At 40.3% G+C, this 242,318-nt stretch overlaps 11 protein-coding genes and 3 long non-coding RNA genes across 32 annotated transcripts; 9 read left to right on the top strand and 5 right to left on the bottom strand.

Annotated features, from left to right (window-relative positions):
- The first annotated feature begins 51,906 nt into the window (after nucleotides 1–51,906).
- On the top strand, nucleotides 51,907–63,790 carry LOC146496154 (uncharacterized). Of its 3 annotated transcripts, none has more exons than XM_085143059.1 (5): nucleotides 51,907–51,973; nucleotides 57,902–58,537; nucleotides 59,525–59,855; nucleotides 59,938–60,113; nucleotides 60,210–63,790. In XM_085143059.1, exons 2-5 carry the CDS (start codon nucleotides 57,933–57,935, stop codon nucleotides 60,439–60,441), a joined length of 1,344 nt encoding a protein of 447 aa, XP_084999185.1. In that variant the 5' UTR covers nucleotides 51,907–51,973; nucleotides 57,902–57,932; the 3' UTR covers nucleotides 60,442–63,790. The 3 variants fall into 3 exon arrangements, with proteins under 3 accessions (XP_084999185.1, XP_084999184.1, XP_084999182.1); XM_085143058.1 differs by lacking the exon at nucleotides 51,907–51,973 and adding an exon at nucleotides 54,558–54,655; XM_085143056.1 differs by lacking the exon at nucleotides 51,907–51,973 and adding an exon at nucleotides 57,697–57,809.
- Nucleotides 57,629–118,622, top strand: LOC146496152 (uncharacterized). 6 transcript variants are annotated; one of them, XM_085143063.1, is made up of 8 exons: nucleotides 90,867–93,925; nucleotides 110,360–110,416; nucleotides 110,494–110,584; nucleotides 112,492–113,366; nucleotides 113,459–114,091; nucleotides 115,097–115,427; nucleotides 115,510–115,685; nucleotides 115,782–118,622. In XM_085143063.1, the coding sequence occupies exons 5-8, from the start codon at nucleotides 113,490–113,492 to the stop codon at nucleotides 116,011–116,013; spliced, it is 1,341 nt and encodes a 446-aa protein (XP_084999189.1). In that variant the 5' UTR covers nucleotides 90,867–93,925; nucleotides 110,360–110,416; nucleotides 110,494–110,584; nucleotides 112,492–113,366; nucleotides 113,459–113,489; the 3' UTR covers nucleotides 116,014–118,622. The 6 variants fall into 6 exon arrangements, with proteins under 6 accessions (XP_084999188.1, XP_084999189.1, XP_084999190.1 ...); XM_085143064.1 differs by lacking the exon at nucleotides 110,360–110,416; XM_085143062.1 differs by lacking the exons at nucleotides 90,867–93,925; nucleotides 110,360–110,416; nucleotides 110,494–110,584 and adding an exon at nucleotides 57,629–57,740 and having other exon boundaries at nucleotides 113,297–113,366.
- On the top strand, nucleotides 65,048–79,715 carry LOC146496153 (uncharacterized). 3 transcript variants are annotated; one of them, XM_085143049.1, is made up of 5 exons: nucleotides 65,048–66,104; nucleotides 76,791–77,423; nucleotides 78,040–78,370; nucleotides 78,483–78,658; nucleotides 79,324–79,715. In XM_085143049.1, exons 2-5 carry the CDS (start codon nucleotides 76,822–76,824, stop codon nucleotides 79,544–79,546), a joined length of 1,332 nt encoding a protein of 443 aa, XP_084999175.1. In that variant the 5' UTR covers nucleotides 65,048–66,104; nucleotides 76,791–76,821; the 3' UTR covers nucleotides 79,547–79,715. The 3 variants fall into 3 exon arrangements, with proteins under 3 accessions (XP_084999175.1, XP_084999173.1, XP_084999174.1); XM_085143047.1 differs by lacking the exon at nucleotides 65,048–66,104 and adding an exon at nucleotides 66,304–66,687; XM_085143048.1 differs by lacking the exon at nucleotides 65,048–66,104 and adding an exon at nucleotides 70,864–71,132.
- A 336-nt stretch (nucleotides 118,623–118,958) lies between the features above and the next one.
- LOC146496150 (uncharacterized) lies at nucleotides 118,959–145,737 on the top strand. Of its 6 annotated transcripts, none has more exons than XM_085143051.1 (5): nucleotides 118,959–119,207; nucleotides 135,950–136,582; nucleotides 136,946–137,276; nucleotides 137,378–137,553; nucleotides 138,166–145,737. In XM_085143051.1, exons 1-5 carry the CDS (start codon nucleotides 119,122–119,124, stop codon nucleotides 138,386–138,388), a joined length of 1,449 nt encoding a protein of 482 aa, XP_084999177.1. In that variant the 5' UTR covers nucleotides 118,959–119,121; the 3' UTR covers nucleotides 138,389–145,737. The 6 variants fall into 6 exon arrangements, with proteins under 6 accessions (XP_084999177.1, XP_084999181.1, XP_084999178.1 ...); XM_085143055.1 differs by lacking the exon at nucleotides 118,959–119,207 and adding an exon at nucleotides 119,904–120,003; XM_085143052.1 differs by lacking the exon at nucleotides 118,959–119,207 and adding an exon at nucleotides 119,905–120,022.
- On the bottom strand, nucleotides 120,285–122,195 carry LOC146496151 (uncharacterized). Its single transcript, XR_014871127.1, has 2 exons — nucleotides 121,270–122,195; nucleotides 120,285–121,195 (listed from the first exon to the last, which is right to left on the bottom strand). It is a non-coding gene; the product is annotated as an uncharacterized LOC146496151 (long non-coding RNA).
- Nucleotides 145,118–154,347, bottom strand: LOC146496149 (programmed cell death protein 10). Its single transcript, XM_085143066.1, has 8 exons — nucleotides 154,201–154,347; nucleotides 152,634–152,851; nucleotides 150,859–150,912; nucleotides 149,271–149,388; nucleotides 148,171–148,297; nucleotides 147,108–147,186; nucleotides 146,927–147,009; nucleotides 145,118–145,991 (listed from the first exon to the last, which is right to left on the bottom strand). Exons 2-8 carry the CDS (start codon nucleotides 152,721–152,723, stop codon nucleotides 145,910–145,912), a joined length of 633 nt encoding a protein of 210 aa, XP_084999192.1. The 5' UTR covers nucleotides 152,724–152,851; nucleotides 154,201–154,347; the 3' UTR covers nucleotides 145,118–145,909.
- Nucleotides 154,348–166,362: 12,015 nt separating this feature from the next.
- LOC146496148 (inositol-3-phosphate synthase 1-A-like) lies at nucleotides 166,363–171,668 on the top strand. The gene is made up of 11 exons (XM_085143265.1): nucleotides 166,363–166,559; nucleotides 166,886–167,010; nucleotides 167,092–167,253; nucleotides 167,833–167,962; nucleotides 168,393–168,586; nucleotides 168,675–168,824; nucleotides 169,392–169,610; nucleotides 169,748–169,912; nucleotides 170,005–170,118; nucleotides 170,636–170,853; nucleotides 170,983–171,668. Exons 2-11 carry the CDS (start codon nucleotides 166,897–166,899, stop codon nucleotides 171,176–171,178), a joined length of 1,662 nt encoding a protein of 553 aa, XP_084999391.1. The 5' UTR covers nucleotides 166,363–166,559; nucleotides 166,886–166,896; the 3' UTR covers nucleotides 171,179–171,668.
- A 1,789-nt stretch (nucleotides 171,669–173,457) lies between these two features.
- On the top strand, nucleotides 173,458–176,776 carry tpgs1 (tubulin polyglutamylase complex subunit 1). The gene is made up of 2 exons (XM_085143272.1): nucleotides 173,458–173,924; nucleotides 175,008–176,776. Exons 1-2 carry the CDS (start codon nucleotides 173,587–173,589, stop codon nucleotides 175,654–175,656), a joined length of 987 nt encoding a protein of 328 aa, XP_084999398.1. The 5' UTR covers nucleotides 173,458–173,586; the 3' UTR covers nucleotides 175,657–176,776.
- Nucleotides 176,777–176,917: 141 nt separating this feature from the next.
- On the top strand, nucleotides 176,918–180,826 carry LOC146496146 (uncharacterized). The gene is made up of 4 exons (XM_085143266.1): nucleotides 176,918–177,222; nucleotides 178,570–179,118; nucleotides 179,216–179,376; nucleotides 179,813–180,826. The coding sequence occupies exons 1-4, from the start codon at nucleotides 177,058–177,060 to the stop codon at nucleotides 180,252–180,254; spliced, it is 1,317 nt and encodes a 438-aa protein (XP_084999392.1). The 5' UTR covers nucleotides 176,918–177,057; the 3' UTR covers nucleotides 180,255–180,826.
- Nucleotides 178,285–181,828, bottom strand: LOC146496145 (uncharacterized). The gene is made up of 2 exons (XR_014871177.1): nucleotides 181,717–181,828; nucleotides 178,285–180,168 (listed from the first exon to the last, which is right to left on the bottom strand). It is a non-coding gene; the product is annotated as an uncharacterized LOC146496145 (long non-coding RNA).
- Nucleotides 181,775–204,839, top strand: gna11b (guanine nucleotide binding protein (G protein), alpha 11b (Gq class)). 5 transcript variants are annotated; one of them, XM_085143271.1, is made up of 8 exons: nucleotides 181,780–182,922; nucleotides 192,547–192,731; nucleotides 193,305–193,459; nucleotides 194,727–194,855; nucleotides 195,688–195,816; nucleotides 199,153–199,282; nucleotides 199,397–199,550; nucleotides 199,894–204,839. In XM_085143271.1, exons 1-8 carry the CDS (start codon nucleotides 182,787–182,789, stop codon nucleotides 200,082–200,084), a joined length of 1,209 nt encoding a protein of 402 aa, XP_084999397.1. In that variant the 5' UTR covers nucleotides 181,780–182,786; the 3' UTR covers nucleotides 200,085–204,839. The 5 variants fall into 5 exon arrangements, with proteins under 5 accessions (XP_084999394.1, XP_084999397.1, XP_084999396.1 ...); XM_085143270.1 differs by lacking the exon at nucleotides 195,688–195,816; XM_085143269.1 differs by lacking the exon at nucleotides 194,727–194,855 and having other exon boundaries at nucleotides 181,786–182,922.
- A 2,416-nt stretch (nucleotides 204,840–207,255) lies between these two features.
- On the top strand, nucleotides 207,256–218,542 carry LOC146496143 (TLE family member 5-like). The gene is made up of 7 exons (XM_085142908.1): nucleotides 207,256–207,671; nucleotides 210,221–210,318; nucleotides 210,954–211,017; nucleotides 211,294–211,338; nucleotides 211,434–211,496; nucleotides 212,051–212,125; nucleotides 212,570–218,542. The coding sequence occupies exons 1-7, from the start codon at nucleotides 207,645–207,647 to the stop codon at nucleotides 212,807–212,809; spliced, it is 612 nt and encodes a 203-aa protein (XP_084999034.1). The 5' UTR covers nucleotides 207,256–207,644; the 3' UTR covers nucleotides 212,810–218,542.
- LOC146496141 (phospholipid phosphatase 2-like) lies at nucleotides 215,766–240,709 on the bottom strand. The gene is made up of 6 exons (XM_085142905.1): nucleotides 240,358–240,709; nucleotides 222,330–222,481; nucleotides 221,936–222,198; nucleotides 220,923–220,980; nucleotides 220,305–220,481; nucleotides 215,766–219,164 (listed from the first exon to the last, which is right to left on the bottom strand). Exons 1-6 carry the CDS (start codon nucleotides 240,416–240,418, stop codon nucleotides 219,027–219,029), a joined length of 849 nt encoding a protein of 282 aa, XP_084999031.1. The 5' UTR covers nucleotides 240,419–240,709; the 3' UTR covers nucleotides 215,766–219,026.
- LOC146496142 (uncharacterized) lies at nucleotides 231,759–240,351 on the bottom strand. Its single transcript, XR_014871112.1, has 2 exons — nucleotides 237,307–240,351; nucleotides 231,759–237,102 (listed from the first exon to the last, which is right to left on the bottom strand). It is a non-coding gene; the product is annotated as an uncharacterized LOC146496142 (long non-coding RNA).
- Nucleotides 240,710–242,318: the final 1,609 nt, after the last annotated feature.

Below are 242,318 nucleotides of genomic sequence, written 5' to 3'. Positions count from 1 at the left end.
CTCTATGATTTTGTAGGGTAGAATCTCTTCACCAATCATTTCAGGATGTTATCCTGTGTCTACTCTCACCACCTCACACATCTATACTCTATCTATTGACCTACAAAGAAAGAAAATTATAACATGAAAATTAAAGATAATTTTCATATTTTTTTCCCTTTACTCATCCAAGTCTACATTTAAAGTATAGATCATGAGAGTTAATTCACCTGAAGTACAGTTTGTCAAAACTTGTCGTCTTCATTTTGATTTTTGCTATTAGGGTTTATTTCCAATGTTTGCCGTTCCAAAAATCTGCTTTTGTCCACTCGTCAATTTTAAGAGTTGTGATTGCAAGGAAGGTGTATTTTGGAGAGCGTAGGAAGCAGGAAGCCAGAAGTCAAAACTAACAGAGGGTGAAATGTTTTTAGAAGTCCCATTTTTATCTCAGCTGCACAGTTTGTAATTCTTCTTTTACTTCTGCTTCACTGCTTCATATGAGAGCTGGGAGATATGCTATCTGAGTATTATAGCGGGAAAAGAGTCTGAGACAAGATATCAAGTGTGATTTTGGTTATACTGATGTTTGTGTTTATGTATGTGTGACTGTTTAGCTCAAATCTTGGGTATTATATTCACATTCTATTATAACCACCAGTGATTCGAGTTAAATAGACTGGCGAATAAACCTGCCCTTTACTAGAGACAAAACTGTGCGTGTAGATCTGTGGCAGTTTTCTAAAGCGCCTTTTCTTTTTCAAGATGACAGAGTCAGAGAATTAGAGGTTGTTTGTCTCTGGCTAATTGTCAAACCTCAAATTCAGGAGGCCCAGTGGGAATTCCATCCTACCCATGAAATAAGTTTTTTTTTTTTTTTTTTTACCTTTGTAGAGTTTCTAAGGTGATCACAGGAGTTTGACTATGTATGTGTGATGTTATGGATTTGAAGAAGACTAACCTTGTGCAACGTTATGAGAGTCCTCCAAAAGTATGAGGTGCTTTGGTGAAGGCTGCAAGCCATCTGGTCCTTTTATGATCAAAGTGAGATCAGTGCATTTCTTGGCACAAAGTCAAGAACATTACCAGCGGTAGTCCTTGTCACCAATCGGTTCTGGAGGTTCAGCCGGGGGAAGGCTGACCTGTTATGGGAACCTCAGAATCCCCTCTCGCCTCTCACAGATGACGTGGTTCTGCTCGCTTCATCAGAACGTGACCTTTAATATGCACTGTGGCACTTTTCAGCCAAGAGTGAAGCAGTCAGGATGGGGTCAGCACTTCAGTCTGAGAGTATAGTTCTGGAAAATAGTGGAAATGCTCCCTCTGGTTAAGGGGTTAGGAGCAGCCTCAAGCAAAGGAGCTAGTGTGAGCCATGTGAGATGGAGGGGTGCATTATTGGAGCCGTTGTGCCTGACAGTTCTGGCGAAGAGCTGGATGGCAGATCTTACAATTTACCAGTTTATCTGTGTTCCAGGTCTGGCCAGTGGTCATGAGCTCTGAGTAGTGAATGAAATGTTGACTGTTACAAGAGTTTCAAAATGAGTTTGCTCTGTGCTGTGGCTGAGTTTAACTCTTGGAGGCAGGATCAGATGCTTGATATCTAGAGCTGCTGGTCCTTTGCTTCTAAAGAAATGTCTAGCTTAGGTGGTTAAGATGCTTCATGGGCATTACCTTAGAACTTTAGAGGTTTTCCCTCCACCTGTGAGGAGACACAGGGGCACCACCAGAATTTGCTGGTGGGATTACAAATTTAATCCAGTCTAGAAACATCTTAGAGGGACTGAAAAACTGGAGAGAGAGGTCTAAAGACTTGGCTGAGCCTGCTGGCACCGTGACCAAACACAGCTTGGGATGGATGGAGAGCTTTTATCAGCAGCAGGTTTTGATTTATGAGCTTCAGTCATCAGTTAAAAGATGTCCTATGGATCCAGTAAGGTCAAGAAAAGATGTAGGGTAGAAAATATAAGGACTTTGAGAGAATCACGCTGCATTTATATACGAGTCTCCTTAAATATACAGAAATCGATATTATTGGATCTGTGTTCTTAAGATGTTGTTTTTTCGAACAGGCAATATAAATGTGGTTATCCCTGCGAAAAATCTCACTTAATTAACAAGGCTCGGTTGGTCTTTTTCCCTTTTTTTTTTGTTCTTTTTTTAATGACCACAGGCTGCTGGTCACACAAGTGAAACTAAATGCTTAGCACACTGGTTGCTTGCCCTCCTATCCACTCATATTCTCTCTTGCTAAAGAGACGATTCAGTTTAACCTTTGTCTTTATTAAGACTTGCAGCATCTGTGCCTTAAGTAAATTAATTAATGATAATCCTAAAGACTGGCAATGCAGCAAAGCTTAAAGTTAGGGCATAACTTATGCAAACTGAGTTAGGCTACAATGTAAACCTTTACTTTGATCATTTAAGTAACGCAAATATTTAATGAAGAAGTGTTTTTCTGAATTTTTCTGTTACGCAGTGCGTCCAAACAAGCAGATTCTGCCACCTCAGCGTAAGGTTAAGAATTTGTCCTGGTGTTTAACATTGGCTCAAACTTTGTAACAAATCAGCATATTGGAAAGTTTCAGAACAAGATAAAATCATGTTGAAAGGGTTATTTTTTTCTTGTGAATGGTGGAAAGGTGTGTCAGCATTATCTGCTTTCCTTTTGTAAAGACAGTACATTGTATCTGATGCTAAAGATGAACTAAAGCACTTTTCTTTTGCATTTTTGAGAAATCAAGCAACTCTAATCATATCTTCTGCTTAGACAATCATTAGTTAAGAACCTTTCCAAGCAAAAGAGATTTTCCCTCTCAGCCATAGTCCAATAGCAGATTTTAGCCACTGATCACAGCCACACAGCAAAGACAAACTGATTCATAATTTCGTAGAGGCCATGGCCATCTTAATTATATTACCCACAGAAACGGTGTTTGCAGTGTCTTGTTAGCTTTGCCCTGTGAAGAGATAATGAGGGTGACACTAACAGCACTAGAATTACATCCAGGTAGCTTCTATTTGTCTCACTACTGGAGACTACTGCATTGCCATGCAACCTGTCATACAGAACAGCGGTCACAATGGGTAAAGGTTTCCTGCGGTGAAGGCTTCGCTACATTTGTGTTACTCTAAAGGAATGATGAGTCTTTTTTCTGCTTGCCTGATCACTGTCAGCAACATCTTTTATAGTCCTAGGGAATACATATTTCTGAGGAAGCGTGCCGACTATGGTGCAAACTCTTAATGGAGAACTATACATTTTTTCTCAACTTTAAAACTACAGTCACTGATTTTTTTCCCCCCAATTAGGGATAAGTGGGGGAAAAAAGTTGTGGCCTATCATCACCTTTTAAGTTGTATGACTCTCATTATGCTCTGTTTTCACTCTCTCTAAGTCCTCTGGGAAATATTTGGCTCTCAAGCTGCTAAATGCTCCAAATAGCAGACTATACCTGTCTCCTGTTCGGTTTTTACACGTTGTCATTTGAATTTGTTATTGCCTGTATAATATATTGCTGCTTTAAAAAGAGATAAATACAGTATGTAAAAGCACATTTAGCTTCATTGTTACAAGCACTAAATTGACAATAGCAGCACTGTCGGTAGTATTCAATTATGCATATGAAGACACTGAAGATCTGAAAATTCCTCTTTTTGTTAATTTCCTCATGTCACTTGCTATTATGAGATGTGATCTTAAGTACTTTGTCTTTTTTATGCTTTTCATTTCTGTCTAATTTTAGCGTATTCCCTACTATGTGATGCCTCGTCTGTTTTAGCTGTGCTGTACAAAGGGCTGCATCTAAATAAAACACTGGAAACCGCCAGCGTGTCAAATGGACTGCAAGGTGGTGTTTAGCTGGACAAGGACTTCCACCCACCTCGTGTTTTTTCAAGTCAGAATAGGATTACGGAAGTGTCGCCGCAGGTCAGGCCGATGATGTCCACTCCACAGGCTAGCCACTGAAATGCCGGGCTCGGTGCCATCAGATGAATGTCAACCAACAGTGGAGCGGGCATTCAAGGATAAGAATCTCACTCTCGGTCACCTTTAGTGGTCAAATTCATACAAGAAAAGTAAAGTTGCCCTTAGCCTCTGGAGATTGCAGAGGCAACGCTGTTATCTGGGGTTCCAGATTCAGCCCAAGGGGCTGAGAGTCGACGCCTGGGATGTTGTCTTCTTGTGTGGTTCAGCTCATGGTTTGTTTGGTTTGATTATCTGATGACACCTTATAATCCTTCACACAAGTCTGGTGTCTTGTACAATGCTTAACTTAAAAGCTTTACAGTGGATTACACTAAGAAATAAGGTTGGTAACCTTGCAGCTCTTAATCTCTACAGTGTGAGCTTTATGGAGACATTTCCTACTTTTAGAGTGCACGCATTTCCAAAACACTACAAATCCACTTATAAAAGCTCTTTGTGACCTGGAATTTATTAGTTAACAACTCCAAAACCCAGGTGCTCTATCCTCTAAAAGATTTTTTTTAATATATATATTTTATCTTAAGTGTGACTTTTAATTTTGATGCTAATAAATTTTGCTCTCATGCCAGCAATTATTTTTGTGCGAGTGAGTGCCGATTGTTTCCATTTGCACATTTTAGCACGCACATCTCCACAGGAGGTCATGAACAGCCAACCAATGGCATTAACAGCACTCAAGTGCTTTTCCTTTGAAGTAAGAGTATTTAAAACTGTCATATATTTTAGAAAAATGTGGCAATTTAGACTCAGAAAATAGCATATAATTCTTCAGTGTGTGGCCATTTCTAACAAAGAGTCGTGCTTTTACTTCTGTTTCATGCAACAATCTATATTAAGTGCAAAGAAGGGGGGGGGGGGGGGGGAAACCTGAACAAAGGTGGTTACAGCTGATTCCCAAGGCTGCCAGTGTTGTAGGTTGACTGCTCCTGAGTTCCTCTGGATGTGTTTGTGTTTAAAAAAGCACTGAAAACATCCTGCTGCTGTGAAAAATCGCTTCAAAGGGGCATTTCAGCAGCGTTGACTACTGTAAAATACGTCCTAAAGAAAACACTTTCTTTCTGTGATGGATCTTCGTAGAGGTGCATCCAAAGAAGACAGAAGAGGCAATATGTATGAAAATGAGCAAAGCAATGTTCCAAGGGCTTCAATACTTACAGAGAAGGGATGTTGCAAAATACAACCCCCCCTCAATATTATTGCTTTGGGAGACACGTCTCTCGTCACGGTTCCCAGCAAGCCTCCTGGTATTAAAGATCTGTCTCTGTGCAGCAGGAGGAACAACAACAATACGATCAGACACACAGATACAGACAGATGCATGTATACACAAAAGCAAGCAGAACCAAATATATAAACAGGGGCACACAGGATCGTCTTAAATGCTCTCATTAGTCAATACTACCCTGAACAGCGATTTTTCAAATATAATTTATCAAACTTTAACTAAGGATTAAAGAGTCAGAATCAGAAAAACCCAGAGGGAAATTGAGTTGTCACAGCAGCAAATATACAACAAACAACAAGAACTCATACAAAATGAGAGTATGGATGAAAGTGTGGAGGTCACAAAGGTTTCATCTATTCTAACAACTAGTATTAGTTGTTAGAATAGATTAAACCTTTGTGACCTCCACACTTTCATCCAGTATGCCAGCTTAATAGCCCACAAATGAAAGTATCATAAGTGGGGATGAGGTCATATCATCTACACTGCTTTCTGAGCTGTCAGGATACAGGATAATATCCCTGTTCAGAAATGGTCCTTGTTATATTTGTTTTATTTGGTGGTTCCTTTGTGTTCCTAATTCTCTTGTTTCTTTCTGGCTCGGTTTTCTTGCTTATCTCTTAGTTTTACTTCCTTTCCCTTGTCCGCTTCCCCTATGCTGCACATTATCCAGAACGGGTTTGCCTTACAGTTTTCTTGCGTGACGTCACGCACACATTGCTTGAGAGCTGTCCACCATACTGGATGTGACACAACCAGCTGTTTAGTCCCCAGCTGGCAGGCGAGTAGTTCCTGGAGCTGCTGACTTGTCTGCAAACACTTGCCAACTACTTGCTGAGCAGTAATAAATCTTGAAAATGATGTAAAGCGTTTACTTTTTAAAGTATTTGCAGTTTTACTACTGCTCAAGAGTAGTGGGCGAGTGTTTGCAGAGAAGTCAGCGTGTTCTGTGCAAGCTACGGGCAAGTGTTTTTTGCCTTGACGATTTATAAATGAGGTGTTGGGTCAACTAGCCATTTGTATTCATAAATTGAGTTGGTTTTTTTTAAGATAAACAGTTGCATGATAAAACTGATTTTGTGTGCACTGTGTGTTCTGTTTGCATGATTACAAAATGGTACCAAATCTGTCACATTGGAACAATTTAATTAAAAGTAGCCCTAAATAAAGAAATGCCATTAACACTTTACACTATTATTTACACTTGAGATGAGTGAATAGCTGCTTCTGGGCCTTAACAAGATCATTTATGAGTTAGTTGTTCTACATCATATTTTTTTAACAGTCATTCCTTTTAAAAGGACTGTGCCAAGGCAGTCATTTTAAATGTCTTGTTTTGTTAAATACTTGTTGCTTGGTGTCATTTCTCTTCCTCCAGTCACATCTTTTGTGAAGGGGACCATACAATACCATGCAAAAGTCTTGAGTCACCCTTAATTTCTTCATATTTTACCAATATGAAAAGAATCAATAATTAATGGAGACATCTGTAAACTTACGTAGAAATACAATATATGTATTTATAAAAGTTAGAAACTGAAATTTATTACAGCACGGTGGATCAGAATCTAACCGCACTTTTCTGCTTTTGTAATTACGTCAAGTTTGACAAGATCCCCAAAAGACCTGTTGTCACTTATTATTGTGTAATTTGGAATAACTTGCCCTTTTCTTCCTGTTTACCTTCTTTAAGAATGACTTCTTGACAGTCACCCTTCCAAACCATTTGTGATGAGGCTATAATGAACAGCAGATGGATAGCTGAAGGGACAGATGGATTTCTTAGGCCTGAAATTTAGATGCAGTCCCCCTGCTATAGATAGTTTTTTAGGCCTACCACTTCTTCTTTGGTCCTTCACTCATCTCAAGTTTTTTAATGACACCATTACTAAGGTATGCCAGGTTTTCAGTTAAAAGCTCTTTGGGAATCACCTTGTGGGTGCCAAGATACTAGATTCAGCTAATAAAGGGGGAATAAATTTTTTTTTATTTTTCTGCGAAAGGCTTCTAGTAACAAAGAGCCCAAAGATACAATTTAAATTGGTTCTTTGTTAAGTTGCCTGGTATAAGTAGATGCAACGGGGCTGCATCCCATGAGTTAGCTGCCTTTTCATATTTGAATGATTCATAGGTCAGTGTTAAGTCCTTCAGCACATACACATGTAAGAAAAAAGAAAAAGAATACTTTAGTGAAAATGGCCACGCAGAAGGACTGGAGAAAAAATGATTAATGTCCATTAATGTCTTTGAAAGACCTCCAGAAAGCCCAGAGAACCTTTGCACAAAACTATTTTGAAAAATGACAAGAAAGTCTGGCTCCTTGGAAGCAAAATATGAAGAAATGAGGAGTGACTCAAGATCTTTGTACAGCACTGTAGGTGTGAGCATGAATGGCTACATGTGTGTGCCCCGTGATGGACTGCTGATCTGCCCTCCACGCTGTGACCACCTCCAGAAAAAGCTCCAGCTGTCTTTCTGAGATGGCCTCTTGCTCTGCTTCTTGTTTTTTGTCCTAAGCCTTACACACACACACACACACACACACACACACACACACACACACACACACATATATATATATATATGTATATATATATATATATATATATATATATATATATATATATATATATATATATATATATATATATATATATATATATATATAAAAAGCCTGACAGCTTTGGCCAAACTTGCATTGAAAATGGAACATACTTTAATATAACAAAAAGATGCATTATGTTAAATTATTAAAAATTTGTATTAGGCTACATTTTAACTTCACTGCAGGTGGACTCCAGTGCAGTAACACTGTCATCTTACAGTTAGTCACACGGGTAACTCCTGCTCCAGCTGTAGCTATATAAAAATTTAGTCAGTTTAACTGTTTTTTAGCTTCTTGAACAAACTCATATAGCTTAAGTTGGTTTAGTAGCTGATTTTTGTTGCTTCCATAGAAACGGAAAGTCCAACTGTTCAAAAAGTGAGTGTTAGATTCTAGGTTTCTCTCCTGAAGTCTCATCATTATAAACGGGGTCCTGTGAGAACAAAGAGCAGGTGTTGCAAGAGTAAGGGAGGCGGAGCTCTGCTAGTCAATAGGAGGGTAAGTCTGATAAAACTGCACCTTCTGTCTCTTTCTCTGTCCTCTCCCTGAGCACGGCTCTCTCTGTCCCATTTCCCATCTCACTCTGCCTCTCTCTCCTTACTTTCTGCCAACCAGGATGCTGACAATAGCTTCAATAAAGATGAATTGAAATTGGCTGTGGCTGGATTTGGCTTTCCAAGACGTACAATGGAAGGAGCAGTGCAGTAATTATTACTCTGGATTCCAGCACACTGCACGGCAAACTCATTTCCCTCTGTTCTTCCCCCTTTTCTCTCTGTCCCTGCCTATCTGTCCTTTTCCAACTGATTTTCTCCGCCTCTCAGGTAGATCTTTCTCATCGCCTCCCTCCGTGTCTTCCTTGTACTCCATCTCAGTCCGTTTTTGTTTCGCTTTAAGTCCCTCCATCTTTTCTCCCCCTCTTTTTCTCCCTCCATTTTTCCCCCCTGTTCAGCTCAGTACAGTCCATTATTGTTGTTTGCTAAAGTAGAACTATAATTTCACAGCTGAGGAGCCAGATCAGGTCTGGAGTAGTGATTAATAATCTGACGGTGAATAATGATTTCATCCTCCATATTCAGCTGTGGGTAATTATTCGCTGTGTAATCGTGGAATAGATTTGCTCAGGAAAAACAGACTTATTCAAATGTGAGATAGAAACTGGAGCGCCATGGGTGTGTCGAGGCATCCATGAAGCTAAATTTACATGGGTGGGCTCCAAATATAGGCCCGAGAATAAGATTAGAACATTAGCGTGGGCGTCACTTCAAGCCTCTAGGGTCCCAAAGTCTTACTCAGTCCTGCGTTGGCCGCTGACGTGAGGCACACTGCCTCCCCTATCCTGCTAATCACAACTGTGATGAATGTGTCAAAAGAAGTGATGCGAGGCATTTCATTTGCTTTGTCCTTGTATCTCTTCTTGTCTATAATGATAATGGATTGCATGTATTTTCCTGATGGAAGTCGGGGGATCAAGAGGTGGCGGGCGATGCGACTGACACAGCATGAGGAGTGCTGCAAAACGGGGTCCTAATACTTGGTTAAATTTGTCATGTTTTGGTCTTAAAGAAAGTGTATGAAGCTGAAAACAGTGTAATTCACACGGATTCAGACGCACAAAGAGGAAGCACTTGTTTCCGTGTGCAGCCACACATATTTAAGTCCATTTAAAGCTCCTAACAAAGCATTATTCACACTTTGCTTACTTAATGGAGGCGTCTTGATTAACATTTCTGTATAATGTGTCTTTCTGTTTGCGCAGCTTTGGTTATTTTGGATGTTGCCGAGGATGCTAACGTGAACAAAACTGTACAGATGACCAAAACAAAGGTCACAATGTAGTTAATCTGAGTTTTCATAGCATTGCTTTGCAGTTTGTGTGTGTGTGTGCGTGCTCCCGCGGGTGTGTGTGCACACACACGTATATGTGCTAATGTGGAGGTGTGTGTGTTTGCTCAGGTTTGGTTATTTTGGGTGTTGTCAACCAGAAAAATGATTTTACTGTAGGTACAAGTTTCTCCATCTGGTTGCCAGGCAACCAAAAGCCTTGAGTTGGTCCAAAAAAGGCTTGTGTGTGTATGTACATCCAGATGTACGCTTGCACACACACACACATGCATATTAGCACACACACACACACCTGCGTGCTACTGTGGTAAACATCAAGCTCTATCAAAGGATAAACAAGAGCTATCACCCCCTTCACAGTGTCCACTCTGGGGCTTGTTCTCACAGATCGCATGCCAGATCACAAACAATGCGTGAGCCTGTGTGTGTCTGTGTGTGCATGTGTGTGTGTGTGCGTGCACGTGCAGCAGGGGGATTTTTAAAGTGGTATTGTTTAAACCATTCAGATAGTTTTGCCTGCCAGAGAATTAACAATCCTCTTCTGTACACACAGCACTACACTAATACAGATACGCATGCATGCACTCCCCACATACTGTACACACGCTTCACATGTTCGTGTATAAAGTCACACACGCTGATGAGAAAATGCTCGTTACCACCCAGGCGTGGGAGACAAGCGTCAGGTAGGGGCTTTTTTTTTTTTTTTTACCTCTGCATTTTCTCATGATGACAGGTGGGGTAATGGGCCATTAGATTAGCAGCAAACTGAGGGGGTGCTTTCAAATGTTATGTGATGCTTTGTTGATAGAAACCAGACGCTGCTCTCTTCCTGACTTGGGCTTTTTTGCAGTATATGCCTCCGTGCGGTTCGCTCAAAATAGGGCCAATGATGATAGAATGAGGCAATCTCTGCTCTTTAGTGTGTGTGCGTGTCAGAGGAGAAAGAAAGGCACAAACACAGGGGAAAGAAATGGAGTCAGAGAGTATGTGTGTATGCATGTGTGGGTGTGTGAACGTGTGTGTGTGCTCATTAAAACAGAAAAAGAGGGAGGGAGGGGGAGAGAGAAGGGGGGGGGGGGACAATCCTCTGTGCCCGTCAGCGAGGATTTACTGATGGGTCTCTCATCTCTCCTTAAGATGTTCCCTCCTCAGCCTCAGCCTTCCTTACTGCCTTTTGTTAATTGCCATTGTTCAATACTGTAAATTCCCTTTGTCAGCACACACCCTGTGAAGACAGAGAAGGTTAAAATTCTGAACGATTTCAAAGAGAAATTTTGTTCTGTATTCTAACTGTAGATAGAGGCTTCGAAACTTGTGCGCCTTCAACTGCAACCCTGTTTCAAGTTGAAACAGATCGTCAGTCTGCTGTTGTGCTTCTGCAACAGGTCAGACTGCACGACTAGCTACGCTAAGTGATAATGACTTGTAAAAGCAAGGTGCAAAAGATAAACAACACCTTGACTGGAAATAAGCAAAAATTATCCTTAAAACCACACAGGATTTTGCCTGCATCCGTCATGAAAAGAAAACAAAGTCAATAATTTGTGTTAAGAATGCCCTCGAAAATGGGATGCTTGAAAATAGCAAAGGTAGGACTTTGGCAAAAAAATAAAAAATTCAAAGCACACACAAAAGAGGCTTTGTGTAAAAAGTGACTGTGTTACCGTGGAACTCCTGAGTGTTCAATACCAAAATCCCTCTACACTCAAAAAATGTATTTTACTTATTGTCATTTCAATCAGGTGTTCCATCTTCACTGTGCAGAATTTGACAAAAGAGGCTGTTTCAGCATTCGTTAGCTGGGGTGTGTGGGGGGTTGTATTCCAGTGCTCAGTTCAATTCTGGGCTTGAAACCATATTTGTGTGATTTTTGCGACATTACATTCAGTTTGAAAGTCAGATGAGGTGATGTCTACTTTCTGGGTTAAAAATATTTTCATGAGGAAGAAGTCGTAGATGCTGTTTAGCAAACTCTTAAAAGATAATTAAACTTTTTGGAGAAACACAAAATATAATTTTTGGCACTACGTGTTTATTTTTGGTATGTAAAATTGATACAAAATGTTCATTTATTCTTATTCCATCATTTTTGATAATTACCCTTCTGATGGTCACATAATTACCATATGCTACAGTCTACAGTTGTGATCACAAGTTTACATATGTTGGTCATCTTGGACTTTCAATGATTTCTTTGGACTGTTCTTTTTCCAGGGTAGAGTGATTGTGGAGTGTACATCTTTGTGGACTTTAAAAAAACAGGAATTGAGTGCACAAGTCTAAATTTATTTAGGTTTTTCTCTAATTCACAGAAAGTAAACATATAGATTAAAATTTGGCAAAATGTCAAGTTGCACCTCTAGAGTTTTGTTAGCCGTCAACAAGCTCCTGGCACAATCCTGGCTGGATATTTGCCCACTCGTAATTTGTAGAGTATATTTAAACTCAGCTGGCTTTTAAGAATAATCCACAAATTTTCAATAGGGTTGAGCTTGGAGCTTTGTAGAGGCCACAAGTTGAAGTTGAAGTTTAATTTTAGCATGCCAAAACCTATTATGATGCGTTCAGGATCATTGTCCTGCTCGAAGACAAAACTGTATCCAAGTTCTAATCATCTAATTGTTGATTTGAGGTGCCTGAAGAATTTGGAGGCTTTTCGACTTCTTCACTGTTCCTCACACTTTGTGCAATGTACCAGCACCACTTGCAGCAACACACCTAGATACAGTATCCACATCTGAACCAAAGAGTAAAACAGTGAAATGTGGATTATTAAATATTAGGTCTCTCTCCTCCAAGTCTCTGTTAGTACATGACTTAATAATTGATCAACAAATTGATTTACTCTGCCTTACAGAAACCTGGTTGCAGCAGGATGATTATGTTAGTTTAAATGAATCAACACCCCCGAGTCATTCTAACTACCAGAAATCTCGAAGCACAGGTCGAGGGGGCGGTGTGGCAGCAATTTTTCACACCAGTCTATTAATTAATGAAAGACCAAGACAGACTTTTAATTCATTTGAAAGCCTGATGCTTAACATTGTCCACCCCAGCTGTGAAACTCAGAAACCAGTCTTACTTGTTATCATCTATCGTCCACCTGGGCCTTACACAGAGTTTCTGTCTGATTTCTCAGACTTTATATCTGATTTAGTTCTGAGCTCAGATAAAATAATTATTGTGGGTGATTTTAACATCCATGTTGATGCTAAAAATGACAGCCTCAACATGGCATTTAATCTGTTGTTAGACTCAATTGGTTTCTCTCAAAATGTAAAAGAACCCACCCACCACTTTAATCACACTCTAGATCTTCTTTTAACATATGGCATAGAAACTGAACATTTAACAGTGTTTCCTGAAAACCCTCTCCTGTCTGATCATTTCTTGATAACATTTACATTTACAATAATTGATTACGCAGCAGTGGAGAGTGGACTTTATCAAAGTAGATGTCTTTCTGAAAGCGCTGTAACTAAGTTTAAGAATATAATCCAGCCACTGTTATCATCGTCAATGCCCTGTACCAACACAGAACAGAGCAGCTATCTGAACGCTACCCCAACAGAGGTCGATTATCTTGTTAATAATTTCACCTCCTCACTACGTACGACTCTGGATACTGTAGCTCCAGTGAAAACTAAGGCCTCTAATCAGAAGTACCTGACCCCGTGGTATAATTCTCAAACACGTACCCTAAAGCAGATGACTCGTAATCTGGAGAGGAAATGGCGTGTCACAAATTTAGAGGATCATCATTTAGCCTGGAGAAATAGTTTGTTGCTTTATAAGAAAGCCCTCTGCAAAGCCAGAACAGCTTACTACTCATCACTGATTGAAGAAAATAAGAACAACCCCAGGTTTCTCTTCAGCACTGTAGCCAGGCTGACAAAAAGTCAGAGCTCTTTTGAGCCAACCATCCCTTTAACGTTAACTAGTGATGACTTCATGAACTTCTTCACAAATAAAATTTTTATCATTAGAGAAAAAATTACCAATAATCATCCCACAGATGTAATATTATCTACAGCTACTCTTAGTACCATTGATGTTAAGTTAGACTCTTTTTCTCCAATCGATCTTCCTGAGTTAACTTCAATAATTACTTCCTCCAAACCATCAACGTGTCTTTTAGACCCCATTCCTACAAAACTGCTCAAAGAAGTCCTGCCATTGATTAATTCTTCGATCTTATATATGATCAACCTATCTCTAATAATCGGCTATGTACCACAGGCCTTCAAGGTGGCTGCCGTTAAACCTTTACTCAAAAAGCCATCTCTAGACCCAGCAGTCTTAGCTAATTATAGGCCAATCTCCAACCTTCCTTTCATATCAAAAATCCTTGAAAGAGCAGTTGTCAAACAGCTAACAGATCATCTGCAGAGGAATGGTTTATTTGAAGAGTTTCAGTCAGGTTTCAGAGCTCATCACAGCACAGAAACAGCTTTAGTGAAGGTTACAAATGATCTTCTTATGGCCTCTGACAGTGGACTCATCTCTGTAATTGTCCTTCTTGACCTTAGTGCAGCATTCGATACTGTTGACCATAATATCCTATTAGAGCGATTAGAACATGCTGTAGGTATTACAGGTATTGCACTGCAGTGGTTTGTATCATATCTATCTAATAGACTCCAATTTGTGCATGTAAATGGAGAGTCCTCTTCACACACTGAGGTTAATTATGGAGTTCCACAGGGTTCAGTGCTAGGACCAATTCTGTTTACATTATACATGCTTCCCCTAGGCAGCATCATTAGAAGACATAGCATACATTTTCACTGCTATGCAGATGACACCCAGCTCTATCTGTCCATGAAGCCAGATAACACACACCAATTAGTTAAACTGCAGGAATGTCTTAAAGACATAAAGACTTGGATGGCCACTAACTTTCTGCTTCTTAACTCAGATAAAACTGAGGTCATTGTACTCGGCGCTGAAAAGCTTAGAAATATGGTATCTAACCAGATTCTTACTCTGGATGGCATTACCTTGGCCTCCAGTAACACTGTGAGGAACCTTGGAGTCATTTTTGACCAGGATATGTCCTTCAACGCACATATTAAACAAATATGTAAGACTGAGTTCTTCCATTTGCGCAACATCTCTAAAATTAGAAATATCCTGTCTCAGAGTGACGCTGAAAAACTAGTTCATGCATTTATTACTTCCAGGCTGGACTACTGCAATTCATTATTATCAGGATGTCCAAAAAACTCACTGAAAAGCCTTCAGTTAATCCAAAATGCTGCAGCAAGAGTACTGACAGGGACTAGAAAGAGAGAGCATATTTCTCCTGTTTTGGCTTCCCTTCATTGGCTTCCTGTTAAATCCAGAATTGAATTCAAAATCCTGCTCCTCACATACAAGGTCTTAAATAATCAGGCCCCATCTTATCTTAATGACCTTGTAGTACCATATTACCCTATTAGAGCACTTCGCTCCCGCTCTGCAGGCCTACTTGTTGTTCCTAGAGTATTTAAAAGTAGAATGGGAGGGAGAGCCTTCAGTTTTCAGGCCCCTCTTCTGTGGAACCAGCTTCCAGTTTGGATTCGGGAGACAGACACTATCTCTACTTTCAAGATTAGGCTTAAAACTTTCCTTTTTGCTAAAGCATATAGTTAGGGCTGGACCAGGTGACCCTGAATCCTCCCTTAGTTATGCTGCAATAGATGTAGGCTGCCGGGGGATACCCATGATGCATTGAGTTTTTCCTTTCCAGTCACCTTTCTCACTCACTATGTGTTAATAGACCTCTCTGTATTGAATCATACCTGTTATTAATCTCTGTCTCTCTTCCACAGCATGTCTTTTATCCTGTCTTCCTTCTCTCACCCCAACCGGTCGCAGCAGATGGCCGCCCCTCCCTGAGCCTGGTTCTGCCGGAGGTTTCTTCCTGTTAAAAGGGAGTTTTTCCTTCCCACTGTCGCCAAAGTGCTTGCTCATAGGGGGTCATATGATTGTTGGGCTTTACTCTGTATCTATGAAGCGCCTTGAGGCGACATTTGTTGTGATTTGGCGCTATATAAATAAAATTGAATTGAATTGAATTGAATTGAGAGTAAGATGCTGTCACCACCAGCATTTCTTATAGTTAGTACACTGTTCTCGGGTTTGAAAGCCTTGTCTTCACTCTTTCAAACCTACCTCTTGTCTGTCATACTGGTTTTCTATCAGTTCCCAGTTGATAGCAGGCCTGAGCCTTGGTGGTTCCTGGGTTGTTCCTGAAAAAGATAGCAGTCACATGTCGGCAAAACATTAATAAAGGCAGTCTCCACCTGCTGGCAAGTCAAAACAATGCTAATTTAGGCTGCATTCACAGTGGTCAACATCAATTAACTAAGGTTTTAGCCAGTCATACGTCACCAATCTCACAAGACCGATTGCCAAATATACCCAGTTAGCTCCTATGTATATAAAATATATTTAGTTAATTGAGTGAAAAGAAACACAATAAAATCATGTTATTAAACAAAGGCTACATGCACACTACTGTGCCACGCAGGGCTTAGACATAGAGCAGCATCTAGCTGGATATAATTCAGAGTAGATTTAGCTGTGTCGTGTTCTAGGAGAAAGACATTTAACTCTGTGCAGAGTAAAAAGATTTGCTACCTCACAACTCTGGTGGCAGTTTGTGGCAGCCAACTAAGAACTGAGAACACATGTGAATGGCAGACAATTCAGAGGAAGGCTGCACTTTCATGAATAGTGACATTATGAAATAAAGTTTGACATGAAATAAAAACTGCATGGGGAAAAATGCAACGATGAAGTAAGAACAGACACATGAATAAATAAATGTTGAAATAAAAATGATGCAACAACATTAAAGAATAAAGAATAAAGTGCTCACTTTTTTTAATTTACTTTTTTTTTGTACTGTTCACGTGTCTAATGCTTTATGCATCACAGCTTGAATCCTGTACAAATGACAGACATCTTGTCACTGTTACAGGCAGGGACACTGCCTTAAACTATGGGTCCTATGACAACAACTCAGCAGCATCTCTGACACATTATCTATAATCCTTGACATGTTCTAGGGCCCCTGTCCAGCTCTCGGTGAAAACTCTTTATCTCCACAATGTCAACTTTTCACAGACTAAGAAAAACTAGTTTACTTTTGGCTGTGTGACAATTCATTTTTGACATTTTCCAGTGGGTTTCTGAGAAGGATCCGTGAGCCGAGGAGACATGAAAAAATAAAATACATAACTACAGCGTGAGCTGCCAAAATTGGACCTGAATTTTTAAAGACATTTTATACTACATACTGTAACTGAAGTGGATGTCTAAATGACACACCTTTAGATAAAACTGGATAACAGTTGAGGCCGGTAATTGCTTGAAGGTGAAATGAAGCCAGTTTGAAAAGAAAAATGAGAACTGAGCCGAGGGTCGGCTGCTTGTGTTTGCTGCTTAGCATCATCGGCAGATCAAGATGACTGAATGTAAGTGAGCTAGTCAAGGCCAAGACAAAGAAGCAGAGAAGGAGAGACGCAGTGTAGTGAAAGGCAGATCGATGTGCAAACAAGCCAGCCTCGCAACAACCAAGAAAACACGACTGTTTTCTCTGGCTAGAGGACTTTTTTATTGTGCACTCTCATTTTAAGTCAGGGCTGAAAATGCGTCTTTAATAAATAATAAAGTGAGAATTCCTCTAAGCATCTCTATGTTGGTTGGTATGCGCTTTTCTTTCCTGGGAATGCTCAAAGAGATTAGTCTTTGTCCTTGTATTTCAGAGAAACTGCCAAGTTCTCGCTGCCACTGTTACTGTTACTGATTTTCATTAATTAAAACATAAAAGCAGGCATTTATTTGCGCTTAAAGTTCAAGGCTCATCATGACTGACTGGATAGAAGGATTTCTTCTTTGAAATTGTAAAACTAATGTAAATTCTTAAAGCCGACTGCTTAAGTGCAAAAGGAGTGCAATTTAGTCTTTGTGTAATTTCACCTTTGCTTTCTATTTCTCTTCCTTCTACTCTACATTTCCTCGGCGAGTCTCCGAGGCTATTTTAACATCCATCTCTCTCCCCTTGGCCACAATAGAGAATGATGTGCTATACAGCAGGCAGGCAGACTGAAAGAGAGTTACTCAGACAGATTACCAGACAGATAGATCAGGAGGTGGTTGAATTACCTATGCAGAGAATCACAGCAGTTACAACTTGTGATCACAGAACGAACGAGAGGAAGGGAGACAGAAAGAGTGACAGACGTAGAGCGCGAGAAAGAGCAAAAGCAAAAAAACAGGTGAGGAAGAGCCGAGGAAGAGGAGGTGTAGTTGAAAGTAAGAAGAGAATAGAGCGGTGGAGGGGAATCGATGTTCCCCATGCGATCTATAGAACTCTCAATTATCCTACTGCAGCCTGTCGACAGCAGCTCTTGAGGAGATGAAGAGGGGAGGAAGAGGCGGCGGAGGAAACGTCAGCAAGAGGGGGGAACGGTCGGGAAGGTGCTTCTTATTTCAGCTGTATCTACTCGCAGTGCAGACTGTAATGGCGAACTCTGTGTTGCAATGCAAATTTACCGTCCTGTTTGTCTAGCGGCACTGGCTGCAGAGGACGAATACACAAGACTCAGGAGAGGAGAAACAGATAGAGAGGCAGAGGCGAAATGGAAATGAGACACAGAAAGATGGAAAAAAGAGAGCAGAAAGAAGGGAGTGGAGAGCAGTCAAGGAAAAGACAGAAAAATATAGACAACCGAAGAAATGGAGATAGATTGTTTTTTAAAAACAAATAAGAGATGTGGATATTGAGGAAGAAGACGAAAAGCAGGTTTTTAAAAATCCAGGAGGAACCTTCCACTTAGAGCAGCTGACTTCCTCCAAGAAAATCAATGCTGGCTGTAGCCACAGTCCCCCAGGCCGAAGAAAAAAAGACCCACTCTGCATGAGCATTTTCACACTTGCCACACATGTTATTTAATCTACCTGTGAGGACACTGGAATGACTCACAGTTCATTTGCTGGAGGTTTACTAATACCCCTGAACCTCAAAGACTCGTGATTTAAACCTAACCCAACCTAAATCCACCTTTAAATCCTAATCATGCTGCCACTTTCGTACACTTGGACATGGTCTCTGTGGTCTGCTTTGAATGGGTTTGTGAAAAATGTGATTTAAAAAAAAAATCTGTGTCACCATTAACTCCTGGGGAAAAAAAGATGCATCATTATACTTTTAGCACCTACACCAAAAGGAACTAATGATTCTGACGTATTAAAAAATGACTCACACAGGGAAAACAAAATGATTGTACTGATAATATGTCCCTTTGAACTCAACATACTCACCAACACCAGCTCAGGCATTAAGATCCAGGACAATTGGGGGGGGTGGGGGGGCTCAGTGCAGCTCTTTAAAACAGGGTGATTGCAGTTGAGCTTCAGAGGAAAATTCAATAGACGGAGAGCACCTGGCTCACAAATGCCTGCCAGATTTGGCTGGCTTTTGGGTTGCAATCTTGGGCACAATTTAGATTAAGCATTGCAACTCAAGCAAGCCCAGATATAATTTGGATAAATTTGATGTGTCATTTTTCACAACGAAAGCGCTATGAGGCAGTAAAACAAAACATAAGATGGAGACATCTGGAAGGTTGTTTGTGAACACACTTTAAAATAGGGCTAATTTCCAATTTAGGACTGAAAGTTGGCCTCGGGTAGATAAATCAATGTTAAGGCGCATATTTTGGAAAATAACTCTTCTGTATTTGACCTTTGAGAGTGGTAAGTAGTTGCAGCATTGTGTAGGAGCCGCCCCAGCTGAAGCAAGCCAGAGTAAACACTACACACTTCCTTGCCAATTTCATAAGGCCATGTAATGTTAGATATACACTCAGCTGGTTCATTGGGTAACTTGTCGTTTGCATAAATATCTAATTAGCCAGTCACATACCCAGTGTATTTAGGCATGCAGACATGGACAAGACGACATGTTTAAGTTCAAACTGAGCATCAGAATGGGCAAGAAAAGGCATTTAAGTGACTTTGAACATGCTGCTCTTGTTAGTGCTTGTTAGATCAGTGGTCCCCAACCCCCGGGCTGAGTCGTTTGGTACTGGGCTGCGAGAGTTGAGTCTCGGGTGTGAAATTTATGGTTTTCAAGGTTTTTATCGTTATTTCGTTATTTTTTAAATCATTTTTATTGTTAACTCGGTTTCCCTGGGTCTTTTCCCATGTGTTGTGAATAAATCGTCCTTTTTTCGGTACCGGTACTGGTTTTATTTTGTTGTATTTATCCGCGACACCTTAAAGGCCGGTCCGTGAAAATATTGTCGGACATAAACTGGTCCATGGTGCAAGAAAGGTTGGGGACCGCTGCGCTAGATGGACTGGACTGAGTATTTTGGAAAATGCTGATTTGTTGGAATTTCTACACACAGGCATCTCTACAGTTCACAGAGATTTGTTCAAAATACAGAAAATATCAGTCAGCGACAATTCTCCGGGGGAAAATGTCTCGTTGATGCAAGAGGTCAGAGCAACTCAATCATCCAGTCGAAACAAATAATGTTAGCAGAAGAGCACCTCTGAATGCGCAACGCATTGGACCTTGATGCATGTTTGCTAAGGCAGCAGAAGACCACGCTGGGCGGAGGCACTCCTGTCAGCTAACAACAGGAAACCTGGGCTACAATTCACCAAAACTGGACAATAGAAGATTGGAAAAACGTTTCCTGGTCTGGTGAGTCTCTGGATCCATCTACAAACAAAAAAAAAGGGTTATCCGTTTCTCAAAATGTACCGACCAAATTCCTCCTCACGCAAAACCACTTGTGAGGAGATTAAACGCACACAAACACATATCGTCTCTGCTTGCCTAACAAATAATAAATATTCATTTAATTATTACAATAGTTAATAAAGGTTAATAAAGGTTTCCTTGTTTTCCAAATTGTCATCTAAAATCAATTATCTTACAATGATGGAATATTTGATATTCCTACAACTCCGTGAACTTCAGTGTAGTTTCCCCACATCAGGCTAGAGAGTTGGATTTGGAGTAGGACAGGAAAGATGCCTTTGTAAACAGCATATTCAATTTGTCAGGTTTTGTTGCTTAAAAGCATTGTAAAGTAAAATCTCAGATGCAGACAAATATTACAGATTCCCATGTAGTGTAGTAGCTGAGACGTGTTTGTGAAAGAAAGAAAGAAAGAAAACACTGTTTGAAGAGACGGGAAGAGAAGAGATTTTTGACAATAAGAGTTTTTTCTGCTTCTACAACAAGCGTAAATTTCATCTTCATCTGCCAGTGTTTGTATGCACGTCTGTGTCATGCACTCGTACAGTTCAGCCTATGTGTGCATATATATTGCTTCCAAACAATAGTGAGGCGCTAATTAGGGATATGCCATTCACTGTCTCTAAGCAGTATTGTCTCTAAAGGTGTCTTTGCTTATATGATTGATGTGGCTTTTATTTTGTGTTTGTGTGTTAGATTGAGATAAAGGCATATTGTACTCGGACTCAAGCTGTGGTGAATTGAAAGGGGGGTGTACTGAGTCATTATGGTCAGTAAGACATCCATTGATCAAACTGTCAAGTATCTATGTGTGTGCGTATGCGTGTCTGCGTTGTTTCAAGTGTGCATGCACTTGCCTGATAAGGAAATTGCCCCTTGGCCAATGGAAACACAGAGTCTAATGGCTCAGAAACATCAAGTCAATTAGTGCATATAACAACAGGCAAAGATACAGTCACTCACTTACACATTTTCACATTATTCAGCTCCCTTTGTTTGTTGTTGTGTTATTCCTCCTTTTTTCTGTTCTAGTGTATACACCTACATACAGTGTGATCTTAACATGCATTTACATGCAGCAACTAAAAATGAGGTTAAACCTCATGTGAAGAGATCTGATAGGTGGCAATTCCGAAGGGAATACATTTACACATGTGAAGATTTAGTTACATACAGCTACAGATGTTTGCCAACACAGTCATTTATTCAGCCTAAAAATGGCGAGAGCTTCTGAATCCCTTCATCAACACTACGCCCTCAAATCTTAACAACACACGAACGCACCCAGCCAGCTCACGCATCCACATACATGCGTTTTACACATACACCCACAGAGATCTCTCACACAGAGGTATCTGCAATAAAATGGGATTAACTTTGGCTGCAGCTAATCCTGTTTGTTAGTCTCATTTTTTTCCCGCTGCACTATATTCACAACTAGCTGTGGAGTCGAAACCCAAATCTGTCAATTTCCACTTTCTCAGGGAAATCAGGAGGGCACTTTACTGGTAATATCCAAGTGAGGCGCTATTCATTATTATATACTTCCATCATTTGAAAAGGAAATTGCGATCTTAGAAAAACTTATTATTATTCCACAAATTTTTTTTTTTTTACTGTTCAGCTATCTTTAAGGTAAAAGTTTGAGACTAAAAAATTCTGGTTCAGCTCCCAAGGTCAGCTTACGAAAAAGTGCACTCTGGAAAAAAAAAGAATGAGAGAGGCAGTTAGCACTCACATGCTCCAGTGGAGCTGCTCAGCAGTTGATGGTAGCAGACAAGGGTTCTACTCCCAGGTGTGAATGTTTGTAAAAGCAGTTACGAGACACCAAATTGAACTTGTGTCCAAATCCAACTGCCATTCATCACAGTACAGCCAGCACCATCTATTCTTCAAGATGCAAAAAGGCATTAGATAGATAGATAGATAGATAGATAGATAGATAGATAGATAGATAGATAGATAGATAGATAGATAGATAGATAGATAGATAGATAGATAGATAGATAGATAGATAGATAGATAGACTTTAGTTACATCTGCAAAAGTATTTGACAGGTATAAAATAGTATTTTTGCACCAGCAAGGTGATTCCCAAGGAGATATTACATGAAAATTTGATATATTTCAGCATGGTGTACAGCGTGTCCTTAAAAATTTAAGGAAACCGGACAAGTGGAGGACAAAAGAAGAAGTGGCAGCATCTACAGTAGATGAACAGTATCTAAAAGTCATGTTCTTCAGAAATAAGAAAAAGCCCAGCAACAAACTGACATCGGACTAGAGAGATGCATCGGGTCCCTCAAATGATCCACTTATTACCAGCATCCAAAGAAGAGATTTGAATGTCCTTCAAGAAACTTGGAGAACTATTCCTGAAGTCTATTCAAAGAAATTACAAGGAAGCTTGCCTAAGAGAGTTCAGGCTGTGCTGAAGAATAAAGTTGGTTATATCAACTATTCACTTTCAAGTGTGTTAGAATTGTACAAACTCTGTTTTTGCCTTACCTTCTGTGTATTTCCATGTAGGTTAGCACACGTTTCAATAGATCACTGCATTTATTTTGCATTTTCCTTGCAAACTATAAAGAAATGAGGGGTAGCACTCAATTTTTGCACAATACTATATTTGTTGTAGTTTGCCTGTAGATATGTTATATGTTGAGTTGCACTGGATTCTGTAGAGACAAGATTTCCTCCAACTATGTGTGTGAAATGAATAAATCTGTTTGAGAGAGCTGTATATGAGTAGCAACTGGCAGTCTGCGCTGCACTGGAATAACTACGATAGGTTGTTAATACCTACACATTTGGTAACCAGCGAGTCATTGTGAATCATGCTAGAAATCTGAACCGATCTAGAAATAACAAAGGAAACAAAGGTCATAAGCACAAAAGATTAGATCGACACAAAAGACAAAGATGAGACAACAAAGCTAACCGTGCAACACAGTCAGTGAATTTTAATGATTGTGTTTTCTGCATTTTGCTTGTTGGCTCAGTGTGAACCATCACATCTTTAAAACCTGCATATTTAAAATAAAGGTTAGAATGAATGCATTTGATTTAGCCAGTGGTGTATTTTCAATTCAATTTCAATTCAATTTTATTTATATAGCGCCAAATCACAACAAATGTCGCCTCAAGGCGCTTATGGTGTATGCATTTCTTTTGGAAGAATAGCCCTTTAGCATTGAATAAGAAATCTATAAAAATGCAGCGTCTGTCCCCTGTTCTGTTTGACCTGATTTATCTAACTTCTGGCTGGCTAAGCCTTGCAGCTTTCTCTATGATCTTGTCTAAATTTACATCTCTCTACATGCCCCTCTAATCGTGACTGAGGAGAAGTTCTCATTGCTCCTGATGAAAGAGTAAGAGGTCGATCAAATGCAAAACAGGCTCTCTTAAGCTTCCTTTGCATCACACATTGCTCTCTCTTTGTGGCCTCCAGCTTAAAACAACACAAGGATGGTCTGAATGCAGCACTCTCATGAAAATCAATGATCAGATTCTGGCATTCCTCCAAAAAAAATAAAAAAAAGTTTAGGTAATTAGTGCGTATGAGTGATTGTGTTCAGCTGTAATAATGATAGCAAGACAAATCTGTGGGTTGGTGCGTCTGGGATTGAGGGGCGTGTAAGGAAAAACAAATTCACTGGCTGATAGTATAGAAAGATGTTTATCCTTTAACGTCCCAGATACATTAAAGATGTGGTATAAAATATGTTTGTCAGCATAAATCACTGTCAAGTTTGATGCATGCTGCAATAAAATCCAAACACAATGAGTCTTAACTGGAGTAAGAGATTATAGAGAAGTAGCAGCTATCAGATCCACCAAAACCACAGGTTTCACTTTAGCTTGGTAAGCACAAACTTTAAACCGGCTTCCAAGAAAACATGCGGCACTCATTGATATTCTGCATTTAAAGGTACCATGCCGAGTTTCGGAACAGCAGTACTAAAACAGAGCAAGCATTATGAAGAGCACTTGTTTTGTTCACATGGTACCCACATCATATGAATGAGTGAGCAGCACAATAGCCGCTGCTCTTCTGTGACAGTCAGTGGCAATAACTTAAAAAAAGCAGTCCTCTACCCACAATTGCAGTAAAAAAACAAAACAAAAATTGCAAGCTAAAATGTAGCTAGAACATAAACAAGGCTGAATTTCTCCAAATTATGTTACTTTAACTTTAGTTTATTGACAAGAAAACTACACACAGCAGCTTCAGTTTCATAATCTTGCTGAAAGTATAATACAACCTTTTTATAAGTCTAATGTTACCAAGTTAGAATCTAGCTCTATTTGAGTAAAGTGATAGTTTAAGTCAAGCTAGTACATCAGTTCCAGTGTCCTATGTAAACTTCTTTAACCTGCCTACAGATGCTGTTGCTCTTGCAAGCGACTTTGTAACCGACTTCTGTTTATTGTGAGGCCTCTCTGCTCATCTGCTTTAGACTTTCCACACGCATACATAACACGGGGGAAACAACCCAGAACAAAACAGAGCCATATCGTCAAACACAAATAACCATCTTTTGATTATGGTGATTCTAACTGAAATGAAATGGTTTCAGTATGCATACAGAGAGAAATTCATGCATCTTCATTCAGCCCTATGAAAGCTTATGAAAGCAAGCTGTCAAGCTCTTGTAATGTAAATTGAGTTGCATATAATGATAAACTCAGAAAATGAACACTCATTTTAGGGAATAGCTTTTAGACTGTGTTCCATCATTGTTTTAGTTTGTAGCCTGTAATTTTCTTATTTATTTTAATATTGTACTTAAGCATTTTTCTTTTTTAATGCCTTATATTGCTGTTGATATCTTCACATTAACTTTATAACTTCGTATGTTTACACAGATCATCTAATGGTGACAAACTGAAACAGAAACAAAATTACAAACAAAATTTATGGTTACAATATATATCTACAACATAGTTGTACAAATTTATGCAATGTGCAAAAACAAAAAATCTTTTGGCACCTAAAGTTATCCTAAAGAGAATGAAACTCGTTTCCAGCAAGTGTCCATCCTTATTTTTCTCATTGATAGCAACAAAATCAGCATTGTGTTTACATTCTGTCTAGGCCCTTGGTCTCTCACAGATGCAGGCTACTTCATATTAAAACCATTACTTAACCTTTAATATTCAAAGAGGAACTGTATTACTTAATTCAACGAGCTCCTAATGACTTTAATGGTTGGATGCTTTGCATGACATGCTACTTTAGGGAGCTCTTGGAATTTGTTTGATTAATACATAATGTGCCATGATAGGCTCTTTGCATAGCATCACTAAAGTTTGTATGGCTGGGAGGGAAACAGTAGCTGTATACAGGAATTGGAGAATACCAGTGAAGTCTTTTGTGGCTGGAAAGGGAGCTGTTCAAACTGATAAATTTCCTCAAGCATCTACATCGTCAATGGTGCTTAGGGAGTAAGAAAAAGCTCAATGGAAGCTGTTAAACAGCCCTCATGAGGCTAGAAGCGTGAGCTCTAATAAGACACTATTAACATAAACATAATGAATCTCCTAAAGAACTTCTCTTCAAGTTACGTTGTTTATTATAAAGACAATGGGTTTGATAAGGAAAGTAACAGGATAAAGAAAGACCTCACATATGGTTTTGGAAATTTTTTTCCATGTTCTCCTTCATTAGCACTTAGCTAATAGCAGCACTAACTAGCTAGCCAGATTCTTTACTTCCATCCCTTTGCTCTTCATTTTATTGTGTGTCACACACTCTGATTTGCTAGTGGCAACTACAAATTAAAATCTGATTGAAGTGACATTTAATATCAACTTCAAATTTGGTTTGGATCCAGTGTGCAAACATTGCTGGGTGCATAAAGAGACGTTAAGTAGATCCTCAGCTTATTAAGAAGTGACCTGCTCAACCTTCTGGAAAAAGAGGTATTGTGATCAGTGAAACAATCAGCTCTTTCCTGTGACTGCGATCAGGAATATAAAAGGTTATAAAAGGTTGGTTTGAAGGTTGTTAGGCTTAGCACTGAAAAGACTGCTTACCGCTGTAACTGGAGTAGCTGTAGCATTTGCTGTGCTTCATTTCTCTTGCATCAGATATGGTAGAGTTGCTGCTGAGAATGTTCAGAACAGGTTAATTAAAAACAGTGTTTACTTACTCGTTGATATAAGGTTGTTATTTTACTCTCTAATTTCACTAGGTGGAATTAAAATTGTAAGTTGCGGCTGAGTTTTCTAATCTCCCTCTGGCCTTGTGATAAGGATAAGAAGACTTATTGTATTTCAGAACTCTCCCATGTGTCTGTTATCCATAAAGCCGAAGGTCCCTCATTTTGCCTCGTGGTTTTGCAGCTGACACTCACTAATTTTTTTTTTCTGGTAAAAAAATAGCCTTAGGTTTATGGAGGTAATGAGGATGTGCATGTTCTCTCATTTTTTAGTAGGAAGCACCATGCAGAAATAGAAGGTACATGTAATAGCTGGAAAAAGCTTGCTTTAGTAGAAATGGCAGAAAAGTTTAGTGCAAGTTCTCATTATAGTTTTTCTGATTGCTCAGGCAATCTCTTTGAAAATATAAGCAATTTTTGCAAACCTTTATACACTAACCACTAAACCTTGCACATCAACAGTGAAATATTATCCAGCTCTTGGAAAATCAAGCAATTGCTGGAAAAAGTGCTCGAGCTCTTGTGGAAAAAAACAAAGCAAAAAAAGCATTGTTTTTGCATCAATATATCACACACAAACCACAACAAAACATGTGGCTTTTGCTTTTTCTGTGTGCTGCAGCTTTTAATAAAGTTTTGGGATACAAAAAGTAACACGCAGGTATCAAAATGTGTGACATGGACATGTGTGAATGTGTATTTCAAGATGACTCAGTATCACTGCAAACAGAGGGGAAAAGACATCAAATATTTGTAGAAAAAAAGTATGTCAAAATGTTGTAAAACTCCTTAAAAAGGCACCTAAGTAAACCAAATTATGAAACTATTATTATTACATTTTTATTATTCATTTTCAGTTGAATAATAAAAATTCACTGCTCAGGAAATTTAAAAGAACACTCTGAAAAAACATCAGATGTGAGAAAAAATATCATGCCGATATCTATACTGATATGGACCAGGTAATGTGTTAAGAACAAAAGAATGTCACATCACTGGATAGAAATGAAAATGATCAACCTACAGAGAGCTGAATGCTGACAACCAAAGTGAAAAAATTATGTGGCATACTAGTCCATTTTGCAGCAACTCAAAGTGCCTGACAACATCGGTGTATGCTCCTAATGAGATGACAGATGGTATCCAGAGAAGGGCATCACTGAGTTACTGGACAGTCCAACGTGTAACCTGATGGCGTTGGATTGACCAAAACATGACATCCCAGAGGTGTTCTATTGGATTTAGGCGAGGCAAGCCTGTGAAGCAGTCAGTGCTATCAATTCCTTCATACTCCAGGAACTGCCTGCATACTCTCGCTACATGAGGACGGGATTTGTTGTCCACCAGGAGGAACCAAGGATCCACTGGACCAGGATAACTAGAAATGGGCCCAAAGATTTCATCTTGTTACCTAAAGGCAGTCATGGCGCAGTTCACTAGCCTGCAGAGATCTGTGTCTCAATCCACAGAGCATCATTAACCCGCCACCCAACCAGTCATGCTGAGCAATGTTACAGGCAAGATATCATTCTCCACAGTTTCACGTGACCGTGTCTGCATGTGCTCAGAGTGAACCTGCACTTATCTGTGGAAAGCACAAGACAACAGTGATCTACATACCAATTCTGGTATTCTATAGCAATTGGACTCAAAGGTGCCTGGTTGTGAGCCCAGGGCCCAGTAGAAGGTGTTGGGTGCTCATTCTGTTTCTAATTCTGTTTCTGATTGTTTGATCAGAGGCATTCATACCTGTGGCCTGCAGGAGGTCATTTTATAGAGCTCTGGTAGTGCTCAGCCTGTTCCTCCTTGCATCCTTGTCCCATCCTGCTGATGAGTTAAGGACCTTCTACAGCCATGTCCAGCTCTCCTAGAGTAACTGCCTGTCTTCCACATATTAACGTGCAATCCTGGAGGAGTAGGACTACCTTTGCAACCTAGGTAGGGTCCAGGTCATCTCATGCTACAAGTAGAGACACTGAGCCAAATGCAAAACAAGTGAAAAAACAGTCATAAGCATGAGGAGGAAAACATTTCAGTGGCCTCCATCTCTAAAACCATTTATCTTTTGGGGGTTGTGCACCTGTTGTTTATTTTTATGAACACCAAAGCAGCTGAAACTGATTGACAACCCCTCTGTTACTTAACTGACAGGATCCAAATGCCAGACGTTCAACTGACTTGATGCTATAATCCGATTAAAAAGTGTTTAATTTCTTTGAGCAGTGTATATTTAAATTGCTGGCTGGCTGTGGTTTCTGTGCTGGTTTGAAATCAGTTTTAGATTGAAACTGAAAATCACTCAAGCAAAACTCAACTACTTCTTTTCAGACTCTTCAGTGAACTTTGTGTACCTACATTTAATATTGATAAAGCTTTCCGCCCATGCTCAGAGTATTCTGGCTGAGGTGAAGCACACACCATATAATAGGTACAGACAATGCAGAAATGCTGCTCACACCATGCACTGTATTAGACTGGACTGTTTCAGCCAGTAAGTGCTGAGAGAGTAGATTACAAAAGAAGCACAGAACTTCCTCAAATGTCTTTACTTCACGGATTCTGCTCCCTAAAGTTTCTCTATAATTTTTTTTTTTTTTTTTAAATCAAAACAATGTGTCACGTTAAAGTAGTTAATAGTGACAAGCCCACAAAGGGCCTTCTGTCTCCCTCCCCACCACCTCAGTTTTTTAGAGTGTCTGAAGTTTGCTTCTTTTATTAGCATTGTTTCCAGCTACAGACAGATGTTTTAAGGATTTAAAAAAAGCTTTTGAAAACCCAAAAGTTACTATACTGGTTCATGTAGCAGCCCACAAGTCAAATATTTTCAGCAGGACTATAGAAGATAAAAAAAGAAGAAAGAAGTCTAATTAAATAAAAGCCTTTTGGCTCACTTGATCTATGACCTCATAAAACATTTACTGATGTTGCTAATTTTAAGTTCAGTTAAATACAACAAGATAATCATTTTGTTAAATAATGATGCCGCTACAGTTAGTGGCATCATTATTTAACAGGCTGTGGAACATGTGCGGACACGGGAAGGAACATGCAAACACCACACAAAAAGTTTGAACCCAGGAGCTGCAACACTGCAACACTGCAACACTGCGCTGCCCATAGTGGCTATATCGTTCTTTTATATACTGGACATGATTAGGACTCAGAGCTTAAAAGAGAACTATTACCACTTATTATCACCAGTGAAATGTATGTTAAATCCTCACACAAGCCTAGAAATGAGTGTGTATTCCATGACCAGTTGGCAGACGGTTGTTGTCACAATAGGTACAATAGATTGAACACCTCCTTGTGATTGCTCCAGTCACTAGTAGTTAGCCCTATTTTGCATGGCAGGCATCAACTTGGCTATCAAAGTTAAAGTTGTGTTGGTTAACTCGGTCATGGGGGCCTAAAGATGAGTTCGCAACCATGTATCAACAATTATTGGCTGGTGAAAAATGTTGATTCCCTTGAAAAAGTGCAATGTAATATGTGCAACGTCCTCCAGCACAAGGACCAGCTTTTACTTTAAGAGCAGTAGTTCTCCAGTTTGGTTTGCATCACACTTTTTCAAGTTTCACTACATCTTGGAGAGTAAAATAACAGACAAGTCATTTATGTGAACTACAGTTAGTTGTGGGAGTCTGTTTGCAACCAAAGCAATCACAAGGCACAGCACCCTCTTTCCAATCAATTTCGCCCAGCATCAACCAGCAACCACTTGCAAAAACCCATAGTTGCCAGATGGTCGCTAACTGGTATCTAGGCTACTGTAAATGAGGCCTTAGACAGATATGAAAAGGAAATCAAATGTTTCCTAATGTTGTATCTGCTGTTTTGCTGGTACGTTAACATGTTAACATAAAATAAATAGAGGAAATAGCTCTTGAAAACCAGCTCCTTAACACTGTGAGAGTGAGCATGTTTTACATGTTATTATATAATTGCTTTTGAATTTTTCTGCTTGTTGTTTTACAGTGCTGCGGGCTAAATAATAGCTCTAGGCTAAGGGTCAGGACTGTGGTGTCATTAGTAGAGTTAGTATATAGTGTTCATGTGAAATCACAAACATAAAGCAAAAATTGCATGGTGATACTTTATAAAAATGAAGTTTTGGTGTTATTTACAATGTGTTTTGGGATTCAAGAAATGGAGCACAAAGAGTGGCTACTGACAGCATTACATATATTTGAAGATTTTATACAGGAAGACAGGAGCATGGCACAAAGCAAACATATAGTGCACGAGAGACATACCTCAGCTGGAAATGAGTCTGTGTGCACACATCCTACACATTTTTAGACATTACATATATGACTACTTGGCTCCATGTAAGAAAATAATTGTCCTCTAAATCTGAAACCTGTACTATAAGTGTGACAAATATGCAAAAAAGGAAATCAGGAAGGAGGCAAAAGGTTTTTCACACCACTGTATACACAGCCTCAAATTAGGTGCATTCATGATATGATGACGTGGCCCCTTAGTGTTGAGCGTCACCGTTTCAAAATCTGGTTTTAAGACCTTAATAGTTTTAAATCATATTATGCTGACGGTAAACACATTCACAAATAATGTTCTGTGTAATCAAATTCCCACAAGCTAACACACAAAAAAAATTGCTAGGAGGTTTTCTAGCATAAGAGTGCTGGTTATAGTCTCTAGGCAAATAATGAAGCTGCCATTTATAGGCTGCTGTGTGCTCTGTACTAGATGGGCAAATACAAGAAGGGGGAACAACAGAAGATTTTCATTCTGGTCCTCCCTAATATGGATAATCCAGTCATGAATGTTTCCTTTATAGTCTTGCAATAAAATTCAGCAGGGAAATAATGAGTGACTTCAAAGAATAGAGGGAATGGAGGAATCTAAGACTGGTGTGGATTCCCAGTTTCATGTGCATTTACAGTACACAATGTATTCACTCACAATCCATCACACAGCTCACATCTTACAGTGGAAATCCACTTTTATGGAATAAGAAATATTTTTATATTTCACAACAAAGATGGCTTTTTAAAGTGCCATCTGCCATCCTAAGAGAGCAACTAACTACAATGCAGCCAGGCCCAGACAGACAGGAACAGACACGTTATTATTGCTACTGGTTAATTGTTGCTCTCTGGTGACATCTGCTGGTAGAAACAATAAATAAAGAATAAAGAAAACTACAGGGTGGGCCATTTATATGGATACACCGTAATAAAATGGGAATGGTTGGTGATATTAAAGTCCTGTTTATGGCACATTGGTATATGTCAGGGGGCAAACTCCTCAAGATGGGTGGTGACCATGGTGGCCATTTAGAAGTCGGCCATCTTGGATACAACTTTTCTTTTTTCAATAGGAAGAGGGTCATGTGACACATCAAACGTATTGGTAATGTCACAAGAAAAACAATGGTGTGCTTGGTTTCAACGTAACTTTATTCTTTCATGAGTTATTTACAAGTTTCTGACCACTTATAAAATGTGTTTAATGTGCTGCCCATTGTGTTGGATTGTCAATGCAACCCTCTTCTCCCACTCTTCACACACTGATAACAACACCGCAGGAGAAATGCAAGCACAGGCATCCAGTAGCTGTAGTTTCAAGTGATGCACATCTCATATCTTCACACAGCTTGATGTGTATGTATGTAGAATGTAATTTCTGTTTAAAGAAATGAGCCAAACCAATGGAGAAAAACTGTAATCGTGTGTTAAATGTCTGAGAAGTCTGAAATTAATCAACCATAAAATGCTACCTCTAAAACTATTTTTCTGTTCAGTTAATAACTGTAATTTGGCATCTTAAAAGAAAAAAAAAATACTAATAATAATACTGTGCTTTAATATTTTTTCTGCTTTTTTTTTAAAAGAAATAAGAACAACTTTATTGATCCCAAAGGGAAATTCATGCTGGTTTTTATTATTATTATTATTATTATTATTGTTGTTGTTGTTGTTGTTGTTGTTGTTGTTTTTGTTGTTATTATTATTGTTATTATTATTAGAAACTGTGTACATACTTCTGATTGCACTACCTATGTTTAACACCTGCAGATACAAGCTATCCTTGCAGTTTCCTTCTTCTAATATAAATGATATATGAAGAACTGCTAAACAGGGCATTTCCGCATTGTTGGCTTGTGACCTTTTACAGCAAAAGTTGTTTCTTGGTGGTTTTACAGTTCTACCAAAGACACGGATCCTCTCCAAACTTCTGATGCTTTTATTTGAATCATTTCTTTGGGCTACAAGGCTAAATTCCTGGTCAGAGAATAAGAATAAGAGGTTATAGAAAAATCGAAAACTTAAAATCGTGTTTAAGCGGGCATGTTATGCAGCAGAGTTTTGTTTTTGTTTTTTTCTTTCTTCTTCCATACCCCATTAATCATCTCATTACCCCACAAATTTGTCATACGACCCTTGGGGAAGACCAGATCTCAGAGCTGTATTTATCTAACTGCACCTGAAACAGTTCCAGCAGCAAAAGGTTACTCTGACACATCTGTGTCAACAATGTCTAATTGGCAGATGTTTTGACATGTCAAGAACAAGCATGTTAACCTCCTAGGACCTGGCATCCACATATCTGGACATCACATTCTGGGTTGCCTAGACCACAATATTAAATTTTGCTCTACAAGGGCCTGATATATACTTATGAGGACATTATACTGCCACTGTTCTATCGAAATTTAAAACCAATATCCTCATATGTGGATATCAGGCCCTTGTAGAGCAAAATCAGGTAAAAAGATAATTTTTTGTTTTCCCATTCATGAGCCCAAACAGCAAAGGGAAATTAAAAATGAATCTCAGGAGGTTAATGATTTTTCCATGTAGATCACAAAAGTGGAATGTTTTGAATCTCAGTTACCTGTGTACGTGGACGTGTGTAATAAACATTAATCAGGGAATCTTTTTTACACAATCTGATGTTCATCAAATTCTCTTTGACTGTCTTGTACTTTAACAGAGCCTCCTGCTAACGTCTGTTGATCTGTTCACCTTCTCTTGGTTTTCGACACTTGCCTGCCAGCTGTTCACAGGTTTAATGCAAATGCCTCTGTAGTCAAAGCGCATGGGGTTTACCTATGAAAACTAGTTACTTACAGTGGCTTGACGGCTCTCCCACATTTTTATCACAGTCGCTGTGTCAAATATTTCTGTATGTATTAAACGTAGACACATTTTTTTTCTCTAAGTCATCATTATAAAGTAAATGCTCATAGCACAATGAGATTATTTTTCTCAAGACTTTAATTATGAACTCTCTGGAGAAAGTTACGGTTCGATTGCACTACCAAAACAGGGAATAGCTGAAAAAGTGGACGGTGGATGATTAACTGGAACTCTTCACAAGATGGCAAATGACCAAGCAGCAATGAGACTCAGTCAAATCATAATACTGGCAAAATGATAATGCAAACATGTTAGGTAGGGGCTATTTTAAGCCTACTGCTTCTGCAGCTTCAGTTCCAAATGGGAAATTGTGATGATACTGCTAAAGAAACATAAATAGGTACATAGACAGCAATTAATATTTTGACCCCAGTGGTTTATGTCACAGATGTACAATGGAAAAATTTTATTTACATCTTACTGATCTAGAGGAGATGGAATGTGAAATATTATGTTGGCTGTAAACTGTGAGGGAAACTGGAAGGTAAAATCAGTTTTCTACTCAGTCCCAGGATAGCTCAAATGTCTTGCTTTGAAGGGTGCTTTGATTTAAAACAATAATACTAAAAAAAAGCTTGTGAATGCCTCTTGAAATAAACATTTGCTGTCAAATATCAACTCGGCTTTCTTTTGTAACAGCAGTTCTAACTACACCAGCTCCTCTGATTCACAAAGGAGCACAACCTTTTTCTAATGAAATGACAGACATGGATTGTTAAACCTGATGTACATACACTAGTAAGAAAAGTTAATGACTTGTGTTCAGTTAAATTTTACACACATTATGACCTTTACATAAGTTATGACTTTAATTTCCAGGCAGATCAGCAGCAGCGGCAGGTTTTCACTTGTTATAAATGCACTGTTTTGTTGTCCAAAGCATAATGAAAACAGGCAAATAACCATTCCTAGAATTAGATCGGAATGTGCTTTCAGTTACTCTTATATAGTTTCTGTCATTGGAACAAGCTCCCAACTGACCTGAGACCTTTTAGAACTGGGTCTGGATTAAAAAACAAACCTTCTTATTTTTATAAGTTTACATTTAATTATTGTGTGTATCTGTCTGCATGAGTGGCTTATTTCTTTGTAAAGTTTGTTTTGTTTTTATAGCATTAAGACATAAAACACATCGGTTTTTATGTTTTTATTGTTTAAGGGTAATCAAATGTGCTACATAAATAAAACTGACATTGTTTAGTGATGCAAGAGTGACTGGAAGTGTCACGTATTGTGGAATTGCAGGATGCAGAAACATGAAAGAGTTTAGTAAAACACAAGTTGAGTAAAAAGTTCAATTAGCTTCTTTGACAGCCAGGGGGCACACATGGAGACGATACTGCTTCTCCAGCAGGTGGGTTAAGGACAGCAGGAGCAGTGGACACGGTGAGATGGCAGGGGAGGTAAAACTAAAGTAAAGTAAAACTAAATGCAAAACACAGGCAAATGAGAAACTAAAACAGAAAGACAAAAAAATGACTATGCAACACAGAGAGCAAATGAAACTCTGAAACTAAGGACTATACTATAACAAGAGCTAACAGCTCCAAGTGTACCTACTCTATTTAACAACAGCACCAGGGTAAACTGAGCAGGAACTATACCATCAAAGCAAAAAGAAAGGACTCTCTGTAAACAATCTTTACAGCTTTTATAGGAATTAGGAAGATAACTAACAGCCAGGTGCTGATCATTAAATGATCATCACATTGATTCACAGCAAGTGTGGACACAACTATAAAGGCAGCAGTGTTTTCCAGTTTGCTGGTCTGGAACATTCAGGTGTGTGTTAACAGAAAGCCATAATCTTCCCAGTAGTTAATGTTACAGAAAACTCATCCCCAAGGTCAGACTCTGCAATTCTGAGAGAAACTGCAAAAAAAAGAAAGAAAGAAAGAAAGAAAGAAAGAAAGAAAGAAAGAAAGAAAGAAAGGAAAGAAAGAGCAAAAAAACAAGCACTATATCTCTGACACACAACTCATACCAACTGTCAACAAGCATGGTGAGGGTTTGCTTATTTGGACTTGTTTTGCATGAGTTGATCACAAACACTTCTGGATACCAATGTATTATAGAGTCTATCTGTGGGGGACCATCTGTTAACAGTTAAAACTTGGTCAAAGTCAAGGTGTTGCAATTGTCCAGACATCAACCTAATTGAAATACTTTAATGAGTCCTTTAGAGAGATGTGCATAAACAAATGCCTCCAAACAGCAATAAAAATTCTGCATTGTTCAAACAACGAGTGGGAGATAAAATCTGCCAACATTAAAAATCAATTCAGTAAAGAGCATCAATCTACACTCTAACTAATATAAACAGGTTTTAATATTTTTAATATTAATAATTACTGCTAATAACAAGAAAATGGTAGAAAATTATCCAGCTCTTCTGTTTTGGACTTCAATTTGCAGTCAGGTGGATTTTGTTTATTTAATTTAATTTAACTTATTTATTTATTATTGTTTTGTTCTTCAGCACACTAGCAAAAAATATTTGAAGCTTAAGAATATATACTTGGAAAAATTGCATAAACTATCCCGATCCAAGTGTGTAAGTCTTGTAGAGGTTTACTCAAAAGACTCAGAATTGATGTTTCTTTTGTGGTTTTCATGCTGGTGAAGTCTTTGGTTCAAATATAGCACAGAGCAAGCGTAGGTTTTAGGCATGTGTTTCTCCTCAGAAATAGCAGAGCGATCTGTTCTGAAGCTGAACACTCTTAGAAATTGATCGGGATTTTGTTTGGGGTCTCGGAGGTTTAGGCAGCCAAACGAATTTTACATCTCAGGTGGAGCTCCATATTTATCCAGCTGCTCTCATGCTAACAAGTCATGTCATGCTGCGTGCAGCTGTTTACCAAAGTCAGAGGAAAGAATCAGATTAGCAGCTGGCCACTGTGCTTTCACAAACATTTAATATGTTACTTAACAGATATAATGTTCATTTGAATTTTAAAAACTAAGCAAACTATAAACTAAATGTCCATCTGTGATGTTGGAGAGCTCTGTCTGCGGAGCCAGGAGGTGCAGAGGCCCCTGTGTTCTCTGCAGTTTTGCTCTCTCTGTTTTCTTTTTACCCACGTCTTGTATTTGCATCACTTTTGCATCACTGGCTATTTTAATTCCTTTTGTTTTTTGTCAACTTTGCATGCCATACTCAGATTTGTTTTCTGGTTGTTACCTTGTACATTTATACTCCAGTCCTCTCATTTGGTCTCTTATGGATGCACAGCTTTCCCCCCAATAGTCTGATAGCATCCAAACCTAATGGCTTCATATCTAAGTGAGCACTACTTTTCAATAAAGTTGTGAAGGCAACCTAATAACATTTATTTTTGTAAATGCATATATCTTTTTCTGAGCTAATTATTAAGCCCTTCAGCGACATTCATGTTTGAGCGGAGGCAGTGATTAGTGCAAATCATGGATTAATTATAAGGTCCAGACAAAGTCTGAGTACTCGAAAATTAATTCTATATTGGTGTAGCAGTCACTTTTTAAATACATGCAACACCGATCAGTGAACACTCATTTGTGATGCTGTAATCTTTTGCACTGATGGAGTCATATTTGGCATCATGTTGGAAATGATGTGAACATTTCTGATCAAAGAGGATTGTAGTAAACTTACTTTAAGATTCTAAAATGTAGTTTACACTGAATACTTAAAACCAGGCTGCACACAGTCCAAATCAGTTTAATTTATGTTCACACAATAAAATACAGTCATTAAATGCCATCAAGTGACATTTTCAAAATCACCAGTCAGCCATACCGGATGTGATCAGACCTATACGTCTATAGCTAAGCTGTCCTTCCATATTTCTTATCTTAATTTGCCATCAGATTTTGTTCCAGTTTTTTTTCCAGTTGAAGACTTAGAAATAAAAAATGTATTTAAAGATGAAATTTGCTGGATTTCCAGCGCTATTAACTGTTATGGGAAATTCAGTCTGGATAAATGATGACTGAGTGTGTGACTCTTAATAAGATGACTCCTTTTTTATTTGAAACCATTTCACTGAAATGCATTCATATATCAAATACTACAAAATTAAAACAAGGCTTGGCGTTTTATTCGCTGTTTGCCATGGTGAGTTCGTGATCCATGTATTTAACATAATATGAGTTGTTGAACTATTTCTGATCTGCTCTGTAACCAAGCATCCAGAGATTCCTAATAGCTTTAAAGGTGGGCATTCATATAATTGCAGGCTCTGTTTGCTGATAACCTGTACCTGTGTCACAAAACCGAGCCGAGCACCAAAAATCAAACCCACGTGCAGGAAACCCAAGGCGGAGGCAGAGTAAAGGGTTTAACAAAGGTTTATTAACTAACACCAAAATGACATTCACGTTAGTACTTGATATATGGGGCGTGAGGGTCTTCGCCAGGAGAGAGGGATGAGCAAGGGGACAGGTCCAAGAAAGCAACGGCAGCTGCTGGTGATTAGGTACGTACTGGAAGAGAGGAGAGCAGTGTTAGAGCGGTAGCCAATGTGGAGTTCTGGAGAGAGTGGAAGCTATGAAAATCTTCGTCTTACTGTGCAGGTGGGAGATGGAAGTGTTGAGGGAGAGGTGGTGCGGTCCAGGTGGGTTAGGTGATGTGTGGCAGCTGTCCTTAGTGGTGAAGGTCCCGAGGTGGTGTAAGGGCAGGAGGGCAGGCAGGTGAGGCAAGGAGATGATTCCGAGAGCTGGTGGGTTAAACAGATTTCCAAGATGAGTGGTTCAGTGTGATGTAGTTTTCCTGGAGTAACTAGAACAGGAGATTACAAGGTTAGTAGAGCACTTGAGATTCATGAACATGAAGCGTGAGGCCTGGTTACCAACATAGGGTAGTTGACAAACTGGCGAGGAAGCAGTGTCAGCAAGCAGCTTAAATCTCCAACCTGATTGCCTCAATCAGCTTCAGGCGAGGGAGGCTGTAGGCCCTACCCATGGGTGGATACCAGGGAGGTCCAGACCTTCAATGGAATCTTACAGTCACACACCCAGACCACGATAACCTGGTAATTAAACATCTTCCCTGCATGTCTAATCATGTTTCTTTTTTTTGTTCAGCTTTCTGGATGGCCATATTGACCAACTGTTAAAACAATTGTTTAGTCTTCCTCTACTCACTTTTTATTTAGCCTCAACATGTTTATTAAAGCTCTTTTTGCCTTACCTGGATGACTCCTGCATTACAGAATGTAAGTTCTTTAAAATATTAATTTAAATGTTTACATGTAATGTTTGGGGCATGTTTAACAAATGAACAAGTTTGAGTGTGAATGCTATGGAGAAGATGGGGAAGTCAATAAAAGATTAAATAGAGTGTGCAATTAGAACTATAATAACTATTTAGCAAAAAGAGGAAAAGGCACACCCATAAAATTCACAGTATTTAAAAACAAACTTCTTTTTTTTTTTGCTTTGGACCTTTGCTGCAGATGTGATTGATTGAGGCAATTTTGGTTGTGAGTTTACTCCTGGGCTCCTGGTCTAGTTCCAGGAGGTGCTGCAGTAAGAAGGCTCGTATTTGCAAAGCTATATGATGATGTATGGACAATCTTGATTCAGTTGTCATAGTTATTTTGGAGGGTGCAGGCACAGCAACAAATCATAGACATTAACTGTTGCTGTATTTGTGTTTTTCAGAGCGGTAGGAGGCTCTCTCTCTCTCTTTTTTTCATATTCTATTTGTGTGCATGGCATTTTTTTCATTCGTTAGTAGCTGTATGTTTGACCATGGATGGTCATTACTGCAATGTCATAATTTATTTTATTTGTCAATGTACAATTACAGGTAAATGCACATATTGCTCACTGAGCAGTTGACCTGGAGATAAGAAATCTATCATTTACCTTTATAGACCTTTTGTACATTTTTGCAAAGTAGTGCAATGGTTAGCAATTGCTTCACTTGCAAGCTGCTGGGAGGCTTGGCCATGTTTGATGTGGAAGTTTGCATGCTTTCCCTTGTTGTTATACATTTTTCTGCTGCAGTCCAAAGATATGCATGTTAGGTCATCAGTCTGCACGCCTAAAGAATCACCCAACTTGGATGAATCCCCTCCCATATCTCAGATAAAAGGTTCATAATAGACACCGCATGGAGCAGAGCAAATACACTTCAATGTCCACATTGGATTGAATGATTGCTGCTTTGTTTCTAAGCTCTTTGCCTTCTTTTCCATTTGTCCTACTGCGTCCTTTAATCTGCCTCCAACTGCCGAGTGTCATTACTCATATGTTTAAACAGTGCCATGTTAAATTTCCTTTATTGTTCAGAGCAGCCTGTCCTGCTCTTACTGCCAGCATACTAGATTTCGCTGCCAGGCCACAACTCAAGCATGATTTTTGCTTCTTCTGCCCAGAAAATATAATTAATTTGTAAATGTATACTGTTAGCTAAAAACTGCTAAACATGAATATTGAATAAACAGTGAGAGGAGACTACTTTTCACTAAAACGTCATCCTTTATTTAACACCGAAGCATTACTCATTTTCATTAGTTATTTTTAAGTTAACATAGCTACAAATGTCAGTGAGATTTTAAGCAGTTGTCTGCAAACTTTAACAAAGACAATGTGTTTTTATCTTGTCTTTCTTTCCCTTTTCTTTTCTTGGCTTGTCTCTGTTCTCCTGTTCACTATAGGAACTGATGGGTCCCTCTAACCTAGAGGTTTTTATAACCTCAGTTCTGTTTAGCTGTTTCTTGAGATTATCCAGGGTATGAAGGTCCTAGATTAAGATTGGCTCTAGAATAAAAAAGTCGGCACTCTCAGAAGAACCACGTTGTTGATCTATTGATAACTGAGATGAAACAGCAATATAAGTAACAGATAACACTTGTGAGACAAAAACAAACTGCCTCTGCTTTTGCTTACAAGAAGTTGAGAAAGTCCAGCCTTCCAGTCATCTCAGCCAAATCTCAGAGCCTACAGTGTCCCTCTGCTTTGATGTTTCTTTGTATTAACAAAGAGAAACTTGACTTGAGATGTTCTGAGTGTTTGTGTTCTTAATCCAATAAGATAAGATAACTCTTTATTGTCATTGCACAATCATACATAGTACAATAGTACAATGAAATTGGAATACTGAGTTATGATTATGATTTCCTTCTAGTTCCTCATTGTTCAGTATTTGCAGTGTTTCCTAATTTAGTTATTTGTGTTTCTAGTTCTTAGTCTCTTGTCTTAGTTCCCTCTCATGTCTTTTTCATCTTAGTCTTGTTTGTTTACCTTTTTTTCCATGTCCATCTATGTAAATGCTTCCTGTTTTATTTTGGTAAGCTTGTGTTTCTGGTCCGCTATTGTGACTTTTGCTTCCTATGTTGTGATTCTGTTCAGTCCTGTTTTATTCTGCCCTGCTGTCTCCACTTCCCCTAATCGCCCTGCATGTATATATTGTCTTAGTTTGCCCACGTCCTTTGTCAGAGTATATGCCATGTTCCTTTTCTTGTTCTCCATTCTTAGTGATCCTTAGTCCTATTGTGTTTCCTCATTTTTTTTTTTTTTTTTTTTTTTTTTTTTTTGCCTGTCCCGTTTGGCTCTTTTGCCATCAGAATTATTGTCTAAAGGCGAAGAAAGATGCCCAACGGATTTTCTTTACCAAATTGACCATCCCAGCTTTGCCGTAATGGTCCATTTGATTCACCTTTTATTATTTATTTTATTTTCACTTGCTGAATACGGGACAGACTTGACTGGGGGAAAGAAAAGGGAGAAAGAAGGAGGGGAAAAAAAACAGTTGAGAAGAGGGACAGGGGAGAAGGGCAAAAAACAAAAACCAACAGAATAAGCAGAAAAAAAAAATACATATATCGATCACCTGGATCACCTGTTGAGAAAGAAAAAAGAAAACAAGCAGAAGAAAACGAGAGTAATAGAATAAACAACATCACAATGATATATGGGAATATGACAGTAAATACTAAATATTAAACATTATTGTGCAGCACGTAAGATCGACAGCACAGTGTGCTTTGAGGTAGGAGCCAAAAAGGGTGTAGTTTGTGTGTGTGATGGTTGGTTTTTGCTTTGATAATTGTTCTCCTTCCAGATGCAAATGCCGATGCATCTTGTAATCCATTCAAGAGAGCGGCATATTTGAAATTCTTGAAAGCAGCTGTAATAATAAAAATGTGTCAGAGCTCACTGTTTAGCTTTGCAACCCACAGCTTTGATGTTTTTCAGTTTTCACCTTGTAAAAGCAGAAGTGGGAAGGAAGCACACTTGTTCAAAAACTTGTTAATACCACAGCTGTTATGTAAAATGTTACTGATTTTAAGCAAGCTTGAAAACGTTGCCTTAAATGGAGCTCAGTTCAGTACAAGCAACAATTTCTATGAGAGTTTTCTTGTAAATGGACGAAACCAATAGCTCTGCCTAATATTCAGTCTCAATTATCACGTGACTTTGTTAATCATGACACTTATGGGCGAGCTGGACTTGACTTATGAATTACACTACACTACAGTACTACCCAGTACTTCTAGTACTGCTAGTACTGCAGTACTAGCGATGTGTACCTTATAAAGATATACTGCACTTTATAAGGTACACATACTTGTACTGTGCTGGATTTCCTCTTTGCCTTCAGAACCGTCTTAATTCGTCATGTCATAGATTCAACAAAGTGCTGGAACCATTCCTCAGAGATTTTGGTCCATACAGACATGACAGCATCACACAGGATCACATATCCATGAAGCAAATCTCCCATTCATTTACACGCAGCAGGGAAGGGAATGGGAGATTTTGCTCTATTGGATTGAAATCTAGTGACTGTGGAGGCCATTTGAGTACAATAAACCCACTGTCATGTTAAAGAAAACACTTTGAGACGATTGGAGATTTGTGACATGGGGCATTATTCAGCTGGAAGTAACCATCATAACATGGATAAACTGGTGATAAAGGAATGGACATGAACAGGAATAATACTCAGGCAGACTGATAGAACATAGGATGGATCCATGCCGTTACATTGATTACATTCCCTTCTGATCGCATCATCTGAGCGTCACAATATAAACAGACACTCTTGAGATGAGATGAGAGATGAGATAGCCTTTATTTGTCAGTTGCAGGTCTTTTGCCCACAACCGAGATGACAGACCTTGCCGACCGTACATACAATACACAAACATCACATTGGGGAGACAGGTCAGGCTAGGTAGCGAGGAAAAAGAAACATCGAAATTAGTAACACAAAAGGATAATACAGGAATGCACAGATATCAACACACCGTAGCACAATAAACACAGACAAGCAACATGGGAAAGAGTTCCAGTGTGTACATCTGATCTGGGACCGCTGCAATCTTTCGACTGCGCCTCCAACTGACCCGATGTCCACATCAGAGGGGAGGTAAGCGTTGGAGGTGGCGTTGGATCCCGGGTAGGGAGGGTGATGCGTCAGTGAGTGCTTATCAGTATCAGTATATGTATGTGTGTGCGTGTCGATAGTTCAGCTGAGACAGTGTCCTTCGCCCTGCCAGGCTAAGTAAACAGTCTTCCAGCCAACCCAGGTGGCCTTGCATGGAATGGGAAGGAACAGACTAAACACAGTCGTTATCAGGGTGTTTTGTTCGGCTCCGGCCTTGTAGCTGGCGCCGAGAGGGTATCCGGATGAAGTGATGTTAATTTTTTACTTTAGTGCAAACAGCTCATATGAATTTCAAAGCAGTTCTACAGTCCAACACTGGTCTCTTAATCTCCCGTTGGAGAGCCGCGAGCTTCACCATACTTGCTTTCTGTGATGTTGTCATTTCTTGTGCTCAAGGAGCCGATTTCTGAGAACTCACGGCAGTGTGCCTCCCCGAGATGTCATCCAATTTTGCGCCCAGAGATGTTATTCCGGGCTAGCCCTTCCGAGATGTATCCAGTCTGCAGTCAGAGATCTTATTCTGAGTATTCACAGCAGCCGTAGCCTCTCCAAGATCTTATCCGTGGTGACTCAATGAGCCCATTTTGAGAAACTCACGCCTCTCCCATCGTTCCAATCCAGCGGGCAGCCTTGTGGGGGTTTGAACAGCCGGTTCCGCTTTCTTAATTCTTCGATAAGTCAGGGCCAAGCCAGCTCCGATCCGCCAGAACCCTGTTACCATGGTTCCGAATAGGTAGATATCTTCAGCACTCAGGCTCACCCAAGCCCAAACTTCTCGTTGAGAAAGGGGTGTCAATTGCATTTAGGGACCAGTTGATCCAATCCATAATTCCTCTTTTAGGTTTTAGAGAACAGACTGTGAGAGAATGTTCCAGGGAAAATACAAAAAAAACCCACGAGACTAGACAAGGACATAAGCAGGGAAGATAAGGGAGAGGAGAAAAAGTGCGTCCGCCTCCTCCGAGAGCCAAAGAAGAAAGCTCTTCAGACCAGACCAGGCATGATTATTCCAATCTTCTCTTGTCCAGTTTTGCTGAGCCTGTATGACAGGAGCTGCACTCAGTGTGATTATACTGCTGTACTGAAGCCCATCTGTTTCAAGGTTTGAAGTGTTGTGTTGTGAATTCAGAGATTTTCTTTTGCATATCTTAGTTGTAGAAGGTAATTATTTGAGTAACTGTTGCCTTTCTATCAGCTCAAAACAGGCTGGCTATTCTTCTCCTCCCTCTAACATCAACAGGACATTTTCACCTATCCACCTTCCACTCACTTGATAAATTCTTTTCTTCAGAAAGTTCTCTATAAACCCTAGCTGTGTGGGGAAATCCCAGTAAATCAGAATTTTATGAAGTGCTGAGAGCTCCCGGTCACAACCATGTCACATTCAAAGGCACTTAATTCACCTTTTTCCTCATTCTGAATCTTGATTTAAGTGTCAGCACGTCTTCTTGAATTTCTAAATGCATCAAATTGCTGCCAAGTGAGTAAAGATAATTTTTTATAGTACTTTTGACAGGCATAAAAGTCACAAAGCTCTGGGAAATACTATATCAAAAGAGAAACATATTAAAACAGAACAAAAATAACTGATTAAACAGAAAAGTTTGTAACTATTTTTTCAAAGGAGTCCACAGGATCAGCTAAATCGAACTGGATTAAATATTTGCAATATCAAGCAGTCAAACAGTTGTACCTAACAAACTGGCCAGTGAGGCTTACTTATAGGCTTACATGTGATTCCTAGAGTTTTAAAAGTAGAATGGCAGAAGGCCTGATAGCAGGGCATTGTGCTATCAGGCATCTCTGAACCATACGTTAGTTATGTTGCAACAGGCTTATTTTTCACTCTCATACTCACTACAGAGGAGTTTAGCTGAACTCCAACCTGCTGCTGACCTTCTACCGCTCGTCCATTGAGAGCCTGCTAACCTACTGCATCACGGTATGGTACGGCAGCTGCACCAAGGCGGATAGAGTGAGGCTTCAGAGTGTGGTCAAGACAGCACAAAAGATCATCGGTTGCCCTCTCCCCTCCCTGATGGACATTTATTCCTCCCGCTGCCTCAGCAGAGCAGCAAACATTATCAAGGACAGCTCCCACCCTGGTTTCAACATGTCCAGCCTGCTTCCCTCAGGGAAGTGCTACAGGTGCATCAGCACAAAAACCCACAGACTCAAAAACAGTTTCTTCCCAAAAGCCATAACCACCCTGAACTCACACATGCACCGATAACACAACCCCCTTCTTTTTTTTCTTTTCCTTTTCTTCCCACTTCCTCTATGGACCACCACTGTGCAATACCAAATCTATGTGCAATAACCCAACTGTATATACACAACACTATTTATTACATATTACTTTTTTTTAACACCGGCTTGTATATTTGTACATTATATATATATATATATATATATATATATATATATATATATATATATATATATATATATATATATATATATATATATATATATATCTTTTCCCTCTGTTAATACTATCCATATGTATATAGCGCTGCAGAACTGTGCCCCCCCCCCCCCCCCCCCAGCATGAGTAGGAGATGCTCTGTATCTCATTGTACAACTGTATAGTGACAATATAGTTGTCATAGCATTCTATTCTATTCTATTCTATTCTATTTATTGCAGAGTCCACCCATTTTGTGTCTCCAGGATTTTTTTCATCTGTAGTCACTTGAATTTTCCTTTTATGGTCTCTTGTCACCACTCTGTTGTGAAACACTAACTCATTGTAGCATGTTAAACGAATGCGTTTACTCATTACTAATGAGTATGATGAGTATAATCTGTCCTGCCCCGCTACTTATTAGTAATGAGTAAACTCTGGCTCACTTTTCCATAGTTTGCCTTTTGTCTGTGTGCTCTTTCTTCTCTTGCCCCTCACCCCCAGCTGGTCACAGCGGATGGCTGCCCTTCACTGAGCCTGCGTCGGCTTGAGCATTTCCTTATCATTGTTGCCAAGTTCTTGCTCACAGGGGGGGCGTGTGAATGTTGGGATTTCTTTCTGATATTGTAGGGCCTTTACACTATAAAACGCCACAAGACTGCTATTATTGTGAATTGGTGCTATATCCTTCTGAAACCCAGCCTGTTAATTTATATCATCTTTAACATCTTTAAATATTAGCTAACCTAATATGTGCTCAATACAGGATATCCTGTCCTATCTAATGATATCTTGTGTGTTTGGTTGGCTTCCTTTAGCTCGAAAGAGGCAGGACATCACAAAAACATTTAACCTGAAAGATACTTGTGTCAGGGTTCCTGGGTCATCGACCCAGTGCTTTCAGTTTTGTCATGTTCAGTTTATTTTGCCACTGTTTCACTTCCTGTTTGTTCCTGTGTTAGCTCGTCTCGTGCCATTAGCCAGATTATGTTCAGCTGTGTACTCACCGGTCTCTCATTATCATCCTCATCAGTCTGTGTATTTAAGTCTTCTGTTTCTACTCGTTCTTTGTCGTGTCATTGAGGTTATGTTGTTGTTTCCGCCTGTGTTCGGTCAGCCAGTCAGTCCGTCCGTCCTTCATTCATTCATTCAGTCAGTCGTCCAGCCAGCCAGCCAGCCAGCCATGTCCTTCCTCTGTTCTGTGTGTTCACTCCATCGACAATAAATCACCCAGCTTCACCTACCTGCGAGTCCTGCGTTTGGGTTCCTTCTTCCTCGCCTCCACTCCGCGACCCCTGACAACTTGTTTCCTCAGTTCTTAAGAGGATGATTTGAATTGCCTGCATGGTACACAGATCTGTCATCCAATGTACAATGAAGCGATGTGTTTTTGATTTTTCATACAATACTGCTGAGTATGTTGTAAAACATACAGCATGCATCTGATTTTGTAGGACAGATGTACCTGTGTAATAATTAACCTCAGCTTGACTGTTACTAAATGCACCCTTAGATTTGTCTAACAGTGGAGCTTCTGGTGTTAAAGGTCTTTCTTTATTATGCACAGATTCAAAGGTTAAAGTCTAACTTCTTGTATTATCTGCTTCATTTAAGGGTTGGAGGAGACACACAAATTATGTCAAGAATGTGAGATCCTTTGAACCTTCATGTGGGGAGAAAGAAAGTCCCATCAAATTTAAACTTAACTCTTAATAGTTTGAAAAAGGATAGATTTTGAGCGGGATAATTTATGAATGGGTGGGCTTTTAATTTGGTCTGATCTTTGTTTTTAAAAAAAAAAAAGAGGAAAAATTTTACTGGTGTTTCTTGTTTAGAAAAGTGGAAACCTGAAACTACACAGCAAAAACACGTTTTGGTAACGTATCATGCACATTTTGCAGTTTATTTGAAATTAATGAACATACCTCATCATTGACAAGGAAAGGTGATTAGACAAAGATTCCCTCTGGAGAATTTTTGAGAAGACAAAACCCCACTAGGCAGTACCAAGTGTCTCCTTAGGACAGCTTACACAGAGCAACGAATGAGGCATTTGGATATGCATGTTTCTGGCATATTTAGAAGGCTCCATCAAGTCCCTCCGCCACCTTTACTGCTGTGCAGGTTATTTAAATAAAACAATTCCAGGAACAATTTTACACCACAGATAAACCACCACAGGCTTTCCCTTTTTTACGATGGATGTCAGACAAACAAAGAATGCATTTAACTATGCATAACTTCCAATGTAAAACAAAAAGGAACAAAGGACAAATAGTCAGTTGTTCTCCTTATAGTGTTAGTAAATATGCTTGTAAATAGTAATATACCTGCACTAGGGCCCCAACAGTCAGCAAAACAAGTCATAAAACAATAAAAGAGGCTTCCTTATCAAGAGCATCCCAGCACACACATCCCAACTGTACCTCCATAGTTTACACTTTTTTAGAGCATCCGAGGACACACATTTATCCCTTTAGAAATAAACTTTTCTTGTAATACTTCTAAAAAAACACATATTCACACCTAGTCACTAGTCAATGTTCCTTTAATGCAACCACCCCTATAACTATCTACTAGTCACACAAACATACTGCAACAGTAAGACTCAGTGATTAGACACAGGGGTTACAGGTGGGTCCCCAACAGTCAGCAAAACAAGTCATAAAAAACAATAAAGGTTGTTTTCTTAACAAGAGCATCCGAGGACACACACCCTAACGTTCACATAGAAAGGTGCACACCCCTAACTGTACCTCTATAGTTTCCACCTTTTTCTTTAAAACCTGCTCTTTATCTCTGCATGTCAGAGTTCAACTGAAACAAAGTCCACTTATATAAAATTGCCCCATCAGACACACGGTATTTTCCTCGTCACTTCACAGCTGCCGCAAGGTATATCATTTTAACTTTTTTTGTCGGACCCCAGACACAGTGGTGTGAGGTAGTTAGCACACAATTTGGCCATGTAGAAAGCATCGTTTGTTTGGAACGCATCATCACTGTTCATAAGAGTTTAACCCTGGCTCTGGACATTTTCATGACAAGTGACAGCGCAGACATTTGCCAACGCGAAAGCATGTTTTGTCATCATAAACACTGTGATATGAAGCATTGTTAAAGTGTCACTTCAGTAATGTTGACTCATGTTTTTTAATAGATGACTTTAAAACACTAAACTCTAATTTCAGTGGTTTATTTTAAGTTTACAGAATATAACATGTGGTAAGACGATGAGTTTTACTTCTCACGGACCGTGTTATCTGTATCTATTTATCATGTATGCTACTTTGCTCTGTGGACTGTAAAATGTTTCATTGTGTTCATGAAATAAACCAGACTTTCACTGTCTGCATCTTTTACTGTTTTTCTGTTTGTCTTCACTCCAAGTTGACAAAACCTACAGATATCCAGAGTTGACTCACTAACAATGTGGTGCAATCTCAACGTATTTAGCTGCTTTCTCCCTAAACACAATCAACTGAGAGAAATGTCTGCAGTCCTCACTTTGGTCATTGCGAATGTTGAAGGAGATTTGTTCCATAGACACCTTATACTAGTGTTTCCTGCACTTAATCCAACACCACTATGTTCTATTTAAATCCAGATTCCTTTTATAGTTTGCAGTGAAATTTGTTAAACCATTGCTTAATGGGACAGAAGTACAAGTCACTCTTTACTAACACATTTGTAGATAAGTTTATTGCTGAACGACACAGCTAGCAGTCTCACTCACTCTCTAGATTTTTTACGTTTTGTGCGTAATGGTTTAGTCTCTCACACCTTACCCGTTTCTCCCAGTATCACAACAGTATGACTCCCAAAGTACGGATCAGTAAACAACCAATGATTCTAAAGCCAGAACAGAAAGATACAGTTGGAAGATGAATGATTGCGTTTTTATGATGAACTACCCCCTCTTCTTCTCTGTGCTGCTGTTGTTCGTGTGTGTGTGTGTGTGTGTGTGTGTGTGTGTGTGTGAGGTTGAGGTATACTTCATGCACTTATCAACATACAGTTCAGAGGCTTGCATTAGAGTGCATTGGTGCTTGGGCATCTTTTATTTAGCAAGGTTAGCTATATAAATATGCTCAAGAGTCTCTCATATGTGTGACATCCAACTACAAATTCAAAAATATATATTTTTTAAATCAGTAACTTTGCAAATTTGGAGGAAATGTTTTTGGAAAACACGTGTCACATTTTAAACAGCGTTTGAATAATCAGCACTGACATACAGACATTTATGCGTGTGAAAGGACCGCGGATGTCTTGGAGCAGAGAAACACGCTGTACTGTCAGAAACGCACTGTGCGGGTAGCAAAGCCGGCTCCAACGCACATCCAGGCATCTGTGTGAAAGAAAGGTGTCGCTGCGGCTAGGCTCTTGGGATAGTCAGGCTTTTATTTATATTTGTGGCATTCTGGTGCGTTAAAACTAGCAGCCTCTGTGTTGGATTGGATTGGATCACCATTCCGAAAATTCAGATATTTAAATAAAAATGATGAATCGGCCAGTGATGAGGAGCCACGTAGATCCGTAAAATGAGGTTTGATTAAATTAAACTCTTATGAACAGTGATGATGCGTTCCAAACAAACGATGCTTTCTACATGGCCAAATTGTGTGCTAACTATCTCACACCACTGTGTCTGGGGTCCGACAAAAAAAGTTAAAACGATATACCTTGCGGCAGTTGTGAAGTGACGAGGAAAATACTTCTGTTCACAGGTAAATTTCTAATAAATTGTGTTTCTTTGTACTTACTTCCTGTTTATACAGGGTCATGAGGTCATGGATTGTATCATTGGGTACAACCAAATGAAGGGTTTTTCATTTTGTACAGTATTATTTATTTTCTTTAAAGTAACCTTTTGAGTTGTATTGTATGCAGTGTTTTACTTTTCAAACCATTTATCTGAGTATGAGTTTGTCATTTGGATCCATAATCTTAATCCTGCTTTTTTTTTGTATTGTTTGGTCTAACCTATTTTTCAATGGTAGACACCAATGAGGTGTGTGAAGTCCTGAATAAAGCAAGTGAGATTTTGCCTACCAGGTTTGTTTTTTAAATGCTATAATGGAGATGCCAGAAATAAAGGACACTTAAAAAAAACTTGACTATGCTGATGCTGTCTATTTATCACCTTCTTTGCCACTTGGTCTACAGCACCTCACATGGTCCAAACTCCAACATGATACTACTTCATGATCTCTTGCAGTTGCAGTGCCAAGAAGAAAAGAAAATAACTTGAATTACAGATAAATTGAAGATGTGATTCCAGATTTCCCTGGCACACATTAACACCTGAATGCAACACAGCTGTGTTATCCCATGTTAATAGTTTATTTCAGCCCTGCCGCCTCATTAAATTATGTAAATTTATTTATGATGATAAAAAGTGATAACAACAGTCACCAAACACCATAATTCCACAGTAGTGATCAATCCTGATCCCAGGTGCCAGTGATTCTTCTTCCAGAGACTGCTGTCCACTTTAGCTCACCTGCTATTTACAATCGCTCACCACACTCCCCACATCTCTTATTCACAGACTCCTGCACACAAGAAAGAGCAAGTAAGTTCATTGCAGGCAAACAAAATGTATGACAATCACAAAAGTCTGAGTCATTCAACAACCCAATGCCAGCAGGTGTACGGAACTGAAAAAGTTTTGTGGAAAATTCCACTGTCCTGCAGATACACACGCACACATGTAAAACACACAAACAAGGAAAAACAGGACTGAGGCAGAGAGGATGAAGTGGAGAGAAAGGCAGAAACGGGGAGGTCAGCAAGGTGAGGATGGGGGATCATGACATGTCTTTAGTCTCTTCTATGAGTTTTGATTTATTTTCCTTTTGTTCCTTATACTTTTTTTAAAAACTATAAGAAGACAGCATGTACAGAGCGTCGGTCAATCTGAATAAGCATCCAATGAAGTTATTGTACCTCCTGTTACAAACCACAGTTACAGTTGAAAAATAGGAATATTATGCACATGATTATGTGATTTGAGTGGATTTTTGTTTTTTTTTAAACGTTCAGTTATATGAGATGATCCTTGCCTGACTTCTGCAGATCTGTTCAAAACAGTTAAATCTTACCACAGATATGTAAAATGTCATTTTTGTAATGCACTGCACTATGAGAACACAGATACAATGGACTGACACAATTTAAATGCACTAGAATCCACTCAAATATATTATAAACGTCATCAAAATCTACCCAGAAGTGTGGAGCAAAATATAAAATATTCGTGTAAAATGAAAGTAGTTTCATTCAAGTATGATACACAGAACACCACAAGCCATTTTTTCTGTTTTTTTTTCCCGTCTACGTGTTGCGGGGGAGGTAGTAAAATCAGTTACTAGGCGCAGTCGGTCGTTTCTCGGACAACAGCAGGAGGAACGCCCTGACCACACCTCTTCCTCGAGTTAATTAACGGTAAATATTATATTTCAATGGAGTATTAAAACTAATACAAACGGGCTTATAATGCGTGTCCGATTTCTGTTAGAGCTAAGTTTCTACTCATTGCCTTAATTCGATGCTTTAAACTGGATCTATTTCCGATTCGATACCACTTAAATCTCTATTCGACTCTTCTTTACTGTTTAACACTTTATTTTCACTGCGCAGTCTTTGTACAAGAAATACGAGCAAAACACAATAATATACAGAAAATGTATGCGGTGTGTCTAGAGATGAAATGTACGATGTGTGCAGATGTAAGCAAATATATGTGTCAAAATAATGTCAAGCGTTAGCATTCATTGTGGAATGCAAATAGCTAATCAGACAATCTCGTGACAGCAACTAGATGTTTTTAGACGATTATTTAAGTGACATATTTTTAATGCTCCTCCTTCAGAGCTGGTCCTGAGCAGTGGCGGACCTAGCCTGTTTGGCGCCCTGGGCGAACACTCCCTCTGCCCCCCCCCCCCCCCCCCCCCACACACACACACACACACACACTCACACACACAAAACATTAACATAAAACTGCTGTACACACACACACTCGTTTCTCCTCCTCTTCTTTTCTCTTTTTTCTAAACTGAGCACCTGATGGCTTTGAACTTTTCTTGTCCATCTTCCATTGGTTTTAATTTTGCACTCCAGTATGAACACCCATCCCTCAACCCCAGGATCACCACAACATGACCTTAGTTCACAGATTCACTTTGTCTAAGGTTTATTTCTGGGATTTCACACAACCCAAGGTTCAAATCATGAATACATAATGGGCTTGGATTTACAACATTATAAATGAAATGTGCTCTATTTGGAAGCAGCAGGTCTCCCTCCCCTTTCGACAGGTTGTGTGTGAGACTTTAAATCATCAAACTGTAAATTTTAAATTTTAAATTGTTATTGATCCCTTTACCCCGAGTCCAAAAGTGTATATTTATTTTCTTACTCTTCTTATATATATTGTTTGTTTACTTGCACTGCTGTAACTGGAGCCTCGTCGTCTTGTCTCTTTATATACTGGACTGTAGCGGAGATGACAATAAAGTTTACTTTGACTTCAGCACCGAGCAGGTGCACCGAGGGCTCTCGCGCTCACTTTTCACGTATAGAATTTCGAAAAAACATCGGTGCAAATTATAAGTCTGTATCATAATGTCTGGTGTTTTCGTGTTTGTTGGTTTGTTTTTATTTTTTTCATTTTTTTTGCAAGTTTGTTATTAGATGCTGCTCCAGCCAGCCAGAGAATCCCCCGCAGCCCCGCCCTCTCCTCCTAGTGCCACAAGCAGCAGGCGCACCTCGCAAACGGAGGGCGCCCTTACTCCCAGCAAATGGGCGATAGAAAACCAATCGGTGCCTATGCCATTCCCAATATGCGCTGGCTGACGTCAGGGCAGCATGAGTACGAGCATTTTTTTTCTTTTTTTTGCCGATGCCCGTGATGCCGCCCCCCACCACGATGCCGCCCCGGGCAACCGCCCGTGTCGCCCGTATCTAAAACCGCTACTGGTCCTGAGGGTCGCTGTTGATCATCTTAGTCATAATGTGGGAAAAAAAGAAGAAAAGGCATTGCTCTTGTGGCATCATAACCTGGGGATAAGGATGCAACTGTTTTTGGTTCTTTGTCAGACTGGTTTGAATGTTTTGCCCTCAGGATTAATCATTTTTTGTCTGAGGATAAACTGTAAGGACAAAACTCAGTGACCACTGTTGTTTCGCTAGCTGGGCCCACGTCCTCATTTTAGATTTGACAGTGGTTTTATCGATAAAGGCAAAAGGCTTAAACATGAATTGAGCTGCAGTTTGGGGAAGGCCTCAGAGTGGACTGGCGGCAACTCTTGGGCCATGTACTAATAAGAAGTGAAAGAATTAAAAAAGGGAAGGGAGTGTGGGGCACAAAAATGAGAACAAATGGCTTGTGGAGCTGGGGGTGTCATATATAGATAAGAACCAGATGTTTGGAGGTGTATCTGTATCTGGGTGTATCTGTATCTGGGTGACAATTTATTTCCAATTAAATGCAGGTGTACAGCTGAGTCTTGTCTTTTTGAGGTGGCTCTTCTACAATGCATGTGTCCTATGTAGAGGCCAGAGCACACCCACAGTGTTATTAAGTTGTTGTTTTTTTTTTTGTTTTGTTTTTTTTTTGGGGGGGGGGGGGTGTTTTTTGCTTGGGATAAAGCTGTTTTTGTCAAAAAAAACACCTTTTTTGTCAAGCAAACTAAATAACAGTGTATGTTGTTTTCAAATCTCCTTTTTTGGTATTTCCTTATTTTAAATAACAAACATACCTGTGCTGGCACACAGATGTAGGCAAACTCAGGGGATGTGTGGGCACAGGCATGACACACATTTTACCCTTTGGGGTAAAAGTTGTTTATCACACAGAAGTACATGTCAAAAGTCACGTAGACATTTGCTTAGTGATCTATAAAAGAATACATTTCATGAAGCTGATCACATGATATAAAAACAATCTTCCTTTGACATTCCCTCCTGTTGATCAAAGAATGAAATGTACAAGTCATCAGTAAGTAACTACTTGTCTTTCACATTTTCAGTTACTACATCATTTGTTGCACTTCATCTTCATCTATCAAATAGGAAAAGAAGTCTTCATGATCTTCATCTGTGGGATTTCAGCCTTTAAACAAGGTATAACACAAGTAAAGCAAAATAAAATAAAATAAAACCAGGAAAACTCCAACGCCGATCAACAGTCTCTATAGCATCTGAAGCCATGTTTAAAGAATGTACATCATCTGGTATGTAGGTGCAGCACGTGGTGTTGAATAAGACACACAATCCTTTCTCAGGATTGTGTGTCTTATTCAGCTCCTTTCTCAGCCAGGATCATGTCCAGTGCTACACGATGTTGCATTACAGCAATTCTGAGAGCGTCCATTTCTTGGTTTTGTCCCTCGTTGACCTTGCAGGATGCATTGAGGAACAAGCCGAATCTATAGTCCAGTGTCTCACTTCCGAGAGCATGTTTTCCGACTCCTGTCCACAGGGAAGAGTGAGTTGAGTACCTTTTGTCCAGTTGTCCAGAGTTTGAATTCTTCAGGTACGTCAGTTCCCCAGATTGAGTCATGTGGTCTGACTGTTGAAGTTGAGCGTTTCTTCCTGGATGAGGATGTTGATGTTGATGTGCAGTTTACACAAGTCACTCTGAAGGTGTGATCAGAGATCAGAATTAGTGCACATGTTCCAGTGTGTTTCCCATATATGGTTGGGTGTACTGATGTGCTCAACATGTGCGAGCAGACGTAGCAGTCTTTCTCTGTGGTCCTGTTAAGCACGTATATGTATCAGGCATTTTTCATCCAAGGATAGATGTAGTCTTGTGTCATGTCCATTAGGTGGAAGTTGTCATGCGTCCATCTTCTCAGTCTGCCTCGTGGCTCAGCTGCTGTTGGCATCAGCTGGGGTCCTGTAAGGGTGAGCTTTGCAGTTAAGGTAACCAGGAGGGTTCCCCCTTCCCATGGTTGCACATAGGTCCATCACACCCACACCTGGCTGCCCTAAAGTTGATCGGATGGAAGGTGGAAGTGCGGGCTTACCCTACGGGGGCCCAATCTTCACTTCCCCCCTCACCCCCGAAGCAACCAAAACGTGGGTGAGACTTCCCTAATGTGCTTCCTCCTTGGTGTCGGGGCTTCCCGGGACCTCAACCTTTTTGCAGTGGCTCTGATGTATCAAGGAGGGTCTCTCTGCAATTTTACAGGCTGTGGGTGTAGTCAATAACACTTGATAGGGACCCTCCCAGCGAGGCAAGCTCCAATTTCTCCTCTGGAGCACCCGTATTAGGACCCAATCGCCTGGTTTCAACCTGCAAGAGACTGGAGAAGCGTCGTACGGCAGTTTATTGTTCAAAACAATATCCTTATTTTCTAGTAGTTTTGCCATCCATTCTGCCAGAGTTGTTTCTCTGACAGATTTGTCTAGAGGTTCACTTGTCACTGGTAGTGGAAAAGGCCTACCATAAACAACCTCAAATGGTGTAAGTTTTTGAGAGCCTTGTGTTAATCTCATCCACATTTTTACTAGGCCTATGCATTCAGGCCATGGTCTTCCTGTTTCTTCCATGCATTTTCTGAGTCTCTGTTTTATGGTGCCGTTAGTTCTCTCCACTAACCCTGCACTTTGTGGGTGATAAGCACAATGGTTTCTTATGCTGAATCCTAGTGCTTCAGAGACTTTACTGATCACATCATTGACAAAATGTGTCCCATTATCTGATCTTATCAGAGTAGGGATGCCATGTGTTGGAATAAAAATGGTTACATAGACATTTTGCCACTGAGATTGCATCTGCTTTTTTCACTGGATAAATCTCTGGCCATTTTGAGAATACGTCTATAATCACTAGAGCGTATTTTGAGCCTTGAATTTTACTTAATTCAATGAAGTTCGGTGCTAGGACCAATTCTGTTTACATTATACATGCTTCCCCTAGGCAGCATCATTAGAAGACATAGCATGCATTAAACAAATATGTAAGACTGCTTTCTTCAATTTGCGCAACATCTCTAAAATTAGAAATATCCTGTCTCAGAGTGACGCTGAAACACTAGTTCATGCATTTATTACTTCCAGGCTGGACTACTGCAATTCATTATTATCAGGATGTCCAACAAACTCCATGAAAAGCCTTCAGTTAATCCAAAATGCTGCAGCAAGAGTACTGACAGGTACTAGAAAGAGAGAGCATATTTCTCCTGTTTTGGCTTCCCTTCATTGGCTTCCTGTTAAATCCAGAATTGAATTCAAAATCCTGCTCCTCACATACAAGGTCTTAAATAATCAGGCCCCATCTTATCTTAATGACCTTGTAGTACCATATCACCCTATTAGAGCACTTCGCTCTCGCACTGCAGGCCTACTTGTTGTTCCTAGAGTATTTAAAAGTAGAATGGGAGGGACAGCCTTCAGTTTTCAGGCCCCTCTTCTGTGAAACCAGCTTCCAGTTTGGATTCGGGAAACAGACACTATCTCTACTTTCAAGATTAGGCTTAAAACTTCCTTTTTGCTGAGGCATATAGTTAGAGCTGGACCAGAAGACCCTGAATCCTCCCTTAGTTATGCTGCAATAGACGTAGGCTTCCGGGGATTCCCATGATGCATTGAGTTTTTCCTTTCCAGTCACCTTTCTCACTCACTATGTGTTAACAGACCTCTCTGCATTGAATCATTTCTGTTATTAATCTCTGTCTCTCTTCCACAGCATGTCTTTATCCTGTTTTCCTTCTCTCACCCCAACCCGTCGCAGCAGATGGCCGCCCCTCCCTGAGCCTGGTTCTGCCGGAGGTTTCTTCCTGTTAAAAGGGAGTTTTTCCTTCCCACTGTCGCCAAAGTGCTTGCTCATAGGGGGTCATATGATTGTTGGGCTTTTCTCTGCATCTACTGTACAATATAAAGCGCCTTGAGGCGACTTTTGTTGTGATTTGGCGCTATATAAATAAAATAGAATTGAATTGAATTGAATTAACAGGGGTGACGCGATGTCACTGGTATGCATGAATTAATTAAACAGTCCAATAACTCCAGCAGTACTTATCTTGACCTTTTGGTCTTTATTCCAACATTATTTTAACATAACAGTGCAGCGGTCACAAACTGTGTGCCTTCTTACGGTTAACAACACACCTGATGCTGATTATGTGCGTCTACCTTGAATACCTTTACATGAGCCAACCATACGAAAACAAAAAAAGGTGACCTTTAGCGGCAACATAAGGTATTAACCAAAAATGGCTCCTGCAACATCAAAGAGGCTACTTAAATGAAATATAAAGTTTGAAAACAGGTTTGTTGATGTTCCACAAACATCGCAGCAAGCAAATTTCTAAGAAATTTTTACATTTCTCTTGTAATTGTGATTCTACACCTTCTCCTCAGGTTGGAAATTAGCTTCATCTGCGCTGGCTGGATGGATGCAGCAAAACCTCTCAAAAAGAAGCTGGCTCTCCCCTTAATTGTTGCATTAATCTTCATTCTTCTATTCAATGTGAATATTCCAAAAAACAACAACAAATCCATCCCAAAACCACATGGGCCTCCGGGTGTTTGCTCCTTGGGAGTATCTGAGCAGACCATCACCCCGCTCAAAAATACCAAGCACTTACTGGTGTCAGCATACGTGGACCAGAGAGTGAAGGATTTGGATATACGCATCATCGGCATATTTAAGAGAGACTCCATACAGCCCCTTCACTGTGTTTTTTGCTGCGCAAATGTTTTAAGTAAAACCACTCCAGCAAAAATTTTACAACATTCTGATGACTTTGGTTTTCCCTTCGCCACTACGGATGTCATGTGTCAGATTCCTCAGAACTGCAACGCTACACGTGTCACTCTCTTGACTACACCAGACAAAGAAAGTGCATCTGACTCTACCTGGCTTCCTATAAGAAACCAAACGAGCGTCAGGCAAAAGGAAGAAAACATGAAGTTTGACTTCACAGTCTGCATCTCAAGTCTGTTTGGCGACTACAACAATGTGCTTCAGTTTGCAGAGACTCTGGAAATGTACAGGTGAGTACAGTAACATTACTACAAGCTACAGAGTGAAAACTATGCAGCAAAACTTCTGTGTAACGGTTGCTGTTAATTGTAAAGCTCCTGGATTTCTTCAGTGGTGTTTCTACTTCTGTATTCAAGAGCGGAGGATAAGGTTGGCTCGCTGATTTTCAGAGTCTTTGACATTCTCACCAAAGTGAATATTTCCAGTATTAGAAGTTTCGAAATGTCGCAGGTGCTGATAGATATTTAAATGTGCATCTACACATGTAAGTGTGGAGCATAGACTGTATAAAAATGATGGAGTTTTCCCCACCCATTTTTTTTTTATTTAATTTTTGTTTTGTTTCTTTTTGTGCTGCCAGCGTTAATCTCATTAAAATGACATTAACGCCATACCCACATTAATGGGGCAAATCTCCATTAGCCAGTTAACGCAGCTCACCCCGTGCGTGGGGCTGCACGGTGTCAACGTGTTAGCATGGTTAGCTTGTTAACACGTTAGCGCTGTCCAGGCTCTCCTGACTAATGGAGAATTGCCCCATTAATGTGGGTATGGCGTTAACGTCATTTTAACGAGATTAACGCTGACAGCACAGCTTTCTTTATTTTTGTTTTGGGGGTTTTTTGTTTGTCTTTTTTTATCCAAATGTGGCCACATTTGACTGAGGCCACACGAAACATCCTAACCCCTAAATCCATAAAGGAGGGTTTAGATACTGTATCATGCATCAGGATATAGACTTCCTTATAATGTTGTGTAAATGTTTTCTTTTAGAAGCTGGCCCCTAAACCTAACTGGCCTTTCTGTGGCTTTAAAGTCAAATGTCGTCTCAAACAAAAAATTTTTGCATTTCCAGTTATTTTTTATATGTATACTTCTTAACTCCTCTGTGTGATATGAATGCATTTTTGTAAGCTAAATGCAATAAATAACAAAGGCATGAGTAAACTAATGAAATATAATAAATGTAAGCCTTTAAACCTGTTACTTTGCCCCAGGTTGCTGGGTGTGAACAGAGTGGTGATCTATAACACCAGCTGTGGTCCAGAGCTCGACCGCCTGTTGCAGAATTATAGCCAGGAGGGCTTTGTGGAAATGGTTCCTTGGCCCATTGACAAGCATCTGAATCCATCTCGTGGCTGGCTTCACTCAGAGCACGGAGGAGACGTGCACTACTTTGGCCAGCTGACCACACTTAATGAGTGCATTTACAGATCAATGGAGCGTTCCCGCTACGTCCTGTTGAATGACATTGATGAGATTATAATGCCATACAAGCACAAAGATCTGATGTCTTTGATGAACACGCTCCAAAAACAGCATCCAAATGTAACAATTTTTTTTAAGCATTTCTAAATTTATTTTCAAATGTCCTTTCTGCACCTGTCAAACCTAAACTGTTTTTCTACAGACAGGAGTATTTCTCATTGAGAACCACACCTATCCCAAGAAGCCTTTTAATCAAAGTAAATGGGGACCCCTGCCTCAATGGAATGGGGTGCCAGGCTTTGATATTATGGTGCATATCTACAGAGAGGAGCCTAACAGAAATATTTACCATCCACACAAGTTAATAGTTCAGCCAAGGTGGGTTATAATGGGAAAAATGGTTGAGTGTTTGGCACTAGCATTCATTTAACCCTGAGGCATTGTGTGATTGTCCATGTATTTATGCACCTACAGAGCAGTGCAGCAGACCTCAGTGCATGATGTGCTTATGATGTCTGCAACAAAGTTCAAGGTTCCACCAGACGTCTGTCGGATCATTCACTCGCCAGTCAGTACTCCGACCGATCCACCACTTGATCAGCTTCATGTGGACACCCGACTGTGGGACTTTAAAGACAAACTGCTCCCCAATGTGATCAAGGTGCTGCGGAGAGCAGAACTGCTGAGATCAGAGACGCAAAACTGATAGATAATGGACAGAAACACAAATATTGAAGTTTTAGGAGAAAAAAGCTGGTCAACAAAACACGGGCTGACCTACAGGGGTGGCATGTGCCAGCCTAAAATAATGTCTTTCCATCCCAAGTCCACTCTATTTTTGCTTATCACGATGCTGCATATTAAAATTAGCCAGCATTAACACTCTTAGTCTGGCTACAAGTAACATTAAATATAAATTATAAAACTGAATATAATTGCATAGCATTACCTCCCTGCACCACTAAAAAATGTTTCAGCCCATAAAGCAAACGGTTTTATTTCTTGCTGTCAGTAGCAACCAATGCTTATGATTGTGCCAGAGTACACAATCATAAGCATTTTGAATCAACACAATGGCTATTTTCCAATTTCAACACAGGTGGTTGATTGCTCCACTCTAGAACTGGAATGAAGGCGAGTGTTATTAACCCTCTGGGTTGACGGACAGCCACACCTTCAAATCACATGACCAATTTAAGCTGACATAGCTACAAGCTGCAGTCACGCATCTTCTAGCATCAGGGTCTCTATTTCGGCTTGTGTTGAAAGTCCAGACTTCAAACTATATGCCAGTTTTTACATTTTATTGATAAGCCACTATCACCGGAGTTATGATAAGAAAAAAAATTATTACATTTAAAAAAAGAATACTATCGTCATGTTTTGTGTGAAAAGAAACGGTAAAAATGGCATTTGGACAGCGCAAAAAAGGGAAAAAAAAATGCCACCCTTTCCTATTGGTGGAATAGTGGACCATGTCCACCAATAAAAATGATATGACAACACGTGGGATTTGGTGATTTAGGAACAGGGAAAATTTGGGGGAGTGGCCGTGGCAAAAGAGAGAGCGACATCGACTAATTTTAGTTTTTAGTTTTAGTTTTTAGTATTCGTAAATGGTTGTACAAAAAATGGCAGATGCAGTGGTTGCAATTTTAGGTAAATGGTTGTATATAACTTAATTGTTTACAAAGTTTGTACACAGGTTTTCAAAATTTACAATTTATATTTGCATTTCAGGTTATGAAAATAATTCACTAAACGTGTTTGTGGTTTTTACAGTAAACTTTTTCCGTACTCGGTTTTTATCAGGGTTTTGTGTGTGCGTGTGATTTCAGATTTCAGATATTTTATAGATGTATGTTTTATATCTATTTTAACCACATATAATGCATATTACAGGATGTAAGAACTGGATATGTGTAGGGTGGCCACCCTAAGAAAATTTCTCTAGATCCGCCCCACAACAAAATAGTCATTATGATGTGAGAGCAGTGAGAGCTACTGCTATAGATGAAACATGAGGCCAGGTGCACCACCTTTGAACATGAACACTTTAAATAATTTACATAAGTTGTGATAGAAGTGGCCCTGGGGAGCCAAAGGAAGCTACTGTCGGATTATGATATTACTTTATGCCATGTTAGACCCCTAATTAAAGATTGTGAATTATTATGTAGTTTTAGTTTGCATTATGCTGCTGAATTAGAAGAAGGTGATAACTATTACATTTGGTAAATTGATTTGCATTACATTAGACTGCTGATTTATTGTGAATGGATGATATTGTTTTATGATGCATTATACTGCTGAGTTATAAGAAATATTGTTCACAGAAAGTCATCACCTTATTTGTCTGATTAGAAGAGAACAGAGCATACTGCCCCATCTCATCAGGAGCAGATAAACAGGGAGCCAAGGTCGTAGCTTAGGCGCTGTGTGAGAAAGAATGTGAATGTTTAGGCTTTTATGATTAGGTGGGGGCCACTAGAGGCTATAAGAGTTTGATCAAGGCTCCACCATTTTGAGATCTGATGCTGTCTGCTGTATGGTGTCCATCTCCCACGCGTGTGTTCATTAAATCATCGTTTGACTTGACCCGGCCGGACCAGTGTGGTTATTTGGGTTTTCCTCCTGTATCCATCCTCAATATTTGAATCCGTAACACTACCTTCCTGAAAGACAGGTTACAGACATGCTTGGATTTTTTAATTAAGAACTTCTGTTCGGTAAACTTCCTCGTTATACTAGTCGCAGATTGGTTTCTTACGACATTCTTTTCATTCTTATATCACTGTTCTTTGCTTCATGCACTGTACTGACTTATATACATGTTACAGGAATGCTTTCAAACATTGTGAGCTAATCTTATTAGCGTTCTTGCAGAGAGTTACATGAGAAGATTGACCCTAGTCTTAAACATGGTGATATATATATAAAACTAAGCTTAGTGTGAAAACTGTGAACTTGTTAAATTAAACACGGGTCTTTTTACTGTCAGGAAAAAGGCATGTTATTTTACTGCTGTTTAGACTCTATGACCAAACAAAGCAACACTCCCCACCATAGAAAGTCCACACTGATTGCAGACGGGAGGTGATTGTGATGCGTTATTTTTGCGTGTCCAGATTAGGCAGGCAGAAGGTGTGTCATTACTTTCACAGATCAGGATAAATAAGATTTTGTCGCCACAATACAAAAAGTTGAATAACATTTTGTAATCGTTTCCTTGTTAGTCGGCAGAGAGTGATAGTGGGAAACTCAAAAATAGAGCAAAAGCATCTAGGGAATTTTGTGGCCACAGTAGTGTGTGTGAGATTGCTGAGAGATGAAGATGCCTTCCAGAGAAAAGCGAGCTTGCTTGTCAAGCATCAGAAACTACAAAGACATTATGGAAACAAATGCATGCAGAGGATAAGCACACACCAGGGAGCACAAGAAAAACAATGGGAACAAGAACATCATGACAGGCACAAGCTTGACTAATGCAGATGCAATAAAAAGGGAGTTGAATGCCACTTCCTGACTGGTTTCATAGCCCCAGACTTTCAAATTGCATTCTTCTTGTACAAACAACAAACTGGGTTAAAATGCTAACATCTTGACATCTTGTAGTCAGTTAAAAAACAGTTGTTGGGTTTTTTTTTTTTTTTTTTTTTTTTTTTTTTTTTTTGCCTGTCTCGTTTGGATCTTTAGCCATCAGAATTGTTGTCTGAAGGCCAAGAAAGATGCCAAGTGGATCATCATGGCCTTGCCATATTGGTCCATTTGATTGACCTTTATTATAATTATGTATTTATTTTATTTTCGTTTTTTAAAGACGGGACAGACATGACTGGGAGATAGGACAGGGAGAAAGAATGAAAGAAAGAGAGGGAGAGAAAGAAAAATAGAGGGGAGAAGAGATGGTGAGAAAGGGGGAAAGAAAAAAAAGAAAAAGAAACAAAACACCTGGATCACCTGTATGGAGATAAAAAAAAAAAACAGAAGAGAAAACAAACAACAAAGAGCAACATAATAAAAACAACACCATCACAATAAACTTGCTAACAGTAGCTAACAGTAGATACTAAATATTACATGTTATTGGGGTTTTTTTAAGTTTTTTTTTTTTATTTCACCTGTTGAGAATGAAAAAAGAAAACAAGCAGAAGAAAACGAGAGCAATAGAATAAACAACATCACGATGATATATGGGAATATAACAGTAAATACTAAATATTAAACATTATTGTGCAGCACGTAAGATCGACAGCGCACAGTGTGCTTTGAGGTAGGAGCCAAAAAGGGTGTAGTTTGTGTGTGTGAGCACCCGTGTGTACACCTGTGAGCATGGACGCGCTTGTTTTTAAAAGGTTCCTTCATGTAATGATCTGATAGAGGGTGTGGGGAGCCACAGCCCCGTCCTCCAGGGCATGAAGCAGGTATGGAGGAGATCAAGACTCCAGACATCCAGAGGCCCTGAGAACACAAGAGACCAAGGAAGACCAACAGAGGGGCAGCCGTGCCACTATCCCAGAAAGAGCTGAGGAGAGTCCCAGATGAGGGGTCACTCAGCAGCTGCGGAGCAGAAGCCAGGGGGGGTTGCAGTGATGTGCCAGTGAGCTCCGCCGGCAGCCAGCTGTGCCAGAGTGACCGAGCCCCAGGCCGAGAGGCCGAGGGCACCCCACCCCCAAAGTGGCCCGAGCGAGCCCTAGGCTCCAGGCCCCAATAAGCAGCCACCAAGGAGTGAGCCGGTGTGTACCTGGACGCCCATCCCCGGACACAAAGAACCACCAACGCACCGATGTCTGAGGGCGTCTGCCACCGGTAAGGGAAGTGGTGGGGGAAGATGGGCCTCCATACCTTGGAGGACCTGGGATGTCCCCAGAGAGGTGGCGTCTGATACCCGACCTGACATATGGACACAGACAAACAGGCACACACAGATACAGACATCCATTCCCACCCTCATGCTCTCATATGCAATTACTCAACACTCACCCAACGTGGAGACAGACATAGAGAGAAACTGTACACACAATCACACTCCCCAAGCATACTCTAAGCCCCGGGTCTAGGTACCCTTGCCCCTGGAGGGGGAAACTGCACCCAGACCCTTTTCCCTGGGGTGGGGAGAAGCAGACCGCCCCGACTCCGCAGCATCAGGGAGGGAGGGACCCCAGTCGGATGGCCAACTTCTCCTCCTAGCCCCCCCCTGCTCCAGCAGGCCGCAGAGAACGGGGGTGTGTGAAGACTCCAAACCTCCCTCCGCCCGCTCATATGTAGTGTTGATGCATGTGTGTTCCAAGGTGCCTTTAAAACCCAGGAGGGCATGGAGCTACCTGCCAGAGAGCAGCAGGTAAGCGCATAGCCCCTCCTGCTAGCCCTCAATATCTACGTGTATTTAAAATTGAGAGGTGGGCAACGACGCCAGGGGTGAGGTGTACACCCTGATGGTCTTTTGGATTCCGTGTAGCGTGCCCACCCCCAAGATCCTATATGTATGTGTTATGAGAGTGTGAGTAATGTAGCTCTGCAACTATGAATGCTTTTAAACCATCACCAACATTTTGCTGTTATGTTACAATGTGTTGCATGAAGCTTGATAACACAAGTAGAAGTTTTATTCCCCATGTTGGCGTTTAAGTTGCTAGTGCTGGGTTGAACTCCCGGTCACCCTCAGAGTTGCTTTCATTCTCATGGTAGACTCAACAGGGAATCATTTCTCAGTGAATCTGGTGCATGTGATATTATGACTGGACATGATAGTAATTAAGTAAACTTTATTTGTATAGTACAATTTAAGATATAAAATCAGTGCTTCACAACAGCCAACAATTAATTTAAAAAATCATTTAAAAAAAACAAGAGAAATTAATAGAAAGCAGATTTAAAGCATGACAGAGTTGCTGCTGCAGTTGTGTGGAAACTGGTGTGGTTTTCTGTTGCTGTTAGCTCATCTGTTTCAAGGTGTGATGTGTTGTGTGTTCACGTTGAAATGAGAAACTTTCAAAAATACAGATTTACAAATAATGTTGCTAAAGTAAAAGCTTTAATTTTTTAACTCTTTCCTTCACCTGAATTGTTTCCATTAGGAATTTAAGGTGAACTTGTTCAATAAATACAGATACAGTCACACAAGCAGATATTAAAATAACATAATTTTACTGAACTGATTATTAAATGAGCTGTAGGTAGCGCAAAATCCTGATATGAGGAAAGGAACAGAAAGGACCTACTGCCCACCAAAAAAATAAAAAAAATAAAATGCGGAAGGGGGCGTGACGGTTGTATAGAAGCACAGGGCTGACTCTGGGCGCAGGTCCAAGAATTAGGAAATGGGCAAAATCACACTGCCAAGGAGGAAATACAAGGAGAACAAACAAGGTAAGGAATGATTTTGAGATCAGGCAACACAAAAAGTCGAGTAAAAAAAAAAAAAAAAAACATGCGATAGCAGATAGTATTTGAGGAGCAAGATTTAAGAAGCTCATAAACATTTACAGTATTACTACTATTTTATTTAGATTGCTACTCTTTAGATATTTATGTTCACTTTTTTCTTTTTAATTGGGTTCTTTTTCTTTCTAAAAGGCGTATAGGGCCACGCGAGGAAAAACATTGTAACGTCGAAATTTGAAGTCGTAATTCTATTTCCAGAAAAACGGTTTTAGTACCAAGGGAATGATTTCTCTTTCAGTACACAAACGAACCACCTCTCCGGTCTGATTTATTTTTGCGCGTTTTCCTGTTTGCAAACCGTTTTATTCGATTTTTTTTTTCCCCGAATGATTTCCGCTAGTATTCTGACGTATGACAATGACTTGGTCACGCCCAGACAGCAAAATCAAGTGGAAAAAGAGCAGCAGAGGAGAAGGCTCCGAGTGCACTTGCAGACACACGGATTCAAACTCTATTTCTCGACTGGTGGGCACAAACGGGGAACATACTGGCCACACTTCAGCCTCGAGTGAGTTACCTGCGGAATGGTGAATCGTGGCTCTAAGCTGCTGTTTGAATTAATACAAATATTCTGATTCGAACATCAGCTCAATATTGTTTATCTTCTATTCGGGGAGACTTATATAGCGTTTTCTTGTGTCCTAGGGTTTATACCATACACACATTTGTGACTTCATTGTATTTGCATTGTAATTTCGCCGAGCTATTTTACACCACAGAATAGCATTCTTATTTTATTGTATTTATTTTTTCTCGGGACATTATGTGGTTCACCTATGAATTGCAAGAAACATATTATGGCAGTAACATGAAGTCTGCATTCACTTCTGAAGTTCAGGCATTCTTCAGTAAAAGCTGAAGCACTTCCAGGAAAAGTTGAAGTACTGTGCAAAAGTACAGCCACTGAAATGACTTTAAAAAAGTAAAAATCTTGATGAGCTATTTGTTTGTGAGACAATATGCTGACGGTACTTAGTTCGGTTTAAAAACTTTACCAGCCCTGGCCTCATAGTTTTTGCTTTTATTGCACCATAATGGCCCCTTTTAAACCCCGTCAATTCTTATTTGTGTTTTTATTGCTCCACCCTTCAACTTTCCTGCTCCTTTGTTGTCGCACCCGACTGCTGTACTTTTCCTCTCTTCTTGTTTCATCTCTCCTGGTTATAAGAAGAATGCCGTCATCATGTCTCAATCAAGCTTCATCGAAATGTATAATGTGTAATTTGATGTGATTATTAGGTATCTAAGACATGCACCAACTTAATGTATAAAATTAGCATCTATTATTTAACTTCTTTATGGCATGCTCCGAGTACACAGACATGCATGTCTTTGAATAGTGCAACAAATATGAACAGGGAAGGTACACAAAGTACACTCAGTGAAAGGGAAAATTTATTCAGTTTTGAAAAACAAAATGACATTAGTGACACAGTGCACACATCATTTTCTATTGAATCATGGCCTTGTAAAAAATACGTCAGTGTTTTAAAGGTTACTATAGTAATGCACACTATTTACACATGGTGCAAATCCACAAAAATGTGGCAAAGATCATGTTCACTAAGAAAACCTACTGAAGCTCACATGAGAAATTACTATGAGGTGTGATTTTTTTTTTTTTTTTAACCCCTATGCTGAGCCATGCACTATTGTATACTGAAAAAATAAAATAGTAAATTAGTTTACGATATTGTAAGTTTAAAACTCTACAATAATACACCAAAGGTTCAGTATAACTGGCCTTTTTTGGAAACTCACCAGGTTGGAAAAGAAAATGAAGAGACTCTATGCCATGTTTTCTTTCTCTTTTTTTAATAACTTTCCAAAACTATTGTTTATATTTCCCACAATATTTGTGTGACCAGCAGGATGTAGTCAAAAGATTGTTCATATGCAGGTTTTCACTATGATGCTCGCTCTGCAAAACTATGTAAACTGTTCAGGTTTCAGGCTCATAAAAGGGGGTAAAAACACAGCAACACTTTAAAAGGTATAAAATGGTCATAGAGCAATGCAGGCTGGAAGGAAAAGATAAAGAAATGAGGAGTGGCTCACAGTACAGTACTGAAAAGGTGGCACTTTTGGCATCTGTTATTTAGGGTTTATATTTCTTTCACAATCCTAAGGCCTATATGACGGTAAGAAATTTAATTTTCTCATTGTCTTCAATAGTACATATTTGCTTTTTTAAATATACACATTTTAGTAGATTTGTTAATGATATTATCTTCTTTGAAAACAAAGGAAGGTTCCCCTTCAGTTTCTTGGTCATAAAGCAATTTAAAAACAAAAAACAAAAAAAGAACATTAAAAAAAGATTTATTTGCTTTTCACCTTTTAGGTGATATCAGTACTGCCGTAGTGGTATTGTCTGAGTGGCAATGCCTAACGCTCAGTAGACTACTGCAGTGGCTTCCTGCACCTTAACAGTTTCAGTTTCAGTTTTATTTGTCATGTGCAAGTTAGCACAGGGTCAACATTGCAATGAAATGTGTTTGACGAGCAGCAGTCACTCAGCAGCATGATACAGTAGGAGAAAATATAATAAAATAAAATAAAATATAAAAATATAAAAATAGTAAGGAGCTAAATATTAGAGAGACATGGTAAAAGAGAAAAGATGACTAAATATATATGTATCTATAAATATAAATATATGTACACTAGTGATTAAATAAGAAAATAACAGCGGGCATAATCAGAAATGACTGTGTAATAATGTTGCCGGAGCATGCCAAGCGACCAATGTGGAGGTTATAGCAACTCTTTGTGTGTATCATTATCCATGATACACAGTGAGTGATATCTTTAATGGGAACTCCGCTCTTGTTAGGTTTATGTTTTACATCTGTGGATGTCCTGCTATGACAGTTCAAACTTTCTGCCATGATAAAAGTTTATACCATTATATATAACTTTATACCTGTGCTGAGCATGGCAAGATATCCCATTCACCTCTACTCTGGTCATCTTGGTCTCCAGAAGGCTGATAACGTCTTGATCCTCTAGGAATCTAGTTACCTGGTTTTCACGGCGGTAAGTTGCCATAACTTTTCCACATTTCTCTTAAGATCTAACACCACAGGGCTAAGGAAGAGGAAACATTGTTGAAATGCATGATGAGTTTGCATAAGCTGAGTTGGCCCTTGTGACACCTGAGTGTCCTAATATGGTTGTCATTGTGCAGAAAGAGCTAGATCAGCTTTAATTCCATTGCTTGTATGTGTGCTGATTAAAATACTAATGTACTTTGTGCAGACAGGTATCAGCCACGACCTTAAAATTTTCCATTATAGCTTTAGAAACCATTAAATATTCCATTAAAGTGCAAGATTTCACATCTTTTAAATGATCATTTGAGATATGACCTATTGCAAGTTCCTGTTTTTATAGTTTAGCGAGATGCTCACTTCTGCTGCTTCAGCATGATACACATTAGTTTGTGAAAAATCACACTCTGTATGAGGGCGACTGGAGAGATCGATATCATGCTTAAAACTGTCACGTGGTTAACAACTCATCATCAATTGCTGCATAAATTTTGAGTCTGACTTGTCTGTAATCTGTATAGGATTTCTGTTGCTTAGCTCAGCAGGCTGGAATCATCCCAAAAGTGGTGCATTGACTGAAGTAGTGATCATCTTTGTTTTAATAGGGACAAAGAACCTTAAATGATTCTGTATTGGGATAAGGAAGGATTTGCGCTGACAAAGTGGTAAATCCCACCCTGCCGCAAAATATCCCATATCATAACAGTCCCTAGATTGAAGGACCAAAGTTTTTGCAGAAGCCGGAAAGGGATTTCCCACCAGTCTAATGGAAAGCTCCATAGAACCAGTTGACCCTGAAGTCAAAAGTGAGTCCACAGTACTAAAGTAAAAGACTTGCCAGATGCTACATGTTGATTGATGACATACTTTTCAGGCTCCCGTTGAGTCTGAGAGGAGACTGTTGCTTAGTTCCTTAAACTGAAAATAATCCTTCATGAAGTAGGATGTAAGAGAAGAAGGCTGGAACCCTACTTAAATAATCAACTCTGTATAAATCCTACAAAAGAAAAGGAGGTAAAGAAAACTTGTATGTGTGACCTTTCTTGGCTCTTGACAGAGGCGGTCGCTTATTTTCCTTTCCCCTCTCCCTCTCTTGTCTTTCCTGCTTGGCTTCTCATGTCTTTTAGATTGTTTTTTTTGTTGTTGTTGTTTTTATGATCTTATGGCTTGCCGACATGATAGATGATGGCAGGGCTGTGAGTACTCAGACTGGTGGCATTTCATATGGTCAGAGAGATTTTGAGATCAGTTCTTCAGCAACAACACCTCTCCGGTGGCAACAACATGAATACCTGCCTTTGTTACACGAGAGACAAAAAGACAACCAAAAGAGGAAAAATCTAAAACCCGGGTATACAGTTATTTTAATGGGTTCTTCTGTCCCCCGAGATTCTTGGCCCCTTAGACGTGTTCGTGAAACCATTCATGATAAAAATGGACTTTAAAAACAAAGACCAACATTCTTGAAATCCCTGTAACTAAACTTTGTCTTTTACATTAGAATGTAGTTTAAAAGTGTATTTAAGTGCTTTTATTTTATTTTATTTTATTTTTTGTGTGTGTGCCTAAAATGGAAGTACTTTATTTTTAATTTGGCTCCTTATTTGCTTTATAATTACAATGGTCATGTCTGACAGCCATTCCACTTAGGGCCTGGTGTGTAGGAACCATTTTTGTGTTTTGCTTATTACCTTATGTGCGCCACTGGGTGTCACTTTTTGTATTTGTAAATGATTGTATGGAAGGTAGAACATTTAATTAGGGTCAGGTGTTGCTGGTTGGAAGGACCAAACAGTTTGTGACTGCGGTGATTTATGTTGGATGATGTTGGATCTTACGATCAACTGTGAAATATCAAATGCAATCAGTGGTGATTGCTTAGATTGCTTAAACTGACAAGGTAAATACAGCTGGAGTTATTGACTGGACTTTCTTGTCAACTTCACCAGTCATACACCTCAGTGGCTTCAAGCGTAGGCTTAGCCTGTACACCTGTTATATGGTTGACTGTATATATATTTGACTCTTACATTAAGGGGTTTCGGGGTGAAAAGGTTAATGTTCAGCCTCAATCTTCATTCTGCAAATTTGTTTGTATTATCTTAACCATAGCTCTGTAGCTAGCCATTCTATGCCAGCTAGCCCAACTTCATAAAGCATACAAACATTGGTGCTGTTTAATTTAGTGTTTTTGGAAATCCGTCAGTCAGAACATGGCATTTCATCTTTAGATGGAAACTGGCAAACTAACTTCCTGCTAACTTCAAACTCTCTTTCATGCATGCCTGGATGTTAATGTTACTGTAACAGCTGGGAGGCAGCCACACTGATCATTTTATTGAAGATGAAATCATTTGGGCCATTTTTAACTCAGTGATACCATAGTGTTTGTTTTGGCTATGGGAATCAAAGAAGAGTGGACCCAGGAATGGCTAATGACGTTGTTTTTATGCTTGCTGTGCAACCTGTGTCGTGGGTGTCGCTAGAGCTGGGCGATATAAGATTTTTTCATATCACGATATGCTTTTTTCATTTCAGGCGATAACAATATATATCACGATATAAGCCAAATAACTATATATGTAAGATTTAAATGTGCTGTTGCTCACAAGTAAAATGTGAAATAATCAGCAGCTTGTTTTGATTTAAATATTTATTTCCCATAATAAGTTCAACATGGCAGATGTACTTAAAATGAGGCTTCAGTTTAGGCAAAATAAAGGCAAATATTACAAACTACACAAAAGGTAGCCGCTAAAGCATTTAAGTTTCAAAATAGAACAAACAAAACAGACTACTAAATTGTCAGTTCCACAAACAAAATATTAATTCTAAAAATAAATCTTAGTTAATTTTACAGAAGAAGAGACAAAATTGACTAACTTATATAATATTGCTTTGGAAGCGCTGTCTGAGAGAAATGTTTATGTCCAGGGAGTTGGTAACGAGGATCCATTACCTTAATTAGCTGCTTGAATCCTTCATTTTCGACCGTGTTTATTGGTAGCATGTCTTTAGCAAGACAGTAAGCTATGGCATCCGTTTTGTTGCTATGTCTTTTAGCTTTTTTGTCATATGGTAAGACGCTGGAGAAAGCTGACTCAATTGACTGTTGCTGCTTCACAGGGATTCCCCTGGTTGTTTTCGATGAGGAATTAGCACTTTCAGTCAGAGATTGAGCGTGCTCTAGTGGGTGGCACTGCTTCAGGTGATAAAAAAGGTTTGTTGTATTTCCAGACTTTGTGGGAACATGCTTTCGGCACAATTTACAGTGCGCGTTACTCTGTTTTTTGTGAGACTTCAAATAGCCGAAATACCTCCACACTACGGAACTTCTCTGGCCTTTCCTTTCGACAATCTCTCCGGCATTGGAACCGTCATCTGTGTTCTCTTCGGTAACCTGGTCACCCAAGCTCTCGGTTGATTTTTCTCTAGTCGGCACACTCATTTCCTCCATTACCCGGCCGCACGGCGGTTGGCTGCTTCCCAAACAAATACACATGTGCGGCCTGGCACTTGAGCTGTACGTAACAAGTTATGTGACGTGATGCTGCGGCTGTGATTGGTTCGGCTCTGTGCTACTTAATTTGTATTGGCTATTCATCTTTTTTATAAGAGAGGAAGATAGAGAGAGATGAGGTCTATCGCAATAGTTTCACTTTTCTATCGAGAAAAAGTTATTTCGCAATACATATCGTTATCGTTCTATCGCCCAGCTCTAGGTGTCGCTCACTGATTTTGATATCACATCATGAGGCATTCGTCACAATATTTGTGGTCGATTGTGTGGCTCTCGATTTCTCGTAACTTGGCGGGTTGTGTCACAGCTGGGTTGAAGACACAAATGTTTGAGTGTGTCAGTTTTTAAATGATATTCCAGTACAGAAACTCAGAGAGATACAGTTATACAGAGGACGATGTTGCAGCTGTTTAAAAATTGGAGACTTTGTTAAAAACACTTTGGAAAAACTATTTGTTTCTGGTTTTGATTTCTTCTCTTCCTACATCGGCACATTTGTGGCCAGCACCTGTCATTCAGGAGAATACTGCAGCAGGTTACCACACCTTAATAGTGGCATTAATATAAGTGACTTCATGATGATTTTGTGGCAGTAAGCGGAGTGATCAATGCGGAGGGTATGCTGGTGCCCTTAAGAGGCAAATTTAAAAAAAAATTTTTATATATATATATATATATATATATATATATATATATATATATATATATATATATATATATATATATATATATATATATATATAATATATATACATATATATATACATATATATATATATACATATATATATATATATACATATATATATATATATATATATACATATATATATATATATACATATATATATATATATATATATATATATATATATATATATATATACATATATATATATATATATATATACATATATACATATATACATATATATATACATATATATATATATATATATATATATATATATATATATATATATATATATATATAACCATAAAAAACCATATATTTTGCCAATATATGGCAAAAAAATATGGCCATTTTTTGCCATATATTGAAAAATGGCAAAAAAAAATCTTATTTTGCATGGATCTTAACAAGGTTCCAAGTAGAGCTTCAACATGCAACGAGAAGAAATGGGAGTGAGACAAAACATTTTTTGATGCAATTAAAACAATTAAACTGAAACAGGCGGTTTTACAGCTGATCAAAAGTTTAGGACCACACCTCCAAAAAAGCCCCCCCTCCTAAACTGAAGTCAAAGTTCCAAACATGAAGTCAGTAATGAGTAGTTCCACGATTATTTTTGATCACTTCGAAAATTTGTTGCTGCATGCTTGATTGCAAGCCTTTCCTTGAGGTGAGTGAGAACATTTCTCCAAGTGATGAAGATGCCTGGAACTTTTGTCCATTTTTGTAAACTTCTCTTGTCATCCATCCCCAAGGTTCTCAACTGGATTTAGATCAGGGGAACACGCGGGATGGTTCCGAAGAGTGATGTAATTCTCCTGGAAGTAGTCCCTTGTTCTGCGGGCATTGTGTACTGTAGCGTTGTCCTGTTGAAAAACCCAGTTGTTACCACAAAGACGAGGGCTCTCAGTAATGACGGATCCTCTCTGCAACACCTGGACATAGCCAGCAGCCGTTTGACGCCCCTGCAACTCCTGAAGCTCCATTAGGGACTCTGCAGTTCTGTCCATTCGATTTCCACCTACACACAAGAACAGTTAATGTGATTAAATGAACAGATGAGACAGTTGTTGATGACAAACAATAGTATAAAATGATTAGGAGAGGCTAAATCAGTGCACTAATATACTCAGTTTAGGTGTGCTTGATCCCCCGTCTGAACTGTCTTAATGGTCATCATCTCATATGTTCTTCAAAGGTTGTTGGTTTTCCATCATTCCCATCAGCAGTTCATCCAACTGCTCCGTGTCCTTATTTGCAGGTCTTCCACCAGTCTCAAACCCCTCTTTTCTGGCTTCTGCAACAGTCGTTTTTTACTTTTTTTAATATATATTTTTAAGATAAGATAACGCTTTATTGTCATTGCATTACCTAGTACAATAGTACAAACAAAATTGGAAATTGTCCCACGTTAGCACTATGCACAACTGAACACAACACAGTAAGTTCAAGTGTTTTTTTTAAGAGCAAAAAAGGTATGTGCAAAAGAAAAATGAATGACTTAATAAATATATAAATGAATGGGTGAATGTTCATTGCACATCATGGCCAATCAGGTCAGCTGTTAGCATTGCTTAGGGCTTTTGCCCTGTTGTAAAAGCTGTCCTTGAGTCTGTTTGTCCATGTACCAGTACCCTGAATCTCCTGCCAGACAGCAGCAGCTTAAACACCCGACCTGGGTGTGTGCAATCCTGTAGGATGCTGTGTGCCCTCTTGAGACAGCGAGTGCTGGACAGGTCCTTCAGGGAGGGAAGAGGCTGTCCAATGATTTTTTTTGGGCCATATTAATCACCCTCTGTCGTGCCATGGTGCAGCTGGACAACCATATACACCACTAGTCGTAGGTGTGTTAAATGTTATTAAACATTTTTTAATTGCATGGATCAAACAGAAAGGAAAAAAGCATGGACATACTTTTTATTTTTAATGTACTGCTCACAGCATTGATAGAGGGAAAAGTAATTCACTTTAGCAGAAAGCCAAGAACAGGGTGGTTTTGCTTAATATTTCAATTTTCTTTCAATTTCAGTTGTAGTTCTATATTGCCAAATGAAAAAGAAACAGCACATCCACACATATAGAAACATAGTGGTAGTAGTGGTGTTAGTAGTTTTCTGCAAATGAGCACCAAGTATTTCTATAGAATTTAAATAATTATTTATTTATTTTTGACTGAATAGACTGTACAAGTATTAGTTGTAATGTTGTGGTTCTTTCTTTTTGTTTCTAGTTGCACATTTTTAAGCAAATGCCACCACAAGAGCTTTTTCATTTCAGTTTAAATTTTTTTTCTAATGCCAAATCACAACTAAAGTCACCTCAAGGCACTCGAGTTTTGGACAAAATTAGATTTTTTGCCAAACATTTCTAGACAGCCACCCTTCCATTGAGACCATTTTTGTTGAGGCTTCACTGAACAGTAGATCGATCAGCTGGAGGATTAGATGCATCTCAGCTCCTGTGCCAGGTCTTTGCTGGATTCTTTTTTTTGTTTGTTTATTTGTTTGTTTTTTAATAGATACTGTTCATCTGCTCTAGATAGTTGTTTTTTTTTAGGCCTGCCACTTCTTCTTTTGCCCTCCACTTGTCCAGTTTCCTCATATTGTTAAGGATACACTGCACAGCATGCTGAGATATGGCAAGGTTTTGGTTAATATTTCTTCAGGAATTACCTTGTTGGTGTAGATTCAGCTGCATCAGGCTGCATGTAACAAGGTGCTTAAACATAAAATTTATGATTGGTTTGCTAAGTTGTCTGTAGACACAACACTGGCTGATTCTTGATTTAAATGCCTTTTCATGTTTGAATGATTGACAGGTGTATCTATAATGGGACTCTTAAGTGGATCTATTACATCTGTGGATGTCCAGCTATGACTAGCCAAAATTTCCATAGATAGTGTCCTTCATTAATATCTACCAAGGCAGATTAAGAGCAGATCTCACCCCAGTTATCCTATCATATTTAACTCTTAATTGTATTTAGCAGCTTATCACAGTAGTCCTTGAAGGACAGCACACAGGTTTTCTCTTTTCTAAACTTCAAAGGGTCTAAGCAAAAGCCACTGGCCAGAGAACATCATTAGGTCTAACCTTTGTAATAAATTGATATTTTTAATTGTTGTTCCTTGTTTGTGTAATCTGAGACTACACAGCAAGAAGACACTAGGTTGAAGTAATGTGAACATTTGGTAGTTCTAGATTTATTTTTTTTCTTTTAAGATTTAAAGCTGCTAAACCACCTTTCTTTCCCTGCAGTTTCTTCTGCAGTTTTGGAGGTTTTTCATCAGAGTTAAAATTTTGCTAGTTTTAAAAAATAACCACACTTCTGTGTTCTGGTACAGGTTGGGAACTGGTTTCATCTCCACTGGCTGGATGGAGATGTTAAAGCGTTTTAAAAAGAAGTTGGTTCTTGTCTTCATCACTGCACTCTTCCTCTTTTTGGTCTTCACTGTGAAAACGCCCAGCACATACAAATCAATCCCAAAACCATCTGGGCCGCCAAGTGCTTGCTCCATGAGGATATCCAAGCAGACCATCACGCCGCTTAACAATACCAAGCACTTACTGGTGTCAGCCTACATGGACCAAAGAGTGAAGGATTTTGATATACGCATCATTGGCATATTTAGGAGAGACTCCATCCAACCCCTTCACTGCTTTTTCTGCTGTGCTGGTTATTTGAGGAAAACCACTCCAGCAACAATTTTACAGCATCCAGATAACTTTGGTTTTCCCTTTGTCACTACGGATGTCATGTGTCAGATTCCTCAGAACTGCAATGCGACACATGTCACTCTCTCGACTACACCAGAGAAAGAGAGTCCATCTACTGATCAATGGCTCCCAATAAGAAACAAAGACACAGTTGGACAGAAGGAAGAAAACATGCAGTTTGACTTCACAGTCTGCATCTCTAACCTCTTTGGTGACTACAACAATGTGCTTCAGTTTGCACAGACTCTGGAGATGTACAAGTGAGTACTGCAACACTACCACAAGCTACAAAGTCAAAAATGTGCACTGGCAGCTGATCCTGACACAGCATGAACCCTGACAAGCTCTGCAAAGGCTCCTCTTCAATGCAGTGTCTGGATTGTATCACATTGCACAGTTGTGTCCGTTGCTCCTGTTGCTGCCAGAGTTTTTGTTTTTTTTAAAGTGTAGTTGGACAGTGTCTTACCACTCAGACGTCTATCACTTGGTGTTAAACATTTACGGTAGCACAGTTTAAAATTTTGCAGGAGCTGTACGTCTTTTCAGACACTGTAGGAAAATGGATTTTTAGCGCTGTAAACTGAATTTCCAGCTGCTCAGAACCAGTTGAGAATAGACAGTGTCCTTCCTACTTAAGAAACACCACACCACTTAATGATTGTAATATTATTTTTTATCTGTGTATTTTAACAGTCACATAGCTGCAAGCTATTGTGACAGGTACAGGCTAACACAGTATAAATAGTATAACACAGTATAAATATTATACTAAGGATAGAAAAATCGCCAACTGTTTGCTATATAAACCACAATTGTTTTTAGTAATCTGTTTTGTTTGCTGACAACGATGAACTAATTTGCTTCATTTTGTCCCAGGTTGCTGGGTGTGAACAGAGTGGTGATCTATAACACCAGCTGTGGTCCAGAGCTCAATCGCCTGTTGCAGAGTTACAGCGACGAGGGCTTTGTGGAAATGGTTCCTTGGCCCATTGACAAGCATCTGAAGCCATCTCGTGGCTGGCTTCACTCAGAGCATGGAGGGGATTTGCATTACTATGGCCAACTGACCACACTTAATGAGTGCATTTACAGATCAATGGAGCGTTCTCGCTACGTCCTGTTGAATGACATTGATGAGATTATAATGCCATACCAGCACGATGACATGATGTCTTTGATGAACACGCTCCGAAATCAGCATCCAAATGTAGGCTGTTCTTGTAATGAATTTGAAAAAATAACACCATTACATTTCATCAAAAATTCAGTATCCTGTACAATAAGAAGTTGTATTTGACTTGTTTTTATCTGATTTGAAGGCAGGGGTGTTCCTTATTGAGAATCATATTTTCCCAAAGAAACACTTTGAGCCAAGTGGACGGTTTCACCTGCCTCAGTGGAACGGGGTGCCAGGAATTAATATTCTGGAGCACATCTACAGGGAGGACCCCACCAGAAACATATATCATCCATACAAGATGATAGTTCGGCCAAGGTAAGCTGAATTTGTCAAACAGAAGATTTACTCTATTTAGAATACAGTTCTTTGGTTTACTTAATAATACATTTGACTGCTACTAAAAAAAACTACAACTAAATAAAACAGTACCTTAGTTATTGAACTTCTCCAAAACCATGATAAACATACAAGAAACATCAAATGACCGTTTGCTACAATAAGTCTCAAGTACAAAACATATTTAAGAATGGTTTGTTTTATTTTGCTGCCATCTAATTTGATTAACACTTAAACTTTCAGATTTGATATGTGTCATATTGCTTATACAGAACTAACAAAACACACAAAATGGAAACATGAACCCAGCAAACAGAAACTTAAAGAAACGTTCCTTACGAGTTTCCTAAAGGTCACAGTTTAGACAACGTCTGAATAACTTGAGGGTTATTTTTGCCAATCTTTCCTTAACAATCTCTTATGTTCAAGTTATTCTGTGAAACTTTCCAAATGGAATGTTCTCTGAAAGTTATTGCCAAAAAACCCAGAACAACCTCCAGGGAGCATTCACTATCCCCCAAAGGCTGATTTGTGAAACCTTCAGAGAACCTTCAGGGCACTCCTAAAGAACAGGATCTTCAGTAATCAATGCATTTTAAAACCTTAACTCTAAACATTTAACTGTCTTGTGTTTTGTGTCACAGAATGGTGGAGTGGACTTCAGTCCATGAAGTGATCAAGAATTTTGGAGAACGCTACAAGGTTCCACTAGATGTTTGTCGGATCATTCATGTCCGTGTGGCTCTACAGGGATCATTAACCCTGGAGCAGCTTAATGTGGATAAACGACTGTGGGACTTTCAGGAAAAACTCATTCCCAACGTGGACAAAGTGTTGAAGAGGGTGGGGATGCTTAACTTGACATAGAACTAATGGATAAGATGTACAGGCACTACGATGGACACTTGTTAAACACAGTGAATCAGATCGTGAATGTGCATCTTTGAATCAGGGGCATTTGTGAATTCATTGTGTCATTGTTTTCTGAAAACATATTTTGCACCTGGTGCCAGTAAAATCCCTACATTTCAGTGAATACTGCTTAATTGCCATCATTGAATAATTACAAGCTTTTTGAAGGACACAGTGGTTCTAATACTGTGTGATATGAGTATGACAGTTTGAATACTCCTTAATATAAATCTGTTGACTTGAAGGACTGCAAATATTTTAACTGTCCTGGCTGAAGAGAGTAAAAACATTTACTAAATCCACAATATAACATACCATAGGATTTCTCCAGTGGTCAGCTTCGAAGAACCAGAGATGGCGAAAGTGGGTTTTTTTTTTTCTCATCTGGGGTGGCTGTAGCTCAGGAGGTAGAGCAGGTCACCTACTAATTGTAAGGTTGGTGGTTTGATCCCGATCGAATCACAGTAATATGTCATATATCCTTTGGCATGGCACTAACCCCAAGTGTGTCTGTGATGCATACACTGGATTATGAATGTTAGATAGAAAGAGCTTTGGGAACAAGGTACTTTTGTTTATGAGGGAAGCTGTGTAAAGAGCTTTGAGTGCTCAGAGTAGTAGCAGCTGCATAAGAACTGCTGAATCTACCTTGTTTTTCGATCAGATTTGGACTTTTCAAAATAAAGCTTAAAGACTTTTTTGAGAATAAAGGCAACATCTCAATATAAAGAGACGAGGCCCTGCCTCTCAAGGCCTTGTATATTGTGAAGTTTGAAGATGATCCACAAAAAATGTGGGTAATATAAAGTTCTTATCATTATTAACATTTGGTGTGACCTTGAGCCAATTTTCACCAAAATGAATGTCTCGCGCTGTTATTGGTATTTACCATCACGGACAATTTGAAAATGATATCTTAGACTTGTATTAGCATTCCAAGCTTTACATTGACTACATATTTTACATTTAATAACTATCTGAGAACTTGGAGTAGCCAACAGCAGATGATCCTTTAAGTAAATTGGCATCCCACCAAACTGAACTGCTGACATGATGATGGCACTAATTAGAGGATCACCAAAGCATATGTCCAGCTTTGGGTTTTTTTTTTTCATTAAGCGTTTTTGGTAACTCATGTGATCTTCTGTGATTTCACATACATCAGTATAGCTCATATAGCATATAATGACCGTTTTGGCCACCTGGTATTCTCTGGGAAGCCAACCTTCTTGTCGTTGTGTGTATTATTTAAATATTTTTGTAATTTTTTTCCCAGCCACCGTGAATCATGAAGGTCCAGGGAATTTCTTGACTCTTACAGCTGGGTATGTTTTAAGTCAAACTGCTGTGCTAATACTGTACTTTTCTCTGAGGAAATTATTGATATTTTTATTATTAAGTTTGACTTTTCAATGGGTATGTTTTTTGTGTCTTTGTTTAAGTTATAATGGCAATAATTGTTACTGTCCTTTTGAAGTCTGCAGCTTGGATGATGCCTACAGTTCAAAGGTCATGATCCGAATGTTGCTTGTTAAATGTAAAAGTTTGATTATATTATGATATTATAAATGTTTTTGTTTTGTTTCACTTCCTCAGGTATACCTTCCTAGCATGAGATTGGACTCATTGCCTTCAGATTTACCTTCATTCTTTTGAGGCATTAATTACGGTTAAACTGGATCCATGTGGTTATTTGGTGTTGGGTTGAGAGGTTTTGCGGTTTGTGAAGTGTGTTATCCTGTTGAAAGCAACCATCAGAAGGTGATTTTGATCATAAAGTGATAGACATGGTGAGCAACAATGATCAGGGTGGTGTTTAAACAGTTTGCAGTTTCTAGAAAGTGGTTCCAAGAGTGCCAAGAAAGTGTTACTCACACCATTACACCACTAGCAGCAGTGTTGGAGAGTAACTGAATGTACCAGCGTTATGTATTTAACCTCCTAGGACCCGGTGCCCACATATGTGGACATCACATTTTGGGTTGTCTAGAACAAAATACAAAATGTTGCTCTACAAGGGCCAGATAAACACTTACATGGATATTATGGTGCCACTGTTCTATCAAAATCAGTAAAAATAAAAAGCCATTTTGCAGATCTCTAGCATTAGAAGCCAAAAAATGTGTATCCATATAGGTGTTATTTTGGTCCTTTACACGTCACGCATAGTTGCGATAAAAACAACTCCTTCCTTGTTATTTAGTTCCGGTTTTTCTGTCTGGTTTCCTGTATTTTATTAATATGCCTCTGTTGCTAAGTCGACCTGTCACCCTCTGACCTAGTTCTCTCTCACAGCTGGCCTTGCTTTATACAGGCCTTTATTATTAAAATACATAAAACAATACAATCAGAAAAAAAGCACTAAGAATATATATTTATTCCGTAACATTGGGCACAGGTTTAGCTCTAATGGATGAGCGTGCACTCATATGGCCCATGACCGAGAGTGGCCGACCAGAGTTTTCAGTATAACCCGCAGGACCTTTTTTTTTTTTTTTTTTTTTCTTTTTTTTTTTTTTTTTTTAAACCCTGGGATGAATACAGTTTGTCTGATTCTGAAACCCAAACAAAACGCGCAATGAGAGGCTCTAATGTTGATGGTGTCAGTTACACACTGGACCTGGCACCAGCACAAGGGAGCCAGCAGTGCATGAGCAGGAATGCGTTTTTTTTACTTGGAAATTCCGACACCATTCATAAGAAAAATAAGATGGGCAAAACTTCAGTACCTTCGATGTGCTATTGCTGTGTGATTTTTATTTTTTTTTTTATTTTTTTTTTTTTTACTATTAATGAGGGCTATTCACCACCGAGCTAATGTTGTTAGCTGGCGTTAGCTGAGGTTAGTTCATAGACTGCAGACTGTTAGGCCATTTCTCCATGCTCAAGTGCTTCCTGAGAAAGCAATGACATCACTGCTCGAGAGTTTTTACTGCCATCCCCTCTTAATTTAACTGTGATTAATATTTGCAATGGAAATTACACATGACATAAAAATACACATTATGTAGTAGATTTCTTTATGAAAGAAAAACATACTTTTAAAAAAGATTATCAAGCGCTTTGGCAAAATTTGTTTTTACGTATCATCTGTTTCATAATATCTAATAAGCTACCGTTAAGCACAATCACTACATGACAGAAACGCAAGCTTAACCCTTTGATGTCCTCACCAAGAAAACACTCAATGGGAATTTTTTTTTTTTTGCATTTCTTATTGATTTGGGTTGGTAATTACCACAATTAATTTTTTTTTTTCAATAGACCCTGTAGTTTTTAAAATATTGATCTGTACCAAACGGTTGAGATGTCCGTTTATGGTAAAATGTCATGCAAATACAAGTACATTAGATATTGCAGTTGAAGAAAATCAAATAAAGGGCCAAATTATAATTAAATTAAAAACAAAAACTATCCCGGGCATTGGATACAGTTTATTTATAGTAGCATGCCAGCGAACATTCAGTTGATGGAATGAAAACAGCAAAGTATTATATCAAACAACAAAATACATAGTTTTTTCATCTGCAAATGTGAAAAATGTGCTTTGTGTGTTCAAATGCTACTGTGCAAAATCAGTTTTGTTTTTAAAAAAATAAAATAGAAAAAGTGCAAACCAAGCACATCTGCTTGTGGTTTTGGTTGTTGGGGTCTTAGAGTGTAGCATTTATTCTGTGGTCTTGGAGAGCTGGATCATGGTTGTCCAACTCTAGATGCTGGCTTGTTAACTTGGTTCAGACACAGCCAGGTGAAAACCTTTTGAGAGCCATCGGTTTCTGGTCCAGTAGGGCACAGGCCCTCTTGTAGACCAGGTATTCAAGTCAAGGGTGTACCTGAAAAGTGGAATATGCCATCTCCTTAACTTGTAACTTATAACTTGTCTTATACAGGTGTAATAGCACATCAGAAAGTTTAATTCCTCCCATATGCTAATTATTTACAGGGATGAGTGATGGGCATGGAATGGTGATCTTTGAATTGGACTCTTTGCTCCACCGTTTGACCGATGAAAGAAGCATGAACAGACAGGCATTGTTTAGGAGGTTGACACATTTCTTGTCTAACCATTTCAATGCAATCAGACCTTCATCAGACCTGTAATAACAGGCTCCATGGCCCTTCTTCATCAGGTCTTTGTCTGCCATCAGGGGCGCTCCACCGGTGCAGTTTGGTTATACAGTACCAATGCACCTGACACCCAAGGAGGTGTGCAAGTTCTGGACCAAGCAGAAACCTGTGAAGAGCTGGGGTTCTTTTATGGGTTTGCATAGTGTTTTTTACAACTTTGCCCCCTTAAAGGGAGCTTCTGTTCCTTTTCACTCAGGGGAGCATTGAAGAATGTGGACCCCCCTTGATACAGCAGCAAGTCGTGGATGATGCCAGATGAACTTGCTTGGCAAAACAATTTAAAGCCACACTCATCTGGTTTGTTGGCAATATATTGGTGGAGAGTGCCAGCCCTTGTGGCTTCATATGAAACCATGACCTCAAACACACTGTGGTTCAAGGTGGGTGGTATCATGAGTATCATGCCACAGGACCATGTGATTTTTAGCCATATAATTGTTTAGTGTCCATATAGTACTTGTTCAATATGAAGTATAATTTTGAAAACTTAGTAATATTAATTTACCAGCTACTGTAATTTGGTTAAAAGGTAATCAGTTGTGATATTTGTGATTTCCACATGTTATTCTTGATTTTTACAATATTTACTAATATTAACTCAGAAAGTTACAAAAATGACTTACTGAGGAAATTATTTCAGCATATTCTTGCTGTGCTAACACTTAATGTGATTTATCAATAGCAAGGGATAAACAAAATGGGTCAAATGGTCTGATTTTATGGCAAATAATCAATTTTAATAACATTTGGGTTATGTTAGCATTAGCACTATAAGGGACAAATCAACCGTTTGGTTGACCACTTTTTAAAAAAAAAAAAATTCAACAATTAATTTCACTTTTTTAATGCTATCAAGTGACACATCTGTTTAGTAAGTCCTCTAACACTATCATATATCAGAAAATTATATCATCCTACCTTAGTTTAATCAAAAACACTCAAAATATGTTGGATGTTTGGGTTGGGAGAGGTATAAGAAGAGCCAACAGCTTCCATTCACAGTGCCTTCTGGTGGATTTTTTTGGGCATTACGGATGTAAACCAATTGGTAGAAAAGACTCAACAAGGTAGGTCAATTTAAGTGAAAGCCTCAGTTAGATATAGGGCCTGAAAATGTGCTCTACCAAATGGTTGACCGGAACGCTAAAGGGATTTAATCTTAATAAAAAATAGTACACATGTATGCCTTCCTGCGCAAACAACCACACACATGCACTCCCATACTCTCACTGAGTATGCCAGTTGCTGTACTACTGGCCTGCTGTTCAATCAGTTAATGTTCATTAAAGTATATCTGGAAAGCGCTCTCTGTGCCCCACTCTCTGACTGGAATCGTGGTCCTGAGGGAGCTATCACAACGGTATCCCAGAGATAACTCTAACAGCAATAGTATATTCACGTAGTTGTAAAAAGCATGACAATATATTAAGTAATCCAAAGTATTCAGAATACGTTACCCTCATTGAGTAACTTGACAGAATACTTTACAAAATAGATTTTGGGGTATGTATTTGGTAATACATGGGCAGTATGGGGGCGCGGTGGTTAGCACTGTTGCCTCATAGTAAGAAGGTCCTGAGTTCAATTACTTTTTTTGGTTTTTTTTTTTTTTTTTTTGCCTGTCCCTTTCAGTACTTTAGCAATAGGGATGGGTATCGTTCAGGTTTTATCCGATACCGGTGCCAAACTGGTACTTTTGAAACGGTGCCGGTGCTTAAACGGTGCTCAAACCGGTGCTTAAAGAATGGAGAACACAAAATTGGTCCAAAAACCTCTCATGTTCAGCTGTTTTTTTTGTAAAAAGATAACAATGTTAACCTTTTCTGCAGCTATAGGGCATATATGATATCACTCTTGGCTGGAAGCAGTGCTTAAACAATGGAAAAAACAAACTTTGTCCAAAAACCTCATGTTTAATTGTTTTCCACTTTTTCTTTGGTCATTTTAGCCTTTTTGGCCAGGGTGAAGGGAGTATCTGCCATCAAACAATAAGACAGCTGCATGTAACTACGACAGTGTTTGCTAGTTCACCTTACATGCATTAATGTAATAACGTGGTTAGCCTACTCAACGTAAATTATACACGAACAACATGAAGCTACTCACGCAGAGAAGAACGGCTGCTGCTGCCATCATCATCCGTCACCACCACACCCGCAGTAGATGCGCTCAGTGTGAGGTCTCGCAGCAAGCTATCAAATACGGCACATTTTTCTGCTTTTAAAAAAAACGCTATGCGTCGCCAGGTGTTTCATCGGATTTGAGGTGTTACCTCCTTTGCACAGTATCAGCTTAAAGCACTTGTTGCAGGCTGCTGAGTTTGCATCTTTTGCTGTGAAGTACAGCCAGACTTTTGACCGCTTCGTCTTGGGCATTTTTAATCTGTAGCTCTGCTCTAAAAGTACGTACGTACCTGGGCCCGCCTACTATCCTCGGAAACGTAAAATGTTTGGCTAGAATTCAAAGTGTATCACTTTGCCATCATGGCACCGGATACCGGTACCCATCCCTATTTAGCAATCAGAATTGTTGTCTGAAGGCCAGGAAAGATGCAAAGGGAAAATGTGGCAATGCCATATTGGTCCACTTTATTGATCAATATTTTTATTGTTTGTTGCGTTTAATTCCACCATCAGGCCAGGGTCTTATTGTGTGGAGTTTGCATCATGTTCTCCTTGTGTTTGCGTGCGTTCTCCCTGGGTACTCCGGCTTCCTCCTACAGTCCAAAGACATGTACTTAGTGGGGTTAGAGTAACTGGAAACAGTAAATTACCCATAGGTATGAATGCATGAGTGAAACTGGTTCTCTGTCTCTGTGTTAGCCCTGTGACAGACTGGCAGCCTGTCCAGGGTGTACCCTGCCTCTTGTGCTAAAACAGCTGGGATAGGCTCCAGTGCCCACTGCGATCCTGAAGAGATAAGTGGAAGTGAATGGATGGATGGTATTCTATAATCTGTAGTGGAGTACATTTTTAAATTAACCTTTCCAACACTGAACAACAGCCTGAAGAGCTGTAATGCTCAATTCTAACCCTACTATCCAAATGTCACAGCAAAAATCGAGACTCTCCAAACCGGCAATGTTTTTTTTTTAAATTTTCTTGTCTAATTTTGATGAGTTTGTGCTAATCTTAGCCTCAGTTTCATGTTCTTAGCTGACAGGAGTGGCACCCATGATTTTCTCCTGCTGTAATTCATGTGTTTCAAGGTTTGATGTGTTGTGAGTCCAGAGCTCCTTTTCTATGTGCTCAAATTGTTGTCATAAATATTTTGTACTTGTAAATCAGTTTTGTACTTGCAAATCAGGATTTGTATGTGTAAAAATAATGTGTGTGTGTAAAAAAGATTTGTGTGTAGACTTAGCCAAAAAATACGTGTGAAACTCTGCCCTCAAGTTTCAAGTTACAAGTACAAATTTTGACCCTATTTTTCTTCCTTTCATCTGATTGGCCAATGTCATGTCAATCACAAATTTAACTATCCAATCAGAGAATAGATGGGTTTGGCTGTAGGAGGGGCGCTTTTTTGAACTGCAGGTCCTTGAAGGGAATAAATGCCCTTTTACATGCCTTTTACCCGTGGGTATAGTTACAAAGGATTCTTTATTAATTAGTATACATGTTTTTATTGAACATTTAAAGAACCAGCAAAAAATACAGAAACTCTTGTAGAGGAGATAAAGTCAGAGATAGAAACAACAAGGAGCAGGTGCATCTAGTACAGGTAGAGCTGCTGCAAAAACCCACAGAGCCCAGCAGCCTACAGTTCAAAAAAATAGGGATAAAATTCGTACTTGTAACTTGAAACTTGAGGTCAGAGTTTCACACGTATTTTTTGGCTAAGTCCACACACAAATCTTTTTTTATGCACAAACAAATTCTTTTTACACATACAAATCCTGATTTACAAGTACAAAACTGATTTACAAGTACAAAATATTTATGACCACAATTTGAGCCCATCCTTTTCTGCATCCTTTGGTTGTAACGCTGGTTGAGTTGCTGTTTCCTTCCTATCAGCTCAAAGCAGTCTGGCCATTCTCCTCTAATCCCTGCCATCATTTAGGCTTTTTTGTGCAGCTCACTGGTATTATCTCTCTTCCAGACCTTTTTCTGTAAGCACTAGAGAAGGTTGTGTGGGGAAAATCCAAGTATATAAGAGTTTTCTGAAATACAGATTGGCACCAACAACCATGACAGGTTCATTAAAATCACCTTTGATCACCATTCAAACACTCAGTTTTGTCTTCAGGGAGTTGTCTTGACCATGTCAATGAGCTGCTGCCATGTAATTATACCCTATCAGCAAAGTTTTACTTTATTATCCTTCTTTATTGCATATTTTGAAATAGATTTTTATATTTTTTAATCTAACAAACTGTAATCATTACTTTTGCTGTAACCATAAATCTTTATTTTTATTTTTCCTCTTTGTTTTTGTGAGCAAATCAGGTGCATTGCAAAAGGTTAATTTTCTAGGACAAGGGAAGAATGGATGAAAATGTATTCCTCTGGTTGTCCAGTTCTACCCTATAACCTATAACTACAGCAAAAGATTATTTTAGGTTTAGAGCTATTTAGACCAAATGATTACTTTTGTTTTCCACCAGTAACATTTAATGTTTAAGTGTGTATAACAAAGACAAAAGATAATTACGATTCATGTAGGAGCTGTGTATATTTTCAAACACTATAGGAAAATATTCTGGTAGCGCGTTCTATTACAGATCAGTAAAAAAGAAGTTATAGTAGGGAAACAAGGGGCAAATAAGAACGTAATACTGTGGTAATTTCTAAGTTATAACTATGCATTTACCACAGTAACAACCACTTAATATCCATATCAACAGAAATCACCTCAAAGAAAAGGCTGCCAGTAGGTGGCAGGCTGCTCCCTACCGAATGTGCACTTTCTGTTTTATCCCTGAATAAAATCAGAGGAAGTGGGGGACCAACTGCTAGCTTTAGCCACCGTTTGCTACCGTGGCCCCTAGAGCCAAAGCACGTACAAATTCCAAAACAATTACAAAGTTTGCTTCCTTTTTGGCTTGCCTCATAGAGCCATGGTTGCATAAACCAATGAATTCTAACAATAGATTTGGAATCAACCCATATTCTAGCTACTGCTGTAGAACTGCAAGGTAAGTAAAACATTTTTTTATTCCTTTAGTCATATTTAGGAGCATGTCTCTTGTAGTTATTAACTTATGCCACATACTGTCAACTTACACCACTAACAGAGTAGCTAACTGTAGGTTAGTTGGTAATACTTAGAGTAGTCATAAAAACTAAAGTTGGATAAAAGTAAGGTTGTTGTGAAATAAGCTGACCATTATTGTAAATATGAATAGATGTGGTCAGTTGTACTTCTAAAAAAATACATACATTCACCCAAAAATTGAGCACTCCAGTTTTAAACAGTTTAGGTGAGTGGGTTCGAGGTTTGGTATTCTTGTAATATAGCTATCCACCCCCAGTATATTATGTAGTGGTTTATTTTTTAATGATAGACATTAAATATTCCAATATGTTATTTTGTGCATAAAAGAAAAAAGATTAATCTATTATATAACCTTGTACACAAATTATAATGGTGCATTTTTTTTCAATAGAAAAGTGTATCTGGTAAATAGTTGCTGAAAGAACAGCAAATTTCATCATGCTTGCTTTAACATTGTTTTTCTTCCAAAACGTCAAATATTTCAGCATGCAAGTGGTGCTACTCGCTGCAGGACATGATATTTGGATCATTGGGGTCAATCAATGATGAAGGCAGTGCAGGACACTGGTGACCAACCCTGAATTAACAAGCAGGGGAACATGAATGGCATCTTATTTTTGTGTAGTGGACATTTTAAAAATGTGCTCCAATTATTATGTATTGTCATCCATGTATAAAATATGCTTTGAAAAAGGGTCCTCTACACGCCTATGCAAATTTAATGTGTAAATTTCTGTGTATTATTCTGAGTCAGAAAAACAGGATCTCACCATCAGCATATGGTAAATGGCCTGCATTTGTATAGCGCTTTACTTAGTCCCTAAGGACCCCAAAGCGCTTTACACTACATTCAGTCATTCACACACTGGCAATGGCAAGCTACGTTGTAGCCACAGCTGCCCTGGGGCACACTGACAGAGGCGCGGCTACCAGACACTGGTGCCACCGGGCCCTCTGACCACCACCAGTAGGCAAATATGGGGTTAGTATCTTGCCCAAGGATATTTGGGGGATCAAACCACCGATCTTCTGATTAGTGGCTGACCTGCTCTGCCACCTGAGCTACAGCCACGCATAATCCCAGCACACATTCCCCCATTACCAATATCATCCGTGCACCATGATCAGCCACACATTAGCATCCTGAATTTGTATTTTCTGAGAAATATGTTCAGAGCCTGCAAATCTGTGAGCAGTCTCTTGTGTCTCGCTTGTGCTGTGTGGCCACACACTTGTGTTATTTCTAGAGTACGGTTGAAAAATCTGGTAGAGCAGCCACATGGATCATTTTATTACAGATGAAAGAACTTAGACAGTTTTTCAACTCTCAGTGTTGCCACAGGGATCTTATGGACCTACAGTGGAGTTTGTGACCAGACATGGCTTATGACGTTGTCTTTATATGTAAAAAGTGCAACTTGACCTGGAGAACTCTGCAAATGAATTAAAATGTGCATGGACTGTTGGTCCTGTGCACAAATGGAAAATAAAAATCTTGAATCTTGAAAATAAAAATCTTGAATGACATTAATTATATTGCCATACCAGCAAAAGAACCTGAGGTCTTTGGTGAACATGCTCCAAAAACAGCATCCAAATGAAGCCTGTTCTTGTAATGAATGTAGTTTGTTGTTAAATTTTCAAGGAATATTTCATGTTGTTGTGCTTGTTTTGTTTGTTTGATTTTTAAAACTCATAATGCCGATGATGATTACCGTAATTGTCGGGCTTTAAGCCGCTACTTTTTGCACAAGCTTTTAGTCAGGCCTCACTTGGCTCATGCGTACCCAGTCCAATTTTACTTTTTAAGTGTGCGCATGTGTGTGTGTGTGTGTGTGGGGGGGGGGGGGGGGGGGGGGCTGCTTTTAACCATGTAAAGCACTTTGTGCTACATTTTTTTTTGTATGAAAAGTGCTTTATAAATAAAGATTGATTGATTGATTGAGGTGCGGCTTTTCTATGGATTGTCCATGATTTTTGTCATATCGTAAGACGATTTGTTTTGTTAGTTCCGCTGTTGTACGGCACTACGTTGCCTGGCGGAAGGGCATGTGATCAGACACACAGTATCGGGGTTCAAGAGTGGTATGTTGGTCACATGTCCATCCGCCAGGCAACATAGTGCCGTACAAGTAGCACGAAAAACAAATTTCAAAGTAGCGCTACGTGTTCAGCGGGAGGCGTGGATGACAAGCGGCAATAAACTTGCAAAAAGCAAGTTATGCTCAACTCCACCGGTGGAATCTGACAGCGTGGAAAAGTGTGAAAACATCCATGATCACCAACGGATTTCGAAGGGCTGGACTGCTGCATGATGGAGAGGAGGACACTGCCACGGCACTTCTGAGGGTGTTCGACTCTGACCCTGACAAGGAGGATTTGTTTGGTTTTGAAAGTGACAACGAAGGAGAGAAGCGGAGAGTGGATGATGTAGCCATCCTGAGCCTGTTCGTATCAGACACTGGAGAAGAGGACTTTGGTGGTTTTAGTGCGCAGGAAGATGGTGGTGAATGGCTGACTTTTCTTCTTGTTAAAGCCGTGTCACTGCACCTGAGCCTAAAAGGTAGTCCGAATCTATTTTTCTGGTGTGCTGTAGGTTATTGTTATGTACTACATTTGTTACTCATTTATGAAGCACAGTACATGTTTCGTACTTGTAATTACCGCTACTTGTACATATACCTAAAGAGTTATGCAAATATGTACCCATAACTTGTTTTTCAAAATATTAATAAAAGGGGTGTGTCTCCAAACAGCCACCTCTTTCCTGACAACTCAAATTTGGCGTGGTGCCAACTGCCTGGTTGCTTTCATTTTCATTCATATGTGCCACCTGAGTGGTAAAGCTTGCAATACGATCCTTGTATTGTGCAACACAAAAGAAACCACCACTTTTGGATTTATTTCTAATGTTTTTGGCTTATTTGCAAACAATATCGATTATTTTTAATTAGTATTGGTACTATTATTTGCCTGTTTGCAAACCATCTTACTCGGAATTTTCAGATGTTCAGATGTCCATGAGTATTTCCATTCCGTTTTCCTGAAGCTCCATATTACAGAACAGAGCTTTCCTTTTTAAACGTGTGTTCTATTTGCATATGTATTTCACTTTACTTCTTAACTGGCTTATGTGAGCAATTAGAAATTATTTTACTGCTATTGTTAATCATCATCATCATTACCATTGCATTAATAACATAATCTACAGTATTGATATTGTATTCAGATGTTTAAACATATTGGTACCCAATTAGCCTTTATTACAGGTGCAGTTATAACCACTCTAAACTGTTGAGTTGAATCTATAATCTTAAATGCTTTTGAATGCTTGTTATAATCTTAAATGTGTATGTGCTGGCCTTCTGTCTGGTGGAAAAGGTTACAAGTTGAAACTGAGTGCAGTTCATGATGACATACACAAACACACAGTAGACTTTATCTCATTTATAGGTAAGAGGTTAATCATGTTTGCCTGTAGCTCTAAAATTGTCTCTGGGAAAAGAGGAACAGTTTGCCAGACGGGAAGTGAAAGTCAGATGACAGGAAGCATCTGCTGTGGAGATGGAGACAATGTTATTTTAAACTGTGTTAAGTCATTGTGGTTTTGAATCCTATGTATGAACTGTATCTGAGTGACGTTTAGGGGTGTAGTAAATTTAAGCCCAGAAGGTATAAAACACCTGCTTATGCTCTGTAAGTTGGGGATCGGCGCTGTCTGTGTACAGCGGGCGATCTTCCCACGCGTGTCATTAAAATCATCGTTTGACTCCACCCGGCCGGACCAGTGTTGTTATTATGGAAGTTGATTACCTCCTCTACCCCTCCTCAATATTTGAACCTAACACTTACAAACAAAAAACGATATCCTACATTTGATAAGAAACTGTAATAATACTAATATCAATTGCTGTTATTTAAACTGTTATAAATTAGTTGTTGTCCTATAATCCGTGCACCATAGCTCAAGAATATCTCACGAATGGAATAAAGTCATTTTGATTCAGAACAGTGTAAAACACAGAGACACTGAGTTTTGTGTTCATAGCTGTTACAAAACTGGGATGGGCATGATAAACTCGCTGATGAGCGAGTTTAGTTGGTTAGCAGCAATGTATGACACTACCTGGCATCAAAACCTTTGAGAAAAGACGGGGATACTAAGCTGTAGAACATTTTTTTTAAATAATGAATTGAATTGAATTGATATTGAATTGATTGAATTGAATTGATATACCTTTATTAGTCCCACAAGGGGAAATTTCATAAGGCTGCTGACCTATTGCACGCAATGGCGGCGCCATCTTACCCTCTGACCATACATACATTACACAAAACATCATATGGGGAAGACAGGTCAGTGAGGTATAACAATGGAAAATGCACCACACGAGGAAAGATAAGGAGAAAAAAATAACTCCCCCCAGACTGAGCTCCAACAGGGAGATCAGTTTGAGAACAGAAAAAAACACCTGAAAAAACTCTTAATACACCAAAGAAACACATAACAAGCAACAGGGGTGGGTAAAGGGTGAGAGAAAGCCGAATTAGACAGTACATCCGGGCCTGCGTGCGCTGGTCTCCTTGATCTACCGTCAGCATTGGAAGGGAATAAGCATCGAAGGCGTTTGGAAAGGGAGGGGTGATGAGTGTGTGCATATCAGTGTATATGTATGTGTGTGCGTGTCCAGAGTACTTCCCTGCTAGGCGAAGTAAACAGTCTTCCAGCCAACCCAGGTGGCCTTGCATGGAATGGGAAGGAACAGACTAAACACAGTCATTACCAGGGTGTTAGGTTTTAGAGAACAGACCGTGAGAGAATGTTCCAGGGAAAAGTAATACAAAAAACACGAGACTAGACAAGGACATAAGAGGCTAAGCAGGGAAGCTAAGGGAGAGGAGGACGAGGAGAGGAGAAAAGTGCGACCGCCTTCGTCAAGAGCAGAATGCTGAATCTATCGCCATAAAAACTGTTCGCTTCACAAGGTACGACAACGTATTTCCTTCCCCCTCACATTTCATGATTTGGTTTGGTCCACGAGCTGACACTGAGCCCTCTGCGAGATAAAGACGAAAGGTAGGTGGAAATTAATTAAACTCATAGTGAAAGAAACTGCTCGATTTTCCTAGTATTAGTTACATGATCATGATTATAACCCACATAAACAGAGTACTTGTGGAGAAATGTGCATTGCTCTGTGTATATTTTGTACACTGGCTATAACTGTTGTGGGTGGGGAAAACCAGAGAGCTAAAACAGATGAAAAACCCTTTGAGTTCCACTAGGTTTTCTTTGAAATTGATATCCAAAGAATTATTTATGTTATATTTGCTAATATTTTGTATCATAAATAAAGATAATTAAGCACAAAATGTTTTTACACCATTTTATAAATTAAATTTATCTTTACTTAAATCCAAAAAAGCTCATGTATATAGTATTTGTATTTGGCGTACCAATCAATGTAATAATAATCATAATCATAATCATAATAATACCACTACAATATTCTAATGCAGGGGTAGGCAACTCCAGGCCTCGAGGGCCGGTGTCCTGGAGGTTTTAGATGTGTCCATGATCCATCACAGCTGATTTAAAGGGCTAAATGACTCCTCAGCATTTCTTGAAGTTCTCCAGAGGTCTGGTAATGAACTAATCATTTGATTCAGGTGTATTAACCCAGGGTGGGATCTAAAACCTGCAGGACACCAGCACTCGAGGCCTGGAGTTGCCTACCTCTGTTCTAATGTAAAAAAAAATGACTTATCTAAGCAGTGTACTGATCCATCTCTCCACAGTGTTATATTTTTAGGTTTGGCATGGTTTCCAACATTAAAGTGGTAATAGTGCCATAACCTGCAGACTTGAGCAGATATTTTTCAGTTGCATGAATCAAACAGAAAAAGGTGTAGACATGCTTTTTCTGTTTAACTGACTGGTCTCAGTATAACTAGCCTTTTTTGAAACTCTTGCTAGGTTAGAAAAAGACAAAAAGACTCTATGCCACCTTTAGTTTTATCAGTGCCCAACCCTATAAAACCATTGTTTGTCTTCCCTGATTGAATTGCTCTTTGGAACTGCATTCCTTGTCTTCAGCCAGGAGTGAGAGCTCGCGTGTGAGATTGAGGGAGATGTGGCGCTGTAAACAATTCAACCAGAAACTTGGCCTGAACGTTTCCAGTAATGTTAACTTATAACTTTCTTCCGACTGCTGCATGTGAAAAATTGATCCAGCTCTGCTTTTCACCTAAAAGTGACAAAACTAAGACATTTTCAGTATTATCATCACTGCTTAAACAACACACTTCTCTCTCTCCGGCCAGAAATACCAATTTATGTCATGTATTCACATTCGTACAGTGGGGCAAAAAAGTATTTAGTCAGCCACCGATTGTGCAAGTTCCCCCACTTAAAATGATGACAGAGGTCAGTAATTTGCACCAGAGGTACACTTCAACTGTGAGAGACAGAATGTGAAAAAAAAAATCCATGAATTCACATGGTAGGATTTGTAAAGAATTTATTCGTAAATCAGGGTGGAAAATAAGTATTTGGTCAATAACAAAAATACAACTCAATACTTTGTAACATAACCTTTGTTGGCAATAACAGAGGTCAAACGTTTACTATAGGTCTTTACCAGGTTTGCACACACAGTAGCTGGTATTTTGGCCCATTCCTCCATGCAGATCTTCTCAAGAGCAGTGATGTTTTGGGGCTGTCGCCGAGCAACACGGACTTTCAACTCCCGCCACAGATTTTCTATGGGGTTGAGGTCTGGAGACTGGCTAGGCCACTCCAGGACTTTCAAATGCTTCTTACGGAGCCACTCCTTTGTTGCCCGGGCGGTGTGTTTTGGATCATTGTCATGTTGGAAGACCCAGCCTCGTTTCATCTTCAAAGTTCTCACTGATGGAAGGAGGTTTTGGCTCAAAATCTCACGATACTTGGCCCCATTCAATCTGTCCTTAACACGGATCAGTCGTCCTGTCCCCTTGGCAGAAAAACAGCCCCATAGCATGATGTTTCCACTCCCATGCTTCACAGTAGGTATGGTGTTCTTGGGATGCAACTCAGTATTCTTCTTCCTCCAAACACGACGAGTTGAGTTTATACCAAAAAGTTCTACTTTGGTTTCATCTGACCACATGACATTCTCCCAATCCTCTGCTGTATCATCCATGTGCTCTCTGGCAAACTTCAGACGGGCCTGGACATGCACTGGCTTCAGCAGCGGAACACGTCTGGCACTGCGGGATTTGATTCCCTGCCGTTGTAGTGTGTTACTGATGGTGACCTTTGTTACTTTGGTCCCAGCTCTCTGCAGGTCATTCACCAGGTCCCCCCGTGTGGTTCTGGGATCTTTGCTCACCGTTCTCATGATCATTTTGACCCCACGGGATGAGATCTTGCGTGGAGCCCCAGATCGAGGGAGATTATCAGTGGTCTTGTATGTCTTCCATTTTCTGATGATTGCTCCCACAGTTGATTTTTTTCACACCAAGCTGCTTGCCTATTGTAGATTCACTCTTCCCAGTCTGGTGCAGGTCTACAATTCTTTTCCTGGTGTCCTTCGAAAGCTCTTTGGTCTTGGCCATGGCGGAGTTTGGAGTCTGACTGGTTGAGGCTGTGGACAGGTGTCTTTTATACAGATGATGAGGTCAAACAGGTGCCATTCATACAAGTAACGAGTGGGGGACAGAAAAGCTTCTTACAGAAGACGTTACAGGTCTGTGAGAGCCAGGGATTTTCCTTGTTTGAGGTGACCAAATACTTATTTTCCACCCTGATTTACGAATAAATTCTTTACAAATCCTACCATGTGAATTCATGGATTTTTTTTTTCACATTCTGTCTCTCACAGTTGAAGTGTACCTCTGGTGCAAATTACTGACCTCTGTCATCATTTTAAGTGGGGGAACTTGCACAATCGGTGGCTGACTAAATACTTTTTTGCCCCACTGTAGGTGTAAGCGTGTCTTCATTGCATTTATGTTATGTGTTCATATTAATGTTGAGTGTATTGATATATTGAATTGATATACCTTTATCTGGCGATGCCAACATCTCTCCTGTCGGTGGCGCTGTCACTTGGTGTTCGCTCGCTCTGTGGTATAGTATCGCTTCCTGTTCCTGCTCAAACACAGTGGTGTTTCTGAGTAGCTTATTTGCTTAGCAGTTTAATTAACAACTTTTAAATACATTCTTTTTTCACAGTATAATCTTCACGTGCTTCATCCGAAGCACACTTTCTCTGTACTCACTACCTAATTTATAGCCAAAGTATTCACTCACTGTCTCTGTACTGTTTCGCTAGCTTAGCTCGTAGCCGACCCGTTAGCACCATGGCTACTTCACCTGTCCCTTCTGCACTTTCTTGCTCATTGTGTCAGATGTTTAGTTACTCCTCGGCCTCCTTTAGCAGTAATGATATCTGTAACAAATGTAGCATATTTGCAGCTCTGGAGGCCAGGATTACTGATCTGGAGACTCGGCTTTGCACCCTGCTCTCACCCTTAGCTAGCCAGGCCCCTGTAGCTGGTGCAGCCGAAGATAGCGTAGGCCCCGCTAGCTGTTCCCCGGCAGACCCCAAGCAGCTGGGGAAAGATGGCTGGGTAACGGTGAGGAGGAAGCGTAGTCCTAAACAGAAGCCCCAGGTACACCACCAACCCGTTCATGTGTCTAACCGTTTTTCCCCACTCGGTGACACACCCGCTGGGGGTCAAACTCTGGTAATTGGTGATTCTGTTCTCAGACATGTGAAGCTGGAGACACCGGCAACCATAGTCAATTGTCTTCCAGGGGCCAGAGCAGGCGACATTGAAGGAAATTTAAAACTGCTGGCTAAGGGTAAACGTAAATTCAATAAAATCATAATTCACGTCGGCCATAATTATAGGCCAATCTCCAACCTTCCTTTCATATCAAAAATCCTTGAAAGAGTAGTTGTCAAACAGCTAACAGATCATCTGCAGAGGAATGGTTTATTTGAAGAGTTTCAGTCAGGTTTCAGAGTTCATCACAGCACAGAAACAGCTTTAGTGAAGGTTACAAATGATCTTCTTATGGCCTCTGACAGTGGACTCATCTCTGTGCTTGTCCTTCTTGACCTTAGTGCAGCATTCGATACTGTTGACCATAATATCCTATTAGAGCGATTAGAACATGCTGTAGGTATTACAGGTATTGCACTGCAGTGGTTTGTATCATATCTATCTAATAGACTCCAATTTGTGCATGTAAATGGAGAGTCCTCTTCACACACTGAGGTTAATTATGGAGTTCCACAGGGTTCAGTGCTAGGACCAATTCTGTTTACATTATACATGCTTCCCCTAGGCAGCATCATTAGAAGACATAGCATACATTTTCACTGCTATGCAGATGACACCCAGCTCTATCTGTCCATGAAGCCAGATAACACACACCAATTAGTTAAACTGCAGGAATGTCTTAAAGACATAAAGACTTGGATGGCCACTAACTTTCTGCTTCTTAACTCAGATAAAACTGAGGTCATTGTACTCGGCGCTGAAAAGCTTAGAAATATGGTATCTAACCAGATTCTTACTCTGGATGGCATTACCTTGGCCTCCAGTAACACTGTGAGGAACCTTGGAGTCATTTTTGACCAAGATATGTCCTTCAACGCACATATTAAACAAATATGTAAGACTGCGTTCTTCCATTTGCGCAACATCTCTAAAATTAGAAATATCCTGTCTCAGAGTGACGCTGAAAAACTAGTTCATGCATTTATTACTTCCAGGCTAGACTACTGCAATTCATTATTATCAGGATGTCCAAAAAACTCACTGAAAAGCCTTCAGTTAATCCAAAATGCTGCAGCAAGAGTACTGACAGGGACTAGAAAGAGAGAGCATATTTCTCCTGTTTTGGCTTCCCTTCATTGGCTTCCTGTTAAATCCAGAATTGAATTCAAAATCCTGCTCCTCACATACAAGGTCTTAAATAATCAGGCCCCATCTTATCTTAATGACCTTGTAGTACCATATCACCCTATTAGAGCACTTCGCTCTCGCTCTGCAGGCCTACTTGTTGTTCCTAGAGTATTTAAAAGTAGAATGGGAGGGAGAGCCTTTAGTTTTCAGGCCCCTCTTCTGTGGAACCAGCTTCCAGTTTGGATTCGGGAGACAGACACTGTCTCTACTTTTAAGATTAGGCTTAAAACTTTCCTTTTTGCTAAAGCATATAGTTAGGGCTGGACCAGGTGACCCTGAATCCTCCCTTAGTTATGCTGCAATAGATGTAGGCTGCCGGGGGATTCCCATGATGCATTGAGTTTTTCCTTTCCAGTCACCTTTCTCACTCACTATGTATTAACAGACCTCTCTGTATTGAATCGTATCTGTTATTAATCTCTGTCTCTCTTCCACAGCATGTCTTTATCCTGTCTTCCTTCTCTCACCCCAACCGGTCGCAGCAGATGGCCGCCCCTCCCTGAGCCTGGTTCTGCCGGAGGTTTCTTCCTGTTAAAAGGGAGTTTTTCCTTCCCACTGTCGCCAAAGTGCTTGCTCATAGGGGGTCATATGATTGTTGGGCTTTTCTCTGTATCTATGAAGCGCCTTGAGGCGACATTTGTTGTGATTTGGCGCTATATAAATAAAATTGAATTGAATTGAATTGAATTAGTCCCACAAGGGTAAGCTGCTTCTTCATTGCATATGTATTTTACAATCAGGTTTAATTCATGTCTCTTTGCACTGTCCTGTGGATTCAAACTATCTCACTTCTGATTCTTTCCAAAAATAATTTAACATGTAACAATTTGTGTATGTGTGTTTTTTATTCATTCGTGTAATTATTAGTTTGTGTTTTTCCTTCTCTCTCTTTTTTTTTTGTTTACATTTACCTTTCTGTTATGATGCTCTGGGCATTTCTAAACCTCCACCAGTTCAGCCTCCATTTTCAATCCAATTCCCCACACGCTCTCACTCTAATTCGTCTGGGCTTGACCTCTCACTGGTCCTTGTTCCTGTGTGACCTTCAAATCTCCATCTCTCTGTTTCTTCTTCTCTGTTTCTTCTCTCTTGATCTTTTCAGTCTTTTTTTGTAGGTTAACTCCCAGCATGGCAAATATCGTCCAGTGCCTTCAAACAGTCATGTCACCGATTAAGTCTCCAGCTTGTAATTCAAAGCTCATGTTCCATCAGTGGTATTCATACATGCTGCTGGACCCTTCAGTGTTATAGGTCAGTTGCACTGTCTTTTGCCTGCTGTTAATTCTTCAAGTACACAGTGTTCTGTCTTCTGTCTTCATCAGGAGATTGACTGTTCTTTAAGCTTCTTCTCAGAATAAGGACAGAATGAGAGGTCAAGCTGTAAAGATTTTAAGCCAAAGGCTGGCCTGTTTGTCATCCCAATTCTGTTAATCTATCATTTTGCCGCTGTACTCATGTTTTGAGGTTGAGTAAGTCCATGGGCACCTGTATTAACATACTAAAACACTTATTTAATATCATTTTCATTACTATTTCTTAAGACATTCATTCTCTTCCTCTACCTAGATTTTAACAAGTCTCTCTCTCTCTGGTTCCACACTAAACAGTTCCTTTTATGGGCATGCAAAGTTGTTCACTTCCTGCAAGACACACACACACAGCCACACACCCTCATATTTTGATCTGTTTCTCTCTTTTCCTGTATCTACAGCCTAATCGAACTCTTTTTTGTATTTACAGTCTATAAACCCTCTGTAATTCTGCTAAATGTTGATATAAAAAGAATGCACTCTTATTACACGCACACACACTTAAATATACTAAGCTTTTTGCCTTTGCAAGCATTCATATCAAAATCTTCAGCGTCCTTAGCAGAGCTCTTTCAGACCTCAAGACAATTAACAGTTTTTGTTTTTTCCCACACATATCACCATTCTTTAGCTCAGTTTTTTAGCATCCTTCACACAATACTTTCATCAGCATTTTACAGGCTTCCCTGAACTTCGTTGTCCCACACACACACTTTTCTCTCAGACTTCCTCTTTTCACGCACTCTGCTATGAACCCACGTAGTGTTATTATTACTTATTTATTATTTTCTACAAATCACACAGAATCACTCAAATCCAGAACCCACAACGTTCACACACTTAGAATCACCCAAAACATGCTTGTGATAGACTATTTTCATCAAACCTGCTGTTTAGAATCAGAAAGAGGAAGTAGACCGCACCCTGTTAAGTGCATATACGACCTCAAACTGAAAGAAAAACAATTAAAACCTCTAATAAATTTTCACATTACACACCAACAGGTTCAGCGATGTTCACAACAATATAATCATAGAATCACCAATGATTAAAGGATTTCACAACATGCACACTTTCATTTCAACACACACTCAGCATTCTTTCAGCCTTTAAATCCCTGTTAAATTGAAAAGTTCTTTTAAATGCCAAAAATACTTATTTTATATTACAAAGACGTCTTATAATTTTACAACAAACAGACGGATCCCTGACATACTCAACACAAGAACCAAACCAATTTTGACAAATTTAACAAGCGTCCAACGCTATAGGTCCAACCTTTTTGTGATCAATTAACCAGTATCAGTTCCAAACTGTGCCTGGCCCAATTTCTAAACACCCTGTTTGAATTTTTAAAAGAGTCCGACGCCCGAGGTCCAACCTCTGCTGCCCAAAAAAGTGCAGATACCGTTCCAAACGGCAAAGTGATCCAATCACTGGCTATTTTAAACCAAGGCTCCAAGTCTTGGCAGGTGCCACCTGGAGTAATCCTCCTAGAGCAGGGGTCAGCAACCTTTAACACCCAAAGAGCCACTTGGACCCGGTTTCCACGCAAAAGAAAACACTGGGAGCCGCAAATACTTTTTGAAATCTAAAATGAAGATGAACACTGTATATATTGGGGTTTTTTTTACCTTTATGCTTTGTGTGAACAACTAAAGTAAGTAAAGTTTATTTATTAAGCACTTTTCACAGACAGGCAGTCACAAAGCGCTGTACACAAATATTAAAATAAACAATACAATCAATAGACATTATACACAATGTAAAAGATCAAATGCAAATAATGTAAAGAATATAAAATACGTAGATCAACAAAAGGCTTGTTTGAACAGAAAGGTTTTTAACTGCTTTTTAAAAGAATCCACAGAGACTAAGGTGTGTTGCACATTTTGAACTCTTAAAGAAATATAACAAAAGGAAAGACACCCAGCTGAACTAGAATGATCCATGTAACAAACAAAAACTGTTGTGAGCCGCCACCCTCATATGCCTTTAGGCTTTTGGAGCCTTAACCTGACTTTTAAAAAGTATTGGAAAAAAGCACTATGCTGCTAAAAAAAAATAGATATTTACAAAATTCTGCCTAAATATGTACTTTACCTGGTTATTGTGTGTGGCGGCGCGTGGTCTGCGGTGCCGCTGCATGGGAGTAGGACGCAACTGAGCGGCACCCGCAATCACGCCTCGCTGCCTTAAAGTCTGTGCTCTCTCTGCTGTTGTGTTGTCGGGCTGTGAGCTGAAAAGCAACAGCCGGCTGTATGCGTACAGTAACTGTGTGTGAAAAGTGGTCAATGAAGAGATGCTGAAAAGCGTGTTCATGCAAACATCGTCGGGTCTGCCGTGATATGTTTACAATAAGACTATGGTCCCGAACCTCTGCGCACAGCGTCTGCAAATCGGGGCTTTCATCTTTATGCAGGACTGTAAGCTGTCATCTGTGAGGCGTGAGCGGTGTTTGTTTTTAACATAGTTTACGGTGGAGAACAGCTGCCGACATAATGTGGATCCGAAGATTCATAATTGGCTTACCTGGGGTCGAAAGTCTCGATAAATGCACGGCGTTTCGGCGGGTTCCGCAAGTGTGACGCTTATTTTGAGCGATGAAAAAATAAAAAGATATAATTTTATTTTTATATTTCAAAATCACAATAATCTTCCAATTTAGAACTACAAGTTAAAAAAAGAACTAAACACAAATAAAATACACTTCAGCTAAATAGCCGCAAAATAAAGACTAAAGAGCCGCATGCAGCTCCGGGGCCGCGGGTTGCCGACCCCTGTAATAGAGGGTCTTTTTACACATCTGTAAAAAGCGGGAGGTCTCCACCTCTGAGCTTGCGCACTTCTTAGAAGTCCCAGACTTCCGTTCTACAGTAATTTTATTATAATTTGAAACAACAACCAAAAGTCCACCAGAACTATTTGACCGATGCAGGTCCAACCTTATGATCAATAGGGACTCAAACCCATAAAAATGTATTCATTTAATTTTATTAATTTCCAGAGCTATCACTGACTCCACACACCAAGTTTCACCACGATCAGACCAAAATTCACTGAATGAGCCGAATGCGCTAAGACAGATTGGCTTACCATCCCGATTTCCTCTGTTATTTTCGCCAGTAGCCGGTAGCCACGTGATTACCAGTAGTTACCTACCTAGCCACATCAGAGCAGTTTTCTGTCAACAACCTCCATTTTAGACCCACCTTCAGACACGTGACTGGACAGATGCCACATGCAGCAAATTTGGGCCCACTTGGGTTTTGGCATTGCAATGTGTGATTGGTTGAAGTGATGTGAACGTGGCATCGTTACTTTGATTCTATTGGCTAAAACGATTAAAAAGAGGTGTCAATCATGCAAATTGACCAAAAGAAAACAAAGTTACAGCCCCTCGGAGTTTAAAGGGCCAGAGACCAATTAAACGCTTCATGCCCACTGCAGAAAAGGGCCATTACCATGTAAATGTGTGGTTAATTCTTCAAAAATATATTTAAAAAAAAGAGCATTTTTAGGCCTGTTAATAAAATGTATTAATTTTTGCTCTTTAATATCTAAAAAATTCAACTGGCATGGTGTCCAATTATGTGCCAAAATTGGACATTTTTGTACAACGTCTGGATATTCATGTATTGACAGGGCTGTAATTTTTCACTGTTTCACTTTAGAAACATAAATCTTTGCACAGATGATGTTTATATGTTGGTTACTGAAATCCTGGAACCAAATGTGATCTGAGGCATATTTTTAAAAGGTTTATATGCTAAAAATTAAAAAAGAAAAAAGAAAAAATTAGGCGAGGATAAAATACTTACTTTTTCTATGTTCCAGTCTCAGTAACTTTGACACAGTAATATCTGCTTCAATATTTACACCTCTGATGAAATCTCACAAGTGTTACAATCTTGGTATCAAAATAAAGCTAAGGACAGAGTTTGTAATTGCAGAGAAATAATCAATTAAATTTGGGCATTACATTTTCAAGCAGGAAGCTCAGAAACCCCCTTGGGGCTTAAGAGGCATCAAAACCTTGGAGAAAAGACGGGGACACTAAACTGTAGAACTTTTTTTAAAAATAATTAATCCATTGCCATAAAAACTGTTCGCTTCACAAGGTACAACAACTTATTTCCTTCCCCCTCACATTTCATGATTTGGTTTGGTCCAGGAGCTGACACTGAGCCCTCTGCGAGATAAAGACGAAAGGCAGGTGGAAATTAAACTCATAGAGAAAGAAACTGCTGAGTTTCCTAGTATTAGTTAGCTTACTTCATTTCTAACAGAAGATTATGTTGTGGAGGTAAGCATCAACGACACAGAGCTCTCAGTTCTCACTCCTTCTTTATTAGTCTCCAACATCAACTGAGCATATCGCGCCACAAAACACAGGAACACACTTCCTCAACAGTGGGTGTGAGTGGAGCCCTCTAGTGGTCCGCCACACATGCCCCCCCCGAACACCCAGCAGAACTAGTCCAGGACCCGGCGCTTAAGTAAACGGCCGGAACGGCTGAACCGGGGGGGTGGGGAACTGACAGAGGGCAACCCAGCCCGAGAGCGAGGCTGGCACTGGCAGTCAGAAAAAGCTGCAGACGACTCGGACTCCGTTGATTTTGGGTCGCTCCTGGGGGAAAAAACAGAATCCATCAGCCCGGTGGCAGGTGGGCGGCCGCGGCGAGGGGCCTGGGCCGGGACCACTTGATCCTCCTGCATAACATGTGCAGGCTTAAGTCTGTCAACAGAGACAACCTCCTGCCGACCGCCAAAGTCCAAAATGAAATGTTTGTTGCCTGGTTTAAGAACCCTGTATGGCCCGTCATATGGTGGACGCAGCGGAGTCCTATGAGCATCGTGCCTGACAAAAACAAAACGAGCAGAGTCCAACGAACCCGGAACAAAAGTGTCAGGCAGGCAGTGGTGCACAGGACCAGGAACAGGAAATGAGTCTCTTGGGGGGCGAAAAGGCAACAAAGAGGTATCGAAACATGGGGGAGGGGTCTCAGGTAAGAATTCCCCGGGGACCCGGAGAGGCTGGCCGAGGACCAGTTCAGCCGGGGAAACCCCGAGGTCTTCTTTAACCGCGCTACGCAATCCCAGCAAAACCCATGGAAGACGGTCGACCCAGTCGCCACCTGTTAAGGAAGCCCGGAGCGCGGCCTTAAGTGACCGGTGAAACCGTTCGCACATCCCGTTAGCCTGCGGGTGGTATGCTGTGGTGCGGTGGACCTTGACCCCCAGGCCGTCAGCCATAGCAGACCAAAGCTCAGAAACAAACTGGGGGCCCCTGTCCGAGGTAATGTCAGCCGGGGGACCGAAACGTGAAACCCATGTTGAAAAAAATGCTCTGGCCACCGTCACCGCTGTCGTGGACGCCAGGGGTACCGCCTCCGGCCACCTGGTCGTGCGGTCCACCACAGTCAAAAGGTGCGTGAAACCCTGTGACTGCGGTAAGGGACCAACCAGGTCCACATGAACGTGATCGAAACGCCTACCCGGGACACGGAAAGGTTCGAGGGGTGCCTGTGTGTGCCGGTGGATTTTCGAGCGTTGGCATGGGATACAAACCGCTGCCCATTCTTTCACCGTCTTGCGAAGGCCCGGCCAAACGAACCTGGCGCTGACCAGCTTGACCGAGGCCCGGACGCCGGGATGAGAGAGGGCATGCACCGAGTCAAAAACACGACGACGCCACGAAAGGGGAACCACCGGGCGGGGGCGGCCGGTGGAAACGTCGCAAAGAAGGCGCGGACCGCCGTCCCACACCGGGGTGTCCTCCAGCACGAGGCCCGTTTTTGCTGACTGAAGGGCAAGGACGTCCGGGTCAGCACGTTGCTCGGCGGCCATGGCAGCGTAGTCGACGCCGACATACACCGGAGAAACCAACACACGTGAGAGACAGTCGGCGACGTGGTTGGACTTACCAGCCACATGCTGAATGTCTGTGGTAAATTCTGAAATAGCCGCCAACTGGCGCTGCTGGCGTGCGCTCCATGGGTCAGAGACCTTGGACATTGCAAACGTCAAAGGTTTGTGGTCAACGTACGCAGTAAAGTTGCGACCCTCGAGGAAAAAACGAAAATGTCGTGTCGCGAGGTGCAGGGCCAGCAACTCCCTGTCAAAAACACTGTACTTGCGTTCAGCATCCCGGAGCGTACGACTGAAAAAGGCGAGCGGTTGCCAGAGACCTGAAACCCGCTGTTCCAACACCCCACCCACTGCCACGTCGGACGCATCGGTGGTCAACGCGATCTCCGCCGACGGAAACGGGTGGGCCAGCAGGGCGGCGTCAGCCAGCGCAGACTTGGCTGCGGAAAATGCATGGACGCGTTCCGGCAGCCAGTCAACCGGATCTTTGGCTGTTTTACCTTTTAAGGCAGCATAGAGTGGCTGTAGCAGGTGGGCAGCTCTGGGGAGAAAACGGTTGTAAAAATTTATCATCCCCAAGAACTCCTGCAACGCTTTAACCGACGTGGGACGCGGATAAGCCGAAACAGCCTGGACTCTGTCGGGCAACGGAACCACACCTTCAGCGGAAATGCGGTGCCCGAGGAAGTCCAGAACAGGCAACCCAAACTGGCACTTGGAAGGGTTGATAATCAGGCCGTGCGCTGCCAAACGTTGGAAAACCTGCCGCAAATGGGACTCGTGCTGGCTCGCTGAGCAGCTGGCCACCAATATATCGTCCAGATAAACAAAAACGAACGGCAGCCCACGCAAAACGGAGTCCATCAGCCGCTGAAAGGTCTGGGCGGCACCTTTCAGGCCAAACGGCATGCGCAAAAACTCGAACAAGCCAAAGGGGGTAATGACAGCGGTTTTAGGAACGTCTTCGGCGCGCACGGGAACTTGGTGATACCCCCGCACCAAGTCAATTTTAGAAAAAATCGACGTTCCGGCGAGATTGGCAGAAAAATCCTGAATGTGGGGGATGGGGTAACGGTCATTCTCCGTGGCATTATTTAAACGGCGGAAATCTCCGCATGGCCGCCACCGACCGTCCGATTTGGGCACCATGTGACGCGGAGAGGCCCATGCACTGTTCGAACGCTGTACAATGCCAAGCCGCTCCATGGCTGCAAACTCTTCCCGAGCGACGGACAGTTTCGCGGGGTCGAGGCGGCGCGCGCGCGCGAACACCGGGGGCCCGACCGTGGGAATATAATGCTCAACCCCATGCTTCGTTACCGTGCTAGAGAAATTAGGGACAGACAGCGATGGAAACTCTAAAAGCAAACGCTGAAAAGCATCCCCGGAGGTCACTACATTAGCCCGAATCAGGGGCTCGGCGGCCCGAGTAAAACAGGGTAGCGAAGAAAACGAGAGAGCATCAATTAAACGTCTGTTAGCAACATCGACAAGCAGTCCATGAGCACACAGAAAATCAGCACCTAAAATAGGTACAGAGCTAGCGGCAACAACAAAGTTCCACTGGAAATCCCGGCCATGAAAACAAACAGTCACCAACCTTTCCCCAAACGTTTTGATGGGAGAGCCATTAGCTGCGATGAGCTGCGGCCCACAGTTCGCTGCTAGGCCGTCGGCAGCGGTAGGGGGAAGGAGGCTCTTCTGGGAGCCGGAGTCCACGAGAAAACGTCTACCGGAGCGCGAGTCTTCTATGAATAGCAGCCTTTCTGTATTGCCAGCGGTCGCGGCTGCTACGGCGCGCTGGCGGGTCCGTTTCCCTGGGCCGTGAAAGCACAAGGCGGCAGGCAGCGACGCGCTCTGTCGCCAAAACGCTGATGGTAGAAACAGATGCTCTCACGCGGTGCCGGCGTGTAGCAACCCCTGCCATCAGCAAGGGGGCGGATGCTCCCGGGCAGGCGGGTGGAGGCGTGGAAGGTGCCGCCGGCGAGTCCATAGCCAGGGCGTGAACGTCGAAAGTGCAGCTAGCCAGGAGAATGCGATCCGCTTCTTCAGCCAGGGAGCGATAATCCTTTGCAGGCAGAAGCGGGGAGTTTGCGAGGACAGCTCTCACGGCGGCCGGTAGTTGGCGGAGGAAGAGGTGGGCGAAGAGGAATCCACCGTCATCCGGCCCGAGCAACGATAGCATGTTCTCCATGAGCTCGAGCGCGGTACCGCCACCCAAGCCCGACAGGTTGAGGAGCTTTTCGGCTCGTTCAGCATCGGAGAGGGCATAGCGCCGAAGAAGCAGCTCTTTGAGGGCGGCGTATTTCCCTTGGGCGGGTGGGTCCCGGAGGAGCGTCATCGCGCGACGGGTGGCCAGCGGGTCGAGCGAGGCCACCACATGGTGATACTTTGTGTCGTCAGCTGAGATGCCGCGAAGGGCGAACTGAGCCTCCACGTGTACGAACCATGACGGGGGGTCATGGAGCCAAAAGTCCGGCAGTTTCAGCGCCACAGCGAACGTAGCTGCAACAGGAGGCGGAGGTCCGGCGGCCGCTGATGCATCCATAGCAGAGTCTGCGTTATCTGCGGCCCGTTGCATGCTCGAGTCAGGGGTCACCAATGTGGAGGTAAGCATCAACGACACAGAGCTCTCAGTTCTCACTCCTTCTTTATTAGTCTCCAACATCAACTGAGCATATCGCGCCACAAAACACAGGAACACACTTCCTCAACAGTGGGTGTGAGTGGAGCCCTCTAGTGGTCCGCCACAATGTGTTTGTATTTTTTTTTAAGCCAATTTGTAATTCGTCCATGCATACCCTGTACATATGAACACTAAATAACCGATCTGCCGACCTGGTTCCTCTTCCTCAGGCTTAGCTGTCCAACTCTCCAGTTTGTGTGTGTGAATGGGTGGATGACAGAATGTGTAAAGCGCTTTGGGGTCCTTAGGGACTGGTAAAGCGCTATACGAATACAGGCCATTTACCATTTTTAGTTAACATACGTGTTTTGATATGTATTCTGTAATAGGCATGTACATCCTGGATTTGTTTAGGTTTTGCACTTTTACAGATTATATAACATAACATCTTGGTTTAAATCAATTCTGACAAGTTTGTTAAGTAAGTTACTGTGTTATTTATTTCAACTGTTAATCTGTATAGTTTGAATTCACCTTATGCCGGGCTCACACTGTGCGATTTTGTCAGTCGCGCGATTTAGCTCCTGCTGAAACTGTACGATTGACTCGCAGGGGTTAGAAGTTCGTAGGTCACGATGCAGGGTCTCACACTATACGACCCGATGCTCTGATGTGATCCGAGTGCTCACACTGTGCGTCCATAAAATGAAGGTTATAACAGAAATTCTGTCGCTCGCTCTCCCTCTCTGTCTTTCACTCACACAGACACGCACACCACCGCCATCAACTTTGCTAAATTGCTAATGAAAAGCATTGATCAGGCAACTGTGATTGAGCAGCAATGTCTATCCAACTATTTTCACGGTTGTTGTGGTCGTGATAATTTTGTGAGGCCACATCAAAAAGGCTCGGATGAACTTTCCAAAGTTCTACAAGTGCCTCCATCGCTTGTGTCCAGATCACACGCTGCACTGCCGTGCTGCGCCGTCTTTTTCACTGACATTTGTGTTTGCGCGTGCGTGCGCAGTGTGAGAAACTGCGGTGACACCCTCACGACGGTCGACCAATCCTCACGACCAAGCGATTGATGATCGGGAGCTGGTCGTGAGGTGTTAATCGCGTCTCGTTACCCAACGTATACTACACGATGCACGACGAAGGCCAAAATCGGGCCGATCGCCAAAACGGTCGCACGACTCAAAAATCGGCTCAAAATGGGCCAAAAATCGCACAGTGTGAGCCCGGCATTACCTATCTGTCGTCCAGGAACAAAAGGAGGAAATGTAGTTTCACTTCCCGTATTTATAGCTTCATGGTTTATCTGAGGTCACAGGAAGAGACCAGGTGAACAAGGGGGAGAATCCTTGCAATTTAACAAAGCTGATTTTAGAGTGTTTATGAAGAAATTCATGTATCGTCTGTGAAGGTTCTCAGTCAATTCATGTATCGTTGTAATATGTATTGATTACACAGCATAGCTGTCACGGTCCCCGTGTCTCTCTGGTTGGCTCACGCTGGCTACAGGTTTTGTTGTTGTTGTTAATTTTTGTTTTCTTTGTCTCTCCTGCTCCTCTCTGCCTGGGTGGAGCTCGTTACGGGCTCTCGCTCTTGGCCCACGCACCTGTGTGACTGTCTGGCTGATTTCCCTAGCTGCTATTTAAGGCAGTGGCACAGAGCAGCTCACCGCTGGAACGTTGAACCTCCTGAGTTCGTGCTCTCGGCATTATCAAAAGAATCCCCTGTATGTATTTTGCTGTGGAACTAACGTTTACTTTTGTGTGTAGATATCCCTCTTGTGGATTAAATCACGGGACCTGCCCGGGTGTGGCAGCGTGTGTGGAGCTTTGGAGCGAGTGCGGCTGAAGAGGAGTGCGTGTGTGCGGAGGAGCTGTGTCGGTGACTGTGTGGAAGAGGAAGGATTCCCCCCCTCCTCTCCCTGGAGCCCTGGACCCCTCCTCCCAACTCACTGTACATATATATATATATATATAGCACAGAGGTGATCCCTTTTGTAAATAAATCTCCTTTTGTTCTCTAAGAAAGAACTGTCTGCGCGTGAGTCCGTCCAATAGCCATGACAATAGCGTTTATTGCTTAGGAGTAGCAGTATACGTGCTAACACCTGCTGCTCTCTGGTAGCAGCACCATGCTCTCCCTTGTTTTAAATACACTTTAGAGCAACACGCAGCAACACTACACTTGAGCGGGAGGAGGGAGGTATGGGGTCTTAACACACCCCTGTTCTCTGCTAGCCATCGGGGCGGGGGGGCTGGGAAGAGATGCTGGCTGTCCGATTGGCCTCCCTGCTGCTGCGGAGCCTGGGGCGGCCTGCTTGCCTCCACCCCGGAGGGAAGGGTAACATCTCTTGGGTCTGGGTGCCGTTTCCATCTCTGGGGGTGAGGATACCTGGACCCGGGATATAGAGTATGTTTGGGGAGTGTGATTGTGTGTACATGTCCATTTACGTTTATTCCTGCGTTGGGTGAGTGCTGAGTGTTTGTATATGTGTGCATGAGGGTGGGAATGCATGTCTGTGTCTGTGTGTGCCTGTTTGTCTGTGTCTATATGTCAGGTCGGGTCTTAGACTTCACCTCTCTGGGAACTCCAAGGCCCTCCAAAGTGTGGAGGCCTATCTCCCCTCACCACACTCCCTGCCGGTGACTGATGCCCTCAGGGGTCGGTGCGTTGGTGGTTCTTGGTGTCCGGGGCTGGGCGCTCAGGTATGTACCAGCTCACTCCCGGTGACTACTTGGCGGGGCCTGGCGCCTGCTGCTCGGTCAGGCCTCTTCCGGGGCGCGGGGGGCCCTCGGGCCTCCGGCCTCTGTGCCTGCGGCTCGGTTCACTCTGGCACAGCTGGCTGCCGGCAGAGCCGGCGGGCACGCCGGTGCAGCCCCCTCTAGCTTCTGCCCGGTGGCTACTGGGTGACCCCTCATCTGGGGATCCTCAGCCCTTCCCATGAAGGTGGCACGGATGCCCCTCCGGTGGTCCTCCTTGGGCTCTTGCACTCTGGGGCCTCTGGATGTCTGGGGCCTGGATCTCCTCCATGCCTGCTTCATGCCCTGGGGGACGGGGCTATGGCTCTCTACATCCTCTAGCAGACCATTACATGGGGAAACCATTTGAATACAAGCGCGCCGATCCACACAGGTGTGCACATGGGTGTTCACTATTCGTAGACTTAAATCACACCTTTCTTGGCTGCTACTTCAAAGCACATTGTGCGCTGTCTGTCCTGCGTGCTGCACAACAACATTCAATATTTAGTATTTACTGCTGTTTACACTTAGCTAGATTAATGCGATGGTGTTGTGTATAGTATGTTGCATTGTTTTGTTTTTTTTTTTTTTTTTGCTTGTTTTCTATTCTTTTTCTCTCAACAGGTGATCCCGGAGATATTTTTTCTTCCCCCCTTTCTCACTGTCCCTCTCCCCTTCTGTTTTTCTTTTCCTTCCTCTTTCTTTCTCCCTTTCCTATCCCTCACTCATGTCTGTCCCGTCTGTAACAACTGAAAATAAAATAAATAATAAAAACAAAGGTCGATCAAATGGACCAATACGGCAATGCCATGATGATCCATTTGGCAAAATAAATCCATTGGGTATCCTTGTTGGTCCTCAGACAACAATTCTGACGGCTAAAGAACCAAATGGGACAGGCGAAAAAAAAAAAAAAAAAAAAAAAAAAGGAGTAGCAGTATAGAATTGAGTGGGGGAAATGTTTACCTTACCTACCTAATGGAATAGTCCAGGGGTGAGATTGTTTGGTTAAGTGGACTACTTAAGCAGAAGAATGCAGGTGTTTGAGGAGAAAGGAGCAGGTCAGTGTAGCTGAATGCATGTGATCTTAATTGCTGTTGATTTAAGTTAAGTTATGTTTATTTGAACTGAGTTAACTATGGAGTTGAGTTTCTTATTTATTTTTGTCAATATTGTTTGGTCACAAAAATGGTAAGTAAATCGCTCACTGCACTGGACAAGATCTGTCTCCTGCCCTTCTTTAGCCACTTAGGTCAAGTTCTACCACAGGGTCTCTTGATTTTGTAAAGGAGCGTCTAGTATGGGTTGTCTACAGAAAACTGAAGGGGTATTCACAATGGAAGTTAAAGTGAATCTTATTGATATTTGTTGCTGCAAAAGAACTCAATGAGTCAAACAATATCAGGTCATATTCCATTTTCTTTAACTAGTTTAATAGGATTTACGTTCTTTCTTTCTTCAAGGACATTCTTTAGCTCTATAATGTTGTGGAATACATGTTAACTTCTGTGTAAAAAATCTGTAGTAAAGACATCTGTAGAAGTTAAGCCTACCCTTGAAGCCACTGAGGTGTTTCTTAACGGGGGTGACGCGATGTCACTGGTATGCATGAATTAATTAAACAGTCCAATAACTCCAGCAGTACTTATCTTGACCTTTTGGTCTTTATTCCAACATTATTTTAACATAACAGTGCAGCGGTCACAAACTGTGTACCTTCTTACGGTTAACAACACACCTGATGTTGATTATGTGCATCTACCTTGAATACCTTTTCATGAACCAACCATATGAAAACCAAAAAAAAGGTGACCTTTAGCGGCAACATAAGGTATTAACCCGAAAATGGCTCCTGCAACATCAAAGTGGCTACTTAAATGAAATATAAAGTTTGAAAACAGGTTTGTTGATGTTCCACAAACATCGCAACAAGCAAATTTCTAAGAAATTTTTAAATTTCTCTTGTAATTGTGATTCTACACCTTCTCCTCAGGTTGGAAATTAGCTTCATCTACGCTGGCTGGATGGATGCAGCAAAATCTCTCAAAAAGAAGCTGTTTCTCCTCTTGATTGTTGCATTAATCTTCATTCTTCTATTCAATGTGAATATTCCAAACAACAACAAATCCATCCCAAAACCACATGGGCCTCCGGGTGTTTGCTCCTTGGGAGTATCTGAGCAGACCATCATCCCGCTCAAAAATACCAAGCACTTACTGGTGTCAGCATACGTGGACCAGAGAGTGAAGGATTTGGATATACGCATCATCGGCATATTTAAGAGAGACTCTATACAGCCCCTTCACTGTGTTTTTTGCTGCGCAAATGTTTTAAGTAAAACCACTCCAGCAAAAATTTTACAACATTCTGATCACTTTGGTTTTCCCTTTGCCACTACGGACGTCATGTGTCAGATTCCTCAGAACTGCAACGCTACACGTGTCACTCTCTTGACTACACCAGACAAAGAAAGTGCATCTGACTCTACCTGGCTTCCTATAAGAAACCAAACGAGCGACAGGCAAAAGGAAGAAAACATGAAGTTTGACTTCACAGTCTGCATCTCAAGTCTGTTTGGCGACTACAACAATGTGCTTCAGTTTGCAGAGACTCTGGAAATGTACAGGTGAGTACAGTAACAGCACTACAAGCTACAGAGTGAAAACTATGCAGCAAAACTTCTGTGTAACGGTTGCTGTTAATTGTAAAGCTCCTGGATTTCTTCAGTGGTGTTTCTACTTCTGTATTCAAGAGCGGAGGATAAGGTTGGCTCGCTGATTTTCAGAGTCTTTGACATTCTCACCAAAGTGAATATTTCCAGTATTAGAAGTTTTGAAATGTAGCAGGTGCTGATAGATATTTAAATGTGCATCTACACACGTAAGTGTGGAGCATAGACTGTATAAAAATGATGGAGTTTTCCCCACCCATGTTTTTTTTTGTTTGTTTGTTTGTTTCTTTTTGTGCTGCCAGCGTTAATCTTGTTAAAATGACATTAACGCCATACCCACATTAATGGGGCAAATCTCCATTAGCCAGTTAACGCGGCTCACCCCGTGCGTGGGGCTGCACGGTGTCAACGTGTTAGCGTGGTTAGCTTGTTAACACGTTAGCGCTGTCCAGGCTCTCCTGACTAATGGAGAATTGCCCCATTAATGTGGGTATGGCATTAACGTCATTTTAACGAGATTAACGCTGACAGCACAACTTTCTTTATTTTTGTTTTGGGGTTTTTTTTTGTTTGTCTTTTTTTATCTAAATGTGATCACATTTGACTGAGGCCACACAAAACATCCTAACCCCTAAATCTACCAGTATCTAAACCATCCATAAAGGAGGGTTTAGATACCGTATCATGTATCAGGATATAGACTTCCTTATAATGTTGTGTAAATGTTTTCCTTTAGAAGCTGGGCCCTAAACCTAACTGGCCTTTCTGTGGCTTTAAAGTCAAATGTCATCTCAAACAAAAAATCTCTGCATTTCCAGTAATTTGTTATATGTATACTTTTTAACTCCTCTGTGTGATATGAATGCATTTTTGTAAGCTAAATGCAATAAATAACAAAGGCATGAGTAAACTAATGAAATATAATAAATGTAAGCCTTTAAACCTGTTACTTTGCCCCAGGTTGCTGGGTGTGAACAGAGTGGTGATCTATAACACCAGCTGTGGTCCAGAGCTCGACCGCCTGTTGCAGAATTATAGCCAGGAGGGCTTTGTGGAAATGGTTCCTTGGCCCATTGACAAGCATCTGAATCCATCTCGTGGCTGGCTTCACTCAGAGCATGGAGGAGACGTGCACTACTTTGGCCAGCTGACCACACTTAATGAGTGCATTTACAGATCAATGGAGCGTTCTCGCTATGTCCTGTTGAATGACATTGATGAGATTATAATGCCATACAAGCACAAAGATCTGATGTCTTTGATGAACACGCTCCAAAATCAGCATCCAAATGTAAAAAAAATTTCTAAGCATTTCTAAATTTATTTTCAAATGTCCTTCCTGCACCTATCAAACCTAAACTGTTTTTCTACAGACAGGAGTATTTCTCATTGAGAACCACACCTATCCCAAGAAGACTTTTAATAAAAGTAAATGGGGACCCCTGTCTCAATGGAATGGGGTGCCAGGCTTTGATATTATGGTGCATATCTACAGAGAGGAGCCTAACAGAAATATTTACCATCCACACAAGTTAATAGTTCAGCCAAGGTGGGTTATAATGGGAAAAATGGTTGAGTGTTTGGCACTAGCATTCATTTAACCCTGAGGCATTGTGTAATTGTCCATGTATTTATGCACCTACAGAGCAGTGCAGCAGACCTCAGTGCATGATGTTCTTATGATGTCTGCAACAAAGTTCAAGGTTCCACCAGACGTCTGTCGGATCATTCACTCGCCAATCAGTACTCCGACCGATCCACCACTTGATCAGCTTCATGTGGACACCCGACTGTGGAACTTTAAAGACAAACTGCTCCCCAATGTGATCAAGGTGCTGCGGAGAGCAGAACTGCTGAGATCAGAGACGCAAAACTGATAGATAATGGACAGAAACACAAATATTGAAGTTTTAGGAGAAAAAAGCTGGTCAACAAAACACGGGCTGACCTACAGGGGTGGCATGTGCCAGCCTAAAATAATGTCTTTCCATCCCAAGTCCACTCTATTTTTGCTTATCACAATGCTGCATATTAAAATTAGCCAGCATTAAAAGTCTGAGTCTGGCTACAAGTAACATTAAATATTAATATAAATATAAAGCAAACGGTTTTATTTCTTGCTGTCAGTAGCAACCAATGCTTATGATTGTGCCAGCGTACACAATCATAAGCATTTTGAATCAACACAATGGCTATTCTCCGATTTCAACACAGGTGGTTGATTGCTCCACTCTAGAACTGGAATGAAGGCGAGTGTTATTAACCCTCTGGGTTGACCGACAGCCACACCTTCAAATCACATGACCAATTTAAGCTGACATAGCTACAAGCTGCAGTCACGCATCTTCTAGCATCAGGGTCTCTATTTCGGCTTGTGTTGAAAGTCCAGACTTCAAACTATATGTCAGTTTTTACATTTTATTGATAAGCCACTAACACCGGAGTTATAATAAGAAAAAAAAATTATTACATTTAAAAAAATAATATCGTCACGTTTTGTGTGAAAAGAAACGGTAAAAATGGCATTTGGACAGCGCAAAAAAGGAAAAAAAATGCCACCCTTTCCTATTGGTGGAATAGTAGACCATGTCCACCAATAAAAATGATGTGACAACACGTGGGATTTGGTGATTTAGGAACAGGGAAAATTTGGGGGAGTGGCCGTGGCAAAAGAGAGAGCGACATCGACTAATTTTAGTTTTTAGTTTTAGTTTTTAGTATTCGTAAATGGTTGTACAAAAAATGGCAGATGCAGTGGTTGCAATTTTAGGTAAATGGTTGTATATAACTTAATTGTTTACAAAGTTTGTACACAGGTTTTCAAAATTTACAATTTATATTTCCGTACTCGGTTTTTATCAGGGTTTTGTGTGTGTGATTTCAGATTTTAGATATTTTATAGATGTATGTTTTATATCTATTTTAACCACATATAATGCATATTACAGGATGTAAGAGTTGGATATGTGTAGGGTGGCCACCAATGTTCCCTCTAAGCTGCGCACATGCGCAATTGCGCACTGCTGGCACGGTCTCTGCGCACAGAAAATCTGCGTTGCGCACAAAGACAAAATCTAACCTGAATTGAAATTAAAATTAAAACTTCTACTATTCTGTTTTGCAGTGTGAGTCAGTAAGGCCCTGGGGAGCCAAAGGAAGCTTCCTTCCTGAAAGACAGGTTACAGACATGCTTGGATTGTTTAATTAAGAACTTCTGTTCGGTAAACTTCCTCGTTATACTAGTCGCAGATTGGTTTCATTGTGAGCTAATCTTATTAGCGTTCTTGCAGAGAGTTACATGAGAAGATTGACCCTAGTCTTAAACATGGTGATATATATATAAAACTAAGCTTAGTGTGAAAACTGTGAACTTGTTCAATTAAACACTGGTCGTTTTACTGTGTCAGGAAAAAGGCATGTTATTTTACTGCTGTTTAGACTCTATGACCAAACAAAGCAACACTCCCCACCATAGAAAGTCCACACTGATTGCAGACTGGGGGTGATTGTGATGCATTATTTTTGCGTGTCCAGATTAGGCAGGCAGAAGGTGTGTCATTACTTTCACAGATCAGGATAAATAAGATTTTGTCGCCACAGTGCAAAAAGTTGAATATATATATTCATATATATAATAATTTTGTAATCATTTCCTTGTTAGTCGGCAGAGAGTGATAGTGGGAAACTCAAAAATAGAGCAAAAGCATCTAGGGAATTTTGTGGCCACAGTAGTGTGTGAGATTGCTGAGAGATGGAGATGCCTTCCAGAGAAAAGCAAGCTTGCTTGTCAAGCATCGGAAACTACAAAAACATAATGAAAATAAATGCATGCAGAGGATAAGCACACACCAGGGAGCACAAGAAAAACAATGGGAACAAGAACATCATGACAGGCACAAGCTTGACTAATGCAGATGCGATAAAAAGGATGTTGAATGCCACTTCCTGACTGGTTTCATAGCCCCAGACTTTCAAATTGCATTCTTCTTGTACAAACAACAAACTGGGTTAAAATGCTCTTGACATCTTGTAGTCGGTTAAAAAACAGTTGTTGGTGGGGGGGTTTTTTTAAAGGTTGCCTTAGATTGTGACATACAGATACAAATCTTACACACACACACACACATACACAACTTGCTTAGTCCTGATTAGCTGCTGCTGATTTTAGCATTTAGCTCCAAGCACTGCTGGGTTTGTAAGTACAGCCCCACAGAAGAGCTGGCATGGTTATTGTCTGTTGAGCTGTAGCTAAGTGTGGTTTAAAATAATGCAAGTAGAACTAACCATGAACTTAGTGACTTCAGATTTTTTTTTGTGGTCATGCTCATTCACTGAAATGACCCGTTTTTTCGTAAAATGTGGCTGTAATAAAGAGTTATCCCTTATGTTAAAGAACAGCCAGTGATGGGGGAATTGTTTTTTGATTGGTTGTCTTACATTTTGAGATATGGATACAAAGTTCAGCACAGTTCAATAAATCAAATAACAAAGTGCTTGACGAGAGCCAACAATGGATTTAAAAAAAAAATCAAAACAAGAGAAAACGATAGAAAGCAGATTTAAAGCATGACAGAATGACTGCTGCAGGTTTCATTTTCTAACCATTATCATCCACTTTTCCTGTCGTCTATTTCCTGTTGTGTGGTTTTCTGTTGCTGTTAGCCCATCTTATACAAGGTGTGATGTGGCGTCTGTTCACGTTGAAATGAAAACCTTTCAAAAATACAGATACACTCTACTTATCCAACATTATTTGTAAATATGTATCTTATGTTCTTTCAGCTGGTCTTTCAATCAGACAACGTTAAATGATTTCTTGTGGATGAGGCAACACTGTTGCTTCACAGCATGCAGTTCGACTTTTTCTTCTTCAGAGTTTGGCCTGATGGTGGAGCTTGCAGGTTTTACTCGTATTTGCGTAGGCTCTCTCCGGTTTCTAGAGCTTCCTGCCACAGTCCAAAGACATGCATTAGCCTACCACAGTTATGCAGTCCTCGCCCTACGACAGCGGGTATATGCTCCAGCACACCTGCAACCCTGATAAGGATAAGCGGAAGAAAATGGATGGATGGTACTGTTTACACTTCCTCTGCTATGTGTTAGTCACTTTGATAACTAATTAACCCAAGGCGGAGGCGTTAGCCTTATGAAGGAGTATTAAAGCAACATTAAGAAAAAAAAATGATCAACGATATCGAGATTAAAGTCGTAATTCTATTCTGAGAAAAACTGTCGAAATGAGCATTCTGAGTTTGTGGAATCGTACCTCAGAATCAGTTTTAGTGAAAAGTACAGGAAAGTCTTTCTCTTTCAGCACATAAACACAGTGTGGTAATGGTGCAGAACGCTCTATCTGGCCAGAGAAAAACACAAATGTGGAAGTGGATTTGCACAAAAGGAAATGGCCTGTAACTGACAGATTTCGAGTTTTTTTTTTTCCGAAATAAGTTTTCGACTATTCTCAAAATGATCAGCAATATGTTTTCTTAATGTGCCCCTAATATTACGTCGCAGTTAGCTGTGTGCAGTTGGCATTGCGCGATAAAGCTTAGACCACGATAAGAGGCGAGTGCGTCTATACTGCACAACGCAAAACAAACAAATAAAACAAAACAAAACCAAAAAAAAAGGCCACTTCTCCACAACGTTTTGTGCGATTTTGCGAACTCGTTTTCCCCCCCTTGATGATTTCCGGTAATAATTCTGATGTATGACAATCAGTTGGTCACGCCCAGACAACAAAATCAAGTAGAAAAAGAGCAGCAGAGGAGAATGCTCCGAGTGCACTTGCAGACCTACGGATTCAAAGCTCTTTCTAGACTGGTGGGCACAACCGGGGGAACTTACTGACCACAGTTCAGCCTCGAGTAAGTTACCTGCTGAATGGTGAGTAGTGGCTTTAAGTTGATATTTAAGTTAATACAAATATTTTAATTCGACCACTCCGAGTATTTATCTACTACTCCGATTTCGATGCAACTTAAATAGCGTTTTCTTGTGTCCTAAAGTTTATAGCATACACCGATTAGTGACTTCATTGCATTTGCACTATAATTTCCCTAAGACATTATATTAGACACTAGCATTTTTTATTTATTTTTTCATTGGACATTATGTAGCTCACTTATGAATTACAAGAAACATCATGGCAGTAACAGGAAGTCTGCATTCACTGTATGGCACATGCAGGGTTTTTTTTGTTAGCTTGTACTGTAGAGACTGATGTTGCCTCCAAACTTAAACAGGATATTGAGTAGAGTCAGGGTTGAAGTGAGATTTGGCATGTGTGGGAACTCTGATCAGTTGTAGTGGCTCAGCTTGGCGTAAAGAACTCACAGCTTCTACTTAAATAACGAAAGTCGGTACTTTTGCCACCCTTGCGTATAACCCCTCTATAAATCCTGTTGACTATAGCCTATGTACTGATAGAGGCAAAGATATTAGACATTTAAAAATAATTTAAAAAACAGAATGCAAAAACGCAGAAACTGATTTTTTTTTTTAACAAAACCTTGAACTGTGCATAGGAAATCTAGTTGAAGAAACTGTTTTTGTTATTCTTATAAACATTTGGTGTGTTTTATGTGGGGTTTTTTTGCATTTGCACCACTAACTGTAAATCTAATATATGTTTATGATTGATTTTTAATTTCAAAGCACTAGTCTAGGGTCCTTACCTACCTTACACACAAAACCATTAGGTAATTCCTCCGTAATCTGCAGGTTTGAGCAGATAGTTTTTGACGGCATGGCTCAAGCAGAAAGAAAACAATGTATACGTGCTTTATTTTTCTAATGTACTACTGTATACTGAAAATACAAAATAGTACATTAGTATATGATATTGTAAGTTTAAAACTCCACAATAACACAAAGGTTCTGTTATGAAGGAAGGAAGGCTCAGGGTTGAGTAATCAGCATCATGGGCTCATCCGATTAGAATAAGAATAAGCGGTCATCTAATCATTCACAGGGTTCTCATTTTATTCTCCAATCAATAATTCTCAAATCAATAAAGCAAAGAAGGAAGGAAGGAAAGACACACATGGACTGCCAATGCTGAAAGAAAACAGATCTAAGTTATTCATTACCTTAAACAATACATAAAATACAAAACCTAAACAGAACCTCACCTCTGCTGCCGCCCCGTGTGGGAGTGAAGAAAGAGTGAGCCAAAAGTAAATGCAGTCCTTATATAATGTGTGACAGGTGCAATTAAGGACAAGCACCACACCCAATCAAAGGTGAGAGAACTAAACAAGGTGCATCTGGTGAAGTGAGTGGGTGTGCTGGGATGTGCTGAACCTGTCTTTGCAACAGGTTCAGTATAACTGGCCTTCCTGGAAACTCACCAGGTTGTAAAAGAAAATAAAGAGACTCTGTGTCATGGGGTGTTTTTTCTTTTTTCCATGCCATTACCAACAGGATGTAATCCAAAGATTGGTCATATGCACACTTTCATAATGTTGCTTGCTCTGCAAAACTATGTAACCTGCTCAGCAATGCAGACTGGAAGGACAAGATAAAGAAATGAGGAGTGGCTCACAGTACAGTACTGAAAAGGTGGCACTTTTGGCATCTGTTATTTAGGGTCTATATTTCTTTCACAATCTGGAGGCCTATATGACAGTAAGAAATTTAATTTTCTCATTGCCTTCAATAGTACATATTTGCTTTTTTAAATATACACATTTTAGTAGATTTGTTAATGATATTATCTTCTTTGAAAACAAAGGAAGGTTCCCCTTCAGTTTTTTGTTCATAAAGCAATTAAAAAAAGAAAAAGGAAGTGTGAACATTAAAAAAAGATTTATTTACTTTTCACCTTTCAGGCTCCGTACAGGCTTCCCTTCTTGATTGGCAGCAGTTATAGAAGGGAATACTTGCAGTTACAGTAATACCTTGGTTTATGAGTATGATTCGTTCCTTAATGCTGCTTGCAAACCATAAATACTCATATGTCAAAGCAAATTTTCAAAAAAGAAATATTGGAAACTTGGATGGATGGTTCCAAGCTCCAAAAATATTCATGTAAAAATCACTTTTAAACATATTTTCTATAAAAATCATTGACCCAAATACATATTTCTGCAATAAATGCATAATGATTAACACAAAATGCATATAATAAAAATAAAAACGCACTTTACCTTTGAGAAAAGTCACAGCTGACCTGAGGGAAATGAGATGAGGAGGTCAATGTAAACAATACACTTAACAGATGCTAGCTCCTCATGAGCTCATGCGGCATGACACCTAGGTCGGCTCAGCTGTTACTGGAAAACATACGTATACAGCCATAAGTTTGCTCGTATTAAGATTATGGCTCATAAACCAAGTAAAATTTTATTCAAGTTTTTTGCTCGTCTTGCAGATTACTCGTATGTCAAGTTACTCTGAATCCGAGGTTACACTGTAATGTGTAACTGGGCTCTTAAACCATATAGTGCTCCAAATTTAAGGAATAAAGTATGTCAGTAAAAATTAAGCCATTTTTATTCTCAATGCCTGCCCCTGTCAGATGGTGGTATGTGCTAAAAATGATGCTGCAATTTGTGGTGTGTGCTGTCATTTTGATAGTGATTTTTGCAACCTGGACCATTGTGCAATGGCTGCCCCAGTTGTGTTGATGACATGAGTATATGATTGCATCACCATTTTAATCATATTCTAGTACAGAAGCCCTGAGCTATATAGATATACAAAGGGAGATATTGCAGCAATCTTTTTTTTTTTTTAAAAAGTGACTTTCTGGAATAACTTTGCAACAACAAAAAAACACTTGCCAAAGTCTTATCTTCTAGTTTGGTCTGCATATCAGTGCTGCCGTTGTGGTATTGTCTGAGTGGCAACACCTAACGCTTAGTAGACTACTGCAGTGGCTTCCTGCACCACAACAGTGGACACAACTAGAAGTGTTTGCATAATGAGGTAGCAGGGGCTCGTAAATCTTTAATGGGAACTCTGCCCTTGTTGAGTTTATGTATTACATCTGTGGATGTCCTGCTATGACTGTTCAAAATTTCTTCCATGATAAAGGTTTATATATATTATATATAATATATTATATATATATTAGCATTATATATAACTTTATACCTGTGCTAATCATGGCAAAGTATCTGAAGGCTGATGGCTTCTTGATCCGCTCAGATTCTAGTTACTGGTTCTCACAGCGGTAAGGTAAAACATTAAGCTGCCATGACCATCCCACTTAAGATCCAACTCCACAGGGCTGAGGGAGAGGAAACATTGTTGCAATGGCAGATGATTTACATCAACTGAGTTGGCCATTTTTGCACCCATCCCAGACGGGTCTTAATGGCAGCTAGACCCCAATGGTCAGTCAGGCCAAGCTATGCTACAACTCATTATCAAGTGCTGCATAAATTTTGAGTCTGACTTGTCTGTAATCTGTGGGCTTGACCAGGATTTCTGTTGCTGAGTTTAGCAGTCTGGAATCCTCCCAAAAGTGGTGCATTGACAGAGTTAGTGATCATCTTTGTTGTAATAGGGACAAAAGACCTTAAATGACTACTTTCTTGGGATAAAGGAGGATTTACGTTGACAAAGTGGTCAGTTCTGCTGCCTGACAAAATTAAAGAAAGAGCTTTGCAAATCAAAATTTGGATGGGATGAAGTAATACTAGAAAGCAGGTTGAAACAGTGGAAAGGTTAGCTGAATGATTTACAGATGGACCATCTTTAAATGTGGCTGTGATAAAATGTTATCATCCCTTATGATGAAAGAACAAAACATTCTAGCAAGTGGGTAATTTTATCTCTGTAGGGACCTCTACTGGTGGTAGTCAACCAGTAGAATTAATTCTAATGACAGCAGTTACGTAACTTTCATTATCACTACAACTATAGCTGTCAGTTCACATATTTCATCCTCAACGTAGCTCTGCAACTATGAATGCTTTTAAACCATCACCAACATTTTGCTGTTATGTTACAATGTGTTGCATGAAGCTTGATAACACAAGTAGAAGTTTTATTCCCCATGTTGGCGTTTAAGTTGCTAGTGCTGGGTTGAACTCCCGGTCACCCTCAGAGTTGCTTTCATTCTCATAGTAGACTCAACAGGGAATCATTTCTCAGTGAATCTGGTGCATGTGATATTATGACTGGACATGATAGTAATCAAGTAAACTTTATTTGTATAGTACAATTTAAGATATAAAATCAGTGCTTCACAACAGCTTCACAATTAATTTAAAAAATAATTTAAAAAAACAAGAGAAATTAATAGAAAGCAGATTTAAAGCATGACAGAGTTGCTGCTGCAGTTGTGTGGAACCTGGTGTGGTTTTCTGTTGCTGTTAGCTCATCTGTTTCAAGGTGTGATGTGTTGTGTGTTCACGTTGAAATGAGAAACTTTCAAAAATACAGATTTACAAATAATGTTGCTAAAGTAAAAGCTTTAATTTTTTAACTCTTTCCTTCACCTGAATTGTTTCCATTAGGAATTTAAGGGGAACTTGTTCAATAAATACAGATACAGTCACACAAGCAGATATTAAAATAACATAATTTTACTGAACTGATAGGAAAATGAGCTGTAGGTAGCGCAAAATCCTGATATGAGGAAAGGAACAAAGGACCTACTGCCCACCAAAAAAATAAAAAACAAATGCGGAAGGGGGAGTGACGGTTGTATAGAAGCACAGGGCTGACTCTGGGCGCAGGTCCAAGAATTAGGAAATGGGCAAAATCACACTGCCAAGGAGGAAATACAAGGAGAACAAACAAGGTAAGGAATGATTTTGAGATCAGGCAACACCAAAAGTCGAGTAAAAAAGAAAAAAAAAACATGCGGATAGTATTTGAGGAGCAAGATTTAAGAAGCTCATAAACATTTACAGTATTACTACTATTTCATTTAGATTGCTACTTTCTTTAGATATTTATGTTCACTTTTTTCTTTTTAATTGGGTTCTTTTTCTTTCTAATAAAGGCGTATAGGGCCACGTGAGGAAAAACAAAATCGTAATTCTATTTCCAGAAAAACGGTTTTAGTACCAAGTAAGGAAATAATTTCTCTTTCAGCACACAAACGAACCACCGCTCCGGTCTGGTTTATTTTTGCGCGTTTTTCTGTTTGCAAACCGTGACAATGACTTGGCCACGCCCAGACAACAAAATCAAGTAGAAAAGGGGCAGCAGAGGAGAATGCTCCGAGTGCACTTGCAGACGCACGGATTCAAACTCTATTTCTCGACTGGTGGGCACAAACGGGGAACATACTGGCCACATTTCACCCTCGAGTGAGTTACCTGCGGAATGGTTAATAGTGGCTTTGAGCTGATGTTTGAATTAATACAAATATTCTAATTCGACCACTAATAGTGTTTATCTTCTATTCGAGGACACTAAATAGCGCTTCTTGTGTCCTAGCATTTGTACCATACACACATTAGTGACTTCGTTGTATTTTATGGCGTTATTTCTGTGCCACTATTCTGAGCGCACATAAAAAAAATGAGCGCACGTAAAAAAAAAAATTTAAAAAAAAGCTTGCAGGTGCAAATGTTTTATTTTGAGGAGAAATTTATTTTGAGCGAAGAAAAGCTGAATCTGAGTGAAAAAAAATTCATTGCTGCGAGCAAAAAATGTATTTCCATGTTTGCTATTATCCATACACACACACACAATAGTGATGGGATTTCCGGTTCTTTTTAGAGAACCGGCTCTTTCGGTTCGACTCACTAAAAAGAGTCGGCTCTATTGGCTCCGAACCGGGTCTTCAGGTTGTTTTGTTGCCTTAATTAATTTATTATTAACAATAATATAAAATTATTATTTCTACTCAAATTACTACTCATACAGTAAAAACCTTGAAACTACAATATTTTCCTTAGATGCAGAAAAAGCGTTTGACAGAGTTAACTGGAAATTTCTATTTGCAACTTTACACAAATTTGGTTTTGGATCTTCTTTCATCAACTGGTTAAAAATATTATATAATTCCCCAACAGCTTGTGTCAGAACAAATGACCAGACATCCTCCAGCTTATGTCTCCTGAGGGGCACCAGGCAGGGATGCCCACTCTCCCCTTCACTGTTTGCAATTTTTATCGAACCACTAGCAGCAGCAATTAGACAGAATTCAGCAATTAAGGGCATAAAATGCAAGAACGTGGAACATAAAATCAGCCTTTATGCTGATGATGTGTTACTCTTTCTCCAAAATTCACAAACCAATATCTCTGGGGTGATTGAATTGATAAACTCTTTTGCAAGAATATCAGATTACTCAATTAACTGGTCAAAATCTACAGTCCTTCCTATTAATTGCTGCTTCCATAATTCCTCTTCTACTCCACTGCAATCGGGGAATATAAAATATTTAGGTATTAATATTTCTCCCAAGCTTGCAGATCTAACTAAATTAAACCATACCCCACTTTTAAAGAAAGTAGAAGGTGATCTGGCTAGATGGAAATGTCTACCCATATCACTCATGGGAAGGGTTGCTGCTATAAAAATGATGGTATTACCAAAAATAAATTATTTATTCTCAATGATCCCAACTAAACCGCCGCAAGATTGGTTCAGATCTCTAGATTCATATATGTCCAAATTCCTTTGGAAAAATAAGCCCCCACGTATAAGCTTAAAAACACTACAAAAGACCAAGGATAAAGGAGGATTAGAACTACCTAACTTTCAGCACTACTTCTTAGCCAACAGGCTTCAGTTTATCTCAGGATGGCTAAAACATACCCTTTTAGATGAACCTTGGCTAGATGTAGAACAAGCACTTTGCAATAATCTAGAGATTTCAGATCTACCATTTATCAGCTCAAACATCCAACGACATGAATGCTTCAAAAGCATCAACATCAGCTCTTCTCTGACAGCATGGTGGGAGTTTCTGAAGTTGACAGAGTCTTCATTAATCCCATTCAAACGTACACCTATCTGGAACAACCCTGACATATTACAAAACAATAATATGATAAACTTTTCAGATTGGAATGGTAAAGGAATCAAATATGTAGAACATATACTAGAAGGAACAGAATTTATTTCATTTGACAGACTAGTTACACAATATGGGATCAACAAGAAAAGATTTTTAGAATATCAACAAATTAAATCCATAATAAAAAAGAAATTTAAACCGGGTCAAGTTGAACTACAAACACCACCAAGTGTGGTTCAATTTTTTACTCTTAAAACCCCCAAATTACTATCCAAAATATACAGAATGCTTTCTAAAACAGATGAATCAATATCACTTCCTATTGCAAAATGGGAAGCGGATTTATCAGTTAACTTAGACCAAAACTTCTGGTCTCAGATTTGCTTAAAAACCTTTCATCTAATCAGAAATCCCAGTCTTCAATTAATTCAATACAAAATACTACATAGAGTGCACTATACAGGTCATCGGATGTTCAAGATGGGCTTTGCATCTACCAACAACTGCTCACACTGCCAAACCAATTCACCGGACAATTATATCCATGCTCTTTGGTTCTGTCCACCAGTTCAGAAGTTTTGGCGCGAGATATGTGAAGACTTATCAAAGTGTCTGAAATGTAACATTCCAACTTCCCCCTTAGTGTGTTTGTTGGGCAGCTTAGATAATGTCACTTCAGAAAAGAATATAGCCCATATGGTTTTCACTGCCCTATGCATAGCCAAGAAAACAGTCCTCATGAACTGGAAAAATAAAAACAATCTTAATTCTAACCAATATAGAAATTATCTATTAGATTACATTAGTCTTGATACAGCCTCTGCCACCACATCAGATCAATCGCTCTGGGCTCCTCTGATCAGCTCCATCACCTAGTGGGGGTGGGGGGTCATATTTTGGTCTCGCCTTCACTGTTGTGATTGGTGTGGGGGTAGGGTCAGGCTTAGGGCGTCGGGGGGTTCCCCGGGAGCATCTTCCTTGGGGGGCTCAACCCGGGGTAGCGGTCATGGCCAATTAGGGGCTCTGTTGGCTCTTAGGTGACGGTTTCCTCGTGGCTACGTGCAGCGGGGCTAGGGGAGGGTCTGTGCTGACGGACGGGGGTTACTGACCTGGTAACCTGGCTGCCCCTGGGTGGATCCGGGACGGGCGTGAGGTTCTGGGGGCGCTCCGGCTCTGGCCTGGGGCCCTGGCCGGGCCTCGGGGGCCTGGGTCCTGGTTGGTGTGTTGCCGGGGTTGTGGGCCGGTGGGTATATGGGGGCCCACCACTGGTGCAGGGTGCTGCCGGTGCGCCGAGCCACCTGGGGGGCTCTTCAACTGGTGGGGGGGGGGGGGGGGGTTGTCACATCTTGCAGGAGCTTTCCTCTCTCAGGAACTCTCTCTGCAAGAGGGGGAGATACAGGAGAGGTGGAGGAAGATCTCAGCCTGGGCGTCTATTGTCTTATGTAGTCTGGAAGATGAGTGGATGATGGGGTGGGTGCAGTTTTCTCTGTGGTGGGGTTGGGTGGACTGCCCCGGGCTCTGTGGGGCCGGGCGGCGCCGCTGCACTGGGCCCCGGTTCGGATGGGCCTGGGCCCCCCTTCCCTGGCGGGTCGCGGAGTATGGGGGTGCCTACTGGGGTCAGCGGGGGAGCTGGCCCCAGGGAGGGGTCACTTGCCCCTCCCTTCCTTCCCTCCCCATCTCCAGCTGCCTCCCTCTTCCCGCTCCACCACAACCACCCACACATGCAGGGCCTTGGAGTAGGGGTGTGTCACCAGGGTGCAGAGGAGGTAACCCCCCCCCCCCCCCCCCCCCTGTCCCCTTCTGGCTGCCTCTGCCTCAATTTTATCCCGCAACTTAGACATTCACATTACTCACACTCTCATTACACATACATATAGGATCTTGGGGGTGGGCACGCTACACGGAATCCCAATTACCATCAGGGTGTACACCTCACCCCTGGCGTCGTTGCCCACCTCTCAATTTTAAATACACGTAGACATTGAGGGCTAGCAGGAGGGACTATGCGCTTACCTGCTGCTCTCTGGCAGGTAGCTCCATGCCCTCCTGGGTTTTAAATGCACCTTAGAACACACATACATCAACACTACAATGAGCGGGTGGAGGGAGGTTAGGAGTCTTCTCTCGCCCTCGTTCTCTGCGGTCTGCTGGAGCAGGGGGGCTAGGAGGAGGAGTTGGCCGTCCGACTGGGGTCCGGAATGTGGGGCCTCCCTGCTGCTGCGGAGTCGGGGCGGTCTGCTTCTCCCCACCGCAGGGAAAAGGGTAACACAACCTGGGTCTGGGTGCAGTTCCCCCCTCCAGGGGCAAGGGTACCTAGACCCGGTTCGTAGAGTACGCTTGGGGAGTGTGATTGTGTGTACAGCGTCTCTTTATGTCTGTCTCCACGTTGGTTGAGTGTGGAGTAAGTGCATATGAGGGTGGGAATGGATGTTTGTATCTGTGTGTGCCTGTATGTCTGTGTCCATATGTCAGGTTGGGTATCAGACGCCACCTCTCTGAGGACAGCTCAGGCCCTCCAAGGTTTGGAGGCCTATCTCCCCCCACCACTTCCCCTGCCGGGGGCGGACTCCCTCAGACATCGGTGTGTTGGTGGTTCTTTGTGTCCGGGGGTGGGCGTCCGGGTACACACCGGCTCACTACTTGGCGGCTGCTTATCGGGGCCTGGAGCCTGGGGCTCGCTTGGGCCACTTTGGAGGTGGGGTGCCCCCGGCCTCTCGGCCTGGGGCTCGGTCACTCAGGCACAGCTGGCTGCCGGCGGAGCTCACGGGCACGTCACTGCAACCCCCCCTGGCTTCTGCTCCGTGGCTGCTGGGTGACCCCTCATCTGGGACTCTCCTCAGCTCTTTCTGGGATAGTGGCACGGCTGCCCCTCTGTTGGTCTTCCTTGGTCTCTTGTGTTCTGAGGGCCTCTGGATGTCTGGAGTTTTGATCTCCTCCATACCTGCTTCATGCCCTGGAGGACGGGGCAGTGGCCCCCCACACCCTAGCAGATCATTACATGAGGGAACCTTTTAAGAAAACAAGCACGTCCATGCTCACAGGTGTACACACGGGTGATCACACACACAAACTACAGCCTTTTTGGCTCCTACCTCAATGCACACTGTGCTGTCGATCTTACGTGCTGCACAATAATGTTTAATATTTAGTATTTACTGTCATATTCCCATATATCATTGTGATGTTGTTTATTGTATTACTCTCGTTTTCTTCTGCTTGTTTTCTTTTTTCTTTCTCAACAGGTGATCCAGGTGATCGATATATGTATTTTTTATTTTTTTTTCTGCTTATTCTGTTGGTTTTTGTTTTTTGCCCTTCTCCCCCGTCCCTCTTCTCAACTGTTTTTCTTTCCCTCTTTCTTTCTCCCTTTTCTTTCCCCCAGTCAAGTCTGTCCCGTATTCAGCAAGTGAAAATAAAATAAAGAATAAAAGGTGAACGTCGACTGAGAAAATTGTCAGGCGGTGGAAGGAATACTTCGAGGACCTCCTTAATCCCACTGACGCGTCTTCCGAGGAGGAAGCAGAGTCTGGGGATGAGGGGAATGACCCGCCAATTTCCGGGGGCGAGGTCACTGAGGCAGTTAAACAACTCCTTGGTGGCAGAGCCCCTGGTGTTGATGAGGTCCGCCCCGAGTTCCTGAAGGCTCTGGACGTTGTAGGGCTGTCTTGGTTGACACGCCTCTGCAATGTTGCGTGGAGATCAGGGGCAGTACCCGTGGACTGGCAGACCGGGGTGGTGGTCCCCATGTTTAAGAAGGGGGACCAGAAGGTGTGTTCCAACTACAGGGGGATCACACTCCTCAGCCTCCCCGGGAAAGTCTATGCCAGGGTGCTGGAAAGGAGAGTTCGTCCGCTAGTCGAACCTCGGATACAGGAGGAACAATGCGGTTTTCGTCCTGGTCGCGGAACACTGGACCAGCTCTTCATCCTCTCGAGGATACTTGAGGGTGCATGGGAGTTTGCCCAACCAGTCTACATGTGTTTTGTGGACTTGGAGAAGGCATTCGACCGTGTCCCTCGGGGTGTCCTGTGGGAGGTGTTGCGGGAGTATGGGGTGTCTGGCCCATTGCTACGGGCCATTCGATCCCTATACAACCGTTGCAAGAGCTTGGTTCGCATTGCCGGCAATAAGTCGGACTCGTTCCCGGTGGGTGATGGGCTCCGCCAGGGCTGCCCTTTGTCACCGGTTCTGTTCATAATTTTTATGGACAGGATTTCTAGGCGCAGCCAAGTGGCGGAGGGCTTTCGCTTTGGTGGCCTCAGAATCTCATCTCTGATCTTTGCGGATGATGTGGTTCTGTTAGCTTCATCGGGTGAGGGCCTCCAGCTCGCACTGGAGCGGTTCGCAGCCGAGTGTGAAGCAGCGGGAATGAGGATCAGCACCTCCAAATCTGAGGCCATGGTTCTCAGCCGGAAAAGGGTGGAGTGCCCACTCCGGGTCGGGGATGAGTTCCTGCCCCAAGTGGAGGAGTTCAAGTATCTCGGGGTCTTGTTCGCGAGTGATGGGAGAAGGGAGCCGGAGATCGACAGACGGATTGGGGCTGCAGCTGCAGTAATGCGGACGCTGCACCGGTCCGTCGTGGTGAAGAGGGAGCTGAGTGTAAAAGCGAAGCTCTCAATTTACCGGTCGATCTACGTCCCTACCCTCACCTATGGCCACGAGCTGTGGGTAGTGACCGAAAGGACGAGATCGCGGATACAAGCGGCGGAAATGGGCTTCCTCCGCAGCCTATCTCTCCCTTAGAGATAGGGTGAGAAGTTCCATCTGGGAGGGGCTCAGAGTAGAGCCGCTGCTGTTCCACATCGAAATGAGCCAGCTGAGGTGGTTTGGGCATCTGACAAGGATGCCCCCTGGGCGCCTCGTGGGTGAGGTGTTCCAGGCATGTCCCACCGGGAGGAGGCCCCGGGGCAGACCCAGGACACGCTGGAGAGATTATATCTCTCGGCTGGCCTGGGAACGCCTTGGTGTTCCCCCGGACGAGCTGGAGGAGGTGGCTGGGGAGAGGGAGGTCTGGGCCTCTTTGCTTAGGCTGCTGCCCCCGCGACCCGGCCCTGGATAAAGCGGATGAAGATGGATGGATGGATGGATGGATGGATCAGCTGATCATTGATCAGTTTCATGATTGAAGTAGCAACAGGAGAGGGAGGGGAGAGAATGAGGGGAGAAGAGGCAGCTGTGCAACATAAAGACAAAATAACTCCAGCTTTGTGTCTTTTTTTTATTCTAGATGAAGTACGGGACTAATGACGTTCCTTTTCCCCTCAATACTATGGGCTCAAAATGTGGTCATAAATATTTTGTACTTGTAAATCAGTTTTGTACTTGTAAATCAGGATTTGTATGTGTAAAAAGAATTTGTGTGTGTGTGTGTGTGTGTGTGTGTGTGTGTGTGTGTGTGTGTGTAAAAAAGATTTTATGTGTAAAAAAGATTTGTGTGTGTGTAAAATAGATTTGTGTATGTGTAAAATAGATTTGTATGTGTAAAAAGAATTTGTATGTGCCTTCCTTTCATCTGATTGACCAATGTCATGTCAATCACAAATGTAACAATCCAATCAGAGAACAGATGGGTTTGGCTGTTGGAGGGGTGCTTTTTTTGAACTGCAGGTCTTTGAAGGGAATAAATGCCCTTTTAAGATAAGATAGAATCTTATCTTTTACATGCCAACCCAGCGTTTTCCTTCATCACCACGAATGAAAACAGTCTGTGGTCGTCCGAGTTTGGTGATTTTTGTGTCACAGGTCTACGTGTTTAATACAGGGACTTCCACAACCTTTTCAACAGCGCTGCGGACCGCGGGTGGGGGGGAGGGCAGTGTTTTGGAAATGACAGTCTTCATTACAAAGCTTTCTTCATTATGAATTAGCATACATGTTTTTATTGAACATTTGAAGAACTAGCAAAAAAAACAGAAACTCTTGTAGAGGACATAAAGTCAGAGATAGAAACGACAAGGAGCAGGTGCATCTAGTACAGGTAGAGCTGCTGCAAAAACCCACAGAGCCCAGCAGCCAGCGCAACAAATTCTGGATCCTTTGCTTTTAGTTAACAGTTAGCATTAGCAGCACATCCTGCATCCGATGTGAAAGGACTTTTATGCTGCGCACTGTGACTCACAGCCATGGTCCCGGGTCAGCCCTGACTTTGTTTTAAACCAATCCTAAAGTAATAATGGTATTTCTAACCACTGATATACCACAACTTTATCCTTTCAACAGCTGCTGAAAGTTAGAGGACCTAACTGCTATCGGATATTTATATAGAGATCCTCCAGCTTCAAACTGTATTACCCTTCAAGGACCTGCAGTTCAAAAAAGTGCCCCTCCGACTGCCAAACCCATCTGTTCTCTGATTGAATTGTTACATTTGTGATTGACATGACATTGACCAATCAGATGAAAGGAAGGCACATACAAATTCTTTTTACACACACACAAATCTTTTTTACACACACACAAATCTTTTTTACACATACAAATCTTTTTTACGCACACACAAATTCTTTTTACACATACACAAATCTATTTTACACATACACAAATCTATTTTACACATACAAATCTATTTTACACACACAAATCTATTTTACACACACACAAATCTATTTTACACATAAAAATCTTTTTTACACACACACACCAATTCTTTTTACACATACAAATCCTGATTTACAAGTACAAAACTGATTTACAAGTATAAAATATTTATGACCACATTTTTATGGCGTTATTTCTGTGCCACTATTCTGAGCGCACATAAAAAAAAATGAGCGCACGTAAAAAAAAAATTTAAAAAAAAAGCTTGCAGGTGCAAATGTTTTATTTTGAGGAGAAATTTATTTTGAGCAAAGAAAAGCTGAATCTGAGTGAAAAAAATTCATTGCTGCGAGCAAAAAATGTATTTCCGTGTTTGCTATTATCCATACACACACACACACAATAGCCTCCCTTGTCTTTCATGCTTGGCTTCTCATGTCTTTTGGGGTTTTTTTTTTTATGATTTTATGGCTGGCCGACATGATAGACAATGGCAGGGCTGTGAGTACTCAGACTGATTTTGAGATCAGTTCTTCAGCAACAACAGTTCAACAACAATGGATTAAATACAGTTCTGTGTGAAGTTGAAGCAATTGTAACTGATCAACCCATAACAAAGCTGTCTGATGATCCAAAAGACCTAGAGTCATTTACTCCAAATCACATCCTCCTGATACATGAATACCTGCCTTTGTTACACGAGAGACAACAAGACAACCAAAAGAGGAAAAATCTAAAACCCGGGTATATAGTTATTTTAATGGGTTCTTCTGTCCCCCGAGATTCTTGGCCCCTTAGACGTGTTCGTGAAACCATTCATGATAAAAATGGACTTTAAAAACAAAGACCAACATTCTTGAAATCCCTATAACTAAACTTTGTCTTTTACATTAGACTGTAATTTAAAAGTGTATTGAAGTGCTTTTATTTTATTTTATTTTATTTTATTTTTTTTGTGTGTGTCTAAAATGGAAGTACTTTATTTTTAATTTGGCTCCTTATTTGCTTTATAATTAGAATTGTCATGTCTGACAGCCATTGCACTTAGGGCCTGGTGTGTAGGAGCCATTTTTGTGTTTTGCTTATTACCTTATGTGCGCCACTAGGTGTCACTTTTTGTATTTGTAAATGATTGTATGGAAAGTAGAACATTTAATTAGGGTCAGGTGTTGCTGGTTGGAAGGACCAAACAGTTTGTGACTGCGGTGATTTATGTTGGATGATGTTGGATCTTACGATCAACTTTGAAATATCAAATGCAATCAGTGGTGATTGCTTAGACTGCTTAAACTGACAAGGTAAATACAGCTGGAGTTATTGACTGGACTTTCTTGTCAACTTCACCAGTCATACACCTCAGTGGCTTCAAGCGTAGGCTTAGCCTGTACACCTGTTATATGGTTGACTGTATATATATTTGACTCTTACATTAAGGGGTTTCGGGGTGAAAAAGTTAATGTTCATCCTCAATCTTCGTTCTGCAAGTTTGTTTGTATTATCATAGCCATAGCTCTGTAGCTAGCCATTCTATGCCAGCTAGCCCAACTTCATAAAGCATACAAACATTGGTGCTGTTTAATTTAGTGTTTTTAGAAATCCATCAGTCAGAACATGGCATTTCATCTTTAGATGGAAACTGGCAAACTAACTTCCTGCTAACTTCAAACTCTCTTTCATGCATACCTGGATTTTAATGTTACTGTAACAGCTGGGAGGCAGCCACACTGATCATTTTATTGAAGATGAAATCATTTGGGCCACTTTTAACTCAGTGATACCATAGTGTTTGTTTTGGCTATGGGAATCAAAGAAGAGTGGACCCAGGAATGGCTAATGATGTTGTTTTTATGCTTGCTGTGCAACCTGTGTCGTGGGTTTCGCTCGCTGATTTTGATATCACATCATGAGGCATTCGTCACAATATTTGCAGCCGATTGTGTGGCTCTCGATTTCTCGTAACTTGGTGGGTTGTGTCACAGCTGGGTTGAAGACACAAATGTTTGAGTGTGTTAGTTTTTAATGATATTCCAGTACAGAAACTCAGTTATACAGAGGACGATGTTACAGCTGTTTAAAAATTTACTTAAAAAAGACTTAGTTTTTTTAAGTGTTTTTAACAATTTGTTTCTGGTTTTTGATTTCTTCTCTTCCTACATCGGCACATTTGTGGCCAGCACCTATCATTCAGGAGAATTAAAAAGTCATAGATAGTGTCCTTCATTAATATCTACCAAGGCAGATTAAGGCCAGATCTCACCCCAGTTATCCTATCTCTTAATTGTCTTTATCAGCTTATCAAATTTTGCTAGTTTTGAAACTGACCACAATTCTGTGTTCTGGTACAGGTTGGGAACTGGTTTCATCTCCACTGGCTGGATGGAGATGTTAAAGCATTTTAAAAAGAAGTTGGTTCTCATCTTCATCACTGCACTCTTCCTCTTTTTGGTCTTCACTGTGAAAACGCCCAGCACATACAAATCAATCCCAAAACCATTTGGGCGGCCAAGTGCTTGCTCCATGAGGATATCCGAGCAGATCATCACGCCGCTTAACAATACCAAGCACTTACTGGTGTCAGCCTACATGGACCAAAGAGTGAAGGATTTTGATATACGCATCATTGGCATATTTAGGAGAGACTCCATCCAACCCCTTCACTGCTTTTTCAGCTGTACTGGTTATTTGAGTAAAACCACTCCAGCAACAATTTTACAGCATCCAGATAACTTTGGTTTTCCCTTTGTCACTACGGATGTCATGTGTCAGATTCCTCAGAACTGCAATGCGACACATGTCACTCTCTTGACTACACCAGAGAAAGAGAGTCCATCTGCTGATCAATGGCTCCCAATAAGAAACAAAGACACAGTTGGACAGAAGGAAGAAAACATGCAGTTTGACTTCACAGTCTGCATCTCTAACCTCTTTGGTGATTACAACAATGTGCTTCAGTTTGCACAGACTCTGGAGATGTACAAGTGAGTACGGCAACACCACCACAAGCTACACTGTAGGAAAATGGATTTTTAGCCCTGTAAACTGTGGATTTCCAGCTGTTCAGAACCAGTTAGGAATAGACAGTGTCCTTGCTACTTGAGAAACACCACAGACTACTCTTAATGATTATATTATTATTTTTTGTCTGTGTATTTTATCAGTCACACAGCTGCAAGCTATTGTGACAGGTACAGGCTAACACAGTATAAATAGTATAACACAGTATAAATATTATACTAAGGATAGAAAAATCGCCAACTGTTTGCTATATAAACCACAATTGTTTTTAGTAATCTGTTTTGTTTGCTGACAACGATGAACTAATTTGCTTTATTTTGTCCCAGGTTGCTGGGTGTGAACAGAGTGGTGATCTATAACACCAGCTGTGGTCCAGAGCTCAATCGCCTGTTGCAGAGTTACAGCGACGAGGGCTTTGTGGAAATGGTTCCTTGGCCCATTGACAAGCATCTGAATCCATCTCGTGGCTGGCTTCACTCAGAGCATGGAGGGGATTTGCATTACTATGGCCAACTGACCACACTTAATGAGTGCATTTACAGATCAATGGAGCGTTCTCGCTACGTCCTGTTGAATGACATTGATGAGATTATAATGCCATACCAGCACGATGACCTGATGTCTTTGATAAGCATGCTCCGAAATCAGCATCCAAATGTAGGCTGTTCTTGTAATGAATTTGAAAATACAGTTCATCAAAAATTCAGTATCCTGTACAATAAGTAGTTGTATTTGACTTGTTTTTATCTGATTTGAAGGCAGGGGTGTTCCTTATTGAGAATCATATTTTCCCAAAGAAACACTTTGAGCCAAGTGGACGGTTTCACCTGCCTCAGTGGAACGGGGTGCCAGGAATTAATATTCTGGAGCACATCTACAGGGAGGACCCCGCCAGAAACATATACCATCCACACAAGATGATAGTTCGGCCAAGGTAAGCTGAATTTGTTAGACAGAAGATTTACTCTATTTAGGATACAGTTCTTTGGTTTACTTAATAATACATTTGACTGCAAGTTTAAAAAAAATAAGTACCTTAGTTATTGAACTTCTAGGAAACCATGATAAGCATACAAGAAACATCAAAACTGGTTGGAACGACAGTTTGCTCCAAGTACAATAAACCTTAAGTCCCAGGTACAAAACACATTTAACAAAAGTTGATATTTTGTTGCCATCTAATTTGATTAACACTTGAACTTTCAGATTTGAAATGTGTCATATTGCTCATACCGAACTAACACAAAATGTAAACATGAACCCAGGAAACAGAAACCTTGAGGGAAAGCTCCCTACGGGTTTCCTAAAGGTCACAGTTTAGAGACTGTCCGAACAACCTGAGGGTTATTTTTGCCAATTTTTCAGAGATCATCCCTTAAGGTATTGCCAGAAAACCCAGGGAACATTCACTAAGGGTCCCCCAAGACTGATTTGTGAAACTTTCAAAGAACCTTCAGGGCACTCCTAAAGAGCAGGATCTTCAGTAATCAATGCATTTTAAAACCTTAACTCCAAGCAGTTAACTCTCTTGTGTTTTGTGTCACAGAATGGTGGAGGGGACTTCAGTCCATGAAGTGATCAAGAATTTTGGAGAACGCTACAAGGTTCCACTAGATGTTTGTCGGATCATTCATGTCCGCGTGGCTCTACAGGGATCATTAACCCTGGAGCAGCTTAATGTGGATAAACGACTGTGGGACTTTCAGGAAAAACTCATTCCCAACGTGGACAAAGTGTTGAAGAGGGTGGGGATGCTGAACTTGACATAGAACTAATGGATAAGATGTACAGGCACTACGATGGACACTTGTTAAACACAGTGAATCAGATCGTGAATGTGCATCTTTGAATCAGGGGCATTTGTGAATTCATTGTGTCATTGTTTTCTGAATACAGTTCATTCAGTTCGGCAGTAATGACACCCGGTTACGCCAATCGGAGGTCACTAAAATCAATATTGAATCGGTGTGCAACTTTGCCAAAACAATGTCGGACTCTGTAGTTTTCTCTGGTCCCCTCCCCAATCAGACCAGGAGTGACATGTTTAGCCGCATGTTCTCCTTAAATTGCTGGCTGTCTGAGTGGTGTCCCAGAAACGATGTGGGCTTCATAGATAATTGGCAAACCTTCTGGAGGAAACCTGGTCTTGTTAGGAGAGATGGCATCCATCCCACTTTGGATGGAGCAGCTCTCATTTCTAGAAATATCGACAAATTTATTAAACCCCTCAAAACATGACTATCCAGAGTTGGGACCAGGAAGCAGAGTTGCAGTCTTACACGCCTCTCTGCAGCTTCTCTCCTCCTGCTACCCCCCCAAAAACCCATCTCCATAGAGACTGTGTCTGCTTCCAAAAAGACAAAAAACAAACTAAAAACCAGCAACAAACAACTTAAACATTTACAAAGAAAGAACAATACAGTATCCACATCTGAACCAAAGAGTAAAACAGTGAAATGTGGATTATTAAATATTAGGTCTCTCTCTTCCAAGTCTCTGTTAGTACATGACTTAATAATTGATCAACAAATTGATTTACTCTGCCTTACAGAAACCTGGTTGCAGCAGGATGATTATGTTAGCTTAAATGAATCAACACCCCCGAGTCATTCTAACTACCAGAAATCTCGAAGCACAGGTCGAGGGGGCGGTGTGGCAGCAATTTTTCACACCAGTCTATTAATTAATGAAAGACCAAGACAGACTTTTAATTCATTTGAAAGCCTGATGCTTAACATTATCCACCCCAGCTGTGAAACTCAGAAACCAGTCTTACTTGTTATCATCTATCGTCCACCTGGGCCTTACACAGAGTTTCTGTCTGATTTTTCAGACTTTATATCTGATTTAGTTCTGAGCTCAGATAAAATAATTATTGTGGGTGATTTTAACATCCATGTAGATGCTAAAAATGACAGCCTCAACATGGCATTTAATCTGTTGTTAGACTCAATTGGTTTCTCTCAAAATGTAAAAGAACCCACCCACCACTTTAATCACACTCTAGATCTTGTTTTAACATATGGCATAGAAACTGAACATTTAACAGTGTTTCCTGAAAACCCTCTCCTGTCTGATCATTTCTTGATAACATTTACATTTACAATAATTGATTACGCAGCAGTGGAGAGTGGACTTTATCAAAGTAGATGTCTTTCTGAAAGCGCTGTAACTAAGTTTAAGAATATAATCCAGCCACTGTTATCATCGTCAATGCCCTGTACCAACACAGAGCAGAGCAGCTATCTGAACGCTACCCCAACAGAGGTCGATTATCTTGTTAATAATTTCACCTCCTCACTACGTACGACTCTGGATACTGTAGCTCCAGTGAAAACTAAGGTCTCTAATCAGAAGTACATGACCCCGTGGTATAATTCTCAAACACGTACCCTCAAGCAGACGACTCGTAATCTGGAGAGGAAATGGCGTGTCACAAATTTAGAGGATCATCATTTAGCCTGGAGAAATAGTTTGTTGCTTTATAAGAAAGCCCTCCGCAAAGCCAGAACAGCTTACTATTCGTCACTGATTGAAGAAAATAAGAACAACCCCAGGTTTCTCTTCAGCACTGTAGCCAGGCTGACAAAAAGCCAGAGCTCTTTTGAGCCAACCATCCCTTTAACGTTAACTAGTGATGACTTCATGAACTTCTTCACAAATAAAATTTTTATCATTAGAGAAAAAATTACCAATAATCATCCCACAGATGTAATATTATCTACAGCTACTTGTAGTTCCATTGATGTTAAGTTAGACTCTTTTTTTCCAATCGATCTTTCTGAGTTAACGTCAATAATTACTTCCTCCAAACCATCAACGTGTCTTTTAGACCCCATTCCTACAAAACTGCTCAAAGAAGTTCTGCCATTGATTAATTCTTCGATCTTATATATGATCAACCTATCTCTAATAATCGGCTATGTACCACAGGCCTTCAAGGTGGCTGCAGTTAAACCTTTACTCAAAAAGCCATCTCTAGACCCAGCAGTCTTAGCTAATTATAGGCCAATCTCCAACCTTCCTTTCATATCAAAAATCCTTGAAAGAGTAGTTGTCAGACAGCTAACAGATCATCTGCAGAGGAATGGTTTATTTGAAGAGTTTCAGTCAGGTTTCAGAGCTCATCACAGCACAGAAACAGCTTTAGTGAAGGTTACAAATGATCTTCTTATGGCGTCTGACAGTGGACTCATCTCTGTGCTTGTCCTTCTTGACCTTAGTGCAGCATTCGATACTGTTGACCATAATATTCTATTAGAGCGATTAGAACATGCTGTAGGTATTACAGGTATTGCACTGCAGTGGTTTGTATCATATCTATCTAATAGACTCCAATTTGTGCATGTAAATGGAGAGTCCTCTTCACACACTGAGGTTAATTATGGAGTTCCACAGGGTTCAGTGCTAGGACCAATTCTGTTTACATTATACATGCTTCCCCTAGGCAGCATCATTAGAAGACATAGCATACATTTTCACTGCTATGCAGATGACACCCAGCTCTATCTGTCCATGAAGCCAGATAACACACACCAATTAGTTAAACTGCAGGAATGTCTTAAAGACATAAAGACTTGGATGGCCACTAACTTTCTGCTTCTCAACTCAGATAAAACTGAGGTCATTGTACTCGGCGCTGAAAAGCTTAGAAATTTGGTATCTAACCAGATTCTTACTCTGGATGGCATTACCTTGGCCTCCAGTAACACTGTGAGGAACCTTGGAGTCATTTTTGACCAGGATATGTCCTTCAACGCACATATTAAACAAATATGTAAGACTGCGTTCTTCCATTTGCGCAACATCTCTAAAATTAGAAATATCCTGTCTCAGAGTGACGCTGAAAAACTAGTTCATGCATTTATTACTTCCAGGCTGGACTACTGCAATTCATTATTATCAGGATGTCCAAAAAACTCACTGAAAAGCCTTCAGTTAATCCAAAATGCTGCAGCAAGAGTACTGACAGGGACTAGAAAGAGAGAGCATATTTCTCCTGTTTTGGCTTCCCTTCATTGGCTTCCTGTTAAATCCAGAATTGAATTCAAAATCCTGCTCCTCACATACAAGGTCTTAAATAATCAGGCCCCATCTTATCTTAATGACCTTGTAGTACCATATCACCCTATTAGAGCACTTCGCTCTCGCTCTGCAGGCCTACTTGTTGTTCCTAGAGTATTTAAAAGTAGAATGGGAGGGAGAGCCTTTAGTTTTCAGGCCCCTCTTCTGTGGAACCAGCTTCCAGTTTGGATTCGGGAGACAGACACTGTCTCTACTTTTAAGATTAGGCTTAAAACTTTCCTTTTTGCTAAAGCATATAGTTAGGGCTGGACCAGGTGACCCTGAATCCTCCCTTAGTTATGCTGCAATAGATGTAGGCTGCCGGGGGATTCCCATGATGCATTGAGTTTTTCCTTTCCAGTCACCTTTCTCACTCACTATGTATTAACAGACCTCTCTGTATTGAATCGTATCTGTTATTAATCTCTGTCTCTCTTCCACAGCATGTCTTTATCCTGTCTTCCTTCTCTCACCCCAACCGGTCGCAGCAGATGGCCGCCCCTCCCTGAGCCTGGTTCTGCCGGAGGTTTCTTCCTGTTAAAAGGGAGTTTTTCCTTCCCACTGTCGCCAAAGTGCTTGCTCATAGGGGGTCATATGATTGTTGGGCTTTTCTCTGTATCTATGAAGCGCCTTGAGGCGACATTTGTTGTGATTTGGCGCTATATAAATAAAATTGAATTGAATTGAATTGAATAGTTTGCTTATTTTGCACCAAGTGCCAGTAAAATCCCTACACTTACCTGAATACTGCTTTATTGTCTACCTTGAATAACTACAAGCGTTTTGAAGGACACAGTGGTTCCAATGCTGTGTGATATGAGTGTGACCATTTAAATAGTCCTTAATATAAAACTGTTGACTTGAAGAACAACAGAATATTTTAACTGTCCTGCCTATGCCAACTGAAGAGAGTATAAACATTTACTAAATCCACAATATAACGGCCCATAGACTTTGTCCAGTCGTCAGGTTGGAAGAATCAGAGATGGGGAAAGCATTTTTATCTGGGGTGGCTGTAGCTCAGGAGGTAGAGCAGGTCACCTATTAATTGTAAGGTCGGTGGTTCGCTCCCAATCGAATCACCACAATATGCCAAGTATTCTTTGGCAAGACAATAACCCTAAGTGTCTCTGTAATGTGTTAGATAGAAAGAGCTTAGAGAATAAAGTTTAAATACTATTTTGAGAGTAAAGTCAACATGTCAATACAAGGTCTTGAAAGATGAGGCCCTTCCTCCTAAGGTTTAAGGATAATGTTGGTAATATAAAGTTCTTATATATTTTATCATTTGTTGTGACCTTGACCCAATTTTCCCCAAAATGAAAGGCTTATGCTGTTATTGGTATGAACCATCACACACAGTTTGAAAATGATATCTTAGACCCGTATTTGCATTCCAGCCTTTACATTCATTGCATAATTTACATTCAATAACTAGAGACGGTTGTGTGAGGAAAGTAAATAAGCATTTTGTGAAATACTCAGAACAGCCAGATTGGCACCAACAACCATGACAGGTTCACTAAAAACACCTTTGTTCGCTATTCAAATACTGTTTTGACTTCAGGGAGTTGTCTTGACCATGTCTATGTGCCTAAATGCAATGAGTTGCTGCTATTGCACATTTTTAAAATGATTTATATATCTATTTTTTTAATCAAACAAACTGTGATCATTCATTTTGCTGTAACCAGCAAAATAAAATCTTTGTTTTTCTTTTTTCTCTTTGTTTTTGTGAGCAAATCAGGTGCATTGTAAAAGGTTAATTTTCTAGCATAAGGGAAGAATGGATGAATTCATAAATGAAGGAATGGTTGGATGGATGAATGAATGTATTCCTCTGGTTGTACAGGTCTCCTCTGTAACTACTGCAAATGATTATTTGAGGTTTGGAGGTATTTAAGCCAAATGATTACTTTTGTTTTCCACCAGTAACATTTAATTTTTAAGTGTGTATAACAAAGACAAAAGATAATTGCGATTCATTCTTTTCGAAAGCCATTGGTGTGGCATAGCATGCCATTTTCTTTGTATTCAGAGGACAGTTTTAAAAATGTATGTGGGGGTTTGGTTTTTGAGGGGATTGACAGCTTTTTTTTTAACAGTTGTGGGTGGATGACATTAAAAAAAAAAGTAATAATTTTCCTGTATTCACATTTCATGTCTTTTTATATTTCTACTCACCAACATTTAAAAAAGATGTTCTAGTATTAGCTTTTTATTAGTTGTTGTAGGAAGTAGTAGTTTTACAAATAAGCTTTTATGAAATGTAAGAAATTTCGGGAAATACTTTACATTAAAGTGCCAGGTAGCGTAACACTAGAATAGTACACTATATATGTATTATATATAGTATTGTTACCACATTGACAACTGTAAAGTGACAAATGCTAGCAAACCAAGTATTTTAATAACAATACAGCATTCGGTAACTTTCTACTAAAACTACATTTTTTTTCCTTGTCTATGTTCCCATAGCGCTGCCTTTTCAAACACAGCTTTCACCATGTTTTGCTTTTACACCGTTTTCTGGCAACTGAATATCTCGGCAGCTGCTTCCTGGTTTGGCTAGTTTGCATTTCGGATGCTCAGTATGGGTCTGCTCATCAAAATGTCACGGCTGTTGGATGTTTAGAGTTCAAATTCATTGCAATTTACATTACACAGTTTGTGCCAAAATACCGAGAAATATTTCAGAATTTAACTATTGTAAATAACACGATCACGATTTTTAGGTGGTCGTTATGCTGTAAGATATCAATAGAATTATTATTATTATATTTTATTTTATTTATTTTTTTAAATCCGGTGATTACTGTATATAGATTAAAATGGCACATAAGCTTCTCTTTGATTCATCTAATACAGGAGTGGGGCAACTCCAGGCCTCGAGAGCCCGTGTCCTGCAGGTTTTAGATGTGTCCTTGATCCAACACAGCTGATCAACATGTCTTGTAGTTCTCCAGAGGCCTGGTAATGAACTAATCATTTGATTTACCGGTAGGTGTGTTGACCCAGGGTGATATCTAAAACCTGCAGGACACCGGCCCTTGAGGCTTGGAGTTCCCCACCCCTGATCTGATAGGTTCACTGTTTTTGAGAAAGTCAGGAGATTATTAGAAATCCCATCCCTCGTATCTTCGTCCAGCAACGGCTCAAGGCTACTTAAAGAAATGTAAGCAAACCTGTTTTGACAAGTGGGGAAAAAAAGAAAACAAACAGCGCCACAGAAAGCTGCAACCATTTTCAAACTGACCACTTGGCAGCGTTATCAAAGTATCATTGTTCTGAAATGGTAAAATCCTTTTTTGAATAAAACAATGTGACCACACATCTATTTTTCAGGCCATGCCACTGCAAAGCAAATCCTCTCCCACTCACACAGAAAGGTTGACCCCACACACACTGGACACGGACACAGATAAAAAGCATCATCATTTGGAAACTATTTATTGAACATTTGCAACCAGTTAAATACAGAACTCTTTTCTCTCTACATCCCTCAACAGCAGGGACTGGCTCCACTTCATTACACTCTTGAGAGGAGGGAATGTTACAGGACTTGGTAAGGCGCACACTGTGCTGGAAGTCTTTTGGCTTTCTTTCTTCTGATAATAAAGAGAAACGAAATCTGCCTCTCAAATGTCCAACTCTGCTTCCTCTCCTCGCAACTGTTTGACCTGCAGCCAGGTGCTTCTGTCAATCCATACAGCCCGTGGCAAAAATGACACAAATAGGAGGCGAGAAGAGAAAACTGGTATAGACTACTGAGAACAATCCCTACTGGATGTAGTCTCAGATGTGTAGCCATGACTGAAAAGCTAAAAGTAAAATGATCAACATGAATATATTAGAAAAATGGCAATTAGTCTTTAATGAACACCTCGCCTCACCACCTCCCAAACAAGTTTTGGGTTATAAATTAAAACTGTCCAAATAAAATCAATTAACCAAGACTTTGGGCCCCTGTTCAGTTCCACTTCAAGACTGGAAAATCGTCATTGAAAAAAAAAAACAAATGGCACTTTTCAGTCTCTTGAACTGGAATCTAGAATCTCGACTCCAATGACATCGACCCCAACCCTAAAAAAAAAAAATCAACTCTAATTTACATATATGGGTGAGGTGCTCTTCAAGCCTCTGCCATTTTAGCAGTTGTTCCCCAAGGGACAATGAGAAGGGGGGGCTCTGTGGTCTCTTGGGTGGGGTCGGGGTGAGGTGTGGGGCTAGGCCACGGTTTTGAAGGTCTGCAGTATGAGGTTGGTTTGGTGGATGAGCCGGTTTGCGCTGATGAAGACATTTATTGCCCTGGGAACAAAGAAAAATTATAGCTTGTGAAAACTCACTGGAGAGCATCATATACACAGCACAACAGAGTGAGCAACAACTTTAGAAGAAAAGTGGAAAAGCTGCCTTCCCTTATCTAATTGGTTAAGGATATTCAAATCTAAACAATAGGAGTAGAAGTCCGGCAAGCATGGATGCTCCTGTGACCCGCTCTAACAACTTTATCCACGGTTGACACAAAACAGGATGACACTTTGTTTGCACACGGACAAAAGTCATACCTTGGAACACTTTGCATTAGTTATTATTAATCTGATGATAACGAACTATGAGCTAGTTCCTCCTACAAAACCACGAACACCAGTTTTCTCAAATAAGGACTGCAGTAACGTTAACATTTTGCCACTTCAATCGCAATCTCCCACATCCCAAAATATGGAATCTCTTCACCCAATTTCTATAGTGGCTATATCTGTGGCTATAGTGACTATATCTGAAATATTAACTGAAATAAAACCCTCAACTTACCCACAACCATAAAACCCCAAGTTTTTGACTCTGTTGGGGTTTCTGTGGTCACACTCATAAATTGCTCTTTGATGCAAGACTTCCACTGTTAATGTAGCATAACTAGACATTTTTTAGTATAATACGTTGACAAATCATAAATTATGCTTTATTATTCAACAATTTCTGGACCTGTTTCCTCTGTGTTTAGAAACCACTGCTTTCTTAACTTTTACTGTGAAATATCTTTATGCACACTATATGCAACAACGACCCGGCAGTTTTAGAAAATACATTTGCACATGTTTAACAGAGACACACATTATATGACAGGCACACAGAGCTTACCAACTCTTTTTATGTTTTAATGCAATTCAAGATTCAATAGAATCTGTCTTTAAAAACAGGGTACTGATTAGCTGAGTCATAACACGTGCTGCCATACTTACTTTCCATCTTTGAAGTATGTTTTGAGGGTGTCACTGAAACTTTTGGAGTATTTCACAAACTCCTTTTTCTGGTGTTCCAGGGCCTTGCCGAGCAGAAAATAAAGCAAAAACATCCATTTGAAATGAGGGGAAAATGTGAAATAATTCAAATAGTAGTAATTGTAGCGTATTCATTACTCACTCTGCGATTCTGGTACTGATATTTTTTAATGACATTGTTGACTGTGTCCAGGAGCTCTTTTATGGCGCTGGCAATGTCTCTGTGAAGTAAAATGAAACACTAGTGAGAGTTCAGTATCTTTTTTTTTTTTTTTTCAACACAAATTCAACCAAGAAGCTAAAGGATAAAATCGGAATCAAGCACTACCTCAACCCCTTCCCCCGATATATCTCGAACATCTATTAGGGGTGTCTGCTAGAGCTTGTTGGATGGATCTAAATATCGACAGTATCGATACCAACGCAGGTATTGGTATCAGATAGATACTAGCAATACTGAATTTATGCAAACTCAGTATGTAGCCTAATGAATTGTGTTAAATCAATAATCCTTTTTAGGAAACTGGAATCATGCACTATGAAAAATGTTTGAACATTTTGCTCAATATTTCTCCAAAGGTCTTCAATGATTGTTGTAGAATTTTCAAAGGTGTTTTACTACACAATTTCAAACAAAAGGGCCACAGGAAAAGTGTAAGGTGTCCATTTGGAAGATGTGATGGAAAATTTAAAACAGCTAATGGGCCTTAAGAAGAATGCAAGCATAAAAGAGCATATTTACCAGTTTTATCCATCTTTGAACAATCTCCCTATAATGTTTATTAGAGCATAGAAAAAAAATCCAGCACTGCATTGTTATAAATTAACAGTTATAGCAAAAAAAATAGATCTCAACTCAGCAAATTTCAATGTATGATTCTTGAAATAGTTATTAAATATATAGATAAAGAGTCACGTGTCTTATAAGGAAGAGAAAGTGACAATTTCAACCACAAACACCTGCATTATAGTAGTATGCAAATACTATGGTGCCCATTTCTAATTGTGTGGAGAGACAGAATGGTAAGATTGCATATGTGCAATTCTGCTTTCATTTGTAATTTGGCCTTTGCAAATATTTTTATTGTATGAAGAGTGTTTTGGTATGAAAGCAAAATAAACCCCCAAAAGAATTATGTTGCATACGCTCTACGGGTTGCAAAGCTGGTGGAAACCCTGGAGCGTGTGTGTGCATTCGCACTCACTTGATAGTTTGTAGGAAGCGTACTCTGTCATTGATCTCATCTGGGATTTTGCTGAGGATGTGTTTAAGAGCTCTGGCCTTCTCATTTAGGTCCTGGAACTCCTGCTCAGGTCGGTCAATCATGAACTCTGCAGGTGAGATGAAAAAACAAAACAAAAAAACGAAACACACACACACACACACACACACACACACACACACACAAACAAAAAAAGATGTTTAGCACACCCACAAAGACTAGATGATTTACAACATCTAACAGAGCATCTTAACATAGCATCTAAAGTGAGGCTGTATCGAAAAACAACACAAGCCTGTACTTGCACTGACATTAGCACAATTAGATGCATGAAAATACCATTAAGCAGCACAGCATCTTAGAAACATCTCATAAAAATCTGTGTGCACCAGAGAGAAAAACTAATTCATGGCTCTCTACAGATTTTGAATTGCATAAAGGTGTCTTATTATCAACTGCAAAAATCAAGCTGTTTTGTGTGTGTGTGTGTGTGTGTGTGTGTGTGTGTGTGTGTGTGTGTGTGTGTGTGTGTGTGTGTGTGTGTGTGTAAATCTGTGTGTGTAGATGTAGAATTATGTTTTTCATAAGCTGCCAAACCAAAACACTTTAGAATTGGACATGGAAAACAGGATAAGAAAGAAAGAAAGAAAGAAAGAAAGAAAGAAAGAAAGAAGTATCAATTCTAGTTTCAACTTTCTAACTAGAAACTCAGCTGACTGTTTCAACCCTCAGGTGTTTCCTGCAGAGTACACGCATTTTCCCATAAACTTCCAAAAGCGTGGGAGCAAACAATGTTTGCTTTAATAAAGAACAGAACAGATGTTCAGTGTTAAACCAATTAACTATTAGACATTGCCCGGTGCATGCGTAACAATCAAGTTTCTCTGAATCATTAGACACACTGTCAGTACTGCAAATACAGTTTGCTTTGGCAAGATTAGAGGACACATGACTGTATCTTTGTGAGTCAACATATAATGTGACAACACAAGCCTTTCTGAGAATATAACACATTTACAAGGTGAAGTCAAGAACATTTCAGAGCTCCAACGCATGTGTGAAAATGGCGTCTCTCTACTCACCTTCCACATCATCAGCTGCCATGCGCAGTAGGGATTCAGTGAAGTTGATTTGGACGTTTTTTTTCTCCAAGATCTTCATTATGATGTCCTGAGTCAGGCCGGGGTTCTCCCTCTCCGCCTGACAGAAGAGGAGAGTCATACATGTGAGGTGAGCAAGACAAACAAGGCGCTCGGTTTGTCTTCTCCAATAAAAGCACCAGGGGGGCTTAGCCGAAGGCGCATAGGACAGAGTCAGAAATGTATTGAAAGTCAGGTGTCCCCTGTGACGCGCTCAGATGAATGTACAAAAGCTCTCCACCTGAATAATTCAACAAGGCAGGAAGCAGCGAGGTCAGCAGAGAGCCTAATCAGAGAGACAAGTGAACAAAAGCCCCACAAATGCCAAAGTAAAACAGCTGTAAAGGGATCAAATCTCCCTTTGGTTTGTATAATGATAAAGCAGCTTCAACTCTATTAATATTTCATTTGCACACACACACACACACACACACACAGCTAACATAACTGGCATCTGGAGTGGTATAGAAGCAATCTATGCCTATGCCACTGTGCTTCTATTATCCCAATGCAATCAGAAGGTTGCTCTGATATTAACAAAAACCTCTTCTGATCACTGCAGGCTGGTGTCCAAATCACAGCACGAGTGTGAATATCAGTGCCTCTCATGTTCTATTAATACCTGCTGAGTTAATTCATTTAAACACTAAGTATGAAAACTGAGGTGCTCAAGTTTAAGGAACATAAAAAAACCCTAATGCATAACTGATAATAAAGGTAAGAGTGCTAAGAGTTTTTTCCCCACATCTCTGGCCAGCTCCATTTCTAACAAACAAAAGGAAAAATACAGACAAATGAAAGCAGTAACATAATTAATTTTACAACGAGGAAAAAGAACCTATCCTGCGACATTAAAAGTTAGTAGAAATAAAATCTGGAAAAAAAAACTGGACTTGTATTTCACCAAAAATAAACAAATAAATCAGATAAGCACACAGCTGATTTTGACTACTTCCGAGTTAAAAAGCAATAGAAATTGCCCTTAGCCAATGAGCATATCCTGGATAATACACATATCTAACAATTAGAATGAAAATTTACAAAACTGACTTAACTTTTTATTCAGTATTACCCAAAGTGAGTGACCGAACCCACACTCTCATCAAAAAAATAAAACCTAAAGACGATTTTACCACAGACTTCTATAGGTGTGGAGCCTTTTGCAACCACATGGATTGCCCCCTGGTGGTCATTAAAAAGAATGCAGGTTGAATATACTTCAGAAGTCAAACAGAAGCTGCAACCAACTCTTACGCAGCTTCTCTCTTTGTAACCTATCTTTGTTTGCATCAAACACACATTTTGCAATGACCCAGTTATCATGCCAGTCAAGGAGAATACATGCCCCTTGTTATTCTGCCAAAGCAACAAACTCATTATTGGTGAGGGCATCAGACAAAAAGCAGATGCACCTGCAATGTGTCACGCGAGCTGGAATGCAGCCTAGGTATAACAACCAAAGATGATGCAAAATTTGAAGGTGTGAGCAATACTTCATGTCTCAGGCCTTCTGCCTGATACACAGTCTTACCTTTATGAAGGCTGCTCTGAGAGTCTGAGCTGCTGATAGGTTGATCCTCTCCAGCTAAAAAGGGGGGGGGGGGGGGGGGGGGGGGGGGGGGGGGGGAAGCAAACATGTTGATGCCAAATCTGGACATGCTGCGCCCATCACAGGTTTTCATCCTAAATTAAAGCATTCTGATTAAAGATGTCAGGTCAGGTTTATACAGTCTTGCGTTAAACTTAACAGTAGTTACGTGTGAAAAGCATCAAATACGTTTGGTTTTGGTATGTCTTTGATCAGCTCCCTGTAGGTGGGTATCTATCACGTCATCAAAGGAGAGCACATAATCACTTAATCACAATTTTTATTTTGATACATTTATGAAAACACTTAGACACCCCTTTGACGTGGACTGAAGTTTTGAGCCTCTGTATATGGACCATATTTAATATGTTTGGGCTTTTAAGCTGAGTGTAATCAGAATGCTGGGCTCTATGTAAAAACACAGCCACTCTGTAGGGCTGGATGATATGAAAAATAATCTGATCGCATTGATCTTTTCCATATCAGTCGATATTAGTATCAAATAAACCACCGTTTCATTCTAGCTTTAAGGTTCCTTTTTACTCCTGATGTATGAAGATATAGAGTTTATTTTGCCTTAAATATTATTTATTTTCTGTATGAAGTTACACATGATATACTGTAAAACTTTACACAACTGTATTTAAATACACGACACATATATATAATAAAGTCAATTCTAACCAGGCAAAAACTTCAAGTCAAAGAAGTTAAAGAACGCAAACAAATTTAAAAACTAAATTCCAAATAAATAAAGTAGGTATCAACACAATAAAAATATTTTTTTAAAAAGTAGTATAACATATTTTGTATAGATTCAAACTGTTTTACATTATTGGGAAACAAACCCACAAGTAAATAAATTAAAAATTAAGAACACTCTGGTAGAAACTCTGGTAGAGATGAGACAAACCTTTGTGTTCTTTTGATCAACAGCGGTTTATACCTAGAAATTCTCCCATATGCCATTTTTTCTTATTGTTATATCATGAAAAATGGCCTTAACTGAAGCAAATCAGGGCTGCAGTCCTGCAGTACGTTGATTGTGCTTTTGGGGTATTTTTGATAGGGTGCCCACTCCTGGGATGGTTCACCACTGCTTCATGTTTTCTCCATTTGTGCATAATGGTTCTCACTTTGATTTACTGGAGTCCTAAAGCCTTAGAAAGTGAATAATCCTTTCCAGACTGACATTTTCATCTCTTGACTTTCTTAAGATCTTGGTATGATGTGTTTCTATCATTTAGCCTACCTCACTTTGTCTGACAGGTTCTATTTAAGAGATTCTTGATTTGCCAAGTAATCAGGTCTGGGTGTGGCTAGTGACATTCTACTCAGCTTTCCTAAAAATGTGGTTAATCAAAGTTGAGTTTCTCCCTTGCATTCTGTATTTACTTCTGTTATCGTTTTCCAATATCTACATTTGTTTGTTGATCCAAAACATGTAACTGTATGTAATATGCAAAAAAAAACCAAACAAACAAAAAAACAGGAAGTGGGCAAATACTTGTTCACAGCACTGTATATGCATCTTTGTTTCTGCTATGCCGATTCATTATTATAATCACCTGCTATATGGATACATTTTCAAATGCGTTACTGGGTCTCTGGTTTCTCATACAGGCATGCTGATGCTGATAGCTTCCCTGGACATCTCCTGATGAGGGGTTATCCAGGCAAACTATCAGCGCCTTTGTCCGCAGCATGTGATATTTTACCTCATTGAAAACTGGATACATCACGGCGTACAGCGTCATGGATACCATGGAGTTTGTCTCCGCTTCATTCTTCATCTCCTCCATTGTCATCCTCCAGGGAGGAGCAGCTCTGGTTGTAACAGTGAGGAAGAATCTGCAGCTCACATACACTCACACATACACTCAACCAGTCACACACACACACGCTCAAAACCACCCAAACTCCAGAGTATAGTAGCCTGAAGAAGAAAAATGTGAGACAGTAAAACAATGTAAACAAAGAGACTGGATTTATAAAAGTACACAACTAAAACTCCTCAACACCCTAACAAACATATGAAATAATAAATATAACTTATAAAATCACTATGACACATTCCTTATAACCTCTATTTGTATTTGGTATTTATGCACTGTAATGTCTAATTCATTAATCTCAGATATTTATTCTGCAATGCTGATTTCTATTAGTTCATAAAGCTCTCTATGGCTTGCCTCCCTCCCTATCTCTGACTCAATGTTAACCCAATCAAACCTCTCAGGTCATCAAGTGCAGATCTTTTAAATATTTCTCAAATCAGATCCAAGTTTTCCGAGTGGTCTTTCTGCTACTGTGCTCCTGTTCTTTGGAACAAGCTGCTCGCTGACTCAAAACCTTGGGTTTTCCCATAAAGTTTTATTTTGCCATTTTGACTGCCTTAAGAGACTGTCAAACCTACGCAGGTTTTTAATGTTTCCATCATTTGTTTTAAGCACGTTTACGTACAAGGAAATTTTCTATATAAATAAAGCTGGCATTGCCAGCAAACACTGCTCTTTTGTGAGTCTGGAGAAGGGGAGTGGCACAGTTACCTGGCTGATGACAGCAAACCTTCAATGACCAAACAGCAACGTAAATATATGACAGTTGACGGAATTAAGAAGAGCTTATTACAAGCAAGACACCATTCATAATTCTGTTGATTCATATCAAAATATGTAAAAGCCCAAAAGGAATGACAGAACAACAAAAAAGTTTGGAGATGTAGATCAGACATTAGCCTCCTAAATACCATTTGGGGTAGTCAGCTAGGCTAGCCAAATATCTCTCGATGTCATTACGTTTACATTAAAACAAATGTTTAGATTTTTTTTTTTTTTCAAAGTCATAAACTAGATTAACATTACTATTTTTCAACCAAACGTGATGGTAGCTGGCAAACCCAACCACTTAAGCAGCTTACTGGATGTATACAAGCCCAGGTATTTGAGACTCGGCTAACTGGAAGTAGCTAACCGAGTAGATATAAAGTAGACGTTACATTGAGCTGGCTATTTTTCTTAAGACTGTTAAAATCAAGAGTCAGAACAACAAATGGGTGGGTATAGTATTATATTTATCGCAATCTACCCGTAAAGATATCAACCTGAGGCCTATGGCCGAGCATATCGATGGTAGCGAACTGCTAGCAGTGAAGAGCCGAGCTTCCGTGCTAGCTCTGGTAATTTCTGGATTTATATTTTTTGAGATCCTAAAACACGCCAACCGGCTGGTTTAGGATAAATGTGTACATTACAGTATGTGTCAAAAATGTGAGCAGGTATCTACCTTTTGTCTGACTTCGTAAATGAGATGGTTACGCCGTCGATAGCCTTTTTAGCTGCTGTGTTTTCTCTACAACTTAAGGCGGAAGTTTTTTAGGACTGGCCCGAGCGACATCTTCCGGCCCGTTGCTACGTAAACACACACCGTCCAATCAAAGAGCGGATAAATTAAGCGACTCTGACGTCATTTAAATAGTTACATTGTACACGTAGTAGAGTTTTGAGTTACTTTGCGGAAGTCTTGTCTTCTCATGATAAAAATATCACACGGGCGTTTCTCTCCTTCGGACTCGGCAAGTTCTCAGGGGAGTCCAGACTTGAGAGTCCAGGACTGAGACAGCAGTGTGGCACTATCACAGCTCAGCTCAGCTCCATTGTGTCCTTCAGTTCCTTGTTGGGCTTAATTTCATTTTGACTAATATTTACAATGCAATGCAGATGCACTGTGAGCAAGTTGGACAGGGTAAGAAATGAAACAGCTGAGGTTGGGCCTCTGAAGCCAAGTCAGAGTGGTAAGGCTGAGATGGTTTGGACATGTGCAGAGGGGAGGGGACAGTGGATATATTGCAGAATGGATGTTGAATATGGAGCTGCCATGGAGCAGGTAAAGAGGAGGACCATTGGTGTGAGAGAAAGGGTCCTAGGGAGACGGGAGATGGAGACAGACAGTCAGCTGTGGTGAAATATGGTGCTTCCCAAGGGTGCAAACCCAATTTGATTTGGTAAATGTTGCTTTCAAAGTGGAAAAAAAGCACCCAAACTATTTACTTAAATTAAAGTTGTAGCACCACTGTAGTGCATCAGCTCATTATGTAGAATGACTGACAGAATCATATACACTGTGTTGTTGGACCATAATAATTGAATCAATGACAGGTGTTGCTTAGATATTGCTGATAGCTCATTTATAATATTCCAGTGAATCTGCAAAATGATAAGTAACTACAGCTTTAGCAAAGCAGACCTCAGGCCATCACACTACCAGTACCATGTCTGACTGTTGGTGTGATGTTTTTTTGTTTTGTTTTTTTGTTTTGTTTTGTTTTATTAAATGCTATGCTGTCCTATTTTTCACCAGATGTAACGGGATTCAAACCTTCCACAAAGTTCAACTTTGATCTCATCAGTCCACAGAATAATTTTCCAAAAGTATGGAGGATCATCAAGATTGGTTGTGTTGTAAATGTGAGTCTTTGTGTTCTTTTGGTCAGCAGTGCATTTTACCTTGAAACTCTCCCATACATGTCATGTTCCTCCCAGTCCCCTTCTTATTATTATATCATGAACTCTGACTTTAACTGAGGCAAATGAGGGCTGCCGTTCTTTAGATGTTGTCCTGGGTTCTTTTGTGACCTCCTGGATGAATCACTGATGCGTTCTTGGGGTTTCTTTGATAGGCTGGCCACTCCTGGGAAGATTTACCACTGTTCCAATTTGAGGATAACGGCTCTCATCATGGTTAGCTGGAGTACCAAGGCCTTAGAAATGGCTTTTAAACCATTTTCAGACATGTAAATGACTTTGTTTTTCAGCTGTTTCTTTAGATCGTGCTTTTGGCTAGTCAGCACTATTCTAAGACTAAGCTGGTGGATTGTTTGCTACTACCTCTCAGTTAACAATTTGTTTGTACACAGGAAACGAGTTTGTGTGACCTTTCGTTTCACTCTGCATGTACATAAACCTGCCAGGAGGGGGCCCCAGGAGATCTGTTTTTATGATTATTATATTTTTATGATTAAGGGCTATGCAAATATTTCTATCAGGAGACAGGGTCACTTAAGTTTACCTTCTTGTGCATTAAAGTCCAGACACTATTTACTCGGTGTGAATAAAGTGCCGATTATGTGGGCAGCTTTATTTTTCTTAACATTTAATAACTCTACCGTGTTCTCGCACACCATGGCTTTGCCCATTATTAGTCAAATAAAAAAACCAATAAGTAAAAAGACATAGATATTATAGATTATTTTAATGTAAATTGACATATTGTGATTGTTCATGTGTATATTTACGTTTAGTTATCAATGTTGGTTTTCCTCCCAGAGCTAGTGGCTGCTGTTGGCTTGTCATCCAAGGCTCTCCAGCAGTCAGCCAGCTGTTAGCTGATTAGAGCTGCTCTCAGTCAATAAACCAGTATTCTTCACTGGTCAGCTGCTGCTTTTGTGGACTGTGTGCTGCTACTCTAAGGTGATCGCTTGAATTGTAAAGACACACACAGCTTACCAAAGTCTCTTAGGTCAGTTTGAATTGTACCTATTTTGACTGGATGTAATGAGCCCTATGTGTATTTGTGTGTTTATGTTCAATTTCTACTTGTAATTATTGCTCACTTCTTGCTAACGTTACTCTTGAAAAGGACATTCTCAATCTCAGTGACATTTACAGCTGGATAAATTAAAGGTAATATTATAAAACAGTTACATTACCAACCTGTACATGTGTTGATTGAACAGTACTGAACTGGTTTTACTACAGAAATCATGCCATATATTTATATATATACAGTGGGGCAAAAAAGTATTTAGTCAGCCACCGATTGTGCAAGTTCCCCCACTTAAAATGATGACAGAGGTCAGTAATTTGCACCAGAGGTACACTTCAACTGTGAGAGACAGAATGTGAAAAAAAAATCCATGAATTCACATGGTAGGATTTGTAAAGAATTTATTCGTAAATCAGGGTGGAAAATAAGTATTTGGTCACCTCAAACAAGGAAAATCCCTGGCTCTCACAGACCTGTAACGTCTTCTGTAAGAAGCTTTTCTGTCCCCCACTCGTTACCTGTATGAATGGCACCTGTTTGACCTCATCATCTGTATAAAAGACACCTGTCCACAGCCTCAACCAGTCAGACTCCAAACTCCGCCATGGCCAAGACCAAAGAGCTTTCGAAGGACACCAGGAAAAGAATTGTAGACCTGCACCAGACTGGGAAGAGTGAATCTACAATAGGCAAGCAGCTTGGTGTGAAAAAATCAACTGTGGGAGCAATCATCAGAAAATGGAAGACATACAAGACCACTGATAATCTCCCTCGATCTGGGGCTCCACGCAAGATCTCATCCCGTGGGGTCAAAATGATCATGAGAACGGTGAGCAAAGATCCCAGAACCACACGGGGGGACCTGGTGAATGACCTGCAGAGAGCTGGGACCAAAGTAACAAAGGTCACCATCAGTAACACACTACAACGGCAGGGAATCAAATCCCGCAGTGCCAGACGTGTTCCGCTGCTGAAGCCAGTGCATGTCCAGGCCCGTCTGAAGTTTGCCAGAGAGCACATGGATGATACAGCAGAGGATTGGGAGAATGTCATGTGGTCAGATGAAACCAAAGTAGAACTTTTTGGTATAAACTCAACTCGTCGTGTTTGGAGGAAGAAGAATACTGAGTTGCATCCCAAGAACACCATACCTACTGTGAAGCATGGGGGTGGAAACATCATGCTATGGGGCTGTTTTTCTGCCAAGGGGACAGGACGACTGATCTGTGTTAAGGACAGAATGAATGGGGCCAAGTATCGTGAGATTTTGAGCCAAAACCTCCTTCCATCAGTGAGAACTTTGAAGATGAAACGAGGCTGGGTCTTCCAACATGACAATGATCCAAAACACACCGCCCGGGCAACAAAGGAGTGGCTCCGTAAGAAGCATTTGAAAGTCCTGGAGTGGCCTAGCCAGTCTCCAGACCTCAACCCCATAGAAAATCTGTGGCGGGAGTTGAAAGTCCGTGTTGCTCGGCGACAGCCCCAAAACATCACTGCTCTTGAGAAGATCTGCATGGAGGAATGGGCCAAAATACCAGCTACTGTGTGTGCAAACCTGGTAAAGACCTATAGTAAACGTTTGACCTCTGTTATTGCCAACAAAGGTTATGTTACAAAGTATTGAGTTGTATTTTTGTTATTGACCAAATACTTATTTTCCACCCTGATTTACGAATAAATTCTTTACAAATCCTACCATGTGAATTCATGGATTTTTTTTTTCACATTCTGTCTCTCACAGTTGAAGTGTACCTCTGGTGCAAATTACTGACCTCTGTCATCATTTTAAGTGGGGGAACTTGCACAATCGGTGGCTGAATAAATACTTTTTTGCCCCACTGTATATATATATATATATATATAATTTTTTATTTTTTTATTTTTTTTTGTGGAACTGCCACAGAAGTGTAGCAAATGTTACATATAAAAAGCCAGCCAACTGGAAAGCTTGGTGAGCTGCAATTGGTGACTTGTTCGCATTTTCAATGCAATGGCTTTTCAGACATTATACTCGCATGCTTACAGATTCATTTTACTAATCTGATTACACACACTTTCTGAATGTACATTCACTCAAGGTTAGTTTTGCGGAACCTTCAAGGGACCTCCAGAGAAAATTAAATAATGTTATTTCCCCAATCAGCATACAAATGCATACACATTTAGAACACTTGTAGTTAATCAGTACCGTAAAATAAAGCTTCAGTGCAAATCTAGCCTTATGGAAATCACTTATCATAATTGCTTTTTGGTGTAACACACAGACTCAGCTGAGGGCAGAAAAATGACATACTCTTATTAAAATTTTAAAATATAATTTATTAGAAAAAATAGTCAACAGAAACAGTCCCAGCTATAATATAATATATAGCATCCCATTTACAGAAGGAACAAAACACACAGTCCAAGAACATCTGCTATAAACACATTGATGTTAATCTAAACCATCGTAAATCTGGGCTATGTAACATACCTGTACAGAGAAAAACAAAATGTGACAGCAGTGTTTGTAGTGTGTGGCATAAGTATATAAAAGTAGAAGTAGTTAACCCCGCCCAACCACAGCGGGGTGGTGGTTGCACTTTTGCAATGTGTTCCACTTCATTGCAAAAGTGGAACACATACACGCTCCAAAATCACTGCCAGTTTTAATGTACACACAATACCGGTTTACCCTGTTACACTGGTGCAGGCTACACTAAACATTTCCACCTGTTTACACAGCATGCCTTGCATTTTAAAAGTGATGTCAGCCCTCCCTTTGGCTATGGTTTGTCCTGCGTCAGACATGGTCAGCTGTGTACCTTCACAAAGACTTCTATTTTCCTCCTGTTATTGTGCAAATTTTAGGCACTGATATCTTTATCTGCCATTTACCGAAACATTTATTATCATGTATGTTATCTGCAGAAAATAAAAATAAATATCAATAAGTATAAGGTTCTGAGAATAAATCTGAGTCTATTTTGGCCAGCAGCAGGAATTCTGTCCTTAATTACCTTTTAAAAAAAAAAAAAAAAAAAAATCTTACTGATTATTTATTTGACTAAAAATAATCTGATGATGCTAAGAACTTTAACTTCTATTTTATCTTGTAAATGTTTATTGATGTGGTCAGAAACATCTGGAGTTTGTTGGAAAAAAAAGAAGAACACTGGCATCCTTCCAGCACCTCCCTGGCAACAAGACCAACCCCCAGCTTTACAAGCCAGTGACAAATCTTCCCCTGTTTCTATGTGGAAAGCAAGTACCAATCGGTGTGGAGCTGAGCCAGACATTCAACCATAGTCCTATTCCCTCACTGCTCGCCTCTCTGTGTCAGTGCTGGTTGGACAGTAAGCAGCAAACCTTTCAGGCCTTTAAAATCACCACGAGTTTAACTGTAGGCCGTATTTAAAGTGTTTTGGGGCTTTAAGCCACTGTCGGACAGCTCTGTGTGTCCAGAAGCTGGAACCGATGATGTTTGTTTCTAACAAGTCAGCTCTGAAATTTAAAGCTTGATACATTTACACATTAATATTGTCTCATAACCTAATAAAAAAGAGATGTGTAAATCACTTTAGATAAAGTTTAAACTGACTTTATTGATTGAATAGTTCTTCTTGTTGTGCGTTCAAGCATTGTGCCAAGCATTCTCACATTCCAGTGACAACGCTTGGCACAGCCTCCACTGCTGTAACTTTACAACTTGGCCTCATTTGTGATGCTAGTAAGTTATGGATTAACAAGCTGCTTAACTAAAAACGTATTTGCCAAGCACAGAATCTATACTGCACTTCAAACATGCCATAAAAAAGAACATTTGTGAAAATCTGGCACATTCAGCTGATATCAAGCCAAAATTCTGAACATAACCTCCTCCCAATCAGAGGCCTGTACTATGAAGCAGACCCTGATCTTCCACTCTTTCACCATTCCTGTGATCTTATTGGAATAGAAGAGCTATTTACAGAAAACCAATTAGTCAGTATAGGCTGTTTTAAAGTTGTTAGGCCTGTAAAAGCCCTTCAGGCGCTCTCAATATTCGTAGGGTCTTCCAGGAATTATTCAGTTATTTCTCAGAGATCAGTATGAGTATAAGAGAGCTCCCTTAAATAGTTTTCTATTAAAGGTGTTGTATCAATATGTTAGTGCTTTGCATGCATGGTCAGTAAGACTGGACAACACCTATTCTTTTTGCTGCCTCCCAAGTGATGTCTATCAGTTTGAGAGCAAGTAAAGAATAAAAATAAAAACAGATTTGAAATGCAGGCTTAGTCTGCATGCAAATCTATTTGTACTCAAAGAATCAACCAAGGAATAAAAGTTCATCTAAGAAACTTTATATCAGGGAAGGAGAACTACTTGAAAGGCTATTAAAAACTTTAGCCCTGTCATACTCTCTGCACATAGAAGCCTGCGGTATCTTCCAGGAATTGTGAAGCTATTTTTTTGAGAACTGGATAGGCAAGATTTTGTACCTGTTAACCTCTAATAGGTGATATACCCAGACAAATTAACTAGTTTCATAGTACAGAAAATCCAGGTTTAACTCTCAAGTTACCAAGATAAGATGAAATCCTACTTCATAGTACAGGCCTCTCGATATGATGGAGATTAGAAATCAACACAAATGAAATCACCAGCTATACCAACTAATGAGTTGTTGGGAAAGTAACTGAACCATTCCTGGAAGAGCCCAGGAATGGTTAAAGTAGGAGGATCTCAAGATTTTAATAGCATCTTTGTCTTTGTCTTCACTAATTAGCGTTAGTACAGGCCATAAGAACTCTATGAAAACCCCCGAGGAATATTTGTTTTTTTCCTCAAGCCTTCACTGCCAAGTTACCACTCCTTTCTTTCTTTCTTTCTTTTTTTTCTCACACTCATCATACGTGCAAAAAATTGGCATATAGCAACAATCAATGAAAATCAGTTAGAGACCAAGTGTCAGTCATGGTCTGTTGTGTGTCTTCACAAACACTTTTCAGTTTTCATCCTGTTAATTTGCAACTTCGTAGGAGCTAAATTCTTTAGCCGCTGTTTACAGAGAGCTAAATCACAATGACATTCACAGGTCACAGAATGGACATATTTATCTAAGCTTATGCTATAAAAAACTCACACCATTTGCTTCACCTAAGCTGCCACAAGCTCAAAAGTCTCAATCTCAGGCTACTAGCTGAAGAGTAGTACAACTTGAAAAAGCTCAACTTAAACCAGAAATGGAAGAGGTTTCCCTTGAAACTAACAAGTGTGTTTTAGGGCAGAATTTTTACTTTGAAGGCAAACAGTCTCCATTGCTAGTTTTTAATCGCACTTTTATGAGTTTCACCACAGCTCAGAGAATAGCTCGCCAGTGTTTATAGACAGGTCTGCCACATCCATTCAAGTTACAACTGCAGTAATATGGTTGGTAACAACCAAACCAATGGCAAAGAGTTTGACTGTGGAATGCACCATTTTTTCCCTGTTGATAGGTGGTTCCCAGGGGGTAACTGAGTGGTCTGTAGATCTGTGTGAATGGCACTTTGGCAATCATTTTCCCAGCAATTGGAATCAACCTGCAACAACCAGTTGTAACTGGTCAGGGAATATGCATTTTTGCCCATTAGGCCAGAAGTTGCCAGATGGTCACTGACCATATTGTCATCATGATTGTCACAGATCTGCAAAAGCCCAACAGGAAATTAGGATTCAGACTTAAATAAGTACACATCATGCAGTTTGTCCCATTTCAGCCGCCAAACACTAGCTGATAAACTCCACATCAGAAATGCCTTGTTTCTGTGATTTTGTGGAAAATCACAATACAGGTCAGCTTCACTCTAAATGCACTGGAACGCACATTTACGAGCATTTGCCAGACCTAAAAGCAGATCTGAATGCAGAGTATTTAACGAGACATGGACTTTTAAGTATTCATTTACCAAAGTCAAGAGGTAAAGTCATGTACTTATTTTGTGGAAAACAAATTGCTTTGTTTAACGATTACAATTTGAATCGTCTTTAATGAGACTACACATGCAGAGAAATACAAGAACTTGACTGATGCAGAGCAGTAGCATCATTGGCTTTGCTTGCAAAACTGCAAAGACAACAAGGACTTTTTATCAGGTTTTATCAAGTACACATCCAGAAATGGAGCAGCCAAGACCCGTTTTGTGATTTCCACTAAAATCACAAAAAGAACAGTAAGCTATTCTCTGATGGGAAGTCTATCAAAGACTGTTTGATGGACTCAAAGAAGCATTTGACAATGTACTCCTCTCCAGGCAAACTTTAACAAGATGGATCAAACACTGCAGGAAATCTGGAGTTTTATCTGAAAAACAAAGCAGACAAATATAACTTTTTGTCCTTGAGAGCTGTGATATCCGCAACACTGCCCAGTTGCTCATCTGTTTACATGGTAGATTACAATGATGCTGGCAGCAATGCACTTAGTGAAAGGGACTTTGACATCGAGTGACTTGTTCACAAGGACAACTGCATGCTTGGATAGGTTTTCCAACTTTCTTTTGAAACGGATGCAAGTTAAAAAGACTGAAATGAACACAGAAGTGACATTGGTATTTTTCCATTGTATTACACACCAGGTGTTGTGTAAGTCAGTGCTAAAAATTAACTTTGTTGTTGATGATGTAACTAAAATGGTTAGCTTAATCAGGGCAAGAGCACTGAATCACAAACTGATTCACTACTGGTAGAGTTCTTCATTTCAGTATTACTGCTAGATTTTTAATTCTCTCTCAAAGAGGAGAATTTTCCACATGAGGACCTTTCTTTTCTTTTTATCTTCATATGTGAAACAGCATTCGCCTGGATAAAGTTTAAGAAATCCAGATCCTCACTCAGTAAAGATTACCTGTCCTTTGTATTTCCACCACAGACATTAAACCTGACTTAAATGCATGAAATATTAAATAGTGATTTAAAAAAAAGTTGGTGTTTTTACTATGCCCATGTAACTTTTAGATTGCCTAATTGGTTTTTTTCCCCTTTTTTTCCCCTTTTAAACCTGTCTTGTCTTGCAGCTTTTGCAATCAGAATTATGATCTGAATGCAATGTTGTGCCAAACACATTTTGCTTTTCCAAGATGAGCTCTATAAATTCTCTATAGCCTCCTCTTGCTTGTGTGTTTCTTTTACCTGTTTATTTATCAATTTCTATTAGTGTTATTTCAGGTAATAACATTATATGTTTAGTATGACAAGATCTAAGCTTACAGGCAGGGGAAAAAAGAAGATGGAGAAAATAGGAGAAAGCATAATAAAAGAATAGAGCACAAATAGAAAAGCACAATGTATCGTCAACTGGTGCACCTGTAAGAAAAAAACAAAGAACGGAGGAACATAGAAGACCTTCATTGGGTAGTTGTAACATCTGCAGTACCATTAGCAGAACTGAGTTCAGCTTATTAGCACCTCTCTTTATAACAGTCCCAGTTTCCTGTGGCCCCGTGGAAAAACTGCACACCCCTGTTCTAGATAGAATCATACATATATAACAACATAAGTGCATATTTTCAACACGTAAGTGACAGTAACAATGTTTCTGTTCTTTACAACAACGCAAACTACTCATGAATCAGAACTTCATCTTTCAGGCCTTGCACTCTGTAAAGTCAACAGGCTTGCAGGCAGTTTCATCAAATAACGAGGAGCAAGGACAGGAAGTACATCTACTAAATTTCCCAACAATATATTTGCCCCTCCACCATTAAAACCTCTCAGAAAAGGTGCCTGTTTTAAATCAGTGGAATGTAAAATGACTGAGTAAATACACAAGACAGAACACGGTTCACAAGACAGAACCATGACTTAAACGTTACCGGCGCATTGTGGATATAAGCATCTAGCATAATGTAAAGGAGGGGCCCTAGAGACTAGTAGATTGGCCTTGCAGATGCTTTGACATACAGTCAATGGGCATTTTGCACTGAGAAGCAAACATAATATACTGAAAGTGCTCAACACTGAGGAGATGTGTGTATAATAGGCAGACTGTACTGCACTCGAAAGACAGGGTCAGGCCGGAAATGTTTGCAATGAGAAAGGTGCTTCAGATTCTAACAAACATGTCAATACTTGGTTGCTGTTGTGCACCAATACTTTTGTTTTTTTTTTGCATTATGGACAGGAGTCAGTGGTTCTTTGCTCTATACAAGTAAGGGTCCGGGAGAGTCCAAGTTATCCAGTCTTTACTGCTTTGCTGTTGCTTTTGTTCCTTAGTTTATTTGGCTCTGCACAATGTAAACTTCATTTTAAAGAACTCAGCTTTTTCCCAGGGAATCTTTTGTTTTGTTTTATTTTAGTGTTTTTGCTTTTTAAAGTCTAAGAGGTTTATGATTTTGGCTTCAGATTTTTGACCTGAAACCCCTCCTCAAAGTCACCCAGATTATTAGATATACTCTTTATGGTAGGAATGATGCTGGTTATAAAGGCAGTATGTGCAGTTCGGTACCTCGGCATGTTACCAAATGATAATTTTTAGCATTTATATTATTAATATCATTATTTTGTCTATTTGCCATTTTTAGAAAGGGAAGACTGGAATAATTTGGTTCACATTTGGGTCATCATTTACATCAGTAACTCGTTATACATAAATGAAATGATTATTTACATTTACAGTGCTGTAGTCTTTTTCATACACCTTCATTTTGAGTAGAATTCACTGAGGAGCAATGTTTTAAAATCACCACATGTGATCTTACAGTATTAAAGCATCAAAGCACTAGTCTGTTTTCAACAAACGGTTATCAACAGTTTATTGTGGTGTGCAATAATGTTTATGTTAAGCAGTCTTATTATTTAAATGTGAATACATTTGCCTTTATCAGCATTTGAGGTTTGTTTTAACAAATACATTTCGATAACAAGCAGCTATGTAAGAATGAAAGCATTTCATTTCAGAGAGGAACCCTGTCCTTCTTTGCAGAACACAATAGAGTGAACCAAGCTGTGGCTTCTCCCCCTCCTATGTCCGTTCTAGGATGGGGATACACAAAGTCTGAAGGGGGTAACGACTTTGGCCCGACAATCCTGGTACGCCCCTGCTAAAAGTGCTAGAGGTAACATGTCACAGCAGCAGCAACAAAAGAAAAATCCAAACGAAAGAGAAGAAAGCAATGGTCTGTGCCCACCACCTGCAAATTCATTCTTTTTTTCTTTTTTTTCTTTTTTTTGGGGGAGGGGGGTATTGTTGCCTCTGATATTATTACTTTGAGGTCTATCGAAGCAGGTGAAAAAGATTCACAGTGGATTATGCTTTCTAACACATTGTGTTATTCTATGATGATCCAGCGTCCCCGGTTTTGTTGCTGCTATTGTTATTTGTTTTTCTTTTTTGAGCACTGTATAAAAGTGTATAAAACAGTGTATAAAATAATATCATAATTTCCTACTGCTTTTGCTAAATGCGGAGTTTTTCTTTATCGTTGTTTTATTCTCAGTTAAACGTCCCAGCTCGGTATTTCTGCGTTTTAAGATGTTTTGCATTTAAGAATGTAGGAAAATTCACAGCAAAACCCTTTAGGAAGAAAAAATAAAATAAAATAAACGCATAACATTGTGACCTATTGTAATTTGTCATTTTCAAAAATATCAGATGTATTTTATGAACTACAATGAACAATTACAGCCGAAAAATGCTTGGTGTTCAATATCATTCTTTGTTTTATTCCACTACATGTTATGGAAAAATACTTTCGCTGCAGGGGAAGTTGCAGGAAAATCGAGAAACATCTATAAGCCAGCAAATCCTCACCACCGGCCTTTGTGGTTTCACCAAGAACTCTCCAGAATGGAAATTTTTCACCTCATGTGAAGAAACGTGATTGGAAACAAGCCCGGCCATTTGCTGATGTCCTCAGACGTCTCCCTCAGCATCAGCTATAAAAGAGCGACCGAGCGCTCGGATTGGCTTGTGGCACTGAAGCCGTCCTACGAGGGAACCTCCCGAGCTCGTGGCTGACACCAACTGGACGAAGACAATAGCCGACGCTTTCAAATTAAAGAGAGCGGAAATTTACAGTCGTTGAAGCGAAGAGCTGTCAGCGATACGCCGGGAAGCAGTCTCATTTTAGATACTTTTACACTTATTCCGTGCAAAGGTGAGGGAGTTTACCGGTTTAGTTCACTTATTTTCCGCTTTCTCTTAATTTGACTGCTCCACCATCGAACGACCAAACACAAATACCGGTTTGTTAGGATTTTCGTAGAAAATTTACCAGCTGTTTATCGGAGGGCAGAGGAGAAAAAACGACTTTTCTTAGAAAGCGTTAGAGCTCTCAGGCTTATAATAATAACACCCAATTGTTGTTTTCCGCACGTGTGCCAGTATCGTCGATTAAATGTGATGTGTTAGTGAAAGGCAGCTTTTTCCGCTAGGTTCATTTCCGTGTGGAGATGATGTAATTGTTCCTCCTCTTTCTTTCAGACTCTGCAGCCATGTCCGTGAACGTTCAGGTCAACAGCCCTAATGTGAAGTACACTGACTCTCACATTGAGGCTCAGTACTCTTACCAGACCTCGTCGGTGCATAGAGATGGGAACAAAGTCACGGTAAGTGATTTACATTTATAGTTATGTGTGTGCGTCTGTGCTCGTTTAGCCCCCAGCTAACCCGCGCTCTGTCCGTCACAGGTGACCCCCCGCACCACTGAGATGACAATCCGCACCGAGCGCCGTGTGCCGCGGCTGGGAGTGATGCTGGTGGGCTGGGGAGGCAATAACGGGACCACAGTCACAGCGGCCGTACTGGCCAACAAACTGGGTCTTACCTGGAAGACCAAAAACGGAGTAAAGGTGAGACGGGTGTCACAAATACTATTTGAAATGAAGAAGCCACACATTAGAAAAAACCTACCAAATAGAAAATGTAATATGATGTTCCTGCTGCACAATAACTCCTCCCAATCAACTGTGTGAGTTATTGCATTGAAATAGATCGCATGCTGCACAAATAATCGATTTAATTGAATATGACATATGCTAAGTATTTTCAATTTAATAACATAAAAGAAATACAAATACTTAAGAGAGTGAATGAATTCCACCAGCACGCTATAATGAGATGTGAAAATTACCACTGCAAAATGAATAGCAAATCTTCTTGTCCTGTTGTATAAACACAGTGTGCTGTATGTCCCCTGCTGCAGAAGTACAGCCTCATTATAAGCTGATTATACTGACATGTTCAATGGAGGGTTAAAGGCTTAACTTAGGGATTTTCCCTTATAAGGACATCTGTAGTAATATTTATGAGCTGGTTCCTTCTATTTTTGGTTATTACTGATTAATATATTTATAATTACCATCAAAAATGGGGAATTGCATTCGATACAGAGACTAAACTCACATTCTTTTTGCTTTCTCTGCCCTCAGAAAGCGAACTATTTCGGCTCCCTCCTGCAGTCCTCTACTGTTTGTCTGGGATCAGGGCTTGAGGGCGAGGTTAACGTGCCCTTCCGGGACCTCCTGCCCATGGTGCACCCTAACGACATTGTGTTTGATGGTAAGAACAATTCCACACAGTCATCTCAGGGTGTACACACTCAAGACTGGGGTGTGTGGGTGTGAGAGAAAGTTCAGACAAGTACAGGAGTGTTGACAGCTATGAAAACCGATCCCAGAACATATCAAAGGGATAGGGAGTCTCCATAAGGTGAAGGTTTTAACTAAAAGTTACTGCACTGATCTTCTGTAAATTATTACAGTTATTTTGGTCAATATTTATTATGATTATTTAACAGGATTACTTACATCCTTGTGCATATGATGTTATAGGAAGCACATGCACAGCCAGCACTTTCATAGAGATGCTAGAATCTAGTTTAGGATCAAATGGATTGCTGAAAGAGGTGAGCCTTCCTGTTTAGTTCTGAAAAATAATTTTTTTCTCCCTCCTTTTTTTTTTTTTTTTTTTTTTTTTTTTTTTTTGTTAGGTTGGGATATCTCTTCATTGGATCTGGGCAGTGCAATGGAGCGAGCTCAGGTGCTTGACTGGTCTTTACAAGAGCAGCTGCAACCACACATGAGCTGCCTGAAACCCAGACCATCAATCTACATTCCAGAGTTCATTGCTGCAAATCAGGAGAGTCGCGCAGACAATGTCCTCACTGGCACCATGGCGGAGCAGGTAATAAAAGCCTCTCACTCCCCTTTTTATTCATCTGTCTACTTTTTTTCCTCTTGCAATTTGTCTCAAAGAGTACATGATCTTCCAGATGGAGCGAATTACAGCAGACATAAGAGACTTCCGTCAGGCCAGTGGTGTGGACAAAGTCATTGTTTTGTGGACTGCCAACACCGAGCGCTTCTGTGATATCATCCCAGGGGTCAACGACTCTGCCAAGAACCTGCTGGCTGCAATCCAGGTGAGATCAATGGCCATAAGAATAAATACAGAATCAAGTTTGAGTGCAAATCACAATAATGAGCCAACGTAAACTGTGTTGGTGGTCAGTGGTTATCATCAATCACCCACTCAACTTTAATTTCTTTCTAATGCTTAGAACCAAACAGTAATCCTTCATTACATTTAGTGATTAATGAAGCTTAGAGGATGAAAAGATTAGCCCTTCTAACACACTTTGGATTTGTAAATGAAATGTCTTAATGAGTCTGAAAGAGACAGCAATTCCTTTTATATCAGATCAGGGGAAAGAAAATTATGATTCGCCCCTCTTGGCCAAGTTCTTATTTTATCTTCTTCCTTGAGCATGCTTGTACTGCTGTCAGCAATGATAAGAGTCTATTTCACAGACTTCTGATCCTCAGCAAATAGCTCAATTTAAGATAGTCATGAAGTCAACAAGAGAGATGTTTTACCGACGTGATGTAAAGTGTCCCGGGGGAACTGTAGTCAAGCTTTCCTACTAAGCGTAATATGATGACATGCTCAGTAACAGCTATCGTGTCTTTGTTTTCCCTTCATCCATCAGGCCGGAGCTGCAGAGATCTCCCCCTCCACTCTGTTTGCAGTGGCCAGTATACTGGAGGGCTGCGCCTACATCAATGGCTCCCCACAGAACACTTTTGTCCCAGGAGCAGTAGAGCTGGCCATGCAGAGAGGCGTGTTCATCGGCGGTGATGACTTCAAGTCTGGTCAGACTAAGATCAAGTCAGTGTTTGTGGACTTCCTGGTCAGTGCAGGGATCAAGGTGAGGATTAATGAGACTGAGCCACTTGTCTGAATTCTCCAAACAGAATTAGAATCTGTTATATTATAGGTATATACAATTAAAGTTTAACTTTATCTTATAAACCACAACTTAATAAGTTTCTCTGCTTTTGACAGCCAACATCCATTGTCAGCTACAATCACCTTGGCAACAACGATGGGAAAAACCTGTCGGCTCCACAGCAGTTCCGCTCCAAAGAGATCTCTAAGAGCAATGTGGTGGACGACATGGTCCAGTCCAACCCCATACTGTACGAGCCAGGAGAGAAACCTGACCACTGTGTAAGTGAGAGCGACGCAAACACAGACAGATGACAAGCTCCGTGTCAGTATTTACAGGCATCAGCTGACAGACTGTCTCTATTTTCTTTCAGGTGGTTATCAAATATGTCCCATATGTGGGAGACAGTAAGCGTGCCATGGATGAATACACTTCTGAAATAATGATGGGAGGGATCAACACTATTGCGCTGCACAATACCTGTGAGGTCAGTCTGTTTCTGTTGACAGCATCGGAAACAAAGAGGTTCCACCAAATCTGAATTGTTCAACAGATAAGGCTCCTCACCCCCCCTACACAAAAACATCACATCGATTTTGTTTATGTTTACGAGCATAATATTTCCCACTAATTCAGTCCATTTGGGTTAATTTTTACTTGTTATTAAGAATTTATAGCAACAAAATGTAATGGAGTATATTTTAATGCAGAACTTTGGCTCCCTCTACTGGTACAAAAAAAGCCACATTGACAGACAATTTTAGAAACTAATAGACGGCACCAATCTTCTGTAGATGTGTTACTATGACTAATTATTTATGATAAAAAAATAATAATTTTAATTATTTTGGTTTTGATTATGATTATTTAGCTTATTGTTCAAAGTTGTGCATATATTTTGATCCAGTCATTAAAAAGAATGGTGTTTGACTTCTATACATATGTATACCTTCTAATTCTAGTATACAGTGCTCACTCACTTCTTCTTGCTTCCTCTCTAACAGGACTCTCTACTTGCCAGCCCAATCATCCTGGACCTGGTGATGCTGACAGAGCTTTGCCAGCGTGTGGCTGTAAAGCCCCAGGGTGAAGAGAACTTCCAGTCTTTCCACAGCGTCTTATCACTGCTCTCCTTCCTATGCAAGGCTCCTCTTGTCCCATCAGGAACTCCAGTTGTCAATGCCTTTTTCCGCCAGAGGGCCTCCATTGAGAACATCATGAGGCAAGTTGATCTGTTTGATTTCTGTGTCTAAAAGGCTGCATGTTGATTCAACAGAGGGATTTTCAGGAATGAGGCGATTGATATTCCTCAGTTTCATTTAGTTACAGTATCTATCTCCTTTCTTTTCAGGGCGTGCCTTGGTCTTCCTCCTCAGAACCACATGCTGCTGGAGCACAAGCTGCAGAGAAACTTCCTGCCCCCACATGAAACCTCTGTCAACAATGATGTGGCTTCTTTGAAGAAAGTTCCCATAGTCAACGGAAATCACATTCCTCTAACAAATGGCGTATATGCACACATGGACCACACAGCATGTGCATTATAACTGAGACACTGCAGAACCAAACTGAACTTTGAATCAAAAGAACAAGTTCCCTCATTGACTAAGCTGTTGTTGCGACATCAATTTGGCCCAGTTAACTAGATTTACTGAGTTTCAGTATGCTTTATAAAGCCCACGTACAGCACTTATATGGGCCCTGAAAAGGCAAGTTTGTTTGTTAGTTTGTTTACATATTTTAAAGTATTAACTTTACAATTGTAAACTTGAGTAAATTTTCTAACTGCTTGTGTTTAAATCACAGTAGTTTTCAAAGTAATTTACATTTGCACATTGTACACTATCTTTTATCTGTGAAACAGCTGTTCCTGTGAAAAACGGATGTAGTACCTGCTGTATTTGTTATTTAAATTAACATTACACTGGACCATCTTTTTACCTTACTGTTTTTGTACAACAGTGCAGTCTATCACTACTTTTTTGTAGTGTCTTGAACTGTTTATATACAATAAACTCCTGAATAGTGTCATCTGAACCTATATTGTCTCGAGTCATTCAATTTTGGATTTTCAAATATACTTATACATATAACTTATATAGATGAAAAAGAGAGAATGTCTATAGCTGACAGATGTATAATCTCTCCAGTCCTGGGACAAACTGTTTTGCCTAAGTGTTCAAGAGGCATCCTAATCAGATACTTAAATCCCCTCAACTGGCTCCATTTGATGTGGAAGAGCAGCGGCTCCCTCCCAAATCCCTCTCAACCAAGCTCGTTACCCTATCTCTAAGTCCAGCCACCATTTGAAGGAGACTCATTTCCTCTGCTTGTATCCACAACATCCTTCTTTCAGTCACTACCACAGGTGAGAGTAGGAATGTAGATTTACCAGGAAATCCAGAGTTTCGCTTCTACGCTCAGGTCTCTCTTCACCAACCAATTTAAATGAACTCTACCAATTCTGCTGAGAAGACTGGCCAAAGATCAAGTCTGAATAATGCCAAAGGCTTGTTGATGACTACCAAAACCGTTCAACTTGCTTGGAACCTTTATTGAAATATTAGTCTATTTTTGAGCAGGTATGTATACTTTTATCTTTTATAGCGTAGAGCCAAAGTAAAATCAAATCTGCTGCACATGCACTAAAATACAAAAGTACCATTAAATATATGAAGCAAAGCACAAAAGTAATCACAGATAAGTTGCTATTTTTTAACATGAAAAACGACATAAAACTACACTTTTTATGTAATGTTTTGTTATATTTGCTTTGCCCCACAGCCATATTTTAGACATTTAGTGTTGGAAAATTAAAAATTTATTGGTCAACTAATCTTATCTTTAAATAAAAATGATACATGCACATCTATTTTAATAAACTGCACCACTTGTTCTAATATATATCAGCATTTTTTGTATTTTCATAAAACAAACATGTCCCTTTGGGTCACTGAGTACAGCAATGGTCATGTGACTTCTGTTCTTGTCACATCCATTGAAGGAACCGAAATATAAATATATAATAAATAATATAAATATACTATATATTTTCTTGAATATAAATAAATCAAGCCAAATTTTTCAGTTACATCAAGAATAATTTTATTGGCTATCATTTCTAAACAGCTGATATCTCCTTTGAACCTACCAGTAGCAAAATGAACTCTAAAATAAACATTTAAAGCACTACTTACATAGCACTTCTTCCACTTTATATAAGCACTCAGAGGATTTTCTAACCACAGGTCTCATTCACACATGCAATCATATAAGTGCGTTTTTCCTATACATGATAACACTCACATGGATGCAGCGGGGGCAACTCAGGGTTCAGTATCTTGCCCAGTGATGCTTTGTTCAAACTAGAGGAGCTGTGGGTTAAACCACTGAACTTCCAGTTAGTCAAATAGTAGACAACCTGCTCTGTAAGGGAATGTAATTCCCACCACACTCACCTCCATCACTTTTTTTATAATAATGGTAAATACATAATGTGATGGAAATCACAATTCCAGTGATGTAAGCCAACTGAAAATGTACCCTATTCTTGAGGATGGCGCCTAAGACCATTAAATTGATAATCACGTTAAACTCTTAGAGTGCATTACTTTTTGTTTCTTTGACTGAAGTTTCGGAATTGATTGAAGTTTAACTTGCTAATTACAAACTGCATAAATGTTACTTTCAATAATTCAGAGGTTTATGCATCTAATTTTGCACATCTGAATATGTGCATGTGGAATTTAATTAAATATTTTTTTTGAATATGTTTATATTTTTGTTTTAAGAATGCCTTTTGATATGATGTGAATGGTAGAATAAACAGTCGACTTGTATATTGTTTACAACGAGCCAGACAAAGAGGTGGTTTAATTTTGCGACGTTTTCTTGAACGCCAACCGGGTTTTCATCACTTCCGCTGCCGTTGCTGCGACACGGGACGTCAACAGTAATGGCGGACAAGGAGAAACGCCGGTCCGGGGTTAATCCTCCGGGGATGCCTGCGGGTAAAGCCACCAAATCGGACAGCGACAGGGAGTTTCTGTCACAGGCAGGGGTGGGAGACCTGCTCCGCGGGGCTATCCTCAAAATGGTCGAAGCCAGATCAGACGATCCCATCGGGTTCCTTGCAGACCACTTCTGCAACCTCGCATCCGTGACAGCCGCCGGCTCGAGTGGTTGCGGCGACGAGGAGCAGGTGAACACCGGCACTGTGAGCGCAGGAGCGCAGGAGCAGCAGCGTCTCAACCGGGCTTTGTGGCACCTGCGGCTGGCCCATCACTCCCAGAGGTCCGGACAAAATACAGAGGTTTATGGTCTTATATTCGACAGCAATGCGGATGAAAGCAGTGTGTATTGACGGCGAACTGTTGAATTTTCAAACATAACATAACATATCAGCATTTATAAGAGCAGCTATTATATTATATTATTTTTATGGGAAAAACCTCTGTCAGACTATCAGACTGACTAATGCTTAATAGTCTGTTTGAATCTCATGTTCTCTTTTATTCTCTTGATTTTGTTTTCCTTTGGAATTTTAAAAATAAATGAATGTAAGTAAAAATATGGTGATGGACAACATGCTGTATGTTTTTCAGCAACAGGGTGGAACATACATGTCAAAAGAATTTGTTCCTCACATTAACGTTCTTCCCTATATAAGCTCTATTCAACAGCTTTAGAAGTAGTTAGATTTTAACTAATATTTTAAAAGTCATCTTTCTCCAGAAACAGGCTTTTTTTATGCTGTATATCCATTATTTGCATATTCATTAGTCCTCACAGCCCACCGTAGTGTTCTGGTTTAGAGACGTAAGAAACTGCTCTATCATCTCTCTCCTAATTATGATTTATTTCCTGTCAGTGAAAGGAAAACTAAACAAAATTGAAACAATTTTGTGGATTTGGAAAATTAATTAGAATAAAAGAAATATATAGAGAAAATATCATTAGTTTTCTTAGTCTGGTAAAATGTTATTACAACTTGCCTGACGAGGCACTGATAGGCATGTTTATTCAGAGTCTGGATGTCTATGAGACTGTGTGTCAACTGCTTTCAAAAAAATTTTAATGTAATATTTGTAGTGATTTTACCCGAGTCTTTCCTGTGACATATGCCATCCACAAAATAATAATTAAAAAGACTAAAAATAAAGCTAAAGGTAATAGAAAACAAATTTAAAGTGAACATTTTAAAACTAAACTGAGACAACAACTTCCACTCTGGAAACTAACTAAAACTAAACTGAATTAAAAACAAAGAATCCAAATGAAATAAAAATAAAAACTAATCAGAAAATATGAAACTGTAATAACTCTGCTACAGACTAAAGAATAATTTGATCTCTTTTATTCCACCTTTCTCCTCAGATCAGCATTCAGCAACAATGTCCGTGTGGCCTACGACCTCCTAAACCTCACTGGACCTCAAACATGTGCAGGAGAGTTTTCTGATGGCCCCGATGGCCCCTGCACCGACAGCCCCGCTGGAGGAGGAGGAGTGAGAGGCGGCCTCTACACTCAGACCTTGCAATGCCTGTGCAGCGAGGGTGGAGTCCCTGCATCCACCTCTGCTCCCCTCCTGCGACGCCTCCATTGTCACGACCATGAAGCCGTCCCCTATGATGTCTTCCGTCACGGCGTGCTCACGTGTGCCGTTTTCTCAGACTACATCCGACAGGCTCAAAGGCTTTACGCCGAGGTGTGCTGCCCAGGTGAGGGTACTGCCTCTCGGGCGTTGTGCCTGGCCGTACTGGGGACCTTGAAAGAAGCGCTAGAGACTTCCCAGGGCTCTGACACAAACTACTGTGCCAACGCAAACACTAAAGTGAATTCCTGCCCTGAAGCTAATGTGAAGGCTATCCGCTACCTCGAGGCCAGTGCCAAAATCTCTCCCTGCAAGCTGGCTCAGGCCATGGCTGGTGCACAGACACGGGGGCCTGGCGGAAACATGGATGCAAAAGAGTTTGAAAACGCAGCTGCAGAGTTGTTCATCACTCGAGTGAAAGTTGTGTCCTAAGTCTTTGTATGACTGAAGAATGTACAAGAATCTAAAGCATATTCACATGTAAATGATTCGCTAATATTCACCTTCTGTAACCTCTAACCTTACTGTCATTCAGTAATAAACACCTGCACAGACATCATCTCCTCTTAAGGCTCACATTGCACTCAGCAAGTCCAGTCGAAAACATGTTGTTTGTTCACTATTCATAGCACTATTGATGAACTGCACACTGGAGTTCTTTTTGCAAAACAGGAGTTCCTATTCCTCGAAATCAGTATTTCTTCTGACGGAGAGTCACTGTTTTTGAACCTATTTATTGAAATGCTTGGAGCAGAGAGCATTACTAGTGAAATAAACACTGCTGTAATAAATGGTCCTCTTTTAAATGGCTCACTTTTTGTCATTCACTGAGGCTATACTGAACACAAAAGGCAGTGCAGGAAGAAGCATTTAGGGTAGTACTGAACTATTTTTGTTTAATGTGTACACAATCTAACATCATTCATCATGTATGACTTACATAGAGAAAACATTGCCAGATGATAACAGTAAAGCATCAAATAAGCTGATGTTAAATTAACTTTGAAATTACAAAGTAAAAGATCACTGGGGAGTGTAGAGAGACAACACAGTGCATCAGAGTATAAGACCAAGTCAGTTAAACTTCAGGGATATTATTCTGTCCAGTTAGGAATTATAAACCACTGTGAGTCCATTTCACCTGCTTTGATGCAAATGAAAGTCGCAACAGTTGTACAGAGTGACAACAAGACAACCCCTAATATGAAATATTTTGCAGGTGGTGACCACAGACTATTGCACTCTCCTTATCCTTCCTATCAACGCTCCTAGTGGTAGCATGAGACGGTACTTGGATTCATGCGGCACAGGTAGTCCAGCTCCTCCAGGATGGCACGTCTGCATGTCCTGTCAAAAGAAGGTTTTCCATGTCTCTCTGCAAAGTTTCAAGAGTGTGGAAGAGACATCGGGAGACTGGCCTTTACATGAGGAGAGCTGGTATCTGGTCCTGTATGTGACGAGGAACAGGAGAGGCACTGCCCAAGTCCTACAAAATGACCTATAGGTGTTCCTTTGTTTTTTTATATTCTGAGAGGTATGTTGGAACCCGTTTCTAGTACCTAACGCATTTAATAATAACCAGTTTCTGTCAGTCAGATGCTTACATCACTGTTTCCAAAGCACTACAACCCTGAATGCTAAAACAATATACAGAGCTTCATCAGCACTGAGAGATGTGCAGTACCCTACTCGTCTTGACAACCACTGGATGGCAGCACCACTCACACCCAGACATAAACAAGCAGAAAGCGGAAGTGGAATGACAGAGGCTGTGCTTTAACCAGGCTGACATGTTACCCGCAGTAGTGTCGCCTCCCGGGTAAAGCTGGAATAATGGAAGAGGAGGAGCAGCTGCGCTCTTTGATGTTTCTCGTGACTTACATGCTGCTGAAGCGCATGAGAGACATAAACGACGCAAACATTCAGAGACGCAACGAGATCCAAAGACGCATCAGACACCGCCAGTACTTCTTCCAGAGACAGAGGAGGATGCTCATGGTTAGTCCACCTCTATAGGGGCTTAAAATAATAACACGTCAACATGTCAAGTGCTCTTAACTAATATGGTGTATTATCTGTCTGCAAAACGTCAAAGCTTTTAATAAAGTCAATATCTTGTACACGACCAACACTTCAAAACTCTTAAATCTCACATTTACAGTCATATAAAAGCACTAAAACCAGAGACTGTGGGCCTACCTGCATTTAAACTTGAAAATAGTCAGGTCAGCCACAGTCGAGCTGCTAAAAGCTATAAATTAGGTCTGTTATATGCAGGTTTTTGTTCTTGTTAAATAGGGTGTTAAATTTTCTGAAATGTTCACAATTCATTAAAAAAAAAAAAAAAAAAAGACAGTTAGATATACAGATACCAGCTGTTGGATTTTCCCCCCGTAAACTTTTGTTTTTATGGTATATTTGGGAAATTTCTATATCTACTTATACAGATACATTTTACAAATCACAGCAACCTTGATGATATTATGTTGGGATAATGAAAAAGATAGTCATCAAATAAACAACATTATACTGAAAACAAGTACAAGTATAGAAGATTGTTACTGACACAAGAAGGTTTTTTGTGTTATTTTTTGTTTTTTTTGCCATCTCTAACTCAGAATGTCTGGTTAGTATAATATTACAAAGTAAATAGATCATTTTGATGAAAGAGCTTGTGCATATTGGTGGATTAACCCTTGCAGGAAATTAAATATATATATATGTCTATGTTTTTGGTATTTACCAGTACTGTTAATGTAGCATAGCTGTGGCATAAACTTACATTGGGTGGTGCTCTAATAAATGTGTTATGTAATAATAATGTAATAAGTTTTATAGTGTATATTTCTAAAAAAAAAAAAAAAAAAAAACCTGCTTCACCATTTGCATTTGTATATCAAATGAGCAACAATTTAAATTTGACAACTATCAAAAAATCTGTAAACTTCATCACTAGGACCAACTTCATATCTCATATCTCCCCAGTTATTACATAGTTTACTGGAAAATAATATTTTGTTACATGGGTAAACTCAGTTTAACCATTTGATTGTGCCAAAACCATATTAAATGTTGACATGTTATTACATGAGTCCAAGAATACAATATCCTCAAATTTTCTGCTATATCAACGGCAGCATGTTTAAAACAAGGGGTTTGCCAAAAAGGTGCTGACTTAATAGATCACTAAAATTACCTTTGTGGTAAATATGAATTCAAAAAATTATCTGATTGAATAACTACTGCTGGGATCAAAAAAGCAAACATTATGTTTAAAAATGTGACAGATTCTGGATATTTCAGAGGGAAGTAATTTACATTTTTTTTAAATCTTTGTCTCTGTAGATGATGATAGCGGGAGGTGTCCGCTCCAATGCCCGCATCCGCACTCGTCCTTGGACCACCACTCCAAGCACAGACTGGTGGGAGCGGGTTGTCATGACAGAATTCCAGCCCTCTGATTGGCTGGATAAGTTTCGCATGAACCGGGAGACGTTCTTCTACCTCTGCGACAAGCTGAGGCCCCGCCTGGCTCGACGGGACACCAGTTTCCGCCTGGCACTGCCGGTGGAGAAGCGCGTAGCTGTAGCTTTGTGGCGCCTGGCATCCAACATCGAGTACCGCACCATCAGCGCCTTGTTTGGTGTGGGGAAGTCGACCGTGTGCAGGTGCGTTAGAGACATGTGTCACGCCATCGTGGCGCTCCTCAGCTCCATCTACCTCCGATCGCCAGGTGAGCAGGAGCTGGAGGATTCAGCTCAGCTGTTCCTGTCTCACTGGGGTTTCCCTCACTGCGTCGCTGCTATAGCAACACTCCACACAGCTATTATCACCCCATCAAACAACGCATCTGACTACGCCAACCCTGCTGGCTGGCTCTCAGTCATGTCGCAGGTGACGAAAGCGCCCATTTATGTCACTGCAATTACAAGCTTGCGGGTTATCCAATCAGAGTCCGACCATTTGCCTCTGTGTGCCTCCACTGTTTTAGGTGGCTGTTAGCGGTCGGGGGCACTTCTGGGATGTATGTGCCAGTTTCCCAGGCGGGACAGATCCAGCTGAGATCTTACAGAACTCTTCGCTATGGGCAACAGCCGCCGAGGGTGGACTCTCACCTGCCCCACCACCTACCTTCATGGGAAAATCACTCAGGTAGAGTTAACAGAAGAAATTCAGTCACATTTTTCAGGCATTCATGTTGTTTTTTTCCTCATCTATGTCAGGTTTTCACATGGCCTTTGTGTAACAAGCAAATGTAGACACTGTGATGTCATCCTTTAGTTGGTGAAATGTTGCTATGAAGGCTCAAACTGAGCATTTTTATTGTTGCCACATTGATGTTTTGAACCCAAGGACACTGTAATCCTCTTTTCTGACTCTTATATTTACTGAGGTCACAGGGCAAAGGAAACCTAAGCTTGTTTTCCTATAAACTTCTGTATAACTGCACGTCTTTTTAATGTTGCCACTTGCTGGCCAATAAAGATAATGCAAATTTGCAAACTGTGAAATGTAGTATTGTTGAGTGTTTTTGTGTATTTCAGGTGTTCCAGGCATTAAATAAATGACACTCATTTATCACATCCAGGTATGTGTTGCTGGGTGAGGCCTGTTACCCGCTCCAGAGCTGGCTGATGAAGGCCTATCCTGAGGAACAGGGCAGGACGGCGAGTCACGCGGCACTGATGGAGCAGCAGCAGCTGTTTAATGGACGGCTTGCCCGAGCACTGCGCGTGTCTCAGGAGGCGCTGCTGAGGCTGAGGGCACGCTGGCAGTGCCTCAGCAAGAGGAACGACTGCGGACTGGACGTGGTGCCCACCATGATCCTGGCTTGCTGCATTCTGCACAACATGTGCGAGTCTCACGGGGACGCATTTAAAGCTGAGTGGCAGGTGGAGGTGGCCGAGGCAGAGAGTCCCCAACCCAGCCACAAACAGCTTCTCTCTACAAGCATGAACCAAAGTAATAATGAGGAAGTCAGGCAGCTATTCTGTGACTATTTTGAAGAGCAAAATAAGCTAAATAATTGAACACTTTTTTCCATGTGCAATTATACCTTTTGTTACATTACCAGCATGACTGGATTACTGAAATAAGAATCTCAATCTGTTGCTTTTTTTTTTTATATTTACCTAACTTTACTTAAATTTATGTCATTAAAATTTTTATTGGGCTCTTGAATTTTCTTCAAACTGTTCTTCAAAGAGAACAGTACAGATAACAGAACAGAATTAAACTGAAAAACAGTGAAGTATCTTATAACATGTCAGTTTTCCCTGAGCTCTTCTTGTGAGCCCACCCACACTAGAGACCATGCTTTTCCAAGAGTCTTTATCAATGTTCAGCTTTAAATCCGTCTGCCAGATTAGCCTTAAAATGTCACATTTCCCATACTGTGTGTTGGCAACAATCTTATAAAAGAAAGAGGCAAAGCAAGCATTTCTAAACATTACACTTATTTATGATGCACTTTGGTGAATTGGGTTCCTTTTATTATTATTTTTTATGGTAACAAGAAACTCCTGTATATGTTTTGCTCAAATGCACTATTCATACAATAATTCAAACTACTACAAAGGCAATAGATTAAACCCTTGTGAGTTAATAATAACATTTATGATTATTTTATTAAAAAGTAATAAAATTAGAGTAGCAGAAATAAAGAAATACAAGAAAGAAATGAATTTATCATTTCATAATATCATATTGTCTTCTTTAAAATATGTTGATGTAAATAAAATGGTTTAACAAGTATAAGAGACACGTGTCAGCATAGTCAAAAAGAAAAGGTGGATTTATAACTTATGTTAATTGTTGTATTTGACATGCAATTTGGTTGTCAAGAAGTTGTGACGAGAGACAAGTGACAGTTTTTGAAGGTTTCCCTGGAGATATTTTGTATCTCCAGGGATACAAAATATTAATTAAAATATATTGAAATATATTTAATTAAATTAAATATATTTAATTAATATTTTGGAACCCCTTTTCTACACCTGCCTCGGGACATGTTTAATTTACACAACAAATGCGTGTTCTAGTATTTTGTACAGGGGTTACTTTGAAATTCATGGGTGGGACAGAAATTGTCCTGCAATTGCAGAATGGCCCATTTATGAATGCCAAGTGTCCTCATTTGCTTCATGGACTCAGTGAATGAATGAACACAGTTTTAACAGGCGACACTTGCAATTCTACTATAAGGCCACTAGATGCCGCTGTTATTCCAGCACACTTGACGCTCGCTTCCAATACCCTGCAGGTTATTGATGGAAGGATAAGGAGTTCTTACATATTTAAGCGTTCCTATATATTCTAACATATTATTAAGCTGGAGATAGCATATATGCAACAGGTGCTCTGACTTGGACAACAATAAAAAAAACAGCTTTTATCTGGTCATGCTTTTTAGGTTTAGCCTGCATATATCATGGATCTAACTTGAGCCCACCCAGAGACCCGCCTCGTTCATTCAATTGGTCTGCCACGAACCTGTTTGGTGAAATCCGCCGTTTGTCAGTCAACACTACTGTATCCTCCTCCTCGCTTGGCATCATCCTGTTGTGTGCCCACCTAGTTCCAGCGACGAACGACCCGAAAGCTTTCTGCTTGAAGTGAATATATTTCTAGCAAAAGCCGCCGGCTCGGCACGCGTTTTTCAGATTTGTTTTCGGCCGTTGTCGTAGCCTTTTATTTTATCGTCAAAATGAGCCAAGATGTAATAGGCTGCTGTGTAGTTATTGCTAGCTAGGCAGTCAAATTCCTTCAACCAGCAGCCTGCTGCTTCAATCACTGCGGGTTGACACATTTTAGCCGAGGCGCTGTTTAGTGAGCTAGCGGGCTAGCAGGGCAGCCTCCGTAGCCGTTACGTCTAATTTAGCCAGCGTTAGCTGATGTAGTTACTCGGAAAATAGGCGCAGTGCTGCGGTGTGGATAGTGCAATATAGATTACCACTCAAATATTAGCCTGCTGACAAGGGGTCTTTACTTTTACAGCCTAAACGGGCTTATCTAGCGTTGGGGAGAGTGCACAGATATCAGCTGTTACGGGTTCGGATGTGGCGACTCTGCGGTCTTAAACCACTTTTAGCGGATTGAGAAGATTAAATTAAAGAAGGTAAAATTGGATCTCCCAGTGACACACGAGGGGTTAATGATATAAACGGGTATTAAGTGGCTAATCTGTGGCAGCTGGAGTCATTTTAATATTAGCTGTATTAAGAGGCGTGCAGGCTGAGAGCATCTCGGGGAGGCCCCACCGTCTCCTGGCTCCCTCCTCCCTGTCCGAATCTCCCGTGATTTGCTGAGATCGCCCGGTTGAAGTCGCAGTTGCTCTCGGCCGGGGGGACAACTTGACAGCGAGGCCCCTTGGCTAGTCTCCCCCCACCCCCTCCCCCAGTCCTATCCATCCATCCACTCGTCCGGTCCGACACTACTACTACTACCACCACCACCTCCTCGCTAGAGACAGAAGCGAGGAAACCGGGGTTCGGGAGAAGCTGAAACCGTGGGCAAGTGTTCATTAGGTCCCGCCTGAACCGGGCTGCCAAAAACCAGAGGGGATGACTCTGGAGTCCATGATGGCTTGCTGCCTGAGCGAAGAGGCGAAGGAGTCGAAACGAATCAATGCAGAAATTGACAAACAACTCCGCCGAGACAAGCGAGACTCCAGGAGAGAGCTGAAATTACTGCTGCTCGGTATGTAGCATGCTAAATCCCAAACGCCCTTTTTAATAGCCATGTTTGTGTCGTTTATGTGGACAGCCAACCTCCTTGGGCCTTCTTGGCGATGCTAGCAGATACGCTGCTAGTTAAGGTTGCTAGCTGGAAGCCTGGTGTGATTATGAGTAAACGTTATGGCATGGTTTTCCGAAATGCGGAGCTTGTTTTTGCAACTTGCGTTGGATTTGGCTATCTGGCGAGTGCAGGTGCGAATCTGCATGGCATGTCTAACCAGCGGATCCGTCTCTTTATTCGTGTGTGTGTGTGTGTGTGAGTGGATTTTGCATTGGCGTGCAGACAACAGGCTCATTTGGCATCGAAGTTGCGAAGATGTCACCGTTTGCAGGCGACCACATGTTAAGTTATGACGGTCTGATTCATCTCCCAGCTGCAAAACGCTACTGTCGTTTGTCAGCAGGCGCTGGTTAACTGTGAAGATGGCCACTTGATTTAATCGGGGGGAGGAGGGGGGCTTTGAGTTGATTTCAATAGGTTGCATAACATTTGTACAACTGGAAGACCTTTCAGATCCCTCAGCTAGACCTTGTATGGTGCCCACTCATTCATTGTTACATTTCTGTTATTATTTAATGAGTAACTAGTGTCACAAATCTACACTTGCAGAGGACAAGGACACTGAGGGGCTGGCCCCCTCATCCTGGAGTCTAGCTGAGTAGGTTAGCTATTTTTATAGCAAGTGTGTGGGCAGGTGGGAGCTGCTGTTGGATAAGTTGCTCTGTACTGCATTGATTCATAGTTCTGTGGACACAAAAGGGAACAGTGGACTGTGCTTTCTCGAATGTACTTGCTTACCTACCATATTATAACAGACTAACTTCTTGTCCATTATGTGACCCACCCCCTTCCCTCCATGGCTACTTGAACTAATGCTTGGTGTAAGAGCTTGGGGAGGGGGGTGATGAAAGAATCTCCCTTTTTAGGACAATTGGAATTATCTAGGTTGCATCCTTAGTTTCAAAACGTTTGCTCCCATTTCACGCTCACTAAAAGCAGCCCTGGTTATTTGACATGTGTGTCTCCTTTTTATTTCCCTGGTGAGTACCTCAACTAGGTAAAGTAGGCCATTGATGGGACATAGTTTGCCGTGTGTTGTACATCTTCGTCTCTGCTGCACGCTCTTCTACCTGGCTGCCAAGGTGAGCAGGTGAGAAGGGGCGTTTGCTACTCGTGCCTGGTGATGAGCTGGATTAATGGAGCTGATTCCAACGGCAGTCTTTTAAACAAACTTTTATGGGTGCATCAGTCTGAAGGACTGAAAGCAAGCGCAAATGGAAACCAGTCAGGCTGTAAGTGGACTGTCCTGTGCAAGCTAAAGCTGTCAGTGGACGGCTGGATAAGGACGTGTAAGGCAGGATTAGTCCTGGTTTTAATAGGCTTGGTTAAACACATCTGCTGCTCAGACTTTTTAAGGTGTCACTGACTCCTATTATCCCCTGGCATAATTCTCAAGCCCACAACACTCCGTGCGATCTCGGCCTCTCCACACCTCAGTGGAGGATGGAGACGGTCTCCGTTTTTGAACATTTAACCATCGCATTTCAAAATGGCTGCATTTATTTGTTTAAATTTTTTTATAAGGCTCTTTACAGTCTGCACTCATTTACCAGCTTGTACATACTGATCGCAGGAACCTGCTGTGGCAAAGCCCAGCCCTGACCTTTGGGAACAGTCTGGGGAATTTTTGCCAAGAAACTGCACAGGAGAGGTGGAATGATATTGAGCACCATCTCACATGATTGAGAAGTTTTTTCCCTTCTTTTTTTTTTTTTTTTTTTTTTTTTCGTAATTGGCTACCCTGGATTTCAGCATGTACGGGATGTGTTCAACATGTCAGTTGATGTTCTACCCCACGGCTCAGTGTGCACAGCTTTAGCTTTAATATATAATGTGCAACTGCAGACTCCTGCAGCGTTACACATGAAATTAGTAGATATGCTTTATTAGGTAAAATATCACACAACCTTTTTGCTGGTTTGAGCTTTAACATAAGAGCAGCAGATTTCCTTGTGTATTTAAAAAATAAAGTGATTTTTGGCCCTCCATTGACGGAAATATCAGGTCTGCAAGTTAAATGTAACTTTTGTGTGTGTAAATGGGGTCTAATTTACCCAGGCTTACTGTCCATTTTGTTTATCAAATGTCCAGTACAGTCAGGAAGATGCTTGAGACTTCTGTAAAAAAACAAAGTCGCAGACTCTTTACCAGAAAAAAATGTGGATGAATTGTGCTTGCGTGCAAGAAAACTCCAGCTTACTGACAATGAAATGCAGCCTGACATAAGAAACGGCAAATACTTGGCAAATTGCCGTCCTAAAGCCCAATCTTAAAATTGATTTTTGCCTGCCCAGAAGTCTAAGATGATTCCGTTACCAGTAAGGTCTTCCTTCCATCAGTCCATTTTCTCCCACTTATCCAATTCAGAATCGCAGTTGGGCTGGAGCCTATCCCAGCTGTCATAGTGTGAGAGGCAGGTCCCCGCTCTGTCACAGAGTGGTGACCCAAGCACAAAGTTTCCGGTCTAAGAATACAAGGAGGGTAAACGTTATCATTGTTAAACTGCTAACTCGGAGAATAACCGCCCTGCCAGGGCTGCAACAGTACCACAGTGTGGCTGCCTGTTGCTGAGTGCCATATCAGGCCATACTGACAGCTTCCTGCTCCACAGACCAATGGTTTGCCTCTACTTGGTCAAAACAAAGTGAACTAAGAGCTGTGGCTTTTGCTGCATTGGGTAAATGAACTGCTGGAGCAAGCAAACGGTCAGTAAAGTGAGCTGTTAGGTTAAACATTTTAAGGTTTCCTAAAGTGCTTTTCCAGGATTTTTTTTTCAGAGTTCAAACTCCCAGACAGGCTGTCAGTTGGCATTTCTGTATGTGCCTGATTAGTGAAAAACATCCTTAAAAATAAATCAAGTCTGGCTGGGGCTAAAGTTAACTCTGACATCAAAAAGTTGTGGCCCTCTCTACGGCATATCATTCCAGGCATTTTTTAAGTCGTTTGCCAAGTACTCAGTGATTTCATTGTTCTTTCCTGTGTCAGCAGTACATCTTGTTATACCAGGTTAAGGCATCCTTTTTAGATGAGCAGTGTGATTGAACCAGGAAGGGGATCAAGGGTTAGGCTCACATTTATTGCTGACCTCACTTCTCCTGCCAAGCCATCTTATTTTGATCATATATGGCAATAGGGATTCCTAGATGGATGTGTGTGTGTGTGTGTGTGTGTGTGCGCGCGCACACAGTTTTTCGGGGGGGCTTTAATGCCAGTGAATGTGAAGTTCTGCAGCTTTTCCTCAAATCCCCTTTATCATGGTCAGATCTAACGCTTTTTAAATATGAAGGTCGACGTAAGACGTGCTCTGCGTATCTGAGAGTTTCGAAAAATCTATTTACCATATTTAGGCGATTAATTTTCCAGAGAGATGTAAGATAAACTAATATGCACGATTAAAAACCCTTAAAATGTGACAATTGGTAATCTGTTCTCTCTGACAGTTCATTTTATCTCATCGCCTGCAAGACTGACGCATCTACTTGCAAGAAAAAAGATCGAAAGCAAAAGCAGTTCTCGCTAAACATCTTTAAGGCCTCGTACATTCTGTGGGGAGACCCCAAACTGTACTTGACAAAACATTTTATACATTATACATATTTTTTGTGAATGTGTAAAGAAGACAGATATGAGGATAAAGAGAAATCCACCCAGACTTCATTCCATTCATCATTTTTTTTCTGTCTTGTTTATGTGATGTCTTTTAGAAAAGGTTCACAGCCAGGTCCCAGAAAACTGCAGTGGGATGAGTTGATGAGGCAGTATATGTCAGGGTACATATTACGTTTTGTATAATTTTGCACCTTTCTGTCTCCTGCCTGGTTAGGATGCCCAGTTTAAATCTTTTACTGAGATGTACGCATGCACAAATTCACCATCATCGAACTTGGATAGTGTCTCCTTTCACCGTTTTCTCAGCCAGCCTTCCACATGTTCCTTGTCTCACTCTATGACACCGTGTCTTTTACACATTTTGCTCTCTAGCACGCAGATGAAAGTATATACACACACACACAAGCGTTCTTAAAAGAGGGTCATGGCAGGTTCTCTAGAGATTTGAGGCTAGATGGAGGCTGTCCCACATACTGCTTGCTTCCCCCCCACAGTCCCCAGACAGGACGGGTACGTAGCCTGCCTTTCTGTTCTCTGCCAGCATCTTCAGTCCTCTCTGTGGTGACAGAGTGGCATGTTCATTCCTGTTTACTCCCACCAGCTGCCGCGTACAGTAAAGCCCACACTTCTCCCTCATCGCACCGTTTCAACTTCTGTCACTTCAATTTTCTGTTTCGAGTTGGATTTGGAAGGCTGTGCCACGCTTACGCTCTGCATAAAGTGGATTTGTTAAATAATTGCAGCAAATAGCCGTGGCGTACGTTTACTGCCCATGTGTGGACAGAGTGATGTTCTCTCTCTGTCTGTGATGAGATTCCCTAAAATAAGAACCACAGCTTAAGAAGCGATATCAATATCAAGGATTTGGCTGGTTTTAGTTGGAGCAGCTGAGCACACTGTGTGTTGTAGATTTAAAAAAAGAAAAAAAAATACTGCTGCAAAGTATTGAATCTTTTGTCGAGCGAGGTTTCTTTTATTCTTTTTCCTCCCATTTTTGTTGCTCACCCACTCCCACTCTGCCACTCAACACTCATTGCATACACACTGGTAAACAGACAAGGCCATCCTAAGGTGGTGAGATGAAGACGCGTGAGACTGTGTGTATTATGTGCAGCGCTTGCTATAGCATGCATGTTCGATTTACAGCTCCGACACCCACGTACGCGGAGCACTCGGCAGATGCAGAGGCATCGGCTCAAAGCTGTAGAGTTATACCGAGATTCTGACGGGAGGAAGCACAATGAACACAGAGCAAGCGGCCATATATCTGACAGGAAATGGCCCTCCTTGCTGTGTCCTTTTTTTGAAGTCTTTGCAGGGAAAGAGGGTAGAAATGGGACATCACAGTGGAGGTAACATCCATGCCTTGAGGTTGACCACAGGATCTGTGTGTGTGTGTGTGTGTGTGTGTGTGTGTCCACAGTTGGTTAGGCAGGTGGTGTGTGTGTTGCATAGCTGCAGGCTGCCTTGGCTCAGTCCCTTTCCTTTGTACGCCTGAAAGAGGCCAATTTCCAAGATGAATATGTGAAAGCTTAAGACCCTCGCTACATTTTTGCTTAGCCTTCTCATTTTTTAAAAATTTTCCCAGGTGCTGACAAAAACGTATAATGCCTACACGATGCCAGTTTTGTCAGTATTTTAACCTTGGCTGTGTTTATGCAGACGGTTTCTCCACGCTGAGATTTGATTGCCACGTGCTGACTGAAAGGACCGTTCATAAACCCAAATAAACCTTCATAGCAGTGGACAGTTATATTTCGGCGTTTGTGTTTTTGCATGCAAATTTGCAGCAATGCTGATGACTTCCTGTTCATCGAAAGCAGCGACTCGTTTTGCATGGGGAGGTCAGGTTTAGCAGAAATGGGCACGCTTGTGAACAAGGCCCTGTGGCGGCTGCGTTTGAAGCAGGATGGGAGATTTATAAGATGAGCAGACTGTGTAAACAAAGCAATGCCTTCGTGTAGGTGTGCGCGCACACGCTTATAACCTAATAGACAGCGTAGCAGCCGGGGCTCAACCAAAACTGCTGCACCAAGACAGCAGTGTGTCAAGTCTATCAGGGGTTGTGTCACAAGCTGACATCAGTTGCGTTATGTAAAGGCTTATGAAAGCTATCCTGGCAATGGAATATACAGGTGTAGTGCTTGCTGCCTTTTTAGTTGATGTGGAGCTGTACTGCTTGCGTACTGTTATCATTTCAGCGCCTCTTTGTAATTTGGGTGTTCAGAGCAAGTTTTTGTTGTGTGCTTATTGTCATCGGGTTACCCTCGAGTGAGACTTTGGTTTTTTGGAACGAAGCTCATCGGTTCTGCGATGAGAGTAGTGTTGGTGTGTGTGTGTGGGCTGTGTAGTGTACCTTGCACTGTTGCGCTGGGACACAATCTCCACTCTTTCTTTTTCGCTCTTTCTCACAGTACCTAGAAGAGAGCTCAGTGTGTGTGTGCGCGCAAGCTATTAAAAGGTGACCTCCTTTTTCTAGGTCATTACCAAAAAAGAATGGATGGATTCTAGTTATGAATATCCAAAATTCTTGACAGAGAGGGATGAGAATGGCGAGGCATATTTCTTGCCTCAGGGAGGTTATGAGGGGAGCGAGGGGTGGGGGCGTATTAGTGGGGAAGAGTTGGTGAGGGCATGGAAATGGCTGTGGCTGGCACTAGTACAATTTTTGGGGAGGAAAAAGCGAGGACAGAGGCTTGTAGTGTGTTGTCTGGGGAAAAGAGGGACATGATAGTTAAGGGAACACAGCGGAGGGAGATCTTGTGATGGGGTCACGAGAAATAAATCAGACATTAGGCTGGAGAGTGATCTTCTTGCTCCTTCGGTGAGCCGGTCTGCAGTCATTGCCACTGCAGCCCTGTTGCAAAGAATACGCTCTCTGTGTTTGACTTCTTTTGTTCAGCGTGTAGCCTTCACTGCAGTGCATTGATTCATCCAGGAGAAATGAAGATGGTGCTTTTTTTGCTTTTTAAAAAAAAAACACCAAAAAAAAACAAACACTGAACTATAAAGCCTGTCTAGTCTGTTATCCTAAATTGGGCATTTTGTTGGATGGAGGAGAGCCATTTTCCCCTTATGGATAATGACTTTAGAAATATATTTTTGAGATTAAGCTGTTTCTTCTCCATTGACAGGAAAGTGCCGATCTCTCCCATTCCTTTCACTGTTCTAAGGTGTCAGAACCCCCTGACCTCAGACCATACCCCCTCTCCCGCCCATCCCAAATGTTCTGCTTAACCGAGGCCCTTCTTCTCTGCGGTGAACCAAAATATGAAGAGCACAGAGCGAGCCTGAGGGGCTCGCAGTTATATTTACTGTCTGCTACGAAAGAGAGGAGAGAGAAGGGGCGGATGGGAGGGGTTTAAAAAAGAAGAGGAAAAAAAACACAGGAACGAAAAAAGAGGGAGACAGAGGAGGGGTTGCTATGGTAACGGAAATATGGCTGCTCTTCAAAAACCTTGAATGTAGGTGGTGGTGAGATGAGTGTAGCCTGTGTGTATTTTTTTTTTTTTTTTTTTTTTTTTCCCACCTCGTCTTTCCCTCTCAGTTCTGCAGATATCATTGATGTGCTGGATCCTGTTTGATATCACTGAGAACTCAAATGCCATCAGCCTGTTTGTTTTTAATATTTATTTATTTTCATGGCCTGAGGGTAAGGTTTTTAGGCAGTATGCAGACCTTAGAGGGCTATTGTGAAATGTAGGTTAGGCCTAACAGACCACCAATCGAGTGGTTTGTTTTTTTTTGTTTTGTTTTGTTTTTTTGTTTTTTGGGGGTTTTTTTGGGGGGGGGTTGTTTGTTTTTTGGGGTTTTTTTCGGTGTATATAGAAAGGCTTAAAGTGTTGTTTTTGTTGTCTTTAACTGAAGGAAGAGTATGTGACTCTGACGGTGAAATTAGGGATGTTTTGGTATCAAAATGTACATTTTATCTTGGCTGTTATGATGTTTGAAATATTGTAATAGTTTTACTTCCAAATATGGAATCAGGAGGGCAGGAAAGAATCACGGAGTGAGTTTCGCCCTTTGCCAAAAGATGACAGCAGGGGTCGTTGTCAGAGGCAGTTCACTGTTAGATGCTGGATATAGTAGGGCAAGCTGTCTTAATCATCTTCATTAAATTAGCTCATATTTCCCTCACTTATCCCTCCCCCTTTTTTTTCCTAGAAATATTTTTTTAATTGTTTACTTGGCAAACTGTAGTGCAACTTCCTGACACAAGACAAAGAAGCTTTGAAATATGTGCACCCCTAATGAGTTTAGTTAATCAGTTTGGAATGTCAGTCAAGGGATTTTATAACAAGTTGACTAAGGACTTGTATGAGCATCCCGTATTAATATAATTTTGAGAAAAACATTGTCTATCCTATTAATTACATCAAATGTCGAGTAACTAAATAGAAAAACGGACTGCAGCATGTCTGAGTTCATGTTACACGTTCGGCTCTGGGTCTTGGCAGAAATGAGGGGTCTGATTTTTCAATATGAAAATGGGACAGTTCAGTGGCATCGAATAGGACTGGGTAGTGATATAGATTAACACCTCAGGGACAACAGATGCAATTTTATTCACAATATATTTCCTCTTCTTGTTGTTTTTTACTATTAAATTATTTGCGGCTTTCTGTGTGTAACACACTGGTAGCTCATTGCTGTGGTGGTGACACATGAAGAGGGAACCATAACATCTTGTCTTGTGGATTTGGTTTTTGTGGAGCCTTTTTTTTTTTTTTTTTTTTTTCTTCCCCCTGTCCCTGTTATTTCTCATTTCTTGTCTGCCACGTTTATATGAATGTAGACTAAGTAGTAGTGTATACTGTGAGTAATTTATAAGCTTTCGTACCCAGCAGCGAGCTCTAATGTGTCCTGGGTCTACCCCCGGGCCTTTTCCTGATAGGACCTTACCTCACCTAAGGAAGTGCACATCAGGCATCCCCTTACCTGGCTCGTGTCAATGTGGAGGATTAGCAGCTTTAATCTCGGCTCCTCCCGAACAATCAACCTCCTCAACATGTCTCAAAGGGAGAGCAGAGATACTCTTTGGAGGAAGCTGATTTCTGCCACTTGTATCTGCGAGCTGATAGTAATTGGTGAGGGTGGGAACATAGGTTGATCTGTAAATTGGCAACTTCATGTCCATGCTCAGCTCTTTCTTCACCACAGTAGATCGGCACCCCTTGCATATCATTGCTAATACTATAGCAATACATCAGTTAGTGTCCCGCTCCACAGTCCTCACTCTTACACACGAGCCTAAGTTACTTTAATTCTTCCACTTGGGTAAGAAATTTATCTCGAGTTTAGATTTGGGTGGTCCACCCTTTTTCCAGCTGAGAAGCATCGCGTCAGCGGTAGAAGTACCAATGTGAACCAGACTCTTAGGACAGATGAACATGGAGGAATTGGTTGGTAACAACAAACAAGTACCCATACTCCCACAGGACACCTTAAGGGACACAGTTGAATGTTTTCTCAAAGTCCACAGAAGACTTATCAACTTCCACTGCACAAATTTATTGGCGGAGCATCGGCTCATTATCCTTAACTGCCATCGGCTATCTTCAAATAAATAGTTGACCTGTCAGTTCTGGATATCTTATGTTCAGGTATAATTGAATTTGTGTTCAGTCAGAGGTAGAGAACTAAAGGGAAAGCTAAGATTTTTGTTTCCTTGGCAAATGTGGGACTTTCTCTTACTGTGCTCTTTACCAGTTTGGTGTTGCCATTTTTGGACTATACTAGAGTAGCTTTGCATGATCTAAAGTTCAAACTAATCCCAATTCGTATTTTACTTTGTCTTGATCGAGCTAATCCATCTGCTTACTGTTGCAGTTTTGCTTTGATTGGGGACCCTCACGATAGGTTTGAACAGCAGGTGTTATCCACACTGTAACTATGATCCTGTGTCTTTGTGCTCAGGTACAGGAGAAAGTGGCAAGAGCACCTTCATCAAGCAGATGAGGATCATCCATGGAGCTGGATACTCTGATGAAGATAAAAGAGGCTTCATTCGACTTGTTTACCAAAACATCTTCACCTCCATGCAGTCCATGATTCGCGCCACTGAGACCCTCAAGATCCCCTACAAATATGAAGACAACCGGGTAAGGACTATTGTGGTTTTCTCCTGTTAACTTTTATTATTTTAAAAGAGCTTCCATGCCTCTGTGCAATGAGGATTTTGTAAGATTCCGTAAGAAATCGACTAGTGCAGATTTATTTATATTGCTTTCTTTTATAGGGATGGGTCAGGAATGAAACTTATTAGTTCGTCAAAAGCGAAACTGAAGCAGTGTAGCCCTTTTTTTTTTTTTTTTGACGACATCCTCAGTGCAGATGCCATTTTCTTTCTCAGAGTTTGACCAACTGTGTTTGTTTTAAAATCTTTCCAAGAAAGAACTTCTGGCACGCAAGAAGTGATGCATTTAGTTTGTCTAGCAGAGACATTATCTTTGGAAAAAGTAGAATAGGTGGGTGGTTGGGATCGGATGTTTGGTCTAAACAGACAGTGGAAAAAATCTGCTACTTGCAGAAATATCAAAAGTCTACAGCTGAAAACTGAAATGACTGGATAATTCTTGTAGTTTTTAAAAAACATAGATATATATTTCTGTTTGCTGTGTTGTGGCCATGCATGTCAGATCTTTTGTTACTTACCTCACCTTTTGTCTTCCCAGGCTAATGCTATGCTTGTGAAGGAGGTGGACATTGAGAAGATCAATAGTTTTGAGCAACCATACATCACAGCTATTAAAAGCCTGTGGGCTGATCCAGGAATCCAGGAGGCCTACGACCGTCGCAGAGAATACCAGCTCTCTGACTCAACAAAATAGTACGTCTTTTCACCTCGCTTTGCAGACGATGGTCATGGTATCTGTGTAATGTTTCAGAATGTTATTTATGAGCTGCGTGTAATTTTTGTCTGTAATGCTGGTTTGGGAACATTTGTCACCTATTTAACCATTTTATTTTCGGCCTTGTGCAGGACCCATCTTGTTTGGTATCCGTTTTAAATTACTATAATTTAAGTGTAGTCAATGACTGATGTATGGTTTTGTTTTTGTTTTTTAATGAAAAATAAAAATCTGTTCCCAAACCTGCATTAAAAATGTTGTGTTGGTCTCATCTCATGTGAAAATGAAATGAGACCAACCAAGAAACGAGAAATATGATGCAGGTGTGCCTGTGCTTAATTAACGTGAGACTGAGCAGCTGCAATATAAAGAGCCGTTTCACCAAATTCAAGGTCATTTTGTCTCTTTGCGAAGCTAGGTTCAGCCTGACGTAAGTTTAAAAATATATATTTCATGATTTTGGGGGGGAACTGACACTTTGTGTGTAGCGGGGACACAGTTGTCTTCAGAGGTCAAGATGCTAATTTTCAGAGTAATTAAGGTGTGTTTGGTGTCGGGTTCTGTGTGGGTTTCGGTGTATATGCTGGGCAGAGCAGCACATTAGCCTTTTGTCCACTGGAAAATTTGGCTGACAAATGACAAAAATCTCCTGTTTATTTGACAATCTCTCATGAAAATGGCACTATTTAGCTTTTAATTGATATTAGTGTAATTAGTTGTACGAGGAAAAAAAATACTTGTTATTGGAGAGAGACTGATTTCACTGTCTCATCCAACTGAATAAGAATAAACGGATACACTGAAACCACTATGGTGTCCCTCATTTTACCCTGAGCTTGAGCTTCATGCAGTCATCAGTGAAAACAGACTAAAGTAAGTCTTACAGTAGCTTCCAATTTCTGTGCCCAGATTGGCTAGAAACAGCTATTTGTCTTTAGAGAAAAGATGCACTGCTAGTAATTGTTTTTAAAAAAATAACTTGGTAAGGTGTACACCCTTTGTGTCACAATACATGACTCCAGGGTGCAAAGCCGAAGGCCATCGCTCACTCTTTAGTGCCCCCTGGTTGTGCTTGCTCTGTACTGCAGGTCAAGTTTGTGTGCATGCAGATGCGTTTGCAGTTTGACATCAAATGTGTAAGGTTTGTATTTGTTTGAGCATGCGTATGACAGAATGAAATGCAAGTAAATCATTGAATAATGTCTTCAGTTCAGTGTTATCCACACTGTTCGTGTATATCTCCAGTTACCTTAGTGATATAGACCGTGTGACTGCGGAGGGTTATGTTCCCACCCAGCAAGATGTACTGAGGGTCCGTGTTCCCACCACGGGTATAATAGAGTACCCGTTTGACCTGGAGAATGTCATCTTCAGGTACCCCCTCAAGGCACCAGGACTGCAGCGTCACCATGACTAGAGGACACAAACCACTGATGACTGTCAGTGTAAAAGAAGTAGCTCAGAATCATTTATTTCCAAAAAAAAAAAGTATAAAGCTGGGACAAAGGATACTAGCATGAGTAGATTGCTTTGTCCTATGAAGCTATCAGTGGTTTGTGTGTAGCATCGTCTTCTAGTTCTGGCCCCAAGGGGAAAAGGAGAACCTAAGGCCAGACATGTTGCACTGAAGGGAGCAGCAACAAAGTACAGATAAAGAAGGATTAGGCAGAGATGTCAAAGATTCTCCAGGAATTTGTCATGAAATATTAGACAATTGGATGCACATTGAAAGGTAGAAGAATTTAACCTTTAAAGAAACAAAGAGGAATATGTTTCCTGTTGTCCTTGATGTCAGACTTGTCCGATCCTTGTTTATCTGATACAGGTGCTGCTGTTTCCGCTGCTAAAGTCACTGCTGCTGTCACTGACGCCACCTACACTGTCTGCACCACCATATTCCACAAATGTCTTGACCTCAGTGTCCATGGTCAGTTAAAGATAAACGGCTAATGTCAAAGCTCTGGGAATAGTGTTGGTGGAGCAGTGGCACTAACACCTTTTTGTTTCTGTGATGCGGCCTTTTCTGTGAGTCTTCTTCAACAGGACTGATCCACACTTTCCTGGAATGGCTGTGGTGTTGCGGTAATTGCCTGCCACGCTTTATATAACTGTTTTCCTGTCTCTCCCCTCCCTCCCTCTTTTTTTTTTTCCTTTTTTTTTTTTTTTTTCTTTTTATATTCCTTTTTCCTGACTGGCTCGTTTGTAGTTATCTTTCGGATCTGGATCGTATTTCAGATTCCAACTATCTTCCCACACAGCAGGATGTACTCAGGGTGCGCATCCCCACTACAGGAATCATAGAGTACCCCTTCGACTTGCAAAGCATCATTTTCAGGTAGAAAGACGGCTGTTTTGGCTGCGTCCATTCATGTTTTGTCGTGACGTCATTAACTCATTTGTTTTATTTTTTATTTTTCTTCTCCCCCAAGTCCCAAAATAAACCATCTATTTTTCCTCACAATGACTGAAAATAACTCAATACTTTTGATTTATCCATGCGGGTTCTTTGTCTGTATCCCATCCCATACTCTCTTCAATCATTAAAAAATAGAAGTTGTCATCTTTTTACAGTCTCCCATAGTTACGTACCTACCTGGCGCTATGAACAACAGTCACATGCACACAAATCACAGTCCCCTAATGAACACAAAGTCCTACATTTTGGTGCCCGGTCTCTGTAAATGGGTCACCTCCTCTATTCCTCTTCCTCTCCGGCTGGCAGAAGAAACGAGGTCGTCCTCTCCGTGGTGGAGGAATGTTATTTTGGGCAGCAGGTCCTGCAGGGCCTATATTGGCCCTGGGTCTCTGTGGACCACTGTGGACTGGGCCACCACCAGGGGGCACCAGTGAGCTGTGACTTTAAGCTTATTTGTACGACTGCTCTGAAGGCAAGTACCTGTGCATCCAGAGGTGCTTGAAAATACTCTGATATAAAATGGAGAGATGCCATTTATCTCCCGTTTGTTTCATCAGGCAAATGTTCTTGACTTCAAAGATTTAACTCAATCAATTGTCACAAAGGGGCTTAATGAAACTGGGACCTACAGTCCCAGATAAGTGAAGGCTGACCTTGTCAAGGAGAAGCTCAAGAAACCTGAAACCACATGAGGACTCAGAGTATCTCTTAGGTCTAATCTTGACTCTAAATGCTATGCCTATGACTGGCTTCAGACTTTTTTTTTTTTCTTTTTTTTTTTCTTTTGGCTTACCTACTGCCAGCACATGTGCTGAAATCAAACTGAAATGCAAATATTTTTATTTTTTTTTATTTTGTGATTTGCCTTCCATATCTTTGCTACCAACACGCTCTCGGCTCCGCCTCCTGTCCTCTGTCATGTCCCCCTCCCCAGCTCTTGTTTTTATCCTTTGTCTTATGTCTCTCTGGTGTCCTTTTTGTCTTTAACTGTGCTTCAAAGCATTTACAACTGTTATGTTCTACTCTATCGCACACACTGGGGAAGGGTGAGAAAGCTTTGTAGTAGTGAAAAATGTGTTATGAGCTTCTATTTTCAACATGACACACAAACAGAAGTACAGACTAATCTGTTATCAGCTAAAACAGTTAACTTGCTAGGGCCATAAAGAGTTTCAGGTGAATATGCCACAATACGCTACTAACTATATGAGACTACTGAACACAGTTAAAATTCACCTATGCACCCACCTGTGCATATTAGTGGTCTATAATACCTGTTATATACTGGGTGGGGTTAGCAATACTGAGGAGGCAACAATTTCTTGTATGGATATAACTGAAATGACTGTTTTTGTAGTTTCTTTGGTTCATGTTTGTAATTTAGGCATTTAGCAAACAGTGAAAGTAACACAACTTCCTAAGTTCCTTCCTGTTTCTATGTCTGTCTTAAATGGAAAGCTTGCCTGGTGGCGTGCATGACTCGCACACAACAAAAACACGTGCACGCTCCACATGTGTGTCTGCGTGTGTTTTTTTTTGTTTTGTTTTGTTTTTTTTGTTTTGTTTTGTTTTTTTCCTGTATAGAGAGATCTGTACACTGATACACTTGAAAGTAGGGATGGGTATCGTCTAGGTTTTATCTGATACCGGTGCCAAACCGGTACTTTTGAAACGGTGCCGGTGCTCGAACCGGTGCTTAAAGAATGGAGAACACAAAATTGGTCCAAAAACCTCTCATGTTCAGCTGTTTTTTTTTTTTTTTTAGTAAAAAGATAACAATGTTAGCCTTTTCTGCAGCTATAGGGCATATATGGTATCACTCTTGGCTGGAAGCAGTGCTTTAACAATGGAAAAAACAAAAACTTTATCCAAAAACCTCTCATGTTTAACTGTTTCCCACTTTTTATTTGGTCATTTTTGCCTTTTTGGCCAGGGTGAAGGGAGTATCTGCCATCAAACAAGAAGACAGCCGCATGTAGCTATGATGGTGTTTGCTAGTTCACCTTACATACATTAATGTAATAACGTGGTTAGCCTACTCAACGTAAATTATACACGAACAACATTAAGCTACTCACGCAGAGAAGAACGGCTGCTGCTGCCATCATCATCCGTCATCATTTCTGCTACACTGGCAGGGCTAGGGGCCAGGACTCTACTCTTCAGCTTTTTGGGGGATGTTGCTAACTCTTCGTCCGATAACAGGCACCACACCTGCAGTAGATGCGCTCGGTGTGAGGTCTCGCAGCAAGCTATCAAATACGGCGCATTTTTCGGCTTTTAAAAAAAACCGCTATGCGTCGCCAGGTGTTTCATCGGATTTCAGGTGTTACCTCCTTTCCACAGTATCACCTTAAAGCACTTGTTGCAGGCTGCTGAGTTTGCATCTTTTGCTGTGAAGTACAGCAAGACTTTTGACCGCTTCGCCTTGGGCATTTTTAATCTGTAGCTCTGCTCTAAAAGAACGTACGTACCTGGACCCGCCTACTATCCCCGGAAACGTAAAATGATTGGCTAGAATTCAAAGTGTATCACATCTCAGGAAAAAAAAGCACCGAAATAAAGCACCGAAATGTGCGCTGCTTTTCGGTCTGGTTACTACCGTTTATGTCAGAACCGGTGCCATCATGGCACCGGATACCGGTACCCATCCCTACTTGAAAGTATTTCAAAGAAGATGTTGAATCCATCAGGGTTCTTGTTTCAGCAACTTTAAAATGAAGTTAATAGGACTAGATCTTTTAACAAATGGTCAGGACCCAGAATAAATGTTGGGCCTATTTCTGATGTCTCTTAAATGACAGTGAAAATATGCTTTGATGGGTCCCTGGATGAAAGGCTGAATCTTTTATGTAGGTCATATGCAGAAAATGTTTAAGGGGGATGTACTCCAGTGAGAGAGTTCTTCTGTTACACAAAATGGAATGAAACAAAAGTGTATCTTGTTGAAAAGGCCAGGTTATTAAGTTGTGTATTAGTAATTCATAGAATATGCAAGATTTACACTTGTATGAGTTCAATAAATGCTTCTTGATGGATTCAAAATCTTTGCAGAATCTGTAAGAATAAGCTTCTCAAGCCTTGCTAGAGCGCGAGGACTCTTGAGAGCTTCAACTTTTGTTTAACACTAAGCACTCTTTTAGTTCCATTAATCACTTACCATAAACTAGGCCACCCAAACTTGCATGCTAATTTATTTTTCCCCCCCTTCTTTTTTTCACTTTTTATCCTCCTTCGCCTTCATCCTGCCATCAGGATGGTAGATGTAGGGGGCCAGAGGTCAGAGAGGAGGAAGTGGATTCACTGCTTTGAGAATGTCACTTCCATTATGTTTCTTGTGGCGCTGAGTGAGTATGATCAGGTCCTGGTGGAGTCAGACAATGAGGTAAGTGCGACAAATGGTTTGTATTTAGAGTATTTTGGATATTTTAGTCTGAAGATGACTTCAATATCGACGCCAAATGAACATTCTGTTTCTGCTCCACACTGTTCTCATCAGAACCGCATGGAAGAGAGTAAGGCTCTGTTCAGGACTATCATTACCTACCCCTGGTTTCAAAACTCCTCTGTCATCCTCTTCCTTAATAAGAAAGACCTGCTAGAGGAGAAGATCACCTACTCGCACTTGGTGGACTACTTTCCCGAGTTTGATGGTGAGATCATCTACGTGTTTGTGTTGAGTGATTAACTTGTGCGTTTGGTTTCTGCTAGAAATCAGACTTGTCACAATATCATCGCTTTCGATTGATATTCAGATGAGGGATTTAAAGATGTGCACTGTGTTGGTTATTCTGTCAAAGACACGGATGATAGCAGTGTTAATAAAGGGATAAGCAACATATGTGCCAGTGTGATGTTAGTAAAACTGGGTTTGACTCAGCTGAGCTAATCCACAAATCAGTTCGAAGCAACGTTTCCTTAGTGTGGACCGAAGTTGTGAAGGTGACTTGAAGTACAATGCACACTCACACATCCTCACCCATTTCTGCATTTTAGGTCCCCAGAGAGATGCACAGGCGGCGCGGGAGTTCATCCTCAAGATGTTTGTGGACTTAAACCCAGACAGCGACAAGATCATCTATTCTCACTTCACTTGTGCCACGGACACTGAGAACATCCGCTTTGTGTTTGCAGCTGTCAAAGACACCATCCTACAGCTCAATCTCAAAGAGTACAACCTGGTGTGAGGGCTCAAATGCGACACACATCTCCTCCCCCACTGCACAAATGCACACCTCTTTAGGAATGTGCCGTCAGCTCCACATGCATTACACAGCACATCACTCCAGCTCACATACACAAACACACACAGCCGCAGATGTGCACGCATGCACGCACACAATCCCTCCCCCAGCAGAACCGTTTTGGTTTTTTTTTTTTTCTTCTTCTTTCTCCCAGTACAGTGAACCCACAGATCCTCCCACCTGCAGACGTTGCCCCTCTTCTTTCACCAAAGCCTCTTCCTCCTCCTCCTCTCGGCAGCTTGCTGTGTTAGTCTTCAGTCCTCCCAAAGCTGCTCTGTGTGTGTGGGTGTGGATTTGGCCCCGGCTGCTGGCTCTGGCACACAAACCTTTCACACGAGCTATACAGTGACTAGAGGGGATTTTGGTGTGAGTGTGTGTGTGTTTGTGTATTGGGGGCATCATTGATTAGAGAGGATCTGTGTTTCGGTGAATAGCGGCATCATACCCCCTGGCCCTTCGGAGTTTACCTTCAGCGGTGCGAGAGCAGATCCTCCGTCGTCTCCTTTCCACGCTCCTGCCAGTGTGGAATTAACAGAGTTCCATATTTTCTGACACCATCCGAGGACCTGAGAGATACTTCAGAGCGACTCGGTGGGGGACGGGACTGAGGATTCTGTCTCCATCTTGCGTCTATGAATGTACCCACCAGTGTGAGCATCGCAATCACTAAAAATAGAAAAAAAAATATATTATGAAGTAAATGCATATGTAAACACTTAAAGGGGGGAGGGGGTCAGGGAGCAGGAGATGGCTAATCAAAATCTGTTAATTGCTGAGATTTTTAAAAAAAACACTTTTTAATGTATTTAACTAGTATGATTAAATGGAGTGGTTGTAAGAAAATTTTGCAAGGCGACAAAAAAATTTTAAAGAAGCAACCAGAAATTTACTTGACAATAGGTATCGTTTTAAGATCTTCTTTTTTCTTTTTTATGTTTAAGTTGATCACATGCTTCCCTCCTCCAGATGTTATCTATATGGATTCACAGGAACAATCTTCCAAAGTATCATCAGTGAATCTGGCTCCACTGGTACACACCCAATGCCCCATTATGAAACACTAAGTAGCGGGTGAGAGGACAGCTGCTTTCAATGAGGCTCTGCTCTGATTGGTGGAAGCGGATGCGGAGGGGAGCTGATGTCATCAGTGTTCAGAGCACATCTGCAGCTGCTGCGAGTAGCTTAATTCCACAAAAACAAAAAAGCTGCAGTGCCCGCACTCTAAGGCACGAGTAGAATCCATGCGGTAACATCTGACGTCACTCAGCCGTCCAATCAGACACACTCCCTATAACGGGAGGTGCTTCTGTTTACTTTCCTTAATTTGTTTTGGTTTTTTTAACTGTATAGTCACTTTGTTTATAAAAAGAAAAAAAAAAGATTGCTTAATGTTGAGTGATTTAGAGGAAGGGGTGGTTATGAACCTTTCACAGAAAACACACTAAAGTCTGCAAATGTTTGTGTATATCTGTTTGTAAATACATATACACAAAACACTCCTGTACAGAAATGCTCTGTGGTACACCATCTTTGGCCAAAAAAAAAACAAACGTACAAAAAAAAGTATTAGCATACATATTTTTCTTTTGTGTTTTTCCTATGAATTTATGGTAGTATTGATACTGTGATTATGGATTTTTGTTCACTTGATTAATAGGACTACATGCAGCTGATTGGTGTTTAGGAAACAAGCGGCAAGGGAGCAAGAAAGGGGGATTTACTCCCAACCAGCCTCAGAACACCTCACTACTGCATTAGCTCTGTCTCCAGAGTTATTCTAACTAGGGCTGGTTTAAAAAATAATATTCACAGTATGGGGACAAGAAAATTTTAAAAGTAATTAAAGAATTTTTTTTTATTTATATAATTTATGGACCAGGTTTGAAGGTGTTGATAATTTGACTGCTTTCGATTTTGTTGAGTTTAAAGGCTCCTTTTTGGGTTTAGTTTTGTTTTTCCTCTCCTGGCGGAGCCTAACTTGAGTCTGAACTGCTGTAAAAATGAATGTCTGGTATAGTAAGGATCTTATTTCTGCTTTCTTTCTTATTGAGACATTTCCAGTTGTACTTGCGATGACATCTCCATTCATGATGAAACTGTTTTTCTTTAGGAGCCCTCACATTTTAAATTTTTTTTTTTTTTTTTTTTTTTTTTTTTTTTTTAAATTCATATTCTTCTCTGTTTATAGATGCAGTGCTGTAATGAATACCTAAGAAAATGTACAGTATGAACATAGTTGGATTTTTTTGTTTGTTTGTTTGGGGGGTTTTTTTTGGGGGGGGTCTGGCTCTTGAGTAGTGCCAGTGAAGTGTGGATATACTTCCTTTTTTTTCCCCTTCCAGTGTCTTTGACCTTTTCTACAGGTGACTTACCCTTCATCCTCATTAAGGGCTATCACAGTGCATAAGGCATCAGACAGTGGGGAGTGGAGTACAGGACCACAGTGAACCAAGTCATCCAATACTAATGTGTTTATAAATGGAGATTACTTGCAGTATGTGCTTTAAGAAGTATAGGCAGGGTGTTTGTGTGTGTAGAGAGTTTACCACCACTAAGCAGTTTTCTTAATGCATTTAAGTATCGGGCCCTACGGCCAACCTGATCTTCACTACGTTTTGTTTGCATTGGTATCGCAGAGTTACCTGTGACACCCTGTGCAGTATAGAAACACTTGTCAGTAAAGACACTACTACCAGGACAAGTATTGTATGTTTTCCAGAGTATTTGAGCTATTGAGCTATAGATAATAGCCAGGAATTTCTTTATTTTCTGTGTGTGTGTGTGTGTGTGCGTGTGCATATTGTCCACATTTAGATGTTGATTTTCTAGGCAGCCATTACTGTCAGCTGAAGCCAGTAGAGGGGTCTGATTTGCTCCGAATTCAGCCTTTCTTTGCGTAGAAGTTGTTGCCGTGTGATAGCTACCTCTTAAATCATGGACTTGGGCACATAAACTTGGGCAACTTTTCCGCATTGTCAGACTCGGCTGCGTATCACGTAATTACATAGACAACACTAAATATTCCCTGAGAAGTGGGACCTTTTTTTAAAGCCCCTTAACATTTAAGTTTCTTGAAATCCTCATCCACTATCCAAGAGCAGAGGTGTGTAGAAATTTACAGTTTCTCTGAAGTGACTTGTTTGGTTTTTTTGTTGTTGTTTTTTCTTTTCTTTTAAATGAGCGGAAACCAAAGGCTACACAAGTCAGTAGTTCAACTTAAAATGTAGGTATGCTTCAAAAGTGCTAAGTGGTGAAATAATGTCTGAAAAACATTAATGTATACATATATATTTAAAGAAAAAAGAAAACACCAGTGTGGTTCTTAATGGCCATTTCTGTCTGCTGAAAATGACCCTGCTTTTGTGGTGACAGCCAACTATTTGGTCTGCTGTCTTAAGGAGGAAATGAAGTGGGATGACTAAATCTGTATAAATCCCCAAGTATTTATCAGTAGTTGTGTTATTATTTACTGTGTGTGGAGTGCAGCTCACTTTATTGGTGACGAACCATTTCAAACTTGACTCTTCAACTCTGGCACATGGCGAAGGGCCACGTGGCTGTCGGTGTGGGTTTGTTAGCTTGTTAGCAGGCCAGCGTTGCACAGCATGTTATTTTTGTGACACATTTTTGTCTCAACATATGAGCGGGAAAGGGGGAAGGCAGTTGTTATGATAAATAATTATCCTGTCTTTAGCATTAACTTGTTAAAACAAAAAAAGACTGTGTTTTCACTACAAAACTTATTTATTGCCTTTCATTGCCTTGACTAACAAGAGATGGTAAACCTGGCCCTGTGCGGTTTTCCTTTTGCCACGTTTGGGCGATCAGGGTCGTGTGGCGCCCCCTTCCCATCGGCTCGTTGTTGGACTAAGGGGCATCAAACGTATCTTTTGGACATCAGTGTGAAGTTGGTGCATACTCAAATGTTTCCCCCTCCTTTTTTTTTTTTTTTTTTTTTTTCTTTTTTGGTGATTTTTTTTTTTTTTTTCTTCCTCTTTCTCTGTATGATAAGACATTACCAGAACACTATTTTAGGACCACTTGATTTAATTTCCCTCACTCTAGTGAAACCTGAAGGTCAATTGTGTAGTGGTGTGTATAAAATGCTGTTTTGTTTTTTTTTTCTTTGTTTTCTTTCTCTCTTTATTTTGTATGTAAACCAAATGTAAATTATGTATTATACTGAGTGTGCCAACCCCACTCTCTCTAGAGCCAGGCTCTCTCTCCAAGTGCCAACGCTGTGGTCATTTATCAAAAGGGCCACCACCCGAGATGGTCCCCCTTTTTAAATAAAACACACCAGAGACTAAAAGGATCCATGATTTAAGTACACACGAGGACTTTATTCTGTATTTAAGATCGAAGATTTAGGAGATAATCTGCTGTTTTCTAAGAAACTGTAATTATAATTGCATGTGCTGTTTATTTTGTGTTGGAAGTGAGGGCTTGGATGTTTTCACTGAAGCAGAGCCCTTTTACGAAGGGGTTTCAATCAGTTGGTTATTATCAATTTATTGATTTACATAACTCTTGCCATATTTTTTTTTTAATGTGTTTCATGTATTTGTTTCAACCACTGTTGCCTGATCCTCATTCAAACATGAACATGACTTATGATCATTGCCGCCTTCTAAGAGAGAAACATAATGACAAGGTATCTGTTTTAAATTGAAATAAATTTGTTCCTATACTTGCTGATGATGTGTTGCGTGGATTTTATATCTTCAGTTGAATAAAAATCTAATTCTGATTGGTAATGTCAAGTTGATGATTAAAGCCGGGGTAGTCAGTATTTATTTGAGATCTGAAAGAGCATGACCTGAGTTTGTTTTTTCTTCCTTACTTAATTTTTGGGGGCATATAAGGCTTTGTTAGACAAGACTATGTAGGTTAAATGGGATCGTGAGAAGGTGAGTGTCACAAACTTGAACCCAGACTATTACCCAGGATTATAGGTACATGGGTTTCCTGCCTGGGGTCTTTGACCAGTCATAGGTTTTTAGGGACTGTGCATCCCAAGAAGACGATGATGATAAAGAAGATAGATGTTCAACCTGATTCAACTGAAGACTTCCCTGTAGGAAGACCATCCCAATGTTAACATGTAAGGTTTAGAAGAGAAAACCCATGTCATACTTGGAAAAGCCACAACTACTACTAGACAGGTCAGCTGATTAATATTTTCCTCGTGATGTGCAAGTGTGTTACTGTGGCAGCAAAGTGGCTTTGTCACATGTAACTAATAATGTAACATTCTAACAGTGACCGCTGAGTTAAATCATTCAGCCTGATGTTACAGTAATGTTGTGGCTTTAGTTGCCTACAAATTTTCAGGGAAAAACAAAGCAAAACATAACTTAGTACTTGGTGGAAAAACCCTTGTTGACAAGTACCGCGGTAAGACTTTTCTTGTAGCTGTTCACGAGGTTTGCACACATGTCAAGTGAGAGCTCTTCCTCCAAACACCCAAGAGAGATGTGTGCAAACCTGAGAGACTTTACAAAAACTCTAAATCCTTTAGCTTTCTTAGCTGCTGTAAGGCAACTTGATGCTTCAACTCTCTCTACAGATTTTCTATATGTTTTAAGTCTGGAACCTGTACAGTGTAGTAGCAGAAATCCCAGTTTAGATGTCTTCATTTATTCTTTAAGATGAAAATGAACATTTTATGTTGGACAGTGAAATGACCACATTCACTTTTTTCTAGATTTTAAAACCTTTTGTGGTTTCTTTTTTCTTTTTTTTTAAACCTTCCTATGTCATAATCTGATTTCATTGTAAGATGCCAAAAGCTGTTCAGCGTAATATTAAGGAAGTCTGTGCACAGTGAAAGGCCTCCAGAGGGACTGTCCATGCAGCCATAGAACTTGTGTTAAAATCCTGAGGACCAATGGGAGGAAGGTGGGATAGATGGGATTCCACCTGTAGTCGCAGTAAAGCTGCTGCAGATATAAACCAAAGGCTTCATTCCATCTTCAGAAAAACATTTTGCATTTTTTAAATACAGTTATGTCTTTAGGTATTTGAAAAGTGGCAGATGATTTGTAATTTTGCCCCTGTACACCACCAACGAAGTGGATCATACAGTCAAGATATGATTAAAGTGGAAACTTTCAACTTTAACTCAAGACACTCAGTAAAACTGTTTAGGAATACAAACATTTTTATTCATAGGCCATAGGCCGTAGCATTACACATAGCTCTCCTCAGTAAGGATGTTTTCCTAGTACAAAGTCCAAATATGTACATGTTCTAATTAAACGGCTAGTCGTCTGAATGTCAGCATCACACCCACTACCAGGTGGTATGCACATGTTTAAGCTCCCCAAAAAAACGACCCAAATCAAATCACATCCACATCAGGAGGAATCCTGCAGGGTCAGTGCTGCGTGTCATCAGCAGAAGTAGGTCAGTCACAAAGATCCAAAAAGTGCCGCCAGACCCATCTCGGATAATTGATCTAAGCAGTTATGTTGTTTTATTACACATTCATAATTGCACAATTTTTTTTTTTTTTAGCATAATTCAACAATGGCATCCTTTAAAAGTTTCCAGGAATGAAATCAGACCACTGTAGTATGAAATATGAAACTGAGCAAAAACTCTGGAACAACATTTGTCTGTCAAGGCTGGGCAATAATGTCAATTTCAGTCATTTCTAATTTAACAATTTCACCTTGTGTAGAGAATGGAGATTGCTACTCATAGCCTGTCACAAAAACACAATTTGTTCATATCCCTTTAGTTGAATGAAGCATGCCAGAAATGTCACAGTTTGACATGTATATATCCTCGTAGGAGTTAGATGGGATCAAGACTTTGCATAGTACTGTACATTTTGCAGATGAAATTAAAAACAACTTTGTAGATGCTACATTTCAGCACAAATGTTTCTTTAAAAAAATTTAATTTTAAAAAAAATCTATTGACGCAAACATAGACAAATTGTGATTTTTAGGGAGCCCTTTTAGTAATTCAGTCCTGGGTCTAAGACCTTATTTTCCGGCCCCAGCCCCTCTGTCTCCGGCCCTGGCTGCAGCCACGAGCCGGTCAGTTCAGCTCTGTGTCACACGGGGCGCCCGCTCCTCCGCGGCTCACTTTGTTTTCCGCGTGATGCTGCTCTTCTCTTCAAAGCCGAGGAAAGTCAGGGGCTCATGTGTCAACATCCAGGGTTTCCCCGGGGAGGAATAGCATTAGCGTTATTCCAAATAAAGAAAAGCAAAACAAAACTCAAAAACGCCTGATGTTGCTTTGAAGAACCTTTTATTTTTGTTAACAAATTACTCCTCGGAAGTATCGGGGTTTTTTTCTACTTCAAAGACTAGAAGGCGACCTAAGGCTCCTGCTGCTTTGACGTTAGCTAACGTTATTTTAAAGGATGACAGAGTACAAAGTGCGAATAGCGTCTCCAGTCATTTAATAACATCTGGGGAAACGTTAGCTTAGCCAGCTAGCCTGGTAGTTCAATTAGACAGAGGAAAGGCGGCGAAACACACTGCTGACATGATGTTTCCTCAATCGAGGCACTCGGTAAGTTGGCCGGTTGAACTTCTCCCCGGGTGGAAACTGAGCTAACGCTAGCTAGCAACACACAGCTGATACATATCGCTGCTTCCTGCAGGTAGCTGTCATCGTCATAGAGCAGGCACTGTGGCAGCTTAGCTCTTTACCTCGAACAAACGGCGAGCTATACGGCTCACTTATGTGCAGACACAGTCTATCGTTAGCTAGCTTCTCTTAAGACCGAGAAAGTTGGAGTGATGTTGTGCGTTGTTTAGACGGGTTTAACACCCCTTTTGCTACTTGCAGCAAACCACAACGCACATTTATGCATGCATTCATTTTGAGAAAATATACTTTAAATGTTGCAAAAATAGGGCAGGTTTTCACTGAACATTTGTTAACTATTATAGGACTTTGTTTATTGGTGACTTTGGGGAATTAACACTTTAATTTAAAACGATCAATTGCTAGTATTAGTATAATAATGTGTAACAATAAGTGCATAAATGTGTGAGTACATAAAAGTGTGATTAGTTACAAATGTACTGATTATTTTCTAGATCAAATGGCACATTACTTGTTGTGTAGAGTCAGACTCTTACAAAAAATATGTCCCACCTGACCCTCCTCAGGATCAGCTGATTTTGTGTGCCTGTGTTTGTTCAATAACCTCAATTGAAGCCATGCAAAATCTTACTTTCATACTCTCGATATTTTCTGAGTTAAATCCTCTGAAGTGCGTACAGATTGGTTGAAATAAGTTATCATTTTTAAGGCACTTTTAAGCCCCCATAACGTCTGAAGTACATGAAAGCTGAAAAGAATGTACAGCCATTGTCCACATGAGCAACATTATTGCGTAAACAGCAGCAATGTTAAAGGTATCACTGATCAGTATGTGACCACTGCCTATTATGATGCACAGTTTTAGATATGAAAAGAAGAGAATGAAGATATTCATCTAGACATTTCTTTGCCAGTCATTGTCCTGGCCCTGTAGAAATGATAAGTATCCGATACTAAGCTCTTCAGTCATTGCTGTTGTTCGCAGTCTGATGATAGAAGCAGGTCGACAGATAAGGGCTTGGCATTATGAAAAAGAGAAATTCTTAGACAAGCACTGAAGGCTCCAAAGCTTCTGAGTACTTCGGAGGTTCTCAGGGCTCAAATGCTCCTATGTACTTTGATATTGTACATGTACACGATTGTCTGAAAATATTCATAGTATGAATGTAAAATTATGCACCAATTCATTAAATATGCTTAAGTTACTGTAAAAAAAATCAGGTGGGAGCAGATTTTATTTAAAAACAAAGATACTGGAGAAACTCAAACCAGAGTGTGTCTGGCATTTTTGTTTAAACAAAATCTAAATTCAGTTAGTTTCAAATCATTTTAGTCAACGATATTTTTAATGGTATATTAAATGTAGACAGATGTGTCTACTTTCACTAATAGTTAGCAATAGCTATTAGTGAATGTGAAACAAGTACAAATTAAGAAAGCTGGCATACAGCCTCATATATGTTTATATGCCAAGTTCTGTTCAAAAAAAAGAACATGTGCATGATTGTTGGCTAGTTTCAACATGTGACTGCTCTTTGCTGTTCCTCTTTCTGAGGGGGGTGGGCTGTGTCATATGTCTTTCCTCTCTGAACGTGACTATGGAACAACTTGCATGCTGTGCTTCTGTTTTACTTCTCCAGACCCACCTAGCGATTCCTTCAATTACCGTTACACATTCTCATACATTTGGAGCTTTTCCATTTTTTTTCAAATTCAAAAAAATGTAGCTCAATCAGTGAATTGACTAATTGTTTCATGTCTACTGGTTGAGCTGCAGGTTCACCCATTTCCGATCTAGCCAGTTTCATCACTTCATTTTTGCACACCTGTAACTGGTTGCATTCGTGCAGAGTTGTGATTTCTGGGATCTCCATGTAACCGGCTGCATCGGGCCTCTCTCTTCAATCCCATAATCCGGCTGGAAACCTCTTGCTCTTGTGCCACTTATTTAGAGAGTAATGAGGTTTAGAGAACCAGATAAACCATGGATTACAGCTTTGGACTGTTGGTTTAAGTGTAGTCTATACATAACCGGACTTCTAATGCAGCCTCTAAATACCTCTCACATATGGTCAGCATGGACACACTTCTGTAAACACATTTCCTCAATCAACACACTTTGTGGCCCAGACAGATGTTTCATATCCGTACCTTTAAGACAGCTGTGGCTGTCTGTAGACAATTCACAGTTGTGTGCTGTTAATCAAACACCCAGCTGCTTTCTTTATCTCATTTTATAATGTGCACACAGACATGTGTACATCGTAGGACGCATGTCTGTGTGTACATGGTACGGCTGAGTCTGAGCTTTATTTTAGCTATCCTCTCAAAGGGTTAATCTGCAAGGTCAAACTGCTGCTTTCAAACAAACCTTTATTAAAACACACATGCTCTGCAGCAGGGAGCTCTCATATGTTCATGTAAAGGATGATGATAGCTTTTTTTCTTAGAATTTCTAAGTCGCCTTCTCAAAGCTGAAAATCAACCAGACACCTTGTTGTGTTTCTTAGGCATCCTCTCAGTCCAGCCAACCTCTCAAGTTCACCACCTCTGATTCCTGTGACCGCATCAAGGACGAGTTCCAGTTCCTCCAAGCACAGTACCACAGGTATTCATTCAACACATCCATACACACCTAATTTAATCTCTAATATAAGTCACACACTTTCTTCCTGCAGTGTTTTGTTGTTACTGTCTTTTGTGAAATGGCCTTATTTAAGGCAGCTAATTATTCAGAAATGCATTTCATTTTGAGCTGGACTTTCCTCACCTCCTGTGATGTCAGTCAGCTTTTAGTGAACTTACTTTCTTCACTCAAACTATCCTCAAAGTCATTTTTGTCATTTTATAGGCATGTTTCTGTTTTCAGAACCGCTGCTCCTTCTAGATTTTGGTGAAACAAAATGAATTTGTCCTAGATAGGTATCCAGTAAATAAAATATATTTAAGGAATGTTCATTTTATTATTGTAAGGTTATTTAAACAAGTGGTTTCATATTACAGTAAATGCTGAATGCCCTTTTTTTGCTGGAAAGTAGATGAGAGGATTGATATAATTCTCATGTCTGTATTCTAAACATGAAGCTTAAGCCAGCAGGCTGTCAGCTTAGCTCAGAGTAAACAAGACAAGTTGTGGAATTAGTATAATTCCCCCAAAGTGCAGTTATCCCCAAACAGGATGAATACGTACATTTGCTTTCGAGCTGCTCTTTCTCATATTACATTTCTATACTTCTTACCCAGTTTGAAGCTGGAGTGCGATAAGCTGGCTTCTGAAAAGTCAGAGATGCAGCGTCACTATATCATGGTAAGTGTGGTAACTCATTTCTGTGGTATGCTGCGTATTTAGTTTTTAAATCTCCCACCACAGTCTCATAGTGTCGCAATAGATACGCAGAAATCCTCAGGTTTACTCACCGCACGATGAGGCACAGATAAAAAATGACTACACATCTCAAAATAGAGTATAAAATACATACATGAAAGAGAGAGTAATTAATCAAAAAGGGTTGTTGTGTGTGCGCACGTGTCTTTGTGTAGGTGTGTTCTAAATCTTTTACTTGTCATCCTCTGTGCACTGTAGTACTATGAAATGTCCTACGGGCTGAACATTGAAATGCACAAACAGGTAATCATCGTCTTCATTCATCCATCCGTCTAGTAACCTGGCTTTCTTTGTGTGTTGGTCTTACCATTTTTGTTTTTCTTCTTTTTCTTTTGTAGGCTGAAATAGTGAAGAGACTAAATGGGATCTGTGCTCAGGTGCTGCCTTACCTGTCACAGGAGGTAATGATTCACCTTTTACTTAAACTTTACACCCACTGGCCCTTTTATTGGGTACACGTTGAAAGTACCAGATTGGACCCATCTGGAAACAGTCTGGTCATTCTTCTCTGGCATCAACAAGGCATTTTGGCCCAGAGAACTGCTGCTCACTAGATATTTTCTTTTTCCCACAATTCTCCGTAAACCCTAGAGACGATTGTTTGGGAGAATCCCAGTAGATCAGCAGTTTTTGAAATACTCAGACCGACAATCACGACTTAAGTCGCCTTTTTTCCTCTATGTGATGCTCAGTTTGAACTCGAGCAGGTTGTCTTGGTCATATCTACATAACTAAATGCCCAATGCTGCCTTGTGATTGGCTGTGTTAGCAAGCAGTTGAACTAGTGTGTGGTGGAACAAAGTGGTCGATGAGTGTATGTTCTCATAATATTGATGAGAAAGTTTTCTTTTTTTTTTTTTGTTTTTACTTAAAGAGGAAATCTTACGTGCCTGACTGTTTTTGTCCAAGCTTTTCTTGTGCATATTTGTCTCTGAACTTGTAATCTTTGTTTTAGCATCAACAACAAGTCATGGGCGCTATTGAAAGAGCCAAGCAGGTCACACCTCCTGAGATGAACTCCATCATACGTGTGAGTTTGTCTTTTTTAATGTCCACCAGATGTTGCTTCGTAGCATGCTGGTTAGGTAATTATGACTGGGGATGGGCCCGTTTTGCTCCCACATTGATGGAAATTTGTCTGTGAACGCTTATTTCTAATTGTCAGGTTTCTATTGGCTGTGCGAACAACATTTACCACATTGTTGTTTTTGTGTCACTTCTGTTTAACCGTATTAATAGCAAGAGAATAAATGGTGTGGTGTGGTTTGGCTTCTGCAAATTTGGAGAAATAGAGATATGAAACAGAGATAAAATGCCACGTTGGGTTTCTTTAGCATAATGATCACCACAGTCCTGCGTGCTTGGAGTTTGTGCTGCAAGTGTGATAACTGATCACACTAGTTTTATAGTGTTCACACTTTTTTTTTATTTTACAGATGGTAAACTTATATTATCTAATGTGTTGTGTTTGCAGCAACAGCTTCAGGTGCAACACCTGTCCCAGCTTCAGGGCCTGGCTTTGCCAGTAGCCCCACTTCCCCTGGGCCTCACCCCACCCACTCTGCCCGCCGTCTCCTCCAGCTCCGGCCTGCTGTCCCTCTCCTCCATCCTGGCCAACTACTCCCACGGCCAGCCCCCGGTAGCGAAGGAGGACAAGGCCAGAGATGTCGCAGAGAGAGCACCTAGAGGGGACGATGGAGACAAGTCAGACTAGTGCAGAAAGAGCGAGGAGGTTTGGAGAGGGATGGTATGGGGTGTAATAAATGTCACAAAAAAAGGAAAGGGTGTCTGGAGGCCTGTCTACTGAGTGTCAATGTAGAAGAGTAATTGCAAGGATGATTAGCAAAAGGACCGAGCTCAAACTTTTGTAAGTGCTGAAGATGAAACTCCTGAATGGCTGAGAGTAAATGTTCTTATTATTTAGTGGTAATAGACTTGGTTCAGGCTTCTAGACTTTAATAGATGTGTGGGGTTTTTAAAAAAAAAAAAATTGTTCAAGCCGCAGTTGTTAGGCTTAATCAAGATAAATGTTTTCCCATTTGGAGAGAGAGCTAAGAAAGAAACACAATAGCAGTACCCTGGTAGATAACCGTCAGATTTATTTTCTCTTCCATCTTTTTGTTATCAGATCTGTTTAGTGTTTATTTCCACGTCCTCTGTAGTCCCTCTGATTGAGTCTCAATGCAGTCTGCCAGTCATAAAAAGCAGTTTTAACAACTCCACTCCCCACATACTGCTTCACTGTTGCTCACGACTTGCTAAAATGAAATCCTCTTTTTCCAAAATGTTAACTGGAGCAGTTTTGTCAGTAATTCCATTAATTTACTCTGTTAAGTGTTATGTTCTTCATTATTCCCAACCGTTGGATGCATTACCAGAGCTGTGTGCATTAGTCCCCCATAAATCAAGTTTTTTTTCTTAATTTCAGAAATATCTTTAGTTTGTACAAATGGTAAAGTAGCCAGCTTGGAAGTTAATATGTGGTAGGTAGGCCTAGCTGCTCCTGTGAGCTCCACATGGGATGTGGACCATTGACATAAGATCATGGACCCCGCGTCTTTAAATGATAAGAATAGATGCTCTGGAAAAAAAAAACCCAACTCATCTTGTTTTTGTAAACTGAGACAGGTTCTTATAAAACCATAAAGATTCCTGTGTGTTAGAGTGAATGTGATTGGAAAGAAGAAAACACTTTAACTTTACTTTTAAGCACCTTTTGTGTCCTCCTTTGCCCCCCCCCCCCCCCCCCCCCCCCCCCCCGTTCCTGTCCTTTCCCCCTGCGGGTCCACAAAATTGATCCCAAAATAGGATCTAAATGTTAAAACAGTGTGGTTTTGACATATAGCCAAGCGTTGTGTTTTTATAGGTTAGCAGAGCTTTTTAGTTTTAGCTGAGATTGCGTTAAGTACCACCTTTCTTTTTATCTGTGACTACATGAACCTGACATTCTCAGCATTTTGAAACATGAGCTGTATTCCAACCACATACTTACTGTATTCATTATACATTATGGGTAGCAAGCTTTTCATGTAGGTAATGTGCAAAAAAATTAAATATGCTGTTTTTGTATTAATGAGAGTGACTTCTTTTAGCTTTGTTACCATCATGGAGATGTGGCGAGATTTTGTTTTCGGCTTTTTCTACCTGTGATCAGCTCCCACGTATAATTTCTTGTTGTTGGACAGTCATTTCCTCCCAGTTTTGTTTGAATTCTGACAAATATGATTATTGAACAGAGCTGTAATTCACTTTCATTAATATTAATATTAATATTAATAATAATAAAGATAAGTTGAGCAGTATAGCTTTAAATAGCTTTATCACCTGTAATATAAATAAGGATGTTATGTACAAATAGCAATTAACCGTTTGACTCATTCATTAATATAGATTATTAAGATATCAAAATGTTATTGTTGAAAGAAGCATGACTAAAATGAATTGGATCTGCAGTGTTAAAGAGCAGCAGTTCAGCATTTTCGGCAGTTCGGCATTCTTTGGTAGTTTAGCCACATTAGACTAAAAGTTGATCAGTGTTAAACAATAACAGTAAAATGAATCTTTAGTAAATACGATCCAGGCTACGCACACTCAACAACTCCAAACCTGCTAGTTTAGTAGTGCAGGTTCAGGCCTAGAAGTAAAAGCAGAAAGCAGACTGTTGGATTTTTATGTTGTTATATCTGAAAAGGAGCAGCTGCTCACAGATGTTTTCAACTTTAACCGATAATAATAGGGAAATGATTCAAGTGACATCTAAGAAAATGAAGATGACCGTTTTCGAAAATGCTACCCAGGAGGTTATATGCGTGTTGATAATTTCCCATTTTTGTGATCTTATATATCAAAACTTCTATGCATAATGTTTGCAGTTGGTATGTGGTATGAAACTGGTGAACAGCTCAAGTTTATGGCTGAGAAATGTTCATTTTTTAGGCAGCAGAGGGCAGCAGTGCTCTTCCAGTGATTTATTATGGGTTATAAAAAGCATGGAAACAGCCCCAGGTTTATCTGTCGTATTCAGTCACATTATTGCTTTCCTCTCTTTTCGTTTTTATGATTGTATGCTGACCACAGGTACACTGCAGGTGTGTCAGCTGTCCCTCCCCTGTAATGTGAGTGCTTTCCAGAGCTTTGATAACCCAGCTTTTAATGTCCAAGCATAACCCTTTTCCCTCTGTTTTAATTTGAAAAGCACTTAAGTTGTGGCTCACTGCTCCTTTTGTTTTTCTTCTTCCTGTCTGTGCAAGTGTTGGGGAGCTGGAGTATCTCCCTCCCTGGAGATCTGACTTCAATATATCGAGTGCGAGAACAGATCATTTAATCATTAGCACTCTTTATACTGACGTCAGCCTCTGTAGAAATCCTCCCTTGGCAAAACTCAGACATGTGAATGGTATGTGTGTTTGTTTTGCTGTGAAGGGCCAATTTGTATACATATGAATATATCAATATACATATTTTTTAAAGCATTTTTGTATGTTTCAAAGCTGCTTTTTAATGTGTGTGTATCATGGAGGACTTCGTTGTTGTACGCGTGCATTACAAGTCTACGCTACGAGAGGCACAATGTTGTATATCCTGTCTTTTCTTTTTCTCCTGTTTTCTCTTCCATTCATTCTCTCTCAGTAGGCTGTAACACTTAACTTTGTTTTCTAGATTTGTAAATGTTTTCTCCTTTTCTTTCTGTGCAAATGAAAAACTGTTAAATGTGTCTACAAACACAGTCTCATTTCAAAATACCCGGGACAAAAAAACAAACAAAAAAAAAAAGATGTAAACAAGCAACTGTGTACTCTGAGAATGAATCAACCTTTTAGCAGTAAGGAAGCGTCTCTGGTGCCTTACAAATAAAAGATGTGATTGAGAGTGGTCATTTTTCTTCTGGTGGCAACGCACATGGGAAGGGAAAAACAGTAAAGGGCATCGCTGTCGTTATCGCGCTGATACATATTAAGTCAGCGCTAAAATGAAACATTTGTGTTTTGCTTGATAGTCAACTCCTCTGCAGCTTGATGGAATAGTTGAGGCATGAGTGTTTTGTACTCCCAGTCCACTGAGATACATGTTGGCGTTTTGAGGAGTGACTCAACTAAAAATTCTTCTTGGATGAGTCGAGATATAACTGACCAGGTCAGATTGAAGCTGGTCTAATCAATATTTCTCATGTGAAAAGTTGTTGAAATGGTTCAGTGCTGTTAGTCTGATCCTCCTTATTTGAAGGAAAAACACAAATTATAGTTTTGTGGGGAAAGTTTTCACAGGACACCCCATCATTCAATAGCTTTTATACCATCTTTTGGCAGCAAACCTGGCTCAGGGTCGTTCATGACCCAATTTCAGGTAAACTTTAGTTGTTGGACATATGGCCTCTTAACTCTAGAATACTTTGGTGTACAGAGTAGTTCAACAAGCCCAGATCATAGGCCTCCACCACCATGCTTGACAGTTTGTACTCTGCATTCTGGTAGAAGACTTTGGTATCCCTTTTCCAGACATTGTTCCAGAAGTCTTGTGGTTTCTTCAGATGCAGTTTTGCAAACCTAAGCTGTGTTGCCATGTTTCTCCTGGCAACCCTTTTAAACAAGTAATCTTTGTCTTTTTCTTACTGCCCAAATCATCACCCATTATTACCATGAATGTTAACATTTTCCATCCTAACTGAGGCCTATTGATATTGATGTAGCACTTGGGCTTTTTTAAATTTATTTTTGTCAGTTTCTCTTGGGATCAATTTGTGGGAACATCCGCTTCTGGGAAGATTGCGGCAGGACCTGAATGCTCCAGACGAGCAAGCTGCCGAAACCTCTTGCCTAGCAGACCAAGTGAACATTTTCCCTGAAGTTAAAATGAATTAAACAGAAAAGAAATGCTTTTGTTGCTGGTTGTATAAAAGAGCGAATGATTCAATTATAATAGACTTGAAATCCATAAAACAAGAGTCCTTTGAACTAAGGAAATCACATGATAGGGTGGGGCTAGGTTTCACAATGAGTTCATCTGAAACCTTGGCTGATGGTGACCTACACCCGTTTTCACACCTTGGCTCGTGTGAGTAGGTAGAGGATCAATAGGGGGTCCATGTCCCTCTTGGGGGGACACTCCCATAGGGCTTAAATCTGGGACTCTTCACCATTTGACCTTAGAACTGAAGAAGCTTCTCAGATGAGAAGTGAAATGTCTTCAAACAACTTAAAGAAGTCCAGATGCTTTTTTTTTTCTTTCCAAGCTACTTAGACAATGTATTAGAAAGTTAATCTGCAACATCTCCATCCAGACTTAGTACTACCCCTGTAGCTGTAGTTGAGCCATTTCTGAGTTTGATGCCAAACAACTGATTTTTGTTTCTAATCAGAATCCCCCAAATCTCTTCAAAGCAGCATTTGAGTGAACAAGTAGATTTAGCATATTTTGTAGCCTAACCAGTCTCTGGAGAAATATTTGTGGATTTTTAATTACTGTGTGCACCATAAATCTAATTTACAGTGTACTGGCATGGATGTGAAATCATAACGGCTCAGCCAGGATAATGAAATCAAAACTATCAGCCTACCTTCTAAGGGCAAGTGGGAACCTTTTGTATAATTTAGCTGAAATGATGCTAAACGTGGTTTTGTAATAAAGATTCTTTGCTTATGACAATTTATGAATAATTGCTAACAAAGGGGGGAAAAACCCCAAACAACTTCCTGTTTCATGCACTGGCTCACCAGCTTCATTCCTCTGATTCCTCTGGTAGAAAGGGCCGTGAGCTGCAGGTTCTGACTTGAACCCTGCGTCACTGTGTTGTACAGAGCTTTCGCTAGGAACGCAGCAGAGAATAGCTCAATGGAAATAACTAAAAAGAAGGCATTCTCTCTGTGGGAATCCACACAAAAGACTGCTTTGCATGTCTTTCTTCATGCTGATAAAATAATCACACACGGAAGGTGAATATGCTGGCAAGTATATATGGAAAACTGTAAAACACCCTGAAGGCTAAAGGAAGTAAGTGATTACATTATGTACAATTTCACAATAGGTTACACACGTTGTTATAAATGGGGAAGGAAAAAGTCCATGAAGGTGTATTTACTTTGTATCAAAAGAGGAAGGTTATAGGATGAAGATGCCTCAGGAACATCTCCATTTGTCCTTGGCCGTCCCTTTCAAGTCTGAGAAAAAGTGACAGAAGGAACAATATCGCCATAACTTCAGTAAATTAGTGGTCATACATTCTTGAAAAGAAAAAAAAAAAAAAAATTGCACAATTTATTAGATATAGAAGATTTTTTTTAAAAAGTGTTAGTGCTACAAATCATCCTGTATGTATATTATGTCAGTGGAAGCACTCCATAATTACACTTGCATATCTTTTAAAGACAATAAAGAGATGTCTGTAGAAAAAAACAAAAACAAAAAACTAATGGGTGTCACAGAGGCAGTCGAGCTCGAGAGTAGGTAAAAACATCAGTCTTATCAGACTGTAGCAAAGTGTATAATATTATTCAGCCTCCAAGGATCGGTTCTTCCATTCAAGGGCAGAACAAAATCTTTGGAATTGAAATCGGACCAATCTCTTCAACTGTCAGTCACTCTTAAGTTTGACTCACAGCATCAATTTCTCAGACAAATCTGAATCTTTCTGCAAGAAATAATTAAGAAAATTTAAAAAAAAAAAAATGAACATAATGAAAAAAAAATGAACTCACACAAAACCCACTCATTATAAAACATAAAAAAAACAACTCAATCACATCTTTGCAGCATATAAACACAAACTTATAGAGGCCCTGGAGTTTTCATAGCTGTGAAAGTGTTAGGGAGATCTAATAGCAGACTGTGCTCTGCTGCTTTCGTTGTTTTTTCTTCTGTGCACGTTCTTTGATAACGGAGCTGCTGTTATAGAGTGCGGGGGCCGGGCTGGTGAGAGTAGCTGTAGGGTGGTGCGCTCATACTGATCCGCTGTAGCTGTGATTTCTGTGTTCTGAATCTGAAGGCCTCGGTTTACATTCGAGTTGTTCAGTCTCTGGTGTTTGCGGCTCAGAAACTGGAGGGCGCTGCTTGAAGAAATCGGACACATATCGGACCTTTGGGAACAAACACAGTAACAATTATAGGCTATTACGTTGCTTAATAGAAGCGTTAGCATTGCTTACAGCTGACGCTACTGCTTTACACCGTAAATGAAAAGTTCAGCAGTCAGTCTAAATTATACCTTTTAGATGTTGGGATTCAGCTTCATATTATACCACAGAGTAAAGTCACAAACACACAATTAACAGTTATAGCCTCAAAACGCCAATAGGTGTTCTTTGCAATAGCCAGGTGCTATTCCCAATTACAGAGACTCCTCCAAATGTAAGTCACATTTATGGCATGAACAATTGTCATTATCAGCCCATTCATACAGGGATGATCATGATGTTGTGCAAGCTAAGCTACTTGAACTTTTTCCAGGAAACATATTTAATGACTTTAAAAAAGTCATTAAAGATGGTTGCAGAAATTTAATTTTAGTTTGGATTTTTTTTTTCCACTTGGTTCTACAATGTCTTAACAAGGTCAAGAGCTCTCGCCTCTCCCTGGCAATCACGATTAACTGCAAGTGGTTGTTCCTCTCTGCCATCATTAAAAGGCTCTGCTGCATTCAGCTGCATTCATTGGACCAGGGGTAGACAACTCCAGGCCTCCAGTGCAGCTGTCCTGCAGGTTTTAGATGTGTCCTTGATCCAACACAGCTGATTCAAATTGCTAAATTACCTCCTCAACATGTCTTGAAGTTCTCCGGAGGCCTGATAATGAACTAATCATTTGATTCAGGTGTGTTGACCCAGGGTGAGATCTAAAACCTGCAGGACACTGGCAATCGAGGCCTGGAGTTGCCCACCCCTGCACTGGACTGATCAATACTCAGAACAGTGGGAAAGTCCAAGAAACTCAGTGAAGCTCTAAGAAGTGGGTCCCACTACTTCTTTGCCAACCTGAAAGCTGGCAAAACTCACCAAAATCCCTCATTAGGTCTTTGTACTTGTCAATCTACACCATTTTACTTTAGGAAGAGGCTGCTCAGCCAGCCTTTGGATTCAGAAGTAATGATTCAAAAGGGGAAAAATATGTTTATCTACACTTTAAAAATAGAAGATTTCAGTTTTCACCTTATATAATCGTATAAATATCCTCAGCTTTAATGATAAACATCAATAAACGTGACGCAGAAATGCACTCACTGTGAGCACAGCGATGAGAGCGCCCTGCAGCAGTCCCACCACGACGTCGCCCGGGTGGTGTTTGTAGTCAGAGACGCGCGTGTATCCCACATACAGAGAGAACGACACCAGGAAGAACTGGATGGTGGGTCGAACCAGTCTTGTCCATTTCCCCTGCATCCGGGCCTGGACATAGAGCTTTACACACAAAAGTACAGATTTGAATTCAGCTCGAAGGTTGCACACATTAAAGAACCAATTTTTTTGTGTGAAAAAACAAAAACAAGATTAAGGTTAAGATCGGAGTCATTTACCTATAGCAAATTTCCTGACTTTCCCCCCTTAAAAAATATTTATACACTTTTTGTTAAATCTAAAATTTGTCCCACTTTATTCCCCGCCAAATGCTGATTCCTGTGGAGTTTGAGCAGCTCATAATTCACTCCTGAAAACCCCTAACAGGGATCAAACCATTAAATCTGTCACCTTCCGGCCATTGTGCCACGTGTGGTATAGCAACAATGGTGTTTTGTTGTCTGTGTCGACCACATTCTCTTGTTTGGCTTAGTCATGTGTGTTTTTTTGGTAAACAGCCATTTCAGAGCTGCAGAAAGTCTCACGCTATGAGGACACACTCACCGACAGGAAGATCATGCAGTACATCCCGAAGGACGAGTGTCCGGAGTAGAACGATAACCTAGGGAGCAAAATGGCAGCATTAGTAATGGTTTTCAGTGAATATGAATGGGAACCAGCATTAAAACTAGGCCTACATATCAGTTTGTTTACCATTTAATCTAAGGTAAAACAATCTTAACAGTTTGGGCAATCTGCAGCCTACATTTTTGAATATTTTTATTTCTGGTATTACGTCCAAACTAAACAAATAAACAGTCATCCAGGAAATGGAAACATGCACGTTGCAGTCTATTTAAATTTAACCTGATAACACTGATAGTATCCACTTCCTCATGTATACATTAGTGTATACATGTATACACTCCAACACTCGAGCGGAAACCAAAGAGATATTCGAGTTTTATATTAAAAACTAAATGCAGAAGAATTACAAATGTGAGATTTTCAAATATGAATTTTATGACGTAGCAATATCCCTGTTAATTAGTTTGTAAACGTCAGCGAGATGAAATTAAACCTGTTATTGCTAATCTAAATTGTTTTTCAGCTATAAAACTGATTAGGTCAAACTTGGTAAATCACGCCTTGGAGAGAGCAGATCTTAAAGATTTTAAACTAAGCTGTCAGTAAGTTGGGGTTTTGAGAGAGACACTACCTCAAACCAGGATGCATCTTGGGATCTTATTCATGAGTGATGGGAAAATGGATTGAGGACTGAAGCGGCCTCAGCAGTAATAAAGAAATAATAAGCTAAGCTGAAAGGCAAAGCTTTCGATTTACCAGTCCATCTGCTTCCCGGCCAGAATGAAATCCCGGTTATGACTCAGAGAGTAATACAAGCTGCCAAAATGAGTTTCCTCCGTACAGTGGCTGGGCTCAGCCTTAGAAATAGGTTGAGGAGCTCACACATCCAAAGGGATGAAAATTCATGGCATTTTTCAAATCATCCATTTACTTCTAGCTCTTTGCACTGCACTCTATAACAAATCTGATAGGTGTCGTAAAGTGTCCACCTGGATTCAGTCACATTGCGGTGGCTGCCGTTGCACTTGATCTCCAACATGTATCCATTACAGACCACTGGCTTGCACACGTCTATGAAGTTTGGACGAGGACGGCCTATGGTGAACTTTGCCAAGTCAGTCAGCGACTGGCTGATAGCGGCTCCAAACAAGTAGGTGCCCACCACTTTGTAGAGAGCTGACAGGTATTGGTTGAATGGGGAATTGGAGCGCAGGCGATTGGTGTGCACCAGGTAGGCCTCTCCTGTTGTGATCTGTGGAAGGAAGGGGCCAAGATTTATTATTTGGAAAATAAGATTCTTTGCAGATTGCCTGTAGAAAGACACAAGGTTAGTCTTATTTTTCAGTAACTGGGGGCTCAGCCAAATCAGACACATGGGCTTACAATGAGTATGGAGCAGGTGATGGTGACTGCAGCCATCGTCCCATGAGAGATGGTGTCTCTCCTGTAGGGATAACGGATGCTCTGATCATCGCAGTAGATTCCTCTCTGGTAAGGCTTGAACATCAATGTGAGAATGGCTGAGGGTAGAGCCGCTGGAAAAGGTGGGGAAGGGGAGAGAGATAATACACCTTGAGCTTTGTTTTAAAATTGCAGTATGCTTTCTATTGCTCAAAACAGTATTAACTCAAATAATGCAGTGGAGATAGCACTGTTACTTGTTCATTGTATTCACAGTGATTATCTGTAGTCACGTGTGCTGAACTTAAACCACATTTAAGTATTTCCAGTAGTAATGACGCATTTCCTGTTGGGTGCTGCGTGTGGAAAAAGGATAACTTTAAATAATTTCATTTTCCTGATATTGTATTGAGTTTAAGTGTGAAAACTGCTCCAGTGAAAACGTCCTTGCAATTGCAAGAAAGAACAGGAAGCATGAACAGCACACACTCATTTTTATACTGAAATAAATCCCCCATTGTCTGCTGTTGTTCTAAATCTGCACCAGAAATCCAATCACTTTTGTCATCACAAGAGAAGTTTCTCGTGTTATTATGATTTCTTGGTGACTTAAGGTCACACAAATGGTTTTCACATTGGACAGATAAAAGAAAATAGTTGACATCAAAAAGCCATATCAAAAATAAAAAAATGGAAACTGTGGCTGGTTTGGGGTGATGCATGTTGCTGTAGAGGGGTTTTCATCGAGCTTTTGCAAACCCTTGCAGGGACTGGAAAATTACTACTGTAATCTTAAAGTGTGACTACACAGTGAAGGTGCAACTCAGGAAACAGCTAAAAACACACTGGCGGACTCATCTCTTGGCTTTGCGCACAAGCGGCGCTACGTGGTAAATGAATTTGTCATCGGTGGCAACGGCTTCACCTCTACAAGTCACGTTTACTCTGTAGAGGAACTGACTGTCACCGTGGCAACACACGCGACATCACAGCCAACACCTTTGACACCAGGGCAGCGTTCACAATGTGAGGGGCCTGGGAACTGACGACTGGAGCGGGACACACACTTGCATACCTCAAGACATTCGCACGTGCTCATGCACACTAGCGACAGATATAAATGGGTTATTTCAAGCCATGCATACATGTATAAAAGCTATAAAGAGCTGCAAAGAACAAAAAGAAAACTGGTTTCAGCAGTTTCTGTCTGTGCAAACAAGACGAAGAGTGGGGCATCTGCAGGAGGACATAAAGCTGTCTCCTAAATCAGAGCAGGACAATAGTCCACTTTAAAGGCCTAATCTCAGAAACTTTCTACCCCACAACACTTAAATCGTTTTCCTGTTTTCAAGAGCTTCCTGCTTAATATAATAACAGCAAGAGATGGATAAATGGTGTTTGTTTGCTCAAAAACTATTGTATATTTATGGGTTTGGAGCTGCTCACCACTGACAGATTGCTTCCTTCCTCTACGACAGGAGACAGGAGACGTCCTCCTGTCTCCTGTCGGTGGCGCTGTCACTTGGTGTTCGCTCGCTCGCTCTGTGGTATAGTATCGCTTCCTGTTCCTGCTCAAACACAGTGGTGTTTCTGAGTAGCTTATTTGCTTAGCAGTTTAATTAACAACTTTTAAATACATTCTTTTTTTCACAGTATAATCTTCACGTGCTTCATCCGAAGCACACTTTCTGTGTACTCACTACCTAATTTATAGTATTCACTCACTGTCTCTGTACTGTTTCGCTAGCTTAGCTCGTAGCCGACCCGTTAGCACCATGGCTACTTCACCTGTCCCTTCTGCACTTTCTTGCTCATTGTGTCAGATGTTTAGTTACTCCTCGGCCTCCTTTAGCAGTAATGATATCTGTAACAAATGTAGCATATTTGCAGCTCTGGAGGCCAGGATTACTGAATTGGAGACTCGGCTTTGCACCCTGCTCTCACCCTTAGCTAGCCAGGCCCCTGTAGCTGGTGCAGCCGAAGATAGCGTAGGCCCCGCTAGCTGTTCCCCGGCAGACCCCAAGCAGCTGGGGAAAGGCTGGGTAACGGTGAGAAGGAAGCGTAGTCCTAAACAGAAGCCCCAGGTACACCACCAACCCGTTCATGTGTCTAACCGTTTTTCCCCACTCGGTGACACACCCGCCGGGGGTCAAACTCTGGTAATTGGTGACTCTGTTCTCAGACATGTGAAGCTAGAGACACCGGCAACCATAGTCAATTGTCTTCCAGGGGCCAGAGCAGGCGACATTGAAGGAAATTTAAAACTGCTGGCTAAGGGTAAACGTAAATTCAATAAAATCATAATTCACGTCGGCAGTAATGACACCCGGTTACGCCAATCGGAGGTCACTAAAATCAATATTGAATCGGTGTGTAACTTTGCCAAAACAATGTCGGACTCTGTAGTTTTCTCTGGTCCCCTCCCCAATCAGACCAGGAGTGACATGTTTAGCCGCATGTTCTCCTTAAATTGCTGGCTGTCTGAGTGGTGTCCCAGAAACGATGTGGGCTTCATAGATAATTGGCAAACCTTCTGGAGGAAACCTGGTCTTGTTAGGAGAGATGGCATCCATCCCACTTTGGATGGAGCAGCTCTCATTTCTAGAAATATCGACAAATTTATTAAACCCCTCAAAACATGACTATCCAGAGTTGGGACCAGGAAGCAGAGTTGCAGTCTTACACGCCTCTCTGCAGCTTCTCTCCTCCTGCTACCCCCCAAAAACCCATCTCCATAGAGACTGTGTCTGCTTCCAAAAAGACAAAAAACAAACAACTTAAACAATCACAAAGAAAGAATAATACAGTATCCACATCTGAACCAAAGAGTAAAACAGTGAAATGTGGATTATTAAATATTAGGTCTCTCTCCTCCAAGTCTCTGTTAGTACATGACTTAATAATTGATCAACAAATTGATTTACTCTGCCTTACAGAAACCTGGTTGCAGCAGGATGATTATGTTAGTTTAAATGAATCAACACCCCCGAGTCATTCTAACTACCAGAAATCTCGAAGCACAGGTCGAGGGGGCGGTGTGGCAGCAATTTTTCACACCAGTCTATTAATTAATGATAGACCAAGACAGACTTTTAATTCATTTGAAAGCCTGATGCTTAGCATTGTCCACCCCAGCTGTGAAACTCAGAAACCAGTCTTACTTGTTATCATCTATCGTCCACCTGGGCCTTACACAGAGTTTCTGTCTGATTTCTCAGACTTTATATCTAATTTAGTTCTGAGCTCAGATAAAATAATTATTGTGGGTGATTTTAACATCCATGTAGATGCTAAAAATGACAGCCTCAACATGGCATTTAATCTGTTGTTAGACTCAATTGGTTTCTCTCAAAATGTAAAAGAACCCACCCACCACTTTAATCACACTCTAGATCTTGTTTTAACATATGGCATAGAAACTGAACATTTAACAGTGTTTCCTGAAAACCCTCTCCTGTCTGATCATTTCTTGATAACATTTACATTTACAATAATTGATTACGCAGCAGTGGAGAGTGGACTTTATCAAAGTAGATGTCTTTCTGAAAGCGCTGTAACTAAGTTTAAGAATATAATCCAGCCACTGTTATCATCGTCAATGCCCTGTACCAACACAGAGCAGAGCAGCTATCTGAACGCTACCCCAACAGAGGTCGATTATCTTGTTAATAATTTCACCTCCTCACTACGTACGACTCTGGATACTGTAGCTCCAGTGAAAACTAAGGTCTCTAATCAGAAGTACCTGACCCCGTGGTATAATTCTCAAACACGTACCCTAAAGCAGATGACTCGTAATCTGGAGAGGAAATGGCGTGTCACAAATTTAGAGGATCATCATTTAGCCTGGAGAAATAGTTTGTTGCTTTATAAGAAAGCCCTCCGCAAAGCCAGAACAGCTTACTACTCATCACTGATTGAAGAAAATAAGAACAACCCCAGGTTTCTCTTCAGCACTGTAGCCAGGCTGACAAAAAGTCAGAGCTCTGTTGAGCCAACCATCCCTTTAACGTTAACTAGTGATGACTTCATGAACTTCTTCACAAATAAAATTTTTATCATTAGAGAAAAAATTACCAATAATCATCCCACAGATGTAATATTATCTACAGCTACTCTTAGTTCCATTGATGTTAAGTTAGACTCTTTTTTTCCAATCGATCTTTCTGAGTTAACTTCAATAATTACTTCCTCCAAACCATCAACGTGTCTTTTAGACCCCATTCCTACAAAACTGCTCAAAGAAGTCCTGCCATTGATTAATTCTTCGATCTTATATATGATCAACCTATCTCTAATAATCGGCTATGTACCACAGGCCTTCAAGGTGGCTGCAGTTAAACCTTTACTCAAAAAGCCATCTCTAGACCCAGCAGTCTTAGCTAATTATAGGCCAATCTCCAACCTTCCTTTCATATCAAAAATCCTTGAAAGAGTAGTTGTCAAACAGCTAACAGATCATCTGCAGAGGAATGGTTTATTTGAAGAGTTTCAGTCAGGTTTCAGAGTTCATCACAGCACAGAAACAGCTTTATTGAAGGTTACAAATGATCTTCTTATGGCCTCTGACAGTGGACTCATCTCTGTGCTTGTCCTTCTTGACCTTAGTGCAGCATTCGATACTGTTGACCATAATATTCTATTAGAGCGATTAGAACATGCTGTAGGTATTACAGGTATTGCACTGCAGTGGTTTGTATCATATCTATCTAATAGACTCCAATTTGTGCATGTAAATGGAGAGTCCTCTTCACACACTGAGGTTAATTATGGAGTTCCACAGGGTTCGGTGCTAGGACCAATTCTGTTTACATTATACATGCTTCCCCTAGGCAGCATCATTAGAAGACATAGCATACATTTTCACTGCTATGCAGATGACACCCAGCTCTATCTGTCCATGAAGCCAGATAACACACACCAATTAGTTAAACTGCAGGAATGTCTTAAAGACATAAAGACTTGGATGGCCACTAACTTTCTGCTTCTTAACTCAGATAAAACTGAGGTCATTGTACTCGGCGCTGAAAAGCTTAGAAATATGGTATCTAACCAGATTCTTACTCTGGATGGCATTACCTTGGCCTCCAGTAACACTGTGAGGAACCTTGGAGTCATTTTTGACCAGGATATGTCCTTCAACGCACATATTAAACAAATATGTAAGACTGCGTTCTTCCATTTGCGCAACATCTCTAAAATTAGAAATATCCTGTCTCAGAGTGACGCTGAAAAACTAGTTCATGCATTTATTACTTCCAGGCTGGACTACTGCAATTCATTATTATCAGGATGTCCAAAAAACTCACTGAAAAGCCTTCAGTTAATCCAAAATGCTGCAGCAAGAGTACTGACAGGGACTAGAAGGAGAGAGCATATTTCTCCTGTTTTGGCTTCCCTTCATTGGCTTCCTGTTAAATCCAGAATTGAATTCAAAATCCTGCTCCTCACATACAAGGTCTTAAATAATCAGGCCCCATCTTATCTTAATGACCTTGTAGTACCATATCACCCTATTAGAGCACTTCGCTCCCGCTCTGCAGGCCTACTTGTTGTTCCTAGAGTATTTAAAAGTAGAATGGGAGGGAGAGCCTTCAGTTTTCAGGCCCCTCTTCTGTGGAACCAGCTTCCAGTTTGGATTCAGGAGACAGACACTATCTCTACTTTTAAGATTAGGCTTAAAACCTTCCTTTTTGCTAAAGCATATAGTTAGGGCTGGACCAGGTGACCCTGAATCCTCCCTTAGTTATGCTGCAATAGATGTAGGCTGCCGGGGGATTCCCATGATGCATTGAGTTTTTCCTTTCCAGTCACCTTTCTCACTCACTATGTATTAACAGACCTCTCTGTATTGAATCGTATCTGTTATTAATCTCTGTCTCTCTTCCACAGCATGTCTTTATCCTGTCTTCCTTCTCTCACCCCAACCGGTCGCAGCAGATGGCCGCCCCTCCCTGAGCCTGGTTCTGCCGGAGGTTTCTTCCTGTTAAAAGGGAGTTTTTCCTTCCCACTGTCGCCAAAGTGCTTGCTCATAGGGGGTCATATGATTGTTGGGCTTTTCTCTGTATCTATGAAGCGCCTTGAGGCGACATTTGTTGTGATTTGGCGCTATATAAATAAAATTGAATTGAATTGAATTGAATTACTGTATGGGCCTGACAATTCACATAAGATTACATTAAAAGCACAGATAAACTTTGATGGAAATTATCTAGACTCCCTTCTGCAGCTGTTTGTTGTAGTCTTATTCTTGTTTGGGAGGATGTGTGTCACATCCCGACTACCCCTGTCATACAGTTCTTGAATGTGGCTCCGTTTGTGATGATTTTTGTGCATCTTTTATACACATTTCCTCAAAGCATGACAGATTTGGTACTTCCAAAAACTTTAAGATCTTTATTATTTATAAATTAACCCTGGGATGCACTGATATATGGGCTAATACCAGCCTTGTTGATGGACATTGGTCTGTCTGCAGATAAGAAGGTATTATGTGTTGTTTGATTACTTCAATTATATGTTGGCCAAATGTTCAAGAATTGTGTGATGAAGAGCTGAAACCCCCCCCCCCCCCCCAAAAAAAACAAAAAAAAAACAGGTAAGATGCTATTGTTCTACTAGTAAATGCATAGTTTGAACAATGTTTGTTCAAACTGGGCTGTGCCTCTTCCAGGGAAAATTACAGTACATCCTTATGGTGCATCACTACTATTATACCATAAAGCTGCTGGACCCTGTTACATGGCACCCCAACGTCCAATCTGTAGCTGTAACTATATACTAAGGTTGTGCAAAATGAGGTACAATTCAGTTAATGAAAACACAGACCACGGGGGGCATGTTCTGTACAAGTAAATACGACTTAAAATATATAAATGAAAAGTACACAAAAGGAAAGAGCAAACACATACAAGTCAAAGTACCTTTTAACCTGCTTATAAAAATATGAGTGAAGATAATTCGAGCATTTAAGTTGTGCTTTTTGTGACAAATCTCGAACTCCGCTGCAGTTTAGTAACACAAAAAACGATTGAAGGTCACTGAAGTGACTGTTTTTAACAACGTAACACTGAATTGCTAATGTCACCGTGTACGTTTTGTTCTTCTGTCTATCTCTTTAAACACCTATTGGTCTGCCACGCCTCCTACTTTGTCACCATATAAGGGACACTTTAAGTCTCCCTGACCTAAATAGCCTAACGCCTGATTTGTCATTTGTTACAAGTCTGAACAAGCACCACTAATAATATTTGATGACAAGCAGTTTCCTCATTAAGGAGAAATTATTTTCATGAAAGTTCTCCCTTCGCTCATATTCATTGTTCCTGTAGGTCAAGCATGCTTTCAGCTCCACTTTGAAGTCAAACCAAGCCACTGTTTATTCTGCAGAGCATAAGGATAACATTTAGATAAGAGACTATTTGTTTGACACAAATCTCCAGTGGCTTACGCATGCCAGGGTGGAGATGTGTTGAGCAATGATCTTTAAAACCATTGGTCAGCTTGCTTAACAGATTTGGTGAGGAAACCCAAGTCAGACTTGCTCCGAGTTGCTGGGGGTGAAACTATTATCTGGACTGGCTCTGTTATTACAGAAGGCCTGACATGTTTTTGTAGGCTTGTGCTGGCAGGGCGGCCTCCCATGCTAGAGTCTAGGTCAAATTTATCCCAAATCAAATTTTTCATGCACCAAAACTACTTGCAAAAGTAAGGCATACTTAAAAGGGATTGTTTAAATAAATTTTTATATTTCTTATTCTTCATTCTGTAAAAGAACATTTCTCGCTTCAAGATCTTAACAACCTTTTGTTTTCTTTCTAGTTATTAATTACATGGTTACTTGTATGCTTTAGCAACCCACATTCTTATCACAAAACTTTAAACCTCAATAAAATAAGCACCAACATTGAGTGTGGTTGTCATCATAGATGGCTTCTCTTGCATTTGAGGTAGGAAATGCTACTCGTAAAATGCGGTTAGAAAAACAATCTCATTAGAAAAAGAATCCAAACAGCTGTGTTTTTAATGTCTTATTTAAACCGTCTTGAATAACTTGTTGAACCTTCTATAGAAGCAAATGCCTTCGGTAGGCGTTTCCTCTGGCTCCCCATTTAAGTAGCACGGTGAAAAAGATGAATTGTTGTCCAGTACACCTAGAAAACTCTTTCAATTCATCAGTATGTTTTGCTTAAACATACCTCAAGACAGCACCATGACATCAGGACTCCAGCCTCTTGATTTACTTGTTGCTTCACCCAACCTCTCCCAAGCTTCAGACTATAGATTACCTCCCTGAATTTTTCCTATAAAATGCCATCAAAGAGCTTGGAAATTCAAGTCATTGATGTTTCCTCAATGACTGCAAGGCACCCCAGCTCTAAGGAAGCAAAGTATGCCCACAAACCATGATGCTGCCTCCACCATGCTTCACAGCTGCAAGCCTGAAATGTGTTTATCGACTCTTCCAATTATATTATATTAATTTGCAAATTAGTTTTCACTTGCATCACGTTTGCTACATCCTGCATTTGTTTTTTGTTTTTTGTGGGGGAAAGGGGGTGGGGGGCAAACTCATGTAGAAGTCTCAAAAGCGCATGTATCAAATATGATACTCTTGGATTTAAATGGTTAAAGGAATGACAATAATGTTTGTGGTGTCTTTAAATTAACGTAATTATTTTCTTAGAGTGGACACGTGAAAAAGGCTTCTGCTTATTACGGAGATTCCTCCAAGTGTTTTGTGTTTACGCCTGGGTTCTTCTTTACCTCTTTGTGTGCAATTTTGAGATCTTTTCAGGACTCCAAGAGAGCCTCCCTTTCAAGGCAACGTCTCATTATAGACTGATTTACACTTGGGCCTTAAACACTGCTTCTTCTAACGTCCAATAAAAAAATGACACCGGTCTTAAGCAGAGTTTCAGTAACTGGTTCCAATCTCATTTCTTTAATTTAACCCCCCCTCACTTTCTTGGTACTTGGAAGAGAAATCATTAGTAAAGAGGTTTATACACTTTATGTACTTCCAGTAATGAACAGTATTACCTACTCTGTTCTTACATGCACAACAAATCTTGAGATCCTGAGTTTTAATTTTATAGCTTAGCTGCATTTGAGGACAAAAATATCTGACTCAGTTCCAACATACATAAAAGGGAGTTATTCCTCCCTACAGTTGCAAAGTGCTTGCTCATAGGAGACTGTCTATTAGGGTTCCCAAGCAAATACCTTACAAATTATATGGTGCTTTCAGATGTTAGTCAAACTTGTTCCCAGTGGGAGTTGGCCTCTATCACGATTGTTGTTTGTCACTCCTGTTCATAACTTATGGAGAGAATTTTATTGGCATAGTCAAGTGGAGAAGATGCTCCACTTTGGTGGCCCCTGGATCAACTCTCTGGTTTTTGTGATATGTTTATTGATTAGCATTCAAATATCTCAGTGAAGACAGAACAAAGATCTACCACAAAGCAAGAAAGCATGAGACAAGGCTAATCAAAAGGTATTGGCTGAAGCATTTGCTTATTACGCCAACCCTTTTAACAAAAGATCTTTTTGCATGCAGCTCCTGTACACAGGGCTCGAAGCAAATAATAAAACAAAGCAAAAACAAAACAAACAAACAAGAAAAAAAAAAACCTTTCCACCTTAGATAAGTAACTACATCAAAGCAAAAGAATCAAGGGTTTTTTGTTTTTTTTTTGCTCTTTTCATTCTTGATATATATATTAATCTAATACTCTATTTTTAAACATATTTTTAAACAAGGAAAATGAACTACACCTTTTTAAATCACTGTCATAACTATTCCACAGGTTAACTCCTCTAACAGAAACACATCTCTGCTTTATATTTGTCCTTATCTTGTTTTTTTTTTTAAAGAAATCTGTTGCCCTTAAGTCATATTGACTCTCTCTGACTTTGAACAGCTTCTGAGTACTGGGGCAAAGCAAGTTATTTTGTGCTTTATACATTATCTGTGCCATTTTATATTCAACTAAATCATAAAATTTCAGGGTATTCAGATTAATAAACAAAATGTTAGTTGGTTCTATATAGTTTGATTGGTTTATAATTCTTATAGCTCTTTTTTGTAACTTGAAAATAGGAAGAGTGTTCGTTTTATATGCATTACCCCATATCTCCAGACAGTAAGTCATATATGGAAGCAACAGAGTACAATAGAGTGTGTATAATGATTTTTTGTTCAGGACATGCTTTGTTTTATAGAGAATAGCAATGGTTTTTGACATTTTTGTTTTCACATGGTTTATATGAGACTTCCAACTCAGCTTATCATCAATTATCACTCCGTGTATGATGGTTGGCTTCTTCAGGCAGTGACCTCCAACGTGCACTGGGGCGGTCGTCGTCGATTCTAGCAGTTAATTTAATAGATGCAGGTTTTAGCTCCTTCTATTTACTTACTACTTTATATAATCAAACATCCCCCATTTAATTTTAGCATAACGCAAACATCTCCCATTTCAAAAAAAGTTAGCTTTTATGTACAGTTTTGTTGCACTTCAGCAACATATATTTAACAATAAAGTTGCGCCGTCCTAAAGATTTTATGCTTTTTTGTTTTTTCTTCAATTTTTCCCCTCCATTCATCTCCATGTTACCCATTTCCCTCTTTATTTTAATGTTTTGTTTTGGTTTAATGTGAAAGTAAAACTAAACTGCAAACAAAGCATTTTACTCATAAAATGTACCCAGTTTTGAATGTAAGATCATGAAACGTTGCTATTTTTTGGATCTCTTCTTCCTCCTTTTTTATTTTAAACTAAAGGAAACCATCTGAGTGTAGCAGAAAAATGTTATTTGGTCGACTGAAAGTTTGTATCATCCTACTCCGAAATTTTACATGTAGCTGTCGAGTTTTATGTTGTCCATAAACCTTTACAGCTGCAAACACTGTAATAACTGTTCAAATCTCTTTGCTAAAAGAGGTACACACACACACACACACCTACACACACACAAAGTTTCTGATAACTTTTGCCTTTAGTTTAAAAAAAAAAAAATATACCACAGGAGATTCAAAAAAAGGAAGAAGAGACAGTATTGTTTTAGGCTTTTATAATCCCTTCTGGCGAGCATGCACCCCGATTCCACTTTGAGAAAATAAACATAATGGAATTTGGGATCAGACACAAGTACAACTTCCCCTTGACCTCTGACCCAGCAGGAAGGGGAAAATGTTCCTGTTATTCAGCATTCAAGATAAGTGACGGAAGTCCATACTGTGGCTCATCTTGAGAACTGAACTACTGAGACATTTGCTGGGAACAGAACCACAAACGGCTAACAGCAACGCATGTGAACATGTATCTGCACATCTCAGCAGACGACTGAGATCTGTGAGCCTGCTGAGTAACCTCATGGTTTGTCAGCTAACAGGGGTTGTGTGGAGGTGATCTTAAAAGCAATATTTAACTTGTTAACTTTTGTTTATATTGGCAAGTTTTTCAAATTCTCATTGCTGTTACTTTTCTCTATGATACATTCCCAAGAAGTCAGCACAGCAAGAGAACAGTGTGAAATCAGCAGTCCAATGCTGTAACATTTTCATGTTTTTATCCATTCTGTCTGCAGTAGTCAGCATTATTCAGTTTTTTTTTCTTCATAAACCCGGAAAACTGGAATTGCAGAGAAAGTGGATCACTTCCTGTGAGGCTGGGGATTTTCCTGGGAAGGTCCTAGACAACACTGGCTGATAAAAGCTTTATTTTGTAAAAGAAGAAGAAAATAGCAAACTGTGTTTTGAGTTTTAGAGCTGATAAAATTTTGCTTTTGTTACCTTTAGACAGGGTCAGGCTAGACAGTTTTCCCTCATTTCCAGTCTTTGTGCTAAATTAAATCAACTCCAGACTTACTGTCTGCCATGTGACAGATGTATGATACATATTAGCCAAATTCTGATATTGGTCAATATGGCTGATTGATTAATGTTTAATTTGCAACAATGTCAGTGGACATCATTTATCAATTTTGGGCTGGCTGAATGTTTGAAAAAAGTTTTTCCTGTGCTCAGTCACATTTAAATATTTCAGATATTCTTCAAAGACACAAAAAATATGTACTAGAAGCCAACTGATTTATCAGCAGGCAATATCATTGTCTGCTTTTAGCCATTTTTAACAGCCAATAAATGAAAGTGTATTGTAAACATGCAGAAGAGGCATGTGAAACACCCTTCAACATTGCTTTGTTTGTCCACCAGAGGGTGCTCTGCAGCTCCCTGCCAGCCAAAGACCAACAGCAACAGGGTACACAAGTAAACAAATAACCAGGCATAACAATTGCCATGTTATATCTGTTTGCACCTGAAAGACAAAAAAGAAAAAAAGAAAAAAAAAATATATCGGTGGCTATATCAGAATATTATATTTTTAAAATAACCAAATATTGGTGTCTTAAAAAAAAAAAAAAAAAAAATCAGTCAGGCTCTTGTATGTGTACCAAATACCAATATTTGAACATATCGATATCAGCCCACAATTTCACATTCGGTGCATTTCTACAAAAGCGGGATTAATGTTCTGATTGAATTCCCAGGAACAGCACATACTGAAAGCCTGTAATATATCACTTCATAGGGTTATTTCAAGTGCAATAATGTTGGATCATGTTTTTAGTGGCTTTTTTAGCGTTTTTTTTTTTTTTTAAAATCACCTCTTTTCTTGCTTAAACTTGTCTGTAAAAAGAAGAGTACAGAGCATGAATTAGGCCATTAGATTTTGTTGCCCATAGGTCAAACCTTCATAAGAATCTGGTAATTTTGTCCATTGGTTGTTCTTACCATGCATTTGATTTACATTACACCTTTTAGTTTAGTTTGCATGATATCCAAGCCAATAGTTTATTAGTTCACATTCATAAAGCTCTCATCTTACAGATCTGTGGCTTTGACCTTTTAATAGAATGCTCACACACACACACACACACACACACACACACACACACACACACACACACACACACACACACACACACAGAAATAATTCTTCCTTTATGAAACGACCACGGAGGACAATGTAACTACGCACACACAGCCTGTACTATGTATGCCAACACAACAATCATATCTCACTTCCATTTTCACACAGGAATGTCAGAGAGCAGAGGTCAGCACTTCCCACTTGACTCTGACATGCATTTGGCAGAAGCAGATACAGTGTGTGTGTGTGTGTGTGTGTGTGTGTGTGTGTGTATTTTTTGTACACTACATTGTCATATCTTTGTGGGGACCAAAAATTGGAAGTTTACTATACTTGTGGGGACCGGCAGCTCTTATGGGGACAAAATCCATGTCCCCATGAGTTTGAAGGCACGTTGAGACTCAAAATGTGGTTTTAGTGTCAGGGTTAGGCATTCATTTTTGATGGTTAGGGTAAGCGGCTAGGGAAAACATTATGTCAATTAGATGTCCCCACAAGGATATGAAAGCACAACTGTGTGTGTGTCCCATACATGTCAACAAATTGTCAAAAATGGCATATAAATAACAGCTCTCGAGCCAAACAGCTGTTGTCAGTCACTGGCTGTCATTTCCCGCAATACTGCAGCTCTTCTATGCTTCGGTCCCTAGAAACAAAAAGCACGTATAGTTTCTGTTCCTTATAGCTCACACTTATTAAACACAGAATGTAAGTTTGTGTTAAAGGTATCACATGAGCATTTTCAGTTTCATCTGATACATTTAGGTATGAAACCATAAGTCATCGATACAAAAACTAAAAAAATCTGCACTGCCTTTGTGTTGCTTAAAGTCTTATGTGGTAGGGAACTGAATAAGTTTGGGTTTCCAATGGTTTTTGAAAGAAAAGAAAAATACACCCTCTGTCAAATGCAAAGTTTTACATACTTGGACATTCCGAAAAAGAATAATTTAAAAATTGGGTAAAAAAAACAAACAAACAAACAACATGAGACAACAATATATGACTTATATTAGGTGATTACATATTGAACAAAAGCTGAGCTAAAATGCAGAAGCAAAGTTTAAAAAGTGAAGTACATCCCACGTAACTTGTAAAACCACCTTTAGCCATAGTAATGCGAAGTAATTCTGTATGAATTTTGGTACACTTTTTATTACCACGCTGTTTCTGTTCTTTGAGGTTTTCGAGCAGTCTGTGCATCACTATTTTAAGGTTCCCCACAGTATTTCAATCTTGTTAAGGTCTGGTCTTTGAAAAAGGAAAAGACTCAAGGTGTTGCAATGGCTCAGTCACTCTGTTGTAGCTTTGCTGCTGTGCCTGGGTCCTGTTGAATGATCCAGTTTGGGCAAGCCTTTAGTTATCAGATAGATGGCCTCACTCTAGAGTTTCTATAGTGATAGATGGCTCTAGAGTACTTTGCTATGCAGAGGGGTTTATGGTGGACCCAATGACTGAAGGTGCCCAGGTCCTTTTGCTGCAAAACAAACCCAAATAATCACATTTCCATCACCACGTTTGACAGTTTGTATGCTGTCCAGTGTTCCTGGACAAGACTTTGGTTTGCAAAGATCAGATGCAACTCTGCAAATGTGACCATGTTGGGTTTTTTTTGTTTTGCTTCTTTCAAGCATAGAAAAGGTTTCCTTCTGGCAACTCTTCAAAATAAACAATACTTGTTCAGTCTTGTTCTAATTGTACTGTCCTGGATTTTATCATTTGCCTTGCTAACTGTAGTCTGTAGAGTCTGAGATGGGATTTTTGCCCTCTCTGATCATAGCATGGTCTGGCATTGGGGTGACTTTGCAGGGATGCTGACTCCTGGGAATAATGGGAACCATCTGCAGTGTTTTCCACTTGTGGATTTTCTTTTCACACTATAGCATAATGGGCTTTAAATTCCACTGCCAATTCATGGACAGCAATAACTACTTTTTTTAAATGAACTGCTTTCATCAGCTTCTTGATGCTAAAAGAACCTCTCAGCTGCTGAACGATATGGAGGATATCAGTATGACTCAGCGGATGGGTGGGGGCATTGTTGTTGTAGTGGTAGTAAGAGTCCACCCTCAGCAGGACAGAAGTGTTTGATGATGGGGTAAAGGTGATCACTCTGAACAACTTCGTATTGATTTGAAATGACTTTTCCCTCTAAAAAGGGACAACTAGATGGACCCAGATCATGCTAGCAAAATTCCTCCTTCAGCATAACAAAGCAGATCCCCTCACTGTAGGGGGTCAAAAGCTTAGGTTCCCCCCCTTTATTTGCAAACTGACTGGATGTGTATTGATGCATTCAAGCTTCTGAAACAGATTCAGTCTGAAATCGGCGAATGAGTTTTGATATTCTTTTGGTTTTAGAGAGGGGGAAAAAGTGATTAGAACCACCGGAGCAACTTCTAGATAGCTAAAAGCTGCTGGTCAGCAACAGCTGGGATAGTGCTTGCTGTCTTGCTGACGGGCAGCTGGAAAGGCTACAACTCGAGATCCTCTTCATGTACAAACAGTGTTTTAAGTGAGACAACATTACAACAGTTTCACTGATAAAAGCAGTGAGTTCAGGCATTTCCTTCAGATGGATTAGTTTAACTTTGTAGTAAACAGCCAAAACAAAACGTCAGCGAATGGAACAATGTGGATCCGTTATGATATGTATGTACAGAAGGTTTAATAGAGTGCACGTTCAATTTTTTCCCCCTTGTATTCTGTCAAATACTGTTAAAATGGTGGATGTTCAGTATTCAGTTCAGCATTTTACTCCCCTATCGGTTAATTTGGACATGTACGCTATTACACATATGCACACACTTCAAAACCCTCTATAATCAAGTTAATTAAGAGGATGAAACCTTATTATAGTAGTTTACACTTGCAGTCACTCGCAGACCAATGGCAGATTACGTAATTTTAAAAACGTTTTTGTTTTTTTGAATGGAAGACTGAAGACATGGTGATCAAGTGTTAGTTTGTTCATCAAGATAACACTATCTATTTTTGTTATTGTCAAAACATAAATACAGGCGAGCCGGGGAATCCTATCTTACAGATTATTATTTTAAAACATTGTTTTTCTGGCTCTTTGAGGTCGAATTACACTGATGTTGGAAAGGTTCCCTTCCGTATAAATAAATGCATTTTCTGGTTTGAATCATGTCCCAATGACTACTTGCACGTTAAATGAAGCAGTACAGGGAGGATGAACAAGACAATATCTGACACACACCAATACCTCAACCTAGCTTTAAAGCTCGGTGGAGGCAGCATCATGTTGCATAAACACCATTTACAGGTTTCTGTCAATGCAGCAAGAAAATGGTTAAAAAGAAATACATGAATGAATGGGGAACACCAAGTCTGAATGCTGACCTTTACTAAAATGTTGAGGCTTGATTTGAAGGAAGACGTTTTCTCAATAAATCATAGGAATGTTGAACACTGTTTATTTTTTCAGGAGAGTAGTGGGAAGAAAAAAAATCTTCCTCTTCACTGTGAGAGCCTCACAAGCACCTATGAGGAAATATCTAATTGAGGTTGTTTGTAATAAATTAGTTTTTAAAGGTTTACTTATATTCTGCAGGCTGGACTGTGGTGGGGGATTGTTCATTTTGTGTTCAATAAATACATGAGAAGTACAGTCTTTGTGTGTTGTTAGTTTAGTCACCACATTTTCTATGCATTTATTTTAGAAGTCCTGGACCGACTGCAGATTTATAACCATGTTTTCATGTGAATTCATAATCACTTTCACAGTCCTGACTAATCATCCTTATACCATGATTAGTCAGCGGGAGAAAAGGGAAAATGATAAAAACCTTGGTCGGCATTAATCATCATAATTATGACCTGAGAAAGGCTTCATCTGGGATTACACAACAGAACGGTTCAATGTTTTAAAAGTTCATTCTACATGTTTATAAGATCTTCAGCCAAAGAGAAAAAGACTATGGCGAAATAATGAAATAAGATCCACCAGCTCACCCCACCAGGTTTTTTACAAGGAACTTCTTTAAGGCATACATTGAAAAAGCACACACACACGCTTGCTCCCTCATATTTCACTCCAGAAAAATCTACTATCATGAGAATTCAACATCAGTGTCCAGATTTCTTCTTCCACTATGTGGTACAAACTGTCAGGGTGACAAAAATGTGAGAGGTGTGACACCAACAGCTGGAAGATACCAGCTTCATTAATGGATTTGTGCCCTTGTGGTAGATCACAGCAAGTCGCAACAAGCCATTTTGGTTCTAGTCTTTCAAGACTGACATATTCAGTCTCTGGAGCCCACCCTCTTCACATACACACATGAAGACGCAAAAATAAACACACCTTTCAGCAGTTCCCATGACAGGATTTTAACTGTCAGAGAGAGAGAGAGAGATTCAGTGACACTGATCTTTGCTTTTCCTCTTAACCTTAAGTTTTTTAAAAAAGGAGGAACAACCCTGCACTTCTTGGCAGTATGAATGCAATCAAGAGGAGGTAGAGATGCATACACGCATACACTGACGTGCATGAACTGTCGCCAACTGGCTGACAGTGATATGAGATAGCGTGTGTCCTATTTTAACCCCGATCATTTCAGTGAAGAAATCGGTGCAGTGACACCCAGAGATAAACAGAAGTCCAGGCAGCATTCACACTCAGTCCTGGGAAAGATTCTTGGCTTGTTCGAACAAGGTAGAGACCGATACCGACTCGCACAGTTTAACAGTATTGCATACTTTAAAACCACTGCCAGTCATGGTCCTGATATTTTCCCGAATCCGTGAGTAAAATCTTAAAGGTGCGTTAAAAGTTTCTGTAATCTTGCAGCGACCCATGAAGCAACATGTGGGTAATCTACCGGAGATATATAAATCAGACCTGTGCGTACGGTTGTGCAATCCCCTGTGCGTCACTTTGAAGGCCATTCTACTTTTAATGTGGACTTACTATGCTGTTCTTCCGTCCGTACAAAAATCACCAGTGAACATTAAACCACAGCCAATAACCTACGTCCAGAAACTAATCATGTTTTCAGCCATATTGTCAGGAGGAGGAGGGCAGAACGGGGGTTTTCACTTACCAGCAAAGACGCACAGAATATCCACCGCAACCAGAATCAGTTTCTTCCCATGTTCTGCCATGCTTCTTCAGACGGCTCGCCACTTTTATAAATAATAAATAAAAACCGCGTTTGGGGGAAAAAAAGAAAAGAAAAAGCAGGCAGGAAGGTTGTAAACTGAACACCTGGAGAAACTGTGGACAAAGTACTAACAGGAAAGAATAACCTGCTCGCTCTTCCGCCTCCAGTGATCCTTACCTGCCCGCCTCCCTTTATGCCTGTTTATCTGTCCGTCTGTCTTTCTATACACTTCGCGGTTGGCAGGTAAGTCGCAGAGGAAGCACGTTTTGGTTTAGCCTGCCTTTTTTACGCACGGGGGGGCGCGTCTGTCTTTACAGAAAAAAGGAGAAAGCTAACAGATCATTTATCGTCCCAAAACGCTTGATGTTGAAAAAAGGGAAATTCCCCGACTTTCTCTCTGATTTCCCTTTCTCTGCTTAGTTTGCAGGGTAATTAAAACTTCGGCAATGTTTTCTCCAGTGCTGAGACTTTTTTGGGGGGGTAAAATCATGACACCCTATTATTTTTCCAAAATAATAATAAAGAGTGAAGCTTTTGGCCTGGTTTCGCACTAACAGAGAGTCACTTAGGTAAAATATACCAAATTTGCCGAGGATTTGTGACCTGCTGACGCACAGTTGTAAGGGAATCAACGCATTTCTTTTCAATTTATTTTATTTTTCGCTTAAAATGAGTGGCAAACACTAGGTGCTGTAAACGAAGTTGGACAACGATGGACGGTTGGCCCAAACATGGCGTACATGTGCAGTTTTCTATAGGTTAAATTACATTTATACTAAACTCAAGGTGGGTCTGGCTACCGGAACACAGACACCACCCTGTATGATCCAGATGTTGGTTGTTTTGGGACATTTGGTGTCCACATTTAATCACAATCAGCTCTTAGACTTTAAACTATAACAGCTCAAGTCTCCACACACCTGAGGCTTAAGACACAGATGAGGTGTGTCTGCTGTCTCGGTACTATTGTACTTGTCAACAATCAGCTTCAAAAATAGGATACAGTGCTGTTATTTAAACAGTTACAAGTGCACAATTCTGACCACGTGCTTGATTTGCAGGCTGCTTGCAGCGAGTGATTTATATTATCAAAATGTATCTAATTAAATATTAATTTCATTAATGTGAACAAGCTTCCAGCTCACAATTCGGCCCTAATAAGTTTTTCTTATCTCTGTTTTTATGTTCTTGCCTTTTGTTGCTTGTCGTAATGGCTGAATTTCAGTTAGTCTCTTTAATTTTACACACAATTTACACACAGACTAAATAAAGATTCCTTTACAGTAACTATAATGTGGTTTGCTGAAAACAAATATATATATATATATATATATATATATATATATTGTTGGAGTGATGAATCAAAACACAGAATTAGCACACAGTAAATTTAATATTTTACCCTTGAAATTCTGGTTTGTACATTGAAGTGGATATTTTAATTCACACAACGTACAAATTATGTAAACCAAATACAAACTCAGCTCGGAAGTATTCACAGTTACAAAGATGGCTCATTCTACTGTAACGATAAACTCAAGTCAGCAGCAGCATTTTGAGGGGTCTGACTCTGAGACATGTATATTTTTAAAACATAAGCCCACTTTCCAAACTGCCGGCGTGTAACAGAAAATAGGTAACATGTAGCAGAAGAGTCTAGACTAGCTGTAACAAACCAGAAAGATAAGAAATGCTGTTAATGGACAGTCTAGTTAGTCTTTGTTCACAGTATTTATAACTAGTTCAAGTCCTTTTTATATAAATAACTAAATCTATATCTTCCTACTTAGATAGACAGATATAGATATATACACTCACTGGGCACTTTATTAGATAGACCTTGCTAGTGCTGGGTTAGGCCTCATTTGGTCTTTAGATTCAACAAAGTGCTGGAAACATTT

This window comes from Neolamprologus multifasciatus, chromosome 19, assembly GCF_963576455.1.
Source record: "Neolamprologus multifasciatus chromosome 19, fNeoMul1.2, whole genome shotgun sequence".
Classification (NCBI taxonomy): domain Eukaryota; kingdom Metazoa; phylum Chordata; class Actinopteri; order Cichliformes; family Cichlidae; genus Neolamprologus; species Neolamprologus multifasciatus.
The sequence above is the reverse complement of the archived record's forward strand: the minus strand, read 5'-3'. Positions and strand labels throughout refer to the sequence as shown.

Bases quoted from the DNA above. Each gene is read 5' to 3' on its own strand.
- LOC146496143 (XM_085142908.1), top strand. From the start codon at position 207,645: ATGATGTTTCCTCAATCGAGGCACTCG. The intron at 210,319-210,953 runs GTATTCATTCAA...CTTCTTACCCAG, and splicing joins CTCCAAGCACAGTACCACAG to TTTGAAGCTGGAGTGCGATA. The intron at 211,018-211,293 runs GTAAGTGTGGTA...TGTGCACTGTAG, and splicing joins TGCAGCGTCACTATATCATG to TACTATGAAATGTCCTACGG.
- LOC146496153 (XM_085143047.1), top strand. From the start codon at position 66,506: ATGATTTCCGCTAGTATTCTGACGTATGACAATGACTTGGTCACGCCC. The intron at 78,371-78,482 runs GTAGGCTGTTCT...TCTGATTTGAAG, and splicing joins TCCGAAATCAGCATCCAAAT to GCAGGGGTGTTCCTTATTGA. The intron at 78,659-79,323 runs GTAAGCTGAATT...TTTGTGTCACAG, and splicing joins AAGATGATAGTTCGGCCAAG to AATGGTGGAGTGGACTTCAG.
- gna11b (XM_085143271.1), top strand. From the start codon at position 182,787: ATGACTCTGGAGTCCATGATGGCTTGCTGCCTGAGCGAAGAGGCGAAG. The intron at 182,923-192,546 runs GTATGTAGCATG...CTTTGTGCTCAG, and splicing joins GCTGAAATTACTGCTGCTCG to GTACAGGAGAAAGTGGCAAG. The intron at 195,817-199,152 runs GTAGAAAGACGG...TCCTGCCATCAG, and splicing joins TTGCAAAGCATCATTTTCAG to GATGGTAGATGTAGGGGGCC.
- LOC146496154 (XM_085143059.1), top strand. From the start codon at position 57,933: ATGGATGCAGCAAAACCTCTCAAAAAGAAGCTGGCTCTCCCCTTAATT. The intron at 58,538-59,524 runs GTGAGTACAGTA...ACTTTGCCCCAG, and splicing joins GAGACTCTGGAAATGTACAG to GTTGCTGGGTGTGAACAGAG. The intron at 59,856-59,937 runs GTAACAATTTTT...GTTTTTCTACAG, and splicing joins TCCAAAAACAGCATCCAAAT to ACAGGAGTATTTCTCATTGA.
- LOC146496146 (XM_085143266.1), top strand. From the start codon at position 177,058: ATGGAAGAGGAGGAGCAGCTGCGCTCTTTGATGTTTCTCGTGACTTAC. The intron at 177,223-178,569 runs GTTAGTCCACCT...TTGTCTCTGTAG, and splicing joins GACAGAGGAGGATGCTCATG to ATGATGATAGCGGGAGGTGT. The intron at 179,377-179,812 runs GTAGAGTTAACA...TATCACATCCAG, and splicing joins TTCATGGGAAAATCACTCAG to GTATGTGTTGCTGGGTGAGG.
- LOC146496150 (XM_085143050.1), top strand. From the start codon at position 125,312: ATGCTCCGAGTGCACTTGCAGACGCACGGATTCAAACTCTATTTCTCG. The intron at 136,583-136,945 runs GTGAGTACGGCA...ATTTTGTCCCAG, and splicing joins CAGACTCTGGAGATGTACAA to GTTGCTGGGTGTGAACAGAG. The intron at 137,554-138,165 runs GTAAGCTGAATT...TTTGTGTCACAG, and splicing joins AAGATGATAGTTCGGCCAAG to AATGGTGGAGGGGACTTCAG.
- LOC146496149 (XM_085143066.1), bottom strand. From the start codon at position 152,723: ATGACAATGGAGGAGATGAAGAATGAAGCGGAGACAAACTCCATGGTA. The intron at 147,187-148,170 runs GTGAGTGCGAAT...TTTACTTCACAG, and splicing joins CGCTTCCTACAAACTATCAA to AGACATTGCCAGCGCCATAA. The intron at 147,010-147,107 runs GTGAGTAATGAA...CTGCTCGGCAAG, and splicing joins ATCAGTACCAGAATCGCAGA to GCCCTGGAACACCAGAAAAA.
- tpgs1 (XM_085143272.1), top strand. From the start codon at position 173,587: ATGGCGGACAAGGAGAAACGCCGGTCCGGGGTTAATCCTCCGGGGATG. The intron at 173,925-175,007 runs GTCCGGACAAAA...CTTTCTCCTCAG, and splicing joins CTGGCCCATCACTCCCAGAG to ATCAGCATTCAGCAACAATG.
- LOC146496141 (XM_085142905.1), bottom strand. From the start codon at position 240,418: ATGGCAGAACATGGGAAGAAACTGATTCTGGTTGCGGTGGATATTCTG. The intron at 220,981-221,935 runs GTGGACACTTTA...TTTGCTCCCTAG, and splicing joins CGCAATGTGACTGAATCCAG to GTTATCGTTCTACTCCGGAC. The intron at 220,482-220,922 runs GTGAGTGTGTCC...TTGTGTGTAAAG, and splicing joins ACTGCATGATCTTCCTGTCG to CTCTATGTCCAGGCCCGGAT.
- LOC146496152 (XM_085143062.1), top strand. From the start codon at position 113,490: ATGGATGCAGCAAAATCTCTCAAAAAGAAGCTGTTTCTCCTCTTGATT. The intron at 114,092-115,096 runs GTGAGTACAGTA...ACTTTGCCCCAG, and splicing joins GAGACTCTGGAAATGTACAG to GTTGCTGGGTGTGAACAGAG. The intron at 115,428-115,509 runs GTAAAAAAAATT...GTTTTTCTACAG, and splicing joins TCCAAAATCAGCATCCAAAT to ACAGGAGTATTTCTCATTGA.
- LOC146496148 (XM_085143265.1), top strand. From the start codon at position 166,897: ATGTCCGTGAACGTTCAGGTCAACAGCCCTAATGTGAAGTACACTGAC. The intron at 170,119-170,635 runs GTCAGTCTGTTT...CCTCTCTAACAG, and splicing joins CGCTGCACAATACCTGTGAG to GACTCTCTACTTGCCAGCCC. The intron at 170,854-170,982 runs GCAAGTTGATCT...CTTTCTTTTCAG, and splicing joins TCCATTGAGAACATCATGAG to GGCGTGCCTTGGTCTTCCTC.